Here is a 288,358-nt window from a genome sequence, read left to right on the forward strand (position 1 = left end):
CAGTCAATCCCCAGGGGAAGTTAAGGCAGGAACTGAAGCAACTAGTCACATCACACCCACAGTTAAGAGCAGAGAGAAACAAACACATCCATACTTCCTGTTTAATGTGTTGCTTATGCTCAGCACGCTTCTTCACCCCTACAGTCCTGAACTACCTGCCCAGGGAATGGTGCCGCCCTCAATGGGTCTTCCTAAACCTGTCAATGGTCAAAACAAGTCCTCACAGACATACATACAGACCAACCTGATCTAAGCAATTCCTCAGTTAAGCCTCTCAAGTTCTAAATCCAGGTTTTAGCAAATTGACACTTAAAGCCATCATGCACACCAGCCTTGGGACACTTAGATTAGTTAAATCTGAGTATATGGTCATTAGACCATTGCATGATTATTTTAAAACAAGTTGGATAATGTCAATGTGTCAAGAAGTGCTAATACAGGCAAATACATTTTTATTTAACTTTAATTGATGGATACAAAATGTGGGAAATATAGATGCCAATATAGAGGAATAGAACTCATGTTGAGTATATAAGAAGGAAGAAAGCATTCTGGGACCATCTGAATTCAGCTCTGTAATCGCTTCTCCACTGAGAAATGGTGACCTTTCTTGCAAGCAGAGAGAACGAAACAAGAATAGCTTCTGCCTCACGTAAATCCTCCTAATCTTAAGCAGCAACATTCCTGTACTTTCAGATGGTAGGACAGGAAAACCCTGGAGGAAGGAACGAAGCAGAGTTTGAACTGGGTATTCACACATTTCTCATTGCCTAGTACAATGCTAGGTCAAGAGCTCAGTCAACCAGGGTATGTGGTTAGTTAATTTGTGGTTCCCTTTCAAGGCCTTGCCGTCTGGCCCACACTGAAGTTGGTTGCATTTCTGGCCCAGCAGACCAAGAGCTGTCTCGAAAAGATCAGATCACATCCCTTTTCCTGGTTTTAACTACCATTGAGCAAGCCTGTCTCAGTTACTTTTTCTGTGGCTTTGATAAAAATACCCCGACAAAAGCAATTCAAGAGGGAAAGCATTTATTCCGGGTTTCATTCCACAGTGGGGAAGTAGCAGGCAGGAGCTTGAGGGCGTTGACTACACTGTATCAAGTCGAAAAGAAAGCAAAATAGATGCAAGCTGCTCCCTCTCCCTTGCTGCAAGTGTGGAGTCCAAGACCCAAGCCAAAGAACGATGCCACCTACAGTGGACAGGTCACAGTGGACAGGTCTTCCCACCTTGATTAAACTCAATAAAGAGAATCCACAGACATGCCCAGAGGCTTATCTCCAGGGGATTCTTTTAAGATGGAATTAATACTAACCATCACTCATATCAATTTCTGTGGTTAAAATCTGCTTTCCTCAACTTAAAATTTAATTATTTAAATACTACCAGGCATATCTAACTAGAAAGCATAGGTGAGCTAAAGTTGATGTGTTGGCCAGACTATACTTGCCTCTCTTCTGACACTTAATGGCTGTTAAGAATATTACTTTCATCTACCCAGGCCCTCAGCTGCATTCCCAGACTCTGTGCAAGGCTCCATCCCTTGCTTCACCTCCCATATTTATTTCTCACAGACTGTTTTGCCTCCTCAACCTTTCATATTAATCTTGTTCTCCCCAGCCGGGCTACAGCTATCCTAGTCCAAGACCATAGCATCTCTTGGTTGGATTTTTACCAGAACTTCCTGACTGATTTGCCTGGCTCTGGTCTTCAACTCTCCAGATTTTTCCTTCATGTAGTTAGCAAAGACTGTGTTAAACACACATGAGCACATCAGCTCCCTGCTTGAACATTGCCCAGGTTCTTCATTGCCTTAAACATCAATTATATCTATCTATTATTATATGGAATATCTTAGGAGTTTTCAAAAACATCAAATGCCCATGACCCATGTCAGATCACCCTAATCAGTCAGAATCAGTATTTTCTAACTCTCTAGCTGATTTTAATATGGAGGTAGTGCATGTTAGACCTGCTTGACTAGTTACTGCTATACAACACAAGATAATTCAGCAACAACTTCTTATAATAAAACAACCATTTTATTGCATTGTGTGGATGGCAAATTCAGGCAGGATTTACCCGGGCTGTTCTTCTGTTCCACATCGTCTGAGGTCACTAGCTGATATTCACATAGCAGAGGCTCCAAAGTGGCTTCACTGAAGTTAGAAAGGTTATCCTCCACCCCTAACAGTACTGGACAGTGCTCACAGATGGCCTTTCAGTGTATAGCAACCCCAGACAAACATGATGGGAAATACACACACACACACACACACACACACACACACACACACACACACACCCATATATCAGCAGGGTAGACATCATCACTTCTTAGAAGTGTATCAGGAAATGTAGTCTTTGCTCACCCCATACCTTCTCAGTAAGTAATTTATATATACACTGAAATTGAGGTGCACTTGTATACAGGTCCAAATCTGATGACTTAAGTTATTTGAGGTCAACTTCATCTGATCTTAGCCAAAAGGCAGAGGTGCTAATTGAAGTCTTCTTTAGTCTGGTACATGCCGCTTCCCCCCTGACCAAAAGCAAGTTGGGGAGAAGAAGGGTTTATTAGGCTTACACTTCAGCATTGCTGTTCATCACTGAAAGAAGTCAGAACAGGAACTCAAACAGGGCAGGATCCCAGAGGCAGGAGCTGATGCAAAGGCCATGGAGGGGTTCTGCTTACTGGCTTGCTTTCCATGGCTTGCTCAGCCCACCTTCTTATAGAACCCAGGACCACCAGCCCAGGGATGACACTACTCACCATGAGCTAGACCCTCCCCCATTGATCACTAAATGAGAAAATGTCTTATAGCTGGATCTCATGGAGACATCTCCTCAATTGAGGTTCCTTCCTCTGATGACTCTAGCTTGTGTCAAGTTGACACACAACACCAGCCAGTATACTCTGTATTTGGAATAGATGTGAAACAACCCAATTATGATTCAATAGGTGGGATGGTTACTGGTAACTGTCAACTTGAAAGACTCTAGAATCGTCTAGGAGATAGGCCTCTGGGCATGGTGGTGGGAGATTCACTTGATGGTAGTAGTTGAGGTGGCACCATTTCCTGAATAGGATACTGGACTATGTAAGTGGAGAAGGGAACTGAGCTACACTTATTTGTTCATTGCTCTCTTCTGGCTGTGGATGTAACACATCCAACTGCCTCGGGCTTCTGCTGCATTTGCTTCCTACCGTTCTGAACTGTACTATGAACTAGAACAGACTTTTTCTCCCTTCATTGCTTTCATTGGAGTATTATGTCACAGCAACAGAGAAGGAAACTAATGCAATAGGTAAGTGGATAATCATGTCACATTCATGTGGGGTGGTTATTTTCCATCAACTTTATATAAAGTAGGCTCGTCTGGTAAGAGGGAGCCCCAATTAAGAAAATTCCTCCATAATATTGGCCTGTAGGAAAGTCTGTGGGGATACTTTGATATGGGAGGCCCCAGCCCATTGTAGGGCATCCATGGGCAGATGTTCCTTGGAGGTGTAAGAAAGCAGGCTGAGCAAGTCAGAAGGAACAAGTCAGTAAGCAACACTCTTCCACGGTCTCTACTTCAGTTCCTGCTTCCAGGTTCCTGCTCTGTTCCAGTTTCTGCCTTGGCCTCTCCCCTCAATGATGGTGTGACCAGGACATATAAGCCAAATAAACCCTTTTCTCCCCAGGGTTATCACAGTGACAGAAAATAAATGAAGACATTATGCAATGAAGTCACTTGTTATTTTAAAGAATGAACTGATGGTCTATGTAAAGACATGAGTAAATTTTTTAATTATTATGGTGAGTAACAGAAACACTATACTAGTGACAGGACATATGACCCAACTTCCATAAAATTCTAGAAAATGCAAACTAATTTATGGTGATGGGAAACAAGCCAATGTTGTGTCCTAGAGCAGCAGGGAGAAGAATTTAGAAGCATGTGAGAACATGGAAATGGGGCAACACATTTTTCTCCATCTTGACTATGGCAATAGTTTCAAAAGGTATGAATACCAAAATATCAGGTTATAATGAAAGCAACTCAAATGAATGCCCATCACTAAAAGGACAAATATAAATATTTTGACATATATTGTAATACATCTGTATATTATATAAGACAAGTAAATTGTCATAAACAGAATATAGCAGAAGCAATTTTTTTCTATCTTTAATGGTCAAAGATGTCACCTGAGATCCTTCAGCTTTGAAATGGGGCTTGATATTCTGCCTCCTTTGTTACATTTATTTATTGTGTGTGCATGTGCATGTGTATGTGTGTATGTGTATGTGTGTGTACAGTGTGTGTGTGTGTGTGTGTGTGTGTGTGTGTGTGTGTGTGAGCATGCCATGACACATAAATGACATAGATTGATGCCTGTCCATGACAGGTGCTATAGCTTGAATATGCTTTGTGTCACAGGCTTAGTTAGGATTTCTATTGCTATGAAGAGATGGCATGACAAGGCAACTCATAAAGAAAAAACATTTAATTGAGGTGGTGGTTTAGTTTCAGAGTTTAGTCCATTATCATCACAGTGGGGAGCCTGGCAACATTCAGGCAGACATAGTGCTGGCTACATCTTGATCAGAAGGCAATGGGAAATGGACTGTGACACAAGGTGGTATCTTGAGCACAGAAGACCTCAAAACCCACCCCAAAGTGACATACTTCTTCCAACAAGGCCACACCTACTTCAAAAGGCCACACCTCCTAATAGCTCCTATGAGCTTATAGGGGGCAATTACATTCAAATGACCACAGTCCCCCATTGTGGCAGGGTCCTGTGCTATTGTTCCCTTTGGGGGTTGGGGGCAAGTAGGAGCAGAGTCAATGACACAGACTCTGAGAGAATATCAAAACAATCAGCTCAGTTTATTCAGGAAGCGGCAAGCCTTATATACCCTCCATCCCACCCTGGGGGGAGGTCTGATGAATATGTATCTGCTGGTGTGACATGGCTGTCTCTCATTGGTCCAGGTCATCTCCAGATCATGTCTCAGCTGCTATTGCTAAGGCCCTTAGGCAGACCCAGGTTGGCTCTCAGGAAGTATCTTTTTTTTTTTTGAGCTGGGGATGGAACCCAGGGCCTTTTGCTTGCTAGGCAAGCGCTCTACCACTGAGCTAAATTCCCAACCCCAGAAAGTATCTTTTATTTACTGGTTTGGACTGGCTGGCCCTCAAGCCTGCTAAGGGATGAGTCATCCCACACCCCATCACCAAGTTCACAGGACACTAACCCAAAAAGTATCAGGCTATTAATATTAAAAGAGACTTAGTCTGGCTGAAGTGCTTAGAGATGGAAACTGGGGCTAGAGAGATATTGCTGTGTTTAAGAGCACTGGCTGCTCTCTCAGTGGACTTGCACCCATGTAGCAGTTCACAACCATCTGAAACTCTGGTTTCAGGTAATCCAATGCCCTCTTCTAGCCTCCAGAGCACACAGTGGTTCAAAGATGTGTATGTAGGCAAAACACCCATACACATAATTTTGTTAAGTAGAGGTTGGGCTTTAGGGAATGATTGGATTGAATCTCTAAATCTAATCAGGTACCCCCTGATTCAATCCCAGTGCTTTACAAAGAGGAGAGAGGTTGACCATAATGTAGATATATGCACTTCTGCCATGATGGGTACAGCCAAGGGGGACACTTGCCATGGCTTATGCAATGATGTTTGGACCTTATATGACCACAACTGAGTAAAAATAAACCTCTTTCTTTATAAAGTAACCTTCCTTGGTTACTTCTTTATTGTAACTAAAAATTAACTTAATCATTTAGAAAATAGAGAGGAGAAAAGCAAGTTGCCAAAAAATTTATGCTACATGATATATTTGGCACAAAAGTTTCAAAAGCATAAACCAATATTATGTCATACATTGTTCATAAATAGAAATGAATAAAGCTAAAAAATGTAATATAGACATGGGGCTTAAACAAAAGGAAAGGTTAGTTATAGAGGGGAATAATGAGAATAAGTAAAACTGGGAAAGGAAATAATAATTTATATTTCAACCATAACATTTTACTTTATTTATATATTTTTTAAAAGCCTGAGGTAAAATCCAAAGCAGTAACATTCCTTTCTTTCATTGGATGTATGATGTATACTATTGTTTTATAGGGTTCTGTTAATGTTGGCATATTTCAAGCTTATAAAACAATCACTAAAGTCAGCAAACACCCCAATCCAGCCTATTACACCACTCAACCTCCACAATAACAGGCCTAGATCTTTACATACTCAGTGTTGAGGTGGCTAAGTTGTCCAGGGCTCTAGCAAACACCTCAATCATGTTTCATGGATAGGAGGGGACAGCTCCTGATTATGTGTAACACCACATTAGAGCTCCTAATATGCTCCTACTTTTGTGCCTTAGTCCTGGTCTCAGTCCATTTTGTATTGCTATAACAGAATACTCAAGACTGGGTAATTTATAAAACACAGAAATTTATTTCTTCCAGCCTGTATTCCAAGAAATCGAAAAGCATGGTGCCAGCTGCAAGTGAGGGCATTTTTGCTATTTTATCTCATGGAAGAAGGACCAGAGGCCATGTGAGACAGACAGAGTAGAAAGAAAGAGGTCAAAGTTATCCCTTTCATTAGGAACTTGTTCCTGGAATAACTACCCCATTTCTATGATCCAGTCATTCATGATGGCATCTTCTTTGTGACCTAGTTATTTCTGAAGGCTCTGCCTCTCAACTGTTACAATGGCCATTAGATTTTGACATAAGTCAGAAAGGGTATTTCAACCATAGCAGTCTCCCTAAGCAAATGCCACTGAGTGACATTTTATTTCTTATTTATTTCCATGGCCTCAAAGTTAATGGGATAAACTTGTCAGAGCCTAATGCAACTGGATTGTGTGTGTGTATGTGTGTATGTGTGTGTGAGTGTGTGTTCACCCTGTGTGTGAGTGCAGGCACAGAACAGTCATGTGGAGTTCAGAGGACATCTGTTGGTTCTTGCCCTCCACAGTTAATAGTAAACTTATAAACCAGGTAGCAATGTGATGCATGGTTGTATGGATGGTCTTAGCTATATGATTTTAAATGTTTCTGTAATCTGGCTACCTAGGACATGACAAGAAAGTCCAGGCTTCATGATTGATAGCTGTCTGTCAGAGATAGGTCACTATTAGCTGACCCATTAGAAGGGAAAGCCCTAGAGAATCTAAGGATCCCCTAAACTGTGTTATAACTATTGCAGCTCTTAAGACCTTTTGACATTTACCTATTTCTTCTTCCAAATGAACAAATGAATGAGCGACTCTGTTGTATGATATTTTGATTGTGTTTCAACAAATAAAGCTTGGAGTCAGAGGGCAGAGCTAGCTACTAGCTAACCATAGAGGTTTGGAGGACTGTAGACAGAGAGGAGACAGGAAGTGGTAAGGCGGGGCTAATGGAGGAGCTCAGCCCTTTTGGACCAAGGAATGAGAGAGGTAAGAAGTGACTATGGCTGCTCCCAGTTCTCTGATCTTTCACGTTCTGATCCCAATATCTGACTCCTGATTTTTCGTTGACAAGATTAACTAGATTAATGCTTCACAACTCCCTGTTCACTAGATCACTTGACCCCTACCTGAGTTCATGAGAAACCAGCCCTAGGTTTAATATGACTCCTGCTCCTTTCCTTACTGGGTCAGGCAAGGACAACAGGGGATGTTAAAGGAAATTTGGTTTTGGTGAGTCCTCTGAATCTGTGCTTTTGTGTGGAGGAAAACTATCACTTTCACTTCCGGAACTACAGAGTGTCCTTAGGCACACTGAAGAGAGGCCTCTCAGTGCCCAGTTCCCTGTGCTGATGACAAGTGAGCCTCAGCCTGCAGTGTGGCCTTCTGCTCTCTCACAGAGACATTGTGATCAGCAGGAGGATGAACTGGGATGCTGCAGCCCAGGGCCCTGAAATACAGAGATGCTTCTGTAGAGACAGAACTTGGCTCCTGGTCCTCTGGCCATCAGTAGAGGTAGGAATCCATTGGTCTTATTGTTGGAAAATTGGAAAGATGCCATTGTACCATGAGGCCAGAGATCTTGTCATTATTCTGGTTTAAAAAAATAAAGGGTGAGGAATGTTTTTCTTGTATTTAGCCCAGGCAGGAAGATGGATGCAGAGAAGGAAGGGTCATCAGTTAGGTTGATTGAGCCTGTAGTGTGACAGTGCTTAACACAGAGCTTATTCTGTTTCACCCAATGACTGACGAATACCATCACCAGGGCTTAGTCAGGAAGATTCTGGATATTAGCTATTGGACCATTTCTGAAATCACCCCTCTACAGATCTCTGTGATTACATGTCTCTAAAGACTTGGTTGTCCTGCTGATTGTCCTACTGAGGCAACCCCAGCCAACCAATTCTGACATGGCTGTGTGGGTATGAACGCTGGACCGGATTCAAGTCCCTGGTTTTTCCCTGGTCACTTCACTCTCCTTGTAAACGAGTGGATAAGAATAGAAATGTGAAAGGAAGGAGCAAAGTCTACAACATCTACTGGCTTGTGCCCAGACAGGACTCTGTTGTCAATGCATTGCCTTCATTTTCCTTCATGTATTTCCACTGATTATCACATGGACTTGTTATCCACATATTCACATGTTTTGATACTGCAGTCAAATCTCAGAGAATTATGTGAGAAGTGACATTACAAGTTCTTGAAGGAAAGTTAATAATCCAAGTAAATAATTCGGAGACTGGGTGGGCTTGGTACATGTGGGGAGGGGTTCAGTAACTGACTCCAGGGCAGAGCTTTCAGTGAAAACCTACTCTGGTAGGTGAAGCAGGGAGGGCCATGGTCATGGTCATTCAAAGGCAGGAAAGAGGGCAAAGGTAAGTTATTTAATGAGTACAGGAAGCTCTGCCCACTGTGAAAATGATGTGGGTTGATAATTGGCTCAAAAGAGTGAGAGACAAGAGAGAATTTAGGGGAAATAGGTCAGAAATTGCTACACTAACTCAAACAAGATAGGTTGATCTGAGGCAAGGTAGAAGAAGGACAAATCCCTGGTATTTGCAAAAGAATAATCCACTATACCAGACTGAATGATGAGGATGAAAAGGTCCAGGAAACCTGAGAGATGAAGCCTGGTATGGTTGTGACAGTCGAAGAGGAAAGACATTGGAAGGAATGACAGGTTCTTCTGCAACATGTGGCATTTGAGGTGATGGTAGAGTATGCAATCTGACAAAAGACAAATAATTTAAAGAAAGATGTATGCCAAGCACAAAGTTGGAATTCAACTTGAGAAGGGCAGGCTGAGACTGAGTGCCCATGTTGTAACGTAACTTCATGACATCTGAAATTTCCCATAGGCATAAGTAAAGTGATCTTAGGACCTGGAAATAAGAGGAGACACCATTCTGTGCTGTGGGGTATCTGTGATGCTGTGGAAAGAAGCAGCTGATTGGCTTATTTTTCAGTGTATCACCTCTGCATTACATCAGCATCAGGATGTGGACTGTAGCTGATAAGTCTTAGGCCTCCTGAAGGTCTCTCTGCTGATGCAGCAAACCAAATCAGACCGAATTGGGAAGCCCAGGTTTAATGGATAAAGTGCTTCCAGGCGATTCCCCGGCTACAGAGAGGAGACTGGGATGAAACCAGAAGAACCACATGTCTGTTTTTGGGCATGCTGCTTATATACCCTGTGTGAGTGATCTTTTGCCTCTCTGAGGGAGGAGCTGTGTTTTGCAGGCTTTGAAGGGGTGGGTTTGGGAAGGAGCTGTGTTTGGTGGGCTTTGAAGGGGTGGGTTTGGGAAGGAGCTGTGTTTGGTGGGCTTTGAAGGGGTGGGTTTGGGAAGGAGCTATGTTTGGTAGGCTCTGAAGGGCAGGTCCAGGGAATCAGATGGGAAGGGGAGCTAAAGTGGATCTTCCACCAGACTCCTTCCAAACTGTAGCCAGGAGTTTCACTGGTCCCACCCGGCCCTGTGGTCCTGCCGCCGCTTATAAAATAATCACTGAGAGGCTTAATATTAATTACAAACTGTATGGCCTATGGCTTCAGCTTTTGGCTAGCTAACTCATTCATCTTAGATTAACCCATTCCTATTAATCTATATGGTGCCACATGGCCGAGGCGTTACCAGTCTGCTGGCGTCTTATTGCTCCTTCAGCAGTGGCTGGTGTCTCCCCCGACTCCGCCCTTCTTCTCTCTGAATCTCTGCTTGGATTTCCCACCTGGCTGTAAGCTTTCTTGCCAGAGGCCAAAACAGCTTTATTTATTATCCGATGAGAGCCACACATATTCACAGCATACAGAAAGACATCCCACAGCAGTGAATCCCACAGTTAAGAGCAGAGGGCGTTTCCAGGGTCCTCAGAGCTTCAGGTATATTCTAGAATACAAAAGGTTGATGAAATAGTTGGGCCAGATAATTTGAGTTGACTCTATGATATAAAGAAGAATAATTATTCTAATCACAGCTATCTTCTGGGAAATCCTTTTGACTAGCTGAACACCTTGAATTTGAGTTATACAAGGCTGAGATTGGGGCTTTAGGATTTGACGGGCAGAGAAGAATTCAGACTTGGGCTTTGGATTGGGGAAGATGGAACTGTGTGATCTGGGCTGAAATGCATCAGAAATATCTCTATAGAGAATGGACAGTATGGCCCTTTGTGGAGAGCCAACCCAGAATGCTAATGTTCAAAATTACTGAAATCTTATGTTAGGGTCACTTCCTCTCTGGAACAGATAACATTTCTTAAGATATGGCTAAAAAAATGAATGAACCATACAAGAGAAAATTTGGTAAATTTGACTCACAGACATCAAAAAATAGCATTGGGGGTTGGGCAGTGGTGGCTCACACCTTTAATCCTAGCACTTGGGAGGCAGAGGCAGGTGGATTTCTGTGAGTTTGAGGCCAGCCTGGTCTACATAGGGAGATCCAGGAAAGGTGCAAAGCTACACAGAGAAAAACCAAAAAAAAAAAAAAAAAAAATAGCATTGGGACCAGCGAGGTGGCTCAGCAAGGCAAGTCTCAGGACCTGAGTTCAAATCTCCAGAACCCATATGTAGGTGAAAGGAGCAGCATGACTCCATCTGATCATCCCCTACTCCTATCCCACCCCCCCCATATATATCACATGTGCCCCATCACAGACACAGTGATAATAATTAATTTTAAAGTAAATTTAAAAGACAGCATTGAAGAAATGAACAGACAAAGTCAGAGTCAGAAGAAATGGTTGTGGAGCATCTCTCTGATAGAGAACTTCTTTTATCTGGAATAGATAAAGAGAAAATGTTTGCAGAGCATCTATCTGAGAGAGAAATTTTTATCTAGTATAGATAAAAACCTCTCAGTTCAACAGCAAGGAGACAACACACACACACACACACACACACACACACACACACACACACACACACGCACGCATGCACACGCGCACGCACACGCGCACGCATGCGCACAAGCTGGAGATTCGAACACACCCCAGCCAAGAGAAGTATGAATGTCCACTAAGTACCTGCAGAGATGCTCTGTGAAACACATTGTAAGGGAAACATATGCTGCAACCACAGTGGGACGCTGCTGCACATCTGGAACAGCTTCCTTCAAAAGACTGTCAACACCAAGCACTGATGCAGTAGACAGTAACTACCTTCTTAAACGTTGCCTGTGGGACTCTAAAACAGTCCAATGAGACTGCCTCTGAGATATGCAGCCTTATGTAAATGTAGTTCACATCAGGGTTAACGTGTTATGGGATAAAAGACCACTTTTGAGTTAGTGAGAAGAACCAGAAATTGGATTATTTCATCGGGGAGTGGCGCCTTGAGCCAGGAGTGAAAATCAGAATGCAGAATGAGGTTCTTCCATGCCCCCTGCCCCCGTCACCCTCCATTACTACTTCCTTAGCATTCCAGAAATCTCAGCATAGGGCCATTAGGACTCCATAAGATCCAGTAAGTGTATAAGCTAGACTTGTCTAGGTCCCAAGGGGATGAGGAGATTCTAGCCACCATATGGACTGAGTTAAGAAGCTCCACCCAGGCAGTTCTGATATGGCTCCCTGAATTTGGATAAGCGTTTGAAAACTTCATCTCCAAGGACCTTAAAGATTTTTGTTTTTGTTTTTGTTTTTGTTTTTGTTTTCAGTCACTTCTCAGCAACCATTACTCAGTTCTCACAGTGGTGATGTCAAACTCTGCTTAGCATGCTAAATTCTCAGGTTTCTGCTCTGTGAAGACTTACACACCAATCTTCTCTCCCATCTCCTTCCTTCCCTACCTCCTGTTCTCTTCCATCTCTGCTGTGCTCCCTTCCTCTTATTTCCTGATTCTCTATACCTTTTTTGTTTATTTGTTTACCTTTATTAACCTAAATACTACTTTAAGGAATGGCCCTGGTAAAATATAGTCACCATCTATTCAAGAATCAAAATTAACCCCAGGTTTGATCCTTAGCAATGTGGGGGGGCACACACACCCCCCCACATGTGCGCACAATGGCTTATTGGATAACGGCACTTGCTGTTAAGCTTGATAACCTGAGTTCAATTCCTTGGACCAACATGGCAGAGAGGCAACTGATTCCCTACAAGTTGTTCTCTGATCACCATAAGCATGTTATGGTGCATACACACACACACACACACACACACACACACACACACACACAAATTAAAAATTATTGTGAGGGCTGGGACTATAATTCAGTGGTTCAGTGATTGTCTAGCTTTGTACAAGGCTATGTGTTTGAAAAAAAAATGAAATCTGAACATTCAGGCATAGTGTGGTCCCTACCTGAAATCCCAGCACTTGGTAGTTTGAGTCAGGATGATTATGAATTTAGGACAAGCCTGGGCAACAAAGGACTATGCTATATAAATAATAATAACAACAATAATTAAGGTAAGAATGATTCTACCACATTGGGCATTGTTTTATTTAACAATCTCATGCATACAAAACAGCTGAACCTCAGACAATGTGTTGCAATGGCAGGGTCATGAGGATGGCTTGCATTCAGACATGATTGAATTGTCACCTAAAGTATAATAAACACCAATCAAAAAGGTCTGGTTAATTTATGAATGAACGCCTTGAATCAATGCGCACAAAGAGCACAGCTGTCCTCATATTGTTCTCCCGGAGCTACTTCAAGTTTGTGGTACTGAGTAGTAAACACCAGCCAGGAATAGTCCAGCAAGCAGGCACAGTGCTGTGCTGGGGGACAACAAGGGAACAGTGGGTGCTCAGTGTCATTTTTATGTTTCTTTTGTTGGGATTGGTTTGAAGTCAAAAGATGATAAGACTGAAAAGCCATAATCAACTTTGGGACAGACATTAAAAACGGTCCGCAGCTCCCTAGAGAGAGAGAAATGGACAGCTTCCAAGGCAGAGAGTGGCTGTGGTGGCAGAGAAAGCTTTGCCTCTCAGTTTTCCCTCTGCATCTGAGGGCTCCCAGAGCAGCTTACAATTAGGGAGAGAAAAACCTTTGAGAACTTATTCTAAAGGGGGTTATTTTGGGGAAAGTGTAATTGAAAGAAATCATGGCCAGTTGGTTTAGAATTTGCTCATGTAAAATGCATGCCTTCCACAATGCACAAAGGGTTCCTGTTGTAAGCCCCCCTTGTACCAGCGAGGAGAACTGGTCTACTGGCAAATTTATCGAGGGATTTCTCAGCTTAAGGACTATTTGTCTGTGAAATCTTTTGCAGATGGTAAAGTTATTTTAGTTCACCGCGATGTCCTCCACATTTGTAAAACAGAAAGAAAGAAAACCCTAGACCGGTGGGTTGGTGATGCTATGAACTAATTACACACTGTCCAGATAGTTTGGAAGGAAGACATAAAATCCAGTGGATGTCAACAACCCTTATTTTAAAATAAAATAAAGAATATACCCCAAATATATCTCAAATAATCCAATGCTGCAAGGCATCAAGAAAGAAAAAAAGGAAGGGAAAGAAGGGAGAGAGGGAGGGAGGGAGAGAAGGAGGGAGTGGGGAGGGAAGAGGGCACTTCTCATTTCAAAAGGAGAAGGTTTGCAGGAAAATGGGACCCATTCATCTGACACCTGCAGCACCAACCTTCACACACACATCACTGACCCTGAATAAGATGCCAGCTGTGGGCCATATGTGCTGTTGACACACACACACACACACACACACACACACACACAAGCCATTCTGAAACCTCAGGTTGCTGTCTCATCATCAGGAAATCACTGACCTGGAGAGTCCAGGGTGTCATTTGCCTTAAGAGACTCCAAGAACCATGGAAGGAGAGGTAAGCTCCAGCCCACGATGCTGAATCAAGAAGGAAAAGCAGAGGACCTTCTCACCAGGGACTGTCGGCTCGCAGCGCCATGGATGACAGTGACACAGAGCACATGGCTTAAGTGCTCATTTCACTTCAGAGACAGCTCCTAGAGGTCAGGGTCCATACCTTTGTCCCTACAGGGAATGAAAATGATAACAAGAATTAAAGGAAGCTTGACTTTGGGAGGCCAAGTGGCATGGTGCCCACTGTGGAACAGTTCTCACCTCTGCTATTCTGTATGTGGGTGGGGGCCATGGAGTATCAGCTGTTGGACTGCTTCCCATTTCCAGAATCTCTGTCCATTCTGCATGGTGCACTGCTCCTCCTTATCCCCACCCCTAAATGGCGAGGCTGAGAAAGGCAGCTCCTCTGTGAATTATCCAGAGAAGTAAATAAATGAACTCCTGTTCCTCCAATCACAGAGGCCCTTCTCTGCAGCAAAAGCCCAGAGATCTGGAGAGCCATGTGCAGATGGGATGGGAGGGGCGGGTGTGGGAGCAGAAGTGAGCCCATCAGCATGGGAGACACAGGAGGCACTTCTCTGTTTACCAGGGAATTTCTCTGTGGTCTTATCTTGGCAACCCTGCTGTGCTCCATTCACTATCAAAAGAAAGTTGGGAAGCAGAGGGCTAAAGAAGACGCTGAAGTTATTGGACACAACCAAGAGTCTAAGAGATTTCAGCCAATAAGAAGGACAGGGAGAGGGCCATGATTTACATTGTCCTCGGCCCCATGGGAGAATCTGGTCTATGTATTTATTTCCATATGGCTAGCACCCCAGCCTGGAGATGGATGAATCTAACAGTAGTGTCTTGGAAGATGGACCATCATAAAGTTAACTGAAATAAACCCTCTCCCCTCTAACCTGAGTTTGTAATTACAAGCCGAGGGAGCAGACTTACTGTCCATTTGGTAGTCACAAAGGTAAATGGACTGTCATGGTGTACCGTGGGACACAAAGGCTACCATCTATTACATATAAGAAACAAATGCATTAACACCAGACACCTCCTGGAAGGGAGTGAAGGCTGGCAGCTGGTAAGAACTGTCCTGAGGTCCCAGGGCGAGATCTCAGATGTGCCAAGAACAGCCTGGAGCAGCTCAGTTTTTTGTCTGTCGATGGCCCATCACTCCTTCTAGACCTAGCCCCACCCCACTAGCAAAACCACCTTCAGCTCTAATGAAGTGCCATATGCTGTTTTAGGAGCTCACTGAGCCCTTTTGCTCAGACTTGGAGACTTACCTTTCTACTAATCGTTTTAGTGGCATTGTCTTAATGACCAGGTCCATCTCACTCATTTGATAAACACCATTTCCCAGGTGCTTGGTTAAAGTTTCTGAATAGTAATATCCTAGGTCAAAACAGGATAACTAGTGTCTTAACCCTTGACCCAAAGCAGGTTTTCTTTCAAGAAAGCAGCTAGTGGGTGGGTGGAGAGATAGCTTACAATTAAGAGCATGTACTGTTTCTTCTAGGAGACCTGAGTCTGGTTCCCAGCATCCATGTGGGGCAGCTCACAACCACCTGCTACTTTAGTTTCAAGGGCTGTCATGTCCTCTTCTGGCCTCCACAAACGCTGTGTTCAAGTGTTCAAATTTATACATAGACACATGTATGCATAATTAAAAATAAAGAGAAAATTTTTTGGAAAAAATAATTAGATTTTTTAAAAAATCCTGGAGGATGTGGAGTCAAACATGTTCTTCATAGTAACAAAACAAAATCAAATAAAAGTTTGAGAATTCTTATTTTTTAATTTATTCAACTTAGCATTCAAGGATTATCCAGTAGTCCTTACCACAATGGCTTTTTGTTTGTTTGTTTGTTTTGTTTTGTTTTGTTTTTGTTTTTGTTTTGTAGGACTTCTTTTTTCTGTTTTTTTTTTTTTTTCTGAAAAGTTTGTGCAAATCTAAGAAAGTCTAGTAGGAAAAGTGGAATTAGCTGAGGTTCTGAGTTAATTCCTTTATGTACTTCTTGCCCATGTCTTACATTAATAACACGCTGCAGATGACCAAAATTATAGTACAGGCTACACCCATGTTTTCAGATAAATTTTGTTATTATGTATTGACATTTTAAAAACTAGAAACAAAAGGAAAACAGATACAAAATACCAATGTTTCTTAGATGCAGTAAAAGTAATTGTTTATCAAGTGCCTGCCTCTGTCCTGGGTATTGGTTGTTAATATTGATATTTCTGTGGATAGCTTAAAAAAAAATCTGAAAATGACTATGACCCATCGTCCCTTCTTAAACAGTAAATGATACACAAGAAAGGTAATATTTCAAAAGTTTGGCAGCTTTTGGGCTGGATATAGAAACCAGAACACTGCTAGTGCTTCTTAGAACAGAAGTTTATTCTTATCATCTTCAGCATTTTAGCATGAAAGGAAGTTTCAAATAGATTAGCATATTATTTATAGACACGCTGAGGACATTAGCCAGCCATGGACAGGAAATTAGCAGAAATGAAGACATCCCATCACCAGAACAATGGACATGTCTTCCATGGAGCTGCTCAGCACTGGATAGTGTGGCTGTTCTGCTGCTTGAGAACTCCTGTGAGACCCTGAAGACACTCACTGACACTGCCAGCTTAGCTGCTGGAACAAAAGGGTTCTCCTTTGTTTCTGCCCTCTATTATTAGTCCCAGACCTAGGATCCAGGATAGCTGCTTCTGGTTAGCCAAGCGCAGGTGTGGGCCCATGACTATAGCTGCAAGAGAGGCAGGGAAAATCATCTACTCACTTTGTGTTCTATAGCAAGAAGAGATCTCCAGCTTCTGTTCGGATTAGTGCAATTAAGACTTCTCTAAACACTGGAAAAGTAGTTCAGTTCACCATGGCCACGCTAGATTATCCTCGTATGATAGCTACATCATAGTGCAGTAGCAAAGGCTCAGAGAAGGAGGGTGACAACGAAAGGCTGAAGGGACGAATCTGAGAAGTGAGGAGGAGAAATAGATGTGGTGATGGATTGATTGTGTGTGTATATATATAATATATATGATTAAAGACAGGCAGTGGAGAAGCTGACTCTGGGCTTCTGTCTTGAAATTGATGAGAAGCAAGTGCCATTGACAGATACAAGAACTGAGAGAAAAGGGAATTTTAAAAGATCCTAGAGTCATATTAGTAGCAGCAGACAGCTTCATTATTTTCACCTATCTACTTCAGTTGGGCTCAGTCTTTGAGTTCATCTGTAATGACTATATAATGACATCTCTAATGTCTATTATTGGCTTGAGTGGCTCTTCAGAATATCTTCAGTGTCACTGGTGGTCTGATAGTCTTGACAGTTCAAAACTTGCTGAGTCAGTATTCCCAGGTACCCCTGTAGCCTAAACCCTAAGTCTTTTTTATCTTTAATTGTATATGCATTTTAAAGACAAGTTAAAATGAATTTTAAAGAATGTTTATTTCTCTCAAAATTGTAATAGAACCCACAAGAATCAAAATTCTGATGACCTGGGTTCAATCCCCAGCACACGCAGACACATGAATCACAGTTCCCATTGGCCAAGTTAAAAGTCACTAAGTGTCTAGCTGCCTACATTGCTCTTCTTATGATGTGTGGTTCTTTCTTTGTCATTGCTTGGATGCCCTTTGCTCTCCTCATTTGAGATTGGAACTAGAAACTCATCACTATTGATTGACAAGGTGGATACATCTTATGCCTGACTGTAGGTCTGCTCTACTCCAAACTTTGCAATTATGAACGCAGAATGGGGACCAGAGAGATGCCTCATCAGATAAAGGTGCCTGATGCCAAGCTTAATGATCCAAGTTCAGTACCTTGGGAGCCACAAGGTGGAAGAAAAGAAGCGACTCCTGTAAGTTTGTAAGTTGTACTCTGACCTACAAAACACACACACACACACACACACACACACACACACACACACACACTGAGAGAGAGAGAGAGAGAGAGAGAGAGAGAGAGAGAGAGAGAGAGAGAGAGAGAGTCCACACTTGGGCACATGTACTCATACATAAAAAATAAATATGATTTAAAAATTAAAAGTAATAAATAAATAGAAAGTGGAGTGGGTTGAATATTAAAAGCAGATGAAAAACCAAGACCAGAGAAAGTTTCTAACCAGTTCTAACTCACTTGCCGCCAGTTCCCATCTAGAAGAACAGACTCAGACTCAGACCACCAAATATCACGTTACATTCTTTCCCTGGTAGGTAGCCTCTCTCCTAATGTCTTCTTTTCCTTATATTTCATAAAAGTTCCCTTATATCTCAAGAAAAGTGCAAATAAGGGATTGAGCTTTAATGGGGAATTAGGAGTCAAGACACTGGTGGTGAAGAAAATTCTTTGAAGTTCTGGAATAATATAAAAGGAGTCAGAAAATACATGATGATGGGTTTTAAATGAGTTCAAATCATTATTTTTGTGATTTAAACAACCAACAAGTCACTTCAGACTCATTTTCAGCCCCCACCCAGTGCTTACTGTTTCTTACTGCCAACAGACATTGGTAACTGGAGCTCACATTCACCTACACAAATCAAAGGAAAATGAAGGCGAGGTTGAGGGTAAAGCCAGCTGCCTTTTGTTTGATTCAAAAGTCAGAAAGGTATACTGCACTAGAGGACACTTAGGATGGCTACAGGTCATCCTAAGGTCAACCTCACTGGAATTACCTGAGTAATTCCTTTCCCCTAGGAAGCTTCCCCTAGACCCCTCGCACCCTCCCAGGCCACAGCCCTTTATCTCATTAATTCCTACCCATCCACTTCTCAGATGCCATTACCTCAGGTTATGACTGACAGGGCCAGCTGTCACCTTTGCCCTTCTTTTTATAATACTCAAAGTTGCACCTAGAGACCTAATCCCCCCAAGAACAGGAAGATGATTTTGGGTGGGGTGGACTTCCCCATACCCTGCTCTATGCTTCGTGTTTAGAAGTTGCTCTGTAACTGCTTCCTTAATTGACAGTTCTCCTTCATCAGAGGCCCTGGGTTCCCGCTCTAACCTTACTCCTAACCAGCCCTGTGGCCTTGACTGGTTCACCTTGTTAATCTTGATTTCCTTTATCTGTAAAGGGAGGACTTGGAACAAGCTAAAACCTTAGGGACTTCTGTCCTGTTACGGTCCTGAAATGTTAGGCACCAAATTGTTTTGGTGGGTTTTGTTTATTTGTTTGTCTTGTAAACTAAGTAAATTAATATTGAAGTTTGTTTTTTTTTTTTGAGAGTAACTACTGTAGAGTCTTGATGACAAATGAGGGGACAATACCTCCTCATCAGTTCAAACATGATTATCAAGACAATCCAACCTGATTGCTTTGAGCTAGGGGAGGATGCTAATACTGAGATAGTTGGGTGCTTCCAAATTATATCTGTCCAGAGGAAACACAAATTGCTGAAAATAATGATGAGGTGGGGGTGGGCACTGATCAAAATGAACCACAAAGCTGTTTTAGGACCAACTAGTGGGAACATTAAATGAGAAACATTGGTGTGTACACACATGTAGCATGCCTCTGCCTTGCATGAGTAGACAGTGAAGTTTCTGAGGGAAACATGTACACTGGAGTGCTTTGTAACTTTAGGCTGTCACCTAACAAAATTCTGAAAATCTCTATCAACTCATTTTTATCTCTGCATACTTCTTTGCATCACTTACTACATCCTGGACCCTTGAAAGCAGGTTTTGGAAATGAAGAAGACTGAACTCCACCCCAACAATAAATGTTAGTATTCTGACCAGCCCCTTGGAGACCAGCCCAGCATCTTGATATCATCTTATGTTAAGGCCCTCTTAAGAGGAAAAAAAAAACCCCTCCCTCTTCCCCTTCTCACCAGAGGTAGTGTTCACCTCTCTCTCTCTCTCTCTCTCTCTCCCTCCATTCCCTCTACCGTCCCCCCAAAAATAAACTTGCCATGTGGACAACACATCTGCTGTGTGAGTAACTTTCCCTTCCTGTGCCCACATGATGTGTCTCACCCGACACAGGGCACCTCAGTCCAAAACCTGTCAAGGCCTCCCCTGCACCATACACATTGGAATCATGACTCAAATATGTCCTTGTGGCAGCCCCTCACACACCAGGATCCTGGACCTAGTCTACCCACAACATGCTCCAGCTCACCAGATCATCACCACCTACCTCATCCACCAGTGGCCATAGGTGAAAGTTTCCATTGGGTAGTTACACCCCCTCCAGAGCTACCCACAGCTCCTTTAGGCCTTTTGGCTTTTGGGACATGATCCCTGACCTTTTCCTATGGATGAGATTCCTTCTCAGAGCTCAGTTTTCATTCTTGCCCCCTCAAAAATCCTAGTACTAGGTGCCAAGACTCCTGCTTAGCCAGGCTAAGCTATGCTGACCCTGTTGAGTGTGGCAATGGCCCTCTTCGACAGCTTGGTCCTCATTCTGTGTCCCCTCTATCCCTGGGGATGCCCATGGCTATGGACTGTAGTGACTCCTTTCCTCTCTCTCATCCATGGGAACCGTGATTCTGGGGGGGGGGGCATGTATGACTTCTGTGAGTGATCAGGGCCTGCCCCCATTTTGACGTGGTCTTTCACTCTTTTCCTTTCTTCCCTCAAACGTCTTCCACTAACTCTGCTGCATGTGGTCTGTCTGCTTGGTAGTGTACCTTGGCAGGGCCCGCCAAAAGGTACCCACATAATTGTCTTCACCCCTGGCAGATCTGTGCCCTCCTGCCTGTAACAAGCCTGCTTTCCCTTTCATTGGCAGCTTTTCCTTCCATTCAATACCGCCACTCAGGTCTCTGGCAGAGCTACCTGCCTCTGACCTCCCATTATGTGGTCAGGCTGATGCCATCTTGACTAAGGTCGAAAACAGAGAGGTCATATGGCTCCATCTCCATATTTGATAAGGGCAGCAAAAAGTTACTTCCTATCTGTGGCTCATGCATGGGCAGAGCTCCCAGTGCTTGGGCCATCTGTGCTGGGGGAGGTCAGGAAATCTGCACTGACCATTGTTTTCCGGGGTGGAGGACTTGAGCCTCTGGTTATGGCCTGGTGTTACTCTGCTGCCACTCTCAAGCTCATATGGGTGGGGCCTGGAGACCTGTCCTATCCCTCCCCGAGTTCTAGGGCGCTAGGGCATCAACGGTGCCATATGCTGGCAATATGGCCGACTTGCCAGCTCATTGTATAGATTTAAATAAAAAAATCAAGCCTTACTTTGCCTAAAGCCACTATGTCTCTTGACATAAATGATTTAAATGTTTCAGATTTATTGCCCTTTCTATGATATTGTTATATTAAGATTTTTTAAATTTCAAATTTTAACATTAATAGAGTTATGGTACAGTTTGGGTCACAAACCCAGGACTTTGGATTTTTTTTCAAAAGAACTCCAGATAAATGAGTTTTTCTCACCTGTCTATTCCTGAGGATGGTATTTTACTCTCTCCTGGTCTCCATTTCCCAATCACTAAGACCATGAGCCTAAACATTCCAAATAAGTTCATAAATTTTAACTCTTGTCTCTAGTCTGTATCTGTTTCAGTGGGCTACCATTCGGCTGATTGACACATCCAGGCATCAGCTACTGACTTTAATCTGTGACACCTGGACTTTCTGAAAGCTGATATGGACCAAGCCAGCTGATATGTATGCTCCTTGTTCCGGGCCAGATCAAATCAGATACTTCTGGTTATTGCCCCATTGCCTAAAATCCCTCCTTACCTTTGACTAGCTGTTCAACCTTCCTGGGCTCTGATTATCTACGCCCCATTTCAGCTTGAAGCAGTTACAGAAGAGAATACATCATCTTGTGCTCCTCATTCCCAAAGGCTAAGTTAAAGGTAAAACCCTTAACATAGGGGATAAATTGGCTACCTAGTGCCCATTGATATACCAGGAAACTGGACCCAACCTTGTCAATGAATAGATTTATTAACTAAAATGGTTCTGCAATGGGATAAGACACTTGACTTTCTTTGTGCAGAACTAAAGAGGTATTATATGACCTTAACAAATTATTATTTCTATATAAATCATTCGGGATTATAATCTGGCTGAACTACAGGGCCTTAAAATGGTAATAGATGCAGATGTTGCTGCCAATGGCTTAAAAATGTCTCTCCTTACTCAAGATCTATTCAGGCTTAACAATGTAAGCCTCCTTGTTCTTGCTAAATTTATCTGTTCAGATTAACAAAAGCTAACTTAAGTATTTACACCTCCAGAGACTTTAAATAAATGATTTCATATGTTTGATAAATAAGATACTTGATAAATAAGATGTATATCCTATGGTGGAGTTTCTAGTCCCTTGGCAGGGTCCTTTTCTCAGAGTTAGGCCATACGCTGACTCACAAGCCCCTTTTCTCCTGTTCCCATTCAGCCCTGGGATCTTTCCCCTGTCACTCTTCTTTGCCTTCTCAGGAGACAGTAAGTCCTAGCCTTGTGGAAGCTGCTAAGATTTTGGAGAGTTAGGGAATACTAGCTGATAGTCAGCCATTCACACTTAATAGACAGGTAGTCCTCAAATTCTCAGAGATCTGTAGAATATGGCATTTAAAATGTTTATCACAAAGCTTATTTTATCAGACGGAGACTACCAGATCCTAGCAGTGACCCCAGGTCTCCAAAGATGTTATGAGGCACCATGATGTCTCCACCTAGATGATGGCAATGCTGACCTCTGGGCAAGATGCCAGACACCTGCCAATGTGACACCTGCTGCCAGGACACGGCCCAGACTGTGGACAAACAGCAGGATATTGGGGAACTGGTTGCACCCCTCTGGCCTAGACAAAGTAAGATCAATCTTCCCAATGTCCCTCTTCTATAGGAAAAACTCCCACCGTATTGGACTGTTGGCCGAAGATTGATGCTGTTCTGATACTTCTGCCTCCAATGATGTGGAGACCTGGATAAGTGCTGGTCCCTGCTATTTTTAATAGATTTGAAAGCTGCTTGGTCTGCACTCAGATATGATTTATCTTTCTCAGATTGCTGATTCCATTTGATGACCAGGCTTTGCTTCAGCTGCCTTCTGGATTCTCTACGTAAAATTCACAGGTCTCTCTCTCCTAGGGCTACTACTAGGTTTAGGCACAATTTACCTTGTTACCAGATCAGGTAAACTCACAGAACAGATTTCAATGTAACTTTTTACTATTGACTGCTCTCAGTATCTCCTGGAGAACTGGATAAAAGAAACAGCTTTAAGGTTTGTTTATATGAAGATAGGAAAGCTGTCTCACTTCTTTCTGTTCACTTACATATCCTTGGCAGATCTGGTGGTATTTAGGGAAGCCTCCCTCCTCCTCCACGCACTCAACCTCTTCCCATCAGTACATTTCCTCTGGTTATAGATTTAAAGAAATGTTCATACCTTTAGCCCAAGGCCATAGCATTTTTCCATGACACAAAGATGTAAATCTGTTCCAGTTTTACACACTTACATGTTCCTGCATAGGTCCACCCCTCATACCAGACTAATGCCAAGACCAAACCTCAGGGGCTTTTCAGATATACCACCAGCTCCTGCACCAACCAGATCCATGGATGCTAACCACCAACCAAGGACACCAACTGGGTGAATACTGACAGGTTAGTCACCCACATGCCCACTCATGAAAACTTCTAATGTCTCCTAATTCATTGTACTTTTTACAGAATGAATAGAGACATTTCCACCTCCAGAGAAACAGCAGATGTGATGACTCCTTTACTCCTGATTTGGGGTGCTATTCCCTCAAGCTCCTGGAATATCACTGCTGCAACCTGACTTCTCAGTTCCCTCAAACAAAACAGATGCCTGAGGACTCCACAATGATGTTTCTTCACTCACACCTCCTGCCATGGGTGACCCCAACTCACAACTTCCCTCCCACTTTTGACCCAAAATCAGCAGGAAGCAATCTCATGAATTCAGCACCCTTGTTGCCCCTTGGTGTCCATAACTTGCCTTTTTATAATAATCAACATTGAGGAATGTATTGTGACCTGTCCCTTGGAGACCAGCCCAGCATCCTGATATCATCTTATGTGAAAGCCCCCTTAAGAGGAAAAAAACCTCCTCCCCCCACCCCCTCTTGCCACAGGTAGTGTGTACTTCTCTCTCCCTCTCTCTCTCTTTCCCTCTCTCTCCTTTCTCCTTCCCTCCATTCCCTCTACCCTCCCCGCAAAAATAAGCTTGCATGTGAACGATGCGTCTGCTGTGTGAGTGACTTTCCACTATTGGTTGCACCTGCATAGCGTGTCTCACCTGCCTCAGGGCACCTTGTCTTGGTCCAAAATCTGCCTCAGCCTCTTGTGCGCCGTATCATTACAAAAACCATGAGGAAATAGTCTGTGCCCAATTGGAAGGATGAGAGAACAGAAACAGGCTCATGGGGGCCATGGCCCTCAAGAATCAATATAATTCACCAAAGGAGAAAAGAAAGAGCCAGAGCAGGACATGCATCTTGGGTGCTTTTCCCAGAGTGCAGTGCAATGTCTTCTTGGCCCTCAAAGCCAAGGCAAAGCTCAATATGTCTAACAGCTACAACTTCCAAGTAAGTCCTTCGTGGCTCTAAACGACTCTTCTCTCTTCTGGCAAGCTGTAAGTAAAGAGGGTAGAGAGAGAGGATAAGCCAATGAAACAGTTCCTGATGTGGCTCAGGGCCAGGTTAAGAGTTACCTCTTTAATCTGCAGGGCAACTGTCTGGTATAGAAACTTTCTTCTGAATTAGAAAACTGAAGCATGAAATAAATGACTCACTCAGGGCTGTACAGCGGGGCCAGGATCTATACCCAACTACAGGACTTGACAATCCACACCTTAGCTACATGATCAAATGACCGCCACTCTTCAGCCAATGCATCTAACATCAAATATTTACACATGGATTACTGGGCATATGTCCTTGAGCAGGGTCAATGGCTGACATGGTAAAGATTAGTCAGTCACAAAAGCTCCCACCATTATATAATTATATAACTTTCCTTCCTTCCATTCTCTCCTTCCTCCCCCCACACCACCCTCTTATTTATTGTTAGGCACAATTTCTCTATACGACCCAAGCTAATGTGGAACTTGCTATGCAGTCCAGGATGGCCTAGAACTTGCAGTGATACCACAGATATGAGCCACCACATGAGGCTCTTCCTTTAATTCTAGAGGTAAAGAAACACAGAGGGAAGGGCAGCATTTGTACAGGATCGCCGATCAGTCCTAGAATCAAATATGACAATTGGATTTCTGATGTAGGTCCTGGGGGTTGGGTAAGATGGATACAATTCTGTCCGTCTGCCATTTGGGAATCAACAGTATCTGAGTCTCAGTCTAATTTTCACGGCTCTCAAAAAAGCTCCAGTTTCTTCCTTGAAAACTCAGAGGATTAGGTCAGGGGTGTTCCCTTCTGTCACTGAGAGCTGCTAAAAACAGAAATGCCCTGCACCCAGCCCAGATTCTTCTGATTGAATCTGCTAAGATGAGACCTGAACATCTGAATTTGCTCATTTCCCAGGGTGATGCACAGATGCAGCCAGGTTGAGGACTTGATATCTGATGGCAGCTTTTTTTTTTTTTCTTTTTCTTTTAATGGATCTAAGCATTCATATTATAGAATCGCTGGGCCTGGAGAGAGGCAATTTCACATAGTCCTTAGGGTAGTTTGTGTCCAGAATGCAGAAACACTGGAAGTTCAATGTTTAGATGTGTGTACATGCACACATCATATGTGCCTAGGAGGAAATGCCCATGTTAAGCATTGTATGTGCAATTATGGGCTGGCAGATGTCTGTACGGGGAGTCTTTTGATCTGTATTCAGCTATTTTTTGGACCTAAATACACTGTGCTTTTCATTCTCTCTAAACTGACATGAGGAAGTTAGCTAAGATGTTCTAATTTGATTTTAGTCTGTTGTGGAAACTATGAAGAGCATTGTTTAGAACAGAGCTAAGAGCTCTTGCTGAGAGCTGTGAAGGAGCTGAAGAGGAGATGGGGGACAAAGTATTTACTTTAAAAATATATGGGCCCCGAGGAGAGTATTCATTCTCTGAATCAGGGCAGGTCCATAGTTCCTTAGATATGGGGGGGCGGGTGGCAGACAGAGAACAATATCAGTACACTGAGTCAGTAGTATGTGCACCAGCACAGTGATGCTGCATCTATGCAAATCTCAGCAACATTTCTAATCCCAAACATTCTGCTTAAGTGATACCCAACCTTTACTAGGAAGAAAACAAACAAGGGATTATGATAAAGGAAGTAAAGGGAATCTGGTTTTAGGGTGATCAGGAAAGCCTCAAGTACATGCCAGTCTAAACCTGAAAACATGTACCTCTAGCATTTGCCAGTCTTCCTGATGTCAATATCCTCACCATGGCTGACTTCAGGCTGATGCCCCTGAATAAAGAGCTGAGAAGATGCAGTTAGTCCTGTGAATCTTTGTCAGCTGCCCCAGCACACCCTACTTAGCCCCATAAACAGGCATGCTAACGAACAGATCAGTCTGTTTCTATGTCTGTGACACATGAACTTTAGAAAACTTCTGAATGAGACAGGGATAATTGGAGGGGGGATAAGTTAGGTGAAAGGAAAGAAAACCAGGAATAAAGTGTAAGCAGTTGCCAATCATTTCCTAGATGTTTACAAGTAGATATTATTTATGAACTGGGATAAATGTGTGGTTGAGCCAGGATAGAAAGTCCATTATGCCTTGAAGCAGAATGTCATCTCTTTCTTCAATTTACGATCGAGGTTTGCCCAGATCCATCCTGAATCTTAGTTGGAGTTAAGATGATCTTTCTTGGAGTTTATTTTAAATTTTGTGTGCATGTGATGCTGGGACCTGATCCCAGGGTCCTGGGCATGCTAGGCAAATATTCTATGACTAGGCTATATCCTCAGCCCTGGGTTTTTAAATTAAGACAATACTGACTAGATCCTTCAGATTAGTAGGGAGACCCAGTGGACAGTGTTGTCACAGTGACCATCTCGCTGTTTAGATTTAAGGGAAGGATCAATGATCCATAATGCTATTTTAAGAAGAAAAGGAGAAATCAAAGGTCCCCAGTGCTACAGCTCATGCACAGAAGCATCCTGCTATTGCATTCTTACAGAAACAGTTGCATCCTTATATATTAGAATACATCCCTAGAAGCATTGCTTGTTTGTTTGGTTTAGTTTTTTGAGACAGGGTTTCTCTGTGTAGCTTTGTGCCTTTCCTGGAAATCACTCTGTAGACCAGGCTAGCCTCGAACTCATAGAGATCCACCTGCCTCTGCCTCCCAAGTGCTGGGATTAAAGGCATGTGCCATCACTGCCCGGCACCTAGAAGCATTGCAACTGTTACTAGGCTGAGACTTCTTCGGGACAATTGTCTTTGTTTTGAAATAAAAACAAAAATAATACAAGACCAAAACCAGCTCCCATTTATTATTGAAATTATTTGAGGAGAAACCTAATTCATAATTTTGTTTCACACCACTGTATGATGATGAGGCATTGCAGTAGCACTACTTAGAACAGACACAGTGGTCTTTTGCCAGTCAATACCAGCTCTCTAATGGTTCCTTCATTCATTCAGTTGGGAGAAAGTGAGGAGCAATTGCCCAATAGGTTCAGGAATTGGGGGGTGGGTAGTGATAGAATCTTCTAAAATGAATTGTGGCAGTGGTCACTACACTCTGTCACAGTAGTGAAGACTGTTCGTTGATTTATTTTTTAAATGTCTACAGTGCATCTTCAAGTGCCAAGCCTTCCATTGCTCCTAGAGAAAAGACAGAGAACAAAACAAGTGCAGCCACTGTTTTGTTCATCTTACACTCAAGTGGAGGTGTTCAGAAAGTAAAAGGCTGGCAAACCAAGGTTTACCAGCTAAGGAAACGCAGATTCAACATACTAACCCAGAGTTCTGTGCTCTGAAAATGGACCGAAGTACAATTTTTGAGCCCTGGCATATTTCCCAGAAGTTTCAGATTCCCAAACATTTCATATTTTTTAATTTTTTTGATTCATGATTGTCCTTATTTGCTTTCTGTTGCTGTGAGAAAACCTGTCTTAGTTAGGGTTTCTGTTGCTGGGAAGAGACACCATGACCATGGCAATTTTTGGGTTTTTTTTTTCTTCCAGAGCTGAGGACTGAACCCAGGACCTTGCACTTGCTAGGCAAGTGCTCTATCACTGAGCTAAATCCCCAACCCTGGCAATTCTTATAAAGGAAAACACTTAATCGGGACTGGCTCACAGTTCAGAGGTTTAGTCAACTATCAGCGTGGCAAGAAGCATGGCAATGTGCAGGCAGACATGGTGCTGGAGAGGAGCTGAGAGTCCTACTTCTGGTTCAGCAGGCAGCAGGAAGAGAATGAGACACTGGGCCTGGCTTCAGCTTCTGAGACCTCAAAGCCTGCCCTCCTCCACCAGGCCACACCTCCCAATAGTGTCACTTCCTACGAGCCTACAGGTGCCATTTTCTTTCAAACCACTACATAACCCCGTGACCAAAATCAACTTTGAGGGTTTATTTGGCTTACACTCCACATCATGATTTAATCACTGAGGGAAGCCAGGAAAAGAACTCAAGACAGGAACCTAAAGGCAAGAAAGAACTGGAGCAGAGACCATGGAAGAATGCTGCTTACTGGCTTGCTCTCCATGGCTCTCTCAGCCTGATTTACTTTACTACCTAAGACCACTTGCCCAGGGGTAGCACCAACCCAGTGAGTGGGGTCCTCTCACATCAATCATTAATCAAAACATGTTCTACAAACTTGCCTACAAGAAATCTGATGTGGCCGGGCAGTGGTGGCTCACACCTTTAATCCCAGCACTCGAGAGGCAGAGGCAGGCGGATCTCTGTGAGTTCGAGGCCAGCCTGGTCTAACAAGTGAGTTCCAGGAAAGGCGCAAAGCTACACAGAGAAACCCTGTCTTGAAAAACCAAAAGAAAAAAAGAAAAGAAAAGAAATCTGATGTGGCTATTTTCTCAACTGAAGCTCCCTCTTCCTAGATGACCCAACTTTGTTCTATACTGACAAAAAAACCAACCAGCACAGTGATGCTACATCTATGCAAATCTCGGCAACACTTCTAATCCCAACATTCTGCTTAAGTGATACCCAACCTGTACTAGAAAGCAAGGAATTGTGACAAAGGAAAATATAGGGAATCTAGTCTTAGGATGATCCATACAAATACATGTCAGTCTAAGCATGAATGATAAGGAATCAGTTAAGCCAGATATGGAAGTATGGAGCCTTCCAGCCTTGGAGCTGCAGGAAACAGCCCCTTCAAGGGCATGATGCAGGAAAGAGTTGGGTGTATTTGGATCTAAAAATAAGACGAGACAAATGTATGGAGACAGAAAGTAGATAAATGGTGACCTTGGCAAGTTGGAGGAATTGTTAATGGGTACAACCTGGAGGAGTGATAAAATGTTCTAAAATGGGTTATAATGATGGTCAAAGAACTCTCTGAATTCTAAAAATCATTAAGTTATACGCTTTAATTGGATGCTCAGTATGACATGTGAACTTGATAAAGTTGTTTTCTCAGTACTGTCATATATGGAGCCTAATGAATGAATGTCAGGAGTCAGAGAATGAGATGAAGTTGCAAATTCTTAAGCAGGCCTATGAGTCCTGGTAACAAAGCTGAATTTGATGAGCTGCTCAATCACATTGGCACCAGCACAGCAGGGTGGGTTGGGAAGGAATAAGGGAAGGAGGGAAAGCATTATAATAATCCAGGTGAGATGTGATGACTGATGGAGCCCCGGTGGCAGGACAGGCATGGAGAAGAGCAGTGTCTCAGCTTATTTCCTGTTGCTGTGATCAAATTCTCTGACAAAGACACATTAAGGGTGAAGGGGTTTATTGTCACAGTTCCTAGTTACAGTCCATCACGGCAGGGAAGCCAAGACATCCAGAGCTTGATGAAGTTAGTTCATCACATCCTTCTCCTGCTGGTTTTGTAGAGATGCCCACAAATCCCAATAGCTCTTGCTATGTCTTGCAAATGCTTGAAACATCTGAAGAACCCTTCTTTTTTCCCCGATAGTTGTTTTAGAAAAAGATATCAGCTGGGGAAGGGGACACAAAAGAGGAATAAATAGGTGGCTGTATCTTTCTCCCTTCCTTGTGAACCCATCAGCTTGCCTAGTGTCTATAATGTCTTCCCGCCAGGTGAAGTATGGTTGCCTGACTTCTCCTACAGTAACTACTGTATTTCTCTCCCAAAGCATCCTGAGATGCTAACTCCTGGCCTTTGCAAAGATTTTTCTTACTGTGGGTACACAATGACCATGGCCATGTCATAACTCTAGGGACAAAGAACTCAGTATACTCCAGTTGTGAAGGCAACTTCCCAGCTTCCCCACCTCCATAGCTGAGCCCACCTTGCCTATCTTTGGCTGCCTCCTCTGTTATCCATATGGCTCTAAGACCAAAACTATGTCTTTCTTTAGGCTAAATACATCTTTCCATGTCCCTTTCCATGTCATACCTCCATCCTTGTTTCTCAACTGTCTCTTGACACAGTGGGGAGCATGGAGACTTTGGCAGCAGATGGAAGACTCCCTGCTCTTCTAACTGATGAGTTCTATTGACCAGGACTCTCTTCTGAACTTTGGTTCCACAAAGAAGCACCAAAAACAAAGCCGTACCTAAATGTGAATGAATACAAAGCCAGACGTCCTTCATTACTCATTCAGCAAATGTTACTGGCATCTTCTGTAGGTGACAGGGCTACTGTGGTAAGTTAAATGAATAAAGCTCTGCCCAATGGATATTGTATTCTTCCCTCTAACTTCTAAGAACATGTGGGACAGGAGGTGGTAAGATGGCTCAGTGAGTACAGTGTTTGCCTGACTCCCTGAATTTGATCTCTAGAACCCACACAAAGGTGGACAAAAAGAACCTACTCCAGAAAGTTGTCCTCTGACCTCCACATGCACTCTGGCAATCACAAACACAGATCACACGCAATGATTTTTGTTAAAAGTCTGGAAAATGTGATGCAGCACATATGCAGAGAAGCCCACATATCCTCAATATACATGATGAGTGTGTGTGTGTGTGTGTGTGTGTGTGTGTGTGTGTGTGTGTGTGTGATGTAACTATCACCCAGGCAAATTCCCTAAGCCACACTATCATTGCCATCCCCATCCACACCCGCCTCCAGTAGAGGTAACTTCTCTTCTGACTTCTGTCCCCAAAGACCAGGTTGCCTCTTGAATTCCTACAAATGAAATCATATATACCCTTGTGAGTTTCTCTTTTGTATTTAGCATCTTTTACTAAAAGAAAAAGTTTGTAAAAGTTTTCATATTGTTGCATGTGATGTTTGCTTTTTTCCCCTGTATAATAATCTCTTTTGTGGTATTGGGAACTAAAACCAGGGCATTTCAAGTGAATTATACCCAAGTATAGTATTTCATTAAATGAACACATTATCAATTATCTATCCATTTAACTTTTGATATGGACATCTTTTTAAAATTTATTTATTTATTATGTATAGAGTGTTCTGTTTGCATGTATCTCCGCAGGTTAAAAGAGGGAGCCAGATCTCATTACAGATGGTTGTGAGCCACCATATGAGTGCTGAGTATTGAACTCAGGACCTCTGGAAGAACAGCCAGTGTTCTTAACCTCTGAGCCATGCTCCAGCCATGATATGGACATCTGTACTTGTTCCTCCTATATATTTAAGAGCTTCCTCTTCTCCCTGCTTTTGCCTGCGAGGTGGATTTGCTCCGGGTCAGATCAGAGAATCAGAGGATGACTTCTGCTGTCTACTCCATTCTGGAATTGTAAGTGTATTTCCTCAATTTGTATCTTTGTTTGTTTGTTTGTTTTGAGACAGAGTTTCTCTGTATAGTTTTGGTGCCTATCCTGGATCTCACTCTGTAGACCAGGCTGGCCTCAAACTCACAGAGATCCACCTGGCTCTGTGTCCTGAGTGTTGGAATTAAAGGCATGCGCCAACACCGCCTGGCTCTCAATTTATATCTTAATAAATTCTGTTACCCATTTAATAAAAAAACAAAAACAAAAAACAAAGAGTGTCATTCTTTGCAATATGGAAGCTTTGATAACTTTGGGACACACTGACATATGACTTTTCAAAGTAGCTGTAACAATTTACAAACCCATCAGGTTGAACATATCAAGTTTCCATTTGTCCATAGAGAGAGGGATAGAATTTAAATACATTACTATAGCATGTTAGAAAGCTATGTAAAAATAAAACTTAGAGGGAAAGGATTAACTTTAAACAGTGAGTTTATACATGCATTTCTCTTTATACTTTCAAAACATTTTGTATTCATCATAGTCAGACGTGATTTGACTATCATTTAAAAGAAAAAAATCTTTATTGAGTGTTTGCTGTGTACCCATAACTCCATTGGGGGATACAGAAAAGTAAGCCAGCAGGCAAGCAGGGCTGTCAAATCAATGGCAAATCACCTCCTCTAAGGAAGTGCAGACCTCACTTGCACAAGACGTGGTTATCATAGTTATTACTATGGCCTCTGTTATTCATAGTTAAACCTAATCTTAATGGATACAGAGCTGTTTCAGTTTAGAATGATTTTCTTGACAAATTAAGATTTACAAACCAATCACCAGGTGATTACCATCATGCATAATGGAAGGTGCTATGTCCATTCTTCCAATTGCATTTTAAATCACAAAAGTGATTTCACACTTTCAAACTCTGAAGATATTGGAGTAAAGACTGACAAATTCTCTTTGAAATTCTTGCCCTCCCCCACTCTTTTCTACTTCTGGCTTCCAAAACACACACTGTGAAACGTAAGCATCATCATCCTTGAGTCCTCATACAATGCACACACTTTCACTGAAAACATGACCCTAATAGGCACGTTTGCTGCAACTTTTTTTTTTTTTTTATGACTTTAATGCTGTAGTACGGATTCATCTGGACTAGGGGATATTTTTCAAACACTTTGAAGCATTTGATAAACATGGATAAACTATAATTATTTAACCAGTTGCCCCCTGCCCCTTCCTGAGATTCAGTCCAGACTGGCTTCCAACTTCTCAAATGCTCAGATGACAAGCATGTGCCACACACCTACCACAGTTGCCTCCAGGTACACTCTTAGACTGTTTCCAGTTCTCAAATCATAAATTGTAGTAGGACAGGCCCATAGGGTCAAGGAAATTGGCTCAAATAAGTTGCCAAGGCATGCACATAATGTACTTCCTTATGAGTCAACCTAAAGTCTGCTTGAGGGTCTAGCAACAGGTGCTGTCAGAGTTCCTGGTGGCTGTCAGAATTCCTGATCATGCCCAGCCAATAAGGAATGACCACGCAATGCCACCAGATTGGGACACAGACTGGGTACTGGGAGGAGTGTATACAAGGCCTTCCCCATTATTAAATAAGTGAGTCTTCTGTTTGCCTTCAACTGACTCCCAGTGTCTGTGCTGTTGATGCCATGCCTTCTCACCCCCTCCCCTGAGGGAGCCATTAGGATTCAGCAACATCTGGTGCCTGAACATGGGGCTTCTGTTACTTTGTGTCTCCCAGTGCAGGTTCTGATCATCTTCCTTTCTTCCCTCATGGTGCTTGACAGAGCCCCCACAATGGTGTGTTTCAGTGAGAAGGGCACTCAGTGTTATATTCTTTTGGGGCCTTTTGGCAATTAAGCATTGGGAACCCCATTTCTTTCCTTCACTTGTGTTTTCTGTCATGTTTGGTCTGCCCATCCCATTAAGAAGGCACTTTTTTTTTTTTCTGTTTTGGTTCACCTAGCACCTCCACATAAGGATTGACACACACACACACACACACACACACACACACCCGGGAAGTAGAAGCAAGGCTCAGCTACCTAACGCTGTCCCTCAACTGAAGACACTGTATGGGCATACGGCCCTAACCTAAAAATCCACAGAAGTCCCCCACTAAGCACAAGACGTAAGGGTCCGATTTAAACTTTCACCCCTGTTGACTGTCATCTTCTCTCTGACTGTTGTTTGCTTACTGTTTCCCTCTAAAAGATGGGTAATCTTTTCATCATCCCCATCGCTTCCCTGTGGGATATCTCTAAGATATATAATGATGAAGAGACAGTTTGGACCCATGAAATCTGTCAAGAAGAACATAGCTGTCAGTTTGGGCCTCAAGATATCTGTAAAGGAGAATGCAGGTATCATTAAGTCATGCGCTGCTCCCACCACCACCATGGGCAATTTTGCCTCCACTTCAATATTCTTGGGACCATCTACCTCAGTGCCTGCCTCAGGAAGTGGCTACTCTCCCACGGTGCTAAGCATCTTACAACCCTCACAGCCTGTACCACTGTCAGTCCATTGTCCCATAGAAGCCTTCCCAGTCCATGTGGGTCCAAACTGACAGCTCAGCCGATGCTCAGCCCTGGGTTCCCACCCCCATAACTGATCTCTCCCTTATCTGGAAGGCAACCAATGAGGCAGGCCCAGCTTCCTCCTACTTTCAGCAGGTCCTTGTTCTATGGTCTATGCAGCTACAAACTTATTTAGATTGGTACCATTTGCTTAAAGCTGTGTTGGTGCCTACAGTCTATGATGATCAGGCAGATTCTCAGGCCCAGACAAACATCTTACTTAATGTTCTGGTGACCTATGACATGCTCACAGGGCACAGGGAATATGTCCATCCTGTACATCAGATTGGCTTGAATGCTTATTTTCAACAGGTCTCAGACCTGGCGCTCAAGGCCCTCAGAGCCTGTATTCCCTGGGACCCCTGGGCCTACTTTCAAAATCTTATCCAACAGCCTGGGGAGCTCTTCACTGACTTCCTAGCCCATGCCAATGAGGCAGAAGAGCACAGACTGGATGCGGGCCTCACTAGAGATATGTTGATTAAACAGTTGGCTTGAGAGGGGCTCAATGCACAAACCCATAATGCAGTTGCAGCTGTGTGCAATGAGGACATACATAAATGGTGCAGGCCACCAGAGATCTCTCCCCAGCACCAGTCCCATCTCAGCTCTTACCACCTCCCTGGACTGTCTCCTTGCTGACAGGTAGCATGCTAATGGCACTCCCAAGGATCCCCAAGTAAATAGAACTAGCTAGGGATGTGGCAAGCCAGGCCATTTGCAGTGTGACTGCCCCCAGGCAAAACCTAGGACCTGATGTTCCAGATGCAATAAGGGATTTCATTGGGCAAAGGATTGCAGGTCACAGCCTGCTGAAATATCAGCCCCTTTAAACTCCAGGCAGGGTGTTCCTCAGCCCCACCAGTAACAGGAGGTGCTGGTAATCAAAAAATCTTTTGGACAATGCCAATTTTTCCACACTCCCCAATGCTAACTGTCTATCTTGATGGACAAGCTGTTAAAGGCTTGGTTGACACAGTTGTAGATGTCAACATTTTAATTGAGACTAAGGCACTTTGCTTCCCTCATTGGAAGTTTAAGCTCAGCATCCCCATCAGTAGTGTGGGAAGCCAACAAGATTCTAAGATGACCAGCAGTTCAGTTCATTGAAAGGATCTTGATGACAATTGGGCAGCCATTCACCCTATTATTTAAAATGTACCTAGGAACCTGTTGGGTAGAGATATTTCAGAAGATATGAGTATTGTCCTAACTACAGATGACAGGGACTTTTTTGATGACATAGAGGTCCATAAAATGGTGGGTCTTGTGGACCATGACTCTGCATGAGATCTGCACCCCCAATTCTAAGGGCCACTGCCCCTGTGAGATCTACCACCATCAAGCTTCCTATCCCATTTCATTGACATAGCTCTTGGATCAAGAAGTATAGGTGGAACAGTGGCCTGTAGTTGAACCCAAGCTGTCAAAACTAAAAGAATGATTGGCAGAAGAGCCAAAGATAGGGCATAGAACCATCCACAAGAAAATATAATACACCCATGTTTGTTACCCCCAAAAGATCTGGATAAACTTTCTCAGTTTTCATGACAAGGGGCTCAGCCCACCCTACAAGCACTGGGCATCTTTGCCAAAGAACATGCACCTGCCCCTGGTGAGACGGAGAGATCCTATCTCCTTCCAATGGCAGCCACCAGCCCCCCTGTTAACCCATGGGAGAGGATATGCTTGTGTTTTTCCTCAGAGTGCCACTACTCTCATATGGGTCCCAGTAAGAGATGCATGCCTGGCCACAGATAAGACTGCTTCCACCAAGAAGAAAATCATCCAGGATGGGTAATGTAGATACTCCCCCTCCCCCGTTTTGGTTTGCTCTCATTGCCTCTCTTCAGGCTGAAATCTTGTGGACTCTCACTTTTCCACATTTTGTATGACACCTTTTGAGATGAGGAATGTTAGTTTAGCAAGCTAGGAGGTAACTAAATATATTAAGGGCCCATGGTCAGCTAAGTCTCTATATTATTCATTACAGCTAACACACGGAATTTTCCAATTAAATCAGACAATGGCAGAAGTTATGGCCTTTGATTATTTTTGAAAAATTTTGCTATAATATAAAAAGGCTGTTTGATCCCTCCTAGATTCTCACTTATGTTTGGATTGGTGGAATAGTGCTTTTAACCTTTCTCCTTTTTAAGTGTCTCCGACAGCACATCCAGCAACAACAGGCAGCCACTAAGGTGACTCTACAAGTGTTAATGGCTCTTAGACATCCAACTCATATAAGTCCACAGGAGGCTATGCATACCTGACTTTCTGAAATTCAATAGGCTGTTGCCCAATCCTCCCCACCCAGGGTGGCTCCCTAGGGATAGACACTCTTTGAGGGCTTCTAGTCAATGACAGGTAAGAGCTTGTTTGGCAAACCAACCTAAGACAGGCACAGTCCAGTTGCTGAGTCCCCCTGAGGCAGGGGTCAACAAGGCCTGAGCAAAAAACTCCAACTCCCACTGAGTGCCCACATAATAAAAATAAGAGTGGATATGTAGTAGGACAGGCCCAAAGGGTCAAGGAAATTGGCTCAAACAAATTGCCAAGGCATGTACACAATATACTTCCTTATGAGCCAACCTGGAGTCTGCCTGAGGATCTGGCAACAGGTGCTGTTAAAGTTCCTGGTTGCTGTTAGAGTTCCTGATTGTGCCTAGCCAAGAGGGATGACCACACAATGCCACCAGATTAGAACACAAGAGGGTGCTGGGAGGAAAGTGTATAAGGCTTTCTCCATTAATGAATAACGAGTTTGCTGTTTTCCTTCAATTGATTCCTGGTATCTGTGCGGCTGATGCTGTGCCTTCTCATCCCCTTCCCTGAGGGAGCCATTAGGATCCAGCAACAATAAATGACAGTTTGAACAAGGCCCCCATGGTCATATAAGCTTACTAAGATGGACATTCAGAAGTGAGTCTGCAGGGTCTGGACTTTCTGAAGAGGATGTCTACATTTTTGAATGGTCAACATCTTCATAGCAATTCTTTATTTCTCCTTCAAAGAGCAGATACAGATGGCAGAACCCAGGATAAGATGGAACTAGTGAGACAGTTTGGTGCCCATTTCAGCCTAAAGAGGCTGGAAAAGCCATGCTCTATGAACTGAATGATATCCTGTGAGTCCAGGAAGGGATGGAGCCTGTGGCCACATCTAACTTTGTGTCTACTTGAGGAGAACACTCCCTAACCCCAGATGTTCCTTTCTCCCAATTTCCTGAGTTCTTTGTGGGTAATTTCTCACTAGGCAGGTTCAGGGAATTATCCCAAAGATAATTATGCAGATAATCTGCCACTTGTTTTACAATTACTTGAACCATAATCTGATTTAAAAGAAAACAAACACAAACCAGGGTCTTTCAATGTCACCCAGGCAGATGTAGCCTTATGCTACTCAGGATCTGATTGCCTTGGCCTCCCAAGTACAGGTATTACAGGCTTGCCCCACCATGTTGGGCTTATCATATCTGATATTAACAGTTCAAACACCCTTGAGTGTTCATCTTTTTTTTTTTTTTTTTTTTTGCCAGAGCTGAGGACTGAACCTAGGGCCTCGTGCTTGCTAGGCAAGTACTCTACCACTGAGCTAAATCCCCAACCATTTGAGTGTTCATCTTAAGAGTGCCCCATAACTAGGATCAGTGCACACCATTGCACTGGCTCACAATTTCCCAAGAACAACAAAAGAAAGCTCCTGGGGCCCGTTTTGAACAGGAGACTAAATCTATAAAGACCAACTATTTTGGGAAGGAGGCCAGAGCTTCCTAAGCAAACAAGTTCTGCTTCATCTCCATTTGTAGCCAACCATTTCCTTTCATTTCCCATCTATTTCTAGAGCCTTTGGAATAGGTCACATTCTTCTCAGAGTGTGGTTGCTCAGCAGAAAGCAGTGACTTATTGACCAGGATCACTGTCTTCAAACTCAGAACCAGAAGTTCTTGACCTTTCTTTGGTCCATGGATACATTTGGCAGCTTTCTGAAGCCCATAAACTTCTTCTCGGAATAATGTTTTTGAACATTTGTTATAAAAGTTATGGCATGACAAGTGAAGCAATATCCAAATAGAGTTATTAAAATAGTAAAAAAATGAATGTATGGTGTAATAAATATTCTTTCTTGTCCACATTAAATAACATTTAGCAGTAGGCCTAACAGCTAGTGCTATTTTGAAGAAGTAATAAGTGGAAATAGTATTTCAAGATCTTTGCAATGATCAAGGCCTGATATGAACATGTTTCCATAGTTGCTAAGCCTGGGCTGCTACTCACACTCCTGTGCTCTGTTGCTCATCCGCATAAAGGAAGATCAGAATTTGAGTTTGAATGCAATGAGGAGAAAAAGTGCTCTTCCACATCTAGTTTAAAGACCTTGGTCTATACTTTAAGAACCCTTGTATGAAAACCAAGAGAGCCAGGCTTTGTGGCACTTGGAAGGTAGAGGAAGCAGGACAGAAGTTCAAGGCCATCCTAGACTGTGTGAGATTCTGTTTCAAAACAGCAGCAATCAAAAGATCAAGAATTAGAATCAGACTTCTCAAGAGCAATGTGAGAAGCAATCAGAGAGTAAGACAATGTCTGCAAACACTGAATAAAAGTTATTTCCAACCTGGAATTCTATGACCAAACATTTTGCAACAAGCAAATGGTTTATTCATGACTGATTTGGGAATAGTTTTTAACATAGTCATATATATATATATATATATATATATATATATATATATATATATATATATATATATATACACATACACACATATAAATACAGCACACAAGCTAAATAAGACTTACAAAATAACCATTTGGTGACCAGAAAGTCAGGAAACAAATATTATATTATCATTTATACCAATGTAATGCCAATAAAAATCATTCTAGACATTTGCCTGCACATTCTCTTGTCTATCTGCTGGATCTCTCGCCTTGATGTTCTATGGGTGATCTTAATTCACAGTGGCATGAATTCTCCACTCCCCTTGTCCAGAAATATACCACTCTTCCTTTGCATTCCTCCTAAGTCCTCTCCTCTCCACACTGCTGTTCTGTGCATTTGGGTGTGCCTGTCTGGACTTCTGCCCCTTTGATCAGGCCTCTGGACTGTTGTGGGACTGATGATTCCAACACAGCAATGTCTTCACAGTTTCCACATGTTTGAATGCTTCCATGACATCCTGATAGAGCTGTCTGCCTAGTGTGGCATGGAAAACCTTCTGAGGTCTGGCCTCTCCCACATTAATGCCTCTGTCATGTGGTTTCCTCAGCAGCACTCTGGGACCCAACCAGAGGAAGGGCTCCACTTCTTCACCTCAGGCCGCCTAACCCATTCCACCGTTTCCCATGGCAGTACCCATTTGGTCTTGACTAACCTTGTAAGACTATTGATGGACCACCTTTCCGATGAAACTATTAGTATCCATCTGCATACCCAGCCCTTTCTTGTATGTACACACATGCATACACACACATCCACACACTTCTAACAAGAAAAACTATAAATATGATTTGGGTATTTTTTCTTTATTGGGTCAAGTTTTTTATTTTCTAGAATCAAACATCTGAGGTTTGATTTAATTTCTTGCTCCTGTCCTTCCCTCAATATTTCTTCTTAAAGGGGAGAGGGCTTAGTGGCTAGCGTGCTTGTTGTTCAAGCATGAGGACCTGAGTTTGGATCTCCAGCAGGTATAAAAACCAGGCACAGTGATATGCATCTATAACCCCAGGAGATAGCCATTGTTGGACTACTCGTACCACAGCCTGTAAACCACTCTAATAAATCTCATAATATATTATACTATATATATATACTGCTCCTCTAGAGAACCCTGACTAATACACCAACATTGACTTCTGATCTTTATATGCAGAAGCACAAGTGAAACACATGCACACACACACACACACACACACAGAGAGAGAGAGAGAGAGAGAGAGAGAGAGAGAGAGAGAGAGAGAGCTTCATCCTCACCTACTGCATTAATTTGCAAGCAGTGACTAAGCAGAACTGGTTTATCCATGTAGTTTAGTTACTAGTGCTGTGGAATTTATACCCAAATGGTGTGCAATGGGGGTTAGGTGGAGAGAGTGGTAGTTTTCCAGAATTCTTCCAAATGTAGAAACAACTTTGACCTTTATCTTTTATTCAATTCTGTGGTTAGAAGAATATTATTCAGTGGACTTACAAAGATGATGATGAGTTTTTATGATGGCATTTTGGGATCATCTGGAAGCATCACTGCACATGTGTCCTATCACCCATGCCTCTGGCCATTGGATTCCTATTTAGCTGTTAATTGTATGAGAAACAGTTGAGCTGGGACAACCACCTCTGAGAGCATTTGCCTTTCTTGTTAGGAAGACCTTCGTTATGACAGACTTGAGAATTGCTGCCAGGTACAAGACAAATGTGATGGTAACACAGTCATTCATCAAATGAAGGGGGAGAGTGACCTTTGCCATCTATTAGGACAAGATGGAAAGCTTTGGCATTAGCTCCTTGGAATGGTGAATCCACCCATGTCTGTGCTTTCAGATGTAATCTTGGCATTAGTAGGAGCCATTTGGCTGAACTGTCTGGTCCTCCACAGATGATGTTTTATACAACATTCTAAAGCCTTTCCCTGGTGCCCTGTCTATGAGACTCCCCATACAGTACCTGCTGTACTTTGTTCGGACCAGAGTCATCTTCTATGAAATGGAAAAAAAAAAAAAAAAACTCCTACCAGAGCTGGCTACCTTTAGTGAGCTCTCCCCTTTTTCCTGTTTCTGCAAACATAAAGCACACATTTCTTTGGCTAATTAGTACTCCACAAGCAAGCTTGGAACTAAGGCAAGGAATCCAGAAAGTTTTTAATTTGTAGAAATGTTTTGGTTTTGATGTAGCCAAGGCAGTTTAAACATATCCTCTATGAGAAGCAAGAGAGAAGTGGGAAGCTGCTGTGAGGTCTTGAGAACTTGGGCATGGAGCAAAAGATGAACATAAAACAAAAGAATGGGAGCCGATTAGGGAAAAGAGAAGAGGACCAGGGGATTAGTGAGAACACTAGGATGAATAGGATCAAAGTATATTATGTGCATGTATGAAGTTGTCACAATGAACCTATTTTTAAAATCTGTTTTCTTTTAAATTCTCATACCTCCCCCCACACACCAGGAGGTGTATGTGTATGCACATGAGTGCAGGTACCCGTGAACATCATGTGTGTGTGCACATGCGTGCAGGTGCCTGTGGACATCAGAGGCCAGAGGTGATGAATCTCTCTGGAGCTCAAGCTACAACTTATTGTGATCCACAAAGCTGGATGCTGGGAACTGAACTCCAATTCCCTGAAGAAACAGTGTGTGCTCCTAACCACTGATCCATCTCTCCAACCCCTAAACCCGCATTTTATAATTAACATATCTTAATTTAAAAAAATTCTGGTGAGCAGACTTGAGAACATCCAGTCTCTGCACATGGAGTTTTGGGCTAAGGATGTGGTCTCAGCAAGAGTGGTCACAGAAACACACCTTATCACCTCAGATTCCTGTATCTCCATCTTTAAGCCATTTGCTCTATTCTCCTCCTGCCAACTTCACTGAAATCCTAACCCCTCCAAAAGAGTAGTCACCTTAGAGACAAAACCAGTGCAGGAAAAAACAAGTGTCCCTACTGGGCCAGATTATTGAATACTCTCAGACAAGGAAGAGTGCTAAGCCATAGACTAAAGCTGTGTGTGGCAAAGGTAGCACTAGAAGCCTGTGCCAGGGAGAAAGTTGAAGAGCACCAGGTTCCAGGAGCCAGAGCCAAGCACTAAGAGCTGTTTCTCAGAGCTGCCAAGCCAAAGGACTAAGAGAGAGGAGATTCCAGGTCACTAATCCAAAGTTTAGGAATACAGTCTTCCCTGGACAGACTCGGATCCTAGAGAGCATGGGATTCAGTGGAGCTGGATAAGCAGTGCCTACCTGGCGTGTATATGTGCAGGACATTCAGGAATCCACACTAGTCCTGTCTTCTATCACAGAAAAATGCATCCCTCCATCCTTAGTGGAGCTAAGGCCCTTACCAGTGAGTGTCCTAGATCGCACATTCCTTCCCGGTGGTAGGGAACCACCATTCTTGCAGTGTTGATAAGTGACCCCCAAAGGTCCGTGTATAAAAGGTTTGACTCCTGTGGTAGTGCTACCAGGAGGTGCTGTGGAGGTAATTTGAGATCATCAAGTTTGGAGTTATGTCCCTAATGGGATTCTAAGACTATCTTCTCCTTTGCCCTGGCTCATGATAGAAGTAGGTTTTCTCTGTCATGTGTTCTTTGCCATAAAGGGCCTAAAAGGATGGACCCACTTAATCTTAAACTGGGAACTCAAGAACTATGGGTCAAAATGACCCCCTTTTCTCTTTATAAGTTAACTACCTCAGGTTTTTACTATAGTGAAGAAATCTAACCAATATGGACTTGCTCTAAATTTCCCTGTGCCCTCGCATCTTCAAGCTGTCTCTCTCTGTTGGGTCTTCATAGCATCCTGTAAATCTATTTTGTTTCCTCCAACCTCAGGGGAAAATTCTTTCCCAAAGAAGGAGGAAGAGGAGGGGAAGCAGGTAGAGGAAGGGCAGGAGGGAGGAGAGGAGGTCATTGCCTAGAGCAGTGGTTCTGAACCTTCTGAACGCTGCAATCCTTTAATACAGTTCCTCATGTTGTGGTGACCCCAACCATAACATTATTTCATTGCTAGTCTGTAACTGTAATTTTGCTACTGTTATGAATTGTAATTTAAACATCTAATATGTAACACAGAGGGGTGGCGACTCACAGGTTGAGAACCACTGGTCTAGACAGTCCCAGCAATTGGGATCAAAAGTTTACAAACAACAATTAGCGGAAAGATGCTCACAGCTCCAGGAGACCATATTCCCCTTTGGCTAAGAAAAATGGTTTACATCTCTCATATGAACACCTTTCTCTTATTCCACTCATAGTCAAATGTGTTTACAATTACTTGTTTGGGGGATGTTACCTTCTGCTGCACCTGTCTATGTAAAGGTACCAGGCTACAAAAAGGGTCTGTGGTTAAACCCGGTGTCCCTGTTCCTCACGTGATATTGTCAGCATTTTTTTTTTTTTTTTTGGCATGACTTGGCCTGTGAATGGTATGGCCTATGATCTCATTTACCTCTCATTTGCTAAAGAACATTTAGGTACAAGAAACAAAGTTCAGGGGCTCCAGAGATCCTCTCTAGTTAAGAGTGAGTATTGCTCTTGCAGGTGACCCAACGTGGGTTCTCAGCACCCGTGTCACTCACAATTTCCTGTCGCTCTAGTTTAGGAGATCCAATGTTCTCTTCTGGCTTCCGAGGGCATCTGCACACACACACACACACACACACACACACACACACACACACACGGGGGGGGGGGGGGGCGCACACACACACACACACACACACACACACACGCACACGGGGGGGGGGGGCAGAGAGAGAGAGAAAATTTTTTAAAAATAAGTTTTACTTGAAAAGTATTTGATCTCATTTTGTTGCTTGGGGTTCTGGGACACACTTGCTTCTAGAGAAGGGTGAAATAATCCAAGTGGGAGATTAAGTAAGAACTGATTACTAAAGAAATAGAATCTTGTAATTATTTAAATGGAAAAATCAAATCACACACACACACACACACACACACAAACACACACACAAACACACACACAAAACACTAAAGCACAAAAACCATGGATAAAGTGTGAAATATACATCAAATCCAACTGGAGTGTTTTACCAAATTTCACCTTCCAGCTGCAAGTTCCAAAGGAATCCAGAGTTTTAAAGTTTTGTGTCATCCTAGTTATTAATTCTCAGGGTTTCTTGACATTAATGCTAACATTCTTCAACATGAAAGTTGAGGCCATCGATATGCTCTGATTAAATCCCACGATCAAATACTTGGAAAGTGAGGGCGAAGTTACACACAGACCAGTTTTACCCACCATGGTGAAGTCTATGACAGGAGTGTGAGACACGTGGAGAGTTTGCTCTTTCCCTTCATCCTGTGTCCAAGGTTGTTGACAGCACCGTAGTCCTCATTCCTGTGGTCTGCATGTCAGCCTTCACATCACTAGTATGGCAATCAGTATTGGTGCCAATTATCCATCGTCCATTGCTGTCGAGAATCTATCAAAACAGAGGCACACTTTCACTAGTCATGATGGGGACTCTTGGGGACAGGAACGGTTGTTAACCTTGGCCTCGCTCATAGCCCTGAAGGAGCAACTGGCTACAAGAACCTGGGAATGGCTGTGTGGGGAATGAGTCTGACAGGAGGGGTGCTTTGGTACAAAGAAGCAGCTGAGCCTTTGCAATCAGGCAGACAGGAAGCAGAGCTAGGGAACAGAGCACCCAGAGCATGAGTGTCCGGACCTCTGACCTCCTAACAGTGTGTGCTGTCAGCTGGGCCAGATCAGCCCCTGGTTACCTAAAGCAGAGTGGAAAGTTGATCAGATGGGATCATGGGAAAATTCCACTTGGAATCAGGTTGGAAATGCACTGCTGGTTGCTCATTCTTGTATCTTCTGCAGGTGAATGAATGCAAAAGCAGAACAATGCAGGGTTGGGTGGGGGGGGGGGTTACTGGCTTTTCCCACCAGTAAGACAGGAGGGGACTCTGGGCCTCTCAGATGGATGACGCAATCTCTATTTCAAGTTTAGCAGTCTCGGCCCACGGATAGTTTGGCAAGGGAGTCCCAGCCGGTGCCGCTAGAGAAGTGGTAGACTGTTTTGCTCCTTACAAGTCTGAAGCAAAACATCCAAGAAAAATTTCCTCTCTTCTTCTCTTCAGTTTACAGATGGGATTCTTTGTCTCTCTCTGTCTGAATCCCTGGCCACCAGAGATAGACTGGGCTTTCGGGGGTGTTTATTCATATTCAGCCTCTATATTTTTGACTGAAACCTGATATCTTGACTTCAGTGTCTGGAGATGGCCATCATCAAATGTGATTCTTTTGGTGGGGGGCTAGCGAGGGGGCTATCGTTTGATGGTTTGTCTTTTGGGTTTTCAAGACAGGGTTTCTCTGTGTAGCATCCCTGGCTGTCCTGGGACTTAAGGTTTCATCTCACTACTGGTTACTGGTGCCACAAATAGGAAGCTGGTTTTTTGGTTGTTGTTTTTCTCTGTTGTGGAAGGTATTTGTGTGCCAATTTTCAAAATTAAATACTCTAAAACCGTCCATGGAACATTCTAGAAGGCACCTCAAAGTGAGAAAGGCTTGTTGTCTAAGTCAGATTCATGTTAGCATCTGGCTGTATTTAAATGATCACTTTAGAAAAGAAGTCTACGGGAATTCGGCTAAAATATTTACTACTGACGTAAAGATGAAAGGGAGACAGAAAGGAGATTTGATGCTGAAGATGAATTTAACATATTGTTGCCTTCTCCCTTTGGTGCAGGAGTAAGTAAAGCAAGGAGTGCACATCAATATCTATATATAATTTATCACACTTCTCATCCAGTCGTTAAAAATTCATCCAGTATTTATAGTCAGTGTGGTCAGTGGACTTATTTATAACATGGCATACTTTCTAATTGTGTTGAAAGACATTTGCTCACTTTAATATTTAAAGGCTACTTACAAAACAACAACCCCGCCCCACTTTGTAATTGGTGCTTGAAGAGCTCCTAAAACATTATCAACATTAAACTTGAAAACCATCTTATAAACAAATGTTTTTATTCTCCCTGCATCAGGGAAACTAAATAAGAAAAATTAGGGCTCAAAGCCACGGGGCAGGAAGAACAGAATGCTGCTCTCCTGTTTCTCTCAGCCGAGCCTCTACGCTTCCTGTTTCCTAAACTCTCTAGGCATAGCTGTTTTTCTAGACATGCCTGAGGAAAGCCGTGGAAGGGACGGTGGTCTATTTCGCCTCACATTCTGAGGGTCTGAGTGGCTTCAGTTGCGGCAGCAGGACGCACAGGATGAGTGTTCACACCCAGTCTGGGCCAGGGAGCAGAGAGCGATGCATGGATGTTGGTATTCATGTCTTTTTTTTTTTTAAATCAGTTCCAATCACTAGTCCGTGAGATGGTATCATTCACCCATCGCCACAGCCTTTCCTTTTACTCTCCTGTCTAACCTCTCCTGCGGGTCTGCCGTCCTCAAGCCCCCGCCAGTGTTAGTTATTTGGCAGTGCTCATGGCGCCGGCTTATAAAGGTTGGGCCACACGTGCGCACACAGGCTCATGTGGCTACTCCACGCATGCACGTAGATCACGTGGCTGCGTGTGTGCTTTACGCAACCACGCAAAGCTACTGGTCCTGGTCACGCCAGACGTTTTGACCCGGAAATGGCTATTTTGACCCGGAAATGGCTAGGCGGAAGTGTCTAGGTCCGCTGGGCATGCCCAACCGTGGGGGCATGTTGTGCATTCATATCATCCAGTCACTTCATTTGTGCAACTCCTTCAGATTTACTCCCTTCCTTGAGCTACTTCGTAACTTGGTATCAAGTTCATAAACTACTGAACAAGCCCCGTTTGACCTTTCTCTGTGCTACTCACTCCATTCCAATCGACTCAGCCTTCCCGTAGGGAAAGAACACTGCTCCATGTGGTCTGGGCTAACCCAAACACGGCACTGGCCCGGTGAAGCCAACAGTAACTTAGAGTTGTGGTGTACATAATAAGTACAGAAGGGGGGGAATCTGAGGGATGAGGGGCTTCCCAAGGAAGAACTCATTTTGACCAAGAGTGGATGGGTCTGAAAGGTTCTCTGGAGAAAGCAGACTGTGGACAAGCTTGCCATAAGGAAGACAAATAGCCTCCGAACTCATATTCAGCTAAATTGTGAGTGGCTCCTCCTTTCACAAATTTATTATGTGATATTGAGGATCATCTGAGGGCGGGCCTATCCCGCAGCTGACCTATACCCCAGCCCAGTGGACCAGCCAATCAGATCAGCCACAGCCTGAGCAAAAAGGTGTGAATTTTCCATCCAGGGGCCATGGGGAACTTTGGCAATGAGGGAAAGAACCCAGTGGGGAAAGACAGTGAAAGGGAGAGAGCAGGAGCTGGGCAGAGCTGAGAGAAGATGGTAAGAGGAGGTTGTGAGGAGACAGAGAATAAGCACCAGGAACGGGAAGCAAGCTAAGTGCTCAGTCTCAAGAAAGCTCAGAACGTACACTTAGAAAGCTCACATTTCCAGAAGAAAACAACCAATCAACAAACCCAAGACACAGAGTTTCTACCGCTGAGGATGTAGCTCAGTGGGTAGAGTGCTTGCCTGCATAAACTGGGAGTGTTGGTGCATATCTATAATCCCAGATTCTGGAGTGGAGGCAGGGGGATCAGAAGTTCTAAGTCATCCTTAGCAACATGGCAAGGCCAGCCTGGGCTAGCTTAAACACTCCTCCCCCAAACAAACAACATAGAGCATAGTTACTGTACCCAAGAGGAGAATGACAATAAATCCTGATGGACTAATTGTCACATTCCAGCTATTGCCCTAAAGCATCCAGCAAAGCTAAGAACATGTACTCAGAATTGGTGGTGCCAACACACTTGACTGCAGATGTTGATCAGAATTAGGACCCTGAACAAACCTTGTCCTGGGTAAGTAGGAACCTATTCAATCATCTCAAGTGAGAAACTTCAGGAGGATGGTTGGCAAGAATTCCAATTAAAAACAGTAAATATATTGAGCTTAACATCTTTGCCAACAATTTTGGCAGCGAAGCTTGAGAAGCAGGGAGGCAGCTTAAGAAGACAGATATTTGTAATGGAAGCTATTTGCCAGTCATGTGTTTCAGTGACAACACCGGTAAGACCTTTGGTTTGATCCTCAGTATTACAAAGAAGATCTTTTTTATGGGAGGAGCTTCTTAAACATTGCACTGAGCACAAGCTTGAAATTCTGAGAGGAGATTCCTGTGAAGAAGAGGGGGAGAGAACAAGATTGGAAAGGCAACCCAAAGGTCATCTTGGAAAGATGAGAGATCTTAACCTCCTACCCTTGAGAAAGGAGGAAGGCAGAAGGGATGTGAATTGAGTCAATATGAAGCCAAGGGTAGAAGAGTTGAGAGGTTCATCTTAGGTGGTTCCTATCTTTCCACTCAGGCTTATGAAGGGGGCCCAGAACTCTGAGCACAGAAAGCAGAAGGACCATTGTGGGTCATATGCTTGGAAAAGCCGACTTAGTGAAAGTTGTAAACACCTCCTCAGAACGATGAAGACGACTATTTGGGACATAGAATGCAGAAGGGAAAACCAGACCTGGCAGAAGGTGAAATGGTAGCTGCAAAAGGAAGCTACCCAAAACAAAACATTCCCCAAACAATACAAGCAGAATCGCATACCAGCAGTACCATGACTGCTCCCATTACCTATTCTTGGCTAAGAAAGCAGTAGGCCAAATAGTTTGGCTATCACTGTTTCAGGAAGACCTCTGATAAATTAAAAGCCACCTTGGCAGGAGGCAGTGCTCTAAATGTGCAGAGTGTAACAAAAGGTTCTTTGTGGCGTAAATAAGGGTTTCAGGTAGGACTCAGAGGGGAATACAAATACTGGCATTCTGTCAGAGAGAAAGTGCTGTGAAGAGAGCATGGCTGTGGAGCCCTGGAGGCCCAGAGTTGGAAATCTGGACCCTCACCTCACAGTCTGCTGCCTTTGGTAAGTTGCCCCATCTCTTGGACCTGTATTTGTAGAGAGGAGTCAGGACTGTGTAGCAAGAGCGCCTGGCAGAACTGGATGGCCTAACAAGTTTCTTTCTTTTTTTCTTTTTACTAGACTGAGCGCTTTGAAAAAAAATCTCTAATTTTGAAGTGTGGAAAAAGATATATTTTCGATATCCATCAAGTTCTGCAAAGACCTCAATCAGAGATTTAAGTCTGAATGTTAAAAAGTTATGGAAGCAGAGAAAGGAATCACCAATGGTCATTGTGGAAACTACAATTGTGTAATTAATTAAATTAAAAATCAAATTTGTGTAATTATGGGAAAATGCAAGGCTGACCTGGAGTTCCATGGGGGTTCTTTTTGATCCATTCTTTGCCACTTTTGTCTCTATAGCATGCCCCCCTGAATATTGGAGTTGGGGTTGACAGAGAGGCAGCATCACACAGCTGAAGGAAGAAGCTGGCCCTCCTGAAACCAAGATGATCGGAGGTCTGGGGCCCCCTTCCCCATGTAGTCACAGAATCAGATATGCAAACTCTCTAACCTCGGCATATGGACTTTTCTTAGAATGACAGGCTGGATTGAGCAAGGTGGCTCAGCAGGTAAAGGTGATTGCAGCCAAGCCTGATGACCTGAGTTCAGTCCCCATGATCCATATGGTAGGAGGAGAGAACCAATTCCCTCAAGTTGTCCTTTGACCTCAGCATGTACTGTGCAACCCTCCCACCCCCGCCACACACATGCACCTACAAGATAAATAAATGTAAAAGAAAGAAAGAAAGGTACACTTAGCTTTAAGGTAGAAGCAAGGTCCATTCTATAGACTTTCCTAATTTAGGCACAAAACTAACAACCGTCTATAATCCCAGCACTTGGGAGACTGAGGCAGGACATCACAGATTCAAGGCCCTGTTTGAGACAGGGGGGACCAAGAGCAGCAAGGAACTCATAATATTTAGCTATCTCATGCAAGCCTTGGTAGGCTTCCCAGTCACAAGACTCATAACACTGACATTCTTTGGCTTCACAGGAATGCTAGAAACTCCTTTATGTCAAGTTCACGCACAGCACTTCAGCAAAAAATGCAAGTGATGAGAACAGAATGGTCAACGAGGTCTTTCGATCTGCTTGTGCTTGGCCCAGCCTCTACCTCATCTCCTTCCTGCCTCTGAGAGCCAGGCCAGTCGCCCTGTGTTGCCATCCCACTCAAGAACATTTGCCCTAGGATTCTCCCCCACTCCTTCTCCTGAACCTTCAAGCTCTCTGCAAGATTCATCAGCTTATCCACATGCTGTTGCCACTGTCATCTTAAAATTCACCCCCTGTGGGGCAGAAAGATTTTCAGAGTAAGAAGACCAGGAGGAATGCTGGGTAATTGTTTCTTCTGAACAGGCCAGAGGCGTTTCATCCATGTGCTCTCAACAGCTATGGTTGTGTGTACAAGCCCTATGCACGACCATGTCAGCCAACAGCCTGCTTATGGAGGGGAAGTCCTCACAAGGCCCCACTCTGAGGTGAAGAGTCACAGGCAGTTGATGGTTACTGAGGGAGGGAGAGCCAGTTTCCCTCTGGGAGGAGAACCTCAATAGGTTGCCCAAGCAGTCAGTCCCACACCCGTGAGCACATGGGCAATACTAATTGGACCCAATTGCTTATATGTCACAATAATAATTATAGAGGGCATGGATTTGAGAGGGAGATGGAGAAGGAAGTGGGAGGAGTTGGAGAGGAGGAGGAAATAGTGGATATGATGAAAATACACTGTACTCATGGATGAGATGCCCAAAGATAGACAGACAGACAGACAGACAGACAGACAGATAGACAGACAGACAGATCTTTGCTGTTTTTTCAACATGCCTGGAGTCCACTTGTGCCTGCGTGCCTTTGTGTTTGCCACTCTCTCTGCCTGGACTGGCTGCTCTCTCAGGTTTCATGATGTCGAGAGGTCTCACTTCCTTGGTTATTCAAATGTAACCAGCTTTAAAAAAAAAAACAAAAAAGCCTGTCCTATGTCCTTGTGACATTTCTTTCCTTCTCCTTCACATTTGTCACTGTGTATTTTACTTTCTTGTTTATTTATTCTCTTTGTCAATAAAATGGAGGTTTCCAAGGGCAGAATAATATTCTCTGGCCCATGAAAAACTTTATTCTAGAAACTAGCCCATTACTTGGCACGAACTATTTGTTGGATGGTTAGATGAATGAGTTTTTTAATTCAGTGTATCTGGACAGCTGAAGACATTGTCACCTTACTCCTCCAAAAGGTATTTGGAGGGAAAGGTGGTAGAAATCTTCTCTTTAAACTTATTCCAGACTTAGGGAATGTACCTCCCAGCAGTGACTTTACCCACTGTGAGCAAGAATGAGATGGTCGGGAGTAGCATTTGTTGAGCTGAGTGCTGATGGCACAGAGTGACCACAGCCAGGGAAGCGCTAACTCTGTGACTTAGAACTAGCAATTAGTATGACCATACTGCCAAGTAAGAGACCGTGGCAGAGTAGAGTTACTCCTCAATGATTTCTATCAGAGGCATAGGATAACACACCAGACAGTGAGGAAAACACTTACGAAAAACTATTATGGACTTGCTTATGATTATGGTTATAGCTATGGCTGTGGTAGATGGATGGGAACATCTGCTCTGTCATGTTTGTGACCCAGTGACATTTCACAGGCTCAGAGACCCGAACTCAATTAGGGCTAGTGTCCCTTTTATACAAATGAAATGTTACCTGAAGGGCCTCTGTTTCTGGAGGAGGGCAGGGGGCTTCTAGCACCCAGGTCTGGGAGATTTATAAACAATGAGTTTGTAGCGTCTGATTTTACAAAGATCTTCCAGGAAGCTCTCACCCCAAATATTCATTAAATGATTATCTCTGTGATATTGATTAAGTTTTTTGACTGTTCGGAAATAAATGTCCACATCATCTGGAATCTATTTTTCCCTTGCCCTTCTCTCTGTCTGTCTGTCTGTCTGTCTGTCTGTCTGTCTCTGAGACAGGCTCTCATTCTGGTCTCAAACTGGAGGCACTCCTGCTACTTCAGCCTCCTAAGAATTAGGCTGACAGGAGGAGCCAACACTACTTGCTCCTTATATTCATTTGGTACAACATCATTTTTTCCTTCAAAATAAAAGGATTTATCCCACATACTTTATATTTTGATTATGAGAATAAATTGCAATGTTTCTGAAAGTTGTGATTAACAAACACATTCTTACTCTTCTTTGCTAGGTTTCCACCACACACACACACACACACACACACACCCTTCCCTCTTCTCCGTCCTCTCTTCTCTCCTTTATTTCAAGGCAGGGTCTCATATAGCTCAGGTTAGCTTAAAACTCCATATTTAACCAAAGATGACCTTGAAATCCTTCCTCAACCTTCCAAGGGCTAGGATTACAAGGGTGTGCCATCACTCCCAGTGGTGAGATGTTACTGTGCCCAAAGATATTATAAAACTTCAATGAAGGGCAAATTTAACTATTTTAATACATAAAACACAAAAATAATTACCACGTGAGTTTTTCCTAAAGCAACCCTTTATGATATGAGAGATGAGATCATTCCAATCAGATTAAGAAACTTGAATAGAAACTGAAGAGTTCAAAAGATGTTAGCTTCAAGCCGAAATCACCAGAGTTGAGTGGCTTTTCTATAGATCCACTTCCTTTATACCAGATTTGTTTTCCAGCCCTGTATAATCATAAGGTGAATATGGCTGGAATCATTAAAGCCTTTGTCCCTCCTGTGTTAGTAAACACCCAACAAGTTGCATGTAAATCTGCTGAACCAGTTCTTGTGAACAAAGGAAATATAATATGCTCGTTGACTTAGCCTGGGGCAGAGCCCTGTTCTATCCATTAGCTTTAAATGCAAAAGAGACAGATCTTCCCAATCCTTGGTCCATGGAAAAGGAGACAGGATATTTGAGTTACCAGAGAAGAACCTGGTCGAGGTGACTTATGGTCTGGGACGCCTCTCCCCCAGAAGCTCTTTCCCAAGAATGAAGTGGAAACCAGAGGAAGGATTAAAAGTTTTTTATTTTGTTTTCCCAACATTTGGAAAGTCTCAGATCTTTCTTTTCTTTTACTGAAAATAGATTTTTTTCATACAATATATTCTGATTATGGTTCCCCCACCCCCACCCCTCCCAGTTCCTCCCCCTCCCATCTGAATCTATGCCTTTTCTGTCTCTTGTTAGAAAACAAACAGGCATCTAAGGAATAATAATGAAATACAATAAGATAAAAAAAATCAGAAGAGGAGAGCGGAGGCAGAGGCAGGCAGAGCAGTTGTAATAAAGGCCAGAAACTAAGCTATTACCGCTGAGGAGTTAGTGAAAACAAGGAGATTAAGAGCTTGGAACAGGGACATCTTTAATCCCAGCACCCGGGGAAGGAGCCATCTCCGTGGGACACTGTCTGAGGCCAACCCAGGGTCCAGCTGCCGATCCTGCAAAACCCAACAACTTGGAGGTGTTGGTGAGACTACTCTACTAAACAACATGCTCAGCTGAGATCCATTTGGGAGAGGATTCAGAATCCTACAGTCTGCAGTCTGAGGAAATAAGATCAGCTGAGGAGTTGACAAATGAGCAAAAACGTGACCTGAGAACACAAAAGAAGGTGCCGCCCAGCCACTGAACCAGATCACCAAAAAATATCAGAAGAGGACAAAACGAACAAACAGATGAAAAAGACCTACACACACACACACACACACACACACACACACACACACACACACACAATGCATAAAGGCACAGAGACACACACATTTGCACACACAAGGATCCCAACCAAACAAAAAACCCAGAAGCAATACTATCTATGACCAGAGAGCTTTTCATGAAGCAGAAGTGAGAAGAGAGACCTTGGAGAGTCAATGTGCACACGGGAGAGACTAAGAACAGGGTGCTGGTAGCTGTCCTTTGGGTGGATGTGAAAAGCATGTTCTTCCCAGAATAACATTAGTCTTGAGCATGAAAACCATACTGTACTTCCTAGAACCTACTGAGGCAGAAATAACAACACTTTTACCATTAGTTTTAACTTTGCAATCAGCTACCAGATATTCTGTGTGGAACCAATGACTGCTTTAGGCCAGGAAGACACAATTGCAGCTTCTGTTATCAGTTTAGCTTTTAGCTCATGAGTAGTTTGAGGATAAAACTGCTTTTCTGGTCTATTTTTTTTTAATTTAAATTTCTATTGTACTTAGGATGTGTGTGTGTGTGTGTGTGTGTGTGTGTGTGTGTGTGTACACACGTGTGTGTGGATATCAGAAGACAATTTCCAGCAGTCAGCTCTCTCCTTCCGCCATGTGGGTTTGGGGGATAAAACTCAGTTCACCAAGCTTGACAGCAAGAGTCCTTGACCCACTGAGCTGTCTTGTAGGCTTTTGGCTTGCTTTTAAGCAATGACAGATTGAGGATGGCCTGCTGGCGCATTGACATTGGTAGGTGTTAGGATGCCTTTTTGAGAATCTGCACTATCTCCTTGCCTACCCCAACACGTGCATACATTTCACAAGAAAAACACAGTCATCAGCTCTTGCCATTGCTGCTTGTAGCATCTCTAGTTGCCAAGAAAGCAAAGCATCCTTTTTACAAGGCAAATAGGCAAGCTGCTGGGAGACCAGAGCACATTAACTGGTGTTAATAGAAAGCTTTGAATTTACAGAAGGAAGCCAAATCTCCCTCAAGAGCTGGTGCAACCAGCAGTGCTTTTTCTTGTTCTGGATTTCAGGGAAGGTTGACTGGAACAGATCAGTCATGCCATTGACAACTAGGAGAAGGCTTGCATGTCGTGAGCATCCAACATTTTCTGAGGCACCACAGAGAAGCATCATTCGCACAGTTCAGGGAGAACCCAATCCTTCCTCCAAGAGCAAATTAAACACAATTTTGTGGGTTTGGTGGTTAGCTGCCAACAAGAAGACTGATCTCTGAATTAATAGTTCATGACAGAATGACTCCAGAGTTCTTGGCAAAGAACAGAGTTTCCAATATGAGCACTCCGTATGGTGAGCAAGGCACATGTGCTCCATGGTCCAGATTTACTGGTAGTATTTGCATAAAGGATTAGATCTGTGATTCAATTCCATGCCAAAGTTTCCCAAGATGGAGGAGATGGTAGCTCCTCAGCATGAATATGGTAATGTAGCTGGTGTCACTAGGAACCCTGTGAATGGATTAACTATGGAGGATGTGCCTCCAGTGTGACAGGTTTGCACATGAGGTTACATTCTGCTGTGAATATGAATATCCCTCTGTGCTATCTGAGAGCTGAATCTTATAAAGAAAACCCTGCCACACGGAGATTCGGTTAAGCTGTCAGGCCATTGAATAAGTGGTCTCTTGCAATTTGTTTATACCTCTACTGAGCTCAACATTTCAATAAAGAAGGGGAAATTTCAACTGTCAGAGGGAGATGGGAAAAGGTTATGAAGTCTACTGTGGTGGCTGTCCTTCATCTTATCTTTAGTTTTCTAAAGACAGAGGAGAAAGCACATTAATTAAGATAGCTATGCTAGCCCCTTGTTAGTTAGCCAAATTCATGCCTTTCTTCTAATAATTACTACTGAGAACTGGGGATCAATGTCTGCAGTGGCAAAAACAATTCTGACTTCTTATGTGCTTTGCTACTTTCATTGTGGTGCCTTTTTGATTTAATGAGACAGCAAGCCAATCCCTTGTGTGAACACAAGACTAAGGAATGGGAAAGGAAAAAATTCTATAAGGTTTGAGGTTTGCATTATTTTTGTTGCCAACTATTTTCCTGTTTAAATGGTTTTGATGTTTTGGTTTGAGTGATTATTAAATTTTGTTCCATGATATCTGTCAACAGAAGTACGAACAGCAAAGCTAACAGCGACATACCAGAAGCCACAATTCCTGCCAATTCTGATGCTTCCGTGGTCAGAACCAGCTGCTGTCTGTGGAGGTTCCTCTCTGGCAGTGCCTATATACAAAGTGGTGGGAAGAAATTGCTGCACTGATGCAGTATGGCCTTTATTTATTTATAACAAGATTGGCAAATATATCCAAGCTTTCCCTGCCTCTGGAGAGACAGACATGTAGCATTTATCAAAGACAGGTGGGTAAGTGTCATGATGAAATGTGCAGATGCTGGGGACAGATGCAATGACCTAAGCTGCCTGGCAGCTTTATGAGTGTAGGCAGGGGTACCAAATCTCTGGTCTAGTTTTGTCTCCAATACAAGGGTAGTTCCAGTGTCTAATTCTGTAGTGCCTTGAGAATTAAATAAGGCTAAGGTATAGTGATATATTTTATACCCTAATACAATTTACCTGAAGATCAGAGGATAGAATAAGCCACTAGATTAAACATAGAAGCCGGGCAGTGGTGGCACACACCTTTAATCCTAGCACTGGGGAGGCAGAGATCCATCTGGATCTCTGTGAGTTCAAAGGCACTCTGGACTACATGAGATTGACTCAGTCTAGAAGAGAAACAGAGCCAGGCAGTGGTGGCACACACCTTTAATAACAGTAATTGGGAATCACACGCCTTTAATCCCAGCACTTGAGATCTCATGCCTTTGTTTGGGAAGCACACACGCCTTTAATCCCAGAAAGTGATGGCTGAGCAAAGAAAGGTATATAAGGCTTGAGGAGACAGGCACCAGAAGCCTTTCGGCTGAGGAAGCTCATTCGGCTAGAGGCCTGTTGGCTAAGCTTTTCAGGCTAAGGAGTCCTAGAGGTAAGAGGTGACGATGGCTTGTTCCTTTGCACACTAATCTTTCAGCATTTATACCAATATCTGGTCTGCTATTTGTATAAAAAGCCCATTTAGATTTTGAGTTACACTAAGGGCATAAAGTTCTGAGTTTCAAGCTCCTAATTAGTCACCAATAAATATTGACTATTATTATTATTATTATTATTATTATTATTATTATTATTATTATTTGCTTTTGCATTTAAAATTGAAAGCTGTAGAAAGTAGAACACATCTAAAGGAATGTTCTCAGATGATTATCTCCATGTATCCAGAGACACAAGCAACTTCTCTTATCCCCACAAACAGGGAATCTTAGAAACCCAAAGTCTTTATGCCGAGTGTGAGTAAGAGCACTCTGAGATTTGAAATTGGGAAATAACCCAAGGCTTTCTCTGGGATCACCTCAGTGGGACACTGAAATTAGGTTGAATATGTCGTTGTAGAAAAAGCTTCTACAGGGTGCTAGGCAAGCTGTGAAGACAAAGTAGGACAATTTCCCCAAACATCACACAGAAACACAATGCACACTCTCACACACTGTCGAAAACAGAACTGAGTTTCTTCTCTGACCAGCACAACCAGCTCTTTGTAAGCCTGGCTGCTGAATTTGCCTGGGATGCTCCCATTCACCACACTGCATCTCAAAGTGGGAAGGAAGAAGGTGTGCAAATAAGAGAGTTCTGTCCTTGTTGCCTGGACTAAGCCAGGCATATGCTAAGACCCACTGAAAGCAGCCAGGGGCTTTCATGGCCTAAATGAGACCCCAGAAAGGCCCTGGGAGTTACTGGTTATCTGTCATTGCCAGGGACAGGGACAGAGAGGAGGCAAGGTTCCCAGGCAGCTGCTGTGGCTACATGGGGCTATTTTTGCCTGGCACAAACAAAGGTCAATAACACATCTTTCCCCCATATGGTATCAAACCACACACACTTGGAAAAATGTGTGTACCTATTTTAAAAGAAATTTTTTTTGTTTCCTTTTTGTAGAAAAAAAATTTAGTAGGGAAAATAGGTTGCAAGACCCAAGAATATATATTTGTATTGCTTTGGCTGATGACCTATGAGAAATTGGAATTTCCTTTGTTGAAATTAAAGTAGAAATAAGGGAACCTCAAGCTGGTTTCTGGAGTCCTTTGTCACCTGACACACTGGACATCTCTGTCAAGGTGACCACTATTGTATGATTTATAGGTGGCCATTGTTATGTTCTGGGCTCAGGTGGTGCATGGCTCGTCACTGAGGCTTTGGTCTCGAAGTGGAGTAAGGAGGGTATTTAACAGTGTGGCATGGCGCTGATGAGGGACAAATGTGGCCACTTCTATGTGCAAGGATACTGATCCCATTTTTTTCTCCAGATAAGGATAACAGAACTCTAAGTAAAGGCACAGCAGGGAACTCCCATTTTGTACTCTAAGGAGATGTGCCACACGGAACTATTTTTTTTTTTCCTCTTTCACCGTTGAGGTTATTTGCTACTGTTGTTGATGGCATCATGGATATTTCTCATGTCACTGCTGTCCTGAGGCTTATTAGAGCCAAGGAGAGTCCCTAATCTGAGAAGGCCACTCTCTGCTTTTCTTATAAAATGAACTCCACAGCAGACAGAAAACTCAGACTGTGCATATCTCCACATAGTGGGGCAGCTTCCCTGTCTCCCACCTGCCTCTGCTTGTCTTTGACTAGGAACAGAAACCAGACCTCCAAAGGCTGACTTATTGAAGGGTTTATTTTCTTGCAAAAAAAAACAAAAAAACAAAAAAAAAAAACCATTGGGACAGCCAACTTAACCTTTCCAGCAAAAATAGCACACTGGTTCTGTTTTAATCTTATTTGCCTAAATATAAAAATTTCAAATTTACCTAAAGTTAAAACCTAGAAAAAAACATAAGTGAAAAAATGAATACAAAAATGAATGCAGCATGTGGCTTTTCTCAGGTTCCACATCTGGATTCCTAATGTAACCTAGCAGACCCAGGACCTTTCTCATCTGTCCTCCTGGCTCAAGCTTTGCACAGAGCCAAGCCTACTCCATTTCTGCTGTATCTTAAGCTCTCCCTGGATTTCTGTGGAACCTTCCATGCATGATCCTCTTACCTGGATGCGTCTTTTAACTCCTGGAAACTCATTTCCAGCAACATTTTTAAAAAATACAGGCAGAATGCAAATGTCTTGCATCACTTGCAACAGACAAACATTTCTGGGCTAATGACAGGCTCTTATCGCTATGAGAGGGATTTCTGCCTCTGTATCTGTCCACGCTGGAGCCCCCAAAGAGTGCCCTGCAGGAACATTTGCTGTTGGGTCCACCTTAGAGTTTACACAAATTAATAACTGCCAAATTGACTCGATAGGCCCCTAGTAATGAAATTGACCATATCCAACTTTGACAGGTCCAAGACCCCCAAAGAAACTGCAAATTAGCCATGAGAAGGTAGTATTCCTGGTGATGGGAAGACCAAGCTATAGTGTCGCAGAACTGGGTGGGTTAGGTTAATGTTGTCACACTAGGTGAAAGGGCAGCCTGCACATGATCTGTGCAGAGACTTTTAGGCCTGGTGGAGGGTTTGCAGTTCCTAAAACACTGAATTTATAACCAGATGTATACTTGTTATACACTCGTTAACAAGTACAAAGAGAAAAAGGAAGTAGTGAAGTCTGTTACCTTCTTTTTGATGAACAAATAACAGCCCCCCCCCCAACATTAGAAATAGTAGTAGCAGAGACATAAATATTTACTGAGTATTTGCTAGATTCCTACATAGTAAGCCACAATTAAGTATACACTATTTTACGACTTCTCCCTAGGAGTTGAACAGGCCCCATTGTTATTATTGTCCCCACTGTGCCACCACAGACAATGAAATGATCAAGTACTGGACATCAGAGTGGAGTCTCCACCAGGTCCAAAGCTGCCACCATCCTTTCTGTAATCACCAGCTGGGAGGAAGGGAAACGTGGCCTGGAAGGCTTTCCCTCCCTGACTGTCTCTTAAGTAATATTGCCAGCTCCAACTTACTGGGAGACCTTCTCTGTTTTTGCTTTCTTTTTGAAACAAGGTCCAGTGTCTCCTAGGCTGACTTTGAACTCCCTGTGTACCCAAGGATCTATCTCTCCCACTTCTACCTGCTGAGTGCTGTGATTACAGTCTTGTAGGAATGGTCCACTATGCCTAGTGATGAACCCAGGGCTTTGTGCCAGCCAGCTGAGCCTCACCCCGACCCTGTTAACACATCACTTAGATCCCTCACCCTGTTCATTCAAGCTCTTAACTACCATTTCCCTCAGTGCAATTAGAAGCTTCATCAATATGAGCCTTTTCCTTCAAAGAACACAGAAGCAAAGGAAAATACAACTGCCCCCCCCCTACTCCTTTGGTTAATGTCTTCAAGTTCCCATCCACCCCCCACCCCCAAGGTGGGGGTAGGGCTTCACATTGAAACTGTGGGGGCACCTTCCTGGCTGACACAGGTAATCTGCCAGGCCCAAAAGTTGGACCCATGTTCGGTCTGAAGACGAAATGCTAAGGTACAAAGCCCTGAGGGGAGATGCGGTGAGTTCTGTCTCCTGTTCTCAAGCCGTCAATCTCCCTCACCATGCTGCAGTGTGGCATTTAAAACCCAGCTGAGAAAAGATTGTACATGCATTTTCTCAGGCTCAAGCTGCACCTGCAGGGGCGTGGGGATGGGGGGGGGGCATGGGATGACAGGGTGAGGGGTGGCGGGCAGGGGGATGTCCCCCTTTGCCAAGGGTTTGAGGGCAAATTAAAGACTGACTTCTGCAAAGCCTCTTCCTCCCCACTCCCCATCCTGTTGACCATTTCTTCTGTGGCTTGATTCTCAACAATGCCACTTTTAAATTGAACATGTGCTTTACAATAACAAAAGCTAAAGAGTAGTGTGTACCCTCGATTGATTTTCAATTTCTTTTCAAGGAAAAAGAAAAAGATTAGCTTAGAAGAAGGGCCATCAAAAATAGAGTGTTCTGCCTCCCTTTCTCCAGCAGACACATGGGGCTCGGTTTGGCTCTTTGCCATTTTCTTTTTGGAGCCTTAGCACATATTTTGAGCTGTCTTCCCCCAGGCTACCCCTTGGGCTTAGCATCCTGGGTTTGGCCAGGATCCAACTGCCTCTTGTTTATGTGATACATTATTAGAAAAACAAAAGGAGTTTTTCATCATGAACACTCGAATTATGTGCCATATTACCATGCTGTTCTGCCTCTCCATCTTCCTCCCCTACTCCATTAAGCTTCAGGGCAGCTTGGATAGCAAAGGCTAAACAGTCACACTAAATGAAGCTTCTTTAAGTCAGAAGATCATAGAGTAGAACAGATAAATGGCTTCCTCTATCTTTAATTGGGCACCTTATCAGATTAAGAAGTCTGATAAAATGGGAGATTTGTACTTCTAGCTCATGGAAAATGCCATCATCTTTTTTCTTCCTCTAGACATGTCACAGATCATCTAAATTTGAATATGTGAGACATAAGAATCCGGAGTTACGTTCTCTGGCTTATTTCTATAGCAACTGGAGTACAGTGTTATCTACAGGGGAGCTACTCAATACATGTGTGTCAGCTTCAGCACAGATGCTGGAAGGCCTGAGCGATACCAAAGAGATGGGGAAGAGAATGATGTGCGCAAGAAGAAACTAATGGGTTATTGCTGATGCTTGAGCGGCCTAATGATGTCTCAGCAGATCGCCAGAATACAGGTCCACACCAGCTTCTGATTTCTACAGAACATTTAAGGGAGAATCCCAATCAATGTACCAGAAAGAGAATGTTTCTGAAACACATTAGATTATATAACCAGGAGTGTAATTGCCTTTGAAAATGAAAGAATGGGGGGACTGCGATCTAAATTTGACATCATTTAATTTAAAACTATGCTTAAGCACAAATGACCATAACGGAATTAACAGAGCCAAGGCAGTGTTTGCTCACAGGGGCTTGGGTTTGGAAGGAGATGATCTGAGCAGAAGAGAATGGTCACAGAGGAGACTTCAGAAGTCCATGTTCATGGTCTGTATTCCTTCGGCAGCCTTGAAGCCTTGGCATCTACCTGATCTTTTCTAAGCCTGCAATGCTACACAAGCAGGGGCTTACGGCCTCTAGCTCTGGAGGCCAAGGGACATCGGGGGAAGCAGAAGGAACATGGAAAGGGTTTTACCAATTAAATCCGCCTAAGGACCATAGGCTCCACTATCAAAAGGAAGTCAACAGTGCTAAATGCTTAGGAAAACTCCAGGAAAGGAAAGGCATAACTGTTGGAGATTTAGCTCAGTGCCACAGACAAGATACTGCACATTTTTCAGCTCGGGTTCTTCAGCTATTGAACTGACATCAGGTGTTGGCTGCTGTCCACCTTGGGGAGAGTCTTTGGAACAGGATGGGTGAAGTTCATCATCCCTAGTCCCCTGGGATTGTGGTAGCTAGGGCTGCTGGATGTATTCATTACCTAAGGACGCCACAGCCAATGGTCACTAACTGTGGATTAGAACAGCAGAAATGTATGATTCTAAAGCTGTAAGTTTAGAACTGAGGTATTGGCAAAACCAGCTCCCCCTGAACTCTCCAGGAGCAGACGGGAACCTTTCCTTGCTTCTTTCAGCCTCTGGTGGCCCTGGGAGTCTCTTAGTTTGTGACTACATAATATTCATTATTTTAAATAATAGTGAATATACAGTGGACATTCAGTTTCAGTTCAAGCAGGGTTCCAGGTTCTGGTAGCATTTCTTTTATTCTCGTGGGAATCATAGAAGGCAGGGACACAATTCTCTCCACTTCTAGGATGAAGAATTGAGTGATTCATATGAAGATATGACTCCTCCAGGCTATGATACGAGTAGGCTGGAGATCAGGAATCAAATCCAGGTGTCTCTAACTGTGAGGCCCATGCCTCCCGTGAGCCACCACCCTGCCAGGTTTGTATGGGAGAGGGAGCCAGAAGAGAGCAGCTTCTTATCAGGAAGAAGGGGAAGGGCTCAGTGCCCTAAGAAAAGAGACTGTGTGACAAATAAATGACCTGCCATTGCTCAGCTCCCCTGCTTCCTATATCCTCCCGTGTCAGCATGCCCTCTCTCACATGCTGATGGACAGGCTAGATCTGCCTGCCTGGGAGAGAGCAGGGGAAGCTAAGAGTGGAAGGTTTCAGGACAGCTTTTACTAGAAGTTCTGACTCGTGTACACACACACACACACACACACACACACACACACACACACAGCATATGGTTGTTCTCAGAAGAGCTTTCTATGAGAAATGGGATTTCACCTCTTTATTTAACGTAGACTCAACCCTGCCTTTGGGTGTCTTCATACCAAATTCCCAAACCAAATGACTGGCCTCTCCTCAGTGTGATTGTGGTTCTTGTGAGGAATCATGTCTGTGTGGTCACATGACAGGGAGCCTTCCTTCACCTTCACAAGCTGCAGTGAAGAATTCTATATCCGAGAGCCCTGGCTACTGAAAACACTCCCCAGTCATTGAATACATCTGCTCAAATATCCCTAAATGATTTCTATTTCAGTTAGGAAACACCAGAGAGACTTTTGTTACTCCAGTTACAAAAGAGGAAATTCTTGGGAGTGCTAGATCAAGAAAAATAATTGTATATATGTTGGAGGAGGAAAATCATGAAAGGCTTTTTGACATGTAATATATAAACACTCATTTCAGGCCCTGCCCCTGAACTCACAGAAGACATTTTCAATTTAAAATGTCTGTTCTTCAAGTTATTGCTACGAAAAATAATGAATTTTCTGTCCAACAAAATTTTTGTATGCATGTTAACTTTGAAAAATGATAATAATGGACAAATCTTGAAAGGACATAAGTTAGTCACTGTTGTCCAAATAGTGCCAGCTGCCCAGAGTGACTGGAATCTAGGGGCTGCATGCTCTCTTTCACCAGCACTAGTGCTGAGGAGTCTCGTAGGGTAGGCTACTAACCAGACACCTCCATGTAACCTGTGAGATCTAGCTTCTTCCCAACACAGCTGGGGTTCCCAGCTCAAGGTGGAACTACATCATGTCTTATCAACCATGAAATCACTTTCATCAGACTCTTGGCCAAACTAGTCAAGAGTCCACTGGACACAAGGTAGGGGGAAGCTCCTGTTGCTGGAGAATGGGCAGCTCCACCCTGTAGAATAAAGAACACCTGAGGTGGGAGTTACCATTGAAGTCATCTTTGGGAAAATGCAGTCACCATGGGAGAGATTTTTTTTATTGCCAAAATGGTTTGCCATGTACATTATTCAAGATGTGAGGAAAACACTTCACCTGAACAAGCGATTTGACGGGGCATCCATTTTACCTAGTATACCGGTGACGGTAACAAATGACAGCTACTGGATTTCACAGTGTCCACTATGTGCCAAATGCTATTCAAGTGCCTTGACCGTGTCAGTCAGTCCATAGAGGGACATAAACAGAAGTTAAGAAACCAGCCTGAAGTTTCACAACTGGAAAATAGTCACTGCAAGCTGTGGGCTGAGAGAATTCTGGTCCTCTTGCTGTGTCCTCTAACCATCTTGCCATATTGCCTCTCCAACCCAAAGGAAGAAATAGACAAAACATAATGAAATGACATTTAGTTTTAGGCCACATGCCAGGTACTATGGCCCCACACATGACTTCTGTCAGTTAGCTCATAACGCTTGAGGAAGTTACTACGACTGCCACGTCAGGGAAAGAGAATCAAGGACTGAAGATGTGAAGTAGCCCGTCCCAACTCAGAGACATGGGGAATGATCCTGAGATTCAAAGGCAAATCCTCTAACTTTAGCTCCCCAGTTCTCCTCATGGCTCCTCTGTTTCCAGCCACAGGGCTTTCGTCGGGCTCCACCTGAATCTTCGCTGAGATAATGCTCTAAAGACTCTTGTTTATTGATGATACAACATTTGGGGAGGTAGCTGGGTGACTCAGAGTAGCTTGAATCTCTCAATTAAAAAAAACCTCATAATTGATTGAGGCTGCAGGGACTACTTACCTTACATTTATGTTTGTTTCTGTAAATTCCTGTTGGAATTAAACTATGGCTTTTATCTTAGGTAATACGCCTGACTGCTGGCAGGATTTTTCTCCTTCTAAGAACATACCTTATTGAATACATGACCTTTTAAGGACTTAACTTCTGCCCTTCTAGACCAATAAGGAAGCAGTCCGTGCTCTGAAAAGCAGGTCCTCAGCTCTAATTCGATAGGCACACAGCCATTATGATTATGGGACACTTCAGCAGAACTACACTGCAAGACATTTCCTGAGTTTTTTTTTTTTTTTAACTTGTGTGCCTCACTTTTGAATGTCTCTAATCTCAGCTGTAGTTGGGTTTTTGACGAATTCTGAGAAAGTCCCTTGAGTTGCTATGGAAGAAAGAGACCATCTGATTGGCAAATATAAAGATACATTCTATTAACGCAGCTGGCAGACTCAGCTCTCTTGCCAGGCAGCTTTCTTGGACTTACTTCTTGTGCTGACAACTCCTGTTTTAACTCACCCTTGACCTCATACTCAGAGAGTTAAACTGTCAACAACAAAAATGGCACCTATCATTGCTCCAAGTCTAACACCTTGCTTTTCAGGGAAGGAAGTCGTGAACTTTCTTAGACGTTGTCCAGAAAGCAAGCCAAAGATCTTCAATTGTTAATACTTTTATCCAATTACAATGATATTATTTAAAGGTCACTCCTGTTCCTAATTCAAACTGATGACAGGTCATGCTCAGTGACAAATATCTTAGACATCTACAGAATCTACCAATAAACAATAATCCAGCATCAATACAAATAGGAAGTTGGTGAGTAAGAGACATATCTCTTTGCAGAATATACAATCGATTCCGATGTGGTATCCCTCTTAATTCACTTTCTAGTACAACTGTTCTTTGATGAGGATAAATCTTTTTCAGAGTCTATTGATTTGTTCAGAAACTTGTTCATAGGACTTTGTTTTCATTTGGTATCCCTTTTCAATGAAAGTTAAGGGAAAGAGGGGCTGACTGGAACCCATGAGCTCTCAATGGGCCACAGTAAATAGCACAGTGGTTGTGATTTATTGGAAACCTGACTTGTAATTCACCAGATGTCCTTGCGGGATCCTGAACTGTTGGCGGTGTCTCGCTCCTAGGGCGGACGCTCTCAGTATAACTTGCTGAGTGGTTACAATAACTGAACCATCCAACTCTTGGGAAAATATGTCTACTGTTGTACCTGGGTTGCAGAAGTTGCTCATGAAATCCATTCCAGACAAGACTGCTATTCATTGCAAATGCTCACAAAATGCATGCTTTGGTATTTGCCTTCAATTTCCTATGGAGAATGCCAGGAATAGAAGCCATCTCTTTGTGTCTTTTGACACACCATCAAAAGCAGTCTTCATCCAGATTAAAAATATACACAAAATTACCTTTGTCTTATTACTCACTCAAGCCAGTAGAGGAGACTGTATTGTCTGAGTTGGAAAGGATCCTCTGCTTCTCACGATGCAGCTGGGGACTTGGGGAACTCAAGCACCTTTGGACAGATCATTTCTCCTAGTCTTTCTTACCATATTGTCTTCATTTCTCTTTTTATATTCGCTCCCGTTTCCCATGGAAACAAGATTCACCTCTGGACCTTCACTGTCTGTTTCCCTGTAACTTCAGCTATATATGATTTGGGGTGCTCTAGAGTCAATTTTTTAAAGGTTTTCCAAAACAGGGTTTCTCTGTGTAGTTTTTGTGCCTGTCCTGGATCTTGATCAATCTGTAGCCCAGGCTGGCCTCGAACTCACAGAGATCTGCCTGGCTCTGCCTTCCAAGTGCTGGGATTAAAGGCGTGCGCCACCACTGCCCGGCTAGAGTCAATTTTAATGCAGGTTGAAGATCTATTATCCAAGACATTTAGATAGGAAATGTTTGGATTTCAGATCAGGGGAGATTTGGTAATATTTGCATACAAAATGTGAGCAGTCTTAGGGAGTAAATCAAAGTGTAAAGATAAAACTCAAAATTATTTTAATATTATATATACTATATATGCATAGCATGAAGATAATATTATATAATATTTTAGTATATAAAATTATATATAGTAATGGGTTTCATTATGAAAATTTTATACTTGGGCATTAATTATTTTGATCATATTCATCCCATTATCCTCTCTTTTCCCACTTCCAAAACACTCCTTCTTCTCAACTAGTCGACCAGTCCCTTTCTCTTTTCTTGTCTTGTGTGTGTGTGTGTGTGAGAGAGAGAGAGTGTGTGTGTGTGTGAGAGAGAGAGAGAGAGTGTGTGTGTGTGTGAGTGTGTGTGTGTGAGAGAGAGTGTGTGAGTGTGTGTGTGAGTGTGTGTGTGAGTGTGTGTGAGAGAGTGTGTGAGTGTGTGTGAGAGTGTGTGTGTGAGAGTGTGTGTGTGTGTGAGAGAGTGTGTGTGTGAGAGAGAGAGAGAGAGAGAGAGAGAGTGTGTGTGTGTGTGAGAGAGAGAGAGAGAGTGTGTGTGTGTGTGTGTGTGTGTGTGTGTGTGTGAGAGAGAGAGAGAGAGAGAGAGAGAGAGAGAGAGAGAGAGATTGGAGTCATTTGGGGAACAAGGAGAAGGGATTTTTAGGAGCACACAGGCACCTGTCACTGGCTTCACCACTGAAGGTGTTGGAGAGTCCTGCCTGTGTCACAGACCGAATCACTCAAATATGTAATTGCTCAAAGCATGAGCCCGTCTTTTCAAAGTTGTCAGCAAGCCAAGTTCTGAAGAAGAGAATGTGGGCAGAAGGAACTGATGACTCTATCTAACAAAGGGGATCTTTACAAATTACCGTGGAAATTTAACTTGGGAAGGAGTATGATACTTTGGACTACTTGATTATGAGACCATTTAAAATAAAAATCATGAGAATAAGTTTCAATCTTTGTACCTAACGTTAATTCACTATTTTACTGCTAAAATATATATTTCTCCCTAACTCACTAGTTCTCTCTCCAAAGTTATCTTTAAGGGTGGATTGTGAACTCTGACCTTGAAGGTCCTATAGTCAAAGCCAAATAGCTGAGTTAACGTGAGGCTGAAGAGAGCAGATCTCCCACTAGGGAGGAGGGTGGAGCAGCTAGGGATGCTTCTGAAGCTCAGACAGTTGAAAGGGACTGTGAGTAATCTTGAGCCTTTCTTTAATAATTACTAATAATCTTTTTTTCAAAATGACACATCAATTTATCGCGAACTCTGGAAAATATGCATCATCTTATATCTGAAAGATTAAAACAAGAATGACCAGGAAGGAATGCAAATTTAAAATTTCTAAATTGTTATGGCCAAATTTTAATTTAATGTTCAAAGTCGATGTTGCTATCCTGTTGCCAAAGATCTTGTTTCACTTTGCTCCAAATATCTTATCTAGACATGTTTATAGTACCTGCTGGGCTACCTAATAGGTCCAGGTGAGGTAATTTCAGTCAGAGAGAGAGAGAGAGAGAGAGAGAGAGAGAGAGAGATAGAAAGAACAAGAACCAGAGCGTATGGCTGGCAGCCTGGTTTTCTGTCTCTTGAGTCTCCCTCACTGGTGACTGGAACAGAACAGACAGGCACCAAAGCTAGTCTGTAGCTCCTTACCTGATGTTCAAAAAACATCTGTTGAGTCGTTTAGATTCTCTCTCAAGAACGTAAACTAAGTGCACAGAGAAGGAATTCAAGAAGCATTATTGGGAGCAAACTGCCACGGGTGGATTGGATTTCCAGTGAACTCTGAAAAAGCAAGAGAAGAAAACAGGGTCAGGAGGGGAAATACACACCTAGAGAAGGAGAAAGGAAGCAACAGCTCAGCCCCAGAGCCCCAGAGGAGAGCCGGGCAGCCTCCCAAATGGTCTCAGTTCTTTCTTATAATCCAGGTAGAGACTTCAGCAGAAACCCCCTTTCCTAGAAGTGTCGCTAATGGATTTCTCTGTCTCTTGTTATTTAAAACAACCTAACATCAGTGCCTTGTTCAGAGTTCATGTAAAAGGGCTCAGGGCTGCCATCCTCCATTTGGCAATGGAACTTGATAATTTGATGTTCGGGATACTGACATTGATCCTCCCAATAATGAAATTTGAGAAAATTTGGCAAGGCATTTGCATGTTGGCCTGCTTTCCTGGAACAAATTTGTCTCTTTTCCTCCCCCATACTAATGTAAGCCAACCTACTAGCTCCGTGACAGAGGACAGGATCCCTAAGAGAGAACTTCAGAGCTATCAAAAACAGCTTGGGATGTGGGAGGGTGCTTATAGTCCTTGAACAAGCAAAAGATTGGGCCTATGATTGGTGGCCTCTATCAGGAGAGAAGCAGCTGTCATATGTGATCTGGGAGAGTGGTGGACATTTCATCTGGCTTAGCATAAAGCTCCTACTGGAGAGTCATCCATCACAATTTATGATTCACCCTCATGGTAACTGGAGAACAGACATCATCAGCCCCGTGGTTTTTGCCTCTTTGGGACAGGAAGGCACTAAGTTAAGATCCTCCTGCTAGAAACATATTGTGACTGAAACTGTTGATCCTGATAGACCTGACATCACTAATAGGTATAAAGTAAAAATATAAAAAATAACTGTCTTAGTTACTTTCCCATTGCTGTGATGAAATACTTGGATCAAGGCAACTTAATTGAAACAGTTGATTTTTGCTAACGGTTCCAAAGGGACAACGTCAATCATGGTGAGGAAGACATGACAGCAGGCAGCAAAGCATGGTATCAAGAGTTCATTGTCACACTGTGTCCACTCTCAGGAAGCAGATGGGGGTGGGGAGAATGCATGCTGCCACTCACCTCTATTTCTCCATTTATATATTTCAGGATCCCTGCCACGAAAAGGACCTAAAGTGGATGAGTCTTCTCCACACACACACACACAATCAAAATCCGCACCCCACACCCCCCAGCCATACCCAGAGGCTCTAGCTCCAGGTGATTCTAGATTTGGCCAAGTTGACAACATTAACTAGTCCAGTAGTTAAAGGGTAAGTTTTAAAACGCATGGATCTGGAACCAAATACTGTGTCTCTAACTCTTACCTCTGGCACTTCCAAGCTCTCTAAGCCCCAATTTCTTTATCTCTTTTTTGAGGGTGGTGATTAAGGTCTCTACTTCATTCAGTTATTATGAAAATTAGATATGGTGTCTGTGTGAAGTCTGTAAGTCATTCCTGGCACAGGATAGACACACTGCTATTGTTACGATCATCTGCCACTAGACTGCATCCTCCCTGACAGCTGCGGATCTAAGGAGTGAAAACCAAAGCTTTACTGCCACGGTCACGTCCTTTGCTGACTTAGCTTCCGGTGTCGCTGCAAAGCCACTTTTCTCTCTCACCTAGCACTAACTAAAACTCCGTCCACACTTTCGACATCTGTTTTCACTCCAACTTTCTCTCCATTGGAATCAATCAATTAGGAGATCCCCTCCCCCACCTCATATACAGACTTCTCTAAAATTGCTCCCATCCAATCATGGTTGGACCTAAGAACCTTGTCCCTCAAACCCAGATATTGTAACCAAAAATGGGCTCCTGGCTTATGCTAAACTAAGCTAATCGGAGCCTCTCCCCCTAGAATTTGGCGTGAGAGTTGAGAGAGACCACACATATTTTATTTATGATGGCATTTTATAAGGCCATTGTCTTAGTAAGAGTTTCTGTTGCTGTGATAAACACCAGGACCAAAAGCAACTCGGACAGGAAAGCGTTTATTCTAGCTCACAGCTCTCAGGTTACACTCTATCCCTGAGGGAAGTCAGGTCATGAACGCAAGGCAGGAAGCTGGAGGCAGGATTGAAGCAGAGGCCATAGAGGGATGCTGTTTCCTTGTTCGCTAAGCCTGCTTTCTTATAGCACTGAGCACCACTAGCCCATGGATTGCACTGCCCACAGTAAGCTGGGTCCTCCCACATCAATCATCAATCAAGATAATAACGCTCTACAACATTATTAACAGGTCAAGCTGGTGGAGGAATTGTCTCAATTGAGGTTTCCTCTTCCCAGATGACTCTAGCCGCGTTGAGTTGATATAACAGTAGCGAGCACAGTCCTATAACCTTAGGGTCAACATGGTAAAGCCGTCCTCCTCTGAGAGGCAGAGACCGTGTAACCTTGGTTTCTGGTCTTGTCCCTGAGGAAGCCTAACTGTACTTCTTGCCCTTGTTTTCCCTGAACTACAAACAAACCCTTGTTTCAGGTTATCAACTTTATTTAAGGTTAGCAATGTGAATTTCAGACATCTGTGATGAAAAACCTGTAAATAAGAAAACAGTAAGTATGAAAATATGATAGTTTATCTTAACCCATCTAGATTAACACAAGAGGCTATATATAGGTCATACAAAAAGTTAGCATATAAATATATATTCCTGATGCTGAGTATAATCAGCAGTAGGTCACCTTTCTAGAATGTGGGAGGCCCTGGGATCAATCCTCAGCACCAGAAAAAAGATTCTATGGGCATATAACAAATAAATAATAATCTACAAATTGTGCTGAGCTCATCTGGGCATCTCATACAGTTGGAGTCCAATGAGAGTCACAGAAGGACCCACTCACATGGTGAGCGTTTGGGACTGGCTGGTTGGGGCTCTCAATTCTTTCCTTTACAGAGCCAACCCAAACTTCTTCACAGCATCATGGAAACACTCCAAGAGGATAGATCCCAGCACACAGGTACCTAAAAGCAGATACCGGTTGATGTGGCCATAGAATACTGTCCTATAACTAAGGAACTGAATTTTTAATTTCATTTACATCAGATTCATTTTTATTTAAATAAAAAGGAACAGAGGCTAATGAGAATATTTAAACAGTCCTATTAAAGAGCAGTGATTGACAGAGTGGTATAGAAGCAAGACAATACTACATACTGTGTATAATTGACATACTATTGCCCCAAAGCATGTTCAAAGTAAGTGGATGGAGAGAGATAAGCCACATAAATAGTAGGCTTAGAAGACTGGGTAAATATTTAAATATCACATAAAAAAAAAGACTGCAAAAGTAAGTTCAGTATCCTTGATGACAGATTAAAAAGTGAGAATTTATAACAACAAAAAAGATGACTCATCTGGAAGACAGAGCCATTAAAATGTATGTACTTAATAATAGAACCTATGAAGAAACTTGTCAAAACTAAAAGGGGGAAACAGCCAATTTGTAGCTAGAGTATACTCTCAGTAATTGAGAATAACTAGACAAAAATTAACTTAAAAAAAAATCCAGCTCTGTCAAAATCAATTGACATGTATAGAACCCCACACAAATGATTTCAGAATTCAATAGTTAACATTCTTTCCCAGTGCACGTGATACAAAACAGAGCTCATGCAGCTTCATATAACAAGTGTCTATCTACAGACAAAGGGCCAAAATAATAAAAATTCATTTTCTCAAATTACAAGTAAATTCAATTAGATATTAAGATATCAATAGAAAATATTTTAAATAAAACAATAACAACATATGTCAGAATTTAGTGGCCCGGATAAAGCTGGGGCAGGAGCAAGGGAACCACTTTCTACAGCTGACTTAGAAAAGTCAACAGCCTGCGGTTCTGTTCTGCCGGGGAAGAGCCAATGAAACACAAAGGAGACATACATAAACCATACGGGGTCTGGGGAGACGGCTCAGTGGGTAAAGGGCTTGCTACACAAGCGTGAAGGTCTGAGTTTGGAACTCCAAAACTTGTGTGAAGAACCAAGGCTACAAGTTTGAGATGTTATCCTGGCAGCACCCTACTTCTGGGTACCACTATCCACCTCTGTGGCTCCCAACCTTTACCTTGAATTTTGTGTCTCAGCCTTTTGGAAAACTGCCATCTTATGAATAAACCTGGCTAGCCCCCTAGATGTTGGAATATCATGTAGACAGAGAGACTACGCTGGGACACAGCAGAGAGCCCGGGTGTGGAGGCCTTCCAGCCAAGGCCCTGGAAATGTGAGTGTCAGAAAAATGGGACTATCCTGCTCTCAGCTGACCAGCAGCCAACTGCAAATGCACGAGCTGGCTAAAAGGTTGAGGGCAGAAGAAGTACCCAGCTGAGTGTAGTCCACATCCCCACCCTGCAGATATATGCTGAGGTGGGCTTTGTTTTAAGCCACTACATTTTGGAATCTTAAATGCTATGATGAGAGATGCTTAATATAAATATTATCCTCGAAAGTCATTCGGTTAAAATCTCCAATTGTAAACTAAAATTATGCTTAAGTCATTTCAACTTGACATGCACATGATTTTATTGTAAAGAGATTATTCTAAGAAATTTCTCTATTGAATACGATATATGTAGAACTGATCATACGGCAAGTCTGTGATACATGCAGAAAAAGAGTATACAATTTTATCTGCCTAGGTGAGGAGAAGGGATAAGTGATGATAGTTTACAGGTTTTATTTTTTATTTTGACATTATGAGCATATGTTTGGGTAGAGTGGTATATGCAGGTGTGAATGCAGAGGGTGTCGGAACCCCTGGAGCTGGAATTACAGGCAGTTGTGAGCTGCTGGATGTGGATGCTGGAAACTGAAACCCTCTGAAAGAACAGGAAGCTCTCTTAACCTCCGAGCCATCTCTCCAGTTCTGGCAAGTGATATTTCTAAAGAAACATTTCTGTGTAGTTTGGTATGGTTTGGGATTCTTTTCTGGTTTAAACATCTGTTGGTCTGGATGCAGCTAACAAGACGTTGAGTGTCTGCTCAGATGTTCCTTGCTTGGTAGAATTTGTTTGTTTTTTTGTTTGTTTGTTTTTTGTCTTTGTTTTTCAAGACAGGGTTTCTCTGTGTAGCTTTGTGCCTTTCCTGGCTCTCTCTTGGTAGACCAGGCTGGCCTTGAACTCACAAAGATGCGCCTGCCTCTGCCTCCCAAGTGCTGGGATTAAAGGTGTGTGCCACCACCGCTGGGCTAGAAATTTGTTTTGCTTTGTTTGTTTGTTTGTTTGTTTGTTTGTTTCTCATAGTAAGTGTCTCTTAGTCTTGGAGCTCAGTCAGTTCTGTCTTGGCTGTTGTATATTTGTGGCTTCCTTTTGGTTAACAGCAGATCTTCCTAGTATATTGACCATAGCCAATCATAAGCCAATTACTATTCATAACAAGAGGGAAAAGGCCCCCTTCTCAAATAACTGACCAGTGAGCAAGCCAAGAGAAAGGTTACTAGGAACAAAATTGACAAAGCAGGTGAATATCTTGTGACTTAACAATTGGATGTTGTGGTGTTCAAGTGTTTTAATTCTCCCATGATGGCCATTATGCAACCACCTTAACTTAAGCACTTTCAAGAGGAATGTGAAATGTCATCTCATCTTATAATTTATCTTCGGGGAGCAGTTATAACTTCCACTTGCTATCTAGTGCTCATTCCTACTTTAATTGTTGACCATGGGGGTTAGTTCCATCTGTGCTGAGCTGTGTCAATGTGCCCTTGGACTGTTTCTTTGAGTGAGCATGTGGCAAAGGAGACAAGGTCATGCAGATGTCTGTGTTGATTTTGCAGCTGAACACACCCAATGCCTTCACATGTGCAGTCATAACAGCTGAACTTGAAAGATTATGGAAAGGTTAAGATAAAATGAGTATGGCCAGCATGACTTAAGATCAAGTGATATTCAAGGACTCTGAACTCTAACCTCAAAATTTAGCCCTGGTTTCCTCACAGAAGCAGAGCACATAGTGCCTCCTTGTAATCATTCTGTTGGAGAGCACTTCACAGTTTTGAAAGCATTCTCATCTGGTCTCCTTTCTTATTTGATTGTGAAATTGGAGTTGCCACAGCTGGGACATTTGACATTTCACAGGAAAGCCACAGATCTGGTGGGCTCTGCCAGCCGTTGTAAACTAAATTATATCCCAAGTGCAAGTGACCTCCAACACATGAGCCTTGGGGCTCCTGCAGAACACTGTCTTACTGGTCACTGTGCCTCCAACATAATAGACAATATTGGTCAGGTTTGCTCTTCCAGAGCGGAGTGTAGCAAGTGCATGAAGCCCTCCGCACACACTGGCATGTTTTATAAGCATTCCCACATATTCTCTCCTACAATGCTGCCCTTATGATTTTATGTGATGACTATAGAGTACATAGTTCAGACAGTGCATTAACCCATTTGATTTTCTCAAAAACCTTGTAAGATAAATAGGTAGAGACTGAATAGTCTCAATTCACAGATGGGACAGCTGAGTTAGGCATAAGAAGATTGTTATAGAACTGAGGTCTCTGAATCCTCAGTCAATCCTTTCTCCATTTGCCTTTTCATGCCTCAGTTTACCTCTTCCCTGCATTCCTCTCCCAGGGGTGCATGGGATTGGGGATCCTCTTTCAATGCCACCTCATTGTTACAAGTTTGTTTTCTTATTTTGGTAGTTCTAGCTTTGGGCTAAAAATGTAAAAATGAATTCCTTTAAAGGTCATTTATTAGCTAGCTTTGAAAATGCATATCTTGAGTCCAACAAAGCATTCTGTGATCTCTCATGACATCTGAGTAGGCAAAGTTGTTCATTGTCTTTTTATTATTTCAACAACTGTACAAAACTCTAGTGGTTTCCATTATCAAAAAGAAACAGGTCAAATTTTCACATCAATGCCCCACAGGCTCTGCCTCCTTACCTACTTCTCCCACTTCATCCTAAACCTCTTCTGCACACTCTACACTATAACCACAGCACAGGTTTCTTTCTGTTTTTAATATGTACCACACTCCAGGGCCATTTACATTTATGGAATTTGCTTCATGAAACACCACCAGCCCCTTGGACCTTGCAGGGGTGGCTATTTTGGCATCATTTATCTGCTCAAAGTCCTTGAAGAATCTCCCAGATCATCTTGCTAAGTGATTAAAATGGTTATCATACTACCATTCTGTATATTTTCTTAAGTATTATTTACATAAAACATACATAGACTATTGCAAGAAAAATACATAAGAAATTAATCACGATAGTGGCCACTAGGGAAAACTGTAGAATATAATTGAGACTAGAGGGTAGAGGGCTAGAGAGATGGCTTAGTGGTTAAGAGCACCAATTGCACTTCTGGTTGACCTGGGTTCAATTCCCAGCACCCCCATGGCAGCTCACAACTGTCTGTAATTCCAGTTCCTGGGGACCCGATGCCCATGGCAAAACACCAATGCACATAAAATATATTGTTTTAAGAGAGAGAGAGAGAGAGAGAGAGAGAGAGAGAGAGAGAGAGAGATTAGATTAGATATTTTCTTCCTTTTATAATATATGAGTTGTTTATTTTCATTAATACTTATTGAAAGAATTAACATCTTTTTCAAAGAATTACACAAAAGGATTCATTAGATTGTCTGAAACAAATAAATTGGAAGTAGAAAGGGAATACATAGTTGATATTTCACTTAAAGTCAAGAATTCAATCACATAGCAACTAGTGAGGCAGGTCCTGATTAAAAGCAATGTATCTAATATTTTCTTGACTATAAGTGCAGTATACACAAGCCAGTTGACGGAGTTCAATGCATCTATCCAACAACAGAATACATGTTCTTCTCAAGCACACAAAACATTCTCCATGACAGATCAAGTAAGGTCACAAAGCATGCTCTAGCAAACCTAAGGAGACTGACATTATACCAGTTATAGATCTCGGCTACAACAGGATGAAGGTAGAAATTAATCTCAGAAGGTAAATTTAAAAATTCACAAATATATAGAAATCAAAACAAACAGTGGGACAAGAAAAAAAAAACAAAAGAAAAAACAGAAAAATACTGTGAAATAAGTAAAAAAGGAAATATAATATTCAAAATTCATTGGATACAGCAGTAGACATGGGGTGAATGAATGTAGTCATGGATGCACACTTTAAAAAAAGAAATTTCTCAGGGCTGCAGAGATGGCTCAGCAGTTAAAAGCACTTGCTGTTCTTCCAGAGGGCCCAAGTTCAGGTCCCTACACCTACCACCACTTGTAACTATAGTTCTAAGGGATCAGATACCTCCTCAAAAACCCCCTTCTGTCCTCTACGGGCACCCCCCCAATGGCATGCACCCACATACATACATACAGGCATGTATATAAAAATTAATCTTTTAAAGTTAAGAACAAAGATTTCTCAAGTTAGTGCTCTGACTGCATGTTTCATAGAAGTAGGAGAGGAAGAAAGGAGAACCCCAAGGTTAGCAGGAGGAATGAAGTGATAACATCAGAGAACTACACAGGGGAAAATAGAAACAGACAAACCAAAGAAATAAACTAAGCATTAGTGCTTTTGAAAAAAAAAATCATGAAACTGATGAACTGTTAGTTAATTGAGACAAAATACTCAAATAAATAAAAAATCAGAAATTGAAAGAGATATTGTAGTAGATGTTACATATACATATACATAGAGGTAGAAAGAATTATGAGACTATGAGGAATTATACATCAAAAATTAAAATGCATAGAAAAGTGCAGCCGGAGTCCTACAAACATGATCTAGAGCAGTCCTTCTCAACCCACGGCATGCTCCCACTTTTGGAGTCAAATGACCCTTTCACAGGGGTCACATATCAGATGTCCTGCATATCAGACATTGACATTATGATTCATAACAGTAGCAAAATTACAGTTATAAAGTAGCAACGAAAATAATTCTATGGTTGGGGGTCAGCACAGCATGAGGAGCTGTATTAAAGGGTCACAGCATTAGGAAGGTCGAGAACCACTGCCCTTGAGACTGAGTCACTATGACACAGGGGGTCTAAGTAGATTGAAAAGGACTAAGGAGATTGAATGAACAGTCAAAAATTTCCTAAGGAAGGATAGAAGGTTTCACCAGTGAATTGTATCAAATAATTAGAAAGTAGATGTCAATTCTTCTTAAATTACTTCTAAAAAATTAAAGAGGAAAGAACACTTCCAAATTTATTTTCTTTTTTTTTTTTCTTTTTTCTTTTTCCTTTTAAAGATTTATTTATTTATTATGTGTACAGCATGTATGACTGCAAGCCAGAAGAGGGCACCAGATCTCATTACAGGTGGTTGTGAGCCACCATGTGGGTGCTGGGAATTGAACTCAGGACCTCTGGAAGAGCAGTCAGTGCTCTCTCAACCTCTGAGCCATCTCTCCAGCCCCCCCAAGTTTATTTTCTGAGGCAAGTATTCTTATGCCAAGTCAAGGAAGGTGCCACAAGCCACAGGAACTACGGATCTATAGCATCGTCTCACCACACATTCACTCCGGATGTAGGTCCTGCTACTGCATGGCATCTACCACGAGCACCTCAACAAAGCCAGGTAGAACCTGGTGCCTCTTAAGCCCCTGAAAGTTATGAGAAAACACACATACATCCTTTGTTTTTACAAATTACCCGGCCTCAAATATTTTGTTACAGCAACTGAAAACTGAAAAAAATATATAATGCCTGTGTGCTCAGTTAATCTTACAAGTGTATCAAGACTGTACAATAAGAAAGAGTCTCGCCAACAATGGAATGAGACAAGGAAAATTGGGGAAACAAGTGAAAGAAATTGGACCCTACTTATTTACTTCAAAATATAACAACACAGTAGCAAGCTGAATTTAACAGCCCATTAACGGGATCATCCATCAAGACCACGTGGGTTCATTAATAAGATGCATGGACAGTTCAATGTCTGAAATGTAGTCTACCACAGAACACTGTATAAAAACCACACAGTCAACATAACCTGAAACTGGAAAGCCCTCTTCTAAGATGGGAGAAAAGCATGCATGTCCACACTTGCCACTTTCATTCAACACAGATCTGGGAATCTTCAGAACAATTAGGCAAGAAAGACAAATAAAAGATATTAATATTAGAAAGAAGGGTAGTAAAATTATCTGTGTTCTACAGCAAATCTCGAAGACTCCACAAAAACACAACTAATAAATGAATCCAATGAAGTTGCAGGATGCATACCTCCCTAGCATGTCAAAACTCGAAGAAAAAGCAATGCAGGCCAGGTGTAAGCCTTTAATGCCAGCACTCGAGAGGCAGAAGCTGGAGGATCTCTGGTAAGTCTGAGGCCAGCCTGGTCTATAGAGTTCCAGGACAGTGAGGGATACACAAAGAAACCCTGTCTCGAAAACTAAAACCCAAAACAAAACAAAACAAACAAACAAACAAACAAAAAGCCATGCTAAAAGGATTTTTTAAAATTACATTGTGTGTGTGTGTGTGTGTGTGTGTGTGTGTGTGTGTGTGTGTAGATTTGGGAATCAGTTCTTTCCTTCCACCGCGTGGCTCTTGCATTTTGAATACAGGTCACTATAGTTGTTTTGTTTATTTGTTTTTGTTTTGGTTTTGGTTTTGGTTTGGTTTTTGGTTTTTGGTTGTTTTTTTTTTTTAACTCTTTTGGCTCTTTGGGGGCCACCATCTAGCTCCGAAATAAATACACTGAAGCTTATTCTTTCTTATAAATGCCCGACCTTAGCTTGGCTTATTTCTAGCCAGATTTTCTTAAATTATCCCATCTACCTTTTGCCTCTGGGCTTTTATCTGTCTCTATTCTGTATTCCTTTCTTTCCTTCTTATTCTGTAGCTAGTTGTGTGGCTGGCCCCTGGAGTCCTCCTCTCCTTCTCCTTTTCCTTGCCCTTCTTTCATCTCTTTTTCTCCATTTATTCTCTCTGCCTGCCAGACTGCCTATTCTTTCTCCTGCCTAGCTATTGGCCATTCAGCTCTTTATTAGACCATCAGGTGTTTTAAACAGGCAAAGTAACACAACTTCACAGAGTTAAACAAATGTAAAATAAAAGAATGCAACACATCTTTGCATCATTAAACAAATATTCTACAGAATAAACAAATGTAACACATCTTAAACTAATATTCCACAACAGGTCATAGTGGCAAGTTCCAGAAGATCCAAGTTCAGGTCCCAGCACCCATTTTCTGGTACCCTGATGATCTCTTTCACTGGTACCAGAAAAGAAACTTAAAAATCCTACTCATTATAGTGAAAATTAAAACATTTAGGAACAAACATAGCCAGTAAGTCAAAACTTTTGTAGACTGTTAACTTGCTAGAAGAAACTGACAAATGAATGTTTGTGGATTGGAGACATATTAGCCTGCTTGTATTAGGCAGAAGCTGCAAATTCGATGCAATGCCAACCAAAACAATCAATGGCACTCTTGCAGGATTAGAAAGTAATGAGCTAAAATTTTGTGTTGAGCCACAGACATTGATGACTTGCCAAAAATGATCTTGAGAAACAATTAAGATGGATGTCTTAGAATTCCTGGCCTCGAAATCAAGTCAAAGCTGAATGAATCAAGACAAGTATGGGAGCAGTATAAAATATACAGATTAAGCAAGGATGGCAGGATGTGCCTGTAATGCAAGCATTTGGGTACCCCGGAACATGTTTGAGGTCAGCCTGGAGTATAGAGGCAGACTCTGCTTAAATAACATATGGACAGGCTGAAAAATGGCTCAGCAGCTAAGAGCCTTTGCTTTTCTTCCAGAGAACCAAAGTTCAGGTTTCCAGCACTACATTGAGCAGCTCACAAATATGTGTAACTCCAGCTCCAGGGGGGTCTGATGCCCTCTTCTTGCCTCTGAGGGCACTGCAAACATATGTGCAAACACACACACACACATACACACACACACACACACCACACACACCACACACCCACACTCACACACACACACACACACACACACACACTCACAAATAAAGAAAATCTTATAAAAAGAAATAATAACAACAAAAATAACACACAGACCAACAAATGAACTCATGAGCTGTGGGTGAGTATGGCTCACATGTGCTGTCTGAAGTGTTCAAGTGTGGGAAGTGTGGTCTCCAGTGTGAAACCTTTGGTGATGGAGCCTAGAGGGAGGTAATTAGGTCATGGGAAATATTGCCCTCTGAATTGATTAATGCTGGTTGTCATGGTTAAGATTTTAAGTGTCCCTAAAGGCTCCTGTACTAAAGGGTTGACTTCTAGTCTGGGTATTAATGAAAGGCAGTAGAATCTTTAGAAGGCAGAGTCAGGTAAAACAAAGGTCACTGGTGTATGCCCTTGAAGGGGAGTTTGGGACCATAGCCCCCCAACCTCCTTTGTTTCTCAGTTACCATCATGGGAATAGACTTATCCCTGTCATGATCCTCTGCTTCACTACAAGGCCCCAGAGCAACACATCATGGATTAAAACCTCTGCTACCGTGAACCAATACAAACATTTCTTCCTTTGAAGTTATTCATCTCCAGTGTTTTGGTTATAGCCCTGCAAAGCTGGCTCATACATTGACGTTGCAGAGAGTATTAGTCCTCAGAGGGAGTTGTTAGAGAATAATTAAAACCGGATGTTTCCTATTGTCTGGCTTCCTGCCTCATAGTATTATATCTGCCTCTTACATATGCTCCTGTCATTGTGTTATGATGTCATTGTGTTATGATGTCAACTACCAGGAAACTCTCACTATAGACAAGCAAAACCTGCTTCTGCATCAGATCTTTGGAACAATAAGCAAAATTTTTCTTTTCCTCCTCCTCCTCCTCCTCCTCCTCCTCCTCCTCCTCCTCCTCCTCCTCCTCCTCCTCCTCCTCCTCCTCCTCCTCCATTTCCTCTCTCCTTCTACCCTTCATCTCCCCCTTCTCTTTTCTCTCTAAATTGCCCAGCCTCAGATATTTTATAATAGCAACTGAAACCACAAGAATATATAACACATATGGTCACCTAATTTTTGGCAAGTGTGCCAAGGCAGGCAAAAGCCAAGGATTGTTTCAACAAATGGCATAGGAACAACTTTGGAATCCACACACAAAGAAATGATATTGGATCTTCATCTTACACCACTTACAAAACCAACTAGAAATGGACAAAAGATTTAAACGTAAGACCTCTAACAGAGAAGGTCTAGGCATGTAACCCAAGGACAGTAATGGAATACCTGCCTAGCATGTGCAAAGCTCTGGGTTTTATTTCTTACTTGTAAAACATGCCAGGGCTCAGTTGCATACAACTTTAATCCCAGTATTTTGGAGGCAGAGGCAGAGGATCTGTGAGTTCAAGTCCAGTCAGGGATATAAAATAAGACCCTGTTTCAAAAAACAAACAAAAGAATGCCAAGACCTCAAATCCTTAAATTCTGGGAATGAGAAGGACTTGGATGGGAAAGAGTTAGAGGTGTCCATCTGCAGTGACGCTATGGTACAAGGACAGACAACAAAGTCACCACGGCAGGTGGAGCTGCGTCAGAATGAAGGACTCTTGGCCAGCCAACCAGCCATCAAGCTTCTGAGAGAAAATGTTTGCAAATGGCGTATCTGACAAGGGGTTACTATCTAAAATGGATAAAGAATGCCTATCCTCCAAAAGCAAACAACACACAGGCTGGCAAATCCAGTCAGGTCACCAGACTGAAAAATGGGCAAAACTGAAGTGGACATTTATTCAAAGACCACGTACAAACCTACAGCTGACAACAGATGTTAATACATCAACAGATACAGCAAAAATGATGCCTCGGATTAGTGAATCGCCAATCAAAGTCACGATGTGAATCACGTCATGCCTGTTAGGACCACCTCACAAAGGACAAGAAAGCCAAACGGAAGTCACTGCTGGTGAGAATGGGGAGAGATGGGAAGCTTTGGATAATGCTAGTAGGGAGATAAAGTGACATGGCTTCTGTTGATCACAGAACGGGGGCTCCTCAAAACAAACAAAACATTCCAAAACTGTCACATGAGGCAAGAAACCTACATCTAACTAACTACTCATGAAAGAGTTCAACTCAAGGTCTCTGCAAGTTATTTGCACTACCCTGTTCATTGCAGCATTATCTACAGTGTCCATCAAAGAGGAACCGATAAAGAAAATGGGATATTCAGCCCCAGACAAGGAAATCTTACCACATTCTGCACTATGGATGCATCTCCAGGCCATTATGATACAAACAGTAAACAAGTCATAGAAGGAAAAGTACTGTGTGATTCACTTTCAGGAGGCATCCAAAGCAATCGGCTCGTCAAAGCCAAAAGTAGAAAAGAGGCTGTGGAGGGAGGGAAGAGACGAAAGTTACTGCTCAACAGATGTAAAAATCCAGGCATGCAAGATGCAAAGGGTCCGGAAAACCTGTGGTAGAACACCACTTATAATCCACAACACAGTAATGTAGTGTGTGCTTAAGATGTATGAAAGCAGGTCTCACATTGTGTTTTTTGTTACACATTGAAAGTAAAAATGAACACACTTCAGAATAGTAATCACAGAAGTGCAAATAAAAAAGGGATCACCTGTCAGGCCTGTGCGGATTTAAAAAACGCTGCTGAGCATTCCCGTAGGCTCTCATTTACTTAAAGCTGCAGTGTAAATTGGCAGGCCCTGATCATTGAAAAAAAAACACTTTGGAAGTATACATCAAAAGGTCTTTAAAATGTTTACACCCTTTGATATAGTAATTATTTGTAGAAATCCATTTGCACAAAATTGTAACAGATGCAAACATCTTTATAAGAGTGAAAAATTTTAAAAATATTCCATAAAGGAGGAATGATTAATAAATGTTGATACTTTTGATCAAATCCCCCAAATTATCATGAGGGTTTAGTTTTTTTTTTTTTAAAAAGCACTCAGAATATAATATTAAATGGGGAAAAGTAGGACAACAAAATCTGTAAGGGGGGATAAATGAAATCAAAACATGCACACACACACACACACACACACACACACACACACAGACAGAGCGTGGGGGAGGGCCTGAATTTGGGGTAAAAATGCTTGCTTCCACACCTGGTGACCTGAAGCGTACATGTGTGCACATTTCCCTCCCTCAGGTATAAATAAAGATATAAAGATAAGTTTGAAAAAGGAAAACACATCATGATAAATAGGGTTATTTCCAATCAAGTTTATAGGCGATTTTTAAAAATCAGCTTCAAAAATTCCTTTCCCTCACATTTTCCAAGTGCTTGGCAAAGAACTCACACTACTCTCTCAGTCAGAAACAAACAGCAACATGATGCCTATAGTGGAAGAGATGGTTTAAAAGTCAAATGTCTGATATTTCACACACATGAAATCAACTTGTCCAAATATGTATTTTCAAAACAGAATACTTGTTCCTTAGTCTTTGTAAACATAGATATGGTGTGATCAAAAGTTAGACTCTCATTCTAGAAATATGGTGATGTATATGGTTGGTTTAATTTCAAGTATGTCAAAATAAATATAACCTTTTCACTAAAGCTTTTACTTTGAAAGTAGAAGAGGTAGATCTATCAGGGAGAGACATCAAGAGAAGCCTTGAATTATTGTAGAAGATATGGCCTCTGGAGTGGGTTTGAGGGACATACATGACAGACAACAGGGAGGGTAGAGAAGGGCTGATGGGGGTAGCAAGGACAGTCAACCCCACCCTGGCTTTCAGTGGATTGGCAGATGGCACAGCCAGATTGTCCCACCAGCCTGGAGCTAGTAAAACAATTACGTTCAGGAGGGGATAAATTCCTGCTACCGTCAGATTCCTGGTGTTAGCTGGGATGGTGTTCTTACTGGTGTAAGCTGCAAGCAGGTACCTGATGAGAACAGAGGATGGGAACAGGGAGATACAAGTTGGCTTTTTTAGGGCCCAGACCATTGCCTCTAAGAAAGTCAAGTCCACCACTACCTCCCAGCTCCACTGTTTGATCCCATTTGAGAAGTATTCACTTATTTTCATTCATATACGCTTCCTTAAAATCAGCAAAAGCAAATTTGGGGGCTTTGGGAACCACCTAGAAAGTGGACATAGTTTCATTGGGCCCACACTGTGTATAAAGGGCAGCCAACCAGTCAAACAATATTATGCATGCAAATCCAAAAAGTTTGGGTGCATTTCTGACCGTTCATTGTTGGGAGGTTAACCATAATCAGGACAGGGGGACTTGAAATGTGTGATTTTCATACAGAAGAGTGAGCTATCATTGTCACGTGGCCATAATTAGGTAGAGATGAGTGTCTGATACTGTCTTGAGAGGGCACAGGCCACCAGTGTCCCCATTGGGTCCATTTACTCATTTGGATTCCCATGCCTGCCATCCTTATGCATGTATTCCTGCTGGTGGTCAACAGACTGATTCTGGAAGCTTGCAAGGCTTACAGTGATTGACAGAAGTGGTCTACTTACTAGCCCCGAGCAGCCTAAGATCAAAGCCTCCCTCCACTGATACGAAACTCAGAGAGCGCAACACTACCTGGAAGCAACTTTCATAAAGACAGACCCGATTAAATGCTGTGGACGTTTGGATTAAATGCTGTGGTCATGCTGGGGGAGAGAGAAAGCTGCCCCTGTGGAGGGCAGAGGTGTCTGGGCAGTTGATGGCAATGGAGGAGAGTGCCTCTGATGATGCTTGGGACAGCTTCTGGGAAACCCAGCCTAGTCTTTGGAACTTAGTAGGAGGTTAATAAATATTTGTTTCCGTCCTCTGACCAGCAGATGCAGAGCGCAGCAAGGAAGAAATGGAGCCCCGAACAGTGAAATACAAGCACAAAGGCACAGCATGCCGAGAGAAGCGGGTAATTGTAGCCTAGAGATCAGTAGCAGCAAGAGAATAGATACGGAGAAGTTCAGATGACAGAGCTAGGTACTGTAATTAGGGAGCCGGTAACTGCGCAGGATTCAAAGGGTCCTTGACAGTCGCATGTCTATAGAGTAAGTAGGACCAGAGAGTAAAGAAAGCGAGCTATACGAATCACACAGAAATCTAATAACACCGTGTTATTAGAGTTCAACTCTCTAATGAAGGATTGCTGGTTAAACCTTTCACACAGAGGAAATGACAGAGGATATGCACAATAATCTGGATAGCTGTCCTCAGTATAAGAATAGAATTTCTGTAATTAGCGGAAATAAGGTAATTGTTTCATAAAGTTTATTTTAGGCTCATCAATAGTGTGGCTTTTGTTCCTCCGGAGTAATAATTTATTTCTAAAGCCTCAATTAAAAGAAGAAAAAGCCAGTTACTAAGTGAAGTAAAATTACAGAAAGCATGACACTACAGTAATAGCCTGTCAGAGAGTGATACACACACAGTGCTGAACAGAAGAATGGAAAGCTACCCATGCAATTATTTCTTTTATAGCTCTTTACTTAGAGTCATAGCCTAAATGCGTGTGTGTGTGTGTGTGTGTGTGTGTGTGTGTGTGTACACTAGCTGTTTATACATCGAGTAGCTTTTGCAGTATTTATTTCTTTAAATATTTAACAGTCTGGAAAGGCAGTGACAGGCAATAATATGCAGCGTCTCTAGCATGTTGCAAGGGCTTAATAAATGCTAGAATAATAAATTCCTCTATGATGAAAAACAGCAGTCAGTAAAACTATCACAGGCTACAATATTTTAAAGATATAGTAACGTAAAAAAAACATAAAATACAAATGGTGCTGTGATTAAACCATGGTAATAAAGGAACATTTGTATTCATTTAAAAAAGAAGTCCACCTAGGTAATTTCTTTTTAAATTCCCTAGGGGATTGAAAGAAGAGACAGTGACGTAAATAAGAGATTTAAAATAACTTTTAAACTTTTCACTTTCCTCTTTCCTTTCTTCCTCCTTCCTTCTCTCATTCTTCTTTCTCTTGCAGTGGTGGGGAGCCCCTGGTGCCTCTTCAATCCCTCACCCCCACCCCCACCCCTCACTCATGGACAGATTCCTTCAGTTTCCAAGCCACCCTCAAGGGCTTGGCTTTGGAAGCAGAGCCCCTCCGGGTCGGTGTGTGCAACACTTCCAACGTGAGCAGGGCCACGGCGAGCAAAACGCCTGGCTTCCTTCCACCCCGGGCCGGGCGCGCGGTGGAGGCCCTCGGCCCCCGCGCTCCAACTTTCCGGTGGAAGTGAGGAGAAAAACAGAGCTGCCCCTTTAAGGGCTTCCCTTCCCCTTTACTCTATGTTTACATAACACGGGGCGCTCGCGGGCCGCGGGGGTTGGCGGGCGAGCAGGCGGGCGGGGGCCGCGGGAGCGCGGAGGCGCGGGCGGCGGCGCGGCCGTCCCACCTGCCCGGCCCGCTCGGCCCCCCGGCGGCGCGCGCTCCTCCTCCCGCGGGGCTCCGGTTGGCCGCTCGCATTCCGTGCCGCGTCCGGCTGGCAGCGGCCGCGGAGCGCAGAGCTCCGGGGAAGCCGGCGGGCGACGCGCTTAGCCACGACGGAGCAGCCGCGGGACTGGCCGCCCCGCGCCCCGTTCGCAGCCGTGCCGTTCCCCGGCGCTCTCACCCCGTTCTCGGGATGGGAGTGTAGCGGCGGCGCGGACTCGGCGGGGATCGCGGTGGAGGCGGCTGCGGCGGCCGAACGCGGCTCCATGTTTTCCCCTGGCCAGGAGGAGCCCAGCGCCCCCAACAAGGAGCCGGTGAAATACGGGGAGCTGGTGGTCTTGGGGTGAGTAGGGGCCGTGGGCGTCGGGGCGTCGCGGAAGGATGCGCTCCCTCCGGCCCGGGTCCCCTGGGTGCTCGTGGCTGCGGCCCGGAGGGTAGTCGGGTACCGCGCAGGGTCGCTCGGTGCAGCCGGGAGCTGGCGGCCGTTGGGGACCTCTGGTTCCCGGGGACCACGAGCGCCGAGCCCCGGCCCTTGAGCCTAGAGCGCGTTCCGCCGGGGCTGCGCATTGTTCCGGTCTGTGACCCGGGCGGCCCGCCTGGCCTCCGCTTTTCTGAGCCCGAAGTGAGCCGGGCCGAGGGCCTGGACCGGGTCCTGGTTCTTTCAGGTCCCCTCACCCTTGGTTCCGGGATCCCCCGGGTCTCCGCACCTCTCAGCAGCCCCCCTCCTCCCGGCACCCCTCGGTCTCCCTACCCTCGGGCCCCGGCCTTGCCGATTCCCTCCCGGCGGCGATAGGGAGCTCGCCAGCTTGCCCGCCTCGACTCCCACTCCGCTGGTGAAACCACATTTTGAAGATAGTAATTATCTACAATCGTTAAACGGCAGCAATTAGAGACTTCATCTACTTCCTGAGTTTCCTTGTGACATTTCTATTGTTTACCCGTAATAAGCCTGGAGGGAGGCTTCGCAGGATTAAAGCAGGGTAAAGTGGGCAATGAAAAGAGTACGAGGGGGAGGCGGAAAGTGCAGGAAACTCGGAGCTGGAGCAACTTGGGGTTCGTGCTGCAGGGAAGGATTGTTTTCCCTTTTGATGTGCCAGCTCCAGGGAACCCGCGCTTTTGTCTTCCCGTTGAAGGATCTGTATTCAGATGGTCACGGACGCTGATGGGTGGGCTTAGGCACTCAAGCAGCCCTCCCTAAGCGGAGACACTGGGAACTTGAAGAAACGTGTTTTGCTAACTACCTTGAAGTAAGTGCTGACTTAATAATAATTTTTAGAAAGACTTAAGCTTCTAGAGTTAACTCGTCTACAGTTTCCTAGCGTTCTTCGGATTGTTGCTAGCATTTTAAGTGGGGTAGAGTACTGGAAATATCATCGCTTATTTGGAAGCTCAGCAGATGAGCGCCTTCCGCACCTGCATGGGAATTGTATGCACTTAAGAGACTGTCAGAGTTCGCTGGGAAGGGGGAGGAGTAACCGGGGAAAGCCACAGTTTAGTCTGTCTTATGTAACTTCAGCCCAGCCTAATTTTGTGGAGTTTGGTTTTGTTTATGTGGCTAGCTTCAGAGTGTGCTTAACACTGTGAATTTGACACAGAAGATTAACTTACGCCAGAGCCATTTCATTATTTCCTTTTGAGGCAATCTGCTGAGATGTTTCAGAGCAGCGTAGAATGAGTCTGGAGAGATTTTGAGTTCATAGCCCAAAGTGTAGGGCGCTCCAAAGGCAGGGAAAGAATTTATACCCTGAACTGTTGAAATTTAGTGTCTACGTAAATACGTTGCCCTTAGCACCTGCTCAGTCCTTCACTAGTGCTTTTTCTGGAGCCTGGATGGCGCACTGGTTTCTTACCTAATAGTTGGAGATAGGCAGAACATTTATCAGTGTACCTACTGCATACCAACGACTACATGGGCATTGGCTATGTACAGTAGCGGCGGAACACTTCCATTTAGTGTTGACCATGGCATTAGTGGAAAGAAATATGAGTAAGTGGGTAGGTAATGATTTCGGGTGTTGCCACCTCTCAGCAGAAGTTGGTTAACAGTGAAACTTGGCCGCTTCTAGGTGGGTGTTGCTTCTTGCTAGCTTAGGGAAGGTCTTTAAGGGGCAAAAATGGGGATAGCAGAGGCTGGTTTGGATTGTGTATTCCTGAATATTCTCTCTCTCTCTCTCTCTCTCTCTGATTTCTGACTCTGGTAATACTGAGCACACTAAAGAGTACATGTGAAAGAGAGAACTAGTTAGATTTTTAATGAAACCTTACGCTTCACCCACTGGACTTTAGAGAATGCCTTCTTTTTAGAAATAACAAGTACATTTAAATAAAAACTGTCATCACTTTGCATGGGACATGAATATTGGTGAAGAGAGACTGGGAAATTTTCTTGATGAAATTGTTCTCGAGGCTAAACATGCTCAGCATTTGATAATGACAGAGTTTTTTTTGTGTGTGTAAATGTGAAGTACAGTGTTTTTATTTTAACTGCTATATGATTGTCCTGTGCTGTGTTCTAAATCACGTGGTAAAGTGGGTACTGGGAAATTTGGAGATCAAGCTGCAAAGTTGATTTAGGCCTAGATCTACATGCTGACGCTTGTGGTTCTTGCCAGAGGTTGCACATTGTGAGAGGATGTCACAGGATTGTAGTGGGGCTGTCACTTTCTCTTCAGAGTAGTGGAATTCAAATTATTTGATAATTCTAACCAGTTACCGTCACATAGTCACAAGTCTTTGTGTGTCCACTACCTACCTGAAGGTGGAGAAGTGACTGGCCTAACTCTTCACTCTTTTTAGCTGGGATTTTTAAACTTGGCTGTCATTTGAAGTTGCAAGTGGTTTGGGATTTAAGAGCCATTCAGTGTAGTGGGGCCCTGATTAAAGTCTTGTTCTCTGACCCACTGGCTTTGTGACTTTGATGTAGTGCCTTCCTAAAACAGTCTCAAGAAGCCTTTCTGGCGTACACTCTTCTTGTTCTGTTTGTTGGCTCAAATGTAGCACATACATAGTGAAATTCTAAATAGCTTGACGTTTGTTGGTTTTGTGAGTCTTCAGGTGATAGTGCTAGAATTCACGTGGACACATGTCCAGTGTCATATTAGCAGAAAAGCCATTAGTGCTGGGCTAGCGGGAGGGGACAATGTGACTGCATCTGTAACCAGCACTGTGACATGTGGATCCCAGGGGCTCCCACACTGGCCAGTCCAGCCCACATGGCCAGCCTCAAATTGAGTGAGAGAGCGTGTCTCAGAAATTAAAGTGGAGAGTGACAGAGGAAAACACCTCTGGCTTCTGCAAGTGTGTGTACACATTTAGGCATGTGCACATGTGCATATACCCACCTGCGATAGGCAGAAGACCAGTGATAGGATCGCCTTTTATCAAGTAGTTAGGCACAAAACAGACTTGGAAAAGTTGCAGCAGTGTACAGGTTTGACGAATTGGTCTTTTATGTACGAGATCGTGCGAATTTGGTAAAATTTGCTGTTCCAGGTTTCAGAAAGGCAAAGGTGGAGCTGCCGAGATGGCCCAAGGAGGTGTGAGTACATGCCATCGAGCCTGGCAAACTGAGTTTGACCCAGGGTCACCTAGTAGATGGAGGGACCCTACTGGCAGTTTGTCCCCTGACCTCCATCACACCTGCATGGCAGCACACACTCGCCTCCTGAGCTGCAATTGTGTTCCCCCAAAATATTGTGTGTTCCCCGAAATAAACTTACCTGGGGTCAGAGAACAGACAGCCACTAGACCAGAGCCAGAAATGATGGCTAGAAAATGGGCCAGAGCAAGCCATAGCAAAAGTTGGGCAGTGGTGGTACATGCCTTTAATCCCAGCACTTGGGAGGCAGAGCTAGAGGGATCTCTGAGTTCAAGGCCACTTTAGAAACAGCTAAGCATAGTGACACAGCCTTTAATCCCAGGGAGTGACGGCAGAAAGCAGAAAGGTATATAAGGCCTGAGGACCAGGAACTAAGTTAAAGTTAGTTAAGCATTTGGTGAGTTAAGCATTTGGCTGGTTTAGCCTTCAGGCTTTGGAGCAGCACAGTTCAGCCGAGACCCATTGGGATGAGGACTCAGAAGCTTCCAGCCTGAGGAAACAGGATCACCTGAGGAACTAGCAAGGTGAGGTAGCAAGGCTTGTTCTGCTTCTCTGATCTTCCAGCGTTCACCCCAATAACTGGCCTCAGGTTCGATTTTATTAATAAGACCTGTAAGATTCCTGCTACAAAGTGTAATTACATTTTTAGAAAAAGATCATGTTTTAAGTTAAGCATCCTGAACCGAATAGAAGGAAGAGGCCCCTAAGAGCAGGGAGGCTCCAGTGGGGGCCTCTGTCTGTCTCTGTTTGCATGGCTTCCTGCTGGTGGGCCGACTCGGCTGAGCTGCCAGGGCCTCAGAGACCCCCTCTCAATTCATTTCAAAGTATGCAGTTCTCTGGCTGACTAATGGCCCATCATGTTTTGGGGATAAAAATATATTGCTCACTCTGTTGGTTTCCCTCACCTCACAGTCAGGTGGGTGATGCATTTTGTAAGGCTTGCGTTTTGATTCGATGCGTCACAAAATATGTGTTTTTTTTTTTTTTTTTTTTTTTTCCCAGCACTCTCTGACAAGGGTTCTAAATCAAGGGTCCACAAATGGAATTCAGAGAGCCCACAACTGGGATTTGGAAAAAAAAAAAAAAACCCTCTTTATCTTCACAATTCTCCACCTGGCATTTCACTCAGGAGACTAGGGCATAGGAAGACTTGCTGCCTGTTTGATACTTAGTATCTTAATACGCGTACAGGTGTAGGCAAGTCATAGTGGTACACGTGTGAAATCCTAGGGAGTTGATGGTCGCCCTTGGCTACATAATGGCATAGTAAGTTCAAGGCCAATTTGTGCTTTATGAGGACCTGCTCTCTCTTTATCTATCTTATCTGTCTGTCTGTCTGTAGTTCAGGTGTGGGCTGAGACTATCACTCAGTGGTTACAGCTTCTGCCTAGCATGTGCAAGGCCCTGCACTCCATGTCTAGCACTTCGAAACAGGCTCTTAGAAGGGCCTGTGATTGTTTTCCACTCTAAAGCTATTTTGATAACTAAGTAATAATTTCATTGCTAGTCCATTGGATTTTATTTTATCCCTTGAAAACCATTCTTTTGGGCGGCGGCGGCGGCGGCGGCGGTGGTCGTCGTGCACGCCTTTAATCCCAGAACTCGGGGAGGCAGAGACATGTGGGTCTCTGAGTTTGAGGCCAGACTGTTCTACAGAGTGAGTTCCAGGACAGGCAGGGTGGACACAGAAAAACCCTGTTTCAAAAACCCCAAACCAAAAAGAAAAAAAACAAAACAAAAACCAGTCTTTTTTTTTTTTTCTTTCTGAGCAGGCCTCAGTAGGCTTCACCAGACTGCTAAAGAGTCCTTGGCACAAAGATGGAGGTTTCGGAAGCCCTTACGGTGGAGGCTTGTCATTCACTGTTACTGGAAATGAGGGCCACAGGGCAGGTGCCTGCTGTGTCCTTGGATTGGCAGTTGTGTGAGCTGAGACAGAGCCTGCAGCTTGACCACAGACGTTACGGATGTAATTGATTTTTAAAGCTCCCATCCATGTGTACCTTCTCTGTTGCGCCCTTTGGACTCGCCTTCACTGCTTCTCTCTCTGGGAGTAAGAAGTAAACTTACAGCATGACTTATGTGTACGTCCCCTTTAAAAACGTTTTTTTACTCTAGTTTGAGCCCAAAGATGTCAAACATTTGTATCTTATAGACTAAAAGATCTTTGAATGTTTAAAAATAAACAAAGAGAATCTTTGCTGCCTCTCAGCATGTGGAGTGATGTGGAGAGTTGTAGCCAGTCTGTTTGTGGATGGGACCCTCATTCTGCAGGCTATTACGGCTATTACGGTTATGGTTATGTTTGGGCTGCTATGTTTTCCTTTACTAACTTTAGCCTTGTTTGGTGTGTGTGTGGCTGTCTGTGTGGCTTTAGGGTTGCCAGTCTGGCTTTTTTGGATTTGTTTCTTTTCTCCCCTCCCGTTCCCCTCCCCTCCCCTCCCCTCCTTCCTTTCTTTTCTTTTCTTTCTTTTTTGGTTTCTCGAGACAGGGTTTCAGTTTGTAGCTTTGTGCTTTTCTTGGAACTCACTCTGTAGTCCGAGCTGGCCTCGAACTCACAGAGATCCACCTGTCTCTGCCTCCTGAGTGCTGGGATTAAAGGTGTGCGCTACCACTGCCTGGCTAAAATCTTTTTTTGTTTGTTTGTTTGTTTTGTTTTGTTTTGTTTTTTTGAGACAGGGTTTCTCTGTGTAGCTTTGGAGCCTTTCCTGGAACTCACTCTGTAGACCAGGCTGACCTCGAACTCACAGAAATCTGCCTGGCTCTGCCTCCCAAGTGCTGGGATCAAAGACGTACGTGTACCACCGCTACCCTGGATTTGTTTCTTTAACATGAAAGGCTGAAAACTTTATTGGGACTTTTTATTTGGGGTGTGTTTCCTTCTTCGATCATTATTTCAAGACACTTTGTATAAACAAAATAAGAGCAGACTGATTCAGGGTCCAGTGATTTTACAATATTTCTTTATCTAAAAGATTAAACAGAGACAAAAATGAAACAAAACAAGACATTCAGTTCATTGGAGGGAGAATGTCACCTTGGGGCTGTGTATAGGGCTGTGACCTCTCTGAAGTGATGATGTAGGAGTGTAGCTTGTCTTTTAAATGAACGTAACAGCAGCACATGGGCGTCCTTGGCATGGCAGGAAAAATAGCCGTGAAGAGGAATTGCTAATACCCATGGTTTAATTAAAGGGTTCTCCTGGGCAGTGCAGAGACCTGCTTCATAAAAGGCAAACAAAGGTTAAATGATTGACTTACAAGTTCTTACTGTCAAACTCAGCACGTGCTTGCTGTGGCTTAGTTCTGTCCAGAGCAGCTCTTCTGAGCAGCTCTCAGCTGCCTCCTGTGTGGTGATGAGTCTGGAGGCAGGTAGTGGCTAGTGATTTATGACAAGCAACAAAGGGTGTATCTTCCAAATGATTCAGTGAGGTTTCTTTAATAATGCCGTGTTTTCACCCACATGTGCTGTGATATGTTTCCTCAAGTGGGAGAGGAGGGGTGGAGTCCCATCAGGCAAGCCAGGAATTTATTCGTTCAACAAATATTTATTGGGTGTCTACCCTTCCAGACCCCGGGACTGCAGCTAGAAAATAAGGCAGGCAGGATGCCCACACTGGTGAATTGCTAGATATTCTTGTCACATCCCTATAGTGACCAGCTGTCATTGAATGGAAGTTCACTCATTTATTCCCCAGATGTTTGCATATCTACAGATATTGTTAGATGCCGTGCTTGGTACTTAGATGCATAAGGTAGACTTAGTCCTTGCTGTGGAGTCTCCAGCATAATCAGGACGAGCAAGAGGCTGGGATGCATGCTGGTGTGTAGCGGACCCTCTCTGTCTTCTGCCAGAATGAGAAAGGGTGGCCTAGAGAGAGGCAAGAGAATACAAAGTATGCCCATATTTAGGGAGAGCAGGAGAGCGCCATGCATAGTTCCTTCAAGAATACAATGGAACAGAATAAGTGTGAGATGGGAATGGAGCTGGGCCGTGGCAGGACTATGCATTGTTGGAAGAGTTTGAACTCTTCGGGTGTTGGGAAACTGAGGTAGACTCCACCAAGGCAGAAAGAATGGACTGTGAGCCAGAGAGCCGTGATCTGGCTTTCCAGACCCTGCTTCCTGTCATTGAGACTTTAGTTTCATCCCTGCCTTGTATGAAGGATCAGTGTGTTCGCTGACTAGGATCTTACTGGCCAAGGCCTGCCCTAGCCCTGGGCCACTGTTGTGAATAGGCACCTTCCTTCTCTGCCTACCATCGTGTTCACTTTTGAGGGGCAGAGATGGCAAGATGCAGGCAGGCAAGAAGCAGAATTTTAGAGAGTGAGTGGGTGTGCTTGAGGGGTGGGAACAGGGTAGGGTGCTGGGGTAACCGGTGGTGAGACTCCTTTCAGGTAGAAAAGTGTAGGAAAAGCTGCTGAGAAAATAGTCCTCTTTTCAGGGCACCAATGTTTAGTTTTTCATTGACGTGTCTTTTTCATTTCTTTTCCGTATTAATGCACATTCTGTTGTTGCAGCCAGAAGGTATTTGGGTATTCTGTCAATTAAGGCGGCAAAGCAGTTTCCCGAAGGGAATACGAAGGGACAAGTATGAAGACCAATACTTGCTACAAGCATGCGGCAGTCCGAAGTCACAAGGTGATACATGCATGGACCCGGTGTGCCAGAGGGGTGCTTGAATTCCACCCCATTCATGGAAACCTCATTCACTTCCCTTGATGTACCCTTCAGGGCAGGGACTGTGACGTCGCCAGCTGTGGGGTACTGGGCACATCTTCTTGGGGAACAACAGATATTCATGGAGTGTCTGTCTCCTTGAGAAACGACTTTATAGACACCAGCTATTTCAGTTTCAACTCCTATTTGTTTTTCTTTTCATGAGTTCCCTAACAGTCATTTTGTCACCTGCACAGAGTTCCTCGCAGGGAGGGAGGCAGGCCATCTGTTCCGACTCTACCAGCTGCTCCGAGCTGCATTGCAGCGCCATGGTGGTGCTGAAAGGCTGTGGTCATCAATGCAAGTTAAGGACGGCTGGAAATACTGTGGCACCCCAGCGTCTCGGATGGCACCCTGATGCGTATGTCTCAGCAGCGTTTCAGCGGCAGGGTTAAGTCTTGGACTGAGGTTTTCTTCCCAGCCACCCACTTAACTCTACTTGTTCCTTACTTTTTCAGCTCATGTGAAACCTGTTTTTAGGATAAGGAATCATTACTCAAGCTTTCTGCTTCCATCTAATTAGTAATGGTCTAATGGAATTTCACCTCAGCAGGCGGTTGCTGTGTTCACCTTCTAGGTTTTAGGTAGGAAAATGAGTTCTTAACTATCAGAGCAAGCCCCTCAGAGGAGACCTCTTCCCTTCCTTTTTCTCCCTTCCCCACCCCTCCACATCCTTCTCTGGACTTGTCTTGTTCCTAGACTGTGTAATAGGAATTGTCACCACGAGACCTCCTGCTCTGTGTAATTGTGTTTTCCTGGGACACTTGACTGGTGAATTATCCTGAGGAATGGTTCTTTCTTCAGAAGTACTGTAGATACAGAAGTTCGCTTTCACCCAGAGTCCAGAAAAGTCTGCAGACTAGTCCTCTACTTTTCAAGACGTTTTCTCATGCCGCATCTGTTTTCACTCGATGCCTTCAGGGCTTCACCTTTGGGCATTCTGAGAAAGGGTTGTCCTCGAGTGCTCCTGAGGTGGTGGTGGAGCCGAGGCCATTTCCCCGGGTGGTTATAAGACTGGCTGGAGATCAGAGAGGGAAGTCAGATGTCTGACATCACCTCTGCTCCGTTCATGGAGCCAGAGCTCCCTCTGCCCTGCCTGGGTGTGCTGGACCTCACTGTGTGTTGAACCCTTCCCTTCAGACCTGCTCGTGGACATGGCCCAGCTTCGGTTATTGCCTTAATGGCTGCTGTAGCCTCTGCCCTTCACCCCCCCCCCCCCCAGGGGGGGCATCATATCAAAGTGCTGTAGACAAGGTGACAGCAGAAACTTAGCTTTTTGTAGTTATGGAGGCCAGAAGTTTGTCTGAAGGCCTCAGTCCTCGGCTAACCTGCTCCCCTGTTCTCTGGCTTCTTTACCTTAACCCACCTGTCTGGACGACTGTAATTACTTCTCTTGAGGCCCATCTCCAAATACAGTTACATCCTGGGGCTTTCTGGGAGTTAGTGCTTCAGCATGGATTTTAGGGAAGTACAGTTTTACACCAGAATGCTTCCTTGGAGGAGGGCTGCCATGTCAAGAAGTTTGACCACTCTCCTGGAGAGAGGTGCTGGAACATGAGAGCTTTACAGAAGGGCGGGGGAAGGCTTGCTAGAGCCTGTCCATCGTGGCCAGTACAGCTAAGGCTGTGACCTACGAGTGAGACTGTCAGCTCCTGGGCCCGTTAAGCTGCCAGTTGGTGTCCTCCAGAATCACATGAAGTCTCTTTCCACCATCCTCTGCCCAGGTGAAAGAATCGTGAGCAGATGGGGGTGGCTGTTGTGTGCTGTTGTGTTCTGGGAGGCTTGCTACGCAGCCGTACACCACATTTGCATTTAGCTCACTTGCCAGATCTGACAACTGACAGGAAGTAAAGTCATGGAGCTTTCATTGAGTTGTTTCTCTTTCCTTTAGGTTATTGATTATTTTAATTAGTATAATCACAGTATTTTGGATGAGTTATTCTAAACACTAAGTAGTTTAAGAATTTTAGCAAACGGAAGCATCTGGGGAATAATAGCTTTATGGAATGTTACCTTCGAGGTTCCTTGCATAATCTCCATCCTCCTGGGTGCCACCTGCTGAGCTGGCTGAGAGCAGGCAGCTGCCGGCTAACCGGCTGAACCGAGGACAGTGCTTCTGGAGACTTCCACATGGGCAGCTTTCACCCAGGACAGCTTAGTGCACAACAGAGAATGGCAGGTGTTCAAAGGCCACCTGATGTGAACTAACAGAAGGAGCAGAGACTTGAGAAGGGGAAGGAACCCTACCAGCATCCTGTAGGTACAGGGCTCCCACTAGAACGGAAGAAACGTCTTAGCATTGCATTTGGGGGCAAGTGTCAGTGTGGAAAGCTGACGTGCCTCTCTGGGACTTGGGGAAGTAAGAATGTAGTACAGTGCAAACTCAGGGCTCCCAGGCCACCGAGAACTGTTCTGGCTAACAGGCAGGAGGTGGCTGGTGCTGCTGTGTGCTTTGGAGGGAGGCCGGCTCGTTTTTAGAGAAGCCAGATGTGACAACAGCCATGCAACCGACCCTTTCCGTGCTGTATAGGACACAGGGGAGGCTGCAGACATGGAAGCCACCCGTGCTGGCTCTAAACTGGACATGTCCCATAGAAAGGGAAACAAACCAAACCAAACCAGGGACACCACCACAGAGAAGAAGCTCTTCCAGTAGGTAGCTGAGAGAAATGCAATTTCTAACGTTATCCAAACGTCCTCTATTTCTCATCAACTAAGTGTTAAGTGGAACTTTCAGTTGGCTGTGTTTTTAAAGTTCCTAGCATTTTACAGTTTTGTAGTGTTAAAGTTTAAGACCAGTAACATTTGGAACCACATATAAAATTAAATGTGTTCTACTCGGGTGTATTTCATGAAAACAAGATTCAGCAAACATATCAAAACTGAGCGAAGTGACCCTCTTTGGGCGGTTTGGTCGTGGCGGTTTCAGTTAGAGCTCAGGAGTGCTGAGACCCAGGGACAGAGGAGCAGCATCCACAGGGACGTCGTGTGCCGGGTTTGTTAGGCATTTTATGTTTTATGTTTCCGTTCCAGGATTGCATTTTATTATTTGGGCAGTGAGCTCCAAGCTTAGTGACTTGTCCAGGCTTCCCTGGTGGCAGAGCCTGGCTGGGAGGTCAGTGTGGATGACTCAGAAGTCTGATTCCTTACACTTGGCAAAGGGGAGAGAGAGAGCATGTTACTGGGGACATTGGAAGGATTTCTTGGGGCAGCCTTTGAGCAGTTTTGAGGGGAGACTTTGATTCTTCTGGAACTGTAACACAGAAGCCACAGGGGCGTTGGAACTTTGAGCCTGCAGCGCTCGGGGAAGGAGATGGAAGTGTGGCTAGCGAGGTATCAGGAAGTCAGCATGCTCTTCCATTAGGGGCCTGGGGAATGATCCTAGTCCTTGTTTAATTGGACCTTGTGGCCTTCTGGCAGAAAAGGACTTTGAGCAAATTAAACCCAGCCTGATGCTGCCAAGTGTGAGGGCAGACATGGGGGCAAAGCTCGCTTTTGTGTGAAGGAGCGGTTCTCCAGCCGCACTTCAGCGGAAGTGGAAGGCTGTGTAGGAAGGAGCTAGTGGGGTGTGGGTGAGTGGGTTCGTGAGGTGACAACCTGGTTCATGAAGGACAGGGGGAGAGAGCCTGGGGAGTTGAGACTCCAAGTGCTTGGCAATCAAACGGGCTGGGGGGCTGGAGGTCCCTGGAAAGGCCAAGGTTCTGGCCAGGGACGCCCTGCTGAGAGTGGGTCAGTGAGCTTTCCAGGTGCCCAAGCCCTGTGCAGGGCGGCTTGGGAGTCCTCAGGATGCAGTTCCTCTCCAGCCCCTTTCTTTCCTGCCGAGGGACAGTCACTCCGAGTGGGTGTGGCACCAGGTGGCAGTGGCGTCTTTGGAGCAGTGCGGAGTGCGGTCACTCCCTCACGTGTTTTTATTTTTGAAGCATGAGCCACAAGTGATGAACAGTTGAGATTGAACCCCACTGGCCAAGTAGTCAGGGATCTGATAACCTTCCCCCACCCCCTCCAGCCTGGCATTCCAGCAAGCCCAGGTCACAGCGACATCCCTGTGAGTGTCTCCTGGGGTGGGAGGAAATGGGATGACATCAGGGACCCTCCCCCCCCCCCCCTTCCTTGTCTTAGGAGGCCCAGTGGTCTTTTTCCTAGTTAAAGGAAGCTGCTGTCCTCTGTCTTCAGGTCCTTGCTGTGGGAGTTGAAAGCAGGCTGTTCCCTCTACTGAAGAGTCCCCCCACTACTCCACTGTCCTTTGCCAAGCCTCACAAGAAGGAGTGAGCAAGCCCTCCTGCTCCAGACCAGCCCCTCTGACTGTAAGAGTCCTGCCTGCCCCGCCCAGCTCTGCTCCTCTCTCCCGCTCTGGTCTTCAGGGTGTGACACTCCCTTTGAGTTGAGATGGCGGCATAGGTGTGAGAAGCTGAGTTAGAGGTCTCTGTTGAGAAGGAAGCATCTGGTGCTGAGCCTTCCCTTTTTCTCTGGGAAATTCTACCTAGGACTGTGGCTCCTTACAGGCCTGACCCTCCTCAGGAGAGATGCCCAGAGGCCTGGCTCCTGGGTCCTGATGTGGCTTCTGATCTTTCTGAGCTCTCACTTTGCACCCACGTCCTGTGTGAAGGGCTGCTGGCCCTGGGCTTTGAACTCCGAGAGAGGTGGCCTCACTTGTTGCCCTGTAGTGAGGAAGCCCAGGAGTTAGCTTTGACTTCCACACCCTCCCCCATACTGACACCGCCCCTTGCCCCTTACTCTTCTTCCTCCCCTTTTTTGAGCCAGGGTCTCTTGTAGCCCAGAGACCTATACCATGTCACCTGGTTTCATCTTGTGGGGGTTTTAGGGGTTCTGGGGCTGGAACCCAGAGCTTCCTGCATGCTGGGCATACGTTCTTTCATTGGAGCTACGGTCCCCAGCCCGAGCTCAGTTAGGCCTGTGTCTACAACAGTTGTCAATGTGCTCCTACTTACCCTGTTCAGCGGCAGCTTTATGGCCTTTTAACTGACTTGGCCAGGTTAACCTGCACTGCACTGCTAAGCACCCAGCACAAGAGTTCATAACAGCAGCAGTAAAAGTGTTTTCTTGTCTTTACAGCTTAGATTAGCTTCTTTACTAAAAAACGTTTGCTTTGTCCCTGGTTGTCTCGATTAGGATTTCTATTGTTGTGAAGAGACACCATGACCATGGTAGCCCTTATAAAGGAAAACATTTCATTGGGGGACATGGTGGCATGCAGGTAGACTTGGTGCTGGAGAAGGAGCTGAGAGTTCTACATCTTGATCCCGAGGAAATAGGAAGTGGACTCAGACACTGGGCGTGGCTTGAGCATCTATGAGACCTCAAAGCCGCCTCCACAGTGACACACTGCCTCCAACCAGGACACACCTACATCAACAAAGCCACACCTCCTAATAGTGCTATTCCCTATGAGCTTATGGGGACCAATTACATTCAAACTACCACACTGGTGCGCGCGCGCGCGCGCCTGTGTGTGTGTGTGTGTGTGTGTGTGTGTGTTTGAGACTGTGTTTCTCTGTGTAACAGGTTTGGCTGTCCTGGAACTCACTTTGTAGACCAGGCTGGCCTCAAACTCTCAGAGCTCCACCTGCCTCTGCCTCCTGAGTGCTGGGACTAAAGGCGGGCACCACCACACCTGACCTGGTTCACCTGAAAACACTAAATACATGATTTTTACTCTTACTTTCTTCTTCACCTGGATGTCTTACAGTTTGAATTGATGGTTCAAAGAAAATATGCCTTGATCACCTAGAGCAGCGGTACTCTAAAAACGTGTGGGTTTTGACCCCTTTGGGGGTCGCATATTAGATCTCCTACGCATCAGATATTTACCTTGTGGTTCGTAACAGTAGCAAAATTAATTAATTTTATGGTTGGGGGTCAGCACAAGACAAAGAACTAACTGTATTAAAGGGTCCCAGCATTAGTAAGGTTGAGAACCACCCCTCTAGAGTGATTGCTAATTCACCTCTCAAGCTTCCAAGGGGATCTGCCAAGCGACGGTTTGACCTTCCCACTGTATCACTCAGCCTGGAAGTCCTGTTTCCCTTTCTGTTGGTGGGCTCTTTAAAGCGGCGTCTTTATTCGGTTGGTAGCTTAAGGAAGACGCTTCAATGACCCCTTCCTTCCTCAGAAAGACTGGCGTTTGCCTGCATCTCCCCACCGCTGCCTGTGGATTTTTCTTTCCTGTCTCTCCTCCTATTGTTGATGAAGGGAAAAGACTCACAACTTCTGTCCCCTCGCTACAGCTTGTTCCAGTAATGGAGCTCCTTGAGCTCATGGGGAGCACCCAGCAGCAGGCTGGGAAATGTTTGCTTGCTTATACTGAGTGTTAAACTGGCCCAGATTCCAGCCTGAAGGCTTTGATGAAACTCAGTGACTTCGAGCCTGGGAAAGCTTTATAGTGTGTGGGGTCACTCTTCTGTAACATGCTTGGTGAGGTACCTATGGGTACCCTGGGGTTCTCAAAAACATTCTTAGCAAAAAGGCATCCCAAGATGTCAGCTGGTAAAATGCCAGGGAGCAAATATTGCATCTTGATAAGCATTGTTAGATGTTGGGGGGGGGGGGGGGGGGCAGGGACAGAGACCTGGGAATGCTACAGGGAAGTTAATTCAATCAACCCTAATGGTGGTAGTGCAATAAACTACCCAGAGGGAGACTCAAGTATTTACTCATCAGAATGCCCTTCAGTTGAATTACTGTCACACAGCAGATAATACTGTTTTAAATATTAAAAGACATCACAAGTTGTCGACACCCTCCCCACCCCGTCACAAGATGAGAGAGAAAAAAAAAAAAACCAAACATCTTCATCACATTAGTCATTTTTATCCCCTGCCACCACCTGACTTTCAAAGTTCATGCTTTGAGTTTTTGCTTGGGAATCCCATCTTGGGGAGCAGAGCATAAACTGCCCCTGAGGATGTGAGAGCAAAGTGTTCTGTGGTTTGCAGACTGGGCGGGACCATAGAGCCTTCCCACCATGAGGGGCTTATTCAAGGACCCCGGCTCCTGCCATGGGCTCAAGTATAGCCATTCTAGTGGAGGTGATACCATTTTTTCCCACTGAATAAACCAAACGTAGGAAGCTGGGGCATTGCCTGTATGTACAGCCCTCAAGGGTTTTGAAGTTCAGGAATTTAAGCGTGAGTCCCATGATTAAACTCATGCATTTCAGCTTCTGGAAGTTTGTGTGACGATGTTCTATGGCTCACAAGACTGAAGACACGGCATTGGGCCTGTGGCCCTGTCATGGAGAATTTTCATTCAAGAGCAGAAGCAGGTAAAGTTTGGGTTATAATTCGCAGTGCTGAAGACCTCCTTCTGGATCAGTAGGGGTGTGGGGAAGCGGGTAGAGGTGATGGAGGTTTCTGGAAGTCCTGCTGGAGCAGGCTCCGCTGTTAACACTTCCCTTGGAGTTCCTCCTCAGGGCCCATGGCATGGGTCAAAGGATGCCTGCCCCCTTGCTTCCTGTTACCTCCTTCAGATCTATGTGGACAATAGAGTGCTTCATCCCCTCGAGAGAGCGGCTTTCTTGTAGACCCTTAAGCTCAGTCTGTGAGTCTCTGAGCCTCTTTATTCACAGGACTACTACCACTTTATAGTAAATGACTAAATCATCCCTTCTTCAGTTCTGCTTGAGAAATTAAGTTTTGAACCTGCAGTTTCCCTTAGGTTACATTAGTTCACTTTAAGTTGTATGTCCTGGATTCTTACAACTTTCAGATATTAACAGTAATCACTGAGAAAACTGTAAATGGAAAGTGTTTTCTAAGGCAGACCATTTACATTCTAGCAACATGGTATTACCCTGAAGAGCTGTACTAACAAGTCTATGTGAAGAGTTATTTGAGAGACCATGCTAATTTTAGTATTTTTGCAATTCACTATCTAGTTATGCTTCATGTACCAACAATTTATATACTTCACTTTACACAGCATATGTGCTCCTTTAAAAACTATTAGCCAACTGATCTGCTCATTTAGAGAATGATTCATGCTAAAAATCTCAAATAAATCAAATGTAGCTGTTCTTTATCAAAGTAGGTCTGCGTTAATCTGCCACTTAGCACAAACACTCCTTTTTTGGAGGATGAGGAAGGACAGGGGTTTCCTGTCATTTCCAAGGTACTGCCCTCATAATATACATGAGAGGAGACTCAGACAGACCAGGACATTTCAGAAAGAGCAGCATGTATGTGAGGGGTGGGTGTGGCTTCTGAATATGAATCTCTCTAGGCAGAGGAGAAGATACTTCCAGGGCAGTAACATGCTGCATGGAACAGGCAAGCTCAGAGTAACTATCCCTGTCTTTGGGGGCCTTCCCTCCGGAATCTCTGAAATGGGTCTAGAACTTTGTCCCCCTGCGTTTTTCATCTTCCACAAATCTGCACAGGGTTTCTTTGCCTGCTTGCAATTCAAGCTCTCTGCCTGTCCATCCTGCTTACCTTAGGATGCAGCTTAGGTGTCGCCTCCCGCAGGGTACCACTGCCTGCCCACATTTCCCCTCCTCCCACAGCAGGGATTGTCTAGTGAGGCTTCTGGGCCTAAGTGTCCCCTCAGCTGCTCTGTGTCCCAGCACCTGGAGTACCTACCACAGCCAGCATGGGCAGAAAGAGTAAAGAAACGCTGTGCTGGGTAGGAAAAGGCCACTCTCCTTGGTGCCTTGTTCTGGTTTTAAAAATATGTTATGTTCCCTAAAGTAGATATTTGTTTCTTCTAAAAGTATTCTGTCCGTGTCTCCTGAGGTGAAGCAGGTTGTAAAGTTGTCAGGGCACAGCTGAATGTCCCTGAGATGAAGTGGTCACAGATTTAAATTTTTTAAGTTTAACAAAGACAAGGCATTAAAATGGATGAACACAGGCTTATGGCAGCAGGTTTGGACTTTCTTAGTATATGGTATTGAAAACTCCCCAGAAATATCAACAACCACAGCTATATTTTGACAGTGACAGAGCTTTGGTTTTACTTAAAATTAGTTGTTCCAGCGTCTTATCTTTTCAGTCTGAAGTCACAGAGAAATATTCTTTCCATTATTTTTCCCTGATGCTTATCACAGCTGGCTTTGTGTGCTGGCTGGGCTGAGCTGAGCTGTGTGAGTTCACTCCTGCTTTCTCCTCTTGGCATTTGCTGCCTGGGGAAGGTGATGCTTGCAGTGTGTAGATGGTGTTAGCCCTCAGCCAGTTCTGGTGTGTGGCCCTACAGACATGCTGCTGTTTGCTGACCCAGCCCCGTTATTCCATGTTGAACGTGGCTCATTATAGCTTTGAAGCAAGACAGCTGGGCTATCCTGGAAGCCAACTTGAGTTTACATTTTCCTCCCTATCAGAAGGAACTAGAGCCCTTATCATTACACTGTTTGCTGGAGAGAGTTGTGGCCAGCAGGGGATTATAAGGCATCTCTCTTCTCTGTCTTTCATCCTTCCCCTCCACTGCTTCCTAGCTTCCCACTCAGCCTTTACTTTGTGGAATTCTCAGATGGGTATTCATCCCCTCTTCCCATTTCCACTCCTTTTTTGTAGGGGCTGTGGTAAATAATGAAATGTCTAAAATTCCGATGATTCATGTGGTTTATAAAAAGTAAAAGGCGACAATGTGCTGATTTAAATGAGTTTCTCGTGCACTGGCTGGCTGTGTAATTGAATAAATTACCGTGAATTCAGGACCTTGTTCTTAGTACACCCCACCACTGTATTCTGGGTAGGAAACAGACACAGACCAGGCTCTGTGAGCACCGCGATCCTCATGACTTCCCAGTGCAGAAGGGAATGGCCCACTGCTCAGTGTGTCCACAGATCTTTGGGAGAAAGCTGCAGTCCAAATGATTTGTGAGCTGTGGTTTTTATAAAGTGACTTAATGAAACTGTGCATTTGGTCTCAATTGGATGACAAGTAGCTGTCTTATGGTGACTCTCTAGCTGATAAGTTTTGCCTAATGATAGATACATACTATCAATAAAAAGAAAATGACCAGAAAATTCTAGCACTCTGAGAATGGTAACCTTGCCAGGCATGGCGCTTGCCTTTAATCCCAGCGCTTGAGAGGTGGAGGCAGGTGGTTCTCTGTCTGTTCCAGGACAGCCTGATCTACAGAGTAGGTTCCAGGATAGCCAGGGCTGTTACATAGAAAAACTCTGTCTCAAAAACCCAAACCAAAACAAAACCCCAAAGAATGGTAGCCGCAAGATTTGGGTGAGGGTGTAGGTGTTCAGTGAGTAAATTTATTACTGAATCGCTAAAAGAAAATTTCTCCAAGAGGTGACATTTGATTTTTTGTTACAAATGTATTAGCTATACACGGCAACTATTATTAAATTGAAAATAGCCTTTATATCCCTGATAAAATATATTTCAAGATCTAGAACGCTTATTTCTTCTGGACCAAAGTAACTGGATTTTAACAAAGATGTAAGACCAACACTGTAATCTGGGGAAGATTTTGCCCACTAAGGAAACAGAACCAAGTGGTCAGCTCCTCTGTTTGTACAGCAGAGCTCCACATGGCCAGCATGCCTCAGGAAGATGTGCTCATGTACTGTGGACGTTGGAAGTGAACTGGTTACTTAGCAGAAGTCACTGTAGAAGAATTTTTGCTTTTTCTCTAAGCTACAGTTGATCTTTTTTTCCAAATAAAACTGACATTTATCTGAGTCATTGGTGGGTGTGGCTTGCTTCATCGATCTTTCTGTATAACTGAATAACTGAAATTAAAAGAGTTGGAAAACAGGGACCTAAGGGAGTACTCTGAAAGTTCTTCTCAAACACATGTTCCTTGTAAAGTTAGAAATTAGAATTCAAGCATAAAGAGTTCCCCAACCTTCTAGACAGTGGTAGGAGTGATCAGGAGATTTCTGGGTTCATACACAACTGGGTTCTTTGGTGCCTCTCAGCAGGGTTGGTGGCTTATTAAGGCCAGGGTGTCTTTTGTCATGCCCAGAGTGTCTGGATTTAGACAGTATGGCAACAAAATAAACATGTTAGCCTACCCATCTGTGGAGCATATAATTTAGAAGCATCCCCGTTAGCTAATTACATTTTTCACCTTTGAAACGGCCGTTTCTTGCAGTGCTTTGGGCCAGTGAAAATGAGATTAAATCATGGTTTCAACCTAGGAGAATTGGGACCAGAAAGCCAAGCTGGAGCTGTCATCTGTGATCTGTCCTTCTCTGGGGCTGCTCATTTAGAAGAAATGCCTTTGTTGAAATAAGAATAAAAACAATAATTGACTACTTCCACCTCCTGACCTTGGTAATTGTTACATCTGCTGATGTAATTTATTAGTGTGATTTATGGAGTGCCAAGGGTTTTAATTAATGAATAAAGCACAGATTGACGTGGGCTCATGCCAGTGGCTCACTCTTAAGCTGATGTGTCTTTTTCACTTCCCCTGCTCCCTTATACTTCTTCCTTTCTTGTATCTTTTTCTTCCCTCTCTTCCTCTCCTTCTATCCATCTCCCTCTGTTCTCCTCTCTCCCCTCTTCCTTCTCGACCCTCCTCCACTTCCTTTTCTTACGTCTCCTGTGCTTCTCTAACAGCTTTCTTTTGAGGTGGGTAGACCTGGTTGCTTTATCTTTGGCAGCTTTTAGGAGTCTTACGTGTACGTCTCCTCAGAACATCTCCTTGAAGCCAGGCTTCCTTGCCTTCGGAATGGCGATGACTCCTCCTGGGGTGTCTCCTCTCACATCGGTTTGTTGGGGTGCTAGCAATTTTCACTCACCAGGTTGGTTTCATTAACTCACTGCACCGGAGGAAATAGCATCAGGGTTGCAGGGGTTGGAAACGGATTTCATGATGTCTCGGAAAGTGTTTACATCTTAGCATGAACATAAGAATCCTGTAGTAGCTCCCCTCTCCCCACATTGGAAGGGAGATTTTCTCTGGAAACTTGAAACAGCAGGGAAAACAGAGCTTTCTGAACCACGTAACGTGTAATCATGTAATGACTGAGTCTGGATAAAGGGAGTAAAGAAAGCCAAACTTCCTAGATCTTGTGGGTCATCTGGTCCCTTCTACCACCAGGGTGGGTCCGTGCAAGACAGCCATCCCGACCCTGGTTCCTTGTCACCTGGAAGACACTGCTGATTGGATTGTCTTAGGTTGGATTCTTTGTAGATACTCGGCTTGCTCACATATAAGGAAGAGGGTAGGAGAGGGGCTTTGTTCATGTTTCCTTCCGTTGAAGGTATTTAGCAGTACAGTTCATACGTGGATGTGTGGGCTTCAAATGTTATTGTATGTGGTGACATATTGTGTACCCCATTATATTGTGTACCTTAGTAAATTTATCTGGGGATCGGAGGACAATGCCAGCTACTACATTAGACATAGAGGCCAGATAGTGGTAACACACACCCTTAATCCTATCACTATCACTTGGGAGGCAGAGATCCATCTGGATCTCTGTGAGTTCAAGGCCACACTGGAAACAGAGCCAGGCAGTGGTGACACACACCTTTAATCCCAGGACTGGGAAGCACACACGCCTTTAATCCCAGGAGGCGATGTCAGGGCAGAGAAAGGTATGTAAGGCTTGAGGAGACAGGAAGTAAGCAACAACTGAGACCCTCAGAGGTGAGGACTCAGAGGATTTGTGGAAACAGGATCAGCTGAGGAGCTGATGAGGTTGTCTGTGGCTTGTTCTGCTTCTCTGATCTTTCAGCTTCACCCCAATATCTGGCTCCGTTTTTTTTTTTTTTTTTGTAATTAATAAGACCATTTAACAATTCGTGTTACAACAGTACATCATTTAAAAGGCAAAATTGTGTGTGCATGATCCAGTTTGAGGCTCTGGGCTGATGGTTTGAAATCCCCATCTTAAACTGTTCAGCATTTATCTGTCTTGCTTCAGGGAGTTGAACCAGGTTGATCTTTGCAGAAAAGTTCAGAAATCTTTACTTTGGGGAGTTTTCAGTTTGCAGTGAGGCAGGCACGCAGCTCTGGATTCTTGGCCTGCTGGTATTTCTGCAGTGTTGGGGCGGCAGGATGGGCACCAGGAGGTGACTTCCCTTGATGCCTTAGGGGGCGGCTTTTGCTTAGCCGCCCCCTGGAGGAAACCTTACCGTGCAGAGTACAGAGCTGAGCACCACTCAGCACAGCATCGATCCGCTCAGTTGCCTTCTCCAAGAAAGAAAACATGCTTCTAGTGTTCCTTTCCCCTCCCAAACTGACAAGAACTTGTCGTTTTGTATTTTCCGTAATGTCTGCAGTAAAGGCTGAGTGGCAGCTGCCACCCAGGGATATTACGTAATTGGGACTTGTTCAGTTTGAGTTCATCAAGTTCTGAATTTGGAATCTTTATAAAACATCCTCTTTTGGCACACTTTGAAGTCGGGCTTTCCTGGTCGGGCTGTGCCAGTAATGATGGGGTATTTAAATAGTAAAGGTCTGATCTGCCAAGCTAATCCTTGCATGCTTTCTGTGCCTCTCTGTAACCGGTTTGTGGTTTAAGTGAAGGAGCAAATTGTTTTAGGTCTGCTGTGGGTCTTCTGCCAGCTCATTCATTCGGCTGGCTGTCCTCCACACAGCTCCTGTGGAAACAGTTCTCTCTCCTGAGTTGTTGGCAGGTTTGTTTCCTCAGGTGCCTTCCACTGCCCACCTTTCGCTCCTCCTGCTGACAAAGCTGATGAGCATGTGGGAAAACAGGGCTGGTCTGTGATCTCAGCCCGCGGGGGAGCTGGAAAGAGGGATTTTCAGAAGGAAGGCTGCACTGTTGTGGGGACAGCTGGGTGGAGGTGGGGCCTTTGGGAAAGCGTAGGATCTTTAATTATCTAACCCAGCACCAGGCCCTGGCCTAAACCTAACTGATAGGGCGTTCCATACCCTGTGGCTTTCCTCGGTCTGCTCTGGCTGGAGGTGGAGAAGGGAGCCAGGAAGGGAAGGAAGACAGATGGGCCAGGGAAAGGGAAGTCCAGGGTGGGAGATGTGAGGATGGGCTGTGGGACTGCTGAGCCAGTGAGAGGGATTTAAAAGGCTGGGCAGTGTCGCGGTCTGTCCTAGGCTGGTCACGAAGCTGCATAGAACTTCCCTGGCATGCATGTTCCCTCTGCAGTTGCTTCTTCCCTAGGCAGACTATCTAGCAGTTCTGTGTGTCGGCCATTGTCCAGCCGACCCGAAGTCCTGGTGTTACTCCTTCTTATCAGTTTTCCTTCCTTTTTCTCTCCTCCTCATTGGGTACATTTTAATCTTAGTGCACTTTGCTTATTTTTAAATCTTAGAGTGAGTTTTATATATGGGGACTTTTTTTTTTAAGTTTTAATTTTTTTCCTTTTATTGTTTTCCCCAGTCACATAATTTATCCTGGTTAGGGTTTCCTTTTCCTCTAGTCTTTCCAGTTCCTCCCCACCTCCCCTCCCGACTGGATCCACTCCTTTTCTCATTGGAAAACAGACTTCTAAGGGATAACGATAACATAAAATAAAATAAAATGTAACAAGGTAAAACAAAAACTAGCACATTGGAATTGGACAGCACAAACAAGCAAAAGGAAAAGAGCCCAAGAGCAGGCACAAGAAACAGAGACCCCTCCCGTCGACACCCTCAGGAGTCCCGTAAAACCACTAAAGTAGAAGCCATGACAGGTACGCAGAGGCCCGTGCAGGCCCGTGCAGGTCCTGCGCATGCTGCCTTGCTCTCTGTGAGTTCCTGTGAGTTTTGCTCATGTTGATTTAGAGGGCCGTGCTTTCTTGGTGTCCTCCGTCCTCTCTGGCTCTTAACTCTTTCTGACTCTTCTTCCCCAGAGTTCCCTGAACCCTGAGGGGAGGGATTTCATGGAGATGTCCTCCTGTTTAGGGCTAAGGGTTGCGGGGTTCCTCACTCTCTGCAGACTGTATGGCTGTGGGTCTCTGTATTCTTTCCCCAGCTGCTGCAGGATGAAGCTTCCTTAGAGTGACTGATAAGCCAAGGGCAGAGGGCCTTTTCATGCTGACTGCTCTTTATGCTTTGGCTTGCCCCTCACTCTGTCTTTCCTTTTATGGTGGTGGCTGTTCTTTCCTGTCACAAAAGTATATTTAAAGCTAATTTCCTAAATTCATGAGTCCAGTTCCCAGCGAGATGCTATTGAAAAAGCTGGAGCCAGAAGTCCTGACAGAAGCCTTGCACCACTCCCATGTGAAGTGTGCTCACAGGTAAAATCCCATTCCGTTCTTGAAAAACTTAGTACAAACTGGCTTTACTAAAGGAAGAGGCAGATTCTGGTATTTGAGGCGCACTGTTGATATAGGGCATTTCATTGCTCCTGAAACTGACCACCATCAGAAATTAGTGGTTTTCTTTCCTCCCTCCCACAAGAGACGTGCTGATTATGACTGAACTGTGCACCGTGCCTGCAGCAGGCCCAATTCAGAGCTAAGCTCCCCACTCAAGTGAGGCTTGTAATCTTGTAGAGCTGATGCGTTCTTTCCGTGAATGTCCATGGATATTGCAATGAATACTTTTTAAACCTGCTCTCTCCAAAACAGAGTTTGTTCTCCACTCGTGGTTATCTACTTAAAATACGCAACCAACAGCCCCAAAGCTGCTTCAAGTGAAGCTCAGTGGAGTGGTCACACGCTAACATAAGCTTCAGGAACTGCAAAAGCGGCAGTAAATACAGCACTAGTGTTGCTTTCCGTTTGCTTTTGCTGTGGGACCGGAAAGGGAAAGTGTATGGATTCAGCAAGTCTTTGAAACTGACTTCTGAATTATTTCCAGGACCATAGTTGGTCTCTCCCTGTGGGACTCCAGCATGATAAGACAGTGAGGAGGCTTAAGATTACTTTTGGTTTTTCCCTAAGGGGCCAGAATGCTTTTGTTTGAAATTCCGATTGATTGACACTTGAAGGGAAATGGATTAAGAGCTCTCATGGTATGAAATGAACTGATGGGGTTGACATGGTACTAGAGATCCAAAAGCACATAGAGAAAGCAGGAAGATTCTGGAGTCTGCTGGCCAGACCAGAGCACTAGGGTGCAGCCACTGAGTATTGATTTCTGCCGTTTTCCTGGGCTCTTTATTGTCAGTTGACCTACTAACCCAAAGAGAGGATGAGGTCAGTACTGAACTGGCTCGGTTATAAGCATTACAGCTTGGATGGAAAGGTATCCTGGCAGCCAGGAGCCATGGAATACCACAAAGTCACACTGCACAACAAACCTCACACAAGGAATTTATTGGGAGGGGAAAAAAACGAGGCAGGCTGCCTCCGTTCCTGTGTGAAGCAGCAGCAAACTTGGGAAGGGGGTGGAACTTTTCAGATAGAGCTTTCCAGGGTGGAGATTGGTGGGATTTCATGTCCAGAGATTGGGCTTTTTCCTCTGTAGGGTGAGGGCAGGGTCCAGCAGTTAGGGCGGTTAGAGTGGTCTGTGGGTGGAACCTGGCGGTTAGAGGTCCTGGGGGAGGGGCTTAAACATGGAACACAGGCTCAGGGCAGCAGGCAAGCGGGAGTTGTGTTGTCCCGAGCTGATTGCAGTGAGTCTTGGCTTCTGAGGAGATGAAGTGCAGCTTGATCATTTGATTCATAATGAAGACATTTAAACACTCTTCAGGCATTATTCCCTTCACTGAGTTTGTGAGTGGGAAAATTAAGCGTAGGAAGACGTTGCCAGACCAGAGTCTGGTTGGTGCCTGTTGGGCCTTGGTGGCTCTTCCTGGGGTGGGTTGGAGGACTGCTGAGACGTGTGGCTGGCTGGTGGGCAAATCATCACCTGCTCTTCTTGGCCTGGTGTGCTCTTTCCGGAGCAGAACTCTCCAGTGTTCAGCAGCAGATTTGTTTCATGGGCCGTATCTCAAATCATTCACTTGGACAGTGTAGCACACTGTTAGCAGAGTCCCAGCCCTTTCCAGTCCTTTCCATGGAGCGTTCTTTTGTAAGCGCTTACCTTTAATACGCTGTGGCTAGAACTCAGCGCTCCTTCTTTGAAGGAACCTTTGAAGAACAGTTCTGAGCTCATGAGCAGAAAACTTCAGACGTTGACATTCATCTGTGAGTTGGGTTACCCTTTAAAGTCAAATACCCGGAATTGTAGTTCAGTTGGTAGAATGTTTGCTTAGAATGCACGAAGCCCTAGGTCCCATTTTTGGTCTTACATAAAACCAGGCGCGTAATTACACATGCCTGTAATCCCAGCACTTGGGAGCTGGAGGCAAGATCAAGTTCAAAGTTGTCTTTGGCTACATGATGAGTTCCAGGCCAACCTGGGATACACAAGACAGTGTCTTTCTAAATAAGTAAATGAACAAGATAACACAAATGTAACTGTTGACCAAATATGTAAACAACAGAAGTGTTATTTATTTATAAATACCGGGAAAACCGGGCCGCACGGTGTCCTGCATGCTGTTCCTCTAACATTGTGGTGCGGTCCACTGTTCTGTGTGAGAACGTGAGCTCAGCAGGACACTCCTGCTCCTGCTTGCCATCGCTTTCTCATGTTAGTTGTCCTAGGATGCCTGGCAATTTATAATTTTTTGGAGAATTAAAAGAATTTAAGGCTTAGCCAGGCAGTGGTGATGCATGCCTTTAATCCCAGCTTGGTAGGCAGAGGCAGGCAGATCTCTGTGAGTTCAAGGTTAGCCTGGTCTACAGAGTGAGTTCCAGGACAGCCAAGGCTACACAGAAAAACCCTGTCTGGTAAAACCAAAAGAAAAAAAAAATAAATTTAAGGTTTAGGGATAGCTTTATCTGTGAGCTCTGATCCTAAACAAGAACTATTAGACTTGAGAAACTTTTGGGGTATAGTTCATATAAAGCCTTCCCCTCCCCGAAATTGTTTTTTGAAAATGAGATCATGTTCTATTTTGTCAGGTCCTTACATGCAGATATTAGGGGAAAAGGATACACAGTAGGAGATGTCAGCATTACTAGCAATGCACCTGCACAACTGTGGAAAGTTGAAGTACTTCCTAGTTCTTCAACCAGCCCTTGCTTTTAAAATAAAGCATTAGTATATTCATGGCTGAAGACTCCGAAGATACCAAAGGTGTGAAAGACCTGTCAGTTCTCAGAGCCCCTCCTGCCTGGGCTTCCCCTGGCCACTGATAGCTCCTTTGGAAGCACCGCTTTCTGCCCCAGCAGCCCCAGGGCCTTTTCAGTTTGGTCACATGGTCAGGGCTCCCAGGCAGCCTGCTCTATGAGTTCTGCTGTCCTGTCCCAGTTTCTGTCAAAGGTGACGGTATAATTTACTTTGTATTTGCTCACTTGGCTTTTGGCTCTTCTGGCCGAGCCTGGAGAACCCCCGGACCATGGCACTGTAGTATCTGGACCTTATCCGAGAATTGGAGGCCTTAATAGGAGTTGTTAAACATATAGGAAGGGGCAACTTTCATTCCTTTCTCTTTGAGTACACAACTGCATCTGTTTTCCCTTTACAGAAGTGTGTGGTTGTGTGTCTGCGCCCCCCCCCCCCCAATCATGAGGACTTCCCAAAGCCAGGCCTGGTAGGGCACCTCTGTACACATGCACTGTGGCGTCAGCGCACCTGCACCACCCACATTAGCATGTACACACATGCATGCATCATATAGACAGAAGATGAAATCGTGACATACTTTTAGAAAAGCCCTAAGAATTGCTGTTTATAATGTTTATGTTTAATAAAAATAGATACTTATATGCCTCACATCCCCCTCATCTGCTGTGTAGTGGGAGGGAGAGGGAAAAGATGCCCCCTCCCCCTTGACCCTGCCACCTGTGGTGGGCAAGGCAGCTGACCATCCCCCTTACCAGCTCCAGCACTCAAGTGGACCCTGCACCTTGCCTGGGCAGCACAGTAGAGCTGACCCCGTTGGCGGAGGTGTGGGTGAGCCAGCTCTGAAGTTGTGACCATGGGAGAGCTGCCCCCATTATTCCTCTGTCATGTGGCATCATGGGTGGGCGAGGGAGAGATGCCCCCCCCCCCACCAACACCTGAGGCCCTGCCCCTCACCAGCTGCAGCATTTGGGAGAGTGGCCCCTACACCTTGCTTGGGCAACACTACAGAGCTGGCCCTGAAGGTGTGGGTGTGGGAGAACTGACCCTGAGGACATGACAGCTGGAGAACCAGCCCTGCCCCTTGCTCACTGCTGCAAGGGGAGAACTAGCCAGGGCAGTGCTGGAGAGTTTACCTTGGTGAGTCCAAGGGAGAACTGGTGGGCTGACCAACCCTGCAACTACCCAGGCCCACCCTAACATCCACCCCATCTGTGATCTGCTAGAGCACAGGGCGGGGAGGGGGAGTTGGTCCTGCTGTCCCAGAGGTATAGGACCTGCAGAACATAGGGCAGCCGCAGGTGGTCAAGGAAGAGTCCCAGTGAGGGCCCAGCATTGTTGGTAGTGTAGCAGAGACCAGGGGCCTCAAGCCAGACCAGTGATCCTTTGCGATGAACGTCTGCATGTAAAACTGCATGGATAAGGGGTTCACTGCGAGACTCACTGTGTCACGCTGCAGCTTCCATGATGAGAGCTTCCCTTTCTCCTCTTTTTTCTTTTTTCTCTTAAATTTTATTTTGTTTTATTCTGGGGGGGGGTGATGGATGGGGTTGGGAGGCATGATGTGAAAGACACAAAGAATAAATAAAATATAAAAAATAAAATACAGAAATAGATTTATATATGTATATACATACATACAAATACACATCAATGTGTACACACACACGTGTACACACTTATGCACATGCACCATACTACATACACACTTGTATTTATATGTTTGTGTGTGTTTATATAAAAACATTTTCATGTTTCTGATTCCAGTCTGACACCTTGTACATTTTAGTGTTCTCCATCCCTTGTTTGAAACTGCTTTTTTAGAAGGAGAAACCGTATATTTATTTATTCATTCAGTTTATTGCATCACAGAAGACTGAACCAGAGCCAGAGAACCAGTGGGAGATGCATCACTCAGTGTCTTTCAGGGGGTTGGCTTATTTCTAGATGGGGACTGCAGTGGGTGAGTCCCAACTCCATAGACAAAGCTGTGACATGGGGCAGATTCAAGCTGTCAGCAGGTGGGGTTTCTTCAGCAAACCCTCAGGTGCACTTGGAAGGCTTTTCAGGTTTTTGAGTCAGGGCTATGCCAGCTTTCTGTTATAACAAGTCCATGAAATAATTCATGAGACAAAGGTGTGTTTGTGATGTATAACTTGGTTTAGTGTGTCTCAGTCCCATGGAGCTCCAGCCTTGTCCTGTGACCCCAGCACTGAGTGACCATCTGTCAGGTGGGCAGGATGAATAAGGCTGCCCATCCTAATGTTCTGTTATTTCTAGCTTTACCCTTTGCCAGTGTTTCCAGTAAAAGACAGGAACAAAGTGAAAAACCCAATTTGGGAGGGGTGTATAGAAAACAAAAAGCATTAGGTCTCCTTGATTCCAAAGAAATGTTTTCTTTATCTTGGGTTAATACTGAATAGTTTCTTCCTTCTTTTCTTCTCTTCCCTCCAGCTCCTTCCACTAGGTCTGCTTTGGTTAGTTTTTATTTCCTGCCCCCTATAGTTAAAAGCTTCAGGATAGGTTAGCCAAGGCCCTGTCAGCATCAGACAGTGGGGAGCCGCACGTTTGGTGTTTGGAGTAGCAGTAGAATGCATATTCGTCACCCACGTGTCTTACCAGGGTTTCTGCTGTGCCTTGCATTGGGGTCATTTGAAGAGTGTATATTCTAGTGTATGTCACCATTTAGATATAAAGTGTGCTCCTAAAAGGCTCATATGCTAAAGGCTTATGGACCCAGTCCCTGAGAGATGATTGGCTCCTGCAGGCTGTGACCTCATCAGTGGGTTGACTACTTAATGCATTCATAGTATGATGGCAGTACTGGCATATGGGGAAAGCGGGAAGTGGAGTGGAGCCCATATGGGTGACACGGGTCACTGGGACCTGTGCAGTGTCCTGGCTGCTGCGAAGTGAGCCGCTTTCCTTACAGTGTGCCTACCACCAGGATAATCATGCTAATCAACCATGGGCCTGAAGACTGTAGCGAGGCCTCCGTGCAACCAAACCTCTGAAGACATGAGCCAAAAGCCTTTCCTCCTCTTAAGTTGTTTCGTATGTTTGACAGAGTGATAAACAGCTTGACATACGCCCTTTCTATTTTGATAATAATTCTCTTTCAAAAGGAAAAGATAGTGGACCTCCTGAGTGTTGACTTAAATTCCTTTTTTAAAAATTTTAAATAAAACTGCTCAGGTGTGTAGGGAACTTTATACTTGTTTCTCTTTTACTGCTGTGCAGGAAAGCCAGAGTGATCAGTTTGGATCTCACTGTCATCTTAGTATGCCAAGTGATGTGCTGTAGAATGTTACTTTAAGTGTGTTACTTTTGTTTATGTTGCATTTGTTGAACTCTGTGAAGCTGTGTTACTGTGCCTGTGTAAAACATCTGACGGTCTAATAAAGAGCTGAACGGCCAATAGTGGGGCAGGAGAAAGGATAGGCGGGCTAGCAGACAGAGAGAATATATAGAGGGAGAAATCTGAGGAGAGATCTAGGAGCCAGAGGAGGAGGAGGACATCAGGCAGGGGTCAGCCACCCAGCTACACAGCCAGCCACAGAGTAAGAGTAAGAATTACAGAAGTAAGAGAGAAGGAAAAGCCCAGAGGCAAAGGTAGATGGAATAAGTTAAGGGAAGCTGGCTAGAAACTAAGCCAAGCTAGGGCCAGGCATTCATAATTAAGAATAATCCTGCATGTGATTTATTTGGGAGCTAGGTGGCAGGACCCCTCCCCCCCCAGAAGAGCCAAACAGAGCAGAAATCAACACCAACAATGAGGTTTTGCTAAAACGAAAGCATTGTCTGTAGTATAGCATTCTGTGTTGACTGTTGTTGGTCAGAGCTTTGAGTCTGGCCTGCTTCTGCGGCCGTGGGATGGGATGCCTCTTCCTACCTGTGGTTCTCTGTCTTGAAGCCACTGGGGTCTTGGTTTTTGTAGAATGCAGTATAGTTTCCCATGTCCTTTTCTTGTCCCAAATGCATCTTCTGATGAGATCTGCCTCAGTTAGTGTCTTGGTGGCATATGATGAGAACTTGCTCTATTTTAACTGAAATGCAGTTCCAGTCAGGCACTGACAAAATGTCAGGTGCTTCTTAACATCTTGTAGTTCCCCAAGAATGTGCTCATGAGTCCCTCCTGGATATGCACTGGTCGTTGGAGCCCAGTCCCTTAGTCCCAAAGGATGAACTCCCTGCTGGACTGGAGGTGTAGGGTGCCATGTGTGGTATAAGGGATGTTAGTCTTGTTGAAGCAGGAAGATTGAGTAGCAGGGGAGGACATGTCACATAGAGCTCAGTGCATACACATGGTACAGTAGTTCATTGTTACTACAGACAGAGGACTTCGAGGCTGAGGGGAGCATGCCATTAGTCCTTACTGCGGATTTCTTAAGTTTTTGTGAGAAGTGCATTTTGCTCGTGCCGCACATTGTAAGGCTTAAAGCTTTTCTTGTTCTTGTTCCAGCCTTGGTGAGATAACCGTGGTGCTGCCCACTTTATCCATCTAGCATACAGTCCGGTCGTTTATGAATTCCTTGTCACAGTCCAGCAGTAGAACCCTGAGCACCCTCCATGTCCCCTCCTTCCAGGTTAGGGTTAACTTCTGCTCCCTGCCTGTCTCTCGGAGCTGCTCATCTCTCTGTAGAATTTCGCCTTTTCCAGAAAATTTCATTTGAATTGAGTCATTCAGTCGGTAGTCATTTGTGCCTGGCTTCTTCATTGAACTAAGTTGTTCATTCATGTCACAGTGTATGTTAGTTCTTCATTCCATTTTTATGTCCAAGAGGTATTCTGTTCTGAGTCGACCACATTTGCTTTGCCACTGACCAGGTGATGGACACATAGTCCATTATGCAGTTTATGGACATTTGCTTGCTAGTTGTAGTGTGTTTTGGTTTTGCATTGGTTCTTAGTAGTGAATTACTGTAAGTCTATGTTTAACTTTCTTAGAAATGGATAAATTGCTCCCCTAAAATACTCCGCCTTATTGAGTGTATGGTCTTATTGGCTACAAGCCATAATTTTGTCATTTACAATTAGGGTGAACAGTAGCATGTATGTATGCAGCAGAGAGATGACGTGGTGATTTTACTGTGGTAGCGAGGTTGATTTCTTCCTTCCTTCCTTCCTTCCTTCCTTCCTTCCTTCCTTCCTTCCTTCCTTTCTTGTCTCTGAATTACTATACTAAATTGTACAGTTTAGCTTCCTGGGGGTATTAGAGTATTTGTTTTGATGTGTAATGTTAATATTAATTCCTTTTCTTAATTAGCTTTGGCTTTATATGAACTGGCTTCCAGTCACTGGAGTCTAGAGAAATGCCCTTATGTGGCCCTCAGCTGTGCTGGAACAGATCACCCCCTCAGCTAACTGTCCTGAGGAATTTACTGGCTCTAGCTTTCAGAAAGTTAGAAGAAAGCCACAAGTGTGCAGGAGGAAGGGTCGGTGTTTGGAAGCATGTGGTTTGGGTGTGTGTCCAGAATGGGAAACTAGGGTACTGTTACATGATTACCCATGTGGTGTTTTGACCACAGTGTTATTAGTGTGACAGGGTCATCAAATGAAATTCGATATGACTTAATGTCCCATGTGCGGGCAGCTCAGGAAGCAGGCAGGGTTGGTGGGATGCACAGATGACTTCTTATTTTATGGTAACAATGTGAAGTTCTTTCTCCCCCTGGAAACCTGTCTCTCTTAGGTTACCTCTGAGCAGGTAGTACTACCAGCCATGCCTGGCTAATCCCAGAGCTCAGCACAGATCGTCTCACCTCCACGAAGACCAAGTTTAGATCCTCACCGTCTTACTTTGATTTCTACCCTGGTCGCCCGCTGTCGCCTTGCAGTTCCTCCTCACTCATTCTCTGTCTCAGTTCATCCTGCACAGTACTGCCAGAGACATCCTTCCTCATACGCTGCTTGGGGTTTCTCAGATGTCCCCTCTCTCTTGCTTTTGGGCCTTTGCTATTTCAGGAGGGGAGCTGCTGCCCCTCCCCAGCCGTATCTACTCCATCCTTCCAGGACTTTGTATGGGCACCTAGCTCTTTGAATCCTTCTTGGATGCTCTGTACCTGCTGCTTTTCTTCCTGGGTTCCCATATCACTTTCCAAGTCATCCTATGTGACTTTGGTCCCAAGTACAGTCACAGTGAATTGGCTTCAGTTCTCTACTAGACCTGTGCTCTGGGTAGTAGTTGTGATCCTGGCATCCGGCGCAGTGTCCAACACCAGATATGCATGCACAAGGTGTCACAGATGGTGAGGGAAGAGAAGTCATTTCGGGCTTTGACGGTATAGGGAAGACTTGGGCTCTCTGAGGAACAACAGTAGTCAACCTTCAGTGTGTATTCACTGACTGAGAGAGCTGTATGAGAGATCCCACCATCTCCTCTAGAGGACTTGTTTCAGTTATCAGAAACACTCCTGCCCGGAAGCTACAGACTGACACCTCACCCACATCCTTTATGGTAGCTTTGAAGCCTGAGGCTCCTTCTGTGGAGACCAACTTGGACTAGGAGTTGTGAAATTAGAGTTGTGAAGTTGGATGCCATTGGATGTGTGAACCACATCCACAGCAGTGGGTCTCTTCACTTCCTCCTGCTGTGAAGCTGCTGTGTATCCTCTCTGCTACAGCTTGCTGCCAGTAAGACTTACACATTTCGTGGAAAGTGAACAACTAGCCTGTCCAGGGAGTCGGGGATGCAGGAGGACGCATGGGGTACGTTTCATCAGGTGCGTTTCTCAGAGGTTGGAGTCCTTGTACTTTCCTGGTCCTTTTGAAGTCCTTGTTGACATGACCTCCAGGAGTCCTCCACCTCATTGGCTGGTCATCTTCACTCTGCAGGATCTGTGTGAGTGGCCCCTGAGGATGTCTTTCTAAAGCAGTGCATACATTGTGATTTGGTTCTTGGCCTAAGAACCCAGTTTTCTTTTGATAGTATAAATATTTTCTGTTTTACTCTTGTTATTACTAAAGGATGTTGAATGTCCTTTATTCTCAGTTTAGAATATACATTTCCTCTCTCTTCCCATTTTTTTTGATGGTGGTCAAGAATTAACAGATCCTGCATCCTCATGACCAATCATGCTGTCTCGATGTGACTGATTTAGTGGCCTTTCTAGAACTCTGTGGGATAGGCCTGAACAACACAGCCTTCTCTGGTTTGCCTATTTCTCAGGGCAGGAGAAGGGTTCCTCAGCCCTCTGAGAAACTTGATTCAGACTAACAGAGATCTAAGGACATTAAGTGATTGTGTCTTTTGAATGTAAGAACTCAAAACAAGAGCTTCAGTCGGCTTTGCCACGTAGGAAGCTGAAATTTAGACAAGGAATGAAAGAACGGAGATTGCAGGTTAAGTAAGCACTTCCCTTTAGTTTTTGAGGCATAGTGTCATGTGTCATCCCACAGTGGCAGAGGTGTCACAGCATGTGGGCCTTGTGACTGCACTGCTCTTCAACCCTCTCCCAGTGCACCCCGGGACTTCCCTTGCTCCACGCTTGCCACGCTGCTCACTGGTCACCAGTAGTGCTTGGAGACCTGTTCTGGGACAGCACTCCGCATTAGTGTGCAGTTCTCAGAGCCGTGCTTCCTAACCACGCTACTTTTTTTTGGGTCATTCCTCCCACTGTTAGATGTCTCCTGCTGAGCTAGGACTCAGTGTTCCTTCTGTCCCAGCTCTGCCACCTGACACATGTCTCAGCTGCCCCTTCATGTGCTCTTTATGGAGAGCAGTGCGTTAAACACCGGTAAAGTGTGCTTAGGAGCCCATCAAGTGTTTCTCTCTGGACCCAAGTAGAGAACCAAGTTTTATTAAGCAACAGATTATTAGAAGTTACTATAGAAGACAAGGTTCAGGGCACACACGGAAGTCAGCTGTTTTTAAGTAGAGATCCCATGTGACACTTGCGTACTGCAGGAGGAGTTCTGCAGATGTTTCCTCTCGGGAAGCTGCTTGAAGTTGCACAGTCCCAGGACTGCTGGAATCCTAGGGTCATCCAGAGACCTTGCTCCCTTGACTGTTGAGATCCCCAGGGAGCTGGTGCTGCATAGCAGAAACTTCCCTGTCTCCAGCCTCTGGGAGGAAAGAGCTTGGGAACCGCGAGAGGATGTAGAAGTTACTTACAGCCTTAACCCTTCATTACACACGGTCATACAACTGTATATCTTCCTTAAGATCCCTTGGTAGCCACAGACGTGTAGTCAGCTTTAGGTTTCAGAAACTTAGGCCCCACTTAAGCCTATCTCTGTCTCACAGAGATCTCCCTACCTCTGCCCCACAAGTGCTAAGATTAAAGGCTCTTGTTTATGGTTTTGATTTTTCCGTTACTCTTTTCTTTTATCATAGTAGCTTGCTGTTAACATACCAAAGAAGTCAATTTTGAAAGCTGTTCCGTTTGTAATTACATTCATTTGTAACATTAATTCCTTAATTAAAAAAAAAAAAACTTTAATTTTATTTACACATGCATGTGCCTGTGAAAGCCAGAAATGGGGTATTGGATCCCCTAGAGCTTGAGTTGCAGATGGTTGTGAGCCACCCAGTGTGGGTGCTGGAAACTGAACTTGGATCCTCTGAAAGATCATCAGCAAGTGCTCTTACCACTGAGACCTCAGTGTAGCCTCTAATGCTAATTCTCATTGCAGATATATTTGGGAAAAGATGCCCCTGTAGTATTGTTTCACAGATTGAAACCCATTTCCAGTGACTCTCCATTTGAAAATGTGTGTTAATGGGGAAGTGGGCATTGTCCAAGTCCAGAAATTTCTAACTCCACCCCCCTCGCCCTCCATCATCCTTGTAACAGCATGGTAGACTCACAGTGCTCTAGGAGTTGGTTGTGTATGCCATGGTAGCAGGACAGTGGGACAGGTACGTTTGGGGTTCTGCATGCTATGTCTGACAGGGAGGGAGCGCTACGAGAAAGGTGGTGGGGAAATGTCTTGTTAATGCAGTTAGTTTGAAAACGAACTGCTGTGGCTTCTCCATTTGTCCCTGAGCAGTGCTGAGTGTGGTTCACAGCACTGCCGGTGCTCTTGAGTTTTGTAGTCTGTGGCTACGAGTCCATGTAAAATACCAGCCTGTTAACACCTGTTCCTGCAGCGAAGGGAGCAGGAGGGCAGTGGGTGGAGGCAGTGGCATTGCCTGATTGGAGCAATAGGAATTCTTTTCCAGTTTTAGGAATTAAAACAGAAACAAACTTTTCAAGTTAAAATTTCCTAGTGCATGTCTTTAAGCCAGTTTTGTACTTTACATAAAATTATATAAGTTAACAATTTGACTGTAGTTCTATGTAAAAGAATTAAATGTGTCCATGTCTACAGTATCTCTGGTAAAAACAGGGATTATTTTTATTTAAAAAGAGAGTACACGATAATCTATAGAGTTGGCTCTGTTGTTCTTTTTGATAGAACAGCCGCTTCACCAAGCATACTGTATGTTAGAGATGGAGGAGAGCATCACCACGCCTCTAGAGTGACTTAGTTTTCCTGTGTGCCAGAGATAGTCCATGTATGAGCATGAGAACCGCCATTTACATACATGCCATTCTACTGGGTAGTATCTAAGCTTTTCATCCCATGGGTTGGTTATATCTGGGTCCTATTTGAATCATAAATAGAACACTGCTGTGCTGCTAGAGAGTAAAACAACCATATATATGCACATATATGTATATATAAAATATTCTGACTTAAAGAGATCCAATGAGGCTATGTAAAAGAGAATATAAATAAAAATTAAATTATACAATTCTAACAACCACTGTTAATATCTTGATTTTTTTTTTGCCATTGATCCTATGTGTAATAAACATTTTTAGCATCAAAGAGACTATTATGTATACAATTTTCTATTTAGTTTTCATACACCATTTGGTTGTCATTAGGAATTTATGGTGAATATTTCATCATGTGCAACTACACAAATTGATCCATTATTATTGAACATTTCTGTCATTTGCTGGGTTTTGCCATGACAAGTAACGATATAATTAACATCTTTGTGCACAAAATTTGGCTTTCATTTCAAAATTATGTTCCTGGGATGGAGCTCTCAAATTAGAATTCTAGGTTACATAAAGTACATGAGCATTTTAGAATTGTTTTGCAGAGGAATTACACAAATTAATATTTTCACCAGAGGCTTACTGTGGTGCAGTGGCATTTAAACAGAGTTTGATAATTTGATTGGCAAACAGCGCATTTTAAAATTCCTGATAAGGCTGACCATCTAAAAATACACATGCGCTCCTCATCACTGCTCTGTGAGTTGCTGGCCTTTTCTCTGTTGTATTTCTGTGAGAATGTCTGTCTTTGTCTGTACCTGTAAGGAAGAAATTAGCTGTTAAAGAGACTGTGCTTTCTGTATTGTGCCAGTGTTTCTTTAGACTGAGTATAATTTTTAACTTTTGGTGTGTGGAAATTTCAAAGTTTTATGTATTTAGTACACCAGTCCATAATGTTATATTTATGAGGATATTCCCGATTCACAAATAAGACAAACAATAAATTTTCTCCCCTTTAAACTTCGTGACTACTCACATTTATCTCTTGGCTGATCTAAAAAGTGTTGTGTGGTGGTGTGTGAAACACATTTTCTTTCAAGTAATTTGTTTTCCTTCCAGATAGCTGTGGAACGGCTGATGGAGTGGTCCGATTTCTCAGTGTGCACTGGTCCTTTCTTCACTGCTTTCTTACTCACCCGAGGGCCTCCCGCAGAACCACTCCTGTTTGGTCGGTTGGTGGGTTTGCCCCCTCAAGCCAGTTTGATCATTTTGACAGCAACAGCGCTGGCTCCGTGTCCCCTAGCAGCGTTTGTAACTCACACATCTACTTCAGCTTTATTGATCAGGCCGGGACCTCTGCCACTGTTGAGTAAAGTAGTAATGGAGAGCCATGTTTTGCCTCCAATATAATAATGGATAGCTGTGTTTTGCCTCTAATTTTTAATCAAAATGCTTTACAGTTTTACCTTTAAATACTCATCTGAAGAAGCATTACTTTTAGGCTCTTAAAAACAACATGGCACTGTGTTTTATCAGTGCGTGTTTGGCATCTGCAGGATCTGCGTTTGGGAGTTGTTTGTAAGACAAATTTTTGTGGGTGAATCACACTTTGTTAGCAACTTACATTGTAAATTCTGAAGTGTGTCTCTAGAGGAAATGCGTCAGCCTCAAGCAGAAAATATTCTTGATGCCAGAATAGTTTTTTCCCTCAAAAGGCAATAGAGCATTTTCTTAATCACCAGCTGGAGTGGGGCAGGTTAGGGAGGGGTGTAATGGGGTGGGGTGGGCCAGGGAAGGGTGGTCTCCAAGCATAGAGAGAGATGGAGTTTGAGAATGTGTTCTAGCCCAGGCATTATTTCAAGGAACTTGAGTGTGTTCAAAACTCCTTAGATTCTGGAAATCTTGAAATACTTGAACTAGAACTCGGGATTCTTCTACTGATTGGCCATGTGATCTCAATGACCCCTTTATTTGACATGCTAGAAAATGTGTGTGAGTGCTGTCCAGTAAACTTTGTACATGGCCGCCATCCTGTCCACGAGCCACTGGGCTTAATGTGCTGAGGCTAGTGGGATAAACTATTTTTAATTTCACTTAGCTTTAAATTGAAACTTTAATAGCTTCATATGGCTAGTGGCTACCATATTAAACAGTGCAGATCTGTGTGGTGAAGTCTTAGGTCATTTATAGTTTGTGAACTGTGACTCTGACTGTGAGTACAAATTCCTATTATCTTCCTCTATTTCAAGAATTTATAAATGGAGCAATGGGGGTGGATCTCAGATGTGCTCCAGTTCTTGAAAAATTGATAGCATCATCCCTTCATTAAGATTATATATGTTAGCTGATTCCTGGTGGTCATTGAAGTCTGGTATGCTGTTTGCTAACTGACAAGGCAATGTGCTTATGTACTTTCAGGCCCCTTACCTTTTGAAGCCAGTGGGTTAATGACCCAGAGCACATTAACTTCTGGGTAGCTCGCTTCTGTGGCACTGAAGAGTTAGTTGTGGCAAATGCCACTTACTGCTGAGAGGCTCAGAAGCACTTTCGTGTAATTGGCCTTCTTTACCCGCTACTGTGCAGTTAAAAGTGATCCCGACTCTCTCTTTTTATTTTCAATATTTCCTAATCTTGTGGCTCAGTCACTATAGGGCCGTCATGGGAAGAGGAGTGATCTGTGTATGGCTGACAGGGAAGCCATGAATGACGCTGCTCTCTGAGACTCATTAAAACACTGAGGTTTGACACAAAGTCATGTTGTCTCTGAGACGTTTGCCGTGAATAATTGAGCAAGGCTAAAGTATAACAAACTGCAATAGCAATTAAAGCCTCTTTCTGCAGCAGACATGGCCAACGCATAAACTCACAGTTGGTCAAAGTGCAGAGTGACAGAGGAGTGCTCAGCCATAAAAGGACAACTGTCACCACAGCCCCTCCCCAGGGCTCAGAAGGAGGCAGAAGTGACCAAGCCCGAGGTCAGCAGCCCCAAGCAAGTCTCAGTGAGAAATCTGTTTGCGTAGTAGTATTGAGAGTTTTTGCATGCTCTGGCTTGTCTGTGTTTCTGTGAGCTTCTAAAAATTGTCTGTGCACACACCGGTTTAAACACACTGGCATGGTTTGTTTGGGAGTAGGAAGAGACATGCCATGACATTTTTAAACAAGAGGAAGATGGGAAATGAGTTATTTCAATTCTGGGGATGGGGATGGTGCAGAGGACATTCCAGAGCTCTCCTGTGTTTCTAGCTTAACACTCCCAAGCTTTGAGCCAGTGTCCAGATTTGTAGCATCGAGTTTTGGGCTTTGAAATACATCATATCTTAATGCAGGTTTTTATGGCATGGCCAGTGCTGGGTTAAGATACCGCCTCTCATCAGAGGGAGACTGAGCTGCCCATTTCTAGAGACTTCTTGCTGAAGTAGGTTTGTGTAGAAACAGATTTTAATGGGTCAATTCTTCGCCAAATAATAGGTGATTTTTGTCTTTATTCTTTTGTGACTGTGTTTGATTAGTAGAGACCAAAATTATGGAATGCATACATTAATTGGTTTAAGAGACCGTAGACATTTATCCATTCATTCATCCATTCATTCATTTATTTATTTATTTATTTATTTATTTATTTATTTTTGAGGCAGGGTTTCTCTGTAGCTTTAGAACCTGTCCTTGACTAGCTCTGTAGCCCAGGCTGGCCTCGAACTCACAGAGATCCACCTGCCTCTGCCTCCTGAGTGCTGGGATTAAAGGCGTGCGCCACCACCGCCCGGCTGAGACCATAGACTTTAATGGACATGATTTATTGTGAAAAAAAAAGGGCAGATATATCACCATTCTCTTATTGTGCACATTTTGAAATCCTATTTTTTAAAAACATTGATTTTTTTAAGGGAATACACTTGGAATTATCTCTAATTTTGCTTATCCTTCTGGATGAGTTTTCTTTATGTTTAAAAGTTTGAAAAGATATTTAATGTATGTTTGGCCCCGACTCTTTTGTTTTTCTCAGGTGGGTGGTTTTTTTTTTTTTTTTTTTTTTTTTTTAAGCTGAGGATTGAACCCAGGGCCTTGAGCTTGCTAGGCAAACTCTCTACCACTGAGCTAAATCCCTGGCCTCAACTCTCTAAGTACTAAGGAAGCTACTTAGTTAACCAGCCTTTGAAATGCAGAAGTCAGCTAATCATTGCCATGTGCTACTTTGTAACAAACTGCTTTCAACCACAGTCAGGTCTCCCCAGTCTGTGGGAGCATTGGGGAGGCTGTGAGGCTGTGGTGAGCTGGCATTGTTTCTTACTGCATCCGTGATACTGCTTTTTTCTTCAGTTAAACTTTTCATTTAATTCTTGGAGAATTTCATATAATGTTTTTGATCATATTCGCCCTCAGCTTCTCCCATTAACTCCTCTTTGCTCAGCCCCCAGCTCTCTTCCCCCACCCCTTCTTCTTTTTCCTCCGGTCTACTCCAGTTTGCACTGTCCATCTGCTTCTGAGTGTGGGACATCCGCTAGAGTGTGGTTGACCTACCAGGAACCACACCCTTAAAGGAAACAAACTCCATCCCACAGACTCACCCAGTAACTCTGGAGTCAGGGCTGGGACCATGCTCGTAAACTCCTTTGCACTGCTCAGGAGAATGTTGACTGGTTTTATTATTTGCAGCAAATGAGCTGCTGTGGGATCATGAGTGCAGTGGTCCTGTCCAGTCTGAAAGATGCTGTTTTGCTCCCGTCTTCTCTGACCTCTGGCTCCTACTGCCTTTCTGCCTCTGTCCAGATGGGCCTGAGCTTTGGGGGTGAGGGGGGCAATAGTCCTACTTGTAGCTGAGCCCTCACGAATTCTCTGCACTTTGACCAGTTGTGAGTTTGTGTGTTAGCCATTGTCTGCTGCAGAAAGAGGTTTCTCTGATGAGGCCTGTGATCTGCACTAAACTCCTGGGAGAGTGCTACAAATGTAGAGGGCAGTTTGATAACTATGTCCATATACAAAACTATAGCAGTCAGTTCAACCCTGGGCTTTAGAGTACCTGGACTTTTTTTTTTTTTTTTTCCAGTCAGAATTACAGCACCATGCATGTTTCCTCTTGTGGAGTGGGCCTTAATCCAATCAGAAAGTGGTTGGTTACCTCTGTAACGTGAATACCAGTGGGCATGTCTTGATGACAGTAGCAATTACTACAGTTCACAGAGTTCACGACTGAGTAAGACTGGTAATTACCGGCCCCACGAGAAGCCTACAGAGCACCTTCCAGTGCTGTCAGAGAGAGCCAGCAGGGAGGAAGCTTCCTAGTCAGTACTAACTTTCTCCATGACCTATGACCAATGTGTATGGTGTCTCCAGCAATCTGGTCTTGTGGGCAGCTGGGAACAATGGCAATCGCTTGTATTGTGTGGTGTCTCCAGGACAGGTTTGACCAACAACTTGAGGGAGGTATGTCATATCTGATACTGGCCTCTTTTTTTGGCAGCATATGGGGCTGAGCATAATGCATTGTGTAGGATAACTCCTGTTAAAATCTTACATGAACACACACACACACAAACACACACACACACACACGCACACGCACACTCACTCACACACTCACAATCAGGATGCTGAATGTGTTCTGTGGTTCTGAGAGGTCCCCAGAGTCTATTTCACCACCAAGCACGTCTAACCTTTGCTTGTCTCAACTCTGTTCATCCCATCCATTGACTAGAATGGGTCCTCCTATGGCTGAACCCATGCAGGGGAATGAGCTGGTGCAGAAACCATCTCCAGGGTGGCATAAAGAATTGGGACCACCTATGGTTTATATCCCTGACTACCTTAATTTTGGTAGTGAGAGGCCAAACCAAAATAAACAAATGTCAAAGTGATGAAAAAGGATTTAATCTGCCTTAAAAGTTTATTAGCAAAATTGGAAATATATTTGACATATGGAAGATATTAATTCAGAAACAAGCTTTAATGTTAAATCTTTATCTGATCTCAAACTGTAAGTACTAGATATGGCAGATCCATCCATCTCTTGCTTCATCTTCTTTCCTCGTGTGGCGTTTGTGTTCTTTTAGAAGTAAACAGATGACTTCAGGACAGTAATTAGTTTTCACCAGTAAACAGTCTCTGACATAGAGTGTGGACACTAAACTTTTTTTAGTTGGAGATGCTTCGGCTTGTTGGCACCACAAGCAGACTGAATGAAAGAGTGTTTGAGCAGAGAGAGAAAGGGCCCTTCTTGTTCCTGGCTCTTTGCCTACCCTCTTCCGGTGTGCTGAAAATGTTTGCGTAATATCAAACCTTAGCACAGCAAAAACAAAAATTACTTTGCATGACCCTATGACAGCATTGATGTGAAATGAGGAAGCCCTCAAAAGGCAAAGTGGTGAATGTCAGATCATAAATATTATTCTTTGTCATGAACAGCTGCCTTGTTGTTTAGGTTTTCTTTGTACACTTTTTTCTCTCTCTTCTTTTTTCCTGTAGCCTACTTAGAGGAAGATATAGAGGAAGTTTGGCTTTCAAGAATCAATGAGAATTGAATAAAATCAAGAAAGAGCAAAGTGCTTGCCCAGGGATCAGCATAGGTGTGTAGAGTGCTTGCCTGGGGATCAGCATAGGTGTGCAAAGTGCTTGCCTGCCGGGATCAGCATAGGTGTGCAGAGTGCTTGCCTGGGGATCAGCAAAGGTGTGCAGAGTGCTTGCCCGGGGATCAGCATAGGTGTGCAGAGTGCTTGCCTGGGGATCAGCATAGGTGTGCAGAGTGCCTGCCCAGGGATCAGCATAGGTGTGCAGAGTGCTTGCCCAGGGATCAGCATAGGTGTGCAGAGTGCTTGCCCAGGGATCAGCATAGGTGTGCAGAGTGCCTGCCCAGGGATCATCATAGGTGTGCAGAGTGCTTACCTGGGGATCAGCATAGGTGTGCAGAGTGCCTGCCCAGGGATCATCATAGGTGTGCAGAGTGCTTACCTGGGGATCAGCATAGGTGTGCAGAGTGCTTGCCCAGGGATCAGCTTAGGTGTGCAGAGTGCCTGCCCAGGGATCAGCATAGGTGTGCAGAGTGCTTGCCCAGGGATCAGCTTAGGTGTCAGAGTGCTTGCCCAGGGATCAGCTTAAGCGTGGTGCTCATGAGGCCCAGGGCAGGGGTCAGACCTCTGGAAGGACACTGGACGGAATCCACATTGTAGAAACCCCCCTGGAAGGGAATTGAAGCACTGGCAGTGTAGGGGCTTTGTGGGGGCATGTTGAGACTGAGGTAGAGCCAGGATCTGGCCTGTTCCCTTCACACAAGGCTTGTGACACAGAGCGATAAGTGCTTGCAGGTGTGCCCACCTCAGGAGGGCAGGTAAAAATCATCGAAGGTGTGTCTAGGACTGAGCTCCTGATAGTGAGGGAGGGCACTTTGTAAAGCTAGATCTTTGGAAGTATTTTTATCATGAGGAAGCTAGAGCACTAAACAATAAGCAAAGGGTGGCCTGTCTTGCCTTTCTTGCCATGAAAAGTTGGGTGTGATTTGTCAACTAGAGTGGCAGTATGTACCTAAGAAATGACCAACTCATGTGCCCTCTTAAATGCTGGCGTTAGAGTTGGATGGGGTGCCTCCTGTGTCTGGACTGAGGGGAAGTGTTTGCAATCACACTGGTGATTTGTAGCCGAGGAAGCTGAGAGGTGCTCACAGCTCTAGCTAAGAAAAGAGCTAAGTCACAGTTCCTGTCTCACGCCCCTTAGACTGCCATCAGCGTTCCCGCACTGATGAGGCTGTTCACAGTGCTTTCGCTCCGTGTAAAGCTGGCGGGTCGATAGGAAGGAAGGATATGCAAAGAGAAGGAAGTGCTCAGAAAACAGTCGCCTTCCAACTGCTGGAAGGAAGATGAAGACACTGGGCAGTGTGTGTGGTCACACGGGGCTGCTGTTGGAAACGTTCATTACTCCAGGACTGGGCTGGCATGTGTGAGATGTGCCAATACATTTATTTGCCTCAAAGACACCAGAGCAGTATCATAATGCAAAGTTGGAGGCCTAGAGCCACGTCACTGGTAGATAATGTGTTTAGCATATGTGTGGCCTTGGGTTCACGAAGCACTAAAGGGTAAAACTGGAAGAAAATGGGCACAGTCACTCTTTTGATTTCTTTTTTATTTTTCCTATTTATTTTCTTTCATTAGTACTTACCAGTATAGGTTTGTTACTACTCCGATGGCATCCTCCACCTGCCTAAGTCTATGAAGACTCAGGTTTCTTTGTGTGTCTTGGCCCCTCTGATCCATCCTTTAGTCTGACACATCCTATGTACTTGCCTGATACATTTTGAAAAAAAAAAATGGGTGTGTATGTGTCTCACATTGAATACTTTTTGAATAGCTTTTTGGAGCAGGGACTATTTCCAACAAGGACTTGAGACTTGAAAATCTTCTAATGCTGGGACACTTCTGAGCGAACCGATGTTTACAGAGCTGGGGAAAGTTATCTTCAGAAGGAATTGATGTTATGGTGATGCCATAATTATTGCTCTGGCTAAAATCCAATTCTGCTACTCATTTTGTAAGACTCCAGTGTGCAGCACTGCTTGTGCAGAGAAAGAAACAGTCTCTGGGCTGTACAGTTCATTAGGACGGGGGACGTCCAGACGTCAGTGCGCCAAGTTCAATAATAAAGGGGTTGAGACTAATTGTTTGTGGCCAGTGCCAGGCACTAGTGGTTCACATGCATCTTCTTGCAGTCGCAGCAATGCATTCCATGTGTGAGGCAGTGGGGGCTGCCACAACACAGGTGCCGCCGCATGGCAGAGGGTGCCTTGCCTGCCAGCCTCTCATTGTTAGGATCACATCCTGTTCATCTTCAGTTACAGTAGCTGCTTGTGATTTGTTGATGAACGTGACAGGTGTTACTCGGAAAGGCAAGCAGAGCCTTCAGTCTGTAATGGACACCCTGGCTGTCTCTGGAGCATGGCCATTGGGTGCCCACGATGCGCCAGTTGCTGGAGCCCGTACCTTCATTCCACGCTGATGGCGCTGGAAGAGCTCATTGCCTTTGTGATGTCTCCAAGGTGGGCACGCCTGGCACCCTTCTGTCAGCGTTGGGTTTTCCTAAGGATTTCTTTTATTTATCTGTTTTTTTGACAGGTGAAGTTTTAGGTGGCAAGTGTTCTTTCAAGATGGTGTCATGGCATTTTGTCCGGAAATACCTTGTCATTGCTGTCGCCTGGAAAGCACACTGTGTGGAGTTGGACAGGACTGGCCGTGGCTTTGGGTTCTGCCTGACCTTTCCTACCTGTTAAGTCTGTGTTTTTCCCACTTTGAGCTTTTTACTAGTTTAAGAGCAATGCCCCCATTTCAGAGTTTCTTGGCAGAAAATAAGAAATGATATTCATGGACGTTAGTATACGAACTCTATATTACAAATCAAGGGAATCCCTCTAATTCTTGGGCAGAATTTTTTTGCCCACAGGGTTTTATCTTTTGCAAATTCCAAATACATTTATTACAAAGACAAGCTTGGAAGAGTTTTTAATCACTCATCAACTAAATAAATGGATGTTTCAAAACATCCTCTTTTTTTTTTTTTTTTTTTTTTTTTTTAAATGTGAAACGTGATAAGCACCTTGTGGGCTCAAATTGGAACACCCCGTTCAGCAGCTGAAGTGGATGAGTCAGCAGCACCCGGACATTTTATTTCTATAGATTTCACTGTGGAAGGCTTGTTAGGCAGAGGACGTTCTGACCTTCTCTTGTGAGCAGTGCCTTTTTGCCTCTATAAGCAGAATTGTACCTTTCTGCCTGGGCCTACCATACCAAAGATGCTCTGCTAGCCTAACTGGCAGGGAAGCTTTCAGTGCCTACCGTGTGTCTCTGGTGCATTGTGCCAGGTGCCTCGATTTCCCAGAACCCACAGTTCTCTAGGGGATAGTGGGACCAGGTGGGGAGAGGGGCAGAGAGCTGGTGATGGTTGTTAGGTGGTTTTAAGCCTAGTTCTAGGCTTGAAATTGATTGGGCATCAACATAAAGGCTATGAAGCAGAGAGAGCATCACAAACCATTCTACTAGTGCCTTGGCAGCATCTGAGGCGGCCCAGGGTCCTCAGCATCCCAGGCAGAATCCACACAGCTTCTTCGCACCTGGCCTGGGGGGTGTCAGACTGTCGCCTTGTTGGCAAATGGGTCCTAAGTCAGGAAAGTCAAACTACATTTAGGGAAGGGGAAGTTAGACTCCATTTCTCAGTGGGGTGGTGAGGGGGGATTTGTGACCCACCAGACCATGTTCCTTGACAGGGGAGCCTCCAAGAGACCTTGAGGAGAAATGGAGGGATGTTGGGTGTTCATGGCTGAAGATCAAGTGCACTGTTCCATTTGAGACAGAAGTCAGATGGTCGTAGGCTGAAGGGGTCAGCGTTTGATGGGTCTGGGAAACTTGTGAGGAAGATGGGTGCAGAGTGCTTTCTTAGAATTCGGCTGCTCGGAAGGCAGGGGCTACAGTAGAGACTTGGGGAGGCCTAGGGTTGGAGGCATCGGCTCATTCTGTATTGCTTCTGAAACAGTGAGGTCACCAGTGGGCTGTGCTAGTCCAGATCTGGTTGTGCCTCTTTATTATCATGCCCCGTTGACCTGCTTAGACACTCGTGGAGTTCTGTCTTTGTGATAAACTTTCTCCTGGCCTTGGTCCTTTGCCCATGCCTAAGAAGGGAAGCGTGCTTTCTGTTCGTAAGCATGGCTGCAGCTTTCTTCGTTTCTCCACTCCGCACCTTTTCCTTGAACAACCATCTTGTTCGTGCTCTTGGGTTTTGCTCACTGCTGCTCCCCGCTTTGTGCTGCTCCCCGCTTTGGCCACCAGAGGGATGGCAGCTGCCCTCCCTGTGTCTTTGAATACCTGTAATTCCAGTGCTTAGTTTAAAGTGCCCTCACCCTGGCCAGGCCAGAGCCTCTGCGTTTTCCTTCCTCTGTCTCTACTGTTGAATGGTTCTGGATTTTCCTCCCCAACAAGCACAGCCTGTGGAGCTTTGCATAGGTGTGGACCTGGAGCCCACTCCCCATGCAGCATTTAGTTTCTGGGGTGTAAAACTTCCTAGTTTTGCTGTTTTTACTTCACCACAAGACAGTGCTAAACCTTCTTTATCTTGCCCTAGCCGGTTTCCATCAGTTTGCTTTGAATTGGCCTGTGGAATTTCCTGGGCTCCTATAACAAGTAAGCACCCACTCAGTGGCTTGAAACAACAGGTATATTGTCACAGTCCTGGAAGGCTTAAAGACTGAGATCAAGGTGTGGACAGGGTCCCATCCCTCTGATGACTCCAGGAGAGATCCTTCTTTGTTTCTTCCAGCTCTAGGTGGCTCTAAGCATTCCTTAGAGTGTGTTTGTATGACTCTGGGCTCCCCATCGGCCTTGACATGGCCTCTCTTCCTGGGTGCCTCTTAAAGATGCTTGTCATTAGAGTTAGATCCCACCAACAGTTCAAGATGACTTCATCTTGAGAGCCTTTGCCTTTTTCTGAAAGGACCACTCACAGGCTCCAGGATGTGCTCCTTATCTTTTGGGGGAGGGGGTGCCATCCATCTTCTGCCTGCCCCCTCTGGTGAAGATGTGCTCTCCACCAATCATTTCCCCCAATCATACTAGTGCATCCTGCACCTTGCTCCCTGCATGATTGCTTCCTGTGTCCTGACACAGTAACTGAGCAAACCCTACCAGACTCCCTGGTCTCCTTAGGATAAGAAACCAGCGTGCTTGTCCTGAGTGTCCCGCTCGCAATCCCATCCCTTTCCACGGCGTCCACTCCTCTGGAACTTAGAACTTGGAGCTCCCTTAGTCTTCTGTGCTTTGGGTGTGCTCCACGTTCAGTCTTCGGGCTCGGATCCCAGACCACTCCGGAGTGTCTTTCCCTGGTGCTCACCGCACGATTGTGCCGTTTGCTCCTCCAAGGCTCTGTGGAGGCCGGAAGCTGCCTCTCATCACCGCAGCTCCAGTACTGGGCACTGTGAATCCTGAGTGAGCGGCTGGGGAGCTCGGACTAATGAGAAACTCGTCTCATCTTTGTCATTGGCTTTTCCACCACTATTTTGTTTCCAATAGGATCTTTCACTTGTCATCATTGAGATACATTAAGGCGGCAATCTGTCCACACACTGGTTTATTTGTTTAACCTACACTATCTGTTCATCTGTGCACGGACACAGGCAATTTAAATGAAATTCTTTCGCATGTGTTGGCATTTCTGACACCTCCTCTTTGTGCTGGACATAGCTTTGAGGCTGTAAGAAAGAATCTTATGAATAAGGGTTAGAGTACATCTGAACCAACAAAAGCCTGTATGACTTCTGTTTCCCTCGCTTTTTGCTTCAGTCAGAATGTGGCATTCCCACAGCTCTGTGTTTATGCAGCTTAGGCCACCCACAGAAAACAGTTAGTTGTCCCTTGTCGCAATTTTATGCGTCCTAGGATGAGGAGGATGTTGACCAGATTGGACCAGATGTAAGGGGTAGAGGGACGGGGAGGACGTCAGTCATCCCATCTTCCCCAAACAGGGAGTGGTGTGCTGAGTTTCACCTGGGAGGTGGGGGAGGGGCAGACTTGGGAGAAGGGACTGCAGTTAGGATCAGAGAGCTCCACCAAGCCTGTGGCCCCTTCCCAGACTCGGTCCCCTCCCCCTGACTGGGAGTGTGGGGGTGAGGAAAGGCTGGAAGAGGAACCTTGACAGAACCTGTAGTCTGTCCGGTCCACAGCAGTACCAACTCTCCTCCAAGTTGGTTGCTGTCTTGGCTCTGATTGGTTCAGATGTTTCCTGAATATAGATAGACTACTGGTCCTGAGTTAAGTGGTGTCAGAATATCCCAAAGTGAGTTTATGATGGTGGTTTACTCATTTGTGCTTGATAGCAGTGATTGCAGATTTGTGGAAACTACATTTTTCTAATCTTGCCTCAGGAAAAAAGAGAGTTTAAAACTTTAAATAAATGGTTTCTTCAGTCTGGAGACAACTTTAGGTAGCTGGTTCCTTTTTGATGGAATGGAAACAGATTACAAACACAGTACACATAACTTCTGTGGTAATAGAAACCATTGTCTGATAGAGCTGTTGACTCAGCTCTTAAACATACACCCAGACCCCTTTGTTCCAATGTGTGCAGTTCCCAGGGGCCTCCCTGTCCACAGCACACCTCTCTTCTGTGCACAGAGGGGGAAATGGGCAAAACCAATGGGCTGCTGAATAAGGCGGCATAGGGACAGGCCACCAGACCTGTGGCCGGCCCTTCTTGATGTTCTCAGAGGACCTGTGAGCAGCTGTGTTTATCTGAGTAAATTTATATGACTCCCTTTTACTCCTCCCAGGGAGGTTCTCCGTGTTGCTAGCCAAGAGTCTTAGTCAAATCCACATGGCCACATGGGATGCTGGTTACAACATTCGGAGATCAGTAAATCTGGTTAGCACATGCAGTTGAAACCAATCTGTCAGTTGTAATCCTGAATGTCTTTAAACTCTGTCATTAGCTAAATGTAAGAAATCTACCTCAGGACTTGTTTACTTGCCAAGTTTTCTGAGAGTGGGCTAAAACTCATGTATAATTTGTACAAGCTGTTTTTTTCTGTTAACCCAGCAGTATAGGTTTCAAACAAATGAGAATGCATATAGGATTCAAAACTTCCAAGAAAGTAAGCAATTAAATTCGGTCTTTTTGCGAATGAAGATCTTAAAGCATTAACATGATTTGAGAGTGAGAGATGTTTCAGTTAGCACACTCTTTCCTAACTAGTTCACTTAAAATAGTTCTCAAGTGTTTTCCCGAGGTCTGTTAGAATGGTACTAGCTGAATCGAGCCAACACTCAGATGGCCTCTGCAAATACTCATTTGTCTCTTCCGAAAAAGATGTGAACAGTCTGTCTTTATAGAATAGGAACCCTATAATGACTTGTGCATCACTTTTAAATGAAGTCTCTGGAAGTGATTTGGATTTGATTGCAGTTGAAGCGTACTTGCTGCGCTCTCCCTCGGTGGGGGGCTCAGTGAGCAGCTTTCTGGCGGCTCCTGTCCTCTCTGCTAACACTGGACACTCCAAGAGCTGACAGACAACTGAGTGCGTGTGTGTCTCTGTTTTAGGTACAATGGTGCTTTGCCCAGTGGTGACAGAGGCAGGAGGAAAAGCAGATTTGCCCTCTATAAGCGGACCAAGGCCAACGGCGTCAGACCCAGCACAATCCACGTAGTCTCCACACCCCAGGCATCCAAGGTAGGTGGCTGTGGCCCATGGGCGTATGCATATTCCTTGTCGAAGGCTGTTTCCTCTGTCCTGTTTTCAGGAGGACAGAGCTGCTCGGCCATGCGAGGCTGGAGACTGTTTGTGAAGAGCTGTGCTATGACTGTGAGACATTTAGCAGTGCCCTTGACCTTGACCCAAGAGGTGCCACAGCATCCCTCCTCCTGCCCCTCACTGTTCAGGAATACTCAAGCATATCTGGAGACATTTCAGGCGACCTCTGAAGTTGATGCACTGTTTTAGGAAACAAGGCTGCTAGTGTTCATCAGATTATAGTTGTGTTTGAAAGCTACGTGATGCTTTTTATCTTAAGGAATTTTTGTATTAAATCTGTGTATAAGCTCCACAAAGATCTGTTTCTTCCTTCTGTCATTGAGTGCAATGTGTTTTCACACTGTTGATATGTTACTTGGAATTGAATTTGCATGACTGATATACACAGGTCTAAGTGATACGTCCGGGATGTTCGCTGTGCTTCTTTCTTCCCCATGAGTCTGTGGTGGTTTGAATAAGGATGACCCTGTTAGGCTTGTCTATTTAAATGCTTGGTCCAATGTTGGGGAACTACTTGGGAAAGATTAGGAGGGATGGCTTTACTGGGGGAAGGTATGTCACTGGGCGATGGGCTTTGAGGCCCAGTCTTTATCTGTCTATGCTTGCTGCCTGTGGATCAGGATATAAAGCACTCAGCTACTGATCCACTGCCATGCCTGTCTGCTTCCTGCCGTGATGGTCATGGACTAACCCTCTAAAACTGTCAGCAAGCCCCCAGTTACATTTTTATAAGAGTTGCCTTGGTCATATTTCTTCACAACAATAAAACAGTAAGGCAAAGTTTGAAGTAAATAAAATGTTAAAATTAAAAAAAAAGGATTAAAGCATGTGTTCTCTGATATAAGCAAGAGAAAAATCTGCACTTCCAATCTGGTTGTCAATATAAGTTATTACTATGATAGATTTTTACATATTACACTTATAACAAGATTTCATTCAATAAAATCAATTCTTTGCTATATAGTTGCCTTCTTGATAAAATATTAATGTATATGTTTTTATGGGATTACTGGGTGTGTTTGTGATTATGGCTTTGAACAACCTGGACCAATCAAGTATTGATTATGTTTTTACTGGACACCAGTCTTCAGAGAACATGATGCTTCTTTGGAATCAAGTGTAGCATATACTTGGCATTAACTGTGATCAGCCTGTGAACCCTTTGGTATTAGGAAGCCCTGGAGCAGTGCCATTGAGAGAATCTGATAGAGTAGACCAGCTCAGATGGTCTGCTAATAATGATGTGAGTGAAAAGGGAAACACCAAGTAACAGAGATAGGAATGATTACTGGTGAGTGGCAATGTTTGGGCTACAGAAAGAAACTGAATGTTGGAAGAGGAAATGACATTTTATAAGTAAATCTAGCTTTATCAAGAGCAGAAGAAAGGAAGAGAGAGAGTACCAACAAGTCCTTGGGAGGTCAAGGACACTAGAAACATTTTATAGTCTGTGTTAGTTACTTTCTTCTCCTACAAGTCCACTTACTCTGGCTCACTTTCAGGAGATGCCAGTTTATGGTGGCCATGATGGCAAGTGGCCAGGTGACTCAGTCCCTGGTGGCTAGATTTTACAGTGCACCCTTTTCACCTTATGGTGAATCAGGAAGCAAGAGAGGAGACTGGAAACCAGGCTGAGATCAGTATCCTACAATGACTGCCTCCAGCAGCCGAAGCATCTACGCCTCCCTCCCAAGGCTCTGTGGCCTCCCTAAACAGCGCCATCTACTGGGGATGACACACATGAGCCAGTGCAGGACACATCCAAGGACAGATGCATGAGAGCACATGACCATTGCAAGAACTATTCCTGTAGTATAAACACGGCCCTTTTAATTCTGTGTGGCCATTGACACTTACCTTCCTTTTCTCCTTTTGGCTCTGTACTGTTCACGATTTCTTTTCTAAATCAGGAATTTCATGTTAATAGGGTGGCCGACAAAAGCGACAGGAAGCTGCGGCTGTAGCTTGGTAATAGAGTACTTGCCTAGCATGTACAGAGTCCTGAGTCTGCTCCCTAGCATCTCTCTCTGCCTCTCTGTCTGTGTCTCTGTCTCCCCCCTTTTCTCGCTTTGATGGCCCAGGCTCATTCTGTGATGAAATGTAAGAATTGTAGCTGTGGGGTGTATGAGGCTCAGCAGCTCCTTTATCCTTTCTCCACCGTTCTTCCTGCCAATTTCAGCTTTTATTGTTTTATCTATGTGCTTAGATTTTGCTTCAAGATATTTAAGTCATATTTCTCTTAGTAGTCGTCCAAGTCTGTGTTTAAACATATTACCCACAGTGCTAAGAATTGGGCACATCGGGTCTTGACTCTCTGTGTAATCTGTAAAAAAAAATTCAAATTGACAATAAGCAGGAGCCATAATGTATTTTGGTTGTGAGCAAATTCTGACTAAAAATAAGTAAATAGGAAGGGCAGAAGTATACAAGTCAGGGTAGAGAGGGGGAGGCACCAGACTCAGGAAAAAGCTGAGCAACCCAGTGTTGTGAGAGGAGAACGTGTGTCCTAAGGGAAGTTACTCACGTGGCCGCTCCTTCACTGTGTGGTTGTCTCCACTAAAGGTTTGTGTTTTCAGAAGAGAGTCTGATAGCTGAGCTATCATGGCCAAGGAAGATGGAGAAACCAGGGACCCGTGTGTGTGTGTGTGTGTGTGTGTGTGTGTGTGTGTGTGTGTGTGTGTGTATTGGGGGTAGCTAACCAGTGGTATATGTGGCCTTACTCTTTTGTACCACAGCTTCAAAAGGCCTCGTATCAAGTAGATATAGACTATTGTTGTATTGTGAAGAGGGACTGGATCTGTTTGCTATTTGCCATCATCTAGGGATCTGGACCTCGGTCACAAGCGCTGCCTTCCTGGGGCCTCTCAGATGTACACCCATGTCTGTGTGGCCATGTCATCTTGGTGCTTCTGATTTCCATTCAGCCATGAATAGAGTTTCTTCATACTTACATATTTAACTGAGTCTATAAACCAGTAGGCTTTGGGGGACAGGCAGTACTGGGGAGCTGAACTCCCAACTCCTATTATTAGTTCCATCTCTGATAGGCCATGGCATTAGACTTGACTACATTCTGCTGCTGTTCCTGTCTTCTCTGCTGGCATTACTGGGTTACCTTGTCCCTGGTCCCTGCTGCCCACTCTGACCTATGGTTTACTCCTTCATGCATCTCAGTGACCTGGTGTCTGGCCCAGTCTCTCTCCCAACACCTTTGTCCTTGTTTCTCCTCTTTGCCTCTCTGGGGGAAGAACAAAGACATCCCATTGCCAATGGTAAACTGTGGGAGGCAGGCCTCTTAGTCACCCATGAGTGCCAGCATCTGTGCCGAGGCAGATTCTGATGGCAAGCCTGTGCTATTGCTGTGGAATCTATTTGCCTAAGCTTCATTTGTGTACATGTTTGCTCTTCGAATAATACAGGTTTTCTCCGATTATATAATGTGCTTATAAAGTATCAATATCGCAAGTCCTGCTTCATTTCTGACAGATCTGTTACATAGGCATAAAGCCTTATAATTTATTCACCCATTCATTTATTCAGCAAATATTTATCCAGCACCTTCCACGCCCAGGCACCATGCCAGGTATTGGATAGACTGCCTTGAACAAACACACCAGCATGGAGCTAATCGGGCAATGTAGGCAAACAATGGAGACTTACTTGAATACATGTGCAACTGTGCGTTGTGAGAAGTGCTGTGAGGAAAAGGCACACATGTGGACCAGGGAGGCGGGGAAGGGTCTCTGAAGAGGGGCCTATAAGCTGCAGGCTGACTAGGAAATGTTGGGGGCGGAGCTGACCACTGGAGCGAAGAGATCAGGGCTTCACTGGAGGTTCTGACCTTTTCGGAAAGGGAAACTTTGGGGAGTGTTAAGCAGAGAGAATGGCATGATAGAACTGAGCCTTTCTTTTTTAGGATATGGAGAGACTAGTTACTGTTATTCCACTAGTTAGGAGCGTGGTGGCCATGATGGTGCCAGATCTGATAAGGAGTATTTTTATTAGCCATGTGCTAAATTTAGCAGCACTGCTCTGGAAAACTCCACCATAGTTTTTCTCTTCTTAGATTATGTTTTACAGAAATCTCCTTTAGGGGATATTTTCACTTTCCAAAAGTAATTGGCAGTCACATTTTTCCTGGTGTATTTCACAGTGGAAAATGTTAGTAGTGTTTGAATGATGGTTCAGAAAAAGGATGAAGGCTCATGAATATACTGCGTGTCCAGGGCTGCTCAGTCTGTGTCTTCACCCTCTTTATGTTGCTGTGAGGAAGTACCCAAGGCTGGGTACTTGATGAAGAGAGTGTTTGTCTCAACTGTGCTGATGGCTTAGAGGGTCTGGCTGTCACAGCATGGGGGAAATGTAGGTGAACAGGCCAACTGCTATCAGGGCATGTACCGTTGAGGAAATGGGTCAGCTAGGCCATGAGATATTCCTCTGAACACTGGTTCTTCGGGGAGCTTGGCCAGTCTCTTGAGACCTTGCCTACTTTGTAAGGTAGTCACTCATCCCTTCTGAGGGTGGTACCCGCGTGGCCTACCTCTTATAAATGCGCCACCATTCACCATGTCTAGCACATGAGCCTTTGGGGACAGACCTCATCCAGACCACAGCAGTGTGTTTGAGTTGGTAGAGCTCTAGTGGTGGATTCAGTATTCAGAGTCTTCTGTATCACTCTTATGAATGTTACAGTACGTGTGGGAAGTGGTAAAACTAATGTAATTGTCAGTGTTACATCTTAGCTTGGGTTATTTTTTAGGATCTAGTGAGGGCCACTCTTGAAGCATGTGTCTGAAAAGCTTAGCTGGACTCTTCCGTGCCTCAGGAGAAGCACCGGTTTATCAGTGTCTGAAGACCTGTTCATTAGTGCTGCTTTTAAATAGTTTGGTTGTATATAGTATTGATTTGGATTTCCTTTATAGTCATTGTATTATAAGTCTTCAGTTAGTAGTATATTGTGTGTGTGTGTGTGTGTGTGTGTGAGAGAGAGAGAGAGAGAGAGAGAGAGAGACAGAGACAGAGACAGAGATAGAGAGACAGAGACAGAGACAGAGACAGAGACAGAGACAGAAAGAGAAAATCTGCTGTGTAGTCCAGGGTAACCCCAGTCTCACTGTTCCCCTGCCTCGTCCCCCTGATACAAGTATGAGTTACCACACTCAACTCTGTTTGATATTTTTAATTTCAAGAATTAATGAATGAAATTATTACAAATGATTTAATTAATTTAATGAAGTATTTTATCATGATTCAGGCAACAGTGTTTTGATAAGGCTTTTCCATGTAGGTACTATGAGTATGGCTATTCTAAATCTGTGGAAAGGAAAAAATGAAATAATAAACTGCAGAGCTGAATACCTCTTGATTCTCTACAGGATACAAACTGAAAACAATCATTTCTAGAATAAGCAACCACTTATTTCAGTAAAAATATTGTAGTAGGTACAAGTCAGCTTCTAAAACATTGAAGTAACAACTTGGAAAAGTTTTTTTTTTTTTTTTTTTTTTTAAATTAGTGAGTGTTGATATAGCGAAGACAAGGTACCTGTAAGGTACCAGCATGCCATGTGGTTCAAATGATTTCCTGACAAAATATCAAGACTTCCAAAATAGTTCTTGTAGGAGTGGATCATGTCAGTTTAAATGTATGGTCCTCTGTAAACCTGGCTGGTCTCAAACTCACAGAGATCCGCCCGCCTCTGCCTGCCATGTGGTGGTGGTGGTGATGGTGGCGGCGGCGGCGGCGGCGGCGACACACCTTTAATCCCAGCACTCCGGAGGCAGAGCCAGCCAGATCTCTGTGAGTTTGAGGCCAGCCTGGTCTACTGAACGAGATCCAGGACAGGCACCAAAACTACACAGAGAAACCCTGTCTCGAAAAACAAACAACAACAACAAAAAAAGTATGGTCCTGATCCTCACAAAACATATCTACTGAGATGAAAAAACGCCTTTTGGAAAACTTTAAAAATCAAAGCAATAAAATTGGAGTCATTGATGAAGCTCCAACTATTTCACGTAGAGGTATAATAATTTACTTAAAAAGCAATATTGAAGACTTTGAAGATGGAGTGATAGCTTTTGTTGATTTCATGAAGCCGGAGGGAGCAACATCTGAAATATATTCTATTTTATTGTGGGTCTCAAGAAGAGTTGAAGAAAAAGGGCTTCCATGAGCTACGTTTACAGGCGGACCTTGTGCATTTTGTACAGATGATGCATGTGTGGTGCTGGGGAGAAGAGTCTCTCATCCAGACGCCTGGCTCACTGGTGTTGTGCCTGAGTGGTTTGGAAGATAAACAAGGAAACCTTGTAACATTTTATGTTGAAAAAATTGGTTACTTCACATCCAATAAATACTAGAATTAATCAGCACTCTTAAGAATCTGGAGTTGCAATAATGAGGCACTTGAGCCTTGGTAAGCAGCATGTTGTGACTTACATAAATTTAGCTTGGATGTCCAGTAATGGCGTGAAGATTCACTGGTGCAAGACTGTGAGGTAACAGTTGGCCAGTTGGAGTTTTGGGGGGTTTGACCTTAGTGGATGATATTCTAACTGATGTTATGTGACGGTTTTTTGTTTGTTTTTGTTGTTGTTTGTTTGTTTTTAGGAATAAAAACATTGTATGGCTAACATGGACAAATTGAGTTGACAAATAGTCAAATTGAGTTGACAAATGTCAGAACACACAAAACCAAACAGAGGAGACTATGGTAGTGAGTCAGAATATAGTAGAGAACCAAATTTGAAAAGAAATAAAGTAAGCATTCCCGGGGAAAATATTAAGTTAACAACAGATGATATGAGCATGGACTTTCTTGAATATGAATAATGCAGTGAATTTTAATAGCGTCTTTTTAATGCATTGGTTCCAAGGATTTGACCAGTTGTTTTTCAAACACCGGAGAGTGAAAGTAAAAGTCCCATCTAATGAGTAATTTTCATGCTTAGGTGGTGGTGGAAATAGTGGGTGTGTAAACCTCCGTGCGGTTGAGTCAAGAGCAGGTATTGAATGTGCGTTAGTTGGGCGGAAGGGACCAGGAGCTGCTTCTCCAGCACTGCCGGGGTCCTTGTGTGGAGGGACTTGTTCACCTGCTTCCTTCAGCCAAATGGAGCCGTGGACGAGTTTGGCTTCTTCAGTCAAATCCTAGCTCAGACGTTGAGTCACATGTACAAATACTTCAAAGAGAGGATCACACTAACAATTTCTAACTAACAGATGGCTTGGAAATAAGTGGGATGACTTGATGAATGATTGATGTAGCCTGCAACACTTGAGTCTAGTTTCCTATGTGAATACTAGGAAATAGATGGGAATGTTTTTTAAATATTTAAAAGCAGCTTCACTTAGGATTTTAGGATTTGAAGCAGCATAATTCCTTATCAGCACTCTTCTGTGAGTCTTTCAAGTAGGTTTCAGTATATCGTATAATATATCTTAAATTCAAATTAGAAGTCAGATTCACGATTCTTACATTGAATACTTCCAAAACGGAGATGGATTGATACAGAGTATTGGGATTTTCCCAGTTTCAGCAATTAAAATGTTTGGCACTAATATTTGTGTTCTCTAGCACTCAGTTCACGACAGTGTGTGTGACTCTACTTTGCTGGGTCGTGTGAATCGAAGAGCTCGCACTTTGAAGCAGAGTGTCTCTTGCGTTTTCACTGATCGGTGGAGTAGTTGCCCTATCCACATGCCAGGGGCCTGTGCCCGAATCTCTGGGACTTGTGAATATGTTGCCTTCATGGCAAAGGAACTCCGCAGACAGAATTAAAGTAAGAACTTTAAGAGGGATTATCATGGATTATCCAGATGGGCCCAGTATAATCACAAGGGCCCTTAACAGCAGAAGGGAGAATTTCTAATGAATGACTTAGAGGAGATGAGGGCAGAGGAGCAGAAGGGACTGAGATAGAGGAAGAGGACCCTAAATCAAAGAGTGACTGCATCCTCTAGAAGTGAGGGCCAGACCTGGCGACCAGCAAGGCAGTATACCATCAATCTTATCATCGTGGGGTCTCTAGGTAGCCTGAATGTCTTGGAAACAGTCTTCCCTGGAACTTGCTCACTGCTTGATCTCGGCTGCTGTGACTCTGGCAGAGAATCCAGGGTGCCTGCTGAGTCCCAGTGAACAGATCTAAGATACTGTATTGTGGTTTTAGCTGCAGAGGTCTTTGGTGACCTGTTAGAGTAGCAAGAGAAAACCTATCCACATTGTTCTGTGGGAAATTAAGTATAAAATGCCTAGATTTGTGATTAGTTTTTAGTCTTGTGTTAGAGGAAACAAAGATACTGAGGTTTCAGAACTGAAGGTGAAGAATAATTTTGGACCTAGAGTACTAAAACAGGAAATCTTGATTCAAGCACTTGGCATCTTTAATTATCAGTGTAATTATCTATATTACGTTTATATAATTAAAATTTTGGCTCAATGCATGTATTAGTTGGAAAAAATTAATTTGTGTTGTCCTTAAAGCAAAATTTTATTTATTTAACATAGCAGTATTGGAGAATTTTTTTATCTATAATTTTGATTTTAATCAAACTTTCTTGAATTTTGACCCAGTTAGTCACTTACAACCCTCTGTTGAGGACATTTAAAAGAGAGCTGGGTAAGTTGACTCAGGTCATTAAGGTGGGTATGCTGCCCAGGGCCCCAGAATGTTGGCCTGTTGTTGCTGCAGGTAGTAAAGTCCCAAACTCCCTAGAGAACAGGAACTCTGAAGAGCTGAGGTTTACTTCTGACAGTCCTTCCTCCCAGAAGTGTGACTTGGAAAATCCATCCATTGCCAGACAAGGGCTGCTGTGGCGACACAGTGAGTTAATACAACTCTTGCTCGTCCAGTGGAAGCTACCAGGCTGATGAGAAGGTTCAGTGGGTAAAATGCTTGCTGCACAAGGACAAAGGCCCGGGTTTAGATCCCAGCACCCACGGAAGAGCCGGGTGCAGCGGCGTGTCAGCACATCTGTAACCCTGGCACCGGGGGTACAGAGAAAGGCAAATCCCCAGAATGTGCTGGCCAGGCACATTTGGTGAGAGACCTGTCTCAAAAAATGAAATGGAGAGCAGTAGAGGAGGACACATGATGTCAGCTTCTGGCCTCCATGTGCACACTCACACTTGTATACAGCATACACACGTGCTTCACACACACACACACACACACACACACACACACACACACACACGTGCTTATGAGACATACACACACACACACATGTGCTTATGAGACACACACACACACACACACACACACACACACACACACGCTTTAAAAGATTGGAAAAGGGAGTTGCCTTACAGTTGAATTGACAGCACCTGTGGTTTATGAAATCAGGTGTTCTGCAGAGAGCTCCTCTGCAGAAAATCGGTGGGGGAGGCTTGGCTTTTATGATAGCTAGCTTGTTTGCAGAGGCGGTTATGACAGCGTGCTGTAGAGGTGCATGGGAAAGAAGTCAGTGGAGCTGAAAGCAGTGATGGGCTGCAGAGGGGAGTCACGGGTGTCAGCCGCCTTGCAATCACTGCTGCTGTTTTAGACACGTCTGCATCAAAGTGCACCGGTGATTCCTGAGCAAGTTTCTCAGCCTCTTTGAATCCTGTGTGACGATGTCCAGTAGTGTTTACATTTTTGCAGTTGATTTGGTGACATGTTCTAGTTAAGGAGAGTGTGGCTGCTGGGACCTTTGCTTTTGTCTCGCTGTGAGAGGAGATGCTCACTCACTTTCTTCTCTCTCCATTTTCAGCTGCCCGTGGAGCTCCTCACACCGCCTGCTCTCTTCCTCTCTACTCTCCAGATAGCCTTCCCCAGCTCAGTTCTGTGGTTTTGCAGGGAACATCCTCATTTATTAAAAGTGCTTCAGTCTCATCTACTAACTTGTGCTGTCATCTCTCAGGACTGTCCTCTTGCTCCTAGCCTCAGAGAGAAGTCCTTGCTGAGCTCATAGAGTGGCGTGCACCAATGCTGCATTAGAGTTGGACTGGCTGTTCTTGTCCTCAGAGGCCGGAACTCACGCATTTCTGCTCTCCTGCTGCCTAGCAGGACGTGTTCCATGCTTAAACAGATACTTTTTTTTTTTTAAAGATTTATTTATTTATTATTATTATGTATACAGCATGAATGACTGCAGGCCAGAAGATGGCACCAGATCTCATTACAGATGGTTATGAACCACCATGTGGTGCTGGGAATTGACTCAGGACCTCTGGAAGAGCAGTCAGTGCTCTTCACCTCCGAGCCATCTCTCCAGCCCCCAAACAGAAACTCTTACCTGACTTGGGCCTGTCCTTGGATGCCAGGTTATTCTCACAGTCTGCCAGGTAGGAACTAAAGCAGTACTTGGGATGTATCAATGCCTGCTGTATGGCTAATGTGCAATGATATTGGTGAGGTGTGGGCTCTGGAAAGAGTTACTCGTAAAAAAGTCATGATGGGCTCTGGTTACATGAAACCGGCATCCACATTTACATACTGGCTGGTGAGTTGTAACTTTTAGCTAAAGTGCGTTGATGGGTTAAAATCGAAAGTGAATTTGAATACAGCTTTCCTCTATGAACTTGATCCCAGGGGCAAAGCATTAATAGTAAGCAGCTTCTGAATCATTGAGTGCACTCACTGAGGAGCTGCGTGCATCTCCACACTGGAGAATGTGGTCAGTGATGAGAGGGTGGGGCGAAGGCCTTCTTAAGGGAAGGTGCCTGTGGCTCAGCACAGCTTCCACTGCTCATACACTCACTCCTCAGCCTTCCAGCCGAGTTCTGCTTCTTGCTTTTTGAGCTCTGCATTTGTTTTTTCTATGCAGAGTTACACCTCTGTTAAACATGAAGAGTTAGATGTAAAAAGATTTTTCTAAGATGGTCGGTAATGTCTGGTTGAAATTGTGAACTATCTGCATCCTTTTCTATCAACATTAAAAAGAAATCATCTTTATTAGTGTACTAGTCAGGGTTTTCTAAAGGGACAGAACCCACAGAATGAGAATTATTGAAAGGGGGTTCCTTAGATCAGCTTGCACGGTACAATGGCTGGACCACAGCCGAGAGGCAGTCTGGAGGTTGCTCAGCCCATGATGTCCAGGGCCTGGATGTCTCGGCGGTCCCAGTTTGGAGCTGAAGGAAGGCCTGGAATATTCCTGGGGAGCTTCTGGTCTGCAGTCTGTGGGGAAACCTGAAGAAGCTGGTTCTGCTGTCAGGGAAGGAATATGACAGTGGTGGTGGCAGGACAGGTGAGCTCGCCGGCCAGAGGAGAGGCAAGCAGGCAGAACCGCACTTCCTCTTCCGTCTCCCCTGATCTGGGCTGGAAGGAAGGTGCCACTCCCGTCAGGCTGGGTCCAAACACACAAATAAATATTTTTTTAAAAAAAATTTAAGGACATTCTTACATTTACAACACTAGGCTGCAAAGGGACATTACTGTGGTGGTTAATGTTGGTTGTCTGGATCTGGAATCAACCAAGAAGCCAGACAATTTGTGTGTTTGGGCAGACATGCCACCGGGTGTGTGTGGAGGTCAGAAGACAACTTACGGGACTCAGGTCTCTCCACCACGGGGTCCCAAGGATTGAATCTGATATCAGGCTTGGCAGCAAGTGTCCTCAACTGCAGAGACTACTTCCTCTCCCCAGAGTGCCATGTTTGACCATCTGAATAGCACTGATCTCAAGTCCTCCAAGCAAGGTAGAACTATCGTCAAACCCAGTTCTCCTCAGTCAGGTAAATGAGACTTGTAGCAGATAGAGCTTATTTAGTATTTTAGATCTTTTCCTACTCATTACATAGTTTTTGATGCTGAGTATAGCCTGGGGCCTGATACATAATACTACACACCCTACCACTGTATACCCCCAGATCTAGTGGTTTTATTTTATTTTTATTCTTTCAACATGCATGAATTTTACATGTGGAGTTTGGTGACTTTTCACAAAGTAAACACCTGTTTATTCAGCGCCCAGATCAAGAAGCAGTGCTCTGTCAGAGCCCCGAAGATTGTTGCTGTTACTGTCCAACCCAGCTGGTAACCAGGTAACCACTACCCTACCCTAAAATTGCAGGTGGCTTTTGCTCTCTAACAAACAGGATCGCTGTGTGTGCTCTTCTAGTTCTGACTTCTTTCCTGTAGTACTGTATTTGTGAGCGAAATACTCTAGGTTGGATGCAGTAGTTTGTTTATTGATATTTACTATTCTGTGCAGATATTATTCTAATAACTGACATCCCTCACAGTTTTGGTAGTGCTAAGATGGTAGTTTTGGTATCTGATATTTGGCATTGTAAAGCGCTTTTACCTTAGGATGTAAAGTAAAAATAAATATAAGTTAGTCAATCATAGCCACCAATATTTGCATTTGTAGGCTGCCACAATTTAAAATCTAGTTTTTGCTGTAAGTGAAAAATCTATTTTCATTTGGAAAATTGGTAAACTTGCTAAAACAGCAATAGTTTTATGAACTTAATATTCTAGGGGCAAATCTAATTTTATACTATTCTTTTAATGCTGTGGTATTTTGCTTTCCTCTAGAAAACATTCCTAATCCTCACTGGGGGCCATGTACCCATTGGTTTCCACATTTGTGAAGTCTGGAAGTAGCTTGACTTAGGAGGCAGGGATGGTGCGGACCAGTGTGGGTGAACCCAGCTGGACTCTGGACTCTGCTCCAGGGCATGCTCTCTAAGCATATCTTTCCAGAGTTGCTGGTGAAGATCAGGCAGGGTGGACAGTACACACATCTGCCAGGTAGACTCTAGGGAACCAGTAACTGTTCTTGTAGTGACTATGCAAGGGCCTGATGGAGACATGAAGGAATCATAGACTCTTTAGCAACCACTATACCTCCGTTACTGTCCTAAACCGCATGGCATAACCAGTCATTGAGAAGACTCAGAATGACCGTCTTTGTGAGTGCGTGCATTTACATTCTGTTGGCTGTGTAGCTCGGTATAGGTCACAAATGCAAGCAAATTCTTAACTTTCAACTCTAATAAACACATCCTTCAGAGATTATCCTTAATTGTTTGTGGTGCGTGGTCATGAGCCAATCTGCAAGCCACCATATTCTAGTGCCTGGGCCCCTTTGCCTTGGTTGTGGTGCATCTCGGTTCCTACCAACTGAATTCACGGTGCCTGGGTCATTCACAGAACTGATGGCATAAACAACAGCCGTTTTTTGGTTTTGGAACCTCCTGCCCTTCAGGCAGCTTACTTGATCCCATGAAGTGCAGAGGACTTCAACAGTTTGGGGGTAGAGATTAAAGAAAATATCTCAGAAAATACAATTTTTAATGTTCTTGGCAGCTGAACTATTTGATACAGTTTAGCTTCTTTGTAGAAGTTAATCTTTATAAAGCTGAATGAAACCTTTTCATGGGAAAATAAAATTGTATCTGGCTAGTAGCAATAATGAGTCACCAAGAAAGCGGTCAGAGTTAACTGAACAGTAAAGGTCCCAGCTCTGCCATGGAATGTCACCTGAATGGGTGTGCAGTAAAAGGAGAAGGTCAGAAGTGGTCACGTGCTGAAGCTCAGCTGAGGAGGTCTTCCTCAGCCGGGAAAAGGATACTGGGAAAAAGTGGTAGTGGTACCCACAGGGACCCCCATCTTTTCTCCGCTGCTTCCCATGCCTCTGAGATTAGGCAGATACGGTATGAAATTATGTCCTGGAGCTAACTGGGTGTCATCTTCAAAACTTGCAACTTGGGGACTGGAGAGATGCTCAGTGGCTAAGAGCACCTGTTGCTCTTGCAGAAGACCTGAATTTGGTTCCAGGAACACACTTGATAGCTCACAATCATCCCTAACTCCAGTTCCAGGGGGTACAATGCCCTCTTCTGACCTCTGCAGGCACCATGAGTACACAAGGTACACTTATATACATGTAGGCAAAACAGTTATTTTAAACAAACAAACAAACAAACAAACAAAGCCTTGTAATCAAAACTATAATCTTGAGAATGTTCCTGCTTGAATTATAATAATTTTATTTACTGTTACTTCTTGGTTTTGAACAACTGAATAAACTCCATCAACTTACTGAACTTCTGCTTCATCTTTTGTGACTCTGAGTTTCTAGTGAGTGTTCTCTGTTGCCCTGCATTCCCACCTAGCCGGTGTCACAGTGAACAGGAGAGAAGGTTGCTGGGAAGTTAATCAGCAGAGCATCCCAGCTTCAACACTTGACAGTTTAGACTAGCTGACTCCTTGCTGTGGGGACGCTTCCACACACTAGATTCCAGTAGCATCATCCTCAGTCACGACTGCCAAAAATGTCCCTAGACATTCTTCATCTTGGGAGTCCTACATGATCGTTAAGGAACATTGATTTACACTGCTAAACTTTAGTCAGTATGGAATCTGGAATTAAACCCCCTTTTATCTGAGTAAGAGCCCTTGAATTCTCAAATCTCAAGTGAGAGAATAAATATTTATTCAACTCTCCAGTTGGAGTCAATTATTAGTAATGTAACATTCTTAAAGAATAGTCTCCATACACTATGCATCCCCAGTGACTAATAGTAATTGTTGTCTGTATAATAATTCTTTATTAACTACTGTTAACTAATACTTACAATGTATGGGATGTCCTTTTAGCCCTTACCTTCTAGGGTTTTGTTTGTTTGCTTGGTTGGTTTTATTTGTTTGTTTGTTTGCCACATCACAGAATGGAGACTGAGGATGAATCATAAGAGATAAAATTCCCTGGCAAGTGAGTTCCATATTTAAAAAGCTACCTTGCCATAGCTGCTGATGTATGACAAGAGTACAGAAGGAGCCTCCGCCTCCTGCACATTCCCTTCCCAGAAGCCCATTACCTTTGTTAGGCTTCATGGAAACCGAGGTGAGGGGTGCTTTGTAAAGTGACTTTTGATATGCGGTTAATTTGGCTTTAGATTAGATTAAGAAGGGCTGGTCTCAGTTCTCTGAGCCTCTGTCTTCCCAGGACTGTCAGCACGGATCAGGGCCAGTGTCCCTCGCCCCAGGATGAGGTAGGAGAAGCCTGTATAGGGGAGACTAGGCTGGAAGGAATGTTGATCTCTTCACCTCCCCCCCCCCCATTCCCGGTGCTTCAGTTAGTGGATGCTCCGCCTCCCTGCATTCAACCTATTATCTGATTTGACAGGGATGGATTCATTTTGCCCAAGCCTTGGCTGTGGCAGTGGTTACTAATTTGATGGAATGAAAAGGCAGGGCTGGTCAAGGAGGAGCAGAAAGAAGGAGCGGCGGGGATTATGTGGGGGAGCGTGTTTCCTTAGAGTCTGATTGTGGGAAAGGAGCTCCCAGTAAACAGCAGTCCTGCTCAGCAAAGCCCATCTCAGTGAGCTTGACCCAGCTCACCCCATCTGCTGACACGTGCGATGGATGCATGTGGGCAGGTTAAATAAGGAAAGGGAGGTGGGCATTCACCCCAGATTGGTTAATGAGAGATGTTCTTTACAAACCTTAGTAACCTTCTGACTTTTAGAACACACATTTGTTAAAGAAATAGCATTTTCAGTTTAGAAATTTACATTAAGTTAATATGAAATCCTAAAGGTAACTTTAGAAATCTTTTTTATCAAATGGAGGTAGACTTATCAGGGAATCTGCAGGGGATTGAGTCTGGAAACGTCTGTACACACCAGATCCACAGGTGCCCTAGTGCCTTGTATAAATAAAGCCGAGTGTTTGACAGAAACCACATACGTCCTCCCAAATATGTGCCGTGTCTCTAGATTAAGGCCCCTAACATGATGCATAAGCCGTGTAGGTGATTGTTACACTGTAGGCCACCCTGGGATGTACCTGCACATCATTTTTGTAAATGCGTTGTGCTTGACCTGTGGCAAATGCAAACTTTGCTTTTTGTGACTTCTGAATTCACTGGTACTACCATCGCTGCTCCTCCTGCTGTGGCTATGGCTAGCTGAAGGTACAGATGTGGAAGGCTGACTAATTTGCCCTCCATTTTGGTGACAGTTTTCCAGAAGTCACCTAAGAAAGATCCTGGTTCCTCATGTTGGTTCTTGCCATATGAAAGCCAAAGCCAGAGCCTTCCAGAGTCTCCTCAGAGTCCCACGTCTTCCACTTTTTATGTTGTTGGGTCTCGACTTGGTTTGAGCTGATAAAAGTCTTTTCCCACTTTTTCAAACTGAAGTAGTAATGGATTCTAAGTTTAGGAACCATGTGTATGTAGTTCTGACTAATCGCAGCTGAAGTTAAAATGCTTTTTATTGCCAAGAAATTGGGGCACGGGCCCCGAGCTCCTGTTCATGCCCCATCTTACTGGTGTCCTTTGCTAGCGTGCGTCCTCCCTTCTTTGTACTGGAGCAAAATAGGTTCTCCACCTCAGCATCTGGCCCTCGATGTGCTCCGTGCCCTCGGTCACAGTCCCTTCTCTACTTCTTAGTGTAAGTGGGAGACATGGTGGCACACTTGCTCTTTCCTTTCTTTCTTGCCCAGGGAGTCCCAGAATCTGCACCCAGTGTTTGACCCCTCATGATCTCAGGCATCCAGGTTAGTTGTGGTTTATAGGTGAATGAATGAGTGGACTTCTCACAGTTTCCCTGGACTCTTAAGCCACAGTCTGTTCAAGCCAAGTGTTTTTAAGGTCATGTGGGGTGCTTCTTCACGGACCTGTTCTCTGTTCAGGGACAACTCCCCTTCATCCAGCTGGTGACCCCAACTAGCACACAGCCTTCCACCACATGGTGCTTCTGACCTCTTTGCCCCACAGCACCCCGTTTTTCTGCACCTGCATGTAGGCAGTGGGGAACTGGGAAGGGTGGTATGTTTAAGATCTTGCGCTTTATGTTGGGGAGTATAAGACTCTAGCAGTGCTGTCCCTGTTCCCAGAACTCAAGAGCCAGCTGTGTGGAATTAAAACATGCCAGCCCTTACTACGTGCAGTGAGGACCCTAATGAATGCAGCGGAATTCACTGCCTTCTGGCGGGAATTTAATCTAAAACTATAAACTGGATGCTGGTTAACTTAATGCTTTTCCTTGACACGTGCCTGCAGCTTTTAGGAAAATGTGTTTAGGCATCTGTGAAAACGGAAGGATGCATGCAAGCCAGAGATTAAGTCTAGAGAACCAACAACCCCCTGTTAGAAAACCGTGTTTACAAAAGGAGTCCCCCAGCCTTGCTCTGAAACAACACGCCTCCAAACATGGCTTTTTGCTGTTGCTTGCCCTGTTGCCTTGTAGCCTCCCGCCATTTCCCTGTCCTTAGTTCTCTAGTGGGGATGTGGGTGCAGAGCGGGCACTGCAGCAGTGTCGTTGTCCCCCCACCCTCACCCCCACCCCCACCCCCGCCACATCCTTGTCTCCTGCGCATCCTTTCTCCCTTCACAGCTGGCTTGAGGCTGAAGCAGTCTTCCCAGGCATCTGTTCACCACGGTGCGTCTAAAGCATGTGGACATCACAACGGCCGTGAAATAGGCTTTGCTGTGTGAAAGGCTGTGTGGCACCCCAGCTCCCAAGTGGTAGAGACAGAGGAGATATTTTCAGTCATGTAAATTAGCACTAATGAAACAGGTGAGGATAGCTCTCCTCCAAACACCATCACCTCCTCTATTAAAATTCCATATACAGTTCATGAGAAGAGTCCCTCCCACTCCTTACCCCCCCCTTCCAATTATACTTACCCTTGTCTTAGATTCTGGGGAGAACCTTTGGTAGTGTAGATATGGCTCAGATGTCAGAAAGCCTGATCTGCTTTAGGAGTCTGGGATCCCACTCTCAAAGGCCATATGTCTGAGCACAGTGGTTGTCTGTCAACAACCTATGGCTGTCAGGCTGAGTGTGAACAGTGCTTCTCGCTGTATGACACCACTTACCTCCTGTAATTCCGGTGGGTAGAACGTAGCTTCCATTCACCTCCACAGTGCTCATGTGGCAACTGGGGGTGGCAACTGGGGACAGGATGTTACCTGTATTAACAACGGGGAGCAGGATGTTGCCTGTATTAACAGGTAAATACAATAGATGACAGAAATGTCTTTTTAAAGTATAACTTCCAAGATGGGCTGTGGTGGTGCACGCCTTTAGTCCCAGCACTGAGGCAGAGGCAGGCGGATCTCTGTGAGTTTGAGGCCAGTCTGGTCTACAGAGTGAGTTCCAGGACAGCCAGGGCTACGCAGAGAAACTCTGTCTCAAAAAAAAAAAGATTAATGAATGAATGAGTGAATGAATTAATGAATGAATGAATGAATGAATATAGCTTCCAGGATTAGGGGAGTTGCATCAATAGGATTAATATCAAGTGATATTAGCCTAGAAAGGACAGATTATGCAAAAATGGTTTGCTTCCTTAAAATAGGTGATCCCTGTAAAGCAAGATTGGCCACTGTTACATACCATGATCCCCGAATCCATTGTATTCTGATTTCTGAAGAAGGTACTGACAGGTCTTTGTTTACTGAGAAGTTTGTTTGAGCCACAAGTTAAAATGTAGCAAGATAAGCCTGTCCCTTTATATTCCTTCTGTTGTTCACGTGCTTGTGCCTTGTTTAAACCATCTTTCCTTACCCTTGTGCCATGGAGGTTGTTAACTTTCAGGCATCTGTACTGGCCTGCCCTTAGGGTCCTGACAGGATACACCTCAGCTGCAGCCACTAACAGCACCCCTGTGTGCATTCGTTATGTTTCCTTGTAAAAGGCAGACCTTGCCCATCTCTCTTTCTTCACTCTCTCCCCAGGGACCAGTCTCTGCCCCTTCTCTCCCCTCCCCTCAATAAACCTCCCATGTGGACCCTGTTGTATGGAGTGACTCCTTTGTGCCACTTTTAAAATACAACAGAGATGGTTTCTAATACTGTCTTTTAGTAAGTCTTAAGGTGTTGCTTTAATAGCAGGACTTTAAACATCGGGGTTCTATCTTGTAGGAAGATTGTGTTTTAATGTGCATCAGCAGGCTCCTCTGTGCCTTCTTACATTCACTTGTAACACTTCCTTAGTCATGTACAAAATTACTGCAGATATGAGAACCCACATGTGTGTGCTCTTCCTGTCTGGGGGAGAGGGGGTCTGTACTCGCTAACTCAGCGCAGACTGTTGTAATTGCTGCACTGTTGTGAGTGGTCCTAAGCAGCAGTGAGGTGGGTCTCTTCCCTGGTTCTTCCAGAGTCCTGACCGTTCTTGGCTTTGTTTTCCTCTATATGAATTTTGGGATAAGTTGACAGATGCTATCAAATATACATTGAAATTTTGATAAGACTTGCATGTCATTGGTAGATTAATTGGGGGTAAACATCTGGCATTAAATATGCCTCTGTTTTAGCATGCTCTCTATCTACTTAAGTCGTTCTCACACGATGCGGTTTGTCTCTGTAAAGACCTTTCATAGCTTGAAAAATTAGACTTAGGTTACTAAAGGTCACAGTAGCTGACAGTTCTCCTGTAGTTTATAGTTTCTGTTTGTAGAAGGAATGCCATTTCTGTATGTGTGTGGGTATATATGTACATATGTGTGGGTATGTATGTACATATGTGTTGGTATGTATGTATATATGTGTGGGTGTGTATGTATATATGTGTGGGTATGTATGTACATATGTGTGGGTATGTATGTACATATGTGTGGGTATGTATATAGCTGATTCCTTTTTACTCCTGTTTTTGTTAAGCAGGCAAAATTTTTCTTTATAGTCTGAATTTACTATGTTACAGATAATACATTAAATGAAATTATTTTAATTAATCATTCGAGTCTGTAAATTGCAGTATTTTTTCTAATGTCATGTACATTTTTGCCTTTTGATAACATACTTTTACCTATTTTCAAAGAAGGAGATTTTTGACCTCACTCTGTTTTTATGTTTTCTTAAATTTTACGAATTTCTGCTCATATCTCTTCCTACAATAATTCTTTAAGCAAACATAATTTTATTATTGCCATGTGTGGGAGCCAAAAGTTTCTGTGTTGCTCCCCACAGTCTTTCTCATGAGAGTGGTCATATGACATGGTTTAGTCATCTGGAACATCTGGCCTGCATGTCTCTACTTACCCATGTTTGGAAGCTGAACACAGCCCTCCGCTTGGTCTCTGAGGACTGTTTCCTTCTGCTCCTGTTTATGCAGGAGACATTTTTGCTGGGTTGCTTTTGCTCTTCATACATTGTGGCTTAAGCACAACTCAGCTAAGGAACCAAGAACTGTGGGATTGGACATATCCTGCTAGCCATGGATGGTAGAGCCTCGAGCTTAATTAAAAATCACTGCTGCTGGGAAAATTAAGAATGGAGATTTTGTTTACAGTTTATAAAATCTACCTTGTGCTTACCCCTGTTGATTTCTAAGGGTGTAGGCAGCAGTGAGCTGAAGTTCCTAAAGAACAAGTGTGGGTGGAGTCTCCTACCAGTAACTGTACTGGCCACTGCTCCGGGATCCAGGGACTGAGCTGGACTGTGAGTTCTTCTTAGGTTTGTTCGGGTAACAGTGTGTGATGGATTGTGCTGAAGTTCACCTTCCCCATCCAAGGAACCACCTTGTGTGGGTGACAGTACTGAGGAGACTTGGGGTAGACAAGAAGTCAGTATCAAGTTACTGTTCACAGGCAGTCTTCAGGTCAAGCGATCGTGCAGAATTTTGTCAGGTGAAGGATGGTTATTTAAAGCTGGAATTCTAACTCTCAGTTTAAGCATTGTATGCTTAGTAATCTAGGCCATGATGCATTTCCCAAATGTGTCTCACTGTTACTGTTCTTTGAAGAAAAAATTGTATTCTACCAACCTGGCTTTGCTTTTTCTATACCACTCTGCCATGACAATGACAGCTGGCATGCACAGCCCATTGTCTGCTGGGAATTAGGCCAGATGCTTTTTGTGTATTTACTGATTTTCCTGTACTTCAGACTGTGGAGCAGGACCTTTATTGTTTTCACTTTCAGCCAAGGAATCTCGAGGCACAGTGATTGAGTTGCCTTCACCAAGCCACACAGTTGGTGAGAGGTGGAGGAGAATCCAAACTGAGTCTTCCTGATGCCATCTGCCTTCAGAGCAGCCACACTCTTGTGTTTCCACATAGGTATTAGGAGTGTTGCTAAGAACTGGAAGTGATGCCCCACAAAGAAGGAAATTATATGAGAAGGTGGAGAGATAAACAGTAGACCCTTTGGTCAACCAGAAACCACACACGTGTGTGTTGAGATGCTGGGTTCTCAGTTTGAGAACTCAGTGGTAGTGAGGGAGCAGCTTCCAGATGGGCGAAGGTGCCTCTTTGAGCCTCTGGCTTTTTCAGGCTTAAGTCCATGATCCCTTTTGATACCACAATGGGCCTTGGCATCAACCACAGTGGGTTCGCCACTAACTTACCTCTGAATTTCAAGTTCATGGCTTGGCTCACCAAATTTGCCTGGTCTGGAGACTATTGCTGGTTATTATTTATTCAGTAAAACATCAAAGATGTCACAAGTTTGTATTTCATAGAATTTGTTTTCACAAAGAGGGCACACAAAGTCATCATTATATTAAACTAGACATAGAAGACCAATTAGAACAATGTGGATCCTTTCACTGTGAATCCAAGAAAGAACACTGGCCTGTGAGCCTGGCAGCTGGGAACTTGCCTGCTGCTGTGTGGCATCAGAAGTGAGCCCCTCTCTCCTGTGGTGAGGAGGCTGTAAAGAGCCCAGCTGTAGACAGTGAACTGTCTCCACGCTGCCTGCCAGGCTCCACTGACCTGTGAGAGGACAAGTCTGCCTTTGCTGCCTGCTTTCCCTTGAAAGTGTTATTTTGGAAGAACGTAGGAGGTGCAGAGATACAGGGAACGGTGACGTCATTTTTGTTTAAAATAGGCCTACAAGCCACTTTCCACTCAGCACGAGTGTTGTTTACTCTAGGGTTTTGGACAACAATGTCAGAATAGTAACAGTTATTTGGGAAAGGCCCATGATGTTTTAAAGGTGTAGCCGCATGCCCTTCCTGAACTCCCTGTTGGTATAGAGCAAATTTCACATGCATTCAGCCACCATTTTCAAAGGCCTCCCATCAGATGTTAATTTTGAAGGAACACCAACTACAATGCCGAAAGCCATTACCTTATGTGATTTGATAGAGTTGTGTTGTTGGGCCCCATCTAAAGGCGAGTCCTGCGTCCATTGCAGGTGCAGTGAGTCATTGCCTTCCCACTACCAAGCCCCTCAGTGCTTGGTTCATTGGGATGCAGCTTAGGGGTGCTTGGCTAGTGAGTTAGTCTTCCTGTGTAGTGTTGAGAATTTAACCCAGATCCTCATGCGTGCTTGGCAAATGCGCTGTTACTAAGCTAACATTCCCAAAGCCCCAGTTAGAGACATTTAACCAGAATTCAGCTTGCTAACAGTTTACAGTAATCTCATCTGCAGGCAATCAGTTCATAGTCTTCCTCCACAAAGGCTAAAGTAATTAAAACCACAAACAAGGAAGGAGGGTTTTTTGTTTGTTTGTTTGTTTGTTTGTTTGTTTTTAACTGCAGTCACTAGCTAGGTAAGGTTGGTAATAACTAATAACTCAGGGGCCGCACAGGTGTTGAACATGCCTGCTGTTCCCAGTGCTGTTCTAGCACTTAGCACTTACTTGTTGATTCTGATAGCTAAACACTCAGTTCTGTTACCCCATTTGATAGGGGAAGAAACTGAGACACGGTGCGTATGCTAACATCCCAGCATCACACAATCACGAGATGATATGCTGGGACCCCACAACTCACAGCCTCACTTGACTTAAAGTGAGCCACCCGAGGCCCTAGAGGAGGCTTTTCATTACATTTTAAATGATTTTTTTAAATTTCATACAATATACGTTGATCCTATTCTTCCCCCTCCCTCAAGCCCTCCTATAGTCTCCCTACTTTCTACCTGCCCAGCATCATGTTTGTTTCTCTCTCTTTGAGAGAGGACCAGCAAAACAAAACAAAAAAGTCATCAAACCATAACAATAACAACAACAACCCCCCCCCAAAGCGGTGGAATCCATTTTGTGTTGGTCACCTATTCCTGGGCATGGAGCCTTACCTGGATACTCCATTGGGGGAAAAATGGATTTTCCCTCTCCCAGCAGCTATCAGTTGCAAATTGCTCATAGAAGATATGTTTTTAACAAAGACACACCAAACAGCAATGGAGATGATTATCCAATACTTGTAAAAATGGAAGGAAAAAGTATGTGGGACGCGCTGTAATTTTTTGAAGTGTTTTGCCTCAAATGTAATATGGGTCCTGGGGCTGCTGGTTGATTCTCTCCCGCTTTGCTGTGGTTTCTGGGCTCTCTCACCTCCCCGGCACAGCGCTGCTCCTTGGCAACTTGTCATTGCCCGTGTTCCTTGGTGACAGACCGGTTCTGTCATCCCTACGCCCTGCAGCCCTTCACCTCTTCACTTCAGACAGAACTTGCTCTCTAGATCCCCCATAGCCAGCATCCTGCTTGCTTTGTCCTAAGTGTTTAGTGACACGGGGGTGTCCGTCCATTGGAAGAACCATGGTGGCCCTGTGGGAGCTGGGCTTAGGTGTATGTGGCATGTCTATGGAGGAAGGAGACACATCACCTGGGGCCTGTCACCTGCTGTGCTGCAGAAGGAACTGTATATTGTCATCTGCACAATACTGCCAACAGCATGTGGACACCTGTTAGAGAGAGTCGGAAAACTCCAGCCCAGACAGAATTTCAGAGGACCTGTGACCCGAACCTTTCAGAAATGTCTGTCACAGCCACACATTGTTAAAGGTCCCTGTAATCTCAATACTCAGGAAGATCTTGAGTTTGAGACCACTGTTGGTTGTACAAGACCTTGTCTCAGAAAAGCCCATCATGAAAGACAAATTTGTTAAGATAGAAGATGGTTGAGCTGGTTTTCGTTAAAGGAGACTATGAAGAGGTAGGGCAACCAAATGTCACTTTCTGTTTGTTCCCCAGAGCCAGAATTTTTAAAAAATGCCATCATGGTGCACTTATTGAACAATTAATAAAGTTGGAATAAGGAAGAAAATACAGTCACTGTTTGAAGGTTGACTTCACAGCTATTATGATGATGTGAGAAATCATTGAACTACTAAGGATGAAATGTCACGTCTACAGCACACTTGGAAATAGTTCAGCTCACCCCATGTCTGCCTGTAAATGTGTTCCTTTCTTGCACACAGATACACACTTACATGTATAAAAATAGTTATACATATATGTATATAGATAATATAAATATATGTGCATATATATATGAAGTATATGGTATATGTATGTAGATCTCCTCTGTAACTGTAAGCATCTATCTGGGAATTTTTATTATGAAAACATTCGCGTTCACTTCTCATAGCTGAACACTCAAAGGACAAAGCAGTGGTTCACAATTCAGTGAGATAGTTAAACCATAGTGATTATGAGGCTCCTTGTTGGCTTTATAATTTATTTATCAAAGACTGACTGAGGACTTGTTAAGGGTACCCAGGTTATTTTGAACAAGAGGAATGCAGTCTTCATCCTGGTCAACCTCATGGCCTGGTGCCATCTCATACACATAATGACACTGCTATTTGGAGCAAGGTTATGGCTTTTTTCCCCACTCTATGCAGAGAGAAAATCATCTTCTGCAGACAGTGACTTTTCAGCCAAGTCTCCTGAAGAAGAACTTGAGGCCATGTGTCTAGTGGGAAGCTGCACAGAGAAACTTGGGAAGGAAAAGGTAGCAGCAGGGAAGGAGGACTTCCTTGGCAAGGGTTATGTGGGACACACAGCAGGAAGCAGCTGAGCTGGAGGACTCCGCCCACCAGGTTTCAGGCAGGTACTGGCAAGCTTTCCAGGGGACCCACCAAGGCACGGAGTGTCTGAGTGGGAAGTCGCATTGGCGGTTGCTTTGAAACTGAAAATAATCAGGGGCTGCATAGCGAATATAACAGATGAGTTAGCTGTTGTGCAAACAAGGGAATGGAATGCTAGAGACTGAGTTGGTGGCAATGAAAATAGAGTAGAGGATAACTTAGAGTGACATTCATGTAGACTAATCTAGGCGCATTGGCCTGCCCTCCAGTGGTTGGATGTGCAGTAAGGGAGAATGAGGTTGGCATGAGGCCAAACTGTTGACTTGAGAATTAACGGGATGCTTGGGGTCTTAGAGTTCCCGGGAAGAAGAGATGAGAGGAACGAGTTCAGAATCACTGAGTTGAAGGTATTTGTGAGACTGACATGTGCTGGGCTTGTTAGCTGGTACAAAGTGTGGATCTGCAGCTCAGGAGGGAAGACTGTACAGGGTGAGGAAGTATGGGGTGTACAGATGGCGTTTGGAGAAGTAGGGAGTGAGCACCCTGGCAACCTTTAACTACTAAGGAGAGAGAGAGAGGGGGGGGAGGGGTTTAAGGGCTCTGAGCCCAAGGAATAAGAGGAGAACCTGGGGCTTTGAGTAAGGCCAGCAGTTGGCAACAAGTGTGGCCTCCGAGGGGCCAAGCAGGAAAGCACTGAAGGAATCCACTTATGTCACCAGTATAAGGTGGCCTTTAGGGATGCTCGTCACTGAAGTATGGTGCACTGGGGTGGTACTAAAGATGGAATGGGCTGTGGGAGGTAAAGATAGTATTGGCAAGCGTAGGAAACTGGACCAGGGAGTGATGTTGGTGACAAGGAAGTGGAGTTAAAGAGGGGTTTATTCATACAGACGTTAATGTAGAAGAGTCTTGGACATCTTTGAATCCCAAAGGTCCTGAGCCTGTGGAGAGGATGGGGTTAGGCTGGGCAGTCTCACAGAAGGGAGCAGCTAGAGTCCATCCAGGACTGGCCAAGGAAACATAAACCCTCTCTCACTTGCAACAGAAGGGCAGAGGAGAGCTCAGGGTACCTGGGTGAAGGCAGTGACTCAGTAGAGAATTTAAAGGAATATTGAGGAAAGTAAAACCATTTATTGATTTCAAATGTGAATGAAGTGTGCCCCCTGGGCTAGATAGTAGTGACATGGTGAATGTACTTGCCAAGCACAGTGTTACTCCAAGAGGGTGTGTCAAGGCCTCTGATGCCCTTGCAGGGAGTCTGTGGCCAGAGGTCCCCTTCACATACTTTCTGGGTGCTGGATCTTGGGTTAGAAAATTGTTTGGGAGAGGGAACAATTAGTGAAATGCAGTTGGAATAAAAGTTGGCTGTTAAGTACCAGATGTTTAAGGAGTGATTGGGGAGTCAGAGTTCCTGTGGACTGACCTGTAATTGTTAGTTTCAATGCAGGAAGAGGACACAGACAACCTGCCAGACAGAGGTCAGCTTTCAAGCAGTGTCTCCTCAGCAGAAAGAATAGTGGCCATTCACAAACTGGCCATGGTTGACAGAGTTGAGCACTGGAGTGCACACTTGATACACTGGTAACTGTGGCAGGGAAGAAGATGACCTAGTTAGAACTAGTGATGGCCTTGAGAACTGGCTATGTCCTTGGGTTGCTTCCCTACACGTCATCAAAGCAAAATGGGTGTGATTTGTTACCAGGACTAATCAGGATTGCATACCATCCTTGCCCCCCATTCAAGGCGAGGAGGAGCTTAAGTTTCTCTAGATAAGTGGTTCTCAACCTGTGGGCCATGACCCCCCTTGGTGGTCATACATCATATGTCCTGCAAGTCAGATATTTACATTACGATTCATAGCAGTTATAAAGTAGCAACAGAGTCACCACAACATGAGGAAGTATATTAAAGAGTCACAGCATTAGGAAGGTTGATTGATAAAGTCTTGCAATGGTCTCTTTCCCGAGTGGATCATGCTGTGTAAACCTTGAGTTTCCTTGCAGTTTACCACCACTGTCCTGGTCACATTGAGTATTCTAGTATTGTCAGTCAGAGCTCAGTGACTGTGTGCTACACTGGCTATAATAGCTCTATTTCTGGAGTTCCATCAAAGGCTGATCTGTTTTGCTAATGGTTCTTTATTCCTAGAAAACACAATCAGAGCGGATTCACTTGAGATGTTTTAAAGTAACAGGAGAAGCTGCATGTTTTCACCAGCCAGACAGAGTCCCAATGGCTGACATTTCACCAGTCCAGTGTTTCCCTCTCAGCCTTGGCTCTCATGTGCCGGCTGGTGGCTTTGGCTGTGGAACTCTGTCAAGTATTTTCTGAATCCCCAGGCCACTGCCACTCCTTTTTATTAAAATCCTAGAAGGACTGGCAGTATGTTCTGTGAGACTGATGAGTCCTGCTCCTGAAATGTGTTTGGCTGGGCCTCATCCAAATATGCTCACCAGTTATCATGGCTGTTGAGTTGTAAGTCTACAGTGTAATTCTGGAGACATGGCAGAAATCGATAACAAAAATGACTACCCAAGAGCAGAGACTTATGGTCTATATCATCTCTCATTGCCCTGAGATACATGCTGAGATTCTCATCCTATTAGAGAATATATTTTGCATGTGTGCCAATAAAATTACTGAATAATTTCTGCCTAAGCCATGGCTTTCTTATAATTATCATCCCATCATGATCCAGACAGCTTCCCTGTTGACTTCTGTGTCTTGGTACTGTGCTAAGAACTATATACACATGATCTCGTTGAATCAGCTTAACAGATACTTGGAGCATCTACTATCTAGTAAGTATTAGAGTGGGCACTGCGTGTATTTCACTCAATGTCCTTTAGGGATTATAACTTAGTGAGAAGGTCCAGCAAGCCATCAGCCCTATTAGAAACTGGTATCATTGGAGTAGATGAGGAACAGGAACCAACTTGGATGGCAGGTACATTTTCTGTCAGCAGATTGTGTTTGTCCAGAAACCCAGGCTCACACTCTAGATAAACCACAGTTAGATCTAGATCTAGTATAGAACATGGAGAGTGAAATTGCTGGTTAGATAAGAGCCCCATCACTGTGGTCAGGAGTTCAGTACCAGCTAAAGGCTAAAAGGACTTAGAACCAGCAAAACAGCAACTGAGGCCTGTCAGTGAGCCAGAAGGTAGCAAGGCCTACACAGGCAGAGACCACAAGCACAAAGTAACACCTCTAACCCATAGTGGCCCTCAGTGCCCTTGGCTTTCTGAGACCTTGACAGCATGCCTTCTTTCTCTATGGACACTGGAACTTTAACCAATGGCAGTCACTTTAGCTATCAGGTATTCAGACTGAGCCCAGTAAGGCAAACAGAAAGCCAACGTCATCTAGACATGCAGGCAATCAAAGCCAGGCAGACACTCTTGCATATCTGACGTGGTTTCCACAGTTCAGGGATCAGTCTGGTGAGCAAGGAACAAATCCTTGGTGCAGGTACAGGAGAAGGGATCTGAAGAGCCTTAGAAACCTTCCTCACCTGAGTGCACTGGTGCAGTGAATGTGGCCCTGAGAACACATGGCTACCAGAGATGGCATCTGTGTCAGAAAAAGAAAACCAAAAAACAAACGAGTTTAAGGGGGAGGGAGTGAGACAGGGAATTGAAAGTTCATGTAGGCATAGACAAATCTGTCCAAGAATTCAAAGTATTTCCACTGGACTACAAGGTGTGAGCGATGGAAAGCTATTAGGATTTGACTGCATTTTACTGTTTTTGATGACGACATTTGAACTAATGGTTCCAAAGCAGCGGTGGGTAAAACTGGCATTTTAGCGTGAGTCAGTGCAGTAGTTCACAGCCAGAGTCATTTTGCTCTTCATTGACACAAAATACCTGCAGTTTTGGAAATTATTTTCACTTTTTAAAACAGTAAACATTCTTTTTAAATTAACCTTTTCCCCTTGAGTGCATACATCTTCACATTAGTCATAATGAAATGAGAAGTGTGTCCATAGAACTGGCATCATACCAAAACGTAATAGTTCTAAGAAAAGCATTTCTGCAGATTTTTGCAAAGTGAACTGACTGTTTTCTTGGAAAGGTATTTTTACCTTAAGGAACATATAGAAGTGTGCTTTTCCACATGACTATTTGGTAGCTCTTTTCTGAAAGGAATCAGTAGAAAGGGTTTGTTGTCAAGTTTTCTAAAAGAGTGATCTTAGAAACTTGTATCTGCTACTAAGACTTGACAGTTCCCAGTGCTTTAGATTGTTTGCTGGCTAAAAGATGGCTCAGTGATTAAAAATGTGTGCCTCTCTTGCAGAGGACCTGAGCTTGATTCCAGGCACCCATAAGTGGTAACCCACAACCTTCTTCTGGCTCCCACAGGCACCCACACAGCCACATACATGCAAATGCACACACTCACAGTTTTTAAAATGAAATTTTTTCTGCTGAACTTAGTGGTGGTATCAGTGAATGTGGGGTTTTCATTTGTAGTAGGCCATCCTACCGTTGGGACAATCTGTGTGACTCAGTGAACTGATGTGTCCCAAATGACCGACACAAGATGTTATAGAACCATAGTGGTTTAGTTTAGTTTTTTTGCTGAGATTAACAACAACAGGAAAAAAAAAAAAACTGACAAAAGCAATTCTGAAGGAGAAAAAGGGCTATTTATTTACAATCCAGGTTACAGCCTGTCATTTCAGGAAAAGCAAGGCAGGCACCTGAAGCTGTGGTCACATCACATCTGCAGTCAAAAGCAGAGAGAAACGGAAATATGCATTCTCCACTCGAATAGTTTTGAACTCAAACTCAGAGACTGGTACCACCAACGGTGGCCAGGGTGTTTGCACATCAGTTAGTGTGATCAAGACAGTCCTTCAAAGACATGCACATAGGACAACCTGTGGTAGACAGTCTCTTACTGAGATTTTCTTTCCAGATGGCTCTATATTAAAACTAGCCACTGCACAGGCCGAGTTAAAAGATAATTCAAGATAGCAATTAGACCAGTGGGTTTTAGTGTGATTGACATTGGATATAGTTTCAGATTCCACATTACAACTAACCTTTAAGAAAGGACCGCATTGTGCTGTAAGCCTATATTTAAGATCTCCTCCCTCCTTCAATAAATGACATTCGGCGTTCAAAAAAAAAAAAGGAAAGAAATTGAAGACAGCAATGTTCTAAAACAGGAAGTGATGATGGTGTCCTGGGCCTATGAGGATGCTGGACTAAAGTCTATCAAATTGTGCAAACAGGAAAATTGTATACTATGTGAACTATCTGTCAATAAAGATCTTAAAAAAATAAAATAAAATCTTTAAAAAGAAAGGACAAAAAAAATGAAATGACCTATTGTCAAATTTGCGTGCAGTATCATTTCATTGTCTGCAGTTAGCTGCAGATGCTGTAAGAGCGGTTGTCCACATCGCAACTACATATCCAAGTGAGGCTAATTTCCGTCATAGACTTCAACCAAATCAATGTATCACAACAGATTGAGCGCAGAAAGAGGGAAAGAGGCCAGCCAGGCATGAAGATTTGCAAAATATAAAACAGTGTCAACGCTTCCCAGTAAGTTGTTTTTTCATGTTGTGAAATACAGAGTTTTGTTCATAAAGTATTTTGTTATGATGTCATTTTTAAGTGAACTAATGTGATTTCATTTTTTTCAATTTTAATATATGATAGAGTAAGCATTTATAGATGGAACATGTGGGGGGGAAAGCCTTTTGGAATTTTTCAGTAGTTTATAAAGAATACATACAGAGAGGCTTTGAGATATTGTTTCAGACCTAAGGATCTGAACACAGAAAATGGAAAGGGTTCCGTACCAGGAATTGGATGCCTGCCAAACCTTTTGAAAAGCTGGAGGGAACAGACCAGGGTAATCCCTCACTAGCTCAGGCTGAGCACTGGCTTTGAGGAGCTCAGGAAGTGGCCACAGTCAGGAGTCAGGGGCTGCAGTGTGCCCTCGGTGACTTGTGCTGCGTGAGAGGAGGGAAGAGATGGGGCAGCTACATTAAAGGCACACCCCATGATTAGATCCTGGATCTGGGGAAATGAAACAGTAGGGTCTTGACTGGGAAAATTTGAATTTGGGCAGTAGGTTAGATACTTTCATATTAATGTTGAATTCCTGTGGTCCCGTTTCTGTTTTTATTTGGTTGGTTTTTTTGACATTGGGTTTTGTGTTCAGACTAGTTGGGCCTCAGACTTGAAATCCTTCTACATCAGCCTCCCCAGTGCTAGGATTACAGTGCACACCATCACATCAAGACTAATTTAAAATTTTGTTAGTGTGGTAATGGTATTATATAGGATAATAACTCTTATTCTTAGAAGCAGCCATTAGTTTTTAGGAGTGAAATGTCACACTTCGAATTCACCAAAAAAGAAAAGATGAGCAGCACATAAGAAATGAGAAGATATGAGATGCTCACAAGTGGTAAATCTAGTTAAGGCTATACAGAATTCATGGCATTATTCTTAAAATCTTGTGGTTCCAGGGTTTTCAAAATGAATGTCTGGCAGAAACATAATACCAAGATGAAAACAAATGAAAAGTTTGGAAAATGAAGTTTGAAATTCTTCGTGGAGTAGAGAGGAACGGAAAATAGAATGGAAAATGAAATAATGTATTGAACACTCCCATGGTGACGTAAGGTTACACTCGTAGTGAGTGCATCTCTGCAGCCTCATCAGAGACCCTGCCTGGTCAGTGGATGGCAGTCAGCACCTACTAGCCCAGGTGCAGTAGGTGAGAGACTGCAGAATGCTCAGCCCTGTCTTCCCAAGGTTCGGGGATCATTGCAGAGGGGGGCAGCCTCAGAAAGATTGTAAGAGCTAGAGATAGTGAGTGACTATAAAGAAACTGTTTTCTAAACAGACAGGGCAGTTGAATGTGGGGACTCACAGAGACTGTGACCGCGTGCGTGCGCAGGACTGTGGAAGGGTGAGAATTCCCAGCTCCAGCTGAGGAACCACTGCTAATTGCTGGGTGAAGGAAGAGGAAGTACTGATTTTCTTTGTCCCACCTGACAGGTGGAACATGCTCCAATGAGGGCCATACACCCAGAGAGTTCATGGTCAGCACTAATTGGACTGGAAAGATGTTTTAGCACCAGAAAAATAAAAGTGAGGACGTAAAGCTGAGTGGATAGGGACTGGGGAACGGAGCTGAGCAGAGTTGGAGGAGGGAGGGAAGTGAGTGTGATAGAAATACTTTCTATGGGATTCTCGACGAATTAGTAAAAATAATTCATTACAAATGAAATGATGGAAAGAGAAGAGAAAAAAACTTGAAAATAACAGTCCATCAGGGAAGAGTGACAGCAAATAAATGTGAACCCAGGAGCAGACTGGAAGGAAAGGAGCTAAGTAATAATGGGGTAAAACTGGATGCCTACAGCCCACCAGAAATAGAAGGAGCTCCATCAAGATAACCTGAAATTCAGAATGCCAAACATAAAGGACAGCAGTAGTTTCCAGAAACAGCCGTCACCGCACATGAAGACCCAGGAGTCACAAAGCCGCCTCTCCAGCAACCCGCTTGAACAGCGTCCCACCCCCAGAGTGGGCACTGCCAAACTGCTAGTGAATCATGGGCATAAAATAAGCATGTCTGCTTACGTGAGGGGGAGAGAAAGTGTCCCTGGCTCTGTACTCTCTCCAAAGTTAGTGGAAGATGGATTTATGTAAAGGAGAGGGTAAATAGGAGTGCCTTGAGTCCAGGAAGTAATCCCATGGGGGAAGAAAGGACTTCCCATGAAGATGAGGAGAATCAGGATGCCAGCTGGCACGCAGGCCAGAGGACATGGTGCAGGCTGCGGCGGTTGCCTGATGTTTTGTTTACAAGAGGAATTCAGAAACAAAAACACCCAGAATGATGTTTTTGAACTCTCTGGTGACTAACTATATTGGTAGATTTATACTTTTAGAGAGAGTCGAGATTAATCGATACAAAACAAATCAAAAGCTAGTAAAACTCCAGAGAAAACTAATAATTGAGTAGAAAAAAAAATTAATCATCATTCACTGCAGAGACTTGGCTTTGAGCACCAGTAATATCGTGAAAAATGATGCCATGATGGATACTGATTTAACCAAAAACTGTGGTGCAGAGCCGTTGACGGAAGGGAAGGAGCTGTTTGCGTGTGGTGTTGGGACAGAGCGCAGAGGAGAGAGGAGAGAGAGCGATCAATCGGGACGCAGTCTCCAAGATGCGCTGTCCAGGAACACAAAAGTGATTAGCGGAAGAACAGCTGCAGGACTCACGATTGGATTTCTCTGAGAGGACAAAATTGGTTTTGAAGCAGAGGTGGATCCAGCTTTTGTGTTTGATCTTTAGCCTGTGGAATAATTTGATTTTCTTAGCTTCAAGCTGTTCTAAAACTCTTTCGGGCCATCTGTGATCTTTTTTGTTTTGTTGTGAGATGGGGGTCTCACTGTGTAACCAGTGTTGGCCTCTGTGCACAACTTCTGCCTGAGCCTTCCCAGTGCTAGGGTTACAGCATGTACCCAGCAGGCCCATCTGGGTGTGTGCAGGCACACCAGACGTTGACATTGACTGTCTTCCTCAGTTGCTCTCTACCTTATTTTTGAGACAGGCTTGCTTACTGAACCTGGAACTCATGGATTAGCCTAAGCTGGGTAACCAGCCAGCAGGTCCCCAGAATCCACCTGTCTCCACCTCCCCCCAGCACTGAGATTACAAGCCTGCATCACCCTGCCATACACTGCTTCATGGGTTCTGGGGTCAGAACTCAGTCAGGTCCTCATCCTTGTGTGGAAAGCACTTCACCTGAACCACTGTCCCAGCCTCTTCCTCCATGATTCCTTACCCCTCAGCACAGGTGCTGAGAAGGTAGTGGGGCAGTGATGGTTGCTCAGATGCTGAGTAGACCGCTGAGTCAAGGTGCCTCAGCTTGGTTGTGTGGTCTGTCACCTGTGAAGCCTGCTCTTCTCCACACTGAGGCTGTGCATAGGGTGCTTCCAACAAAGGCACCTCTTAGGAAGCCTCTTACTTTTTGCATTGTGTATATTTTTCAGGTAAAATCAATGCTGTTAATGCAGAGATACACTGTCTGCATTTGTAGTTCCAATTGAAGTCCTTAGAATTGAAGTAGAAATCCTAGTTACAGGCTGTAAATAGATGAGTTAATAGAAATGCGACGATATTTGGCATATCAAAGCTAGAGAAAATTTGTTCTATGCGTTATTTTGCATTTATTTTCCATGGGCAGGGTTGACAGATGACAGAATTCCAAGCCAGCAGTAGGGTAAAAGGTTTTTAGCGTTTCTCATTATAGATGTACATTGGTTACTCCCCTCTTCCTCTTCCTTGGGGTACTGGGGATCAAATATGGATACTTGCAAATTTTATACAAGTGTTCCATTGAACTTCAAATCCATAGTCTTATCTTTTGTGTGTGGGGAGGAGGGGGGAACCCTTGCAACCCAAATTAAGATCCTCACAAATGGGCTTTCTTCTAGGAAGAGACGTGAGGTATTGGGGAGCACTGACGTCCAAGGCCTGGGTCAGCTAGCAGGCTGACTCCTGTCAGCAGAGAGGGCTGAGTCTGTTATGTCCAGGAGCCTTGTGTGACTGCAGAGGACAGCACACTAGAGAACCAGACAGGGCAATACCACCAAAGAACAAGAGAAGACGGACCGAGAAACAGGACCGAGCCACTTCTCAAGCCATCTCAGGGCCAGAGTCTGGGGTCTGACCCAACCATTTTCTCACTGTTCACTCCTCAGCAGAACTTATTTTCTCTCTGCATCGCATGCTTCCCGTGGCTTCTCTGTTAGCGCTTTTATCGTTTGAGAAAGTATCCCTGTTTCTGCCGGAACTCTCCTGCCAGGCCCGACTTGCAGTGAATCACTGTGTCAGGAGCCTTGATCCAGATGCCATCTGCCCCAGGCAGCCCCTCTCCTGCTCTTGTTCTCCCTGGCCAGGCCAGGTTGTACAGCATATGAAATAGGCAAGGGGATGGTTGAGGGCCTTTGGTTAAGTACACCTGGAACTCCCTAGCCTGGCACTGTGCTTTGCAGGAGGAGCTGCTGACCCGAGGTCACAGTACACTGCCACACATACGCAGCAGGATCAAAACCAGCTGCAGAGACCATTTTTGACTCAGAACTCGCCTGCCTCCTGGAGATTGGACCATGAAGTGACAGTCCGGGCACATACCCAGAGCCTGAACACACCCACACCCTGCTGGAGATGGGAGGCTTGAGCCTTAGCTACAGAGGAGTCCAGGTGAGGCCAGTGGCCAGCTACAGCAGTGGGCCATCTTCAGAATCAAGTAGCACCCTGGGTCAGGAGGCACCTGTTGGCATGCACCTGCCATGTGTGTCACGTTTTGGAGCCCTGGATATCAAGTAGATGGCAGAGGCCTCTCCCAGAACTTTAAGGTGACAATCATTGCCTTATCTTTCTAAAATTTTCTGTCCGATTGTAAAGGACACAAAGACATCCTTTTGTCCTTTGCCTACCCAGAAAGTAGGAAAGTCTGAGTAAGAATAGCTTACCTTTATCCACAGGGTACAGATGAAATCACAGTTCTCATCACAGATTACTTGTAGTTCTAGTTTTCATTTTACATACGCATTTTGCAAAGTAGATGCCAAAGGAAATCCAGAAAGGAATTGGCTTGTTGGAGCATATTTCCCAGACAAGGACACAGTAAGTGTCGACCAGCAAAGGCATGCCCACCAGCCAGTTAGATGGCTTTCTGGGGGAGATAACGCTGGTTTGCAGAGAACTAGTAGAAAAGGGGCAGAGGCTGACACAGTGTGTGGACTGCTGTCCTAAGAAGTTTGTTGAGTTGATAAAGGTCCGACTTTAGTGGTAGTGGCGAACTAGTGTGGAGGCGCCCAGATGTGCTGGGGTGAGGTTAGTAGTTCGGGGCAGAGAGAGATTGAAGGAGCAGGAGTGAGCAGTGGTGATAATGAATGGGGAGCTGCCCGTCAGGAGCTCAGGTCTACTTAGCTGGTTTCCTCCTCAGGGACTATCAGTTTTCTGAATGACACACACGACCTTCTGCAGTGTTAATTTTCAGAACCATTCACAAGGCTCGTCCTTGTGTCACCATGATGTAATTCAGTAAAACTCACAGATCTAAATTGGTGACCACAGGGAAATATAATTTCAGTTGAAGGCAAGGCCGGGAAATTGGTCTGGAATTCTCCTTGTGGAGAGGTCTGCAGCTGTGAGGCATGGAGAGTGTGGTTGAGGAGATGCAGAGGAGGCTAGAAGATCTTGAACCCTGTGTGACTCTTGACAGGCACTAGAGGTGGGCTTGGGAAAGAAAATGATGGCACTTGGTCTCTGAATTCGTTTTTGGATGCTGGGTTGTTTTGGTGTGAGAGAATATTGTATACAGTAGCCAAGAATGGTAGCACTTGTATTGCCTTCGTAGGTAGGTAATGCCTTTGTAGGGAGGGCAATAGTGGCCTTCGTAGGCAGGTAATGCCTTTGTGGGGAGGGCAATAGTGGCCTTCGTAGGCAGGTAATGCCTTTGTGGGGAGGGCAATAGTGGCCTTCGTAGGTAGGTAATGCCTTTGTGGGGAGGGCAATAGTGGCCTTCGTAGGCAGGTAATGCCTTTGTGGGGAGGGCAATAGTGGCCTTCGTAGGCAGGTAATGCCTTTGTGGGGAGGGCAATAGTGGCCTTCGTAGAGTGGCCTTATGTTTAGTTTCTCCTCCTCTCCCAGCCTGTCCCCTGAGCAGAATGAGTGCCACGAAGTGACTGTTACTTCTTTATTCTACTGGTAAGAAGAAACTCGTGTCCTAGAGGGGGCTGAGCTCGGTGCCTGCTGCTTTTCCATGACAGGACAGTCTTGGAGGGTTAAGTGGCACAGTGGCCTCTGCCCTTAGGAGGTATTTAATGCATTTTCATGTGCAAGATATCCATGCCTTGCAGAATGCAGAAACAGAACTTGAAATATTGGACTACATGGGGGAAGAGACACTGTGACATTTAGGATGCCTCATAGGGTGCAGGATGCTTCAGGGAGAATCAGACTGCTCTGGTCTTGGGGAGTTCAAAGCCAAGAGAGATAGTTGGAGAGACATGGGACAGTGTGGGATCACCAGCTGGAGAGCAGAACAGAGCAGCCATGACAGGAAGTGTGTATGCTGGCTTGTAGGTTTACTGTGTTTCCCTTACATTTGGATTAATAGTCATGTACACGGTCAACCGGTGACATGAGAAGAGGTTTCAGTGATTACCACAGCTTCTTACTGAAGCTTCAAGATGCAGGTGTCTGTCATTCATGAGTCACAGTCTACTTGGCACCGTGGGTTATGTTGACTCAGATCTTTAACCCAGTACTTGTGGTCGCCCTCTGTCACCTCTTCTGAAGTACATTTATTCACTAGCAAATGTATCCTGCAGGCTAAGGTCTGTTCATGAGCACCAAAGCATAGGGGAGAGGGAATTGTGTGGTAAGAGTGCCCTCCGAGGCTGTCACTTGCTTTCCAGATTGAAGACTTACTTATGTGTGTACATGAGTGCACACCTGTTCATGTGTCTGCATGCATGTTTGCTATTGTGCCTGTAGAGGGTTGAGGTTTTTGAGACAGAGTCTCTCACTGAACCTAGAGCTCACTGAGTGGGCTAGACTAGCTGGCCAGCAAGCTCGGGGAGCCTCCTGTCTCTTGTTTCTCTAGTTCTGGGGTTACAGATATGCATCATTTTGCCTGGCTTTTTATATGGACACAGGATCAAACTCAAGCCCTTAGTCTTATACCGCAACTACCATTCTACCAACTGAGCCATCCCCTCATTTATAGCTTCAAAATACAGCGTGCGCACGCGCGCGAGCACACACACACACACACACACACACACACCCCAAAACTAAAAGAATTGACGAGAAAAAAAATCAGTTGTTGGAACTTCATATTTGATGTTAAGCTGTAATAGTATTTCCACTGAACTGTATGATTTGTTAGAACACAAGAGTTAAACGTTGTATTATTTTCAAAATTAACCGAGTCTTAAGATTCAGTCTTGAAATAGAGCCTAGTTCACAAATGAAAACTTGAATTCACGGTTGCTTAATTCTTCCTGTCAGATCTTGTCACTGTCACCAGTGATGTAGAATGTGGGTACCTCAGACTCATGAGCATTGGTCCCAAGCTTGCAGCATACATGGTATGGATTGATAGTGTCCATGCTGCTGTGGCTTGTAGGAGTCATGCAGCTTTGCTTGGTGACCACATTGCACATTCGCATACTTCAAATTATTTGTCACATTTGTGCACATTTTATTTTTATTTGAGAGATGTATGCCAGCACAACTCAAGAATTTGCTTGATCTGGCTTATATTCTGCAGAGATGTCATCTTTAGGATTTCAAGGTAGTAATTAATTTTGCTTCGTTGTTTAATCAGCATTACCAAAAAACAAACAAAAGTGTGCTGACACAGTCACTTTGACGTTCCTGTGAAATAATCCTTGCTTTGGTTTAGATTCACTTATGTGCATGGTGCCTGAATGGGGTGGGGTGGAGGCTATTCAAGGTTGCTTGCATTTGTGTAGTTGGCATTATTCCTTTGTTTGCTTTTCTACTTTCAAAGTAGTTGTGGCTATGCTACACTGTGTTCAGTCTTGCTCACTGGTTTCATCTCCAAGCTTACTATAAGGGCATTGTGAAGGATTTGTTGAGCAGTGGAAGCTAATGTTGGGGGGGGGTATTCAAGCCACTTTATTATTTCTCTCTCTCTCTCTCTCTCTCTCTCTCTCTCTCTCTCACTCACACACACACACACACACACACACACACACACACACACCATAGGCTGTTTTGTCAGATTATAATTCTTGATCCTGGTTGTAGTGTCTGAGCTTCATGTACTTGATGATGGCTTGTGTGAGCCAGCTGTAATTGTGTTTGTCTTAACCCAGTTCAGACCTTTGTGAGCAATGGCTTTGTTCAGAACACAGTTGCTGTCTGGGTTCGTGTTCCTGGGGCTCTCTTTTCTGTCTCCTCTGGGAAAAGACAAATTCGGTCTCTTTACTTATCCAGCTGACAACTGCCTCTCAGCCCAGAGCTGTGGCCAGTGAGGGCTTCCCTGAAGGCTGATAAACAAAATTATTCTTAGAGACATTGTAAGTTGCTAACCTATGTCATAATTTGAGAATTTAATAATTTCAAAGCATGTCCTAAATGATTCAGTCTTTTGTTAGCATCTCACTTAATTCTAGAAGTTTCTTGCTTCTTCTTCTTCTTTTTTTTTTTTTTAGGTAGTCACATGGGTGAGATAACATGTTAAACACCATGGGAAAGTGTCTCTGTGCATGTCATTGTTGCTGATGATTGAGTTCTTACATTCTTTTGTTGTGCTGAGGCTTGGTACATATGGCCTGTGAGACTAAGGGCAGTCCTTTGAGTTAGGAACACTGAAGCCTGTAAGGAAACCGGGACAGATGTATACAACCTTCAAGTACTACAGAGGAATTTACTGCTCAGTGTCTGCCACACAAGGTAGACCTGTCTGTCACAGCTTGCTTTCTTGGATGAAAGAATTGGGCATGCTGGAACAGAGAATGTGGAAGTGTCCCATTGCCCATCACTGTGTTGTGGAGACCATTAACCTCACAGATAGGGGAGAGTTGTGCTGAAGCAGGAAGAAGTGGGGTTCTGGCTGAGAGATGGGTGTCCGTCTCTGTCTGGGATCCGTCCACCCTCTACCACCTTCTGAATGGCAGCCAGTACATCAGGCAGCCTTGAATGTGGGCTGTATTCTGGGTTTATTTGACAATATTTGAGATTCTATGATTCTGCTCTATACCGAAGGTGAACATGCATTTCACCAGGGGAAAGACGAAGGTTAGATCTGAGCAGTTGTTTTCTTGTGTACTCACCTTAGGGGCATTAGCCTTCTGGAAGACATCTGCCTCCCCATCTGTGTTCCTGGTAGCTTATTCCTCCTTAGCAGGGTTGTCTCTCTCACCAGCTCCTAGGGAACACTTCTTAAGCTCCCACTCCACTGGCCAATTGGCTCTGTCCCTTATGAAGAGCTAGCTGCAAGGTGGGCACCCAGCTAGGCACTCTTCATACAGGATTTCCAGTCAGCTGAACATGCTAAATTTTCCCAGTCTAAAGATTTTGAAAATAAATCAAACTGTAATGAAGAAAATTGCTCAGTACTTGACATCTAATTAAGGGCATGGCTGGAGTTTGAACCCGGTTTTGTTGACTCCATCCTCAGGGATCTAATAAATGAATAACCCTATTTTGTCACCTCTTGGCAGATTAAATACCATGCTCTGTCGTTTTCTTGGACATTTTTCTTCAGAGTATAAGCTTTTGTTTGTCTAACAGCTTTTGTATTTGCAGATTTCTTTGTTGTGTGTGGGTGTGTGTGGGAGGGGGTCATTATAAGTAAATTTGTTGCAACTCTGTGGGTTTGGTCCCAGATTTTGGTACCAAAATGTGAGTTTTGCAACTTTGTGGAAAGGTGTCCTGACTACCTGGGGAGTTAGGCAACACCTCAAGTAGCTTAGGACAACTCTGACAGCTGAAGCTGCAAGGAGACAGTTTAGCCCTGGAGGGTGAAGTATCCTGGACACCTCGTGCTGCTCAGAACAGCTATGCCCTAGGGGTGTACCAGATACCTGAAGCTGTTTAGTGCAGCTCTGATGGCTGGAACTGCAAAGAAACAGCCCAACCCTGGAAGGGAAATTTTTCTGACTTCTTGGAAAGTCAGGCCTGGAACTACCTCAGCAGGAAAGGGTATCCTGACTGTTTGGGGAAAGTCAGGGTATACCTGGTGTGATGGGGGATGGTCTCCCCCCAGGATATAGCAATCCTGCTCCTCCCACTTAAGGGGGCTTCCTAACAGAGCTTTGCTTCTCAGGCCTAAGAAATTGCAAAAATATAGCGATCTCCTCTGGCTCAGGAGAAAAGTGTTACTTTTTCAGTTCTTTCAGCTCCTCCTTGCTCTGTCCACTGAGAGATGTTTCAGCAAGGGTCTTCTGTTCAGCTCCTCCTTGCTCTGTCTGCTGAAGGATGTCTCAGCAAGGGTCTTCTGTTCAGCTCCTCCTTGCTCTGTCCACTGAGGAACATCTCAGCAAGGGTCTTCTCTATCAGTGAATGAAGATCTTCACACCCAAAACTCTTTTGAGAAAGAGATTTGGGAAGGAGTCCAGGAGAGTATCTGCCTCTAGCAGGGTGGAGAGAACAGCTTTTTTTCTAACTGACCAGGCCGGGTGGTTTACATAGTATGTCTTGGGGGTGAAGTCAACTAGGGGTTGACTTGGGGCCCAGAATTCTACTGTCCTGCTCTGTCATTGGTTGGTTTCACAAGTCATTTGGCCAGGGGCAGGGATGGTTCTGGTCTAACTGAGCCAAATGGTGTTTCTTTCTGTCCTGATCTGAGCCATCTTTTCCTAGTTCTGGGCTCCAGGGTCAGGGTGGGTTTCTTTAGCCAGCCTCTTTTCCCTACAGTCATGCTATAACCATTAAGCAAAACTTCTGTTTATAATAAATGCCACAAATTGTTTGCTTTTTCCTTTGTATTTGTACTTGTGTGGTCCTGGGACAGATTAATCTGAAAGTGATTGGTCTTGAAGATGAAGAGGTCAGTTGCTTCCTCTTGCACTTGGCCAGCTCTGATCTATTTAAAGAATGACTTGCTTGTGTAGGTAAATGTTTCCTGTCACACTGTAGGTAACTTCTTGCCTGCTTTTGGTGTCCCTAAGTGGTTTTACCTTCCACTGTGTAAGCTGCCTGGTTCTTGTGCATTCCTGCACCCACCTGGGCCAGTGGTGAGTTTATTCTTCCATCTCCCTTTCTAGTAGTAAGAGAATTCTAGGAGGTAAAAACATTCACACAAAAGCACTTTAAGTACTCCCCCCCCCTCCCGAGACAGGGTTTCTCTGTGTAGCTTTGCGCCTTTCCTGGAACTCACTCTGTAGCCCAGGCTGGCCTCGAACTCACAGAGATCTGCCTGCCTCTGCCTCCCGAGTGCTGGGATTAAAGGCGTTCGCCACCACCACCCAGCCCATTTTAAGTACTCTTGTCTCTTCATTTTTCATAGTTCTTCAAAATTAGTGTCCACTTGACTATAGTCACTATAGTCATTGTTTTTGAGTCTGAGTGATGCCCGCTGTCCTTGCTGGTTTGGGTCCCACCCTTTCCCATCCTTCTGGCTCTTGTGATCAGACAAGGGGATTGATTTCTCTTCCTTCTGAGCATCTTCTCTCCCAAGCCTGTCTCACCTCCCTGAACCACGTCTCCATCAGTCGGAAAGAGGCCTGACGACGGCCTCCCGAGGAAGTGAGCCTGAGGCCCAGGCTGTCAGGTGCTCCCTCCAGCCTCTGTGGTGCTCCCTCCGGCCTCTGTGGCCCTCCCGGGACATTCCTTTTCGTTTGTGGATGAAGCTTAACTGTTGATTGTCTTTCGTGTCTGTTGTCAGTGTAGACGCAGAAAATTCTGTGTAGGTTGGTAGATTAGAAAGTAGCCTGACACATATTAGTTTTATTCAGCTGAAGGGTTTTTTCCCCCTTTGTATGTTTATAATGTGCCACTTTCCACAAAGGAGGTAGCTGACATCCTCACAGAGAGTTGCCTGTTGTTTCTTGAATAGATACAGGCTCCTTAAAGACTCTCAGGATGGAAAATCTCTTGCAGCCGAATAGGTAATTTGAGTGTTGTGCTAACACTTTTTACTGCTTTATTAATGCTTGTCATGGGAATCACATCCCAGGCATCACAGGTAAACAATGTGTTAGCAGCAGACACTGAGGGTTTTCCTGTCTCCCTGACACGCACCTTATCTATGGGCTGCAGATAGTCAGCTTGCTCTTTACTTCTGCTCTCTTCATAAGGCTCGGAACAAGAGACACACAGCAGACGTGTCCCAGCTGCTAATGACTGTGACAGCTCTGTCGCCAGCGCCAGTGTGACTGCAGTGGGCTGCACCACGGGAAGAACGGTTTAAGACTGCAGTTTCAAAGTCAGGTTAATTTCACTTGTGCACCAGCACATCGGCTCTTTGACACACAGATGACAATCTGGCTGGAGGCTAGTGTTTGGGGGGAAATAACTGAACAGAAAACAACGGTTTGAAGTAACACAGTTATAAGGCACAGCATGGATCTGTATTTTTCTTCTGAAAAATGTCAAAGTTTTCATCCTGGAAAAACACCCAGAAACCAAGCAGTAACCTTCTTGTGTTGACATTTGTCTAACGGCTTGAGCAAAGGGATAATGCTGTATAAAGTCATTCTACTCTGGCGTGCTGAGTTTGCCAGAACCGCGAAATGAAACAACGATTGTGTTTGTTCTTTTGTGTTAGTCTGTCAGTATATGACAGTGCAAAGGGAAAACAAGAGGAAGAGGTCTGCCTGGGATTGGAGAGGCCAGCACAGCAGCAGCTTGGAAAGCTGGGTCCTGTCAGTGGACAGAAAGCCACGGCCAAGCTGAGGAGGCAAAAGCTGAGCAAGATGGAGAGTCAGTGGACAGAGTGCCACAAACATTGCATCTTTGATGACAGTAACCCACAATCCAGAAAATGAAAAAGGCACCATAGTTCAGCTCACATGTGGATTACATTTACTGTTCTGCTCCAACTGCTCTGGCCGTGAGTCACACTTCACTAATTCATAAACCAACCAGACAGCTAGGCCCAGTGAGATGCTGTGATGGGGCAGATGCAGCTCAGAGAGACCAGATCCTTGGAGACACTGGAGAGAGCAGCATAGGGACGGGTGGGCTGAGAAGTGAAGAGACCCAACAGAAATATAGAAAAGTGGGTTCAAGCCTTCACGTGGCTACCCTGCTCTTGCAGTGCTGGTGGCAGAGTCCAAGGGCTTTGCCTTTCACCTGGTGAAGCAAGTAGATCTGAGAGAAGGGGCACACATGTCTGCTGCAGATCACCCCTAGCCACTGTACGCGATCAGTCACTTCATTCTATGAAACCAACTTGTGTTTGTCAGGCTCTCATTGGAAAAGGGTGTCTTCTCTAGGTACCTCTGTCTGATGGCCAAGATCGTGGGTTCTTTCAGAACTCTTAAGTCCCTCAGATGCCCACAGATGCTGTTTAATGAGTTCTTTCCTCCTGTCAGTGGTCAAAGGGAATTCCTTGGTAGAAGGAACTTAAGCCAGGGAAGTTGGCCAACCAGAGGCCACAATCCTGGCCCACTCCTGTGAGCAAGTATGTGTTGGAGAGAGAGAAAGAGAAATGGAGCAGTTCAGGTGCTGAGGAGGGAGGTGGAAATGGAAACTTGATGGTGGTAAGGAATCACCTTGATATGAGAGATCTGTGCTGCCCTCTGGAGCCATGTTGATGTCTGGGCTCCTGCTGCTGCTGCTGCTGCTGAGGGCCATGTCTGGGTCTGTGTTGATGTCCGTGGCCTGTATTACCACCAAAGTCCATGAGGATGCCTCTGGTCTGGACTGCCACCTGAGGCCATCTTGATGTCCCAGGGCCATGATGAGCTGTCCCTGCTCCTTGCTGACCTTGGAAGAGCTAGCCCCATACTTCACCAGGTACAGCAGTGGGAGATGGCCCTACCACTCATGAGGCAGGAGAGATGTCTCTGTCAAGACCTGGGCTTACCAACCCAACTACCACACAGGCACACATCCAGGGCTTTGAATTGCATCTATGACCTACTGGAGTGCATGAAGGGGGATGATAGTCCTGCAGAACCATATAGCCACAGAATCTCCATGACTCTGGGCAACAGCAGGATATCAGAGAGGAGTTTCTGTGAGGGTCCAGTATTGATGGTGTAGCAGAAGCCAGAGGCCTTGAACCTGACCAACAACATATCACAAGATGAACATTTGCAAGGAAAGCTGCTTGGTCAAAAGGGTCTGCTGCGTGCACACCGCTGCTCCCGAGGCCACCACAACAAATGAACAAGTGATGGTGAGGTGGGAAAGATGGAGGAGCAAAGTGGTTTTTGTTTCTTTTTCTTTGGGGGTGGAAGCTACAAGGGTGGAGGGTGGACATGGAAGGACCAGGAGATGAGTGGGATTGGGGTGCATGATGGGAAATTCCCAAGGAATCAATAAGAAATTTAAGGGGGGGAAAAAAAAAGAAAACTTAAGCCACCTGAAACTCTGATGAATAAGTGACTTGATGGAGTTGACTTTCATAGGTAGTCGATGGCTTGAAAACTCATATTTTTACAAATTTACATAGTTTTTCAGTTTCTTTGTAAAGCAATTGGTTAACCTTCATAATCTTCGGCTAACACAATTACGGCAAGCTTACCAGACACATCCCAGTGGCGTGGGACAGCCATAGCAGGAACCAGTAAGTTAGCTTTGCACCTCACATTTGGGTGCGGGGGAGAGGCGGGAGGAGCAGAGCAATGTGGGGCTGCCCCAGTAACTTACTCTGAATGGAGGTATATCTCTTTTATGCGCAATGTCAGGGCATTCTTGGTCTTTTGCCTCTGCACAGGTCTTCCACCTCTTTTCTTTTAAGTTTACTAAGTCCCTGCTGGGTTTTTCTAGATTCTTTCTTTATCTGCATCACCTCATTTAATCTTTGTAGCAAGCTATCCTTTTCCTTGGTCAACGTATGTGTGGCTGACAGCTGTGATCCAATTTTTTTTTTTTTTTTCAAATTCCAGAAGTTGTTTTGCTGGACGTAGATCAGAAGAAACTCTGTCCATGGAGAAACTACTGATGTAATTATATTTTGTGTCTTAAATGACAGATGTTATTATCAAAAGCATTTTGAAAGGAATTTCTTTTGTGGACGGAGCTGTTGTTTTAGTTCACAAAGATGCCGTAGGAGAGTAGGAAGCAGAAGTAACCCTTATCTACACAAATTACGAGATTGTGAACAGAGTCTGCCGTTGGGGCACAAGGTGGGTGAACTGGTGGTACTTTCTTTTCTAATGTTGCTTTTTGAGATAGGGTCTTACTCTTTAGCCCAGGCTGGCCTGGGACTCCCTGTGTGGCACTTTCATGCAAAGCAGAACAAGATTTCCCTTCCTTGGGGAAGACACAGCCTGACACCATGGCTGTGGCCTAAGGAGCCAAGAGCGGGCTGGATACCATTTTCTGGGTAACACGTGATACAGTCTGATTTGGCTGCATGGTTGCTGAAGTATGTGTGGATGTGGGGGATGGAATGGGACTGATAGGAGAATCAAGATATTGATGAGAACAAGTGGAGAGTGAACGTGGGAGAGGGCAACAATACAGGGCACAAGTGGTAAGACACCAGATGTGGAGTTGGGAGGGGAAGATGACAGCAGCTGGCCCATGCTAAAGGTACAGAAACCAGCCTGGGCCTCCCTATGGCACCCGTGGCTCCCAGTTCCTTTGTATCTAGAGCCTGTGGCTGGAGCCCAAAGGAGAGGAGGCTCTGCACAGCACAGGCAAGTCACCCTGCTCCTGCTACCAGCCTGCTGCTGTCAAGGGTGGGTTCTTTTCCTCCACCTCAGCTCCTTTACCTGGTCTGATTTCTGTAGCTGCAGTGCTTGAATATAGTTGACGATAGGGCTTCTTCATACAGGGTGGAACACATTCTCAGGCAAAGGAATTGATGACACATGACGGTTGATTGAATTTCTCTAGTGCCCGGGTACCCTTCCTTGGATTCACATGTGCAGCTCTCAGAAAACCCATCCTGTGCCTGGTGTCCTTCGGCCCACTGAGGGTGAGCACTCCTCCTCAGTTTCTGAAGAGCAGCCTGGTGGCCACCTCTCTGATATTCTGCTCCCTATGGATTACAGATGTGCACAGAAAGGCCAAGATGATGGGGTCAGTGCAGTCTTAGTAACACAAAAGAAGATGGCAGCAGATATGGATTGGATGTGGAAAAGAATGTAGCTTAAAAGAACCTATTATTTATGATACTTGTCTTAGTTAGGGCTTCTATTGCTGTGAAGAGACACCATGACCATGGAAACTTTTATAAAGGAAAACATTTAATTGGGGCTGGCTTACAGTTCAGAGGGTTAGTCCATTATCACCAGGGTGGCATGCAGGCAGATATGGTGAAGGAGCTGAGAGTTCTACAGTCTTGATCCATAGACAGCAGAAGCAACTGTGTCTCATACTGAGCATAGTTTGAGCAAAGGAGCGCTCAAAGCCCACTCTCACAGTGACACATTTCCTCCAACAAAGCCACACCTACTCCAACAAAGCCACACCTCCTAATTGTAAATGAATCTTAAAAGGTTTTAGTAATAAACCCAGAGCCAGATATTGGGGTGAATTCTGAAAGATCAGAGAAGCAGAACAAACCACAGCTAATCTCACCTCACCAACTCCTGAGCTGATCTTGTTTTCCTCAAACTGAAAGCCTCTGAGTTCTCACCCAAATGGATCTCAGATGAACTGCTGCTAAAAAATCTTTTAGTTCCTGGTCCTCACGCCTTATATACCTTTCTTCTTCCTGCCTTCACTTCCTGGGGTTAAAGGCATGAGTCCTTCCCAAGGAAAGACATGAGACCTCAAGTGCTAGAATTATAGGCATATGCCACCATGCCTGGCTCTGTTCCCAGTGTGGCCTTGAACTCTCAGAGATCTAGACAATGGATCTCTGCCTCTCAAGTGATAGGATTAAAGGTGTGTGCCACCACTGTGTGGCCTCCATGTCTAATCTAGTGGCTGTTCTGTTCTCTGATCCCCAGATAAGTTTTATTAGAATAAATAATTTGTTGGAATACAAATAAAATATTACCACACCTAATGGTGATGCTCCCTAGGGGAGCCATTTTCCTTCAAACCACCACGCTTGTTATCTCTGACAGGGGTACTTGTCCTAGATATTTCCCTTCTTTGGTACTAGAAAATATTTGGACCATTCATTAACTTTATCAAGGGTCAGATAACAGATACCATGTTCTTAGTAACTTTCTGAAAGTGCATGAGGTGAAAGAAACCAGGTGTTTTTCAGCACTTTCCCTTTAATTTTTTTTTCTTTTTTTTTTATATTTTGTCGGAGCTGAGGACCGAACCCAGGGCCTTGAGCTTGCTAGGCAAACGCTCTACCACTGAGCTAAATTCCCAGCCCCTCCCTGTAATTTTTAATTGATTTATTTTTTTATTTCATATGTTGGGTGTTTTGCCAATATGTATGACTGTGTACCACATACATGCTTGAGAAGGGTATAGGATCCCCTGAATCAAAGTTACAGATGACTGTGAGCCATGTAGGTGCTAGGAACAAAAGCCATGTCCTCGAGAAGAGCCGGTGCTATAACCACTGAGCCCTCTCTCCAGCCCCTGCATTTTCTTATTTTGATGTCCTTTATTCTAATTTCACAAGAATTAAATGCCACTTGCTAGGATACCAGATTATGGCCAGTTTGTGTCATATAAACCTGCTTTCCTCCTGCCCAGCATGCTTGTAGCAAATGTAAATAAGGGAGGATAGTTATCAACACACTTTACACTGTCCTTAGAGGAAGTGACTTCCTGGTCTGCCAAATAACAGGCAATATAAAAATACCTTCTGTGGACATGGGTGCACATGGATTTCAAGAGGGGAGTAGGCAGGAGACTGGTGAAAGTGTGTGCACTTCTAAAAGTTCGGCTTGAGAGAGCACAGCAGGTTGAGAGGTGCCAGACCAAGACCTGGATTGCGCTCCACATTCATTTGAACGGGCTGATATGAGTGGCAGGCTTTAGTGATGGCCACACTTGCTTCAGGAAAATGACCTCCTGTTGCTTGTGAGACCTGTGATTTCAACTCAAGACAAAAACAGGTTCCTAAACCGCCTTAAAACTCATGTCCCACTGTGTGATGACTGTGACCTGACATCAGTAAGATGGTATTTCCAGCCTGGGAAGTCGTTAATGTTGTCCCCTGGGAGCTTTTTAAAAGTGCATCATTAGCATTCTGTGAGACTTATTCTTGAGGTCCTCTAGTTCAAGTTCAGTAGGGACGCAGTGGAAGGGGATTTGGAACTTTCCTAATGGTGTTCTGTCAGGCTTTTGTTTTCCCTTTTAATGTACACACGTATCTTTCTTCATTCAATCAGTTCTGTTCTTTTAGAGAACCCTGACAAATACAGTGATTAGCTCACAAAGCAATTCAAAGTTTAAACAATGTGTTTTACTTATAATGTTTAGATTCTGATTGTATACTTGGAAGGAGGTGTTCTGTACATTTGTTCAGGGCTTGTTTAACAAGGAACTCACTACTTAAATGGATGTGTGAGACTCAAATGTGAACATGTAAATTATAGTTGAGGGCAAACTTGGAGGCTGGGCTCCCTTACCCACATCTTTTCTGGGCCCCCGATTCTCTCTGTTCACTCCTGACCTGGTGCCAGCTATACTGCTGTATAATTAATTGTTCATTTGCCAATCAGGCTCCCTCTCCATGTGCTGCCTGCTTTCAAGGTCTTGTCTCCAAGGTACATGTGTTCACAGAGCCTAACATAATGCTGGTTGCTCACTGTGTAGAGAGCAAGAAGATATGTATATACATGCATGTAAAGTCAGGATAGGATGACCATTGAGAGTGGAGGTCTGATCCTAGGAAATTAGGAAAGGAAATGGCTAGTCCAGCTGCTCACAGCAACAGGTGGAGTCACAAAAGGCTCCCAGTCACAGGCTGGGGTAGGCACAAGAGTGTGTTGAAGTAGTTTGGAAGGAGGTCAGAGAGGTGGTACCTTATTCAGACATCTAGGCATCTGAGAACTCCAGCTCAGCACAGGGTATAGCAGAAGGGGCAGTGACCTAGTGCTGCTGTAGGGCTCTCAAAGGAGGCCGAGGTGAGAAGGGAGCAGCATCGTGAACGGGCTGGGTGGTCTCCAGTGCTGCCCCATGATAGCTGTTAATTAGGAAGGCATAGGAAGAAGAAGGGACGAGAAGCATCATAACCCCACAGTGGTGCCCGTTTAGGAGAGCCAATGCTGGCTTCCTTCTCTCCTACTTTTCTTGTCCTGGAGGGAGTCCAGGCTCCCAAGAAGGCCGCTGGGGAAAGCCTGTGCAGAGAACTTGGTGGTAGCCCCAGTCTGCCTTTCAGCACCGCACACCAGCAGGTAGGACCGGAGGATCCCTGCTCCATAATCCCTTTTCTGGAGTTTGGAATTTCGAGGTTCTGGCTCTTGCCAAGACCACTCAGCTCATCCTATGAAGTCCGGATCTGGACTCGCTGTCGTTTGAAGAGTTTAGTATTGACAGTCTGCCTTCCATCCATTACTGTAATCTCACTGTCTTAGAGATGTTGGGGACCACCTAGCATCAAAGCAAAGCTGCCTCTAGGTTAAATCAAGTCAGAAGAGCCAGGTTCAGCCCCAGGAATTGATCCCAGCTCAGGGCTTGCTCACTCTGCTGCTTGTCTGGCATCTGTTCTGCCCGCCCATTCTGCCCGCCCTCCCTGTTCATCCACTGCACTCCCAGTACCGAGATCTCTCTCTCTGATGTTTGCTCATGCATACCTGCTCCTGACCCACTCTGCTGCATCTTGCATTTTGGTTTTGCCCTGTCCGCCTCCTCAGGTGTCAGCATAGCCTGTTAGGTATCCCTTGCTGGCCACCTGACTTACTGATTACAAGGTCATTTAGGACAAAGAGGTGTTGTGATCTCTTCTTTATAAATGGCACAAGGACATGATAACAAGGCACTGTGCTTTTTTTTTTTTTTTTCTTCCCTAAGCCACTTGTTTGGCTTTCAAAGTGTATTTGTAAATAAATACACAGGTGCTTAAACTTCCCAAAAATCCTGATGCACTAAGATTGTAGTGAATTTTAAGAGTTCTTGTGCTTGACTGTCTCCTAGACATAGATATGTTGATACTTGTTAAGGTTACCTTTTGTAAGCTATGAAACATGAAACAATTCCTGTCTGTACCCTTAACTTGTGTCTCTGAAGAAGTTAGTCTGGGTTCTGTGTTAGAGTGAAATAGGATTTTGTATGTTTGGGAAGAGTTGTGTGTTCTGGGGTCCCCTTGGTGGGTATTCTGGGGTGCCCTTGGTGTGTGTTCTGGGTGCCTTTGGTTGGTGTTCTGGGGTACCCTTGGTGGGTGTTCTGGGGTGTCTTTTGTGGGTGTTCTGGGGTACCCTTGGTGGGTGTTCTGGAGTGCCTTTGGTGGGTGTTCTGGGGTGCCCTTGCTGGGTGTTCTAGGGTGCCCTTGGTATGTGTTCTGGGTGCCTTAAGGTGTTCTGGGATGCCCTTGGTGGGTGTTCTGGGGTGCCTTTTATGGGTGTTCTGGAGTGCCTTTGGTGGGTGTTCTGGGGTGCCCTTGCTGGGTGTTCTGGGGTGCCCTTGGTATGTGTTCTGGGTGCCTTTGGTAGGTGTTCTGGGATGCCCTTGGTGGGTGTTCTGGGGTGCCTTTTGTGAGTGTTCTGGGGTACCCTTGGTGGGTGTTCTGCGGTGCCCTTGGTGGGTGTTCTAGGGTGCCCTTGGTAGTATTCAGTGAACTCCTCGTACCTTTGAAAAATCCTGTTTTGTTACAATGATATTCCACTAGCAGATGCATTTCACAACAGAATCTTAGTCCTTGAAGTTGGTTCTGGCTTTCGTTTTGGTGCCAGTGGGATTCCCTTCCTCCTCCTGTCTTTCTGTCTACTCAATGGAAGAGTCAGAAAGGTTGAAGTAGTTGTTACTGGGTATCCTGTAAGTTTGCTTAAATAGTCTTTTAAAAGTTGGAATCTATATTTTAACATGTTTTCTGAACATACATCAGCCTTAGGAACTTGCTTTTATCTATCACTCTGATTTATCACCATCAAGTCTTGGAGTGATGGTGTTTAGGGACACTTGGACCATGAGCAACCTTTCTAAAGCGGGAAGCGTGGGAGGCAGTACTGGGTCCTGAATCTCTGGCCCCGTAAGACACCTTTCATTAGCTTATTGAAACCAGTGGCATGGGAATGATGTTGCTGTTGGGTGGTTTTGCATGACATATGTTCTGCCAGCACACCTCAACACTAACATGTAAAGAGCCAAGGAAGCAGCATTAGATAGTGGGTAGCCAACAACAAAAACAAAACAAAAAAATAATTTACTGCTTATAATAAAGCTTGGTCGATGTCTCCATTTATTGATAAATAAATTTTCTCTACATCTACTTTTTATTTAGAGCCATATTCACAAGGTTGAAGATGAACTTGGTCCCATATGATTGGGCTGTTCCTCACCTTTTCCCTAGTTACTTTTGGCAGGGAAAAGTGGCTGATGGGTTTATAGTAGAGCATCATATTTTCCAACTGTCTATCTCCTGCAGAGTTCACATCACACTTGAAATGAATGTTGGGCATAACTTCAATGCTTTTGTGAAGTGGGTATAATTAATTTTTTCAGATTTATAAATTAGAACACTTTTAACTAACATGTTTCAGCATAAACATATTTGAAGTTAATTTAAAACATACCCAGGCATGTATGAACAAGGGATTCTGTGTAGAGAAACAGACTTGTAATGGATGCTGGAGAGAGGAGGCTTATTCAGGCTTTAATTACACTTACAGGATGACTCCAAAGCTCTGTGGTGGAAATGCCACCACTTGGCTCTAAGTAGTATGATTGGTGCTTGTGTCCTTAGCCACAGCTCACCCAGCTCGCCATCTACGCATGGTCATTCTTGCTGGCACTTAGTCACAGCACCTTGCTTATATATGCGTTTTCTTTTCGTTTTTCTGTTTCTTTGTTTTTACCTTGAGTTTCTGTTTCTTAGAATTTGTTAGTGGGAGCTCACTGGGGCCAGAGTTAAGAGCGGATTCTGCCCTCCAAATAGGAATCTTCTTTGCTTCTCCTCGAGCTGAACCTGCAATTGCTGACCCCAGGACCAATGGAAACTCAGCTTTAGCTGAGAGTATGTAGGTGGTGTTGTTGAGACAGGGTCCCACTATAAAGCCTTAGCTGGCCCAGAACTCCCTGTAGACCAGACTGACCTCCAATGTGTAACCTTTTGAGGTTTTTTTTTTTTTTTTTTTTTTTTTACCCCAAGTTACTTCTGTCCACAAAGTTGTATTGAGCCTGGCTTCGGTTTTAAGTTGAGTTCTGTCAGAAATCTCTAGAAATAGAAATCATCAATTCTGAGATTGCTCTGAACCCTTGCTTAGCCCATGTGATCTGCTCTACAGCTGGAAGAACTCACAGGTTTCCTGTCTAAGGCGTTGCAAACTCTGCTTCCTACACCGTGCATGCTGCTGCTTACACAGTGCTCGGTGTTTCCTGCAGTGCTTGCTGCTTCCTGTACAGTGCACGCTGCTTGTTCAGAACCTCATTGTAGTCAGACACCTCCATCCCTCGTTCTTGCACAAAATTAAATTCTACCTTCCTACGATTTTCTCCTGGTTGTTTTAATATTTGGTTCCTTGAAGCAACAGAGTTGAATCTCTTTTCCACGTGGCCTTTCAGGTTCTGTGCTTCTTGCTTCCCTCAACAGACAACAGCTCTCTCTTTCCTGAATTAAACTTTTGGTGTCTCCAGACTTCTTGAGCATTGTGACCTAAGTCTCCAACCATGGCATTAAGCGTGCTAAGGATTTCCATCTGTTGGGTATCTACTTTGTCTGTTCCTCAGACACTTCATGTTCACAGTTGCACATGATATTCCAGTTGTGAGCTGACCATGTCCAAATGTACCAATGGCCAAATGTTTCTCGTATGGCTGTGTATTTCTGCAACTCTGCTCCTGGTCAGCGCAGTTGACAGCGGATGGCAGATGAGTTCTTCCCTCTACACTCCCTGCTAGTTCTCTCTCAACTCTGACCTTTTTTCACGTTAACTTACTCATCCTGGAAGTAGGGGTTATATGCCTTTTTAAAAAGTAAATGATGTGCTGTCATTTGGTTCTGTTTGAATGGGCTTATGAAAGCCTTGATGCTATTCTATTTGTCCTTACTAAAGATTGAACAGAAAATTACCTCAGCTATGAAAGTCTCTTGAAATGTTTAAAAACCTATCATTTTCATTTAACATGCTGTCAATCAAATCTGTCTGCAGAGTTAGTAGACATGCAGTTATAATTACTAATAACCGATCATTACTTAATATGCTTCCTTCAGTTATATTGATTTTTAAAAGATTATGTCTTACAGGAGGGTTTCATTTACTGCTACCTTTAATTTAAAAGAAGGGTTAAAAGTTCTTGTAATCACATTTACCCAGTATGTTGTGCCAATTGCCATTTTATAATGATCATACTAATTAGATTTCCTTTTGATTTTTGGTTTCCCAGTACATACTATATCTTAAAATTGAGGTTCTTGTCACAGTTTTCTGAGGGTCATGCCAGTTAAAGATTATGAGTGGTCTGTCTGTCTTTACTGTGGCTTTATGTTTCTTAAAACCTGGCTCCTGGAGCTCTTAGATTCTTGAATGTTTTGTTTTATTTGTTTATTTAGTGACAGGTTCTCATGTCACCCAGGTACCAGCCTCCAATTTCCTGTCACCAAGGCTGGCTTTGAACTTCTGATCCTCTCCCTTTCCCCTTCCCAATGTTGGGATCACACGCATACATCATCATGTCCAGCCATGTTTTCCTGATGTTTGACTGGAGTCCTTACTAGATCATATAGACTTATGGTAGTTACATTTATGATATAACTTTTATATTCCTAACAATGATTTTGGAGTCTCATTGATCTGTTACTGTCCTGGAACTTGTGCAGAGCTCTGAAGCGTGTGGAGAGGCCAGATGAATGAACATAGGTAACAAAAATGTTCAACTCTGAAGATTTATAATTAAACTTATTTAAGGTTCACATGAAAGGATTTGTTCAGCAAACTTGAAAAAAAACTTTTTTTTTTTTTTAAAGAAGAGTAACAAATTAGAAAAATAGTGAAAACCTACTTGATATGATTGAACCAACTCAAGTGGTAAATTAAACACGCTTTTTTGCTAATGATGAAAAATCGTTTTTTATTCCTTTGGTTTTGACGGGAAGCGTGAGTTAACTCAGTATCGCAGCTTTTGAAGAAGACTTTGATGGTAATATCTGTTAGTGAACTGAGGCATTATTTTAAAGTATAAATTGACCTACATAAAAGAGCTAAAATAATGAAAGTCATTAGTTACTAAGCCACAAACTATACTATTGCCTGGTTCCATAGTGTTTCATACTTTTAAAAGAATTGCTTATGTTGATTTCATAGAGTCTGGAATGTCCAAAAATATTTATGTAATCTTTCTCTAGACTTGAAATAGGTAACTAATACTCAAGGCTAGAATAATTTAGAATATCTGCTTTTAAAAATTCTTAGTGCAGCTGGGTATGTATTTCAGTTGCAGAGATGGGCTTAGCATGCACAAAACCCTGAGTTCAATCCTTAGCACCCAAAAATGAACCAAAACCTCAGTGGGCATGTTCGGGCTTTTATCCTACCTGTGTGCTTGAGGATTGCCTAGGAAACAGTCTGTTAAACTTAGGAGGGCTTATAGGGGAGACAGATGACTGTCTGTATTGCCATGGAGTTTACACTCTGTTGAAATTGCATTGAAAATAAATATGGCCCATATTAAAATACTTCATTAAAATACTGAACTGTAACTGGTCAGTGTGACAATAATTCTGCATGTAGTAGTAAATTTGAAGTTTACAAGTGAAAGCTGGGTGTGGTGGCACATGTCTTTAATCCCAACACTTGGGAGACAGAGACAGGTGGATCTCTGTGAGTTCAAGGCCTGCCTGGTCTTCACAGTGAGTTCCAGGACAGCCAGACCTACATAGTATAATAATTCTGTCTCAAGAAAAAATAAATTTGCAAGTGAAAAAGTTCTTTATTGTGAAATTTCAGAACACCAAGGATAAGGGGCAAATAGTGAAAATTTCCCTAGAGTAGAAGATTATGTTATATTTAAAGAACCAGGAATCAAGTAGAATTGGTGTTTTGGGGGCAAGAAAAAGTTCTATACCTAAGTTCTTTACCTAAACCAAACTATCAAGAGTGAGACTAGAACTAAGAAGTGTTTAGATATCAGGTGAAGAAACGGCTATGTGGGAGTCCCGGGAAAGAGCCCACCTTGATGGACGGGAAGGAGGGTGTGTGCAGCCTTTGGAAGGAGTGACTGTGTAAGAGGTGTGGGAATAGATGGAACATTGGTTAATGAACTCATAGTACAGAGTCGTTTTACAGTCGTATCACGGGGTTGCTAATAAATTTGTAATAGGAAGATAGAAAACTTAAGTAACTATAAGCAAAGTTCTGTATAATTTCAGGAGAAAGCGTTATCTAGAAAAGAAATACATTGATGGCATCTGTAAATTCAGCTACAAGTATTCTACTCATAGCCTTAGCCATGAAAACGGTAGGTGCCAATCGAATAACAACCATATATTAGGAGAAGGAAGGAGGAAATCGAACAATTTAAAAATCAAGAAAGAAAATAGTATGTTTGATCCTGTGGCATTAAACCAACCTGCCAAAGGAGACTGAGTTGTTTTAGCACAATGAGACTTAAGGCCCAGGAGGAAGAGCCCAGATCTGGGCTACCAATTTCTCCAGCAGACCCCATCTCAAGGGAGTGGGTGAGTGGCCCATTTGTGTGTAATGTCCCCAACGGAGCTGCCAGAGGCTTCCCGGGTAAGCTTGCTTCAGTAGACCTCTGTGGGATTCTCTGGGCTGTGGGATCTGAACCCAGCATGCCTTTGTTTTCCTCTGCAGGCACTGACCTCTATGTTCTGTCTTCATTGACAAGGTCACAATAAAAATAAGCCTGGTTGACCTTAGGCAAGTGATGTCATTCCTCAAGTTCCCCGTCTGTAAAATGGGGATAACAGCACTCCTTCCTTTTTATTGTGAAGACCATTCACTTGAGATATGTGAAATCTTCCCAGTAATTCAGTGTTTCTCGACCTGTGGGTCATGACCCCTTTGGTCTGTGTTTCAGATATTTACATTATGATTCATAACAGTAGCAGATTTCTCTTATGAAGTAGCAATGAAATAGTTCTATGGTTGGGGTCCCCACACCCAGAGGGACTGTATTGAAGGGTCGCAGTGTCAGGAAGGTCCAGAACTGCTGCTCCAGTTCATGGTGCATGGTGGGCAGCTTACAGCGTGTAACTGTTTTACTCTGAAGTTCTCTTTTTTAAAATTAAAATTGTGAGTTTTTCTTTTTTTAGTTTACAACAAATGCATCAGTAATCCAGAAGTGGTTCTTTGAAATACAAAAACAAAAATAAAACAGCTAAAAATAACAAACAAAAATTGTGAAGAGAAAATCAGTAGAATTAAGAATCTAATTCTTAATGTCCAGGGACCAGCAAATCTGGCAGGTTGATAATTTCACTGAAAAATAGAAAAGCTGTCAACGGGAAGTGCCATGGTGGCCCTCTGAAAGTTGGGTTTGACGCGGCAGGTAATTTATCTGTCCAGTCCCCCGTGCATTCTGTTATGAGGCTGTGTCAGCGGCCTGAAACCCCGGCACCCTTCCATCACTTCCGAGCAAAGAAAAAGCCTCCAGTAAGAGCGGTGTCCTCCAGACCAAGTACAGAATAGCGTTTGGGGGATGGAATTGATGGGTTCTGTCACTCAGGGCCAGCCCAGAAGAGGGTGAAAGGCATCACTTAGAGCCTGCTGGATTCCTCACGGCAGAAGCTGAGGAGTTTGCAAGTGAAAGCTAATAGCAAACAGATTCAGAGAGTGGAACAACCTCTCGGCAAACCCCTGGTCAAGCGCCGCTGTCGTGTGCCACATAGTTCTAGGGGTGCAGCATGGGAGAGCAGCAGGGTTTGAGAGTGAATGTTTCACTTAAAGTTGGCTAAAACCACTGATGTGCAGAATGAGAGTCGAGTCCTGAGTGTGGTCTGGGAACCCATGTGAGGGAGAAGTGTTTGATGACTGAATACTTGCTGTTACTAGAAACCTCTGCTTCAGAAAGTCAGGGCTTTGGTTATTTGTTTTCAGTTGATTTATTTTTTTAGATGCTGGTGCTGATGGAAAGGCTGTTCGCCATCCCTCAGAGCAGGGTACCAAGTACTCATAAAGATGCTGTTATCCTAGGAGTGCTCAGCCACACTCTGCTCTCACCATAAGAGGGTCATGAACGGGCCATCATTGGCTTCCTTTCCCAGGGCTGTGGGAAACAGTGCTCCACAAACACGTATTTCAGCTTTGCTATGTTGAGATTTGTTAGCCAGTGAGATCTTTTAAAGGTAGGGAAAGAAATTGAATGCTTCCCTTTTCTGTATGTATGTATGTATGTATGTATGTATGTATGTATGTATGTATGCCTGTTTGAAAGTGTGTAGGTGAACGCATACATGTGGGTACATGTGCATGTATGTGCATATACATGTAGAGAACAGAAATTGAAATTGGGAATCTTCATTACCTCCATGCTGTATATACATGTTTTTTCCACTTGAACCTAGAACTTGCCAATTCAGCTGGTCTAGGTAGCCAGCGTGCTCTGGGGATCCTGTCTCCTAAGCCCTGGGACTCCAGGTGGGCCATGGTACCTACCTGGGACTCCAGGCAGACTACCATACCTACCTGGGACTCCAGGCAGACTACCATACCTACCTGGCATTTACAAGGGCACTGAGGATTCAAATGCCCACTCTCAGCAATGATTTTACTCAGAAGCTTCTCCCCGGCCTCCTGAAACGAAGTGTTTCTTCATGCTCCTGCTGGGGATCATGATCATTCATGCTGCCTCAGTCAGGTGGCAGAGCCTACGAGTATCCCTTACCTCTTCACCTGAATCTCTCTTCTCGGTTCATGTTGGAAACGGGACACTAAAAAATTCTAAAGCAAAAGGCACCAAAACTACACAGAGAAACCCTGTCTCTAAAACAAATAAACAAAGAAAAAAAAGGAGAAGAAAAGAGGAGGAGGAGGAGAAAAAGACAGGCATGGATGCATGTGTACTATAACCCAGAGCTGTTAGGGGACCTTGCTGGCCAGCCACTCCAGCTTGAAACAGCTGGCCCATCTCAGTAAATGCTGCATCATGCAGAATGAAAAGTAACTCATCAGCACACAGCCATACTTCATCCTGGAGAGTGTCAAGCCTGTCCTGTGGACTTTAATTTAAATAGCCTCTTGCAAGTTGTGTTGATTACCTATACTAAAATGACAAGAGTACTGAATCAGGAGATACTGAGAAATTGCTCAAGGGAACCTAGCTAGTGAGTAGCAAAACTGTGTCTTCTCTCCATTATTTCCTTGTGGTGTTGGCTTAGAGTTTGCAATCTTTTTCATAGGCACTGACTAGACCCAGTTCCTTCTCTGTAACTTAAGAAGTATCATATGCTTTCAAAACCCTTTAGACAACACAGAAATTTGCAAGAAAACCATTCCTCGCACCCACAACTAGGCTGATGAGTGCCTTTTAGAATCCTTGGCCTCCTCTTTGTCTTTCTGCACCACCACTGAGGAAAATGGAGATATGAATTACAACCGAATCAATCCTTAGAGGAACTGGAGGGGGTCTTAATGGAAAGCATCTGCTACATAGGAGGAGCTCAGATGTGCTGCTACACACACACACACACACACACACACACACACACACACCTCTGCCAGTGTATTAACACAAGGGGGAGCTCAGATGTCCTGCTACACACACACACACACACACACACACACACACCTCTGCCAGTGTATTAACACAAGGGGGAGCTCAGATGTCCTGCTACACACACACACACACACACACACACACACACACACCTCTGCCAGTGTATTAACACAAGGGGGAGCTCAGATGTCCTGCTACACACACACACACACACACACACACACACACACACACACACACACACCTGCCAGTGTATTAACACAAACAGGAGTCCAGATGTCCTATTATAGACAGATTCTCAGAAATGCACAGTGTATTAGCACAAGCAGGAGCTCAGAAGTCCTGTTACATGCAGACACACACCTGCCAGTATATTAACACAAGCAGAAGCTGTGCTGTCCCGATGCACACAGACACACACCAGGGCAGTGTATTAGCACAAGCAGGAGTTCAAATGTCCTGGTGCACAGCTGCACAGACCTGCATAGTATATTAACACAAGAAGGCATACCACTGCAGGTCTTTCAGAACCAAACCAAGACTGGGCATATCGTGTGTTCAGTACCCTCAAACTGCTTGTACCATCCTTGTATCATGAATCTTACTTCCTATCATCATAATTCAGTCCACGGTGCTGGGTCAAAGTATTCTGTATCCCCTGGTAATGTTCAGATACTCTACTGTAACAAATAGTGTTGTAGGATGAGTGATCTTAAACATATATCATTATTTTTGAGAGTTGATCATCTGAGCCTATACATAGATATTTACATTGATCTCTTTAAAGGAAATGCTTTATGCGGTTCTGTCTAGTCTAATTTTGGAATGGGTTGATATTTGAGTATATTTGACCATGAAGTACAGTGGTTTGACTACCTTTGGTTTTAAGACATTTCATGTGTTTTGAATGTGCATGCGTGTGTGTGTGTGTGTGTGTGTGTGTGTGTGTGTGTGTGTGTGTTGTATGTATATGAGTGTTCACAAGCGTGCAGATGTGCATGGACACATGTATGTAGGCCCAAGTTGACCAAGTGTCTTTCTGTTCATTTTCCACTTTCCTGAGCCAGAGTCTCTTGCCAAACCTGGAGCTCCCTAATCTCAGCTAGTCTAGCTAGCCAGCTTGTCTACCTCTGCCTGCATCCTTGCCTGTCCAGCTTGTACATGGTTCTGGGGATTCAAACTCTGGTCCCTGCACTTGAATGACAAGTGCTTCATCCACCAAGCCATCTCTCCAGAACCCCGACACTTCATTTTTTAATTTATGATTAAGATACTCTCACTTCATTCTTTAATTTATGATTGTTACTCTCCTTAACAGAGTAAAAGTCATGGATCTTAGTACTTGAATGCAGAGTTCTGTAGTTACCACTAGAGGGCTCCTGGTAGGTTGAGCATAATCTTTCAAGTGTATCCATCAAGGTATAAATGTTCAGTCATACCTTCTGTCTGCATTTCTCCTTTTATGTGCAGACATGTCTCTGTCCCTCATGACACACCTTTCTCAATTCTTACTAACTCATGTCATGAGTAGACTTTGTTTCCCAGTCTGGAAAATGATACCATACTCTATATTTGGAAAAACTTGAAATTGGAGACATCTATTTTTTTTTTTCAGAAATGTCTGAAAATGCCTAAAAATGCCCATAGCTTTATTGCCAAAAAGAAGAGAAAAATCTTCAGTTCTGTTTTGATTCCTTTGGGCTTGCTGCCATATAACTGGCACCCATGTAGAAATGCCATTTGGACATTTTTTAGTAAGATCAGCTGTAGTGCCATCCGTTAAAATGTATTTTCAGAATATTGGGTTAATTTAAACCATTAAAAGTAGTGGCATAAATTTTAATTGAAGCACAAAAATAATTTTCAGTGTCTGTACTGCTTTTATTATGTAGTGAAGATGTGACAGAGCCAACTAACTATGTGGCTCCAATTAACATGGTAAATAATAACACTGTTTGCACATTCTTACTTCTTTTTAAGGTTTAAAGGGCTAGAAAAACACTCTCATTTGAGTGTTTCAAGATCTATAACAGAAGCAAATGGTTATTTCTGTTCTTTAGTGGAAAGAATTGAAAAAATTTAAACTGCCAAGAAAACTGAATACTGCAGTCTCAGAATCCAGAAGTAACGCTGACCAGGGCTTCACATCAGTGAAGGGTGATCGATGGGGGCATCCAGCTGAGCTGTGAGTCACATGAAAGGTAGGGGAAAGCAACCAGTGAGCTTGGGAAACAGGAGGACAGGGTGCTCTTGGCTGGTATATGCTAGGGGATAGGCCCAGAGGAGCAGGGAAAGTGACTAGAATACACAGTCCCAAAGTGAGCCCTGGAGTCTGGGCTTCACTCTGTAGTCTAGGAAGCCAGTGAAAGAAAAAAGGACCTGGGCTTGCAGTGGGAAGACCTGAGGCCCTGCTCCTCATCCTGGTGCTTCACTTAAGAGAACCTACGGGCCTGCCTTGTGTGGTGGAGCAGTCAGCACAGCACCCTCGGTGTCCTGGGCCTCTCTGGGCGAGGCCATTGCTTCTGTTCTGTGTAGTCGGGACCAGTTGGCGTGTTGAAGTGCACTGGCTCCTCTCACTGCGTCTCTGTGCCTCGGCCCCAGGCTGCTGTTGGGCTTCCACTAACCTTAGTCTATTTTGTCAGTTCCTCCCTGGCCCAGCGTGGCTGTGGCAGATGGACTGTGTGATGCTTCTCAGTGTCCACTGATTGACAGATCATGAGTGAGACGTGTAAGCTTAATGAATGAATGTTTTCTATGTAGTCCAAGCAACATTGAGCATTTCCTGTGTCTCAAGTAGATAGCTAGAGGTAGAGGGTGAAAATGAAAATCAAGTCCCTGTTTGATTTGGCAGTTTACGTGTGTCACATGGACAGCCTTTTCACAGTGTTGAATGAATCACTGTCTCATCACTAGGAAGTCTCTCCTCTTCCCCATGTAGCTTTTCTGCTCATCAATTTTCTGCCACCTCAGAATCCAGTTTAAATACAGCTTCTTCCCAGAACCCCTGGAACCTCTCCAAGGTATGGGCAGCAGATACTTCTAGAACAGTCTAGTCTGTTCAGTGCAAAATAGTACAAGAGTGACTTAGAAGTGTCAAGTGCCCTCCCTAACTTTAGCCTTACAACCGCAGTGCTCAACATAGTTCTGAACAGCGGCAGAGGCTCCAGCCAAGTCTAAACAGTCAGGGAGTTTGAGTTTCCTCCAGGAAGCAATATGGAGCTGTGCCCCAGAGAGTTAAATGACAGTTGGGGAAGCATATGCAACAAAATCCATGGCCTGTGTCATCTCTAACAGGGCAGTCAGATCCAAGCTGGAAAGTGTGGTACTGGGAGTACAGCCCGCTGCTTGTCCCTGTGACTGTGGTTTGACCCAGTCCTTCACCAAAAGGCCATTGAGTGCCAGCAAAGCCCTGCAAGCCTTCATGTCATTTGCAAGAAAGTGCTTTGGGGAGAGTTGTTTGACCCTGTGAACAGAGAAGCATTTTGTACAAGTAAAGAGGGATTCTTGGTTATTCTCCATGGGATTGGAGTTCCTGCCCTCCTCACCTCAGCTGTAGGGTTTGGCAAATCCTATCTTGACTGAGACTACTCCAAGCGGGACTCTATCTTCTCCCTCCTGGGACAGCAACTTCCCCTTCTAAACTTGACATCAGGCTCATCTCCAAATAGCTACCAGTATTGGCTGGGCTCCTGTGGCCCCATCAGGATGCATTAGTAGTTCCTAATGGAATTCTGGGCCACACTGGAAACATTCTCATTTGTTGATGGTTGCCAGACAGATAAGTCAGTCCTAGAAGATAGGCAGTCCCCAAGTCAATGGCCATGCCCATGGGACTTACTGGGGTTATTTATGCTAGCAGTCAGAAGTCCAGTGAAGAAGTACAGGTCTTGCTCAGTCTGATCTTCCAGGGGCTCTGGCAGGGAATAGACACAAGGTGCTCACCTTGAGTCAGAGGCTCATCCTGCTTTCCTTAGCTCTAGGCTGCAGGCTCCCTCAGGAGAAGGGTATCCTCTCACAGGCTTTCTGGACTAGGTGGTACCATGGCAAGTTCTCAGTAGGAGAATTAGTCTGTGGGCTACTGTTAGCCAGTATTCCATTGTCCACACTCTCCACAGGGGTGGGGGACTCAGGTCTATGAGGGCCATCAGCAGAGGTGCCTTTAGACATTGAGGTTGACTGCTAACCCTTAGCTTTCTGTTCACAATGGAGTCTTTTCTCTGAGGGAGATGGTGGCAAAATGTGTGTGTAACACTTTAAACTTTAAAAACCAAGTTTATTTCCTTATTTCATTTTATTCTTGAAACAATTCTGTAAAGTAGAGTGGCTATTGATGGGTTTGGGTTGAGGCCGTTGTAGTAGGTGCGGGTGGAGTGAGTTTGGTCAAGCTCCAGTAGATCCCACAGAGCATTCTGTCTGGTCCTTGCAGCGATGGACAAACTGTTAACACAAGTGCTGTGTCCGTTGTGCAGGAGGTTAAGTGACAGGTCTCTGTTCTAAGAGCTGGTGTTGCTGGCGTTGCCATGGACTGTGTGTCTGCACATGTAGTCTCCCGTACCCTGCAGGCTCTTCAATGTGTGGACATAAACCAAATCCAGAGCTCAAGTTTTTTACACACTCGATTATGAGAAGAAGCCGCTAAGCATAGTGATGGGAAGAAAAAGATGTAAGGTGTGATCTGTGTTACTTGTTGAAGCTAGCCTCGCACATCAGGACACCAAGAATAGCTCCTGCTTTAGCTCTTTGACTATAGTCACCTGGTGCTCTCATCCAGATTGACATGACAACCTGAAGCATGGCAAGAGTGGGCACCCTAATTCCATCCTTTTCATAGCAAGGCATAAGTGGATTGTGAGGCAGGTCTTTGTGAACTCTTAATCAGCTTAGTTTGAGAGTAGCATCAGGTTGTGATATCTTGGGCAGCTAGAATGCTTGGCAGGATGGGATATTCTGCTTCAAGGGTTTATGTGTCCAGCCAGCAGTACGGAACATTGTGTGTCAGGTGCAGCCTCAGCTGACAGTTTGTAGACAAGGGAAGAGTTACCATGGCAGAAGGTCAGGGTGCTGTATAATAGAAGCGGGCTTGAAGGAAAAGGGGACAGCCTTTCAAATTATCCTCGCAATTCATGTTACATATTGCTGTTCTAGAGTAATCTTCCCAAAGCAGAGATGTCCCCGCTCATTAGTGGATGTCATCCTTGCTGGGCTACTGGTGTATTTAAAGCCCTGTAACTCAGTCTGTCACATTCAACTCCAGGAGCTTTGAAAGAAGTCTTTGAAAATGCAATTCTAAAATTACTTACAGAAAATCTCACTGAGCCTATAATTTAATTGTTGGTGGTTATGATGAGGTCAGTTTGGGCTAGGCAAAACAGCATAATATTCCCAGTAAAATGTAGCTGGCAGTATAAGAAGCCAGGTGCAGCTCTGAGGAAAGAGTGCGTCACATCTGATTTGTGGAATTTAGTTGGAATTTTGTGTAGAGATTAAATCTGTTTTCCTTACAGAAACAAACTATAGTTAGGAGACATAAAACTTAAAAAAAACATTTGGAAAGCAACTAATACCTAACCTGTAAAATCTTAATCAGAAATAGCATGTAGATTTCAGATAGGTCTCCTCTCTAGTACTTAGTTTATATTCTGATGAGCATGGTTCATACCTTTGAAATGATGGCTTTGGAGGTCATGTCCTCTGTTTTCAGATATAGGCTTCCATCTTCAGAGGCTTTCTGATGGTGCAGGCACCCTAAAGGGGCCAGCTGTCTGAGTAGCTACACAAGATCTCATAATGTCACATTATTAAATTGATAAACGTTAGGGTATATGTTGCCATGTTTTTTGGTTGGTTGGTTCGTTTTTGGTTTTTTGAGACAAGATTTCTCTGTGTAACAGCCCTGGCTGTCCTGAAACTTGATCTGTAGACAGGCTGGCCTTGAACTCAAAGAGTTCTGCCTGCCTCTGCCTCCCGAGTGCTAAGATTAAAGATGTACACCACCATCACATGGAGGCCATGTTTCATGTTCTAAGGCAGGGCAATATTTTAATAATTTGTAGTGGCATCAAGGATGCATAGGATATTATTTTAACACAAATTGGTTTTATGGTAAGTATATTTTCTATTATGTGACAGATACCTACCAAGCCACATAATAGATATCTGCAGTTAGGTAATCTTGTTCTACTTGTATCCCAGGAATAATTTCAGGTGCTAGAGATAAATGGTATAAAAAATATAGAAAATCATCCTACCCTCTCATACCAATATGGGCTGAGAGAAAGTAAGCAAGTAAAAACAAATGTTCACTTCTACTGAGTGCTCAGAATTAGAACTGAGTTGTGGTACTTACTAGATGGCACTGTTAGGAGGGTGTAATAATTCAGTACACTGAACTGTATAAGGTTGAAATTGCCACCAATTCAGTTATACACAGTGTGTCTTTCTGAGTATGAATGAATACATACATATATGTGTGTGTGTGTGTGTGTGTGTGTGTGTGTGTGTGTGTGTGTAGTATGTATATGTGTGTGAGACACAATAAAGATTTTAAGTTGTAGACAAAACAGAATTTCACTTTCTACCCCTAAAGAATTGCCCCCTTATGCCTGAAGACACAAGATAGTAAGCAGCTCAGAACTGTGATCCATGAGAGAAGCCAACAAGGAACTGCAGGGAGCCTCTGTTTGCCCAGTGGCAGATCCCAAGCCCAGTAATGAAGTCCCTAGCAGCCTGTGAGCTCACTGCCATGAACTGACAGCAGCTAGGATTGGTGAAGGAGAGCCCTGGGGATGAAAGGAGTTCACACTGAGAATGAGAAGGTACAGAGGGCAAGCCCTGAGCCCACCACTGAGCACTGCTTTGCAGTTTGTGGGGTGCGACTCCACTGTGGGAGGCACCAATCCTAACAATTCCGGTGGCTCACAAAGGAAGGTCAGTTCATGTTCCCACCTGCAAAGTGGAAAGACCACATAGTGCAAGAAAAATAGGATGGGGTGCAAAAGAGCATCACCCAGATAATGAGAGTCAATTCCCCCAGGTCAGAGTCTGCCTCCGGCTTGCCCAAACAAAGCTGGAAGCGAGCCTTGAGAGATAAAGCTGGCGTGAGGAGACAACTGCTGCCAGAACAAGCTGGACACCTTACAAAACCCAGCACCATAAACGTGAGACTGTCAGTGCCCTGCCTTCAGTCACGGGAAATGCGTAAAAGAATGAGCTGTGACCGAGGCAGGGAATCGTTAGGAACAAAGGCACAGTTCTTCTAAGATAGCATCGTCTTTTGAGACCGCAAAGCCCACCCCAGCGACACACCTCCGACAGGCTACGCCTCCTAGTCCTTGCCGAGCACTTCCTCCAAGCATATGAGGGCATGGGGCCATTCAGCCCACTCCACCCACCAGAAAGAGGCGCACTAGATGACCCAGCCTCTAGCTGTGTATCCAAAAGAGCGTGGTCGCACTGAACCCAGTGATGGGAGTCACCTGTAAGTTAACCGTGTCAAGTGAAAGAAGCAGAACCGGAGCACCGAACAGCAAGCTTTAATTCCCCATATAGTCTTCCCGCTAGGATGGGCAGTTGTCCCTGGAAGAGTATAGTTGGAGCTGGTGAGTGGTTCTCTCCATCTCTGTGGTAGCCTGGAATTGGACGGTCCACTCATAGTTTACCTAATTAAAAGATCCTTTGTCAACTAAAGGGGCTAGAGAGCCGGCCAGTGTTTAAGAGCACTTGCTGCTCTTGCAAAGGACCAGGGTTTGGTTCCCAGAATATGCATAATGGCTCACAACCATCTGTAACTCCAGTTCCAGGGGATCCAATGCCCTTTGCTGACCTCTGTGGATACCAGGCTCATGCATGGTGCACATAGATATATGCAGATGAAATACTCATACACCTAAGAAAATAAAAATGAATACATCTAAAAAATATTCTTGCCTTATAAATGAATCAAGAACCCAGAAAACTCCATAAAGTTAAGTCTTAACTTATCTGATAGCGATTATGAACGTTTATCATGATAATTTGCCTCAGTAGTAATTATGTACTGGGCACTGTCAGTTGAGAGGTTCGCACAGCCCTTCAAGGAAGTACTTCACAGGTTAGGAGCTAGTCTAAAGTATGGCTGAGGACATTCAGCTAGTGCAGAGGATTGTAAGAGACTTAGTGTAGCAAGGTGTCACATGCCCATAATCCCTCCCTGCTCTCAGAGACAGAAGCAAGCAGATCTCTTGAGTTGGAGGCCAGATGGTCTGGTCTACATATGGAGTTCCAGGCTAGCCAGGGCTACATAGTAAGACACTGTCTCCAAACAAAGAAAAACAAAGAAAATAGTTCAGTTTTTCTTCTCCTCCCCTCCCCTCCCCTCCTCTTCCCTCCCCTCCCCTCCCCTAACTCTTCCCCCCTTCCCTCCCCTACTCCCCCCCAACTCCGCCCCTAAACCCTACCCCGCCTCCCTTCTTTCCTTTTATTGCTGTAGCACTTGGGAGGTGGAGACTGGAGGATCGGTTTGCTTAAAGCCTGTCTCAGAGGTGTAGTCTGGGCTGTATGACATCCTGTGTCAAGCAAATAAATACGGTTTTGAGTTTGATGAGCCCTGAGGAGTAACATGTAGTATACTCAGTCTTCCACCAGAATCTTTTGTGACCGTTTCACCTGGCGGGGGTGCTTGCAAAGCCATTGTCTCCCTCCAGATTTTTATATGGATGGTTGTAATTTCCTGAATCTAACAGGCTCAGCGTCTTGAAAATGCCAACTGTCAAGATACATGTTTCCTTTTGAAAACAAATATTTTCTTGATTTTATATAAGTAGAATTCTAGATTTCACCTATCACATGAAGAAAATGAGATTCTTCAGCAGACAGCCAAATTTTAAATGTATCTGAGTTGTAAAAACAAAACTCAACTGAGGGAAAAATTGAACTTTTCTTTCTTATACCTTTTGCTCCGATTGGTATAGAAGTAATCAAGGGGTTTTATGCATTGTTTTATTTGGAGCAAGAGTAAATTTCAGTCTTCCTTAGTGCTCAGGAGACTGTTTAGACAGTTGGTAAACTGGCCTACATGTTAAATATGTATGTGACAGGTCTTTGGGCATGTTAGTATAATATCACTTATATCAGAGCCATTTTATAGTATCTGAAGATTTGCCTGATCAGGCCAACAAAGTGGTCAGTCCCTGGGTAGAATTACTGGACAATCGAGTTTGCATTGTGAGTGAAGTAATTTGCAAGACGCTTTATTCCACTTGTAATTCACATTTACAAAAGGTCGCTTTTTAGTGAACTTTGCTTCCTGGGATGAGTGACTCAGACATTTGTCAATGTAAATATTTAGAGAAGTTACCTGTAAAAGATCAGGGAAGACAGGTTCACACACTTCACCCTTTAAAGCACTTCTGTTGACTGATTAAATATTTTCTGTTAATTACCATTCTATACCGGAGTCTGTCTGTCAAGTCTAACATATGCAACAATGAGAAAATATTGCTTTAGTTTTGCCAAAACTCTTGGTATTTCAAGAAATACTGCATCTGCCTTTTCTACATGTCCTTCTTTGCTTTTGTCAAGAACCATGAAGTGTTCAAAGCAGATGCACTGCTATCTCTATAAAGAAGTCTACCGGGGGTCACTTATCCACCTCTTACAAGATTCAAGTCTCTCCCTTCCGCTTCTTCAAGTGGTCATGAGTGGCCTTTGTCACAGGTTAACCCCTGGGGTGGCTAGCAGCGCTAATGCTTAGGTTTCTGTGTTGCTTTGCACTGAACTTTGAGGACCCAATCCCTCCTCGTCCTCTCATGCTCTGTCAGGAACTGCCACACAGAGTGGTATTTAGAGAGGTCTCTAAAGAGTAGTAGAACTTTGAAAGTCATGATTAAAATAAGCCTCCATCTGTAACTGGTACACAGTGCGTGCTTGGTAGTGGGAACATGTTTAGATGTATAGATAGTGTATTCATATCTCAGCTTTCTTATGTGGAAAACTATACTCTGTCTGAATTTTCCTAGAGGTAAGATGAAACAAAAGAAGGGGTTATGCATTAGATTGGCTTTGTATGCTGTATGGTGAAATAAATCAGCCTCGAATCATCAAACTTGGTTGTGAGTGTGATGGTTGCTATTGACTGCCAGTTGACAGGATATAGAATCATTGGGAGACAATCTCCAGGCATGTCACTGTTTTTCACTATAGACCTTGACAATAATGGTGAGCCACAGACTGAATCCTCTCCTGCTTGAAATTTCTGCCATCAAACACATTAGTCCCATTACTTTTTATATTCAGCCTCCCTCAAGTTCTCAGGACACAGACAGAATGCAGCCAGATTCATTGTTAAATTATAACCTGAATGCCCCCATTCCTGATCATGGTAGAATCCTTGTTGCCCTCTGAAACCCCATGAGCTAGGCCTCTCAATGCACATTTCTCTCAGGTTTCTGGTCTTTCAGACTCCCATCAGAGTAGCCCATTAAGCTATGCTCATATCGTAGGAGGCCTTTCCTAGCTTAAAGTTCCAGACTCTTCATCCTTCGTGCCTCCTGGAGACCATGTGGTCAGGTCTGTCACAGCCGTAGCCCACTTCTCTGGACCAGTCTCTCTCTGTATCAGTTGCTGTCTTGTCGCTGTGACGAAACAACTTGACAGTCTCAGCTCAGGGAAGGAGAGGATGATTTTGGCTCACAGTTCTGGGTATAGCCCTTCTCTGCAGAGAAATTATGACAGATGGAGCTCACTCATCCACGGGCAGGAAGCAGAGAGAGGTGAAGGCTCACACCCACTCACCCTCTCCTTTCTATTCAATTTAGGACCTCGGTCTGTGGAACTGGTGTTGCCCACAGTGAAGGTGAGTCTTAGTACCTCAGTAAGGATCACTCTCAGGCCTGCCCAGAGGCTGGTCACTTAGGTGAGTCTAGATCCTGTCGGGTTGGCAGTCATGGTGAGACTTTGGCTAACCATGCTCTGTGCTTACTTCCAGGATGCAGAGTGACCAGAAGCAGTAGAATTCCTGTGACAGATTCTCAGAGAGACAGGAAGTAGCTTTTCTACTGTAGCCCTTGCTGTTCCTGTCTTCTGACTATCAGAATCCAGTCACCTCTTGTGACTGGAACCACTACCTAGATCCAGCTTCCTTATAGTTAAAGTCACCCCAAGTTAGGAACAGTTGCTTCTTAAGCATCTTAGTCTGGCCTCTGTGCGTGCTGACTTGCTTGGCTGTGTCTGCCCCAGGCACTGTCCAGCACTGTGTGTACATTAGATTCTCTGTCAAGGTGTATGAAATAGCTCACTAAACTGACGTGGATGGGAGCAAGAGTGGCCTAGCGCCAAGTTCAAAACCCTTGCTGCTATCAAATAGGCTTATCATTTTAATTCACTAGGAAATACTATTGCTTTTGATTAAACTCATGTTAGCACTCTGTGGCTTGCTTATCCGAGCCATAGCACAGGCACTTGTCTGAAATAATGGTTCCTTGAAAAACAGAGTATCTTAAAGTGTATGCGCAAGCACCATGAATTGAGAATTCCTTTAGAAATAGTACTCATACATATTTTATACATAAATTGACAAGGATGGCAGAAACCTCATCTTCCCTGTAGCAATTTGAACCAGACTGATTGAGGATTTATTGCCTAATTATACTTGTCATCCTGACATAAAAGTCATTAGTTCTAGAAAAACATGTTTGTCATACCAGGATTATCTCTAATTAATACAGTCAGTATCGAACATGTCTCTAAAGCCAGAGAGAATAGTTGTCTCCAGCACATGTGATGGACCCCAGGGAGCTGATAGCAAACCTTTTTGGTTCTGATGCTGTGATGTAAGCACAGCTTGACGTGTGAGGAAGAAAAGCTCTAGGCTGCACAGCATTCCTGGGCCTCAGAGCTGCTGGCATTGACTCCCTTTGTTGGGGAAATAGGGTCACTGAAGAATCGGAAAGGGATGCCATTTATACTGATGAGTACCAGATCCCGTGTGCTGCTCCCTCAGCAATGAACTCTACTAACCAAGTTGATCTTAGCAGTGCCCTCATGTGACCATGTCCTCTTTTCTTGAAGCGCATGTAAAGTTGGAGCCCACAAGAATAAACCAGGTACTTATGTTCAGAGAGCTGTTTGAATGTGAATGAGTTTTTGGTGTGTGGTTGAGTTATCAGTGGGCATTGCAGTGAGGTAGTGCTGATTCACATGTGGATATTCCTGGCTAATGGAGCTGCTCTTCTATGCTGCTGTGTTCTTAAGACCATGTAGTACCCACGCTGCTCTGCCTAGCATCACAGAGTACACAGTGCTCAGGATGCTGTATCTTCCACCAGTTGCTACAGGCTACACAGTCAAGTGAGTTCGACCAGTTGCTGTAAGTGGGCACGTTTCTGCCACACACATACAGGTCAAAAGTTGATTTGGACCAAAACATGATGCGGCAGACCTCAATTCAGACTTATTCCCGACTGTTGGACTCTCATTTCCTGTAATAGTTGAGGTGTTTCTGCAGATGGACACTTTGTCGTGGATGCTTGTGTTCAGTAGTGGGCCTCCTGTGAGAGGTCACCGCAGTTTGTGTCTTCCTTTAATCAGGTCCTTTCTGCAGCAATCACATGGTATAGTTCTTCCTTAAATTATATCATGGACTTAAATATTAAATTACCAGTTAAAGTTAATATACAGAGTGACTTAAGATACTGCTGCCTGAAATGGGCAGGTACCTGGGTGAAGGGTGTAGTTGACCCATTAAGTCTTAATAAAGAATGCAGTGGTAGTCGTCTTTGAGAACAGGATAGGTTGTACTTCTTGGTAAGCTCCAAAAACAAGGGAGTTGTGGCTCCTAGAGTAAGTATGAGGCCATATCCCTAAATTACCCATCAAATGACTGAGGGGGGGGTGCTGGCCTCACCCCAGGATTGGCTTGAGCTTATCCAGCCCCCAGGCCCCTCCTTCCCAAGTTCCAGTGGTGTCTTTGGGTTGACGCAGTGGAGAACAACACACTTGGACACCCAAGGCAGTGCTCTCAGAGCAGGGCTGAGAATGCTGTGGTCAGATGGGAGTGGGTCCTTCAGCATGTAGCCACAGAAAGTCTCCTGGTCTCCCTTCCAGGAGGCAGAGACAGCCCCAACTGCATGTACCCAGAGAGGAGACTGGGCAGAGTGAGCTCCCAGAAACACTGTATTCTGAATTAGTCACAATGCCATGCAGCCGGCAGTCCAGGTATCTAGAAAAAGACATTATTAAAGTTGTGAGTCATTTGGTTCCAAGAGATGTGTAGTAACAGACAGATTTGGTTTCATTTGACGAAAATGAATTCCACTTCCTTGCATTTGAAAGTCAGACATTCAGTGTAAACACACGCACGCACGTACACACATATGCACACACGCACGCACGTACACATGCACAGAGATATGCATGCACACACAATATGCACACACGCACACACACATGCACACGCACCTCAACGCTGCATTCCCTTGACTGTCATTAATGTGACGTGTACATGTTTAGATTTATGAAGGCAGGAGTTGGAACTGTGTTTGGTTTTGAGTCTAGAGACTTGAAGAACTCCCTGACATGAGGTTCTTAGGTAAAGTTGAGGCAGGACACACCCTAACTGTTGTCACCCTCAGTGGCAAGGGCTGGGCAAGCTGAGCTGTCACAGGGGCTGCACGGCACGAGAAAGGAAGCGATGCCCGGCTCAGAGTGGGCCCGCGTGGGCCTCTGGGACTGTAAAGTCAGGCTTCACTTCTCTAGGTGCGTGGAGTGGAATCTGTCACTCTGCGTGGACACAATTGCCTAGTTGCATATTTAATCCTGTTCACCCTTACAGTGAAGTAGCCCTTGCGGACTGAAAGCAGTTGTGTTGAGAGGTAACACTATCGGCCACTGTCAGTACTTTCACTAATAACGAGCAAGGACAGCAGCTAGAGGAAGGCCCGAGGGGGAAGTCTGCGTGTCATCCTGTGTCTGCGGCAGTTCTTTGGCTTGCTCACTCCTTCCTCAGGGAGTGCTGTGGCCCTTGAAGGTGGACCACACGTGAGATCAGTCCTGCTTGTAGGTGCCACCAGTGACCCCAGAGCCCGCTCCACACTGGCTGTCTTCTTACAACTTAACGCAGAATCTCTCTCTCATCTTCCCCAAATCCAGAACCTCCAGGCATAGGCCTCAACTATGAATTTCTGAATTAAAAAGATGCAGAAAACATGTTTTCTTACTATAATACCATTTCCTTTCCTAAGTCTGCCCATTACTGTTTGGCAGCATAAAGAAGCCATAGCAGTTTAAAATGATACAATTTCGTGACATGGGGCAGTATTCGGCGCCCTGGCTGGGGCACTCAATGCCTCAAAGTTCCAGCCCCCACTCCCTTACCTGTTATAGGACCTGGGGGGTGGCGTCTCTGCCATGGCAGTTTCTGTGGAAGGTAGTCTGTCCTCCTAAATACCTGTGTGGGTCAGTTTTTGTTGTCAACTTTAATGGAAACCTAAAGACACCTGGAAAGAGGGACCCTTAGCTAAAGAACTAGCTCGCTCTCGTGCTCTCTCTCTCTCCCTCTCTCCCTCTCCCCCCTTCCCCTCCCCCTCCCCCTCTCTCTCTTTCCCCAATTGGCTTGTGACTATGTCTGTGAGAGACTTTGATGATTGGTGCGGAAGGGCCCAGCCCACTGTGAGTGGCACCATCCCTGTGCAGGTGGGCCTGGGCTGTAGGAAAAGGCTAGCTAGCTACACATCAGCCAGAAAAGCCTCCTTCCTACATGGTCATGCCTCCAGGTTCCTACCTGGATCCTGCCTGACTTCCCTCAAAGATGAACTGTGACCTGGAAGTGTAAGCTGCAGTAAACCATTTCCTCCCAAGTTGGTTTTTGGTCATGGTGTTTGCAGCAAGAGAACAACAAACTAGGATAATACAAACGAATGCCAGTGGCTTGCATTCTTATATCAGCTTCTAGTTTGGACACAAGCATCGTTTTTAATTAAACTTATTAGAACAATTGGGCTCAACCCCGCAGCTGTACAGTGGCTGGTTCTGGCACATCCCCAGGTGCTTTGGAGGTGTTTCCAGAGCACCTGCACAGGGCAGAGCCGGGCCTTAGCATCAGGGGAAGCAGTCTCCCCAGAGTCAGTTCCCCGCGCAATGGGAGAATGTTCAAACTAGCAAGCATGAGCAAGGTTTACGATTTTAAGGTACAGGGCTTTGAGAATGAGGAACTGGCCTCACAGGTTCCTGCCCCAGACACATACAGGGTTTATGGTGGGAATGTGAGAAGCTGCTTATGAAAGGACTGTCATACAGAAATATGTTCTTTTTTCAAAGGTTTTCTGCATGGCACTTGTTACCCCTTCATACAAGTAAACTGTAGGCTATTGTGTATAACATGTGTAGCCAGGAAGGTTGTGTTGGAATTGACATACTGGCAAGTTGAATTAATCTTAAATACAACATATTTTTAAGGAACCTTTAAATTATTTTTAAAATAATATCTCCCTGATTAGTAGTTTTATAAGTCTGAGGTTTTTTCACTAACTATAAAGATAAATAGATCCTCTACTGCAGTGGATCTCAGTCTTCCCAATGCTGCAGCCCTTTAATACAGTTCCTCATGTTGTGCTGACCCCCAACCATACAATTATTTTTGCGGGTCAGTGGTGATGCATGCCTTTAATCCCAGCCAGCCTTAAGGAGGCAGAGGTAGGCGGATCTCTGTGAGTTCGAGGCTGGCCTGATCTACAGAGTGAGTTCCAAGACAGCCAGGGCTGTTACAAGAGAAACTCTGTCTCAAAAAAAAATTATTTTCATTGCCACTCCATAACTGTAATTTTGCTACTGTTATGAATCATAATGTAAATATCTGATATGCAGGACATCTGATATGTGACCCCCAAAGGGGTTGTGACCAACAGATTGAAAGCCACTGACTTAAGTTTATAATTTGATTTTGCCCAGATTTACTGCACACAAAACTTGTATGTCTTTAAAGTGTACAATGTAGTGGTGTAACATAAACACTATGAAGTGAGCACCACCATTAGTTGATAGTATGCCCCTTGCGTCTGCCTCTCTTAAAGTGGCAACAGTTCTTTATAAATTTGACTTTTAATAATATCGTATCAGCAGTGACATGACCATCATTGGTTAAAACATTATATTATAATGGGACAGTCACATTTTTTTCAACGACTTTTTCTATGCTTATAATCTCTGTAGCCCAGGGAAAAATTAATACAACAAAAATTTTTTTTTACCTGGCATGCAAAATAAATTTTTAATTTTTAACTTGTTACTCTAAAATCTCTATCATTGAGTTTAGGAAATCTGCAGAAGGTGTATATTTGGGGCTTGGAGGATGGCTATTTGTAAAATGTTAATCACATAACCAAAAGGACCTAAGTTTGGGTCACTAGCACCATGTAAAAGCACAGAAGTGTGCTTCTGTAACCCCAGCTGTGGGGGGCAGGGCAGCTGGATCCCCGGGACTAGCTAAAGAGCAAGCTCCAGGTTCAGTGAGAGACCCTGTCTCAAAAATAAGATGGAATGTGAGAGTGAAAGACATCTCCTTTTGCAAGAGCACCCACACACCTGCGTGTGTACGTTACGGGAGAGGTTTCTCTAGCAATATGGGTAAATCAAGTCTCCCACACTAGTGAAGCAACTTTGATTTCACTTCAGTAGAATATTGTTAACACTAAGAATTTAGCAGACTCAGACCAATGAAGATTTAGAAGACATACTTGGTGACTTTAAGTAAGAAATTTTTTGAGATCTCTGGCCACATTAAAGGGCTCTGCTCTTAACAGACTGTTATAAAATAGAAGATGAGTCATCGAGTTCCTTAGTAGAAGTTACTCGTGTCTGTGAGGTTCACCAGGCCCATTGTGACTGAATTCTCTGCTGCTTATTGCTCTGAACAGTTGCTAGTCAAACAAAGATGCTCAGTCTTCTGAATTAACATGCTGTGTATGTACAGCTACTTCAGAAGGTTTTCATGCTCCCCAGACAGTGCCTTCCTTCAAGGAATGTTTAATAGAGAGCTTATGAAAATTTTATTTATGATACTTAATATAAAAGTAGAATGAAGATAAATCACTATAGAACATGTAATTGAAATAATTTGGAGTATAATTTAAATTGATTTCCTTATTAATTTAGAAATATTAAAAGCATTTAATTTAATTACAATTTAAGATGTGTCCAAACATATCATGATGGAGAAAATATTACTAATATCTTGTCTTACTATTCCTAGATTATTTGAAAAAGAGTATTGGTTTTATTAATTGTAAAAAGAAAAAAAGAAACATAAAACTACAAATACGTTGGCCTTATTTTACAGATGGGCTCTCACTCTTGCCCAGACTGACTGCTCAGAATCACAATCCTGCCTCCATCTCCCCAGCACTGGGATTTCAGTGAAGGATTCCCCAATCCTCTGCTCCATTAAGATACAAAATGTATGAACCCAGCAATTGTTTCTACAAGATGTAACTGGGGTGCAGAACCCGTGAAGATATGGCTGCCATGTGTTAGAACAGTATATTGTCACATAGACATCCTTGCAGGATATTAATGGTGTTTTCAATGACTTTTTTAGTATGCTTATAATCTCTGTAATAGAGGAAGCAATATGACAAAATGCTACTAATGTGCCCACTGTGTGAAGGAAATTTAAAAATCTTAAAGAAATCACTATAGCTAGTCTACAAGTTCTATCACTTAAGTTGGGTGAGAAAGAGAATGTATATATGTTTCTGGTAATATAATTAAATCAAGTGTTGCAAATAAGACGAACTGGTTTCTCTTACACCTGGATAGAGTATATGATAAAGCTTCTTCAAATTACACCTTTTATATACCTTTTAGCTCCTCTGGTTTTTAGGGCAGAGCGTGGGAGCAGCCATGACCATTGAGCCGATGCTGGCTTATGCTGGATTTCCTGGGTAGAATGGTGACTGCCAGTCACTAGGATGAGATTTAAACCAGTTGTTTCTGTTTTGTCTCCTCTCACAATTAGGCTATCAGCTGCAGAGGTCAGCACAGCATATCCTACACTCTGTCAAGGAACCAGACTGTGGTGGTGGAGTACACACATGATAAAGACACGGACATGTTTCAGGTAACACTTCTTCTTTTAGTGGAAACTAATCCATTTCCCTTTATTTGTGTGTTTTGACATGCAACCAGAGCATCTGTCTAGTGCCATTCAGTCCTGCCCAGGGGAGGAGAAGGGAGGATAATATAGAAGTCACTCCCATTCTAAAGGGGAAAAGGAAATTATATGGCTGTATCCTCAGATAATTTTGATTGTTTGCTTGTTTGTTTTTGAGAATGTATTTTAATTATCACATTTCTTCCTTGGCTTTCCTCCCTCCATACCCTCCCACATGCTCACCCCCACACTCCTTAGTGCAATAAGAATTGGTATGAACAATAGACAAAAAAAGGAAAGCCAACCACCTTTAAAACAAAAATAATAGAGAAAGTTTTAATAGCACAAGTTGAAGAAGACACAACAATAGTAGAGGCTTCCTGAGGTAATTGGAGTAGTGAATGGAAATTCACGTGAGGTGGCCAGCACCCTGCTCCCTTCTAGAAAATGTGAAGCCTGGGTGCTTTCATAATTACATTTTAAGACAATAAAGAATGATAGTCCAATTCCTAAATGCTTATCTCAAAAAGCTTTTTTGACCTTAAGAAAGTATAGGATGAGTGTAGGAAGAGTTGATGGCATATTACAGAGTCTAGAAATCAACAGAAGCAGAAGAGAAAACATCAGTTAGTGAAGCTGAAAAGAATTAGAAAATACTTCCAAGATTTAGCACTTAAGAAACAACGGAAAATTTTAACATTGACCTGCAAAGACAGAAGGCGGAGGGTGAGCCCAGGAGGTGAGCCAGGCCTGCACTTGTGTGTGGGGAGGGAAGCCATGATGGTTCCATGTCTTAGAGTGGGAAGGATTGGTTAGAAACGAAACAGCAGGATTTGTTTCTCACACCATGACTTCCTTACGAATGTCAGAAACATGAAGGGTAAAGTGGGGATTTGAGACAGCAAATCCAGATGCCAGCAGTCGATCCCTATCCTGCATTAACCATTTCCCCAGACTTCACAAAAGGAGCAAGGGTAAAACAGGGCAGCTGTCCGAAAGAACCATAAATAGCCAGTCGCTGTATGTTAAGGTTATTAACTACAGAACAGCTCATGGCTGAGTATTCCTTACTGTTGTTAATTGGAAACAGCACTGAGCACCTCGTGTGGCAATGGCCTCTGAACAGCACGTGAGTGAACAGCTCTCCACAGGACAGCGTTGCAGCAGCACCAGTGATGTAAACCATTGACTTATGCATAAACTAGTGGCATACATTAAACCATATAGCCACTGGGTTATGAATACATAATTAAGGGATATGAAACGTGACTTAACCACAAAGACAGGTGATACAGAGTTACATTTCCTACCAAAAAAATAGAGGTAGACCAGAAAGACCCATGGTGCATGCATGTGAGCTTCAACAGCTCGGACCAGCAGAAGAGCCAGCCTACATCAGAACTGTCTTCTTTCTCTAAACTATCCTCAACATTTTGGAGAAATATTTAATTATCTTTATATTGATCATATTAAAAATTAGGATCAAAATTGCTGTTAAGTAGCAGTCTGAGGCGAAAACTTAGAACTAATACTATACAATTCTAAATGATTAAATGTTCAAGGGTTTTTTTTTTTTTTTATTAAATCATTGTATAAATTGCTCGAGTTAAAGCATCCTAATCCTTGGGGGCTGGAGAGATGGCTCAGAGGTTAAGAGCACTGACTGCTCTTCCAGAGGACCTGAGTTCAATTATCAGCAACCACATGGTGGCCTACAGCCATCTATATTGGGATCTGATGCCCTCTTCTGGTGTGCAGGGATACTTGCAGATAGAGCTCTCACATATATAATAAATAAGTAAATCTTTTAAAAAGAAGAAAAAGAAATAAATCTTTAAAAAAAGAAAAAGAAAAAAGTCCTAATCCCGACACATCCCCACAAAACATAAAATAAATTTTTTATTTTAGTTAAGTTTTTTTGCAGCTAAAATATAATAAAATAAAAACAAAAGGAAAGTGACAAATGGGAGAAATATTTACAATTCATGTCACAAACAGTTAAGGCTCCTAAGTATAAGACACTCCTTGAAATGACTAAGAAAAATAAATGTAGTCAAATTGACATACCACAAAGAATTTAACAGATATTCATTTAAAAGGACAATACATAGCTCTTTAAAATAAGAAAATAAACTGTACCTCACCTACAAAAAAAAAAAAAAGGAAAGGAAATGTGATTTTAATTCATAGAGGAATATTACTTTTCTCTTGCTAGATTAGAAAAAATTCCAAAGACTTCTGTCAAAAATGTGGGAGATAGGTAAGTCCCCTACACATTATAAATTGATATAGCCTCTGTGGGGCAGAGATTTGGAGATGGCTGTGAGAAATCTAAGATGCCAGGTTGCTGGGGCTCCAGTATCAGCAAGAGATCCCCAATATGAGGTGAAGAGAGTCAGCAAAGGGACCCAGTTGGTAAAGGCATTTGCCATCCAGCCTAATGACCCAAGTATAATTCCCACAACCCACAGAGTTGGAGAGAATCAGCTCAGGCAAGTTGCCCTCTGATCTCCACACAGTGCCTACTAACGTGTACACCCCACACCACCACCACACCTCGGTCCCACCTATACAAACCCTTACAAGACCAAAAAAATCAGTAAACAGAAGAAATCTAAAGATAAATCATGGTGAAAGTGACTGAAAAGACACTGACTTCTGGCCTCTTGTCGATACACACACACACACACACACACACACACACACACACACACACACACACTCATACATACCCTTTACATACATAGACATAAAAAGAGGAAATACTGTTTGTTGTTATTGTTGTTTTTTGTTTGTTGGGTTTTGGGTTTTGTTTGTTTGTTTGTTTGGTTTTTTGCCAGCTTCTAACTTTGTGGACCTGTAAACTCCAGGTTTTTAAAGGGGAAAGCCACTTAAACTAAAATAAGATTTAGGTCTTTGCTTTCAACACAGTTGATCTCCTGGAACTGTAGTTACAGAAGGTTGTGAGCTGCCTTGTGTGGGTGCTAGGAACCAAATTTAAGTCCTCTGGAAGAACAGCAAGTGCTCTCAACTTGTGGGCCATTTCTCCAGCCGGTAGTATCTGTCACTTACTGTCTACTATACTAGACAAAGCATCGTGTTAGGAACTAGCTGAGTTCGGTTTTGTTCTATTTTTTGAACAAGGTCTCACTCTGTAGACCAGGCAAGACATGAACTCACAGAGATCCACCTGCATCTGCCTTCCGGATCCTGGGATCAAAGGCGTGCACCACCCTGCCCAGCCTTTTCTCCTTTTAACAAGCTTGTACATTCAAAGTCTACACTGGCAAACAGTCTCTGTCCGAAGGATGGGCTTCGGCCTGGAAGGCTGGCGCTGCAGCTTCTCATTAGCTTGATGTCAGTGCTGCAGGTGTGTGGTAGAGTGTCAGAGGGAACAGTCAGGGCTAGGTCTGCTTTAAGGGAGGACTAAAGGATGGCAGTCTGAATTCATGCAAACAAGCAAGATCGTATAATAAATGAAGGAAATGAAGAAGCTCTCAGCAAGAGAGTAAGACATAAAATGTGAGGGAATCAAAGGAAGAGACATGCTTTGCTGTGTCCCTCAGATAGGACAAAATACCAAGTGTGCTCTGACCATGACATGACTATAATTTAGACATAGCACTTAATTAGCATCAGTTTAGCTAAAGAAAAACCTTAATAATACCTGCACTTTAAGTCATTATTTTTGGAAATTGTCTTGTACTGTGTGTGTGTGTGTGTGTGTGTGTGTGTGTGTGTGTATGCTCACAGAGTTGGTCACCAGTAGAATCCTTCCTTCATCATCTTTATATCATATATATATATATATATATATATATATATATATATATATATATATATATATATATAATCATATACATACAGATGTATATAGTGCATCTACTATGCCAGTATACTAACTCACCTAGTTGCAGGGGTAGAGGGCTAGGGCTGTAGCTCAGCTTGCCTGATATATGCTGTCTCCTTCTATCCCTAACACTGCTCATAATAGTTTAAGACAAAGGAGGCAGATAGACCGCCAATCGGCAGGCATTCCAGGTCGACAGCAAGTTACCAGAGCCCCAAGACTGGAACAGGCCAGCAGGAGGTACGGGGAGATAAGCAGAGGAGTAGAGTCAGATACTGTTATTGCAAAGAAGGAGCTGGATAAATAGAGTCCCTGTGTACAATGATGAGAGCTGGAGCCACGAAAGGAAAGATGGTGGAAGGACTTGGAGTGTGCTTGAAGCTACAATGACAAGATTGCATGTGGGGACCATGTGTTCATGGAGCGAAGGGAAGATCACTTAAGGACAGTCCTTGGGTTTGATTGATAGGTGGAACAAATTGTATGGTAGCCATTGCCGTCCAGAGAGGGGCTGGAGGGCCTAAGTCTTGTTGCAATCATGTCACACCAGAGATGCTTACTAGGCTTGGGTGGGTTGATGTGCTTGCTAGCTTGTAGCCTGGAGAAGAGTGGGGCTCCTGGCTAATGAAAGAGATGTGATGGGATTATCTGAGAGGAGGATGGGGGAGGGCTGGAAGTATTTGCATGGTGAGTACCAGAGGTAATCATTCAGGCTTGCAGCCTGGGGTTAGCAGTGTGCTGACCCCGGGAGAGAGGAGGGGCAGGAAGCCAGCTGGCCTAGGCTGAGAAGGGAAGCTGATCAGATGGGTGAAGAAGTGGATGTGGTTTTTCCACCGTATTACCGGTGGACAAGAGCTAGTGGCTGCAGGCAGACAGACGAGCTTTCCCAAGACAGGCATCCAGTGGGCGTCTGTGCCCACTGTGCTTGCAGCAGAAGGCCTGTGGCAGAGGAAGGTTCCAAGAGCAGCGGCTGGAACTTTTATAGCAGTTCAACGTGGCTGAGATGATCTAAGCCATGAATCACTTGTCTAATACTCCTTTTTACTGAATTTTTGAAAGGTTATCAGTGACAGGCTAGAATCTTTTAGAGAAACCAGAACAAATGTGTGCCTTCAACCCCAGTGTCAAGATGCTCCAGAATGTGTGAGATCCAGAATGAAGAGCAAGTGAGACTCAGGGAGACAGTCAAGAGCAAATCTAGGGGGGACACCGTTGGGGTACAAGGCGTCTCCGGAGGCCTCCTGGGTAGAAACAGCCACGGTTCTACTGGGCCATAGAAAAAAGGCAGATAATGAACGTGAAGAGGGAGGAAAGGTGAGAGGCCTTTGTACCACCTGAGCGCCATCTTCTTGGGCTCCACTCGCATTCAGCAAGGGAACTTTCATTATAGGTAAAATTTCAAGAACGGTGAGTGAAGTTCTCCCTACCTACTCTGAATGCCAGCGTTCTGTGAATAGCAGATGCAGTTAGAAGCATCTTGGCTTGTGTACCACTTAACTGTCAAATAAAATGTAGAGGCATCTCAGCTTGTCTACACGAGTGCCTGTAAGAGAATGTGGGGCTGGTCCAACAGAAGAAAGGACAGGCTGCAGGTTTCCCACACCAACTGGGTTGTCCATAAGAAGGTGACTAAAATGCCTTTGCTGGCAAAAGCAGCATGAGGCTGTGTCTTAAAGGAGAAAGCCTCCTAGCCTGTCGTCATCTTCCTAACACTCCAGAGGTTAGATGCAAGTGGAGGCGGAGTGGTCAGTCATACATGGCCAGCTGGAGAAGAGCATGGCTGAGAATAATTGGTCCTAAGAGGACGCTCCAGGTCTTAAAGTTAATTTCAGTTAAATCATGAGACATGAATTTAGTGAGTTAGAGTAAAGTCATAATGTGGCACTCCTAGTGAGAAGTCGTTGCTATATGGCCATGAAAGGTAGGTCTGGGAAGTGGCCTCAGTGGCAGATCACTTGCCTGGCCCTCTAAGAGTGGTGTGTGGCATCTTAGAAGAGTGCTCACTTTTAGCTTACAACAGTGTGTGATGTCCTGCCTTTCTTCTCTAAGATTCATAGACATGAGACACAGGCTTCATTCAGGTTTTGTGACATGAACAGGGAAATATAGTCTTCTCATATTGTTTTGCTCCTGAACTTCTTTTGGAATAAAAATTTAGGGTGAGGTATGATGCTGATTTTGAAGAAGCCTTATTGGCTCCTTTTAATGTTTCTATATTTATTAAATATTGCAGCATTTGTGACTTCTTTAAAAAAAAAATGAAAGCTTTAGAAAAGAAAGAAACTTAGAGCTTGCCTCCACAAGATCAAGCTAGTTATTCCAGCTTGGGCAGGGGGCAGGGCTGACAAGGCCCCACCCTAGCCCAGGAGCAGTTGACAGCTGATGGCTGCTGGGAAAGGGAGTGTCTGTTTTCTGTTAGGTTGTGGATGCTGGTAGGTAGGTGGACAATGCCCCCATCAGTGCACATGTGGGTAGCACTAATTGGACTGAGGTTTTTAAAGGAAAAAAATAACAAGAGGTTGGGAGGGGGATTTGGAGAGGAGTCTAAGAGGAGGTGGAGTGAGGAATAAGGAGTGGATATGGTCCAGACACATTGTATACATGTATAAAAGTCTCAAATATCAAGATATCTATATATCTATATATATAAAGGAAAGGAGATGTGCTTTCATTCTATGCTTTTGTAGATTTTTATTTTGAGCTGTGAATATATAAAACTTCTTTTTAAATTTATTAATAAGTAATTTCAAGTTTTGTTTTGTCTTTTTAAAGACTCCTGCCTTTGTCAGTTCGTAGAACTAAGTTACACGTCCATCTTGAAAAAAAATCCAACAGAGGGAAGGTTGCGCAGCTTTAGAAGGATGAAGTGTGTGGTGTGGCTTTATGGTATCTCTAGTTTAGATTTTTATGCTGCATTTTTAAGCAAGTTGTTTGTTTTCTAAGCCTGAAATGCATACAGCTAAGCGATACACACCTACCTGCTCAAGTTGATAAGTTTCAGTGAAACCAGTAACTTCATTTATTCCAGGCACATTTCATTAGAACAAGGAATTAAGGGCCATTAAGAAACAAGAGAAGGTAAACGGCCGTTGGCTGTTGGCTTTATGGGGTGGTATATGCATGGGGACAAACAGGAGAAATTTGCAAAGGAAATTAATGACACTTCCGGGAAGCATGCAGAGCTAGATGATATAAGATCTCTTCTTTTTACTTTGCTCGTTTGAATTTTTTAAAAATCATGTATTTCACATTGCTTATCTTTTCAGACATAATTCATGATCAGAATAAAAACACCTTGGAAATTGATTTTCATGGCCTTATGTGCATACATGTCAGGGCCCATGTGTTCTTCCCGCTGGCAGCTTCTGAGTCAGCCTCTGTTTGCAGGCGAGGGCATTCGTGGCATATTTAGTGAGGAATTCTTCATCTTTGTGTAAATGCTTTTGATTGAAGGCCATGTTTGTCACTGCCTTCTAGGCAGACACATAGGGAGCATCAGTGTATAAATGTTTAATGTCCTGTTAAGCAAATGTGTCTTCCAGTTTACAGGGGCAAGTAGGGTCTGTTTTAGTGGAATCCACTGAAAAGGAAAGGCTGTTAAAACACTAACATTGTAGTGAAATATAATCTCCTGGCAGCTTTGAAATCTCACTAGGAAAGGAAGCCATTATAATGTTGGTAGCAGCTTTTAGACTTCCACAGAGAGGTTTCTTTATAATCCAGACATGAGGTGCTAAGACGAGCTTTTTAAATATTTCCTTTACTCACATTTCGAGCTTTGGACTGATTTGGGCGCCCATGTTCTCAGGTTCGCTGAGCAGTGGCAGCTGGTGCTTCCCCTCTGTCCCATGTAAGGGCTTTGTTCGCTCAGCGCTGTGAGTCATGGGCTGACAGAGAGTCCAGCAAGCAAAGAGTTCCTTTGTTTCTTCAAAGGTTTGCTTCCTCCGGAACTAGACAACAAAGAGTGATTTGCTGTAAAAGTAGTGTCCTCCAGCTGGGACTGAGAGAGAGAATCTAATGTCATTCTCCCAGAAGAGAGCTTTCTTGGAATATAAAAATGGTGGACTAACGGTTGTAAAGTTACAGTTAAAATGAAGAAGATCTGGGAATCTGCTATATAGCATTATACCAGTAGTAGTGTGCATTTATATGTGTCCATCTCTGGCTGCGGAGATAGTACAGTTGGTAAACTTCTTGCCTCTCCAAGCATGAGGACCTAAATTCAAGTCCTAGAACCCATAAAAAAAGAAAATAAATAAATAAATAAACCAACCTGTAGCAGTGGTGTGTGCTTGTAATCTCAGTGCTGGGGGGTGGAAGCAAGAGCCTCACTGCAGCCTGGTGAACTCCAGGCCAACCAGAGACTCTCAGAGGAGGTGGGCAGCATCTTTAAAGATGACATCTAAGGTTGCCTTCTGACCTCTGCATGCATGTGGACAAGGACACACACGCGCACACACACACACACACACACACACACACACACACACACACACACGATGGGGGGGAGGGGGTAAGAGCCTGTTAAGTGTTGGTACCATGATAAAAATGAAACAGGTTTTTAAAAAAGAGCAGATGGTTGTGTACTGTAATTTTTCTCTTAGGAAGGAAGGGCACATAATTGATTAAGCAAAGATAATGAAGTTGACAGGGTCCTGGACTCCTGTTCCTGTGGTGTTTTTCCTGTGAGTCATGAGAGTGTTTGGTGTGTTCAGGTGGGAAGATCAACAGAGAGCCCTATCGACTTCGTGGTTACGGACACAGTTTCTGGCGGGCAGACTGACGATACGCAGATCACACAGAGCACCATTTCTAGGTTTGCCTGCAGGATCGTGTGCGACCGGAGTGAGCCATACACAGCACGCATATTCGCAGCTGGATTCGACTCCTCCAAAAACATATTTCTTGGAGTAAGTACTATGGATATATTCTGGTTTCAGAATCCCTCCCACCCACTACTATGATGGTTACTTAATTTGGGAGGAAATTGTTTTGTGTGGAGGCTGTAGTTAGATTTTTGAAGTTTTAGTTTTCAGAAGGAAAGCCTGAGAAGACGGTGGTAAAAAAACCTGAGGAGAATTTGAAGCCTAGTCATATGTAGCCAGCACGGAGAAGCTGAGGGTCCTGAGTTCAAAGTCAGCCTGTACTACATAGAGAGACCCGTCTCAGTAAAGAGAAAACAATCTTCAGATTACTTCAGATATATTTGCTGCATCAATTATAATTATGTAATAATTATTTTAAAGAAGTACATGTTAACATTATAATACATTTATGGCAAATTTGAGAGGTTTGTTTCAAAGGTAAAAGTAAGTGGCCAATTTCAGACATTAAGAGCTCAGAGGAAATTCTTAGTGAGCTGTTCATTGAAAGGTGAATGTTTGCTGTATTTCCTACTGGATATGGCATGTGGTGATAGAAAACAAAACCCTGCCCTCAAAGGGTATCTTGATAAACAAACCCAAAAGTTTTAGTGACTATCCTATCTCAATACAAATGCCTTTTGATTCAGAATTTTGGCTGCAGAGAGAGAATTGTCCATTGTGACCTAAAGGATAATAAAAATACATTGTCCCATCTGTCAGGAAGGCCAGTCCAGCACTGGGTGATGCAGTGGTCCTGTGACATCTCGGACCAGGTTCTCTCTGTCTTGGCCACTGCCTCTCCTGGTACACCAGCCACCTGGGGGTCGGGGAGAGTGGGGGTCTGCTCCTGAGGTGCACCTGCTGAGACTCCTGACATCTGCATGGGGCAGCTCCCTGAGAAGGAGGAGGGAGGTGGCGAGCCTCTGTGCCTCTGTTACTTCTCAGGGCAGAGCCTCCTCCCTGCAGGCTCGTCCCCCACCCCACTTCACCAGGCATTGGGAAGCCTGGGGCTGTTCCTGCCGGTTTACACTAAGCAGGACTTTGATCCTTCCTGCCCTGCCCTGTGGACAAAATGTTTGCTCTGCCAGGAAAGGAGAAGGGTATCAGAGCAGTGTAGCAAGCAAGAATATCTGTCCCATCACTGCTGCCATCACCCAGAGGAGAGACACAGCAGTTTCCATGGAAACACACTGGTCCCCAATTATGGGCTTAATCTTTTTAAGTTTGTACCTCTAATAAAAAGTACTTTTTTGAATATTATTTTTCCTTCAGTATCCAGGTAATGAGTATATGTGAAACACCTTTTGGTACCTGGGTAAGAACGGGTTTGACACAGGAATCGGGGTCTTTGAGTATCACTTTAGCATGCTTTTTCTGGTCTGTGGTATTGTTCTCCAGGAAAAGGCAGCAAAATGGAAAAACCCTGATGGACACATGGATGGGCTCACCACCAATGGCGTTCTCGTGATGCACCCTCGAGGGGGCTTCACCGAGGAGTCCCAGCCTGGAGTTTGGCGAGAGATCTCTGTCTGTGGAGATGTGTACACCTTACGAGAGACCAGGTCGGCCCAGCAGAGGGGAAAGTTGGTGAGTGGACTCCTCTCTGGGAAATGTGCCAAAGTGCAGACACTTCATGGTGACATCAGTCTCCCACTGATGAAACTCAGGACCTTTGTGCAGGGTGAGGTGTGCCATTCTCTGACCCAGAAACAGAATTCCATAAGCTCTAATTGGGGGCGGGGGTCGTCTCCCTTCCTTGTAGCTGGCTATTCCTGTGTAGAAGTATGTTACTTTTCATCCTGTCTTAAGAACAAGATCATTTATTAACATTTATCACTGCAGAATTCATCTTTTCCCTTAATACTTTACTAATTCAGAAAAATCCTGAGCAGTGGAGACAGTGAGTAAAATTTTCAAAATAAAGGTCTAGATTTCAAAAACTAAGAAACAATGAAGTTGGCATTCCCCCCTTAGTTTCATAGTTAGAAATTAATAGGGTTTTAGGTATTGTTCCCAGGGATAAAGATGGGATACTTTACCTGAAGTCACTTCTGTACCACCTCGGCATGCTGACATTCTTCTCATAAATGCCACTGCCAAGCCTCAAAATGGGCACACGTGGGTCTGAGGTTTCTAGCCATGCAGTAGCCTGGGACAGACCCCTAAAGACATGCTTACCTCTCACTCCAAGCTAGAAAGAGGGAACAGGGGCCTTTTTCTAGATTATAGAGAAGAGGGCATCTCCCCTAGCAGCCATGGACAGAACACACAGGTTAGAGGATGCATGTCTGTGGGCGGCAGGGAACCAGATGTTTGTAGGATGGAAAAAGGATGCGGGACCTGGTGAACAGTTGACTGTCCTACCCCAGAGGTTTGCTTCTAGGGAGTCCTTGTCATTCCTTCTGTTTCACACTCTAGGGACAGGGGAGGCCCCTTCATCGTACAGCAAGACCACCTTGTCTCAATGTCTCTAACGAATACACAGGAAAAGCATTTTTCTGAGAAAGGTCAGGCCAAGTCTGTTTCATTTCAATACTTTTCAAGAAATTATAAATAGGAGAGGGACGATGAGAACAGTTTCTTTACAAAACTGTTTCTGATGATTCAATGGTTTTACACAAGACTGGCCTAGATGAACTGTCTTGTGATTAATCACTACAGCAGCAGGAGACGGCACAGTGGATGCAGACGCTGCATTAGCATTTCTTACCAAGACTCAGCTCATCCAGCCTGCACCACAGCCCTCTAAAGGAGGTAGAGTCGCCCCTCCTCACCTGTGAAGAGGGGGAGCACAGAAAAGTTACATACTGCCCTGAGTCACAGAGTTAGATTCCAACTTCAGTCATGATTTCCACACAGTGCTGGATCACAGAAGTCTGTGCTTGGCGTTCACCTGAGCTGGTTCACACTTGACATTTGCCTGCCTGTGTGAATAGAAGCTGTACAGTGAGCTGGGCACAGGAGGTGGAGGCAGGCAAATTGTGAGTTCTGGGTCTGACTAGGCTACATGGTGAGACACTGTCTCAAAACCAAAGGGTGGGAAGACAGCTCAGTAATCCCTCGCAGCAACAACAACAACAACAAAGGAATTAAGTAAAGCCATCCTGAGCCCCATGGCAAGATCGTCCCCGTGGCATGTTACCAGGTGTGTTTCTTATCCTCTCAGGTTACTGCAATACAGTTTAGGCAACAGTGTGTGCCATAGACTTTTGCTAAGGCTGCTAAAAAGAAACAGCTCCAAAAATGGCTTATATTGGTGGTGGTGTGTGGGTGTACATGTGTATGTGTTTACATGTGCACACGAAGACTACAGGACAACCTCTGGGATTGTTCCTCAGGCATTGCCTGCCCTTTTTAGACAGGGCTTTACCCAGTAAGCTAAGCTAACTACCAGTGATTCCCAGGGATCCTCTTGTCTCTGAGATTCAAGTGCACAACACCACCCCTGACTTTCTCACATGGGTCTCCTAATTGCAAAGCCAGTGCCTTACCAACTGAACCCTCTCCCCAGCCCAGACAAATTTTGAAATTAGTGCCTATCAGTAACGTGTCTTAGAACTATACGGAATACAGACATCTTTCTTCCTCAAATCAAGATCTCGGGGCTGTTGGGTCTAATACGTTGTCTGTTACCACAGATACTCTTTGGTGTGGTGCACTCCCACTTTGCCTAGAAAAAGAACCTGTGCATCCGCCCTGCACCCTTCCAGTCCATCTGCTCTAGAGCTAGATGTGAGCTAACAAAAGACACGCTGATTCTCTGAGCACCAAGACCTCCCTGCCCAGCCATCCAGCCTGGGCCTGTAGCTTCACACTGTGTCTTACCCAGAGTTCCCCAGCCTGTTCAGTTCCCAAGGGCCCTCAGAGTGTCACGTCCGCTCCATGCACAGGGTGATCACAGCTCTCTGGTGTGCTGGTCTCATCACCCTCCTCCTGGCTCCTGACATGGTTTCCAAATCTCCACTCAAGAAAAATCCTCTCAAAACTCATTTCTGACCCATGTTCATCAGAGTAACAGCACCAGTGTTTACCACATGCCAGACCTTCTAAGAATTCCATTTGTTTTCATTTAATCCTCACAGCCACCATCTGCATTCTAAAGAAAGGGAGAGTATGGGGCAATATGCCACCCCAAGGTCACACAGTTGTAAGTGACAGAGCCCGGTCTCTGACAGGCCAAAACGCTGGAGTCTGCCCTCAGCCACTGAGGGCCCGGTGGCAGCTTCATTGACCTCTCCTGGCTCCCACTCCCGAAGAGTGGCTTTCTGTTTGGTTAGTCTTGCTCCCTTCAGGCCTTAGTAGGCCTCTGGCACAAGTAGAGGTGTGCTGAGCCCTGCTGTCAGTCCTAACCCTGCTGCTAGTCAGCTGTTAATCCCCTGTGCACGCACATGGTGCATTGCACAGACGTCCTTTGCAAACAGAGGCTTTTCATGAAGACTCCCACCTCTGACCATAGGGGAAACAGATGAAAGAGAGATGGAGGTGTGTGCAGCTAAGGGCTGCCTGGAGTGTTGGATGCTGTGGTGAGGCGTTGGCTCTGCTAGAGGAGCATGGGTCCTCACTGGCAGCATACCTCTCAGCCCTCATGAGGTGTATGGGTATATTACCAACAGAAGAAGTGAAAAATAAAAGTGTAGTGTTTATGAGATCCTTGAGTAACCACTGCATCAGTCAAACTTGAAAGGTCAACATTGTGCTCTGCATGCTGCACCCGGGACAGTTACGTGTGTTGAGGCTTTTGGAAGGTAGATGACAATTCCCAAGTCCTGTTTAGTCAGACGTGTCCCCTCCCTGTGTCTTCTGTTTTTCTTAAGGAAAGGAGGTTGGGGTGCCTTTGCCCCCATAGTTCACAGGATTCTGCTTTTAATGGTGTGCCCGTTGGACCTGTTGTAGGTGGAGAGTGAGACCAACGTCCTGCAAGACGGCTCCCTCATCGACCTCTGTGGGGCCACTCTTCTCTGGAGGACCGCAGACGGCCTTTTTCACACTCCCACTCAGAAGCACATCGAAGCCCTGCGGCAGGAGATCAACGCAGCCCGACCCCAGTGTCCTGTGGGTCTCAACACCCTGGCCTTCCCCAGCATCAGCCGGAAGGAAGTGGTGGAGGAGAAGCAGCCCTGGGCATACTTGAGCTGTGGCCACGTGCACGGCTACCACAACTGGGGCCATCGGAGTGACACGGAGGCCAACGAGAGGGAATGTCCCATGTGCAGGACTGTGGGCCCCTACGTCCCCCTCTGGCTGGGCTGTGAGGCAGGATTTTACGTTGATGCCGGGCCCCCGACGCATGCCTTCACCCCCTGTGGACATGTGTGTTCAGAGAAGTCTGCAAAGTACTGGTCTCAGATCCCACTGCCTCATGGGACTCACGCATTCCATGCCGCCTGTCCCTTCTGTGCCACCCAGCTGGTTGGGGAACAGAACTGTATCAAATTGATCTTCCAAGGTCCAGTGGACTGACACCCTGGACAGCCACCTGCGCATTATTAACAAGTTACTGTGAAGATTTTGCCACTAACTCTAGATTCTACCTTTTTGTGATGATGTTTGTTAAGGGGAAGGCCAACTGGGGTGGGAAAAAAGAAGTGGGGAGTCTGGTTATGAAACAGGGCAGGAGTCAACAGGTACCACTGTGTTTTGCATGCTTGCACCAGCAGCATCGTCACTGAGGTCTGCCTCTGATTAAATCTTAATACCTGTGTAATAATTGGATTTCAACTACCATGCTTTTATTTTTAACTTTGGGTCTTTAACCGAGGGTTTTTTTCCCCCCTTTGTACACTTGGACAAGATTTCACATCCTTTTTTACAACTGGAGAAGACATTTATTCAACAGATGTCTCTGAGTACACACAGCCTGCACAGGTGGCACATACAAGATGTGCAGTGGCTAGGAATAGTTGACAGTGGCCAGAATCTGACCCATTGCCAAAGGGCCAGCTCTGTCGGCCCTTCCAGAAACACTCAGTAGACAGGAGGCATAGGCCAGGCACTTGTTTTAAAATCTACAGCTTTTTTTCTCTTTTATTTTTCTGACTTTGGGTGGAAGAGAATATCCATATACTATTTTGTTTTAACTTGGGCGGAATTATTTACACACTCATTTATCAGATACTTGGCATGTCAAACAAAGACTTTCCTAAAAAGTTTTAGTCTGCCCTGTTATTTTTGTTTAATATGTGCTCTTTCTCATTCTCATCTTACACGTCAAAAATTGATTGAGTAATTAATTAAAATCCAGCAGCTTTTTGAGATTCATGAACCAAGGGCGGCAGTGTCAGCAGTAGCCATGGGCTCAGCGAGGCTGTCGCAGCCCTGGGCAGCTGTGGGCATGTCCTGGGGACCCGAAGACCAGCTTTATCTGCATCCTGGACCGCTTAGGACCCAAGGGAGATTTAAAGTATGCCTTTACTTTTTAAAGCCACTTGTTGGCACTTGGTAATGTGGCTTCCCCCTCCTCTTCCTTGTCCTTTTTTAGAAAGCTAAATCTTGTGAGCCCAACAGCAGCAAAGGACAGTGAGACGGTCGTTTTTTGCTTGCTGCCTCCCATCTGTCACCTTCTCTTTCAGGTTAAGGAGCCCCGCGAGTCTTCAGATGTTTGTGAATCTAATGAAATTTAAATGTGATCATTAGATACACAGAGTACAGATGAGTGGCGCATCTGCAGAAATCATTTGAAATTCCTGATTTTGAGAGAGAGCAAGGGAATGCTCACTGAGAAAGAAATCAGAATTTCATATGAGTCATGCTAACCCTCTCTGCTGGTTTCATTTTGTGTTAATTAATGATTCCTCAATACTCATTTGCTGTGTTTTCTGCCTGGAGTATTATGGCTCCCAGAATGTAGACACTCTGTTGGGCTTAGCTCCATTCCAGCCATTCCCAGTGAGCGAGTCTTAGTTACACTAACCTCTGCTTAGATGGACCATCAACAGATGAGAGTTACCTGTTTTAGCTTACGTAAATATGGATAATTTATGTGAGTCTGATCTACTATGTCCATACTTGAACTGGTTTTTCCAATTTGCAGATATTTCTCCTGTTTGCAGATATTTTGCCTATTTCAGCAAATTAAACCTATTTGAGTACTTTTTCTGAAAAGCAAAAAAGTATATTAATTACTCTTTAATGCTGCTGCTTAATGTGACCAAGTATGCTGGATTTGCTTGTCAGTTTTAAAATAGCTTTATTTCCCATGGAGACCACTGTGTAGGAAGAGGGATTTTTTGTTTTTGTTTTTGTTTTAATTATATTTATGAGGTGGAAATCCAACCACAGTCTTCTTTTAGTTTTCTCTCTTCTACATAGATTACCTACAAACAAAAAAGAAAGGAAGAAAAAGAACTTTCTGGAAAAAACCATTGGATGCCATCTGATGCAGTCAGCGCTTCCAGCACTGGTTTTCAGAGAAGGATAAAGGGCCTTCCCTCCTCTTGTTATGTGGAGATCGTTTGAGGATTCTTGATATCCTAGGAGTATCTTCTAAGATAAAGGGCGTTACACCCAGAAAGGTTGAAGGTCACCTATCTAAATAAATAAACAAACAAACAAACATAAATAAATAAATAAGCTTTTATTTTTCAAGACATTCCACTCTGATATCACACTTCTCTGTGTCAAGGCTATGTAAGTCTGCTAGTTCTGCGCATGACACAGGCCCACAAACCAGGGGGAGCATCCGACCTTCAGAACCCATGGCATCGCAGACTCAGATACCTCAAGTGCAAGCTGAAACGCGGGTCATGAAGGCCAGCTCTTCAGTGGCCATAGGCCACCCACCGGTGCCGTTTCTTTTGGTTTCCAGGTGGGGAATAGCAGCGGTGTCACCCGCAAAGGAAGCCTGCTGACTCTGACAACCTCTGAGGTGATCACGTCCTACTGAGGGAAGAGTTTTCAAGTTTGGAAGCAATTTAGTTTTTAAGAATAAAGAACTACTTCATCCATGTAAAATGATAGAACTGAGAAAGGGAAACTCCCCCAAGGTCACCTGATCCTAACACACACACACACACACACACACACACACACACACACCATGCCACCCCACACACATCCCCTACACACACATGTACATAAGGAAATCACCAACCACTTGCCCCGGGCTCAGCCTGACCAGTTGCCTTTTTCAAGAACTGAAGCCCTAGTTACATGCTTCCATAGATAATAGGTTTTTTCAGTTCTTTATGTCATTTTGTTACAAAAAAAAAAAAAAAGATTGAGAGTGAGCAGGACACAGCCCTGAGTATTTTTTCTAGGGTTTTGTTATTGATCGGTGCTGCTGGGTCATGCACACTGCAGCTCTCAACATTTCTCTGATGTCGTCCAGCTTTTTGCAAAAAGAAAAAAAAGGGCTACAGTTGACACTGCAGAGTAAATATTACGCTTTCTGGGTCCTCCCCCAACACTTCTGTGGCCCAAAAGAATGGAAACCTTTTAATATAAATCGAGCATATTTATATCATTCCTCAGTAGTTAATTATAGGGTTTGGTACCTTCGTGCCTCAGGGAAGCCATGTGATGTGACTGGTAATAGACTTTCAGGGTTAGGGTGTAGAGAAAGGAGAAAGCCATTGGAAAATGTGATGGGCTCCATTAAGGAGACTAATCTAGTACAGAAGTATGCCGGGACCGGCATAAAGAGATTGTAGTAATCTGTTTCCCAGGACTAGTAGGGAAACCGTTTGAAGTTATTACATATACTGTATTAGGAGAGTTGAGAACTCTTCACAAAACATTGATGCCTCTTATTTTTACTTACCAATCTCTGTTATTAGGAGTGCAGTATTGATATCCGAACACTTTTAAAGAGTCTAGGGGACACATTTTTTATGTAAGTGTACTAAAGGTTGTTCCGTGATTTCACTCAACTTTTCTTCTTGGGAGCTGTTCTTTTCTTTGGATGTAGATGAGAGGCGGGTAGTCACACTGCTCTGTGTGGTTTTCATGTAGTCTTGCCTCTCATGGTGGAAATGCAGACGGACAGGCCCCAGGACCTTGATTTCAAGCCAGATGAGGTTCTGGTCCCTTGGCTGTTAATCTCATGACCCCATAGCTCTGCCTTTACATAAGGGTCTTAGGCTTCTGCTGTGGTGGGGAGCATAGGACACAGCTCCAGTCATGACATGAGGACCCAAGGCCAATGAGATAACTTGAGAATATTTTTAGAAGAAGTGAAGCATTACTGAAGAGGTTAAAAAGTTCTGTCTTGTCTTTTTAGTAATATGTCCTCACAAGTGTCTGCCCTCATGACTCCATAGTGAACAATAGGGAAAAACAAATATATTTTCCATTCAGCTTAACTTTCTAAACAAAAATCAATGTGCTGAAAGGGATGTCCTATCTTTTAAGCTGAGATGGCAGATTGCTTCTCTGTATTAAGTAATCTAGAAATAGGGGGCTGGTCGTATTTACCATATATAGTGTTATAAGCAGTTAAATTTTATGGCTATATTTGTAAAATTTGTTCTTTTATATTTCATGTCAAATTGAAAAGTTTATTTCTTCACGGTTGTACTTGTGGAAATACAAGCCATTTTACAGGAAAAACATCTTCAAAAGCTATTAAACAAATCGTACCATGTTTGTGCATTGTCTTCAACTCTGTTGTTAGCCCCGGCTTCATCAACAGAACGTGGATAGAGAAGTAGACTGAACGTGCACATTTCCTGAACTCCCACATGAATCCCAAACAAACGGGTTTGTTGTTGTTTTATACTCTGCACACCACATACTTAAATCTGTGTTCTGAAAAATCCCCCAATTTTGTATTAAACTCCACTGGTGCTCATATTACTATCTCTTGTGACATTTTATCACTGTCAAATAAATGTAACTTGTAGGAAATTTTAACCTGGCTTGTAGAATTAATGGATTTTCTTCATGATGATTATAATTGCATTACTACTTTTGTGGTAGCATTAATTCCTTCTTAACAGCCAAAGGATCGTGTGTAAGCCTTCAAGCCTTAAGCTGATATGTCTATGCCTATCATAAGAATCTATTTGCATTTGTAGTAGGCTTTATTTTCTATTCACATTGATATTTAAGGATTACTACTATTATTATGGGAAATAGATTTCTCATTTCAAAAAAGAATACAAACATAGCCTTTTATATAGGAGGCAAATGTTCTATTTTTATCAAGTCTGAGGTGTCATGAATTATAAAATGTGTTTTATAGTTAAACAGCCAGTTATACTTGTAAGGTATATCCTATTCAGCAAGTGTGTCAACTTGGGGGAAAAATAGTGTTTTCAACAAATGAATAGGGGACCAGTGTATATGTACATGCAAAAGAATGAAATTTAGGCCCCTACCTCAAGCAGTATGCAAAAATAAATAAATAACTCAGTGGGCCAAAGACCAGAACTGTAAAACTCTTAGAAGAAAGCATAAGCTATGGTGTCTTTAAACTAGTCTGTGCTTTCTTAAATACCATAACCATGAAAAGCAAAAGGAGAGAATAATGAGCAACTTGGATTTCACCAAAATTAAAAACTTTGGTGCATGGAATGAAATTGTCATAAGTAAGAAGACAACTCACAAAGGTAAGAGTATATACTAATATATTAATATATGGTGGCCATAGGTCTTATGAGGACATTGAATCAAGTGTAGGTAAGAATTTCAACTTGTTGACAAGAACAGGACCCCACCAAAAAAGGTCAGTTTATTTTTTCCAGAGAAGATGTATAAATGTCCAGTAAGCCCCTAAGATGTGCTCAACATTATTAGCCATTGGGGAATGCAGACTAAAACTATATAATTCTGCTTTTTATCTACTGGGATTAAAAAAAAAAAAAAAAAGACCACCATAGAGCTTTTTCAAGAGGTTGGAACATGAGAATCCTCGTCCCCTTTTCTGGGATAGGAAACTAATGCTGGTACTTTGGGACAAGTCTTTTGCAGTTCCTCAGAACATCCAGTGTGTAGTTACCCTGTGATCTGGCAATCTACACCCAGGTATCTGCACAAAACTGAAAACAGAAACATGAATGAACGTCGCTTGCACTTTTAGCTCAGGCAATAACAGGCTTCCACGTGGAGTTGCCGCACAGATCTCATTTTATCCATCCCCATGCACACGGCAGCTGTGTTCCCTTTCACAAGCAGCATCCCCTCCGTGTTGCCATCCTCACCTCCGCACACATAGTCTCCTGGGCCCTTTTCTAGTTTCCTGGCCTTCACCTTTATTTTCTCCCACCTGAAAATCCATGTTTAACAAAGGGCAGGATCTGCATGTTAGAAAGAATGTGTGCAATTGGTCTTTCTGAGCCTGGCCTACCCCAGCTTACAATAATGGTTTCCAGTTCCATCCACTTTCCAGGAAATTCTGTTTTTCTCTACAGTGAATTACAATTATATTGTGTGTGCAACCAACAATTCCAATATTCATCCATCTGCTCATGAACATTGAGGCTGATCCCTTGCCATTGTGCAGAGCCATGTGGGTGTGTCAGTGATAGTATGGCATTATTGGTAATAGGAAAGGCTGGAAAGCAATCCAAATGTCCATCGCCTGAGAAATGAATAAACAAAATGTACATAGTTACAATGATATTTGGGCTGGAAAAATGAAGTGCTAAGACATACTTCAACACAGATTAACCTTGAAAATATATTACGTTTGTAAGAAAATGAGACACAAAAATCAACATATAAGTCAGAAACGGAAACGTAAATTCATGGTCACTGGGGATTAAGGGAAAATAAAGAATGGATACAAATAGATTTAAGGTTTGTTTTGGGGGTGATGAAAATGTTCTAAACTTAGTGGTGGTTGGTCAACTGTGTGTGAATATGCTAAAAAAAATCATCAAATTGCACACTTGAATAGGAAACAACTACATGAATTTATCTCAAAACTTTTTTTTTTAAAATGATACGCCCTAGGATTAGAGAGATGTCTCAGAAGGTAAAAGCACTTGCTACCAAGCCTGACAACCTGAGTTCAATCCCAAGAATCCACATAGTGGGCAAGAGAGAATAGACATTATGTAAGTAGTCCTCTGATCTCCAAACACTCACTGTGTCATGAACATGCCTTTACACACACACACACACACACACACACACACACACACACACACACACACACCAGTGCTGTGGATATCGCTCTGTGTAAATAAAGTTCTGATTGGTCAGTGGCCAGGCAGGAAGTATAGGCGGGACAAGAGAAAAGAGAATTCTGGGAAGTAGAAGGCTGGGGAGAGACACCGCCAGCCACCGCCATGAAAAGCAACATGTGGCAAAGTAAAAGCCATGTGGCAAAGTATAGACTAACAGAAATGGGTTAATTTAAGATAGAAGAAGCAGATAACAAGAAGCCTGCCACGGCCATACAGTTTCTAAACAATGTAAGTTTCTGTGTGCTTTCTTGGGTCTGAGCGACTGTGGGACTGGCAGGTAAGAGAGATTTGTCCTAACTGGGCCAGGCAGGAAAACTCTAACTACACACCAGTAATGAAGATAATGATGAGTAAACAAATGTAATTTTTTTATTGTAAGCATACATTCTAAATTCCAAATTCTGAGTAGTTAGGTTGTGAAAATTTGGGATCTTATAGTTAAATACCATATTACAATTTTAGTTTGATTCTATGTGTGGCAGTATTTGACTTTTCTGTATTTGGCCTGACTTGAAATGTTCCCCCAGAGTCTTAGAACACAACCTGTCCCTGTCATCCTTCCATTTGCCATTAAAGAGTGCATAAGCCTTCCAAAGGCAGCTTAGCAAACAACCACAGTGTCTGACTCCACCTCGTTCTATTAGGAGGAAAGCACAGAAAGCTAGTCCCAAATGCTTCAAAATCCACTTTATTTGAGAAGCATCCAGCTGGGTTTGGTGGTATATGTCTATGTAATCCCATTGCTTAGATGGTAAAGGCAGAGGCAGGAAGATCAAGAGGTACAGGTCATAGTGAGTTCTAGGCCAGCCTGGGCTACCTGAGGCCCCATCTAAAAAAGAAAGGAGGGGAGGAAGATAAATGAAGGCTCAGGAAGGGAAGAAAAAGGACATCTTTGTCAATGAAAATACTTTCATAAAATAAAATGAATAGAGAGCTATTGTTTAAAAGAATTAACATGGGAGACATAAGGTAAAAGCTATTTGTAGTCTCAAATGAACATCATTAACAGAACTACACATTTCTAAACTCAAAAACCTTTTTTAAAAAGTGTAACCTCAAATTTGAAGTTACGGTTTGAATCTAAAATAACTCCCAGCCCCCAATAGTTTCACATCTTTGTCCCCCAGTTCATGGCACTTTCTGGAAAGATGAGGAAAACTTTAGGGGGTGGGAGCTTGCTGGAGAGAGTGACTCACCAGGAGTGGGGGGTTAAGGGGACGGGGAGGTGGGGGTGTCTTGAAGTTCCTTAGCCTGGCCCCCCCAGCCACTTTTTTTTCACTGCTTCTTGAGTGTAGATGCTGCGATGTGACCAGCCAGCCTCTTGATCCTGCCACCTGCTCATCTCTGCCTGCTGCTGTGTCTTTCCCACCACACAGGACTATCTCTCTCTAAACCATGAGCACAAACCAGTCCTATCTCCCTTAGGTTGCTATTGTCAGCCATTTATAATCTCATCACCTAGAAATGGACATTGCTACGAGTGGCAGTTATCTCTAAAATTAAAACATGAATTTTTAATTGTATCCTGTGGTTTTTGTTCTCATCTTGCTTTGGTTGTATAAGAAATGAGGCCCAGGGATGTAGAGGAAGGTGCTGACCTTTACATCAGCAGCAGGACTGTGTCTAAAGCTGGTAAAGTGGGACCACAGTCATTATGGCTGCTGAGCTGTGATCCTGAGCAAACATTTTCCAAATGCCACATTGCCCTCAGTATCCATTAACAACAGTAGGATGTCCAACTGGACTGTTAATAAGCATCATTTCGTAATTATTGTCTAAACAAGTTCTAATGGAAAAATATCAAGATTGGTATTATAAATTGAAAGAGACTTCTTTCTTGCCTAATTCCAGGTTGGAACTTGAACTTACATCAAAGTTTCCTGAGATGGTTTCTAAAGGTATAGATTTTGTAACCACTTCTGTAAGTTGGCATTCTAGTTATTAAGGATTTTCACTTGGGACAGATGTCACTGTGGGCTGCCCACATACCATACTTAGAGGAGTTCTTCTAATCCATGGTATTGGTAACCTGCCTCTGTGGTACAATGTCTTTAGACGACCTTGCATTCACTGGCTTTGGAAGAACCAGGATTTGGGCATTTGAGGCATGTGACTATGTGGAGATGGGTAGAGACAGGAGAGTCAAGTGCCATCACCTTGAGAGTCCAGCTCCACTTCCTCTAGATAAATCTACTAATTCTATCTCATCTTTCCTAAATGTTTGTTCTTTATTTCATTTTGTAAACTATTGCTATCTGACAGAAAACATACACTAGATATTTTCAAATTAAATTGAAGGTTTCCAAGACAATGGTGAAATTTAAACATACCCCCCTAAGCTGGTGCTCAGCCAGCACCCAAAATCCTTCTGTCTTCCCATTCACCCCCTACCACCACTAGCCAGCACTGGAGTTATGTGCACATATGACTTGTCTGGCTTTTTACATGGGTACTGTGGCTCTAAACTCAGGTTCTGATGCTTGCACAGCAAGTGTTCTTACCCATGAGCCTTATCCCCAGCCCTTGAATCATCACCACCATCATCATCATCACCATCATCATCATCATCACCATCATCATCATCATCACCATCATCACCATCATCATCATCATCACCATCACCACCATCATCATCATCACCACCATCATCATCATCACCACCATCATCATCATCACCATCACCACCATCATCACCATCACCACCATCATCATCATCACCACCACCACCACTACCATCATCATCATCATCACCATCACATTCATCATCATCATCATCACCATCATCATCATCATCATCATCATCACCATCATCATCATCATCACCATCACCATCATCATCATCATCACCACCATCATCATCATCACCACCATCATCATCATCACCATCATCACCATCATCATCATCACCACCACCACCACTACCATCATCATCATCATTACCATCACATTCATCATCATCATCATCACCAGCAGCAGCAGCATCAATCTTTTGAATTTGCTGGAGAAAAAGAAAAAGGCATATGGTTTACCTGTGCTCTTAATACTCTTCAATCCAAGCCAGAAGCTTGAAAGACAGGTAATGGATATCCTTCTAAGTCATTTACACTATGTAGTAGTTAATATACATTTTGATTAATATTCATGTCAGACAAAAAACAACATGTAGAGTAAAAGCAAAATCATCTACTTCTGGAGAGTCTAGAATCACTTGTAAATGCAGGTGGCACCAAGTAGACAGGCATGGGTTGCATTCTTATTTTATAGGCCTGAATTTTTTCCAAATAGATTATATTCATGGATAATTAATGTTGGAAGAGTCCTGTATGCAACATTCTCACTGAGTCAGCTTTGCCCTCCAGGAGCCTGCTGCCTAAATGACCTAACATGCCACAAATTGTGCATGTAACTTTTAATCCACTAATTTGGAGTTTGTGATAGCTCAAACAAGATCAGACTCCGCATAGCAAACCCTTGGGTGAATAATGAAAATAGCAAAGGAAAACTTCAAATACATCAAACAAGACCGTTTGAAGTATGGCAAATATGTCTTATGTACAATATATTATTTAAAATGAATTAAGTATTTTACTAGATATAAATATTATCTGTTGTGGAATATTAGTTTAAGATGTGTTACATTTGTGTATGCTGTGGAACATTTGTTTAATGATACAAAGATGTGTTGCATTCTTTTATGTTGCATTTGTTTAACTCTGTGAAGCTGTGTTACTTTGCCTGTCTAAAACACCTGATGGTCTAATAAAGAACTGAATGGTCAATAGTGAGGCAGGAGAAAGGATAGGTGGGGCTGGCAAGCAGGAGGAGAAATCTGGGGAGAGAAAATTGGGGGGCAAGAAAAAAGAGAAGAAGAGGAGGACATCAGGGGCCAGCCACCCAGCTACACAGCAAGCCCTGGAGTAAGAAGTAAAGAAAGGTGTATAGAAAGATAAAAGCCCAGAGGCAAAAGGAACACAAGATTATTTAAGTTAAGAAAAGCTGGTTAGAAATAAGCCAAGCTAAGGCTGAACATTCATAAGTAAAAATAAGACTCTGCATATTTATTTGTGAGCTAGGTAGCAGGTCCCCCTAAGAGTAAAAAGTAAAAAATAAATAAAACCAACAATTATCATATGCATATGTAATGATGATTTGTGTATTGCATTATTACCCATTCTTTACTATAAAAATGGGCATGTTTGCATCTGTGTGTGTGTGTGTATACTGTATGCATATGAGCGTACAGATACATGCATCCTTGTTGATGGAAATGGAGGCAAGAGTGGGATGCCAGGCACCTTTCTCTGTCAATCTTGACCAGATTGCCTTGAGACAGGGCCCCTTATTGAACTGGAAGCTCACCATTTTGGCTATGGTGGCAGGCCGATAAGTTCTCAGCATCTCCCTGATGTCCTCTAATGCCATACACTGTGTGTTTTCATGTGACTGCTGAGGATTCAAATTCATGTTCTTGAGCTTGCAGCACAAGTACTCTTCCCCATTGAGCCATCTTTCCAGCTCTCCTCTAAAATGTAATCAACACTTCGGGGTATTTATCTCGATTAGTAATTAAACTGTCTCTGATCTTGAGTAATATGTGCTGTAGACATTCCCTTCCCTGACCTCTACTCCAGTTCTTACAGGTCAGATCATTGTCCTCCCTTGCTTTTGTCCCTAACATGCCTATGCCACAGCTATTCATTTTCTACTTGCTACCGAATTTTGAAGGTTGTTTATTTTTGTGTGACTCCCACAGCACATGTGTGGTGGTCAGGGGACAACCTGCAGGAATTGGTAATCCCACTTGTGGCTTCCAGGGAATAAACTCAGGTCATCAGGCCTAGTGGCAAGTGCCTTTACCCACTAAGCCGTCTCGTTGGCCTTCTTCCCATGTGCTCGATGTTCTCAGTTGAATCGTGTGCCTTAGCCAATAATAGTGACATTTGTTTTCAAACTTAGACTGTTGGGATTGTGCAATCGGGCACTACATAATTTCTCCAAAGATGGTTAAGTATCAAAGACTTGCTTCATCTATGAAAATTAAGTTGAACACTTTGAGAGGGCTCTAAACAAGTTCTTAAAATCTGGAGTTTCTGTAGAATATTTGGATGTATGTAAATTATGTGATGTTTTTCTTGAGTTGTCTCTGACTGTGAGATTCTCACTCCATTTTATAGAAACCAAAAATCCGAGACAATCCCTCAAAAAAGTGGCTCATCCAAGAGAGGGCCGTCAGGTCCCATGGCCTCTAGTGAAAGAAATGGCTGGCCAGACCACCAAAGTGTTAGTGGGGTGCTGCAGTAAAGGCAAGTACCTGTGTTCTGTTTGTAAGTCCCATGCTACAAACGGCTAACCAGCCAGCTGTTCTCAGTACAGAAGATAGAGCTCCTGCCGTAGCTCAGAGTAGGCTGTTGTTCACCCAGCGACAACTGTATCAGGACCTGCTTTCCCAGGGAAGGCAGACATTGGATTTGGTTTCCTAAACCCCCTTCACTAGTTCTGTCTGTCTCTATCTATCTATCTATCTATCTATCTATCTATCTATCTATCTATCTGTTTATATCTACACACACACACACACACACACACACACACACACACACACACACTATATTCCAGGTATGACATCAACCACTTGAAAAGATTTGTGGGAACAAGGTAGATACAGTCTGTGACCCAGATTGACTTCTCAGCAAGCCTGGGCTATGGGAGAACAGAAAAATGATGGCTGCTCTGTGTCTGGAAGATGAGAGGGTCCTCATTAGCATACCAGTTGTCTGAATCTATCTTCCCTATTCATCTTTTGGGGGCATTTAAGTAGAATTTTTCTTATTTTTGTTTGAATGCTTTTCAATTAAAAATAAGTTTTTAAAAAGTCTTCCTCAAAACTCATTGGCCTGACCCCAAATAAGAATTATGTTTGACAAATGACTGACATTCCGTGCATCCCCAGGAGTTTGGGCAATGTTGTTTTTAGAAGCAGCTGCTATACCACTTAGAAGCCAATGTTACATACATAGACACAGACCAGTGTCTCAGCACCAAGCCCCTAGTCTACTGTGATGCCCATGCTCCCAGAAAGCTCTGGTTAGATGGACTAAAATGCTAAGTGACAGCTGTTATCATAATAATTAACAAACGTGCAACTGCCCACCCCCCCCCTCCCCGACCCCACCCCCGCTGCCATGTTTGGTTGCATGTGGACCTTGGGTGGAGAAGTGCAGAGGATTTATTCTCCTCTAAAGGAACCATGCTTTAATTTGCTCAGCAAGCCTAGAAGGAACTGATGGACATTCACCACCCTGAGTCAAGGCAGGTTGCCAAGGCCTCCAAGAAATACCTGACTTTTTCACCAGGACTCCCCTTGGGGAATCCTAAACCATAATCCTTCTTCCCCAAGCATGGTACAGTGACAGCTCCGCTCTTCTGAATGGCTTCCTACTGACTTTTTACCCTTCTTCTCTGTTAGTAACTTGAAGAGAAATGTACCATATATGCCAGAGTGAGTGTGCTGCCAGTCACCAAGATCTCAGCTTTGTTATGTGTTTGTTTGCTTCCTTGTTTTGAGATAGAGTCTCATGAATCCCATGATGGCCTTGTATTACTCAGGGTTCTCTAAAGAAACAGAGCTGATAAAATGAATCTATACATAGACATAGATGGGATTTGTTAGAGTGCCTTACAAACCGTGGTTTGACAATCCCAACAATGGTTGTCTCTCAACAGAAAAGCCAGGAATCTAGTAGTTGTTCAGTCCATGAAGCTGGATGTCTCAGCTGGTCTTCAGTATGTGCTGGAATCCTGAAAGTGGCCTCTAATACCAGTGAAGGAAATGAACTTGCTGGGGAGAGTGAGAACAAGCAGGCAAAGAGCAAGAGCTCCCTTCTTCCATGTCCTTTGTATAGGCTGCCACCAGAAGGTGTGGCCCAGATTTAAGATGGGCCTTCCCACCTCAAGTGATCAAAGGAAGAAAAACCCCTCACAGGTGTACCAGTGGCTTGGGCTTTAGTTAGTTCCAAATGTAGTCAAGTTGAACCAAAAATAGTCATCACAGGCTCAGACTTGAACTTGCTGTCTCCCTCCATCCCAGTGCTGGGAGTTCAGGCACCACATGAAACCATGTACAGTTCATCAGTGCTTAGGGATGAACCCCAGGATTCAGGAATGCTAGACAAGCACTCCACCAATCAAGCTGCACTCCACCGATCAAGCTGCACTCTGGCCCTCCACCTTTGTCTTTCAAACCCCTCAAGGCTGCCAAAATCTCCCTTGGTTCCTTTACCTTAAGTAGCCGATTCTCAGGCTTACTCCTCAACTGTGATATGTCCCCAGGCCAAGAACACCTCCTTTCTGCAGCTCTGCTTTCAGCAAAGTATGCTCTTTCTAGTCATCAAGGCACCAACAGCCCCCCTGTGCCCCCTCAATAGTTTCTAATTCTATGAGGCTGTTCTAGTTGTTCACAGTGGGAGCATCATCCACTGTGAACTCTCTGCAAAGGTAAACGTCCTCAACCTATATTAAAAACCTTTGGACAAGAGCTACGTTCAACCATGTACCTTTGGTTTGCTATCCAGGGCTCTCTGGTTCTCTGACCAAAGTTAGTGTTCCTCAAGCTCTGTCAAATATACACTGTGGTGGTCTGAATGAGAATGGTCCCCGTAAGATCATATGTTTATATGATTAGTTATCAGCTGGTGAACTGTTTGGGAAGGATCAGAAGGTGTGGCCCTGTTGGAGGAAGTATATCACTTGGGATCAGATTTGAGGTTTCCATACCAGGCTCAGCCTCTGTCTCTGTCTCTGTCTCTGTCTCTGTCTCTGTCTCTCTGTCTCTCTCTGTCTCTCTGTCTCCCTCTCTGTCTCTCTCTGTCTCTCTCTGTCTCTCTCTGTCTCTCTCTGTCTCTCTCTCTCTCTCTCTCTCTGTGTGTGTGTGTGTGTGTGTGTCTGTCTGTCTGTCTGTCTGTCTCTGTCTCTGTCTCTGCCCACCTCCGCTGCCTGTGTGCATGTGGATCAGGATGTAAAGCTCTCAGCTACTGCTCCACTGCCATGCCTGTCTGCTTCTTGCCATGATGATCATGGACTAACCCTCTTAAACCGCTAAGCAATTTTAAAATTCCAAGCAAGTCCTCAATGAAATGCTTTCCTTTATAAGAGTTTCCTTGGTCATGGTGTCTCTTCACAACAATAGGACAGTGACTCAGACACACCAATAGTCACCTTTTATTTTCTCTTCTTAATTTCAAATAATGATGTTTTCTTTAAAAACTTACATGCTATACACACTAAATCCTAGTGACTGTTTTGAAGGCTTAGCAATGATTTGTTAAAGAATTTCATTTTAGCAGGGCCTGTAGACTCTCTTACCCAGAACTGACATGAGTGAGGACATCTGTCCTTTGCCTGTGACTACTGAAGGAATTATTATTCATATAAGCAGAGATGTGCACCAGACCTTGGTGGTCTGAGCACTAACATAGGTCAGCAAATCTAATCATTTGGGCATAAGAAGCCAGTAGATGTTACTGGGAGGACTCGAGCTCCCAACATCTGACAGTGCAGAGGACCTGGTCCTCCTGGACTTACAGAATTCACCTTCCATAATTCTATCCCACCATCTACAGCTCTCACCCACTTTCTGCCTTTCCCCACCTTCCTTAGAGGCCTTGACAATATAGTAGGTCTGAGGATCAGATAAACACAGAGAATGGACCACTCCAAATCAAAGCTACACAGAGCTGAGAACTCCTGAGGGTTGTCTGCTAGGTTTGGAGTAATTTTGATCTAGACTTTGAGGAAAACAAAGTGTGTACTCATTTCTATTAAGAAAAGAAAATAGAGTCAGGTGGTGATGGTGGTGGTTCATGCCTTTAATCCCAACACTGAGGAGGCAGAGGCAGGCAGATCTCTGATTTCCTGAGTTCAAAGCCAGCCTGGTCTACAGAGCAAATTCTAGGACATCCAGTGATACACAGAGAAACCCTGTCTCAAAAAAATTTTTTTTTAGAAAAGAAAATAGAAATGTGTCTATATCCTTACCTCCTCATGAGAACCTGCAACCCATCATTGCTAAAATGACCTTTGGAAACTGCCTCATCATCTCTAGGTTACCTCTGTTTAAGAAACAGCCTCTCCACATCCCACCTCAGAATGCCTTCCTCATTGTTTTTTCACTGATACCCTGGCACTCCTGCCGCAGGACACAACAGTGTCTTCTTAAAAGGTTTGGCGTCCCTCCGAAGGAAGACCTGCACATCCCACATGTTGGGTACTCTCTCTGGCTGCTCTGCTCATCTCAGAATTGCCTCTTTGCTCTGCTGTTCTCAAGCCTGGGGACTGCTGTCCCCACTCCACTGCCCATTCCGAAAGCCACAGCTCAGGCAGGTGCCAGGGATGCACACTTATCGATTCCAGGGGCTGAAATGGCAGCAGCTGTTTCAGGGGTTCCACAGGTGATGAAGAAACTAAGTGCAAACTTGGGGTTTGGTGATTCTATAGGGGACTGAGATGGAGGTTGGAGAGAGCTCAAGCTTCAAGGAGAATCTTCAGGAGCTGGCAATGGGAAACGCAAACCCAGTGACTTCATCCCATGAAGCATGGCAGGCCCTGAGCATCAGGAATGCCCATTCTCATCTTATAACATTTGGCTTTCCTGGATATATGTGGTGATATTTTATTTGTGCATCCTTTTTTTAAATTTTACACAAAAAAAGGGGAGATGTAGTGATATTTTGTTTGTACCCCAATAAAGCTTATCTGGGAATCAGAGGAAAAAGCCAGCCACTACATTAAACATAGAAGTCAGGCAGTGTTAGCACACACCTTTAATCCTAGCATTCAGGAGGCCAAGGTTCATCTGGATCTCTGTGAGTTCAAGGCCACACTGGAAACAGAGCCAGATGTGGTGGCACACACCTTTAATCCCAGTGCTAGTTAACCATAGAGGTCTGGGGGTCTGTACAGACAGACAGGAAGTGATAGAGCTGGGCAGAGAGAGGAAGTAAGATGGCAGGACACAGAAAGGTACATAAATATGAGTATACAGGAAGTACATCTCTCTGGAGGCTGAGGAGTTAGTAAGGTGAGGTTGGCTGTGGCTTGGTCTATTCCTCTGATCTTTCAGTTTTCACTCCAATATCTGGCTTTGGTTTTTTTGTTTTGTTTTGTTTTTTAATTAATAAGACCTTTTAAAATTAGTGCTATACATATATTTATCTCATATCATATACTGCAATTTACTCTGGGATTTAGTTGGATTCATCACCAGGTTCATAACACCACTCAGTAGACTTAGGAAAAGATAGGCTTGTCCAGGGAATTGTGCTAATTTACACGGCACTTAGGAGTCACATTTCTTCCAGTGTTCTTTCCTAGGTCTAGAGGGCAGTGGTACTCAAATTCTCTACAGAGGGTAACCAGGCCCTCTTCATCTTGGACAACTGAAACAGTAGGGCAGCCAGACATAGAGAGGAGAGGGGACATCATGCCTTGTTCTCCTCTGTCACTGTCCATCATTATGAAGGACTTCATAGTAAGAAAGAACTAGGTTGTAATTTTGGCAGAGTCACCAACAGCATAGACTCAGGCCAGTCTGCTTAGATTCAAGTCTCAACTCATTCACTCACAACCCAGGGCCTCACTTAATGCTCTTCTTGAGTAATCTACTCTATGGAAAGTGCTTGAGCCTAGCATGTTGGAAACACTCAGTAGATGTTATCTTAAATCATGTTTCTCTTCATTAATAGTCACCTATAACCTTTTAAACTCTAGAAGGACAATAAAAATTAGCTCTTTAGTATTTTTTAACATCTGTGTAAGAGTTAGAGCTCCATCACTTAGAAATTAAAAACCTCCAATTTCTGAACTAGCCAAAGGGGACATAAAGGGACTTCATGGCTCTTGTACCTGGGCAGAAATAGTGTGCACTTAGCTTAAAGTACAACCGAGACTAAGAGCTCTGTCTTCTTCTATTTCTTCTCTGAACTCACATAATCATTTCTTCCATGTTCTATCTAAGAGAAAGATGTCTACCACATCTCTTGATTGTACTCTTCTGGGCTGACTTTCCATCTAGAAATGGCCTCTTCTGATGCTTTAGCTGAGGAGTCCCAGGGAAGATGTGGATCGGCTGAGCCTAGAACAATCAGTATGGATATAAGAATGTTATTTAGCCAGAGGCAAGTGTCTTCCCCTGGAAATCAGAGGTGAGAGTGGGAGAGTTCAGGGAAGAGATGGGGACAGTAAGATTGACATTAGCAGTTCTGGCCACGCTCGCCACACCTGTAGAATCAGGTCTCCACTGAAGACTTACCCTAATAAAGGAGGAAGTATCCTAGAGGATGAGACAGTGCAGTTTGGTTGCTCATCTGAAGTTAACTGGGAATGGACTGGGTCAATTAGCAGGGACCTGGGGTGCACGTTGCAAAAGACAGGGCTCCATTATAAAGATCTAAACATCAAATAGTTTCTCTCTGATTTCTTTATTAACCAACAAAACTTTATTATCTTTCAGTATCCAAAACTCCAAAAGTTCATTTTAACCACAGAGGCAGAATCCTCTGTGTGTGGCTTCCTAGGACACTATGTTGAGAAAGATTCTAAAGTTTCATCTTTGAAGAAACTAAATGGCACCTGCCACTAGTATGATGTGGGGACTCTGACTGTGTAAGCCAGATGGTACCTGCTTATAGAGTGGCAGCCTGAGAACCCTTACTTACCAACAACTGAAGACATCTCTCTGCAGAAAGACTTTCAACTAGAGCCATGTATCAGTGCTGAGCTTCCAAACAACTAGAACTCCTTCCTGTTGGCCACTTAATGCCAAATGCCAGGCTAGGCATCTGCAAGTGAGCTGTCTTACAACATTATACCAACTGTTAAGAAAACAGAAAATGCTAGGTCGCTCCTCCCAAAATCTCTGGGTCCCTTCCTGCAAACTTTACCTTGAGCTCTCTGCTGGAAAGCAACAGCAAATAACAACATGACTCAGACCTTTTCATTTCAGGTCTCCAGTTTAATCTTTGGAATAAGATCACGTCTATGGTGTTGCACCAGTGGCAAGGCATGGTAAGTGGTTTCCAAAGACCTGTTTTCACAGATATTTTCACAACTTCTCTTTTCTTATAAAACATGTATGCTATCAGTAATAAAAAAGAGAGAAGAGCAATGTCTGTAATCCCAGCATCCTAAAGTTTAGCCAGGAGGATCTTGAGTTGGAGGCCAGTCTGGGCTGTGTATCGAGAACTTACCACAGAAAACAAAAGTGAAGGCAAGCATTACCTAGCCAAACTTAGTTCTCTGCACTTCTTCAGAAAAGACCCTTCGTATTTACCATGGTTTTTGCATCCTATTGTTTTCTGCTGCATTCCCATCTTGGAGGTCATATGGCCTTAAAAGGGACTGCGCCTCCAGGATTAGCTAATTCTTAGACAGTAAGTTGCCTCTAGCACATACCTTCTATCAACAATCCACTCAAACCACAGCCCCAAGCCCCAACCTCCTCTGACTCTCACTCTGAGCCAAGATCTTCCCTACTCTCAATCTGCAGAGACCAGACAGCTAAAGAACACTCCTGTGCCCTAAATCACTCTATGATCCTTTTGCTTTCCAATCCTACACATGTTCCCATCTACCTGCCTCTCCCATCCTTTCCCAGAAAAAACCAAGGCATGGGGATTGCCCCCTCTCCTTCCATCCATGGCCTGCCCAACTCTACTGCTTCTTCCAGCTTGGCCTGGCATGCCCCTCCTCCAGGGAGCTGAGGGTGGCACTCTTCTTTCAAAGGCAGCAGCCTCTCTTCTCTTACTTACTGTACCTAATTACCATAAACCCCCAAGCTTTTCTAAGATAGCCCCACAAGCATAGCGTTCAAAAACAATATGCAAAGAAAAACACTCTCAACATTGAAGCAAAAGGAAAAAATATGGGAAAGGGGGTGCCTTTAAATACCAAATGCTAAAAACATTTATTTTGCATTTTCTTCCTGTGGCTACATTCCCAAAAGAAGTTGTCAAAACCACACAGCTATGTAGAGTTCTGTAGGACAAGGTGTTCATTTGCTGCAGGATCTTGCCATTGTTTTAATAGCATCATGGAGAGTATTAGCAGTGGCAAGATAATCTCCAATACAATCTGCAGTAATTGAGTCTCATCAAAGCATGTTCAAACTTGAACCCATCGATAAACTTTTTTTTTTTTAACTTTCAAGAAACTCTTCCGTGATTCCTCCTGGTTTTAGTGCCAAGTCCTAAAACACTAAGCTCTTGAGCTAGATGTAACATGCTGATGTTTGAAATTAGCATCAAAAGAAAATCAGAGTTCTAATGGTTCTTGAGTATACAATGAAAAGGAAGTGGGGAGGGGAGGGCAGACCTGTGAGTAACTGTGGTGAGCACCCAGGGGAGCATTCAGGCTTCCCCACCCTGAGACAAGATGGAAAGTGTATTCTGCAGAGAGCCTGTGGACTGTGAAGGAGCAGGAAACAATTTATAGGCCGAGAAAGACTTGGATGAAATCATCCATTTTAGGAGAAATCGTTTGTGCCAACGCAATGAACACCCTCTCTAGCGAGCTATTTGAGGAGGCAGATGTTTCCGTAATAGATGGCTGCTTTGCATTTCTGCACCTCACGTCTAAGAGCTACAGAGTGGAGCACAAACACTGACTAATAAATTAAACCTGGTGGCACCTCTACATGATCGATAGGGGCAATAGCCATTTTTATAGGGTAGTGACGGCAGCACCCGGCTCAAGATTGCTGGAATTGTTTGCCCAAGGTCATGAAGAGGCATAACAGGAAAAGGACTTCAGAGCAGCACTCCAGTCCTCACTGTGCTCACACCACATGCTTTTTCTCACTGGCCAGATTAGCAACCCCAAGTACATACTGCCCTCCTTGGCACCCAGTGGGGATGAACAGGGCACCGCCTTTCCCTGGTGTTCAGTGACTCACTTTGGGAGGTTATCTTTTGAACTTGGGAATCATTTGAAAATACCGTCTTGAATCAGGCCTTAACTCCTTTCTGTCTGGCTCACCCAGGAACTAATTTGATAGCTAATGCTGTTTTCTTTCCCAGGATAGTGGTAACCTTTAGCTCGGGAGTTGTACGTTCATGTTACTTAATCTGATTATGCAAAGGACCTAAAATATTACAAAAGTCTCAAACATCACCAACATGTCTAGGTAGGTGTTCATGTAATTTTAATTGCTATTTTAATTTCTGTAAATCCCACAAAGTTGTTGTTGAAAAATAGTGAAATATACCTCTAGAAGTGCCTTACAAAACCTCATTGGTTTGTCTGGGTTGTTTTGTGAGTGTGTGTGTGTGTGTGTGTGTGTGTGTGTGTGTGTGTGTGTGTGTCTTTCAAGTGCTATTGTCAAACATTACTGTGTATCTTTTCATGTTATTCTTCCCTCTGCTGCAATAAGCTCGGCTTGGTAACAGCCTGTTCCACAGTTGTAATGGCCTCCATCCACTTCCTCTTTGGTCACTACATCATTGGTCCTGTAAAGCAGTGGTTCTCAACCTGCAGGACGAGACCCCTTTGGGGGTCGCATGACCCTTTCATTGGGGTCACCTAAGGCCACCAGAAAGCACATATATTTACATTACAATTCGTAAGAGTAGCAAAGTTAGTTATGAAGTAGCAACGAAATAATGTTGTGGTTGGGGTCACCACAACATGAGGAACTGTGCTAAAGGGCTGCAGCGTTAGGAAGGTTGAGAACCATGGCTGAGACTAATCAGGCAGCACAAAGCAAAGCAAGAGACAGTGCTGCTCACACAGCCTTCCAGAAAAGAAATGGCGGTTGTTATCAAAGTGATATTGTTTCTGCCTCAGTATGGAGTCCCCCACCTTCTCAGAGAGGAGCCAGTTCCGAGTCACTTGAAATGTTTCATTTGTTTTCTTCTTCTACAACAATGGGAGTTTTTGAAAACGAAGCAAGGCCCAGCACACTGATTGCTGTCTGATATCCAGCCTCCTCCTCAGTTTCCAGAGTATCAGCACTGCCAGCAGATGAGGCCAGTGCACAGACACCTGCGAACTATCTCTACAGATGGCTGTGCATGGCTGCGCATGTGCCCAGCCTGCCCTGGAGATCACTGGGTGTTGCAAAGTAACCTGGTCCAGGGGCAGCAGCTAGGATGACTCTTGTCTCTTAGCCTCTATCCTGAGCCCAGTGCAATGGAAGCCACATGGACAAGGAGTCAGTAGATGCCGGATGCAAACCACAGCCTTGGGAACTGGAAGAGAAAACACCTCCATCACAGCTTGTCCTGGACGTCTCAGTGTGGAACGGTGCTTATCCAAATAGGAGGAAGGCAATGAACCCTGAGTTTAGCAGAAAGAAATGCTGATTTGTGTACAGCCTTCTGGGAAGTGGGCTGGGCTCATCTTCACAGAACATGCAGGTTTGGATTTTTTGTTTGTTTGTTCGTTTGTTTGTTTTTCAAGTAAAATTTGTCTTAGAGTCAGGATATAGCTAAGCTGTGGTGTCCACTCAATTTCTGACACCTAGATTACCAGGGTGAATGGTGAGTACATGAATCTCACCACATAAATAAAGACATCCATCCCATAACTAACCAGCAGCCTGAGCTATGTTTCTAGTCCCCATCATTACCTCAGAATGCCGACACCCTGAAACCCTTCCTGGGGATAAGGCCATTTCCCAGCACTGGGCTCTCTGGCTTGGCATTTGAACATGGGTCCTATCCTGCCTCTTGTTCCTTTCCCCCTCACTAGATGAATACCTGTTACATGATACTGTTTCTGGGAAATGTGAACAAACATGACCTTAGGTGAAGAACAATGACAGACCAAAGTACAGGTAACACTAGTGCCTGACTTGGTTAATCAAGGAGTTTTATTGGGTTTACTTAGAGGAATAGGGATGAAGGTCACTTATAGGACCAGAAATGACTCAAAGACAGCTGTATCGCCAAAGCCCACCCCAGCATGGGTGACAGCTCTCAAAATTCTAGAAATTTGGTGCTTGCCACACAACTTTTGGGCAGCTCAGCAACTTGGAACATGCCTCTTTCAGGCTACTCAGGTGGCCTGAGCCTCTTCTGCATCACTCAGCTGATCTTTGGTTCTTCCAGGCATTTCAGTTGGTCTGAGAGTATCTCTCAGTATTCCTTACAGTTTATATACACGTGAGGAGGGAAGGGCCTAATGCATCTAGTCAATTTCAGTGACTTCCTAAAGCTATTATGTTGTTTACTTCCTGAGCTCAACAAACTTCCCTATAGGATGTTTCACCTCCTCTTAGAGCAGTTCTCAACCTGTGTCACATTCCCTTTAGGGGTCAAAGACTCTTTCATAGGGGTCACCTGAGACCATTGGAAAACACAGATATTAACATTATGATTCATAACAGTAACAAAATTATATTTATGAAGTAGCAACCAAAGTAATTTTATGGTTGGGTATCATTACAACATAAGGAACTATATTAAAAGGTCATAGCATCAGGAAGGTTGAGAACCACTGTCTTAGAACATACCATTGTGTCACCTCTTGCCTTTAATACTCTATATTTTAGCAAGCTTTCCTCCAAGATGGAAGATTTGAATCATAGTAGAAACTGTACCAGGCTGTACCCCAGGATCTACTGAAGTTATACCCGCTTTGATCACACCCTCATTGGTAAGCATCTTAGAGAAAAGATAACGGCCTCTTCTTGGGACTTCCTACTCTGACCCTTAAATCAACCCTAGCAAAATACCAGAGAGTAACATCAGGGCAAAGTCTTCTTTTGTGATGGAGAGAAATACTATTTCTGAATCATCTGTGCCTCCGTGTGCCTGAATGCACACAGGGTGCAACGGTTCAGAAATGATGGGAAGATTCAATTAAGATTCTTACACAGTGAAGAAACAATTGACTTCCCCCTTGACTTTGATTTCAAGTATCTCTTGACAATATGGGAATAATGAAGTATTTTCTCTATATTACCAATGACCTTACAAGCCACAGAAATTAACACAGGGTAAAAAAATAATAGAGTAAAGGGAGTCTATTGCAGAATTAGAGGACTGGAAAAGTCAAGATCATGGGTGGAAACTGTAGGAAACAGGACAGAGCAGAGCTGCCCACAGCTGCTCTGGAGGAGTCTGCAGCCCTAGCCTGTCAATTGCCCTTTCCTAACGTCTATCACCTCTGGTCCAAACTCCATTTAAAGAGCCCTCTGTTTGCAGCCCAGCACATGAATATTCTAGAGGAGTGCCCAGATCATCTGTTTCCCTTCTTCAGCGTCTATCCAAGTAGAGAAGCAGTTTGATGATGCTATGCATCTGCGCACCACAGGTGTCTACTATGAGGTGTCACACTTAATTGCCTGGGATATTCCCAATGCACCTTACTCTGGAGCCTGTCCCTCTCCCTTAGAAAGAAACTTGAAAAATAGAAATGTTTATGTTTATGCCAGACACCGTGTTAGCTGCTTTAAAATGTACAGAAGCTGGGAAGATACTTAGTGGCTTAGAGCACTGCTCTTTCAGAGCCCAGATTTCAGGTCCCAGCACCCATATCAGGTGGATCACAAACCCCTAATTCCAGCTTCAAAGGATCTGATGTCACTTTCTATCCTCCATAGGTACCCACAGCCACAAAATAGAGTCCCCCTCTCTCTGTCTCTCTCTCTCAGTCTCTCTCTCTGTCTCTCTCTCTCAGTCTCTCTCAGTCTCTCTCAGTCTCTCTCTCTCTCTCTCTCTCTCTCTCTCTCTCTCTCTCTCTCTCGTGTGTGTGTCTTTGTGTGTGTGTGTGTGTGTGTGTGTGTGTGTGCGCGCGCGCGCGCGCACGTGCGCCCCCCCCCCCCCAAATCTTTTAAAAATATCCAATCCAATGGTATGAAGAACATGTAGTGTAGTGTCATCAAAAACTAATTTCTCCACAGTCTTGTGAAAACTGAGACAGCAACTGATCCTTCCTAGGAATGGTTGTAGGTGTACCATCGATGCCATGTTGTAGCAGCTGCAGATACCATTTATAGAACAGAACTCCTTTCTTAACACTTCATCCTAGCAGCACAGAGCTGCTGGCTAGTCTTGAAGGAGTGAGCAGCTCCGGGTGGGTGGAGTGCTTTGGTTATAATGTGGCTGGTTAAGTTAGCATTGAGTCCTTTCCTGACCCCCATTACTTGTAACATAAATAACTCTTCCAGGCAGTTAGGAAGCCAAATGAATTCCTCATCAATGACATGGTGTCCAGTGTAACTTCAATAAATATTAGTATTATTAAAGCAACTTGTTGAATATTATTTTAAGATGCGTTACATTTGTTTATGCTGTGAAACATTTGTTTAATGATGCAAACATGTGTTGCATTCTTTTATGTTGCATTTGTTGAACTCTGTGAAGCTGTGTTACTGTGCCTGTCTAAAATACCTGATGGTCGACTAAAGAACTGAATGGCCAATAGCAAGACAGGAGAAAAGATAGGCAGGGCTGGCAGACAGAATAAATAGAAGGAGAAAAAGAAGGATGGAGAAGAGAGATCAAGGAGAGAGAAGACAAGGGGCCAGTCACAAAGCCAGACACAGAATAAGAAGGAAAGAAAAGCTATACAGATAGAAAAAGGCAAAAGCTCAGAGGCAAAAGGTAGACAGGATAATTTAAGTTTGTTTTTAAAAAAAGTTGGCTAGAAATAGGTCAAACTAAGGCTGGGCATTTATAAGTAAGAATGAGCCTCTGTGTGTGATTTATTTGGGAGCTGGGTGGTGGGTCCTCAAATGAGCAAAGAGCCCAAAAGACTAAAGACTAAAAACAACCAACTACAGTGACTGGAACATTATTCACTTTATTTGCAATTGTGTTATCGGTAACTAGTCTAGACACATTCCTCACACTACTACATCATCTAAAAAGAGAACAGTCTGATGATCCTTGTCACAACCCCTATGTCACCTACTTTGTCTCAGAGCCTCACTCTCCTGGCAGAGAAGGTACCCCACTGCAAACATCACAACACAGTGGACAACACACATGGGTGCCCTTGTTCCTACTCTTTAGGAGTTTCACCAGCAAAATAATTTAGATCCCTTCCATAGGTTATGTCCTCAGGATTATTATGGTTGTTCACACTTCCTGACCACATTAGTCTGTTATCTGCTCAGATTTTCCTAATCTAACTGATTTTGTACAGTTGTTTCAAACAAAGAAATTGAGGTTAATGTGAGCCTGGAAAGACTCAGATTTAGACTCTGACCCAATGCTCTTAAATAATCAGAGAGAGACAGCAAAGAATTATGCAAAAGATTAAAAAGTGCCCTGCTTAATTAACAGAAGAGAGAAAGGGCAGGTTGGCAGTCAGCATGAGACCTCCCACAGCCCAAGAAGACAAGAGTTTTCACCATCTGGTATATCCCCCACCTTGTCAGTAGAGGGTGTGGGTTTGGTTCAGGTGGTTCAGCATTGTTGAAGGATGGTTGAAGGTTGAGTTCTAATCCCTAGAGCCAACACAATGTTTCCCCGGAAGAGGCACCTGCCTGATGGGTAAATGTAATTAATCTTATCAATAAAAACCAGGAGTCAGATCTGGGGTTAAATCTGAAAGTTCAAAGAAGCAGGGGAGCAGCCACCAGTGACTTCCTACCTCTTCTGTTCCTCCATCCAAAAGGCCTGCCTTACCACTTCCTGTCCCTCTCTCTACAGTCCTCCAGGCCTCTATGGTTAACTAGTGGCTAGCTCTGCCCTCTGACTTCAAGAAAGCTTTATTTGCCAGAACACAAGCAAAATATCACACAATGCCTGCCTCCTGCCTTTCAGAAGCAATAAAGAAGGCCCTGTTCAACTTCACCAATTGATGACAGTGTCTTCTTAGGGACAGCCTCATCTCCCATTTTGCTTCCTATCTTCTCTGCTAGGGATTGTGTACTAGCCTTTGTAGAGAGCTTTGCATGGAAATCTTTCTTTCTCCTCTTCTTCTACATGGTGAATAGTTGTTCAACTGTTACAGGGAACTTAAGTTACAGATTAACCTGCTTTGTGGGGCTGTTATCTCTCCAAACTGCCTGTCATCCCATTTCTAGTCCTTACTTAGGAAGGTACAGCATTACAACTTAAGGGGTTACTACAAAAACCCCTCTACATTATCTTTTAAATGTTCTAGACCTACAGAGCTTAATTGGATTGTAGGGATTTTAATTAATGACATTATATTTCTTATAATAGTATGTTTTTTAATTAATGAATTAGAAATAGAAAGGAGGTAGTTAGATTGCTTTTTGTTTTATTAAAAGATATCTTATTTTGATATGCTGCTCAAACAACAAAGCATTATTTTAACCCAAACTTTGTTATTGAAAAATTGGAACTAACTTCTGGAATAGGCTTCCAAACAAGGAACCTGGGATAAGAGCCTCTAGTAGAGCTGGACTTGACACCTTGATATCTGAAGTTGGCTCTTGCAGGATATCTGAGGCTGCCCTCCATCACTGTCAAATACCGAACTACATCAGAAAGTGGACCACTGGAATGTCTAATATGCCTGAATAGTTTCTCTTGAGGCTTATCTACTTTTTTGACTCCTTTTTTGATCTAAAAAGAGAAGTAGAAAAAAACAAAAGGGAGTAGAATGTGAGTTTTCACTGACATTTTGAGACAATAGAATGCCAATTTTATTAAAGATTTTTATATACATTAAATGATTTAATTATGGTATTAACACAACCCATTTTCAAAATTACCTATTGTTACATTTATCTTCAGCTCTGCTTTGCATCAGATGACAGAATAATCTTTCTGTGTTTTGGAAACATAAGCCCATAGAGAAAACTATAAATATCACTTACATGCTCATGTGAAGACAGGGTTCATAGGAAGTCACATACTTTTGATAAAATATATTCAATGTGTAATGTAATCACTGTCTCAGATGTGACCAGTGTTTTTTTTTTTTTTTTGTTTGTTTGTTTTTATTCTTTATGCCTCTGAATTGTGCTGAAGACATCTGAACTCCATTGTTCTAATGTGTTGTAATCAAAGATGACAACGTTGGTGGGCATGCTGCATGTATACTGTATGAGACTAGTGCTATAATATGTAAAATATATAGATCATTAAAGACAACTGCCACCTCCTTGCTCCTTGCTCAGCACCCTCCAATCTTATATTGCCGCTACAAGATCTAGTCCAGCCTGGTCCATAGATAACTGCCCACAACTACCGCCATACCTCTGTATGGAAAGGTAAGCTCTCTGCCTCCATTAACTCTGATTGTCAACTTGATTGAATGGAGAATCCAGGAGACTGTAAGCACACTCCTGGTCTGTCGGGTATCTCAGGGAGTATTCACTGAAAGAGGATGATCACCCCAAATACTGGTGGCACTACTCAATAAACTGAGATGGAAGAGGAAGAAAACCCCTGTCCCTTTGCTTTCTGCCTGTCATTATTTGTGATGCCCTGTTCCTGCACACTATCCAAGCCACAAGAGAGGGACAACTCTGAACCCACGAGGCAATCAATTCTCCCTCCATTAAATTGTTTCTCTCCTGTGTTTGGTCACAGTGACTGTACTGGTTACTTGTATATTCTTGTGACCAAAATACCTGATGAAATTTAGAGGGAGCTGGTTCATGGATTCAGAGACGGCAGTCCATCATGGAGCACATGATAAAGTGGAGAGGTGGCTCACATCTTTGTAGACCAGGAAACAGAAAGAAGTAACAAAAGAAGAGTCCAAGACAAGTATATGTCCTCCCAGTGGCCTACTTCCTCCAGATAAGCCCCACCCCCTGCCACCCATCTCCGAATAAAACCATCATGTTATGAATCCACCAAGGAATTAATACATTCATTATGTTAGAGTCCTCACAATCTAACTGCTTCTGAAAACATCATCACAGACATAAGCAGAGGTATGCGTCACTAGCCTCCTTGGCATCTCTCAATCCAGTCAAATTTCCAGTGAAGATTAATTATCACAGTGACAAGAAAAAGTCTAACACTCAGGGCTGGAGAGGATCTGAGTTTGATTCCCAGCACTCACATGATGGATCACAGCTGTCTATAACTCTAGTCCCAGGGGTGCAGTCCCCTCTTCTGTCCTCCTTGGGCACCAGACATGTACATAGTACACAGACATACATTCAGACAAAGCATCCAAACACATTAAGGGGGGAAAAAATCTAACATAACCACCATGCCTCCCTGCAATCCCAGGCCTTCGTGTAATGGAGATGCAGCCAGATGGATGTGTGACTCAGTCTACTGTTCTTCACTCTCCAAAGTCTGTCCTACAGGAACTCAACTGGAACCAGGAAGAAGGTGTTGATTCCTAGCCCAACATTCACTAATAGTAAAGCAGCATAAACAACTCACCAGGAAACTACAGTCCCCTTTAGGGTGCCATCCTGTCCCTTAAATTGATGGAAGAGCTGTGTGAAAAATCTCCTTACTCGCTAGCCTTCCCATAGAGTCTACCTCTGTAGGGTGGCAATGACAATATGGGATTTTTGTCCCCAGATACAGCTCATGCTTTCTTCTGCATATTCATCTAAAAAGGAGAGAGAGAGAGAGAGAGAGAGAGAGAGAGAGAGCGCTTTTTAGGCTTTGCAGGCTTGTGTCGGAGTTCTTCAGCTCCAGAATCATCAGCTACTGGTATTGAACCACAGCCAAGAGTTTTTATGTCTTGGTCACACATTGGAAAGTTTGGGGCTTGGTGGCTTGGAGCTTTTCTGGTCTCTCCAAATTTGTTTGTTTGGTAAAGGCAAGCTGTAAATATTGGTGGTAACTGTGGGCTGAATGAAACTATATTCTTAAATCCACTCCAGAAAGATTATAGTAATCCAAAGGTCAGAAATCAGTTGAATTTCAAGTTCTCCAACTCTGCATTGGAGTTGAAAGAACATTTTTAAGGTTTAAATTATAGGTTCCTTCTTTGTGTTGAGCAAATTAAAAATGCATATATATGTATATGCATCTAATAGGTTATTTCATACAGAATGTGTAAAATGTAAGTATCTGCTCACAGCAACTCACCAAATGTTATCTGGCATATAACAGACTTTCAATGGATATCGTACAGAGTCAAGAAAATATGCAATAGTTTATGGAGTCATATCTGATTTCTGTGGCTCAGGAAAGGCAGGAGAGAATTGAGGTGACATCAAATGTTGCCAAATGTGACCTGGGAAGGCACATCACAAAAGAGATGATAGTCTATAGTCTGTCAAATAGTGAACAGATGCTTTCTCACTTGAAAAATTCTTATAAAGGAGTAAAATCAGCCACAGAAAATTGGAACCAAGGTGTGGGGCTGCTGCTATGACAGATCTGACCATGTGGCTCATACATAGGCTTAGAGAGGTGAATTTCGGGAAGAAGTATAAAAACTTGAAGCCTTGAACCAGAAAAGGCCTAGAACGTTGAGTGCAATGGGTGGTTCTAGTGGGGACTCAGAAGACCCGTGCTGAGGGAAAAGTGGACAGTGGGGACACAGCTCATGAGACTTCAGAGGTCACTGTGTTCAGACCTGGATCAGAAACATTCATCTTACACTCAGAGAATCTGGCTGCATTCTGCCCTTGTCCTTAAAATTTGAGTGAAGCCAAATCTTAAAAAGAAATGAACTTAGTTGTTTTGCAGAGGAACTTTCCAGACGGCATCCAGACATTGGTATGGCTACTGCCCACTATGTATGTAGTCAGCTCTATAGTGTGAGAAAGCAGAAAGATAATGGGGGGAAAATGTGCAGTTTGGCAAGGAAAAGAGTGTGAGTCTTTTATATAGCAGAGGAACAGCTATAATCGAAATGTAGTGCCCTGGGAATAAAACCTTAATCTCCTCACTAGGACAATAGGAGAAGAGCCCAGGGGATTACACTCTACCTGTGTAAGGCTCCAACTTGTAGAAATGTAAATTGATTTGAAAAAAAGAAAGCCTGAGTTGAGAATGCCTTTGAAAGGATTTCCTATAGGAAAACCACTGCCTGGGAAGTATTTTCACTGGCTTGGCACAAAGGCTGGTAGAAAGTCCCGCAGCTGTAGGAGAAGGGGTACAGCCTACATCTTGAGCTTCAACAGCAGAACTTATTCATATGGCGCTGGGTTTGCGGGGATACAAGAAAATAGAAGGGACCGTAGAGAAGCTTGCACTGTGTTTCCAAAAAGCCATTGAAGCCCAGCAGTGTTTTACTCCCTGTAAGGAACTTCTACAAGTCCATTGCATGAAGGTAAAACCTAAATTGCAGTGGTGAACCCAGGATGTTTGATATACCAGGACTGTAAGAAATCCACCTAGGAAAACTGTCGGAGCGAGGGGAGCCAGCCTGTGAGGGGAGCTGATTGTGCTGCAGGCAGCAGAATTTGAGGGTTGAGGCTGCCCATGCCTTTTGGAAACCAAATGATATCAGAAAGAGCTCCAAATGCCAGACATGGAGCTCTAGTATTATTTTCTCCGCTAGACTTTGGCTTGTTTTGACACAATATTTACTTGCTATTCCCCCATGCCTTCCTTTTGGAATGGCAACTCATATTCTGTACCATAGTATTAGAAGTATGTAACTTAATCTCTCTTTTTTTTTTTTAATTTTACTGAGGCTCAAAATTAAGAGATTGCTTTTGTGACAGGGTAATACAATGCAGAGATTCCTCTGCTTTGTATTCTTGCTGAAGCCATTTCAGGTTTAACCAGAATTTGATCTCCTTGATGGAGAATCCCATGGAAGAGTACCCAGCTCTATTCTAGGAACCCAAGGGCAGGATGTCCTAGCGCAGTTATCTTAGCTTTTGTTAAATTGCCTGCATGCATAAACCTCCCCTCCAACTCACTGCTTAGCTTCTGTCAAATTGCTTGCTTCTGCTAAGCCTCCCCTCTCCCCCCTCAACCCCAAACTGCTGAGCAAGATTCAGGACCTACCTGGAAGACATGGGAATGGAGGGGAGGGGGTGGAGGGAAGGTGAGGGGGGGGGAAGGACAGGGGAACCCATGGCTGATGTGTAAAATTAAAACACATAATAATAATAATAATAATAATAATAATAATAATAATAATAATAATAATAAAGATTCAGGACCTAGTTTCTGCCTTCAAAAGCCCCATGTTCTGGACACTCAGGGCTATTCCTAGGTCCCCAAATACCTAGGTGTAGTTCAAGATGGCTGGAATAAAAACATTCAGTTGGCTATAAAGTGGATCTGAGTGGTCATTTCTGGTAGGTTCCACATAACATTTTGAAGGTCCACCAAGATGCTCAGAAACTGGACACAGACACTTAGGACCCCTAGGAGTGGAAAGAGTGCTCCAGCTGGAGAGCACTTTAGAGGGTACACACCAGGTCCCCAAGAAAATCCCCTCTGACCAATCTCTACTGAGCACACTGGAGGCACCAGACACTGACATCCAAAAGAAAAACAAGTAAATCAAAAGTCGGCTGGTGTGAACACCCCAGAGGTGAGTATGGTCTGTAAGAGGCAGCATCTAGTTAGGACAGGAGAGGGGAGGTCAGACACAACTGTAGATCCTGTATCTGGGATCTGTGTGAGACACCACAGGACTCCCTGGTCTGTTCAGGTGTATGAAGGCGTGGTAGCCACCCCTGGTGGTCTTTACCATGTGTCTCCTGACTGTGGCCCCCTGAGTGTCTCTCTGTGTTTCTGTCAGTTCTGGTGGTTGGAGAAACAGATCTAGGATGGAAAGGGGAGTGAACCATCCTGAGACTGTAGCCACAGCTGCTCCTGAAGCAGCACATGATTTTCTGCAGGCTCCCAGGCCACGTCAGACTGCCCACCCTCACTATGGTGCCCGCTTCTGGCAGTGACTCCAGCCACACTGCAGCTGGCTACTGTTGTTAGTGCTATGATGGCAGTGGGGGCTCCCGAGCCAGGGCTGCAGCCACCAGTTTTCCTGTAATAACCAATGGCTTTCTCTGATGTGAGACCACCACCACCAACACCACCACCACCACCACCACCAACAACAACAACACTACCACAAACACCACCACCACACTACCACCACCACAACAACAACTACCACCACCACCACCACCACCACCACCAACACCACAACCTACCAACAACACCACCACCAACAACAACAACACACCACCACCACCACCAACACCACCACCACCAACACCACCACCAACACCACCAACACCACCACCACCACCACCAACACCACCACCACACCACCACCACCACCACCACCACCACCAACGCTACCAACAACACCACCACCACCAACACCAACACCAACACCACCACCACCACCACCACCACCAACAACAACACCACCAACACCACCACCAACACCACCACCACCACCACCAACAACAACAACTTGACATGGTCACAGCTGGATCGCCAGCATGTATATGAGCCATGGCTGCCACCACTGTGATGGTAAGAGAAGCTGATAAATTAATTTTAGGGCAGGAACTGTTCCTGACAGCTTCATCTTCTGCTGAGACCCTCTTGAGGAGGGCATCCAAGAGATGGATGTCCAATGCCCAGGTGACCAAGTACCAAGTCCTACTTCTGGATCAGCCCTGCATCCAGTTACACAAAATGGCAGCCCGCAACCAGTCTCCTGCCAGACAATGACCCAGCAGGTCCCTTGCAAGACTGTCTTGAGGTGACTAACCTGATCCAGTCTATCAGGCTTGATATGACTGATTTCCTGTTGACACCAGATAAGGGATTGTTCACAGATGGGAGCAGTTTCATCCAAGACAGGATCAGGTATGCAGGGACAGAGATGGTGACCCAAGATAAGATGATTTGGGCACTCTCTTTAAGCAACGGAACCTCAGCTCACTGAGGAAAAAGCCAAGGCTGTCACCATATATACTGACAGCTGATATGCTCTTGACACAGTCCTGGTTCATGGGGTTCTGTAGAGGGAAAAAGGATTGCTAACCTCCGCAGGAAAGAAATGAAAAACAGAGAAGAAATCTTAGCCCTTTTTGAAGCTTTCTGGATAGCCAAGAAGCTGGGTAGCCTTTGCCCATTTCAAAGGACACCAAAAAGGAGATTCCTCAGAAGCCAGAGGTAACAATGCAGCTTGGTCACCAAGTAAGTAGCCCTAGAACTGGGGGAGGGGGGGCCTCCAGGTCTTGGTAGTCCTGTTGGAGCCCACTTTATAGGACTACCCTTCTGGAATGCAGGAATGCATCCCAGGCCAAGATTGACTAGGCAAAATAAGAGCTGGCTGGGAATTTCCAAGGAAGATGAACGCTGCCAGAACTGGCTTACTCCTGAGGACCAGGTTTTATGTCCCAATGTGAGAGCCTGATTGAAGACACCACTTTTGGATGTGCCACCTGTGCTCTGGTGGAAGAGGGAAGGAAGACCCCACAAGGGACCCAGGCTGGAGGCAAGTCAGTTTTAGAAACACGGGGAATTGGACTTTACTGAAATCTGAACTACTGTTTTTGGCTGTACATATTTGCTGGTGTTTGTAGACACCGTTTTAGGATGGATGGAGGCCTAACCCACCTGAATAGAGACTTCTCCAACAGTTACTAAGAAACTTCTGGAAGGGCGGTGGTGGTGCATGCCTTTAATCCCAGCACTCAGGAGGCAGAGCCAGGTGGATCTCTGTGAGTTTGAGGCCAGCCTGGTCTACAGAGTGAGATCCAGAACAGGCACCAAAACTATTCAGGGAAACCATGTCTCAAAAAAAAAAAAAAAAAAAAAGAAACTTCTTCAGGAAATAATTCCTAGGTGGACTGCCCTAGCTTTGGGGTCTGATAATGGCCCAACCTTCATGGCCAAAGTGTCTCAAAAATCTAACAAAGGTATTAAATAGCAATTGGAAATTACATTGTGTATATAGGCCACAGAGCTCAGGTCAGGTAGAAAGAACAAATGGAACTATTAAGGAAACTGACCAAATTGATCCTGGAAACTGCCCAAAATTGGGCCAACCTCCTCCCTTTGCCTGCTCAAGGGCCTGATGTGCTCCTGGAGGGGTTCTTCCTTTTGAAATGATGTTTGGGAGACCCTTCCCATACTCCCCAAACTCTGAGATATTCCTCAGATAGAAATGTGTAATCACTCCCTTTGCAGGTCCTTGTAGGCTTTGCAGGAAGCTCACTGGGCCATTGACTGGACTGTAATGGGAATCCTTCCCTCTCCCACCACTGAACCCACCTACCCATTCCAGAAGGGAGACTTGTTTTGGGTAAAGAGGATTCCTGCCTGGAACCTGGAGCCTGTCTGGAAGGTTCTCTATTCAGCTGTCCTTATCACCCCAACTACTGTCAAAGTAGCTAGTGTCATTTCTTGGGAAAAAAAACCAACAACACTGAGGACAATGACAGATGGGCCATCACTTGGACCTTGGACCCCTTAAAGATAAGACTGACCAGATTTTATTAAACTGGGATATGCAATCCCTAGCAGCCCCAAACTTGGATACAGGAATTCAGAAAAACTGGGCTTAGAAAACTCTATCTTTTGGGTGGACCTAGTTCTCTTGTGTCCTTTCCAGTGGTGGAACAATATGAGTTCTAGGGGAGGGCAGGGGCCAGTGAATCAAGCTGTGGGGAATCACAACCTTATGCACGCTCTACTACAGACAAGGTACCTGCATTCTGTCAGCAAATCACCTGGCTTGCTTGTACTAACATTATGTGCTTGTACTTAAATGTGCCTCCTCCAACCCCCTGAAAAGTCACACCTCCATTCTATGTATACTGGTCCATATCATCCCCCAGGTATATGCCTATAAAGGGTAAGAGGTAAGATGGCATATTGATCTTGACTCAATGTTAATGAAGGTCAAATGGACCCAATTCTGTCCTAATCCTAGTAGGGACAGGAATAACCCGTGTAACTGCCACAAGCATCTCTGCCTTGGTTGCTGGGAACTAGAACTTTAGGGAACTCTGTTCCTAAACAGACTTAGACTTGGTCATTTGGAGAATTCTATTTCCAGGCTGGAGAGCCAAGTTGACTCCCTTGCAGAGGTAGTCCTGCAGAACTGAAGGAGGCTGGACCTTCTTTTCATACAAAGAACTTTGCATGGCCTTAGGAGAAGTTTGCTGTTTCCATGGCAACTAATCAGTGAAAAAAAAAGTTGGAAAACCTTGCCATAGTCAGAGGAAAACTCAAAGAAAGAAAAGGAAGAAGATAGATAATTGGTATCTGTTTCTGATTTACCTGGTTCCCATGGCCCACCACCTTACTGCCAACATTGGCTGGACTATTGATTCTTATTTTGATTATGCTAAGGGTGACCTTGTATCCTCAACTGCATGGTCAACTATAACAAATAGAGAATAAATTCAGTTAAGGTATTGGGCCTTAGGACTAACTACAACCTACCCCATCTCAGAACAGGATGAGTCTTGCCTTATGCCCACAGAACCAATGGGGAATGTGACAGGGCAAGACAATGCAGAGGTTCCTCCATCTTGTATTCTTGCTGAGGTCATTTCAGGTTTAACCAGAATTTGATCTCCTTGATGGAGAATCCCATGGAAAAGTACCCAGCTCTATTCTAGGAACCCAAGGTCAAGATGTCCTAGCTAAGTTATCTTAGCTTCTGTTAAATTACCTGCTTTCACAAACCTCCCCTCCAGCTAACTGCTTATCTCAGCTTCTGTCAAATTGCTTGCTTGTACGAATCCCCCATCCAAAGCTGCCAAGTGAGATGCCAGGACATGGTTTCTGCCTTCAAAACCCCTATGTTCTGAACACTTGAGGTTATACCTAGGCCCCTGAATTCCTGGGTTATGTAGTTGCAGCCAGCTGGAATAAAGACTTTCAATTGGCTATAAACTGTGTCTGAGTGGTCATCTTTTATGGGTTCCCTAGAACACTTTGAGTTACTCAGATGATACTTTGAAGAAGACTAAAACTGTTAAGACTGTGGAGTTTTGAATTTGGGATGGATGATTTTTGTAATATGAGATGGCCATGAGCCTATGGAAGACAGGGGTAAAATGTTATGATTTAAAAGTAATATGCTCATTGCCTATATTCAAGCCCTCCCACCTCTAATACTTGCTCTTTCTTATTCTTTTCTACATGTCATACTGTACCACATGTACATTTGTTTACATATGTACATCTATTATTGAACACAAATTATGGAAGGGATGTTTTTCTAGTTTTAACTGTCTAAATTTTTCACTTTTGGGGTGGATACATGCACAAAAGTCTGTTCCACAGAAAATGTAGAAAATCCTATGTGAAACTCCACAGCTTCTATTTCAAGTAGCTGTTCTGACTGTATCAAAGTTCATTGATGTGGGACTGGTTAATTTTGACCTGTGATTTTTCTTTATTTGCAGCTTTTTCTAAAAAAGTTTAAAATAAATTTAAATTTTTTTAAAGTAGCATGTTGTTGATAAGAGGTGGGCTTGCAATAATTAATCTAGCTGTGGGACCATCTAGGAGACACAACTTGTGGGCATGTCTTCAAGACAATTTTCAGGTAGGTTTAACCATGGAAGCAAACCCTACTTTGAGTGTGGACAGCACTGTCCCGTGAGTTGGGATCCTGTGTATTAAGTTCCCAGCATGGCACTACTATAGGGAGGTTTGGAACTTTGAGAAGTAGAGCCTGGAGAGAACTGATCACTGGGAGTGTAACCTTGAAGGAGTAGTGGGACTTCAACCCTCTCCTCTTTTGCTTTCTGACCACCGTGAAGTGAGAAACTCTCTCCATGTGCTCCCCACCATGATATACTTCCCCATTACACACTCAGAGGAACAGAGCTAATTGATCAAAAACCTCCAAAATTGTGATCCAGGGGCTGGGAGATGGCTCGGGAGGTACAGTGCTTGCTAGGCAAGAGTGAAGACTTGAATCTGATGCCCAGAACCCCCTTAAAGCCAGACACCATGGAAGTGCATGCCTGTAATCCCAATGACCCTGTGGCAACATAGAAGGTGGAGATAGGACAGTCTTCAGAAGGTCACGGGCCAGCAGCCAACCTGATGTATGCAGTGGCAAACCAGAGACCCTACCTCAGCCAAGGCAGAAGTCAAGGATGAATACCTGAAGTTGTCCTCTGACCTCCATGTGTACACTGTAGCATCCATGTGCCTGCCCTTACAGACATGTATGTGCATGCATATACGTGCACCATACACACAAACACACATAAAGATTTGGTTTTAATCTGAGACAAGATGAGCCTTTTCTCTTCTTGGGTTGATTTATCCCAAGTATTTGTTATAGTAAAGGAAAGCTGGCAAACATACCCGCTCCCCCAGCAGGATCCATTTACTTTCCGGTCTACCCCTCTCTGCTCTGTCATGTCTCTACTGCATGCCCTCACATGCACCATCATGCCCTTTCCTTCAGGACTGCTCTCTGCACAATTTGTATTTTGTTTATAAATGCACACTCTATTCTTCCCAAACAGGGGAACACAAAACTAGCCCAAATACTTCTGTTTCCTTTCTTGATATCTGCACATTGTACCTTCTGCAGTCTGTACGTTTCCACCAACTGTTTGTGAATAGGAACAACTCCGCAGAACAAAGGGCTTGCTTTCTGTAGTTTCAGTGCGAACTGTTGACTAATACAAGGAAGAAGAATGAGGAAGGATGAGATGGGATTCCTTGGTCATTGTATTTCTTAGAACAACGTCTGCACTCAAAGCAACTTTTGGTTCCGTTGGGAAATGCAGAGCCTCTCGGGGCTGCAGCTCCCACTGAATCAGAGTCATGCTGGTATGAAGCTTGATGGCAGGGTTCCCGTGAGCCATGCATGGGCGTTTTGCAGCACAGAAAGTGAACCCAAGGTGAGCACGCTATAGAGACTGCAGGTGGGAAGGCTGAGGACTGTGTCTGCTATTGCCACACACAGGTAGTCTACATTCTCCATTTAGATGTCATCTCCAAACCGTCAGTTCAGGCACCAAGAATCCAAGCATGGAGCCCTTCTGAGTAAGAAGTCACCAGTCCACACAGCCAGCCCTGGTGGACAGCTACCTCAATAAAATCTGGGTCCTGTTTTAAAGATGGGGATGGAGATTGAATTCTGATCGACTTGGCAGTGTCTTCATCTCATAAAGGAGAAATTCCGAGACTCAAAGACACCATCCACCTAGCGGTCATAAATCTTAGATTCAAACCCTGCTCACTATACCTTTCATTCTTCTTGGACTGGCCATCTGAAGCTGGTGGAGTTGTTTTCCACCTCCTGGTTCTTGTGTTTCAGTGGATTGCAACTTACCAGAAGTCTGTGTTCCTGGATTTCCTACAGGAAGTAATTCTGCATAAACATAGATACTTCCAAACGGTTTCTAGGGAGAACCACTTAGTGTGCATCTATTTACCCATTTGTTTTCACTGCTCTCAGTGCTAGGAGACCTGAATAAAAGGAGGATCGATTCAAATAGTGCATTAAAGGAAGCCACCGAAAGTCCCAGGGAAGGAAGCCAGACACCAACAGTTTGAACTGTGCGGTCTCATTTTGGAAATGCGTTCCATTTAAAAATGCTTAGGTCTTAGACCTGGAGAGTCTGCTTCTGCTCCTCTGTGCCTGGGAAATTCATGGGACACTGCTATAGAGGTGTATTTCAGAGAGCGGCACTCAGGAATTGAAGAGGAAGTGATGAATGAGCAGACATGATTTGGGCAATGCGGTTTTCAGATAGGGCTGCAAGAGAATATATTTTTGGATGCTTCTGTTGGTATTTAACTTGGAGACTGAGCATATAGTAAATCAGGAAAGCCAGTCACTCAGTACAGAAGGGAATGTTTTATGTATGGTTCTGACAATACTCAATGACTGCCTTGGTGGGAGGGGTGTGGATTTATGGTTCCATCCTTGCAGATGGTAGCAGCCAATATGAAGTAATGCTCTCTATCTATACCTGAGAGCATTTTTTTTTTTTTTTTGGTTCAACCTGAGGTACAGGAATAGGCTAGGGCAAACTGTGGCCTTTTGAAATGTAACCTGTGCACACTGGCTGCCACTCTTTGAATGGATGGAGAGACATCTAAAAGCACACTGCTCAGAGTTCTTTCCAAGGCTTTCTCGTGCAGTTTCACACAGCACAGGCAAGTCGTACAAGTCCCTGATGGACCGCTCCTTTAGTCCACAAGGCCAGGCTGCTTTACCCAACAGTAGGTACAGTGTCTGGGTCCACAAAAAACAAAAACAAAAACAAAAAACAAAACAACAACAACAACAACAAAAAAAAAACCACATTTCATCTGGAGTTTTCTAATCAGAAGAGAGTGTATATATCAACAATAAATAAATATTTAATGATGGATCCAGCATAGATCATCCATGTCTTTACACTAGATACTTTCCAAATGCAGGAAGCCTGAAAAGCCCAGTGCCTAAGGCCCATGAAAATGAGGCTCAAAACCTAACCTCTTCCGTTCTTCCCCAGGCAGAATCAGAGACTTCCCATGGCCTCTGACTGGGACTTGGACGAGGATGAGGTGTTTCCAGTCTAGAACTAACTCTCAGAAGCTCAGGTTGAGGTTGGAGGCTGTGTGGGGGCCACCTCCCTTCTGACCCCCAGGCAGCACTCCCACGTATCAGCACTTTTCACCTCGCACACACACACACCCCTGGCATCTCTGGCTCATCATGAGCTTTCGGGTGTCTCTGGGCATCTCTCCAGCTTAGGAGTCTGCTAGATCCGTGTAGCAAAGCGGCAGGAGTGAGATGTTTACATGACTGAAACTTTCTCACGGTCCAGGAGATGACTGCAAATTAAGATGTCGGCAGGGTGGGATCCTTGGCCCTCCTCTGCTGGTTTGCTGGTCATCTTTGGCATCCTCTGGCTTAGAGAAACAGCACTCTGATCCTTCATTTTCATGTCCTCTTGAGCTCCACAGTTGTGTCTAAAGCTCCAAGTTTTCAAGGATACATGCCATCGTGAATTAGGGGCCACTCCACTTCCGGTCTTCATCCCCCTCAATACCTGGGATGTTTTATTGCCATTGATATGTTAGCAGAGGGCTTTAAGAGTAGAGGGATGATTAAGACAGATCATTCATTGCCTTTCTTGGGGAGTCCAGTCATTCTTAGGTGAGTTAGGGGGTCCCAGAGGGTTATGAAGTGAAGCTGTTCATGGTGTCTTACTTCTCACACCCCGTTGCTCACCTCTCACTTTCTATTTGGAGATGAGGCAGCACAAAGCCCTCTTTCAATGTTGGTACCATGCTCTGAGAAATTCTCACCTGCAGAACTGCGAGCCAAATTAAATTTCTTTACAGATTATCCAGTCTTTGGCAATTTGTTATAGTAACAGAAAATGGCCTGAGATACCTGCCTCTTAACTGCTTCCATCTGCCCTGTATAGCATGCATATCGAAGAGTCTTATTAGTAAGAACAAACCTGAGGCCAGTTATTGGGGTGAATGCTGGAAGATCAGAGACACAGAACAAACCACAGCTTCCTCACCTCACCAGTTCCTCAGCTGGTCTTGTTTCCTCAGACTGCAAGCTTCTGAGTCCTCATCCAAATGAATCTCAGTTGAACTGTGCTGCTCCAAAGCCTAAAAGCTTAACCAGCCAAATGCTGAACCAGCCAAGTGCTGCTAGTTTCTGGTCTTCATGCCTTATATAATCTTTTTCTTTCTGCCCCCAACTCCCTGGGATTAAAGGCATGTGTCACCATGCCTGGCTGTTTCCAATGTGGCCTTGAACTCACAGAGATCTGCCTGGCTCTGCCTCCCAAGTGCTGGGATTAAAGACATGCACCACCACCGCCCAGCTTCTGCTATGGCTTGCTCTGACTCATTTTCTAGCCACCATTTTTGGCTCTGTATTTAGTGGCTATCTGTTCTCTGACCCCAGATAAATTTATTAGGGAGCACAATATTTTGGGGAACACAACACCACTACAGCCCTGTTTTCGATAAGGAGCTAGTCTGTGGCACAATTCAACCCACAACACCAATTCCTACCAAGCCTGTATCTTGGTGTGGGTCTTGAGTGCAAACCCTTTCAGTCCAATGTTCCAGAAAGCAGTTGTGCAGGCACATCTGTCCAGCTTTCAACCCTCATCCCACATCCAGAGAAAGGTGAGATGTGCCTCCTGGCTTGCAGGAGTGGAACCAGGAAGTCTTGCACCCAATGCCATCTGGAAGTTAAGGGAAAAGAAGCAGAGGGGGGTGTCCTCCATCATGGACTTTCATAATTTCAAAGCCTATTGTTTAGCAAAAAGAAGGAGGGAAGGAGTTGACAGCAGAGACATGGTGAAGCCAAAGGTCACCAGGCATGAGAACAGAGCGGGAGGAGACAGACAGGCAGGACCAGAGCTAGGAAGAGTTATCTGATCGTCTCCATGCCAACCACGCAGCACTCTGTTCATTAGCAGCCTGGAGGATGCAAGTTAGGCCAGGGTCGGAGCCTAGATGCTTTGAAGAGGGGGCGTGAGAATGAGGAGAAAGGGGACTTGGAGGACTGGCATTGAGCCAGGGTGTGTGGGCAGCATGGTGTAGTTCAGCGAAGTCACTGTGGTTCTGAACCAGTTCGCTTTACGAGTTATGACGTCTCTAGAGCTAAGTCATCTTTGTACTTAGTGTTGTAATTTAGCAGTGTTGCAATGAGCAGGAAGGGGGCGTGTACTAGACCAAGAGGAGACTTGGAAGATAACTGGATCTGAATTTCAATTCCAAATCCTGGGCCCATTTGACTATCAGCAAATCATTTTATACTTTAGGCCCTAAGTTCCCAAATCTGTAAAGTGGGAAGAAGAAAAAAAAAAAAAAAAAGCCTGTAGGCTGATTGTGAAGGCTAGACATGCTTCAGGTGGAATGGTATGTAGCTGGCGATGAGTGAATGGTACCTGGTAATCATGGTGAGAGAATCTTGCAGCAACCAAATGAAAGCGTCATTGGAACCATATGCAAAGTCAAATCAAAGCTTTGGCATGTCGGAACTGTTCTTTACTATGTGGGTATAAATGTACATGTGGGATTCCAAGAATTGTTGCTGGTTAGAAGTCTTGTCCAAGTGGCGTTTTTTCTCTCTGGTGGAAATGGGTGGAAGGGGGTCAGGATCGTGCTGAGAAGTTTACCCTCAGTTATTACCGAAGGACCAGCTAGCTGTCCAACAAATGTCCTGGCATTTGACCTCTGTTCTGCTTTCAAAAGTGAGTGGAAAAGTAGCAATAATGATGAATGTATGCCTGGTATTTACCGTGTGCCGCGTCCCATTCTTTATGTTTGTGCATCTGTTAGCTACTTTTTTCCTCACTGTGACAAAGTGCCCGTGAAACAGCTTAAATGGAGGAAATATTTATTGTGGCATTTCAGGACATTCATACCACAGTCACTTAGACCCCACTCACGAGATGTGAGGGTGCAAAGGAGATAATTGTTCATCTCATGGCAGACAAGAAGCAGAAAGAGGAAGAGGCTGGGGGAGAGCAGTGACCTCCAAAGTCACCCTGCACACACCCCAGGGACTGCTGGTGTCACCAATTGGGAGCAAGGGTTCAACACATGGGCCTGCAGGAGACATTTCATACTCAGAGCCTAACAATGCTTGTCATCCCACTGAATGCTCACAGCAAACCTGTCTCAGAGTGTTATAGCCATGACTTCAGTTTTGCAGGTTAAAGCACAAGAGGGTAAGAGGTAAGGTCTGCTTCCAAGGCACAAGCTCATCGTCACTTTATTGGCATGATGTCCTCTGCATGCTGTGGCTTTACTGAAGCCATGTGTGTGCATGTATGTGTATGTGCACAGGTGTGTTCATGCACTGGTGTGTGAGAGCTCACGAGCCTTACTTCCCAGGTCAGTCATTACCAGAAGGAAGGGTGAATTGATTCATCTCTTCTCTGTTTTTTATTTTCACGGAACTTAGTATTCACAGAAGGGCATAATAACGTTATAGGAGATTGGTATTGAGGAGGTTTGAAGGCAATAGGACTTCACAGTCTTAAACAGTTTAATACTGATCCCCTCTCATGGAATATTAAGTGTTCCAGAACACTATAAATAATGATAATGTGACTTACTTCCTAACTGTGTCATGACCACAGCTCAAATACCTTCTTCCCTTTACCTGTCTTCCAATGGAACAGCAGATCTATGGCTGTTATACAGCCATTAAAAGTGGTATCTGGAGCTGGAGAAATATCTTGGTAGTTAAGAGTGCCTGCTGCTCTTACAGAGGACCAGAGTTCAGATCCCAGCACCCACAAATGCCTGTAACGCCATCTCTAAAAGAATCCACTTTCCTTCTCTGGGCTCACAGGCACCAGCACAAAGACACATGTGCATTCACTCATATACACACAAAAGCTTTTTTAAAAAATTGGTTTAAAGGTGGATATTTTAAAAAATTGAGTGTAAGATTTAGACAATACTTCTAATGTAATGTTAAATGAAACAACTGCACAAAAACAAGGCCTAGAGGAGCAAGAGAAAGGGAAATTGTGAAAATCTTAAAACTCCCTTGGACTTCACTGACTCTGTATTGATGAATCAAAGAATTTGGAGCACTCAATCAACTCCATCTCCAAACACAGCCTTTCACAGGGAGTGGGGACCACCAACCAATGTTAACTCTCTTGAGAGATACATAATATAGGAAGGAAAGTGTCAATAAAATGACACCAAGAAAATTCCTTCCGAGGGTAAATTTTGTTCAGTTTAAACCCTTTGTTGAACAAGACAGATTCATTGTTCTCTGGTTGTTGAAGGTCCAATCAACTTACTGTCTTGATTCTAGTTGTTAAAGTCCCAGAACAAGGGATATTTCCTGAGTCTCTTAAAGGTTCTGATACCGGGACTGGGAAATGGTTCCTCTGAGAAAGCACCTGCTCCATGAGCATAGGGAGCTGAGTTCAGATCCCTAACACACAATAAGAAGCTGGGTGTGGTGGACCGTCGATAACCCTAGTCTGGGGCAGGGAGGAGACTTCCATGTGGTGATAAGTAATTCCCCAAACCTACTTGACAGCCAGTCTAGCCAACTGGTGAACTCCAGGTTCACTGAGAGACCGTGACACAAACTATAAGGCAGTGAATGATCAAGAAAGACACCCAATGTCAATCTCTGGTCTCCAAAAGAACACACATATATGTACATGCACACTGCACTCTCGAGTAAACACACACACACACATACACACACTCACACATAGAGGCACATGCACACACACAAAAGGACATTACTGTGTAAACAAAGGCCAGCACACACACAAAATTCACACACATACACAAACACACTCAAACACAAACACTCATAGAGCTACACACACACACACACACACAGTCACACATACACACACAGAGTCACACACACACACACACACACACACACACACACACACACACACACACAGCTCTGATGTGAAGGAAGCCAGGGCACATGATGTGTTATAAGAGAGTGTAAGAGCAAAATTAACCTGTTGAAATCCCAAAATAATCCCACTGTTTTATAATAGCTTCCTCCCAAATAAAAGGATTCCAGAAGATTTTAGCCAAGAAGTAAGTCCCAGTAGAGAAGAAGAATTCAAGCTTAGAAATGTGATGATGTTTCCCTAGATCTGGCCATGAGTTGGCAGTTGTTGCTCAAGGCGTGGCCCTTGAGGGAGTACAGCTCATGCTCTAGGCTGCACTGTCCCCATGCAGAGAGGCCATACACACTCAGGATGGGTTTTTTGTCTGTTAACTTGTCTTGTGTCTTAACAGTGTCTGGCACACATAATTCCTGGATGAATCAATTTCCTGAGCCCAATCGAATTTATCACTGAATTAAAGTCCCCAGAGGCAGCTACCAAGAATCTACATTTTTAACAGGACTCCCAGTTGTCTCTGAGGTGTGATTAGGAGAACTATTGCTCTCCCACATATGGGAACCGGCCAGTACTTGCCCGCCACTAGCTGAATGGTTCCTCTGAATTCATCATAATATCCAGAAGCCTAGACAGAGAACAGCCACCTCACCTTGGCTTCTGCATAGCAACGATGGTGACTGCCTCCTGGTGTATTGATCTCCGCTTCGCAGGTAGAGAAACTTGGACAAACTCAGGTAGAATGACTAATGAAGAACCCAAGCCTTTGAGAAATGCCTTTGCTACCTGAGCACAAGGTGCCACAGTCTTCCCTTGACATTATTATTTTCAACACTTTACATGGTGTTAGATCACTTTTCTATAATCACTCCATTCTCTTTTATGAGGCCTGAGGTTTAATTGGAGGTCCCAATAAGACGTTTTATGTGTTTAATGGATTTTGGTATAATAACCAGAGACTGTAATAGAAGTCAGAAGGCCGGCTGACTTTTAATGAAGCTGCATGGCGTGGGGGGAGGGGAATGGATTTTTCAGAGAGACATCAACAGCCTGTACTGCAGTTAGACCCAAAAATACTTAGGGAAGAATGAAGGTGTCTGGATATGTGTCCAACCCTTGCTGCAACAGACATTGAACTTGAGGGGGTGGTCAGTTCAGTGCTGGGAAATTCTTAGATAATATCTCCCATTGGCCGCTCTGGGGCCCCCAGGGATGTGGCTCACACTTTCTCTGGTGCTCCCTTTGGGTCTTCAGCCTGGCTTGCTGTGCCACAAACTACCCCTTGACCACTGGCACAGTTTCTAACACTTCTAACGCCGTCGCCTCCCTTCCTGTCTCCAAAATACACACTCACATCTTTTTAATGATTGCCCAAGGAATTTTTCTGCTGGGTACTGAAAGGAAAATGAGATTAACAAAAAGAGCAAGAAACAAGGGAATTAAAGATGACGGGAAACCTTCCGTGTGTAGCTACCTCCAAGCGATTTTAGTGTATATTGCTGGTTAGGCATTTTTTACTTTTCCACCCCTCTTGGGAATATTTAGTAATTGCAGACAAGCATTCTCACCACAGAGATGTGTTAAACTTATGTACTTGAAATACTGTGTAGTAAGTCTCAAGCACTAAGTCCTTGGCCTATACATGGCAATGGACAATCCGTAAGTGACCACTCACAACCCAGGACCCTTTGCTCTTCCTGAGGTGAAAATGGGAAGCATGGATGACCTTTGTTTCCCATCTAGGCCACACGGCCTGACAGTCCACCTTTTATTAAAATGTGAAGGGCACCAGTTATCTTCTATGCTCTTTTTCCTAGACATATCCTCCAGTGGTTTTCAAATTGCATGAGACATAGCTAAGGTGCTCACTCCTTAATAGTCTGGATTCCTGGTCCCCAGTCCTGCAAACTGATTTGGCTGAACTCAGGAGCTCCAGCTGTGATTGCAGCTGCGGCCATGTCTTACCCCGACTGATCCTGAGGACCACTTTTTAGAACCTGAACTCTAGCTGTTAGCTGGAGGAGCACAGGTCCATGGCCCGTCTGCATTGTCCCTCCATCCCATCCCCTGGACTGCTGCCACTGTCCAGGCTCACATGAGCTCTCTGGGGTCAAGGTTTAGCCCCTCATGTGAAAGGGGCTATAAAGCCTCCCTCCCGTAACTAGTACTGAGCACTGGTTTGTTCTTTCACTTCTCCAAGAAGGCTACAACTGTTTGTAAACACATTGTTTAATTTGCTAGCAACATTGGCTTATGGTTTGGGGTTCCATTTCTATTTAATCTGTTTTTCTAGTCATCCCCACATTTGGATAGACACCATAATCATCTGCAGAGCTTGCCAAACACCATGTTGAAGCTTACCCCAGGCCGACTCAGCCCAGATCCCTGAAGTCTGTGCCAGGGGTTCTGTGATTCTACAGGAGATTTAGAAGTCACCAGACACTGAGCATCATGTTGTAAGCCAGTTGTTCTGAAGCGTCGGGATGTGTCTAGCTCTCCTATGGAGTGGATTCCACTATGACACTGAGCTCCACGCCCAGAAATCCTACTTGGTAGATCTGAGAGCTGAGTGCTGTAAGAATAATGGACCAGGGCCCACAAGTGAAGATGCACTACCTAAGCTAATGTCTGGGAGCAAGTCGTACTTACAGCCATGTGGTACTCATCACACCACACATCCAGTGTCCTTCAAACAGCTTCTTTCCACTCCTAGGTAACTCTGTTTGTTTTAATGTTTCTCTCTTCTCTCTCTCTCTCTCTCTCTCTCTCTCTCTCTCTCTCTCTTCCGGAGCTGAGGATTGAACCCAGGAACTTGTGCTTGCTAGGCAAGTGCTCTACCACTCTACCACTGAACTAAATCCCCAACCCCTGTTTTAATGTTTTTAAGTGAAGTAGAATTGTATTGTTTCCTCCTCCAGCCCTTTCCCCTCCAGCCGCTCCCCTCTCAAACCTCTCCAACGCCCCCTACTCTCAAGTTGATAGCCTCTGAAGCTTATTTTTTTAAGATTTATTTTTATTTTTACTTATGTGTTTGTGTGCATGTCTCTGTATGCCTATGCCATATGTGTACAGGTACTTGCAAAGGCCAGAAGAGGACATCGGTTTCCCCAGACCTGGAGGTGGAGGCAGTTGTAAACTACCTGATCCCAGATCAAAGCTCAAGAGGGCTTTTGGGTTGCAGATCACCAGCAGAAGGGCAGAAGTGGTAACCAAAGGCAACCTCTCCAGGCTCTTTGCACTCTTTCATCCTCATTCAGGGTACAGATGTTGTGGGGTGTCCCCCAGAGAAGACTACAGACACAGGTTTAAGCCAATAGTCTTTATTAGCCAACCAGCCATGACTCTGTGTGTTTAGGATCCCAGTGTAGCCCTGAGCCTTTCTCAGGGTGAACTTTTAAGCACAAACCCGCACCCTGGGTTGACATTCTTCGGTTAACATGAACAGTTAGCCAGAAGGGGAACCCAGAAGCCAAAAAGCAAGGTTAGTACCTTTAGAGACTTTCCCAGAACTGTGGACTGATGGATTAGGTCTTTGGTCTTATTTTGGCAGGTGATGCTGTCCACATGCTGAGATTTACAGCCTGAATGGTACACCCATCATGGAGTGAATTGTGCTAAGGTCTGGGGATCTGTTACAAGAGAGTTGCCCTGTAACCCTAAGATGACATCGGCAATAAGAATAATGAAGGTGGAGCATTGCCCTTTTGCTGATTATTTTACAAGACCCAGTTTGGGCTCAGCTTGTTAGGCTGTTCTCACCCCTTCCTTTTTCTCATGTTAAAGGCATTTCTTCGAACTTAACTTCATAAATGCTGCTCTAGCCCCACCCCATAGAACTCCAAGAGCATTTCTGGGTAACGACAATTTTTAGGGGAAGTTTAGGGGAAGGCAGAGATGAGGGGGGCATTGCACAGACACAGCACAACTTTGACATCCCTCTTCTGTCGGTTCTTCATTGGAGTCTTCTTTCTTTATCGCTGTGCAGAATAATTTACATACCTTCTTCCTCTGATTTACATTACCCCATCTAAATCACTCCCACATCCTCCCTATCCTCCCTCAGTCACAATGGGGCCTTCTTTGGGATTCTTCCTCCTTAGAAATCAGGAGGAAGAGAATGATGACGTCTACCCTTCCTGTGTTAGCTTTTGGTTCTGTAATAAAATACCTGAGATTATTAATTTGAAAGAAAAAGGGTTCATTGTGCCTCGTGGTTTCACAGACTTCTGTTCATGGTCATTTGGCCCTGTCACTTGAAGCTTATCCCTAACCAGAGCATTGTGATAGTTCCTGTTAAGTATTAGCTTGATAGAATCACCTGAGAGACTGGCCTCTGGGTATATCTGTGGGGGCATTTTTCTGGCCATGTTAAGGTAAGATGATCTGCCAAATGTGGTGGCGCCACCCCCTGACCTGGACTATATAAACAGAAAATGGCGCTGAGTACCAGCACGCGTGAACTTCCCTGTTGCCTGGCTGCGGGTGTCATGTGACCAGCTGCTTCAAGTGACTGCTGAAGCAGTAACTTCCCTGCCATGACGGACTGTACTCTTCCTCCCTCATGCTGCTTTCGTCAGACTATTTTATTTGGCAACAGGGAAACAAAGATAAGCATTGTGGTTTGAGAGTGTGATGGCTCAGACTGGCTTGCTTTATTGGACCGATACACAGAGAGAAAGGACTCCAGACTCCTTCAAGGGCTCATGCCCAGAGATCTAACTTTCTTTCACTACATCTGTGCTTCCTGTATTTTTTATCAACTTGATATAAGCTATCATCATCTCAATTGAGAAAAACGTCTCCGTGGGATCGGGCTGTGGGTAACTCCATAGAACATTTTCTTTTTCTCTTCTTCTTCTTCTTCTTCTTTTTTTTTTTTTGAGACAGGATTTCTCTGTGTAGTTTTGATGTCTGTCTTGGATCTCGCTCTGTAGACCAGGCTGGCCTCAAATCACAGAGATCCACCTGGCTCTGCCTCCCGAATGCTGGCAGTAAAAAGGTGTGCGCCACCATTTTATGATTTTTCCATTGATGATGAACAGTGATATGGAAGTATAAGCCAAATAAACCCTTTACTCTCCAAATTGCTTTGGTAATGATGTTTTATCATAGCAATAGTAACCCTAACTAGGACAACATTCCATCTCCCAACACTTCCTCCACTTTCCAAAGACCCTATGGGGTAGCAACTAAGACTTCAGCATATGAGTTATGGGGGAATAGTTAAGTTTCATACCATAATACCTCCTCCACCTCTAAGCCTCCTCAAGCACTAACTCCAACAGAGGAAACCTGGGAGGTTCACTTTTGGAACAATTGCCTTTGGACAGTGTCTAAGTTAGGGTTTCTATTGCTGTGGAGAGACACTATGACCACAGCAACTCTTATGAAGGAAAATATGTAATTGGGGCTGGTTTACAGTTCAGAGGTTTAGTCCATTGTCATCATGACGGGAAGCATGGCAGCATGCAGGCAGACATAGTGAGCATTCTACATCTTGACCCACAGGCAACAGGAAGTGAACTATCGACCACACCAGGAATAGCTTGAACATATGAGACCTCCAAGCCTGCCCCTATAGTGACACACTTTCTCCAACAAGGCCACACCTACTTCAACAAGGCCACACTTCCTAATAGTGTCACTCCCTATGGGCCAAACATTCACACACATGAGTCTATGGGGGCCGTACCCATAGGCAGAGTTCACATATCAGTTATGCTTTTTCCCAACACAAAGCTAATCCAGACACAGGAAGAAGGTAGAAGCAGTGTATATTCTGGGAGGTCTATGAGGTAGTGTGCCTCTGGAGCCTTTCCTGGGAGGCAATGAACTGCTGATGGAATTGGAATACTTAGATCCAATGCACTTGAATATGCAGTGTGAACATATTGAAGCCTTTGGGGACAGGAGTGGGTGGCATGTAGGAAAATGCACCTGGCAACTCAACATGCATTCCTAGGGCTGTTTAGGATGAGAGGTGAGGACAGACTCACTTGGGAAGGAGCCCTGAAATAACCTGAAAGGAATAGAACAGCTGTATCTCCCTCATGGCTCCCAACTGTGAACCCCTTTGCCAACAGACCCTCCCTTCTACCACTCCCGTTAGCATTCTAGAGAACAGTCTATCATTAGCTGGCCACGGAGGCTGGCACACGGCCATGAAGAGTTCAGAGCGTCTTCTGAGTCTCCCGCCACAGCGTAGAGTTCCATGACCTGCTGCAGGATGATTCATTGAAGTCAGCTGAGGGCAGGGGAGACAAGTGATGAGCAGAGGCCATTATGAGAGAGTGCCCACCAAGTTCAAATTGGCAGTGACTTCAGTGCCGCCTGATGGTAAGGCCTCACTGTACTCCTTTGGATTGGCCCCATTCTAGGTGCTGTGGCTTCTAAGCATGGCTGGATCTTGGAGAACACTGGATTCACTCGTGCTGCCTGATTCTGACTTTACAAGACAGAATCCTACCAAGTCTCTTATACCCTTGTGGGATTTCTCTCTGGCCTTGAAGAACCAGAAGGATTTAAGGCTTTTGGAAGGAACACCACCACCACCGAAAATACCGTTTCACATGGCAGCTAAAATAGGTTGCTTTGGGTGCTAATATGTGTTTAAACTTCAAGTTATCCTGAAATGTTCAGTCACCAAATTCCTAATGTAATGACTGTGTAAGGGCCCCTCTCCTCTCACACTCTCATGGCTCAGGATCTCCAGCTGCCATCCAGCACCTCACTGGATGAGCATAACTGTGCATTTGGGCTTAACCTTCCCCCCTTTTCTTACATTTATGAACATAAAGACTCTGAGTTTACTAATAAAGACAAATCCTGGTTTCAGTGGGATCACTGTTGATGGCGGATTATCAGTATATGTCATGCAGGGATTGATTCATTAAGAAAGAAGGAATTCAGACATATTTGGAATTCATCTTTCAGTTCTGTTCCTTCTGTCTAAAGGCTTTACTGCTGGGTCCAGGTGTTTGCCAGGACAGGGAAACACTCCTTCCGGGGGCGCTGGGGTTAATGGCTTCTTTCTCATCTCCTGGGAGCATTAACCAGCTGGACCTTTGTTTAAGAGTGTCTCTGATGCCGTGTGCTCCGACAGCTTGCTTGATGGATGGAGCTGTCGGCACCACCACCCCCTCTAGTGCAGAGCGGAGGAGAGCTGCACTTCACCTATCAACTCTATAAATCAGAGGAATAAAAATGAGTACGAGGCTAGGCCCAGGGAATCTTTTCTCATTTTAGTATTCTTTAGATTCCCATCTTCACAATGTGCTCCACGGAAAAAGAAGAGAAGACTTTGATGGTGCTTTGCTTTAAAGAACTAGCCTTGATTTCCTCTGTGAATGGCTGCTCATGAGCAAGGCATCTAGAAAAATCCACAGTACATGCATGAGCCTGTACTCTGTGACGTGGGATGATGATAATTTGGGGCACGAGCAATGTGGTGTGAAGTGCAGTGAGGGAGATGATGGGAGGCATGCCAGTACTGCAAGGGAATGGGAAAAGGAAAGAGAGAAGCCGGGCTCTAGCCCAGGGAGCTGGGAGAGGAGACAATCTCTGTGTACCTACAGCCCATGAGGATTTTCCTGGCTCCCAGACATTTCTTTTCATATCTTCTGCTTGTTTACCTTCCAGTTTCCTGGAGTGAGCAATGATCTCCTTGATGCTAGTAATTCAGTTTTGTGTACCCAGGTTCTCAGACTTACCTACATCCATAACAGAAACCCAGTGTATGACCTATGAATGGATGGATGGATGGATTCAGGCACATTAGCAGGATGAGTACAGGAACTCTTCATGAAGAAAGTACTGCACAGCCTGGAAAGAATGTTGTAGAAAACTGACCTGGATTATGATATGTAAAGGGGTATTGTGGGGAAGTAAACTTCAAGAATAAGCATGGGCTCCTTTTTTTTTTTTAAAGATTTATTTATTTATTTATTATGTATACAGAAGAGGGCGCCAGATCTCATTACAGATGGTTGTCAGCCACCATGTGGTTGCTGGGAATTGAACTCAGGACCTCTGGAAGAGCAATCAGTGCTCTTAACCACTGAGCCATCTCTCCAGCCCAAGCATGGGCTCTTGATGGGTGTGGCAGCACATGACTGTAATCTTAGCACTTGGGAGATGATGAATTCCAGGCCAGCCTGGGTTACATAGTAAGGCCCTCACTCACTCATTCAATCAATCAAGTATGGGATATCAAATCTCATTCTCCAATAAGAAAATCAAGTTCTTACACTTTGAACTGAGGGCGTGGTGTGTGTTTACAGAGACCTTCACTGGGGAGGTAAGCAGTCCTGCTTCAAGTGAGCATTCACAGAATTGGTCATTCCCCCTTTTGTGAGGGCCATCGGCCACCCCATGGAATAGCAGGCCCTTTAAAGTCCAGCACTGAGGTGGTCCCACCATGTCCAGGTCACTTAGGCTTCAATGTCTCAGCTTCCCCTGGGAACACTGGATGACAATGCTCACACCTTGACTGCTAAGCAAAAACAAGAATAAAAAGCAAGACGCTGTCAGGGAAGCCTGCAAGGGGTAAAAATAGCCAAAAGGCAGACAAATGCAGTCAAATATTTTGTCATTTGCTTTGCCTTAACATTTTTGCTACTCTTCACGAAATTGAAAAGACATCCTTTTGCAGAGAAGCAGTTGCTGCCGGCTGTAGGGAGCTGCTGGCCGCTGCTGATAAACAGATGACAGAATCCCCTGAATGGGTCTGTATATTGCCCAAAGCAGATTTCTGATTAATTTTTTTTTTTGTCACCCGCTCCACTTGACCACTGAGAAAGATTTGGCTGGAGTGGAGTTATTTCCCTCTTAACCAAATCCTTTTGGTGTTTTGAAAACTTTCCAAGTGAGAAAATAAACCCTCTTGCTCAGCCTGAGTCAGGTGCTCACAACACATGATAAACATGGCTGCTGGGGACACCGTTGGCTGCTTCACTGGGCTCCAGGATGGTTAACCCTTCCTCAGACTGCCCTGGTTCTTAGAGAGCTGTTCCAAGCTTTCCATTTGGAACATCTTTGTCAGGACCCAGGCAAAGCTGAGGGGCGTTAGGCATTGAGCAGCTGGCAATGCTCTGAACGTCAGGGGGCTTCTTCCAAAACACCATGGCTGAAGGGTCAGGGTGTGGACTTCACCATCTCCGTCTTTAATATGAGTTTATGGTTTCATTTTCCCCACTCTGAGCAATTCAGTTAATCTGATCAATCAATATGTCTATTGCAATTTAAAAAGGATGTAATAGGTATGAAAATCTCCTGTTTTCTGAGCAAAATGATGCATGCTTGTAATCCCAGCATGTAGGAGGGATGAGGCAAGAGGGTCAAAAGTTCTAGACCAGCCTGAGCTACAAAATGGGAAAAGGCTAGTGCTTGTGAACGAGCACCGTTCACGTCAATCCTAACAATTCATGGCAAGGAAGTCGCTATTAACAGTCGCTGTTTCACAGAGTAGGGAAACGAAGCTCAAAGGCACTGTGCATAAACTGCCTAAAATCTCACAGCTTGAAAATGGCAGACAAAATTTTAACCTCAAGCCTATCTGCCCAGAGGCTGAGCTCCTAATCAGGCATGACAGGTGAGTGGTGCTAGACCTGACATCCACTGAGCTCACCCACACTGTAATTTTGGATCCCAGCCTTTCCCAGCTGAATGCTTTAAGCTTGCATTTCCAGCAGAATGAAGGCCAAGATCTTAGCTGCAGGTTGCTATAGATATGAGGTTCAGTTATCCAAACACTGAGTATCCAGATCTCCTGGAGTGACAAGTCTTTCCACTAACCTTGCTGGAGAGGTGACTGAGGCATTCGAAGAAGGATGCTGGCCTGGGAATTGCTGGGTTGGTTTTAAATCTTGCTTAGAAACCTGTTATAAATTTTGGATACTCACCTAAAGTCTTGAGATTCACTTGTTCTGTAGGTAACAGAAGAGGATTATTAATGAAATGATTCAGAAAGAAGGAAGGTTACAGTTCATCTGAAGAATTAAAGTGATGGGATCCTGCAATGGACACAGGTTCCTAACAGTGATGTAGTCATTTTTCTCACGAACCTTCTAGTACCTGCAGTATTTGTTTGGAGTTGTTAAACTGGGTTGGAGGGACTTTGGGAGTGTTGTGTGACTAAAGAGCAAGGGCATTTCTGAGGGAGTGAGTCTAGAGAGGCTGGAAACCATTTTCAAGCGAGGTTGTGCAGAGTTGAATGCAAGAGCTAGTTTTTCTTGAATGGAGAGCGATAAATAGATATGTGAGGGAACCTTTCCTACTAATTGGGAAAAAAGGGGGCCAAATTAACTTCAGAGCAGGTGGTTGACATGTCCTCTGGGGAAGCAGCCACAGGTTTTAGTCAGCCCTTGGAGAGTCTTTGTGTTGGTTAGTGAGAGGACTGAGAATGTTAGGTACCTTAAGGGTCTCAGGACTTTGGAGTTGGAGAGACGACTCCATGGTTAAGAGCATGTACTGCTCTTGCCGAGAACCCAAATTTGACTCCCAGCACCCACTTCAAGCAGTTCACAACTACCTACTACACACACACACACACACACACACACACACACACACACATGCATGCATGTGTGCATCAACCTCCCACACACACAAATAAAACATGTTTTAAAAGAGAATGTTGGAAAGCATATACTAATCTGGTTCTTGTGGAGTATAGCATTATAAGATAAACCCACAAGGATAGAATATAGAAAATGTAGTACCCGCCTTGGCCTATCCTTGACCACTAGTCCTTCTGCTCTGGGCAATTTTAAAGGTGCCATCTTTAAACCTTTTCCATCCTTGAGCTCTCCATCTTTAATCTAGAGTTTAGCTCTCCAGGCAGTTTCTTCATGCCCGCAGGTGACCAGTGTAGCTTACTACTTTCTATTGACTTTTAATTTCATGGGTTGACATCATGCATGACCCTTGACAGAGGAGTAGGGCTCAAGCTACTCATTCACTGCTTCTCTCCCTCAGTGCTTTCTGCTGTTGCTTTTCTAGAGGCCTCTCTGGGTGAGCTGCTCCACTCGGAAGTATAACAGTAAAACCCCTATTCCTTATACCAGTTCTCCCAGACTCCACTTGATTCCTGCATCTCACTGGCCCAGAACTGATTTTTAAAATGTCCTCTCACCAAAGTTCTCCATTACATCTTTCTTGAGCTCTTATTACTAGAAGCTCAGGTTCCTAGACTAACCTTCTGGTTTTCATGTGTTAACATCACATCAGGCCTGGTGGCTGTTCTCAGTTATGCGTTGTGGGCTCTAGCAGTATAGGCCATTCTCTGGCTTCTTACCTGACCAAAAATGGAGAGGTCAGGTCAATGTGTGCCCTCCACTGGGAAACACAAGTAGAAAGCCCATAGAGCCACCCCACAGTTGTGGAGCATGTAGGTGGTGGGGAAGTTCTGGGTGCGTTTTCCTGTAGGCTGAGTGGCCTTTCCTTTCTCTGTAGTGAAGATCTGGACTAGGCTTGGGATCTGCTCTACCTCTCCTTCCAGCCCTGTTTACACAGAACTCCCCTAACCAGTGTGTGTGTGTGTGTGTGTGTGTGTGTGTGAGAGAGAGAGAGAGAGAGAGAGAGAGAGAGAGAGAGAGAGTTCTACTATTGTTACTCAAGAAATGTCCGGTTTTTTGTTTGTTTGTTTGTTTTTGGCAAAGCCTCTTGCTGACATACACTTTGACAAATAGGCTGGACCAGTTGGCCAGTGACCCTAGGGACCTGCCTGTCTCTGCCTCTGTCGCACTGGAGTTACATGCATGAGCTACCATGCCAGACTATTTTTTAAATGTGGTCTACAAGGGCAAATGGTAAGAGGAGTGGGTCAGAACTGATTGTGGTCAATGCACTTTGAATAAGAAAACACCAATTCTTCAAGCCTCTGTACAGATGCTAGTTTTTTGTAGCTCTAAAAAGAAAATTTAAGTCATCAACCCAGTTACAAACCCTTCCATCTACAATGATGACCTATCTGCATGACACACTAGTACAGTGGTGGTACAAATGTTATGGGGATAACCAATCACCATCTGATTGGATTTAAGACCCACTCTGGAAGATGGAACACAAGCTCGACACTGCTCAGTTAGCCACGAACTTGAGACTAGATAGGCTATGGACCTAGGGATAAACCAAACACTACTGTTCTGCTAAAAACATGTCAATGAAATGACTCCTAATGACATTCTGCTGTATTCATAGCTCAGTGTTTTACTCAGCCATCATCAGAGACGCTTCCTCCTGCAGGAGATTGGAGCAAATATAGAGACCCACAACTGGACAATATTCAGAAATGGAGAAACCTTGGAATACCCAGTCATAAATGGTATGTCTTCATCAAATTCCTTCCCTTAAAGCTCAGGGACTTGAAGAAGAGGAGGAGAAAAGATTATAAGATCTGTGGGGATGGAAGACACCAAGGAAGCAGCGCCTTCCAGACACAACAGCACTGATGCACTTAGGAACACACAGAGCCTGTGGCAGCATGCACAGGGCCTGAGCAGATCAAGCCAAATGGGGTCCCATCACAGAGAGGTAGAGAGTGGACACCAGCCTCTGTCCCTAATCCAGAAGCTGTTGCCAGTTGATGATTACTCTTAAACTAGTTTTCTCCAATGATGCCTCACTGGGTATACAAACCACACTTAAGTGAGGCCCCAGGCTCAATAGTAGATGGCCAACACAGGACTGAGAGGATGTGCTAATGGGCATTGGGTCTTCAATGGAAATGCTTTTTCTTGGAGTTACGCACTCATGGTCCTGTGTGCATTTGAGCTACTAGGCTCAGAAAGGCCCAGAGATTACCCAACTTTTGTTCTTAAGCCATGCATCCATCCTCTGTGCACACATTAAACTCACAGACACTGCACATCCAATTGCAAGAAGTAAGGCAGGCCACTGTAAAAAGAGCTGAACTCTGATGTCATGAAAATCACTAGCAGATAGAATGGAGAGGCCTGCAGAGTTCTGGTATTTTGCAAGCTTCTGCTATTGGCCTAATTCTGATGAGTTCAGGTTGCCTAAGACAAGTATGCAAGAGGTTAGTGCTGAAAATGTCAAGTAGCATCAAATCAGGGACCCATATGGACCCGTCATGAGTGACCTGAGCAAAGGAGTAAGAAACACACAGTTAGAACAATACATTTCAAATAGATGTGTCAAAATGCACCTCACAGACCTACCTTAGCTCTATCCAAGCATTGATGCAGACTAATTACTGAATTATTACAAGGGAATTCTCTCCCAACACCACCAACTGAGGACTGACTGAGCTATATTTCTAGACCAAAAGAATTGCCTTAGTTGGAAAAAAATCACTCACAAGCATGAGACGTATACAGTAGCACTAGGCATTTGTGTATAGGGGAACCAATGCAACTCCTGTGAGCTTTAGTGGTTCAACAATCTGGTGTGTACATGAAATCCGATTAAATGAGGTCTGGAAAAGGATCTATTGTTTTTGCTTTACAAAGATCATGTGTAACCTAAGTTTTGGATTTCAGCATAATAATGCTGAGATTTACTGGGAGTTTAAGAATCAATACTTACTTGTCTATGCTACTGAATCACACTTTCCTCTAAACAGAGTTAATGAAAGCCTCCATTCAAGTATGCTCTAAGGATATATTTTCATTTTGTGCTGCTGCTGAACAATCACTCTTTGACTTGGCAGCCTCTTAAATGTGTGTTAAACATATATCAGAACTAGGAAGGCCAAATACATCCCTTAACATCCCACCAGTTTTAAAAGTATAATGCTTTAAGAACAAGACAACAAAATCTGCCTAGGTGTTTGGCTTCTACAGCCTTAGGATTTGGGCTGTTCACAAGGGCTGGGTACTCAAGACAGTACACATCACTAACAAGGAATGCCTTTCGGTTCTCAGGCAGCATCTTTATTTTTACTTTGCTCTCAGATCAATGAGTTTGATCATATAGTTGTCAAACAAATTAGAAGCAGCAGTGTAAAGGGATGGCCATGTAACTACTAGAAATACATGTTGAAACTCAGGCACAGAAAGAAAAACTATGAAATGTAGAAGCAAGTATTCTAACAGTGCTGTAGGATGAAGTCATTTCATGGACTTGAGAGCAGTGTTAGAGCTCAAATAGGAACCCAAAGGCACTCACCCTGCCCTTGTGTTACTGTACCCACAAGATAATCCTGTGGTTCTTGGAAAATGGTTGGTATTCTCTTTCTAAGATGTAGACAGCAGTGAAGGACATTTGAGAAAGATCCTCCATCATAATCAAGAGGTCAATGTTAACTTGTGATTCTTCATGGATTCAGTTGAATTTATATTCTGTGAATGCTCAAAATCCAATGTCTTAGTCAGATTTATCTGAGACAGAAAAAAAATTAAAAAAAAATATTGTTTGCTCATGACTATGAGGTATGTGTATATACAAACATATGTAAATGATGTCAACATATGTGTGTGTAGAAGCATATAGCACTGTCTTGTTTAAAGTCAGTACATATGGGTGTGCTTAGGAGCTATGAAAAATCTGCAATCAGAACGGTTTTTCAAGTACAATGGAATAAGACATGAGAATCTGTAACCTGCGACTGCTCTATGGTTCAGGCTGTTTGTCATAGTTTCTTCCTACATATTAGGAAACTCTTTTCATACTTAATATCTAACATTATTTGGGTATTCTAGTCACAACATTGAGAAGATAAATCATATGGATTTTGAAGTTTATCTTTCTGGTTCATATTCCCCCAGACTTAAGGACTTGGGACTGAGAGGCAAAGCCATGATCATACTAACAGTACCTTGTGTTTAGCATCTGGACCAGTTACAAAGCACTTTCGTCTGGAAGCACCACCTGAGTAATACAGTGTGAAGTTTGGTTTGTTTTTTATTAACAACAACTGACTTCTTCTAACACTCTATCTGTTGGGGAAAAGGCTCTATTCCCCATCTTGTGGTGGATTCTCATGATGTAGACTTGTCTATTGTCTATGTTCACATGATGTCACTTCACACATTCATCTATTTCTCATAACTTTGTAATTAGTGTTGACCTCTAAAGACTTGATTAGTCTCAGATTTATTTTAAGAGAGGGGGGAGGGAAAGAGAGAGAGGGGGTTTGGGGG

General features: G+C 44.1%; 1 protein-coding gene across 1 annotated transcript; it reads left to right on the forward strand.

Annotated features, from left to right (window-relative positions):
• Positions 1–86,894: 86,894 nt before the first annotated feature.
• Peli2 (pellino E3 ubiquitin protein ligase family member 2) lies at positions 86,895–232,793 on the forward strand. The gene is made up of 6 exons (XM_036199596.1): positions 86,895–87,331; positions 136,798–136,927; positions 214,095–214,196; positions 222,795–222,989; positions 224,343–224,531; positions 227,838–232,793. Exons 1-6 carry the CDS (start codon positions 87,255–87,257, stop codon positions 228,402–228,404), a joined length of 1,260 nt encoding a protein of 419 aa, XP_036055489.1. The 5' UTR covers positions 86,895–87,254; the 3' UTR covers positions 228,405–232,793.
• The last annotated feature ends 55,565 nt before the right edge of the window (positions 232,794–288,358 follow it).

Source organism: Onychomys torridus, chromosome 9 (assembly GCF_903995425.1).
Source record: "Onychomys torridus chromosome 9, mOncTor1.1, whole genome shotgun sequence".
In the NCBI taxonomy this organism is placed as follows: Eukaryota; Metazoa; Chordata; class Mammalia; order Rodentia; family Cricetidae; genus Onychomys; species Onychomys torridus.

Coding starts and splice junctions, on each gene's coding strand:
- Peli2 (XM_036199596.1), top strand. CDS start 87,255: ATGTTTTCCCCTGGCCAGGAGGAGCCCAGCGCCCCCAACAAGGAGCCG. Junction 87,332..136,797: donor GGGGAGCTGGTGGTCTTGGG/GTGAGTAGGGGC, acceptor TCTCTGTTTTAG/GTACAATGGTGCTTTGCCCA. Junction 136,928..214,094: donor CCACACCCCAGGCATCCAAG/GTAGGTGGCTGT, acceptor TCTCACAATTAG/GCTATCAGCTGCAGAGGTCA.